Source organism: Oreochromis niloticus, linkage group LG23 (assembly GCF_001858045.2).
Source record: "Oreochromis niloticus isolate F11D_XX linkage group LG23, O_niloticus_UMD_NMBU, whole genome shotgun sequence".
NCBI lineage: Eukaryota > Metazoa > Chordata > Actinopteri > Cichliformes > Cichlidae > Oreochromis > Oreochromis niloticus.
In genome coordinates, this window is record NC_031986.2 from 2276009 (window position 1) to 2512263 (window position 236255).

Genomic DNA, 236255 nt, shown 5'->3' on the forward strand with positions numbered 1-236255 from the left:
ACCTAGTGGGAACAGGAAATGTCATGTTTTACACTTTGGGGTACAGTATTGTGGTGGGTGACATCTGCAGCCTCAAATTTCTCCAGGAAAGCCTTAAGGAGTTGGTCTTGGGTTACAGTGAAAACTGTGAGTTTTCGCAAAAGGGTGTGACCCCTGCAGCATGGCGAACATTGATGTCTCGCCATGAAGAAACAAATTAATATAACTCCATGAAATCCAATCTGATCAGTACCAGACTTTACACGCATGATGTCAGACCGGCCCTGAACAGATTGATGTGCCCATTGTCAGGAGTACGCAGAGCGCCACCTAGTGGCAACAGGAAATGTCATGTCTTTTTCTTTGTTGTACTGATTTTCACAGGTTCATCGTGGCCACGTCAAAAGCAGTGAATATCACCATCAGTCCCTCATGATGCCTCAGTGCGAAAATTGTGACTTTAAACTGAACGGCGCACCATGGTGGCAACGCGGTTCACCATGAAAAATGATGTAGCTTTTGAGGGGCTTGGAAAGTTTAAAAAGTCTTGAAATTTGGCACACACCTCCAATTTGATGAGCGCTATCATGTTACGGGATCATTTTCATTAAATGTCGCAAGATGTACAAAAAAGTCTTTTGGAGCAATATCACAAATTCAACATCAAGTCAGCCATTTTAAAATGAATGTGTAATTTTGGCCACTTTTTCCCCTCTTTTCAGGCACCGTTCTTTGACGAACTCCTTCAAGTGATTTTATCAGATTGACGCGATCTTCTGTTTGTGGAATCTAAAGACCTTTGTGATGTTAAATTGCGAAGCTTTTTACGTTCAGGGAAACGGGGTGGTCGTGGCGGCACGTGGAGTTTCAATCACTCTCCAAAAAGCAGTAATCTGCTGTCATTCAAAAACACAATGTCCAATCTCTCCCAAAGGTCGCAAGCGTGATGAGACTTGAGCACGGAAATGTTTGTTATGCCATTTGTCAGTAATGCTTAGAGCGCCACCTAGTGGGATGACTATAATAATGGCTGAATGAGATTAAATTTTAGCTGGTGGTTAAATGCATGAATTCCATCAATGTGACATCAGATCGGAAGCGCTGGTTTTAGGTGTTGGGCTTGGCTCGACATGCTGGGGTGCGAGGGCCCTCATATCGCTGCTTGCAGCTTTAATTAGGGCCCGAGCACTGAGAGTGCGAAGGCCCTATTGTATCTGCTCCGTTTCTTCTTCTTCTTATTATTATTATTCAGGCAAAAGAAGGGCCTTTTTGAGGGCTTTAACATGCTCGAAAACTCTTGGAATTTTGCACACATGCCAGGTCTGGTGAAAAATTTTGTATTTTAATGGTTTTACATATGAGCACTGGGAAATGGCTCTGTAGCGCCACCTATGCCTTGTTAAATGCAGCCCTACGAACACATCGTTTTAGCTACATGTATGAATTTTGGCACACATGTGTATCATGCCAAGACGAACAAAAAAGTCAGTGGGACCATTGACGCAAACCCAACAGGAAGTCCGCCATTTGGAAGTGAAGGTGACATTTTGGCTCTAATTTTGCCATTTCCATGCCTCGAACTTTTGCGAACTCCTCATTGGAATTTCATCGTACAAGCTTCATCTTTGGTCAGTGTCAACTACACACCTGGGCCATGTTAAATTGCGGAGCTTTTGAGTTTTCGGGATACGGTGAGGCCGTGGCGCCACGGCGAATTTCGATGACTCGCCATGAAAATCTTATTGCCTCTCATTCTGTCATACATTGTCCGACCTGGACCAAAGTGGACACATATGATAAGGCTCCACCCCTGAACATATTTCAACTGCCATATTTGACATCAGGGACAGCGCCACCTAGTGGGAACAGGAAATGTCATGTTTTACACTTTGGGGTACAGTATTGTAATGGGTGACATCTGCAGCCTGAAATTTCTCCAGGAAAGCCTTAAGGAGTTGGTCTTGGGTTACAGAGAAAACTGTGAGTTTTCGCTGAAGGGTGTGACCCCAGCAGCATGGCGAACATTGAGGTCTCGCCATGAAGAAACAAATTAGTGTAACTCAATGAAATCCAATGTGATCAGTACCAGATTTTACAGGCATGATGTCAGACCCGCCCTGAACAGATTGATATGCCCATTGTCAGGAATACGTAGAGCGCCACCTAGTGGCACCAGGAAATGTCATGTCTTTCATTTTGTTGTACTGATTTTCACAGGTTCATCGTGGCCACCTCAAAAGCGGTGAATATCACCATCAGTCCCTCTTGATGCTTCAGTGAGAAAATTGTGACTATAAACTGAACGGCGCACCCTGGTGGCAACGCAGTTCACCATGAAAGATGAAGTGGCTTTTGAGGGGTTTGAAAAGTTTAAAAAGTCTTGAAATTTGGCGCACACCTCTAATGTGATGAGGGATTTCTTTTTATATGTTCATTTTCCTTGAACAGCGCAAAATGGCTCCACAGCGCCCCCAACAAAATTTCAAAACAACAGCCCCTGCTCTGTGTTTTATGTATGAGTTTGAAACCTGGCAAGCTTATTGGAGATATCAAGATGTACAAAAAAGTCTCTTGGAGCAATATCCCAAATCCAACAGGAAGTCAGCCATTTTAAAATTAATGTGTAAATTTGGCGACATTTTCCCCTCTTTTCAGGCCTCATACTTTGACGAACTCCTCCAAGGGATTTCATTAGATTTACGCGATCTCCAGTGTGTGGAATCTAAAGACCTTTGTGATGTTAAATTGCGAAGCTTTTTACGTTCAGGGAAACGGGGTGGTCGTGGCGGCACGTGGAGTTTCAATCACTCTCCAAAAAGCAGTAATCTGCTGTCATTCAAAAACACAATGTCCAATCTCTCCCAAAGGTCGCAAGCGTGATGAGACTTGAGCACGGAAATGTTTGTTATGCCATTTGTCAGTAATGCTTAGAGCGCCACCTAGTGGGATGACTATAATAATGGTTGAATGAGATGAAATTTTAGCTGGTGGTTAAATGCATGAATTCCATCAATGTGACATCAGATCGGAAGCACTGGTTTTAGGTGTTGGGCTTGGCTCGACTCGCCGGGCGTGCGAGGGCCCTCATATCGCTGCTTGCAGCTTTAATTAGGGCCCGAGCACTGAGAGTGCGAAGGCCCTATTGTATCTGCTCCGTTTATTATTAGGGCCCGAGCACTGAGAGTGCGAAGGCCCTATTGTATCTGCTCTGTTTATTATTATTATTATTATTATTATTATTAGTATTATTATTATTTTTTACCGAAATGAATTGCCTTTTTGAGGGCTTTAACATGCTCAAAAACTCATGAAATTTTGCACACATGCCAGGTCTGGTGAAAAATTTTGTATTTTAATGGTTTTACATATGAGCATTGGGAAATGGCTCTGTAGCGCCACCTATGCGTTGTTAAATGCAGCCCTACGAACACATGGTTTGAGCTACATGTATGAAATTTGGCACACATGTGTATCATGCCAAGACGAACAAAAAAGTCAGTGGGACCATTGACGCAAACCCAACAGGAAGTCCGCCATTTTGGATTGAAGGTGACATTTTGGCTCTAATTTTGCCATTTCCATGCCTCGAACTTTTTCGAACTCCTCCTTGGGATTTGATTATATAAGCTTCATCTTTGGTCAGTGTCAACTACACACCTGGGCCATGTTAAATTGCGGAGCTTTTGAGTTTTCGCGATACTGTGAGGCCGTGGCGCCACGGCGAATTTCGATGACTCGCCATGAAAATCTTATTGTCTCTCATTCCCTCATACATGGTCCGACGTGGACCAAAGAGCACACATATGATAAGGCTCCACCCCTGAACATATTTTAACTGCCATATTTGACACCAGGGACAGCGCCACCTAGTGGGAACAGGAAATGTCATGTTTTACACTTTGGGGTACAGTATTGTGATGCGTGACATCTGCAGCCTCAAATTTCTCCAGGAAAGCCTTAAGGAGTTGGTCTTGGGTTACAGTGAAAACTGTGAGTTTTCACAAAAGGGTGTGACCCCAGCAGCATGGCGACCATCGATGTCTCGCCATGAAGAAACAAATTAGTATAACTCAATGAAATCCAGTCTGATCAGTACCAGACTTTACAGGGATGATGTCAGACCCGCCCTGAACAGATTGATGTGCCCATTGTCAGGAGCACTGAGAAATGGCTCTAGAGCGCCACCTATGCGTTGTTAAATGCAGCCCTACGAACACATCGTTTGAGCTACATTTATAAAATTTGGCACACATGTGTATCATGCCAAGACTAACAAAAAAGTCTTTGGGCCCATTGACGCAAACCCAACAGGAAGTCCGCCATTTTGGATTGAAGGTGACATTTTGGCTCTAATTTTGCCATTTCCATGCCTCGAACTTTTTCGAACTCCCCCTTGGAATTTGGTTGTATAAGCTTCATCTTTGGTCAGTGTCAACTACCCACCTGGGCCATGTTAAATTGCGGAGCTTTTGAGTTTTCGCGATACTGTGAGGCCGTGGCGCCACGGCGAATTTCGATGACTCGCCATGAAAATCTTATTGTCTCTCATTCCCTCGTACATGGTCCGACGTGGACCAAAGAGCGCACACATGATAAGGCTCCAGCCCTGAACATATTTCAACTGCCATATTTGACACCAGGGACAGCGCCACCTAGTGGGAACAGGAAATGTCATGTTTTACACTTTGGTGTACAGTGTTGTTATGGTTGACATCTGCCGCCTAAAATTTCTCCAGGAAAGCTTTAAGGAGTTGGTCTTGGGTTACAGTGAAAACTGTGAGTTTTCGCGAAAGGGTGTGACCCCAGCAGCATGGCGAATATTGATGTCTCGCCATTAAGAAACAAATTAGTATAACTCAATGAAATCTAGTCTGATCAGTACCAGACTTTACAGGAATGATGTCAGATCCGCCCTGAACAGATTGATGTGCCCATTGTCAGGAATAGGTAGAGCGCCACCTAGTGAGATGACTATAATAATGGTTGAATGAGATTAAATTTTAGCTGGTGGTTAAATGCATGAATTCCATCAATGTAACATCAGCTCGGAAGCGCTGGTTTTAGGTGTTGGGCTTGGCTCGGCGTCCTGGGGTGCGAGGGCCCTCATATCGCTGCTTGCAGCTTTAATTATTATTATTATTATTATTATTACGGCAAATGAATCGGCCTTTTGAGGGCCTAAACATGCTCAAAAACTCATGAAATTTTGCACACGCGTCAGGTCTGGTGAAAATTTACGTATTTTAATGTCCTCCGAAATATCAAGGGAAAATTGGCTCAGTAGCGCCACCTAGAAAAATGAAAAATGCGAGCCCCCGGTGTGGGTATGACCTACATGTATGAAACTCGGAACACGTATCTACCGTTAGGAGACGCAGAAAAAAGTCTGTTATGGCCATGTCCTAAACCCAACAGGAAGTCCGCCATTTGGACGTGAAAATGACATTTTGGCTCTAATTTTGCCATTTCCATGCCTCGAACTTTTTCGAACTCCTCCTTGGGATTTGGTCGTATAAGCTTCATCTTTGGTCAGTGTCAACTACACACCTGGGCCATGTTAAATTGCGGAGCTTTTGAGTTTTCGCGATACGATGAAGCGGCGGCGCCACAGCGAATTTCGATGACTCGCCATGAAAATCTTATTGCCTCTCATTCTGTCATACATGGTCCGACCTGGACCAAAGAGCACACATATGATAAGGCTCCACCCCTGAACATATTTCAACTGCCATATTTGACACCAGGCACAGCGCCACCTAGTGGGAACAGGAAATGTCATGTTATACACTTTGGTGTACAGTATTGTTATGGTTGACATCTGCAGCCTCAAATTTCTCCAGAAAAGCCTTAAGCAGTTGGTCTTGGGTTACAGTGAAAACTGTGACTTTTCGCGAAAGGGTGTGACCCCAGCAGCATGGCGAATATTGATGTCTCGCCATTAGGAAACAAATTAGTATAACTCAATGAAATCTAGTCTGATCAGTACCAGACTTTACAGGGATGATGTCAGACCTGCCCTGAACAGATTGATATGCCCATTGTCAGGAATAGGTAGAGCGCCACCTAGTGGCAACAGGAAATGCCATGGCTTTCATTTTCTTCTACTGATTTTCACAGGTTCATCGTGGCCACCTCAAAAGCGGTGAATATCACCATCCGTCCCTCATGATGCTTCAGTGAGAAAATTGTGACTTTAAACTGAACGGCGCACCCTAGTGGCAACGCGGTTCACCATGAAAAATAAAGTGGCCTTTGAGGGGCTTGGAAAGTTAAAAAAGTCTTGAAATTTGGCGCACACCTCCAATGTGATGAGGGCTATAGTGTTATGTGATCATTTTCATTGAATAGCGCAAAATGGCTCCACAGCGCCCCCTACAAAATTTCAAAACAACAGCCCCTGCTCTGTGGTTTATCTATGAGTCTGAAACCTGGTGAGCTTATAGGAGATATCAAGATGTACAAAAAAGTCTCTTGGAGCAATATCCCAAATCCAACAGGAAGTCAGCCATTTTGAAATTAATGTGTAATTTTGGCGACATTTTCCCCAATTTTCAGGCACCGTTCTGTGACGAACTCCTCCGAGGGATTTCATCAGATTGACACGATCTCCTGTGTGTGAATTCTAAAGACCCTTGTGATGTTAAATTGTGAAGCTTTTTACGTTTAAGGAAACGGGGTGGTCGTGGCGGCACGTGGAGTTTCAATCACTCGCCAAAAAGCAGTAATCTGCTATCACTCAAAAACACAATGTCCAATCTCTCCCAAAGGTCGCAGGCGCGACTAGACTCGACCTCGGAAATGTTTGTTATGCCATTTGTCAGTAATGGGTAGAGCGCCACCTAGTGGGACGACTATAATAATGGTTGAATTAGATGAAATGTTAGCTGGTGGTTAAATGCATGAATTCCATCAATGTGAGATCATATCGGACGCACTGGTTTTAGGTGTTTGGCTTGGCTCGACGTGCTGGGATGCGAGGGCCCTCATATCGCTGCTTGCAGCTTTAATTAGGGCCCGAGCACTTCGAGTGCGAAGGCCCTATTGTATCTGCTCTGTTTATTATTATTATTATTATTATTATTAGGGCCCGAGCACAAAAGTGCGAAGGCCCTATTGTATCTGCTCTGTTTCTTATTATTATCATTATTATTATTATTATTATTATTAGGGCCCGAGCACCGAGAGTGCGAAGGCCCTATTGTATCTGCTCCGTTTATTATTAGGGCCCGAGCACAAAAGTGCGAAGGCCCTATTGTATCTGCTCTGTTTCTTATTATTATTATTATTATTATTATTATTATTATTATTATTATTATTATTATTTCGGCAAATGAATCGGCCTTTTGAGGGCCTAAACATGCTCAAAAACTCATGAAATTTTGCACACGCGTCAGGTCTGGTGAAAATTTACGTATTTTAATGTCCGTAGACATGTCCAGGGAAAATTGGCTCAGTAGCGCCACCTAGAAAAATGAGAAACGCGAGCCCCCGAGATGGGTATGACCTACATGTATAAAACTCGGAACACATATCTAACGTTCGGAGACGCACAAAAAAGTCTATTATGGCCATGTCCTAAACCCAACAGGAAGTCCGCCATTTGGAAGTGAAGGTGACATTTTGGCTCTAATTTTGCCATTTCCATGCCTCGAACTTTTGCGAACTCCTCATTGGAATTTCATCGTACAAGCTTCATATTTGGTCAGTGTCAACTACACACCTGGGCCATGTTAAATTGCGGAGCTTTTGAGTTTTCGGGATACTGTGAGGCCGTGGCGCCACGGCGAATTTCGATGACTCGCCATGAAAATCTTATTGCCTCTCGTTCTGTCATACATTGTCCGACCTTGACCAAAGTGGACACATATGATAAGGCTCCACCCCTGAACATATTTCAACTGCCATATTTGACATTAGGGACAGCGCCACCTAGTGGGAACAGGAAATGTCATGTTTTACACTTTGGGGTACAGTATTGTAATGGGTGACATCTGCAGCCTCAAATTTCTCCAGGAAAGCCTTAAGGAGTTGGTCTTGGGTTACAGAGAAAACTGTGAGTTTTCGCTGAAGGGTGTGACCCCAGCAGCATGGCGAACATTGAGGTCTCGCCATGAAGAAACAAATTAGTGTAACTCAATGAAATCCAATGTGATCAGTACCAGATTTTACAGGGATGATGTCAGACCCGCCCTGAACAGATTGATATGCCCATTGTCAGGAATACGTAGAGCGCCACCTAGTGGCACCAGGAAATGTCATGTCTTTCATTTTGTTGTACTGATTTTCACAGGTTCATCGTGGCCACCTCAAAAGCGGTGAATATCACCATCAGTCCCTCTTGATGCTTCAGTGAGAAAATTGTGACTATAAACTGAACGGCGCACCCTGGTGGCAACGCAGTTCACCATGAAAGATGAAGTGGCTTTTGAGGGGCTTGAAAAGTTTAAAAAGTCTTGAAATTTGGCGCACACCTCTAATGTGATGAGGGATTTCTTTTTATATGTTCATTTTCCTTGAACAGCGCAAAATGGCTCCACAGCGCCCCCTACAAAATTTCAAAACAACAGCCCCTGCTCTGTGTTTTATGTATGAGTTTGAAACCTGGCAAGCTTATTGGAGATATCAAGATGTACAAAAAAGTCTCTTGGAGCAATATCCCAAATCCAACAGGAAGTCAGCCATTTTAAAGTTAATGTGTAAATTTGGCGACATTTTCCCCTCTTTTCAGGCCTCATACTTTTACGAACTCCTCCAAGGGATTTCATTAGATTTACGCGATCTCCTGTGTGTGGAATCTAAAGACCTTTGTGATGTTAAATTGCGAAGCTTTTTACGTTCAGGGAAATGGGGTGGTCATGGCGGCACGTGGAGTTTCAATCACTCACCAAAAAGCAGTAATCTGCTGTCGCTCAAAAACACAATGTCCAATCTCTCCCAAAGGTCGCAGGCGTGATGAGACTCGAGCTCGGAAATGTTTGTTATGCCATTTGTCAGTAATGGTTAGAGCGCCACCTAGTGGGACGACTATAATAATGGTTGAATGAGATGAAATTTTAGCTGGTGGTTAAATGCATGAATTCCATCAATGTGACATCAGATCGGAAGCGCTGGTTTTAGGTGTTGGGCTTGGCTCGACGCGCCGGGGGTGCGAGGGCCCTCATATCGCTGCTTGCAGCTTTAATTATTATTATTATTATTATTATTATTATTTTTTACCGAAATGAATTGCCTTTTTGAGGGCTTTAACATGCTCAAAAACTCATGAAATTTTGCACACATGCCAGGTCTGCTGAAAAATTTAGTATTTTAATGGTTTTACATATGAGCACTGGGAAATGGCTCTAGAGCGCCACCTATGCCTTGTTAAATGCAGCCCTACGAACACATGGTTTGAGCTACATGTATGAAATCTGGCACACATGTGTACCATGCCGAGACGAACAAAAAAGTCAGTGGGACCATTGACGGAAACCCAATAGGAAGTCCGCCATTTTGGATTGAAGGTCACATTTTGGCTCCAATTTTGCCATTTCCATGCCTCGAACTTTTTCGAACTCCTCTATGGCATTTCGTCGTATAAGCTTCATCTTTGGTCAGTGTCAACTACACACCTGGGCCATGTTAAATTGCGGAGCTTTTGAGTTTTTGCAATACTGTGGGGCCGTGGCGCCATGGCGAATTTTGATGACTCGCCATGAAAATCTTATTGCCTCTCATTCTGTCATACATGGTCCGTCCTGGACCAAAGAGCACACATACGATAAGACTCTACCCCTGAACATATTCCAACTGCCATATTTGACACCAGGGACAGCACCACCTAGTGGGAACAGGAAATGTCATGTTTTACACTTTAGTGTACAGTATTGTTATGGGTGACATCGGCAGCCTCAAATTTCTCCAGGAAAGCCTTAAGGAGTTGTTCTTGGCTTCCCGTGAAAACTGTGAGTTTTCGTCAGAGGGTGTGACCCCTGCAGAATGGCGAACATTGATGTCTCGCCATGAAGAAACAAATTAGTATAACTCAATGAAATCCAGTCTGATCAGTACCAGACTTTACAGGCATGATGTCAGACCCGCCCTGAACAGATTGATGTGCCCATTGTCAGGAATACGAAGAGCGCCACCTAGTGGCACCAGGAAATGTCATTGCTTACACTTTGTTGTATTGATTTTCACAGGTTCATCGTGGCCACCTCAAAAGCGGTGAATATCACCATCAGTCCCTTGTGATGCTTCAGTGAGAAAATTGCGACTTTAAACTGAACGGCGCACCCTGGTGGCAACACAGTTCAACATGAAAGATGAAGCGGATTTTGAGGGGCTTGGAAATTTAAGAAGTCTTGAAATTTGGCGCACACCTCCAATGTGATGAGGGCTTTCTTGTTATTCGATCACTTTCCGTGAATAGCGCAAAATGGCTCCATAGCGCCCCCTACAAAATTTCAAAACAACAGCCCCTGCTCTGTGTTTTATCAATGAGTCTGAAACTTGGTAAGCTTGTGGGAGATATCAAGATGTACAAAAAAGTCTCTTGGAGCAATATTCCAAATCCAACAGGAAGTCAGCCATTTTGAAATTAATGTGTAATTTTGGCGACATTTTCACCTCTTTTAAGGTACCGTTCTTTGACGAACTCCTCCAAGCGATTTCATCATATTGCCGCAATCTCCAGTGTGTGGAATCTAAAGACCTTTGTGATGTTAAATTGCGAAGCTTTTTACGTTCAGGAAAATGGGGTGGTAATGGCGGCACGTGGAGTTTCAATCCCTCGCCAAAAAGCAGTAATCTGCTGTCGCTCAAAAACACAATGTCCAATCTCTCCCAAATGTCGCAGGCGTGATGAGACTCGAGCTCGGAAATGATTGTTATGCCATTTGTCAGTAATGATTAGAGCGCCACCTAGTGGGACGACTACAATCATGATTGAATGAGATGAAATTTTAGCTGGTGGTTCTACCTATGAATTCCATCAATGTGACATCAGATCGGACGTGCTGGCTGTAGGAGTTGGGCGTGACTCGACGTGCTGGGGTGCGAGGGCCCTTGTATCGCTGCTTGCAGCTTTAATTATTATTATTATTATTATTATTCAGGCAAAAGAAGGGCCTTTTTGATGGCCTAAACATGCTCAAAAACTCATGAAATTTTGCACACCTGCCAGGTCTGGTGAAAAATTTAGTATTTTAATGGTTTTACATATGAGCATTGGGAAATAGCTCTAGAGCGCCACCTATGTCTTGTTAAATGCAGCCCTACGAACACATCGTTTGAGGTACATGTATGAAATCTGGCACACATGTGTATCATGCCAAGACGAACAAAGAAGTCAGTGGGACCATTGACGCAAACCCAACAGGAAGTCCGCCATTTTGGATTGAAGGTCACATTTTGGCTCTAATTTTGCCATTTCCATGCCTCGAAGTTTTGCGAACTCCTCCTTGGGATTTGATTGCATAAGCTTCATATTTGGTCAGTGTGAACTACACACCTGGGCCATGTTAAATTGCGGAGCGTTTGAGTTTTCGGGATACGGTGAGGCCGTGGCGCCACGGCGAATTTCGATGACTCGCCATGAAAGTCTTATTGCCTCTCGTTCTGTCATACATTGTCCGACCTTGACCAAAGTGGACACATATGATAAGGCTCCACCCCTGAACATATTTCAACTGCCATATTTGACATCAGGGACAGCGCCACCTAGTGGGAACAGGAAATGTCATGTTTTACACTTTGGGGTACAGTATTGTAATGGGTGACATCTGCAGCCTCAAATTTCTCCAGGAAAGCCTTAAGGAGTTGGTCTTGGGTTACAGAGAAAACTGTGAGTTTTCGCTGAAGGGTGTGACCCCAGCAGCATGGCGAACATTGAGGTCTCGCCATGAAGAAACAAATTAGTGTAACTCAATGAAATCCAGTCTGATCAGAAACAGACTTTACAGGCATGATGTCAGACCGGCCCTGAACAGATTGATGTGCCCATTGTCAGGAATACGAAGAGCGCCACCTAGTGGCAGCAGGAAATGTCCTGTCTTTCATTTTGTTGTACTGATTTTCACAGGTTCATCGTGGCCACCTGAAAAGCGGTGAATAGCACCATCAGTCCCTCATGATGCTTCAGTGAGAAAATTGTGACTTTAAACTGAACGGCGCACCCTGGTGGTAACGCTGTTCACCATGACCATTGAAGTGGCTTTTGAGGGGCTTGGAAAGTTTAAAATGTCTTGAAATTTGGCGCATACCTCCAATGTGATGAGCGCTTTCTTGTTATTTTACCATTTTCATTGAATAGCGCAAAATGGCTCCACAGCGCCCCCTACAAAATTTCAAATCAACAGCCCCTGCTCTGTGTTTTATGTATGAGTCTGAAACCTGGTAAGCTTATGGAGGATATCCAGATGTACAAAAAAGTCTCTTGGAGCAATATCCCAAATCCAACAGGAAGTCAGCCATTTTGAAATTAATGTGTAATTTTGGCGACAATTTCCCTTCTTTTCAGGCCTCATACGTTGACGAACTCCTCCAAGGGATTTCATCAGATTGAGGCGATCTCCAGTGCGTGGAATCTAAAGACCTTTGTGATGTTAAATTGCGAAGCTTTTTACGTCCAGGGAAACAGGATGGTCATGGCAGCACGTGGAGTTTCAATCCCTCGCCAAAAAGCAGTAATCTGCTGTCACTCAAAAACACAATGTCCAATCTCTCCCAAAGTTCGCAGGCGTGATGAGACTCAACGTTGGAAATGTTCGTTATCCCATTTGTCAGTAATGGTTAGAGCGCCACCTAGTGGGACGACTATAATAATGATTGAATGAGATGAATCGTTAGCTGGTGGTTCTAGGCATGAATTCCATCAATGTGACATCAGATCGGACGTGCTGGTTGTAGGTGTTGGGCGTGGCCCGACGTGCCGGGGTGCGAGGGCCCTCATAACGCTGCTTGCAGCTTTAATTAGGGCCCGAGCACCGAGAGTGCGAAGGCCCTATTGTATCTGCTCTGTTTCTTCTTATTATTATTATTATTATTATTATTATTATTATTATTATTTCGGCAAATGAATCGGCCTTTTGAGGGCCTAAACATGCTCAAAAACTCATGAAATTTTGCACACGCATCAGGTCTGGTGAAAATTTACGTATTTTAATGTCCGTAGACATGTCCAGGGAAAATTGGCTCAGTAGCGCCACCTAGAAAAATGAGAAACGCGAGCCCCCGAGATGGGTATGACCTACATGTATAAAACTCGGAACACATATCTAACGTTCGGAGACGCACAAAAAAGTCTATTATGGCCATGTCCTAAACCCAACAGGAAGTCCGCCATTTGGAAGTGAAGGTGACATTTTGGCTCTAATTTTGCCATTTCCATGCCTCGAACTTTTTCGAACTCCTCATTGGAATTTCATTGTACAAGCTTCATATTTGGTCAGTGTCAACTACACACCTGGGCCATGTTAAATTGCGGAGCTTTTGAGTTTTCGGGATACGGTGAGGCCGTGGCGCCACGGCGAATTTCGATGACTCGCCATGAAAATCTTATTGCCTCTCGTTCTGTCATACATTGTCCGACCTTGACCAAAGTGGACACATATGATAAGGCTCCACCCCTGAACATATTTCAACTGCCATATTTGACATCAGGGACAGCGCCACCTAGTGGGAACAGGAAATGTCATGTTTTACACTTTGGGGTACAGTATTGTAATGGGTGACATCTGCAGCCTCAAATTTCTCCAGGAAAGCCTTAAGGAGTTGGTCTTGGGTTACAGAGAAAACTGTGAGTTTTTGCTGAAGGGTGTGACCCCAGCAGCATGGCGAACATTGAGGTCTCGCCATGAAGAAACAAATTAGTGTAACTCAATGAAATCCAATGTGATCAGTACCAGATTTTACAGGGATGATGTCAGACCCGCCCTGAACAGATTGATATGCCCATTGTCAGGAATACGTAGAGCGCCACCTAGTGGCAACAGGAAATGTCATGTCTTTCATTTTGTTGTACTGATTTTCACAGGTTCATCGTGGCCACCTCAAAAGCGGTGAATATCACCATCAGTCCCTCTTGATGCTTCAGTGAGAAAATTGTGACTATAAACTGAACGGCGCACCCTGGTGGCAACGCAGTTCACCATGAAAGATGAAGTGGCTTTTGAGGGGCTTGAAAAGTTTAAAAAGTCTTGAAATTTGGCGCACACCTCTAATGTGATGAGGGTTTTCTTTTTATATGTTCATTTTCCTTGAACAGCGTTTAATGGCTCCACAGCGCCCCCTACAAAATTTCAAAACAACAGCCCCTGCTCTGTGTTTTATGTATGAGTTTGAAACCTGGCAAGCTTATTGGAGATATCAAGATGTACAAAAAAGTCTCTTGGAGCAATATCCCAAATCCAACAGGAAGTCAGCCATTTTAAAATTAATGTGTAAATTTGGCGACATTTTCCCCTCTTTTCAGGCCTCATACTTTGACGAACTCCTCCAAGGGATTTCATTAGATTTACGCGATCTCCTGTGTGTGGAATCTAAAGACCTTTGTGATGTTAAATTGCGAAGCTTTTTACGTTCAGGGAAACGGGGTGGTCATGGCGGCACGTGGAGTTTCAATCACTCGCCAAAAAGCAGTAACCTGCTGTCGCTCAAAAACACAATGTCCAATCTCTCCCAAAGGTCGCAGGCGTGATGGGACTCGAGCTCGGAAATGTTTGTTATGCCATTTGTCAGTAATGGTTAGAGCGCCACCTAGTGGGACGACTATATAATGGTTGAATGAGATGAAATTTTAGCTGGTGGTTAAATGCATGAATTCCATCAATGTGACATCAGATCGGAAGCGCTGGTTTTAGGTGTTGGGCTTGGCTCGACGCGCCGGGGGTGCGAGGGCCCTCATATCGCTGCTTGCAGCTTTAATTATCATTATTATTATTATTACGGCAAATGAATCGGCCTTTTGAGGGCCTAAACATGCTCAAAAACTCATGAAATTTTGCACACGCGTCAGGTCTGGTGAAAATTTACGTATTTTAATGTCCGTAGACATGTCCAGGGAAAATTGGCTTAGTAGCGCCACCTAGAAAAATGAGAAACGCGAGCCCCCGAGATAAGAATGACCTACATGTATAAAACTCGGAACACATATCTATCGTTAGGAGATGCACAAAAAAGTCTATTATGGCCATGTCCTAAACCCAACAGGAAGTCCGCCATTTGGAAGTGAACGTGACATTTTGGCTCTAATTTTGCCATTTCCATGCCTCGAACTTTTGCGAACTCCTCCTTGGGATTTGATTGCATAAGCTTCATATTTGGTCAGTGTCAACTACACACCTGGGCCATGTTAAATTGCGGAGCTTTTGAGTTTTCGCGATATGGTGAGGCCGTGGCGCCATGGCGAATTTCGATGACTCGCCATGAAAATATTATTGCCTCTCATTCTGTCATACATGTTCTGACCTGGACCAAAGAGCACACATACGATAAGGCTCCACCCCTGAACATATTTCAACTGCCATATTTGACATCAGGGACAGCGCCACCTACTGGGAACAGGAAATGTCATGTTTTACACTTTGGGGTACAGTATTGTTATGGTTGAGATCTGCAGCCTCAAATTTCTCCAGGAAAGCCTTAAGGAGTTGGTCTTGGGTTACAGTGAAAACTGTGAGTTTTCGCGAAAGGGTGTGACCCCAGCAGCATGGCGATTATTGATGTCTCGCCATTAAGAAACAAATTAGTATAACTCAATGAAATCTAGTCTGATCAGAACCAGACTTTACAGGAATGATGTCAGACCCGCCCTGAACAGATTAATGTGCCCATTGTCAGGAATACGCAGAGCGCCACCTAGTGGGAACAGGAAATGTCATGTCTTATATTTTCTTGCACTGATTTTCACAGGTTCATCGTGGCCACTTCAAAAGCGGTGAATATCACCATCAGTCCCTCATGATGCTTCAGTGAGAAAATTGTGACTTTAAACTGAACGGCGCACCCTGGTGGCAACGCAGTTCACCATGAACAATGAAGTGGCTTTTAAGGGGCTTGGAAAGTTTAAAATGTCTTGAAATTTGGCGCACACCTCCAATGTCATGAAGGCTTTGTTGTTATGTGATCATTTTCCTTGAATAGCGCAAAATGGCTCCACAGCGCCCCCTACAAAATTTCAAAACAACAGCCCCTGCTCTGTGTTTTATGTATGAGTTTGAAACCTGGCAAGCTTATTGGAGATATCAAGATGTACAAAAAAGTCTCTTGGAGCAATATCCCAAATCCAACAGGAAGTCAGCCATTTTAAAATTAATGTGTAAATTTGGCGACATTTTCCCCTCTTTTCAGGCCTCATACTTTGACGAACTCCTCCAAGGGATTTCATTAGATTTACGCGATCTCCAGTGTGTGGAATCTAAAGACCTTTGTGATGTTAAATTGCGAAGCTTTTTACATTCAGGGAAACGGGGTGGTCATGGTGGCACGTGGAGTTTCAATCACTCGCCAAAAAGCAGTAATCTGCTGTCGCTCAAAAACACAATGTCCAATCTCTCCCAAAGGTCGCAGGCGTGATGAGACTCGAGCTCGGAAATGTTTGTTATGCCATTTGTCAGTAATGGTTAGAGCGCCACCTAGTGGGACGACTATAATAATGGTTGAATGAGATGAAATTTTAGCTGGTGGTTAAATGCATGAATTCCATCAATGTGACATCAGATCGGAAGCGCTGGTTTTAGGTGTTGGGCTTGGCTCGACACGCCGGCGTGCTCGGGCCCTCATATCGCTGCTTGCAGCTTTAATTATTATCATTATTATTATTTTTCATTGAAATGAATTGCATTTTTGAGGGCTTTAACATGCTCAAAAACTCATGAAATGTTGCACACGCATCAGGTCTGGTGAAAAATTTCGTATTTTAATGGTTTTACATATGCGCATTGGAAAATTGCTCTAGAGCGCCACCTATGCCTTATAAAATGCAGCCCGACGACCACATGGTTTGAGCTACATGTATGAAATCTGGGACACGTATGTATCCTGCCAAGACGAACAAAAAAGTCAATGGGACCATTGACGCAAACCCAACAGGAAGTCCACCATTTTCGATTGAAGGTCACATTTTGGCTCTGATTTTACCATTTCCATGCCTTGTACTTTCGCGAACTCCTCCTTGGGATTTGGTCATACAAACTTCATATTTGGACAGTGCCAACTACACACCTGGGCCATGTTAAATTGCGGAGCTTTTGAGTTTTCGTGATACGGTGAGGACGTGGCGCCACGGCGAATTTTGATGACTCGCCATGAAAATCTTATTGCCTCTCATTCCCTCATACATTGTCCGCCCGGCACCAAAGAGCACACATATGATAAGGCTCCAGCCCTGAACATATTTCAACTGCCATATTTGACATCAGGGACAGCGCCACCTAGTGGGAACAGGAAGTGTCATGTTTTACACTTTGGAGTACAGTATTGTGATGCGTGACATCTGCAGCCTCAAATTTCTCCAGGAAAGCCTTAAGGAGTTGGTCTTGGGTTACAGTGAAAACTGTGAGTTTTCGCGAAAGGGTGTGACCCCAGCAGCATGGCGAACTTTGATGTCTCGCCATGAAGAAACAAGTTAGTATAACTCAATGAAATCCAGTCTGATCAGAACCAGACTTTACAGGGATGAGGTCAGACCCGCCCTGAACAGATTGATGTGCCCATTGTCAGGAATACGCAGAGCGCCACCTAGTGGCAACAGGAAATGTCATGTCTTTCACTTTGTTGTACTGATTTTCACAGGTTCATTGTGGCCACCTCAAAAGCGGTGAATATCACCATCAGTCCATCATGATGCTTCAGTGAGAAAATTGTGACTTTAAACTCAACGGCGCACCCTGGTGGCAACGCGGATCACCCTGAAAAATGAAGTGGCTTTTGAGGGGCTTGGAAAGTTTAAAAAGTCTTGAAATTTGGCCCACACCTCCAATGTGATGAGGGCTTTCTGGTCATATAATCATTTTCATTGAATAGCGCAAAATGGCTCCACAGCGCCCCCTACAAAATTTCAAAACATCAGCCCCTGCTCTGTGTTTTATCTATGACTCTGAAACCTGGTAAGCTTATAGAAGATATCAAGATGTACAAAAAAGTCTCTTGGAGCAATATCACAAATCCAACAGGAAGTCAGCCATTTTAAAATTAATGTGTAATTTTGGCGACATTTTCCCCTCCTTTCAGGCACCGTACTTTGACGAACTCCTCCAAGGGATTTCATCAGATTGATGCGATCTCCAGTGTGTGGAATCTAAAGACCTTTGTGATGTTAAATTGCGGAGCTTTTTACGTTCAGGGAAACGGGGTGGTCATGGCGGCACGTGGAGTTTCAAACACTTGCCAAAAAGCAGTAATCTGCTGTCACTCAAAAATACAATGTCTAATCTCTATCAAAGGTCGCAGGCATGATGAGACTCAAGCTCGGAAATGTTTGTTATGCCATTCGTCAGTAATGGTTAGAGCGCCACCTAGTGGGATGACTATAATCACGGTTGAATGAGATGAAATGTTAGCTGGTGGTTAAATGCATAAATTCCATCAATGTGACATCAGATCGGACGTGCTGGTTTTAGGTGTTGGGCTTGGCTCGACACGATGGCGTGCGAGGGCCCTCATAACGCTGCTTGCAGCTTTAATTTCTATTAGATCTGAAAATGTTGTGTAATACTACAACCTGAAACCACAAATAGATTGCGTTTGCCTGTACAGGAGATAAAGGAAAAGAATTTGACAACAGCTGTGAAATGGAATAGTCCAAATCACCAAAGTAAACTGGACCTTGGCTTGTTGCAGGGATCTGAAGTTAATAAATGTGAAGTGCATACACTCACACTTAGGACCATATAATAATAAATGTCCGTGATGTAAGTTGGACAGCACGCTAACGTCCTTACGTGACAGACCTCTGTATGCTTATATGGGTCTAAACCTTTCACTCCTTTGATTTTTTCCTCGTACTTTTTTCTTTTGCCTTTTTGTCAAGTCTGTCTTTGTACGGACCTGCCGTGTTCTCCGTCGTTTTGTACATAACTGTTTTTGGGGCAAATAAAATGCAAGTAGGGATTAAAACGGCAGAATTAATGATTACCAGTGCTGGAAATACTAGCGCTTGATGCAGTGTTTTGAGTTTGTTGCCACGGGTACCCACAAAGCAATACGTGAAAGTCACGTGGTCTGTCAATCTCTGTCGGACCATCTCTCCCTGTTCCTTACACCTCGGTACTCACCACTCATCCAACGTGTGAAACCTGCTGTGAGGACAATTAAAGTGTGGCCAGAGGGGACAGACGCAGTGCTGCAGGACAGATTCAAAAACACAGACTGGAATACGTTCACCCACACAGACTTGGACCAGTACGCCTCATCTGTACTGGATTACATCTCAAAAACTACAGACAGTGTCACCACCCAGAAATGGATCACCATGTACCCCAACCGAAGCCTTGGATGAACCGGGATGTTCGTCTCCTCCTGAAGGCCCGCAATACCGCTTTCAGGTCAGGAGATGCACACGCCTACAGTACAGCCAGGGCTAATCTAAAGAAGGGCATCAAAAAAGCCAAACACCATTACAAAAAGAAGGTAGAAGAACACTTCTCCAACTCCAACCCCCGACGCATGTGGCAAGGACTCCAGACCATTACAGACTACAGGACCACCAAACCCTCCCCCGCATCCTCTGATGCCTCCTTCCTCAACGAGCTCAACAACTTTTATGCTCGTTTTGAGCGAGGGAACCCCACAACCACAACCAAAACAGACATGACGCCAGACCACCAACCTCTGACTCTCTCCCCCACCGATATAGGAGCGGTGCTGAGGATTAATGTCCACAAGGCTGCAGATCCTGATGGCATCCCCAAGCGTGTTCTTAGAGCGTGTTCTGGGGAGCTTGCAGGAGTGCTCACAGACATATTCAATCTGTCCTTGGCCCACGCTGTGGTACTGGCCTGCTTCAAATCCACCTCCATCGTCCCGATACCCAAAAACTCCAACCCATCAAGCCTCAACGACTACCGCCCAGTAGGCCTCACCCCCATCATTACTAAGTGCTTAGAGCAGCTGGTCCTAGCACACCTCAAATCCTGTATCCCCCCCACCCTGGACCCCCACCAATTCGCATACCATCAGAACAGGAGCACAGAGGATGCAGTCTCCATCGCACTGCACTCTGTCCTCTCACACCTGGACAATAACAACACCTACGCCAGAATGCTGTTTATAGACTTCAGTTCAGCGTTCAATACAATCCGCCCCTCACAACTCATCAGGAAACTGACAGACCTGGGCATCAGTTCCCTCATCTGCAAATGGTTACTTGACTTCCTGACCAACCGCCCCCAGCATGTCCGGCTGGATAACCGCTGCTCATCTACAATCACAATGAACACCAGTGTACCACAAGGCTGTGTGATGAGCCCTTTCCTCTACTCCCTCTTCACCCACGACTGCAGACCTGCTGATGGTTCCAACACCATCATTAAGTTTGCAGATGACACCACGGTGATTGGCCTCATCAGTGACAACGATGAGACCGCCTACAGGGAGGAGGTGGATTGTCTGGCTGAGTGGTGCGACACAAACAACCTGCTGCTCAACACCGAGAAGACCAAGGAGCTCATCGTGGACTACAGGAGGAATGCTGACTCACATCCACCCATCTACTTAAAAGGGGACGGCTGTGGAGCGTGTGAGCAGCTTCAAGTTCCTGGCTGTCCACATCTCCGAGGATCTCATCTGGACGACCAACTGCTCCAGGCTGGTCAAGAAGGCTCACCAGCGCCTCTTCTTCTTGAGGACTCTGAGGAAGAACCACCTGTCCTCAGACATCCTGGTGAACTTCTATCGCTGCACATAACATAACTGTATAACAGTGTGGTATGGGAACTGCTCTGCCTCGTTACAGAGGGTCGTGAAAACTGCCCAGCGCATTGCCGGAGCACCACTTCCTGCCATAAAGGACATCTACAGGAAGCAGTGTCTGAAAAGGGCTGGGAAAATATCAAAGACCCCAGTCACCCATCACATGGACTCTTCACCCTCCTGCCCTCTGGGAGGCGCTACAGGAGCCTCCGGACTAAGACCACCAGGTACCGGAACAGCTTCTGCCCTAGAGCTGTCAGACTCCTGAGCTATCTGCCTCCTGACATCTGACCCACATTAAACACATGGACTGAACATACACACACCCACAACCACCCACACACACAATGGACAAAAACAAACAAATGGACAACTGTACCCTCAAACACACGATATTAACATGGACTGAACCACCACTCACAACCACTAGCACTTTATATAACCACTGTAGAAATTATCCACATATTTCACTTATCTTAACAGCACTACTGTAAATGCTGTATAGACAATCATTCTGTACGATACGATACTTATAATTCTACAACTGTTTACAACTGTTTATAACCTACATAGTTCATATTTCTGTATAGTTTTATATTTCATATTTCTGTATAGTTTTCATATTTATATCCTCTTCATAGCCTGTACATAGATTGTACACTCACTACAGCCTATACATACTTATAGTTATACCATATTCATAATATACCTTCATACCGTGTACATTGTAACATACCCATAATAGACCCATATTTTGTACCCTCATACCTATAACAAACCCATTTCTGTAATATATCTATATATCTATATTATTGCTAATATATTTATTGTAATATATCTATATTATGGCTAAAGTACTTCTGGATGGATGGTGTCTGTGAAGGTTCTCAGTCATCCAGGTCATCGTAGTCAAAGGAGTTTGCAAAGAAAACCGTCTGGACTTCTTTGAGTTGCTTGAAGACGTTTCACCTCTCATCCGAGAAGCTTCTTCAGTTCTAAGGTCAAATGGCCGAGAGTCCCAGATTTAAACCCAGTGGGAGTATCCCCCCAAAGAGGGACGACACACCCGCTTTCACACCTTGGCGCATGTGATTAGAGGATCACCAGGGGGTCCTTTGTCCCTCCTTGGGGGGATACTCCCACTGGGTTTAAATCTGGGACTCTCGGCCATTTGACCTTAGAACTGAAGAAGCTTCTCGGATGAGAGGTGAAACGTCTTCAAGCAACTCAAAGAAGTCCAGACGCTTTTCTTTGCAAACTCCTCTTCTGGATGGATGCAAACTGCATTTCGTTGCCTTGTACTTGCGACATGTGCAATGACAATAAAGTTGAATTCTATTCTATTCTATTCATATCCATGGAGGGGCGTACAAAACTCTGTAGGCTAGGCAACGACACCCTGACTAACATTAGGGAACCCAGGACATACTGCACCAGCACGGGGTCTGACAGTATGTCCAAGATGCATAATAATGCCTGGAGGATGAAGGAATTGATACCATTGACCGGCCCCCACACTAGCCTGACCTAAATCCAATAGAACAGCTTTGGGACACTATGTTTCAGTCCATCCGACACCCCCAGCTTACAACTCAGATGGTCCAGGAGCTGAATGATGCCCTGATCCAGATCTGGGAGACCCCCAGCACAAAACTGATTGTCTCATTAGGAGAATGCCCCAACAGGGCATGCATACAAGTACGTTGCAAACTACTGAGTAGTTGGTATGAATGTATAGACGTATAAATTGGGGAAAGTAGCATTTTGAATTGCTGCAAGGAAATGCAAAATGAATGAGCTTGTCTCATCATTTTTCACTTCATTTCTTGGGGTGTCTTTGGCTGATAATTTTCATTTCTGTCAATGAATGTGGCATCTTCTTACTTCAATTTGTGTTGAATTCCCTCCTAAAGTTAGTTCTACTTACTTTAAATGGTGTATTATGAAGAGAAAGTATTTTATTATATTCATTAGCCTGACTATGAGTTGCTGTGTGCTGTTTAGACTGGTTAAGTTGTATAATTCTGCATATTGCTGCATTTCATCATAAAAAATAATAATATTTTCCTTACATATAATTACATTTATTGTTATTCATGTGGTGCTTTATAATTCTATTCAGTGCCATATCCCCTACAGTAGGTTAATTTCCCCACACTCACTTCCAGCTCTGGTAGATAACGCTGGTAAACTAATTTAATAGAAGTGGAGTGATTTCAGCTTCTATGAATGATGAAGCTTTCCACATTCCAATTTTTTAGAGAGCTTCTCACATAAACATTAGCAATGATCTAGTAGGCCTATAAGCGTCTTTTCTCAGTTAGTACTTGTTTGTATTGTTTAGTCAAAGGATAAGTATCACTGCTCACTGACCAGTTTTAGGAGATGAGATCAATGTTTTATACCCAAGAACAAATTTGGAAATACATACTATGACATTTTAGAGTATGATCATTTAGAGTATGACATTTTAGACGATATGATCTTCATTAAAAAAACAAACAAACCCCAATATATAGAAATAAATGCACAAACGAAAAGAATAACAAAACAAGGGATAAAGTTAAAGTAAAAAGCACTGCTCGGGGTAATTAAATATCAAAATTGTGTAATATGTAAAGAAATCTTTGATGCTGATTCACTAAATGAGGAGAAAAGTGCATTAGACAAATCAATATTAAGATCATGTACAGTATAAGCTTATCTAGCTTCTCATGTGGAATTGCAGATCTTAGATTACTGGTATTTCTTCCCATAAACTTGATTCTGCTCATCTGGACGTAATGTCTTCAGTGGGAGAAAAGTTTCATCACTCATCCAGGTGACTTCTTCAGTCTCAGCTGACTGCAGCAGCAGACCGCTTTGGCAGCAGTTTTCCTTCTTCTCTCCTGGATCACCTGGACCTTTCTTCCCAGCTTTGACGAACATTCAGCTGGGATAACCACATTTACTCAGGGCCTTCTTGATGTGCTGTTCTTCTGCTTCTCTGGCCACTGTGTCTGTGGGGATGGTGTTCGCTCTGTGTTGTAGCGTCCTGATGACACCCATCAGTTGCTCCAGTGGATGATGAGAGTCAAACCTTAATTACTGATCCATATGCGTCGGCTTACAGTACACATCAACTTTTAAATGTCCCCCATTACTGATGGAAATCTCATGGAAATTTGGGGTTGCTGTTATGGTGCTATTTCAAAGGCCTATATTTTCAGATCATTTATTACATTAAACTATAAAAGGTGTTTTCACACTTACTTTTAGTTCTTCAAAAATACATTTTACTGCTTTCATTTATCATAAATTGTGTTTTCTTTTACCTGATTATACAGGATACTAAACCTGAGTTGTTTCTATTTCTTTAGCTTCTCACAGTTGCCTCAAGGCATCAGCTTTATTTACTAAAGTAATGTCATTTTAGCTTGATTACTAAGTTAGGAGAAAATTGACTTCTTCTGTCACTGCTGTGTATGGCTGAGTATGCTCATATTTCAGGTAATTTCACAAAAGCACACACTACACTTACACAAACCACCTTATTGTCTCACATAAGTTTTTTTTTTTTCAATTTCAACATATTTTATTATGTAAAATGTATTTACTTAATACATTTTACATAATGTGTGTGAAAAAGTGTTTGCCCCTTCCTGATTTCCTAGTGTTTTCCATATTTATCATATCTACATGTTTCAGATCATCAAACACATTTTAATATTAGACAAAGATAATCTAAGTAAATACAAAATGCATTTTTAAGTGATGATTTCATTAATTAAAGCCACATTCTTTGGAAAGCTGAGTTCAGTTTCACTAAACACACTCAGGCCTGACTACTGGCAGACCTGTTGAATCAAAAATCACTTAAGTAGAACCAGTCTGACAAAATGAAGCAGTGAGAGCCCCACTGGCTCTCTCACTGAACCACGGTGAGAGCCATTATCCACAAATGGCAAAAACATGGAACAGTGGTGAATCTTCCCAGGAGTGACCAGCCATCCAAAAAATAACTCTAAGAGCACATCGATAACTTATGCAGGAGGTCACAAAAGAACCCAAGAACAACATTAAAGAACTGCAGGCTTCACATGTCTCAGTAAAGGTCAGAGTTCACGATTCAACAATAAGAAAGAGACTGGGCAAAAATGGCTACTATGGAACAGCTTAAAGAGAAATCCACTGCTGATCTCATCTCACATTTGCCAAAAAAACCCATCTTGATGATCCCCAAGACTTTTGGGGAAATATTCTATAGACTGGCCAGACAAAAGCTGAACTTTCTGGAAGGTTTGAGTCCCATTACATCTGGCGTAACTCTAACATAGCATTTCAGAAAAGAAACATCATACCAACAGTAAAAGATGGTGGTTGTAGTGTGATGGCCTGGGGCTGTTTTGCCACGTCAGGACCTGGAAGAGTTTCTGTGGTAAACGGAAACACGAATTCTGCTGTCTACCAAAACATCCTTAAGGACAATGTCCAGCCATCAGTTGAAATGCATTTGGGTTCTGCAGCAGGACAATAATCTGAATAGGCCTGCACAATGAATCGAAAATTTATTGTCATCGCGATATCAGCCTGTGCGATGGGCCCATCGCAAAAGACTGCGTAAACTGCGATAATTGGGTACCTTAAAATGTTTACACACGTGCTTTAAAGAATTTACCAATCAAAGAAACCCCTTTACACATTTGACCAGTCGAATAGAGCCCTTCACGGCATTAACCAATCAAATGGATTAGAGTCCCGCCTCCTACGTAGGTGGGGAGTGAACAACGCTGCAGCAACGAGTCAGGGTTGTAATGGCTGAGAGCGAGACGCATGACGAGAATGCTACTGACTATGAACTCGTGGCTAAAAAACAGCAGTCCAACAGCCGTCTCTGTATCCGAGTTTTTCAAGTGGAACTCCTTATGAGAAAACGTCGAAGCGCTACAAAGAAATAACGGAGGCCATTACACATTTCTTGGCTAAAGACATGATGCCTATAAATACAGTTAGCAGAGAGGGCTTCACCAGTCTGATACATAAAGTGGACCGGAGATACCGCATCCCCTCACGAAACTACTTTTCCCATGTCGCCATTCCACAAATGTACGAAACATGCCGCAAGACCGTCATGTTTGAACTGAGCCAAGCTGAAAACTACACAAGCACTACAGTAAAGTTTCCTCTCCAGTTTTGACTTACATCATAACTACTTGGTGAGTGGTAAAATGATGAACAACTGCATTGAGATCATTTGCAGTATAATTTAAGTTATGTTTATTTAAAACTAATTATAGAGACCGGGAAGGATGTCTTTCAGAATTCAAGCCTCAGAAATTTTTTTTATGGGGGCAATGTTTCAATGTTAAAGTGCACTTTGTTGTTACACTGCTAATACAGCAGCTTTCTTTAAATAAAACTGTTGCAGTAAAACGGAAATTATGTATTCGTTTTGGGGTTTTTTTGCTATTTATTTTATCGCAAGTCATATCGTTATCGCAATATTGATCACAGTTATCGCACATCGTAGGTTTTCCTAATATCGTGCAGCCCTAAATCTGAAGCACACCAGCACCACCACCTCTGAATATCTTAATGCATGGTCAATCACCCAGGTAAGGAAATCCCCAAAAGTTGATGCTGTCCATCTGAACGTAGCATTTTCAGTGGGAGAAACGTTTTGTTACTCATCCAAGTGACTTGGTTGGGGTTGGGGAAACCTGCAATCAGCTGACACTGATGAAGTGACGAAATGTTTCTCCCACTGTAAACGCTACGTCCACATGAACAGAATCAACTTTTTGGGGTCCACCTCTTAGAGTGGCCTAGTTACAGTCCTGACCTGAATCTGACTTAGATGCTGTTGCAGGATCTTAAAAAGGCATTTCATTCTTGAAAACTCTCCAATGTGGCTGATTTACAACAATTCTGCAAAGATTCCTCCACCGTGTTGTAAAGAACTCATTGCCAGTTATTGCAAACACTTCATTGTGGCTGTTGCTGCTAAGGGTGGCCCAACGACTTATTAGGTTTAGGGAGCAATCACTTATTCACACAGGGCCATGTAGGTTTGGATTGTTTTCCCCCTGATCATAAACACCATTTAGAAACTGCATTTTGTGTTTACTTGTGTTATCTAATATTTAAATTTGTTTGTTGATCTGAAATATATAAATATATTTCAAAATATACAAATATACAAAAAAATAGGAAATCAGGAAGGGTGCAAACAATAAACACAGTGGTGTGAAAACAACACACTGTATTTATTTGTTCAGTTTTTGTTTTCTTTAGCACACATGCTTGTCAATATGTAACGGTACTCAGCTTTATCCAAGGAGATAAGACGTTTTCTACTGTGTATCTGAACATGTTGTGAATTGTAACACTGGTAACATTTTCCCTCACTGCATAATAGCCTGTCAGAATAACATAGGTGTTTTCACCCTAATCCATATAACTACAAAAGCATAAAAACAAAAGCTTTCTTTGTTAATCGCTTAAGCAGTAGACACATCAAAGCAATAAACATTCTGTACCATTGGTGAAAAACACAAAGATTTTTCTCCAGTTTACGCACATGGTTTCTGCTTACATAGAACCTTAAGTAGGTCATAAAAGCACTTTACTTTACACAAAATGTTTGCAGTCATGAGCAACCTGGGCTTTAGTATCTTGCCCAAGGGCAACTGGCATTAGGAGATGCCAGGAAGCGAACAGCCAACCCAGCAATTAACAGATAACATGCTTCTGTTATATGAGCCACCGCCACCTTTGTACATGGCTACATGTACACATATACAGACATGTTCTAGTTAGTTTTATACATTGTCAAATACAATGTACATGCATATACACAGAACAAAGACTGCTTTAAAACACATTTCCTCCCTCTGTACAGGGTAAATAGGACAGATCAGGAAAGAGAGAAGATATGAGAAGCAAAAAGGAGGAGAAGATCAGATAACTTACTGACGGAGGAAGTTGATGGGATAAATGGGAATAAATGGTGAAGAGGGCGATTGTGGCTCAAGAGTTGGGAGTTCGCCTTGTAATCGGAAAGTTGCCGGTTCGAGCCCCGGCTTGGACAGTCTCGGTCGTTGTGTCCTTGGGAAAGACACTTCACCTACCGCCTACTGGTGTTGGCCAGAAGGGCCGATGGCGCGATATGGCAGCCTCGCTTCTATCAGCCTGCCCCAGGGCAGCTGTGGCTACAACTGTAGCTTGCCTCCACCTGTGTGTGAATGGGTGGATGACTGGATGTGTAAAGCGCTTTGGAGTCCCTAGGCAGGACTAGTAAAGCGCTATACAAATACAGGCCATTTACCAAGAGGGGGGTTGTTACATTGACCCCCTGATGTTTTATCAGGAACTAAAAGCTGTCAATTGTCTTATTATATTTCAGCATTTGACATGCTGTTCTGTACATACAATATATAGCAGCATAAGCACTCAGGAAAGAGTGCTTGTGGATATGAATCTGATAACAGCATTTCATTAAATCTAACCTCCCACCTACCCCCCCAAGGATGTTCATGTGAATATTAAATCACTTACCTGCTGATCAAAGCATATTTTATTAGTTGAGTGGGCATATTACTGATAATAGAAAAATATGAAAGCGTAAATACAGCTCTTATTTATTTACTGCAGTTCAGTCGCACAGTGTGTCCATCTTTAACAGTGTGTGTATGTTAATCGTGGAATTTTACAATGTTCTATTAATTATTAAAATGTTTTCATTTTTGTTCATTCATAAATCCAAAACAACATACTTGTCATTGTACGTTAATTCACTGACTTGTATTTTTGATACGTATTTTTCTCAACATTTACCAAAGGACTGTATTATTGTAGGGTCTGCCTTACCATATAAAGCGCCCTGAGGCGAATGTTGTGATTTCGCGCTGTATAAATAAAATTGAGAATAATTTAACTGCTCTGGCTGTTTAAACAAGGCTACTACTTCGTATCTGTATAAAATCCATTTAAATTATGCCCAAGACGTCCAAAACCTCACTTCACCCACCTTTTCAGTCAGGCATAAACCGCTGTGACAATATTTCTTTACAAACAATGGACTGCACAACTGATGACATTTATATGTATATACCTATATAGTTTCTGTCCTGTAAGTCATTTAACATCACACGCAAGTGAACATACTCAAAGCTTATTGGCAAAGCAGAAAAATATTCCCAAAAATCACTCACCATTGATGTTCCAGAGAGGCTGAAGCCCTCCAACTCCGTTACTGTCGTTACTCATGATTCATGGCGCTGAACCGACAACAGCGAAGACGAGACTTTTCTCTCCCTTCTTTTCTCTTTTCGCTCTCGTCCACGTTGTTTTTCTTTCTCCAAGTTTTCTACCCACTATCACCCTTGTGTAGCCCTTCTAAAATGTTATCCTCCGCTCCGCTTTTCCGTCGAGCACACTCACAGTTCACATTATGGTCCTTCTGCTTCTGTTCTGCTTTCTCTTTAACCAGTTTTAATAGTGCAGTTTCCCTCCCTGGATGCTTTTTATTACAACAACAACAACAACAACAATAATAATAATAATAATAATAATAATAATAATAATAATAATAATAATGGCGACAGAAATAAATTAACAACTATCTTAGGCTTAACACCTATCCATATCCCAGGCTTCGCTCATTGATCTCCGGAAATCCAAAACATGCCCGCTCAGCTTCAGCGACAGGGCTCTCGTTCTCGCGCGCACCACACAGAGATTCGTTCTTTCACAGCCTGTGAAGAAGGAGCGCGAGAGAGGAAGAGAGACGGGGAAAAAGACTTGTGATGTCATGTCCTTCAGCCAATCCCCGTAAATAACTTGGCATTGAACGTTGACTCACAATGCTGTTATACCAAAATGTTAGTTTAGGGATGCTAATAAGTCACTCCTGAGAATTAGCTGATTAATATTATCTAGTCTATGTGAAATACTTTAATTCAAAAACACGAAATGTATTTATTTATTTATTTTTTACTAAATTAGTGATTAAGTCTGCAAAAGCTGGAGATAGGAAAGTAGAGAAAGGAGAGCTGTGATAAGAGCAGAAAGGAGTGGGGTAATGCATTTTCATGCATTTAGCTAACTAAAAAGAGTTTAGAAATGAGGCTGTCTATAACAAGCAACTAAAAACCAAATGCTATGTTATCAGTTTTCTTCCACAAGAAGTCAAAATCGTTTGCAAAAAATACCTCTCCAAACCATAGACTACCATAAACCCTTTGCTATAGCAACTAGCTATCTTTATTTCACTCATTTGAACTGAAATAGGTCCTATCCTTCAAAGGAGCCCCAACTGATGTTAAGCTGTCACTGTCAGCACAGTAAGTAGCTTTAATTGTGACAGAAAAATGAAACACACATATCCTACTGGTGTTGAAATAAATTAATAACTAAAATATTAGACAACAAAAGAACATGTGCCCCAAAAGTGGCCTCTTTCTCTGCTCCATCACCTTTTTCTGAGCAGTTCGGAGCATCTCAGCTGAACAACCGGGGTGGGCTGCTAATCACAAGAAGAGTGGAAATAAGAAAAATAATGATGACTAAGCTTTACAGCTTGATGAACTAGCAACTCGTGGAAATGACAATGCTACATGTGAAATACTTCAGTATTCTGGTAAGCAAAGTTAGCACATTAGAGCATATTCTATTAATAAAATGGTAATGTTAGATCCCTTCCAGCTAAAGGATATTAATGTTTCAAAGCCAGAGACTGCAAATGATAACACGTACCTTCCACGAACCAGCAAATGCTGGACAAAGCACTGGGATGATGTCATTAAGAAGTTATTGCCATATTCTATTACCTTGCAAAACAAAACCTTGCACTTTGTCATTACAATTCCTCACTTTGGAGCTACTGTTTGCGAGAATTTTACAGGCCTAAGAGACAAAGAAGTGCAGAGGGCAGACATGTGATAAAGGGAAAAACTACAAAAAATCAAAACAAAACAAAAAAAACACTGCTCATGCTGTGCAGCAGCCACAGCCTAAAGTTAATTATTGTAGATGTTCCAAAATTACGGAGGAGTGCTTGAGTCTCTTTGAGGTGCTTATATAAGTCTTATATATAAATATATACACTGCCAGTCAAAGGTTTGGACACATTTCATGGTTTTTCTTTATTTTCATGACTATTTACACAGTAGATTCTCACTGAAGGCATCAAAACCATGAATGAACACATATGGAGTTCTGTGGTAGACAAAAAAGTGTGAAGTAACTCATATTTTGGATTCTTCAAAATAGCCACCCTTTGCTATTTGCACCCTTTACTGCTTTGCGCACTTTGGCATTCTGCTTTGGCATTCTGTCGATGAACTTCATGAGGTCATCACCTGAAATGGTTTTCCAACAGTCTTGAAGGAGTTCCCAAAGATGTTGAGCACTTGTTGGCCCTTTTGCCTTCAGTCTGTGGTCCACCTCATCCCAAACCATTGTTTCAGGTGACTGTGGAGGCTCCCATATGGAAAAGATATATATAGATCTTATAAAGTTTGTATCTGTCTTGTGTGAAACTTGTATGAAAAGCATACAAGAGTTAAAGCAGATATAAGATCCCTTGAAAAATTATATAAATGAAACTCGTATGTTTTGGATACTTACTAAAACAATATATGAAAGTAATGAGAAAGTGGCCACTTTCATGAGTAAATCATATAAGCCTTATATGATTCACTATGAAGTAGGCCACATCTTATGCAAGTCTTTTATAAGTTTTTACTATTTCTTTTCCATATGGGCTAGGCCATCTGGCACAGAACTCCATCACTCTCCTGCTGTTGAAAATTAAATGATGATCCAACTACACACAAACCGGATGGGATGGCATGTTGCTGCAGGATGCTGTGGTAGCCAGGCTGGTTCAGTGTGCCTTCAATTTTGAAATCACATCACACCTCCTCCTCCATGCTTCATGGTGGGAACCATGCATGTAGAGACCATACGTTGACCTTTTCTGCGTCGCACAAAGACACGGTGGGTGGAACCAGAGATCTCAAATTTGGACTCACAGACCAAAGCACAGATTTCCACTGGTCTAATGCCCATTCCTTGTGTTTCTTGGCCCAAACAAATCTCTTCTGCTTGTTGCTTTACCTTAGTTGTGGTTTCTTAACAGCTCTTTGACCATAAAAGCCTGATTCACACAGTCTCCTCTGTCTCCACTGAGCACAGCTGTGACGTGAAAAGCATTTCATCATGATTCTCACTGAGCCAAGGGCTTGCAGCATTGTCCAAAAGCAAAAGGTGGCTACTTTCAGGAATCTAAAATATAAAACATATTTAGAGTTATTTATCAATTTTGTCTTTGCTACATAATTCCATATATCTTGTTTCATATATTAAATGTCTTCAGTTTGTATCTACAATGTAGAAGGTCGTAAAAAAATAAAGAAAAACCATTAAATGAGAAGGTGTGTCCAAACTTTTGACTGGGAGTGTATATAATTATATGATCGACAATGAGATTAGAGACTTTTAGATGACAATGAAACCATTTCTGCAGTAAGAGGCCTAAAACAGGAGATAATGTCGTGGAAATCCCTTCTAACTGTAGTCATTCAGTACAACATGTCAATATGTCTGCCCAGAGCCCAGAAGTGAGAATTGATGTGGTACAGCATGAGGTAAGATATGCTCTGAATTTCATCCAGAAAAAAACAAAACAAAACACCATCTTTCATCGGCCCAAAGTGATGATAGAAATATAGAAGAAGACTTGAAGATGACACTTCCCCTTCTGCCACATGAATCTGAAAACCAAATCACCAATTTTAATATGAGTCTAAAAATGCAGACTTTCCCCTGGTGGTAACATACACTGAACAGTTCAAGAGAGATATTCTCCTCCCTCTTGTGAACTCAGTACAGACATTAGGAAATGCTCAGTTTGATGGAGTAATTTCATACACTGTTGGGGTTTAAATATGGAAGTGAGGATATGAAACAGGCTCTCCAAAATGTCTGTGAAGGTTCTCAGTCATCCAGGTCATCGTAGTCAAAGGAGTTTGCAAAGAAAAGCGTCTGGACTTCTTTGAGTTGCTTGAAGACGTTTCACCTCTCATCCGAGAAGCTTCTTCAGTTCTAAGGTCAAATGGCCGAGAGTCCCAGATTTAAACCCAGTGGGAGTATCCCCCCAAGGAGGGACAAAGGACCCCCTGGTGATCCTCTAATCACATGCGCCAAGGTGTGAAAGTGGGTGTGGGACCTAATCAGCCAGGGTTTCGGGTGAGCTCATTGTGAAACCTGGCCCCACCTTGTCATGTGAATTCCTGAGGTCAGATGGCCCAGGATGTGAGTGGGCGCTAAGGCGTCTGGGGAGGGAACTCAAAACTGGATTATAGATGGCAGACAGTTGGTGTCGTAAACCACCGCCTCTGTTCAAAGATGGTCGCTCACAGTGGACATAGATGGCCTCTTTCACTCCTCTTTCAAACCATCTGTCCTCTCTGTCCAAAATGTGAACATTGGCATCCTCGAAAGAGTGACCTTTATCCTTAAGATGCAGATGGACTGCTGAGTCTTGTCCTGTGGAGGTGGCTCTTCTATGTTGTGCCATGCGCTTGTGAAGTGGCTGTTTGGTCTCTCCAATGTAGAGGTCTGGGCATTCCTCGCTGCACTGTACAGAGAGGTGAAACGTCTTCAAGCAACTTAAAGAAGTCCAGACGCTTTTCTTTGCAAACTCCTTTGACAGGCTCTCCAAAACCACTTAAAGATGGGCACAATATTTGGTGATGTGGATATTAAGGAGCATTTGACCAAAGTACAGTACTGTGCCTGTGAAAGAAACCACTGGTCTGTATGGTCTTAGTTTTTTCTACAGCAGCAATTTAGCTGAACTGTATCCCAACCTCAGCACTGACTCAAAACAAAAGCTCAAAAGTGCATCTGAGGTCAGGAGCATCTGTCACCTCTTGCCCAGATTTATTAGATTATTCTTGATATTCAAACACACGAGGGTGCAGTAATGATAATATTAAGTAAAGTAATGAGTTTATGCTGAGTAAAATATTATTTATTTTACTCAGCATGTGTAACCTGTCTAATTTCTTTCTTTCAGCATTTTGACATGTCCCATTCTTCTTTTAGGTAGTCAGTGAACTGTCCATGGTGCTGAAGATACAGTTTATAGGCAATGACAATTACTTTCACTTACTTTTCATTTCAAAACACAGACAAACCATCAGTACACAAAAGTAGGAAAATGACAAGGCTTCCCCTCATTCTATTCCAAAAACAGCATTATTTTATTATTATTATTATTGTTGTTGTTGTTATTATTATTATTATTATTATTATTATTAGTAATAATAATAATAATAATAATAATAATAATAACAATACATTTTATTTAAGACAGCGCCTTTCAAAACACTCAAGGACACTGTACACAAGCAATAACAACAACAAACATAACAATTTACAAAATAATAAGGATAAAAACGTTGAGCAAATAAATAAAATAAATTAAAGTAGCAGGATGGAAAAATTTATGTGGAATAGACCAATGTGAATAGGTGAGTTTTGAGTCTGGACTTAAAAAGAGGGAGGCAAGTCATGTTTCTTATCTCAGGAGGAAGGAGTTCCAAAGATGGGGGGCAGAGCAACAGAAAGCCCTGCGCCCCATGGTGGTTAGCCGGGGGAGAAGGAACGGAAAGAGAAAGAGAGGAGGATCTGAGACACCGAGAAGGAATGGTGATCTGAACCAGGTCAGACAGGTATAAAGGCGAGAGATGATGGATAGACTGGAATGTGTACAAAAGTATCTTGAAATTGATGCGGTATTTAACCGGAAGCCAGTGAAGCTGCTGCAGAGCAGGGGTGATGTGGTGCATAGAAGGGGTCCTGGTGATAATACAAGCAGCAGAGTTCTGGACACGTTGAAGCTTATGGACAGATTTTTGACTAAGACCAAAAAGAAGAGAGTTGCAGTAATCAAACGGTATGGCTCTTAGTATGAGTAGGAAAGTTTATATACTGTTTAAAACCAAAACTATCAAGACAAGATAAAGAGTCATTGGTAAGAGGATGATCACTTTTGTCCATATGAATGTTAAAGTCACCCAGGAGTATTATGTTGGGGGAAACAGTAGCCAGGTGAGTCAGAAGATCAGCGAAGTCATTTGTAAAAACAGAATTAGACTTAGGAGGGCGATAGATGACAGCTATCACAGTTGGAGCAGGGACTGAGAGTTGACAGGTAATGGATTCAAAAGAACTGAAAAGAGGCACAGACAGCGGCGAGACTTTCTAATTTTCGCGGTAGATTACCGCGACACCTCCACCACAGCCGGACTCACGGGGTTGGCAGGTGTAACACTAGGTTTACTAAACCTGCGCAAATTTGCGTAACTTCCCTAAACCCAACACCCCCTAGAATTACTGGGTTTTTTATTTTCTGGTGCAAGTCCCAAGGTGTTAAGCACCCCTGCTGAGATTTTCACAGGTCGTCAGCTCGTTTCTCCTCCAGCTTTAGTTGTGCAAACCACCCATTATCCTTGAGGCCCGGCACATTTGCATTTGTTCACTCAGAGTTGCTCAGATCCAAGTCAGGCCAAACCTCTGTGTTACAACTTTCAGAAATGCCTGCCGTACCTATATAAAATATCCCACACATTGACTGACCTGCAAATATAAAAGACACACATTCACACCTTCCTTGACTCTCAGCACAGATCTTCCATTGTTCCATTGTCACTGTGTATGTGACTACAGCACGCTGTGCATAAAAGCAGACCGACCCAGGCGGGAGAATCATTTCTTGTTCGCATTTCTGAGAACGCACATCAGGATGGCCTCCGTATCACTGCCATGCAGGAAGAACCTCTCTGCGCAACAGGCTTTGGCCTTGCTTCAGGAAATGGACGAAGCAGATTCTGATGGAGGAGAGGTTTCATTTGTCCAGCAGGCCACTGATACCTCCTCAAGAATCTGAAAAGGAGACGGAACAAGAACCCAACATGCCTCCACGGAAGAGGCCCTGTGGTACTGGGAAGCCCAGCCAGAGCCACACGGCAAAAGACGGCACTGTGTGGGTTGAGGAGGACATTGGAATGCCCAGTGCAGAAGCAAATCGCTTGTGCTTCTCTGCGCAAGCTGGACCCACAGACTCTGCTAAGGTTTGTCACTGCCATAGTAGAGATGATATTTATATAAACCCATTTAGAGTGAGTTTCATGTAAATTTACCATTCTCTATTTGTTTATCTTCCGACAGCGTAAGATTACAAGTGTGCTCCAAAGCTTCCTTTGCCTGTTAGACGTGGGAATGCTGCAGACCATCAGAGAGTGCACGGTACATTCAATTCAATTCAATTCAATTTTATTTATATAGTGCCAAATCACAACAAAAGTTGCCTCAAGGCGCTTTATATTGTACAGTAGATGGCACAATAATAAATACAGAGAAAAACCCAACAATCATATGACCCCCTATGAGCAAGCACTTTGGCGACAGTGGGAAGGAAAAACTCCCTTTTAACATCAAGCCCGCAGAACAGAGCCGGACTGGAATTTGTCAGTTCATGAACTGATGGCATTCATTTCAATCCTGTTTGTAAGAGCAATCATGTGTCCTGTTGGTGCCATTGTGGATTGCTGGTCAGAAGGATTTCTGGTGCCAGTAATCAAAGTATTAAATCCGGTTCTTTAGATTCTTTACAGCGAAAAAGACACGGCTCAAAAGTGGTCTTTTACTTTAAAATGATCTTTAATTTTACATATTCCGGAATATGGAGACCCAAGCACACGAACACAACCTCAGGTCTCAAGTACAAACAGGAAGCCTAGTTATATTTATATACTCCATCTTGACGTCACACACACTTTACGTTTCGATCAAACACTCTGTTTAGTTTCACTTTGGCCTGCAAAAGCATGCTTCTGCAAAAGCATGTGGTTTCCTGTCAGTCCTGTCGGCACAAACTGTACTAAGAGTTGGGCCTTTATTATATAAACCAATATAATCAGCATATTAGCATTTAAGATTATATATTCAAACTCAACAGTTCCCCCTTTTTGTGTTTCCCCAAGAAACACAACATAATTCCTAATTTTATCCCACTAAGTTTTTCTTCCATCTTACAAGCTAAAATATAACAAAACACGTTATTCTAAACAAAACCAATCCTTTCAGTTGCCCAAACCTATCTGTCCCCTCAACGGGTTGTATGTTTTCAATGTTTCCTTATTATTTTGTCATAATTACTTCTATCCACAACAAATAAATCAAACAAATAAGCTGTGACCTGTCCTAAATCTACTTCCTCCAACCCCTTTTCACCCAGTTTAATTTTCTTTCAATCCCCATTTAAAACTATTCCTGACTTCCCTCAGTGCTCCCTGCAAACCCCAAGAAAGATATAATTAGCTTTTCCTATAATATCTTGTCAACCTTTTCTAAACATCTATCTTAAAACTTAGGCCTAATTTCTTCGCCCCCTTTAACAGGTAGCTCATATCTTTTATGCCCACATTTAACCTGTGTCTAACGAGCTTTTAGTCTCCTAAACAACACATTTTCTAGAACTCTGGTTCTCTGTGGACAAATTGTCACCAGTACAATACATGCATAAATTTCAAAACCACAAATCTTCTGTTGACAACTTTTGACACATTTAAAAACATCAAAGGAATTTGCAAAGAAAAGCGTCTGGACTTCTTTAAGTTGCTTGAAGACGTTTCACCTCTCATCCGAGAAGCTTCTTCAGTTCTAAGGTCAAATGGCCGAGAGTCCCAGATTTAAACCCAGTGGGAGTATCCCCCCAAAGAGGGACAAAGGACCCCCTGGTGATCCTCTAATCACATGAGCCAAGGTGTGAAACCTGGATGACCTGGATGACTGAGAACCTTCACAGACATATTTAAAAACATCATTTTCTCCATCTCCACGCCAGGTGCTCCCTGTTGAACTTCCCACTTTCGCTTATGTCCGGAACAGCAGACGCACGTCCTAGAACAAACTGTCACTTATACAAGCACAAAATGCAGTTACAAGCAAAATATGTTTGAACTCTTACCTAGAAATGAGTCTATCTTTTCTGTGTGTGTGTGTGTGTGTGCGTGTGTATGTGTCCACCTCAGATGCACTCAGTTTCACCTCTCACCTCTTCAGCTAAAACTTGTAACCTATCCCCCAGACAGAAGGCCAGCACGTACACAACTGAAACTATATGTGTAATATATTAAAGAAATGTTTTACTTAAATGCCACTACTCAAAGCTTAATAAAAAGGATATAAACAAAAAGGTTAATATGTGATTATGATAACACCTGTAATACAAGTTTTAACGCAATGCCAACAGCTTCAATAAATGCTTTCATGAAATTATGATTAATGCAATGGTAATGATGATGGTTATAAATAGTAGCAAAGGGGAAAGGTTGGGTTCAGTCTCATAAAACTGACACCGCCCTGTGGATAGCACAGGGTAGAAGGGCGTGTCAGCAACCACCCCCGAGTCTAGTACCAGAGAAAGCTTTGCAGTTCTGTGATAATGGGGAATCAGCCCACAAAACTCACTGCTGACGAGCAGTGGCTAGAAAAGAAATGTCCAGGCGCCGGACAAATTAGTGCTTGTAGATGGAGAAAGCCTAAGAAAACAAAACATCCCACGATACATTCACCCATATCAGGAAGAACATAATAATCCCTCCTCAAGTAAAAGATTAGAGATCAAAGTTTAAAAGGGGCTGGATACAGACCCAACTGAATACATATAAATACAAGAGGAATGCATAGTGGAATAAACAAAAGGTTAAATTAAATTAGAGCTTATGTCTACTATATTCAAAATAATAATAGGAAGGATAACAACCTGGAAATTGGTATTACCAAATTTACAGGTTGAGAAGAAGCTCAAAGGACAGTTAATGTCATGATGAAGACCGACAGAACATCGTGGACTTGAAGAACTAATAGCAGGCAAAAGACAGTGCAAATAAAATAAGACTGACTGACGACTCCAGAAGCAGAATGAAAGAAACCACGTGATAAAACATGCACGGGGAAACTGCAGGCTGGTAAAGAACAGTGTGACATGACTGTTCGAAGGCACTGAACATGATATTTTGCCGGGCTGGAACCTAACTTAAAAGAAGAATACTGAAAGATCAAAACAGAGAAGAAACAGACTGTGTTTGTTGCAGCTTTGAAGGCCACACAAGGACACTGTGAAAAAGGGACGAGGACTGATGGGAGGTGAAGCAGGACAAGTTCGACTGCGAGAATACAGGATATAATTGGATTGAAATTGAAGCCTGAACTCATGATGGTTTAGAGATGTCCACCACGTCACAAACATTAGAAAAGGTAAAAATAATGAAAGAAAATAACTGACAACTATATTAATGAATAGAAAACACACATACACAAATTGTTATATGTGAAATTATTTTTGGAAAGAGTCAGAAGTGAGATAGTTTGAATTTAGAACTCAGTGATAAGATGCATGAATTAAACCTTATTGTAACAAATACTTGCAATGAAGAAAGCAGCTTACACTCAATTAACATGAACGCAAGGAACACGCTTACATTTATACACTTGTACACATGACATAATGGGTATTTCTGACCAGAGAGAGAGAAATGGGTCGTTTAAGCACCAAATAATAATGAAAATGTCTCAGTTGTGTTATTTTTAGTTGCAAAGCAGACCTGGACCACATGCAGCTGTCTGTGAGCTCAGTTTTTTTCCTCACACTTCTGCTTTGTTTCTGGCAGCAGTTTTTCTTTTTGTGTCCTGACTCATGTGTGTAAAGCCTTTATGCCATAGGCAATTTGTTTTTGTTTAAGTTTGTTTGTTTTGTTGGCTTGAAAAACAAATTTGTGATCATACTTGTGGATCACAATGACACATAATGATTAGGCATATGATTTACTAATGTCTAGTTTTAGAGCTGTAAGCAATGCAAAGTTTTTTTCCTAACTTAAAAGTTTGAAATATGTAAGATGTGTGAGTTCTTTGAAAAAATAGAAATGACCTAAATGCCTTAAGTAAAAATGTAGTGTTCTCAGGTGGTAACTGGCGTCTCACTACTGGCAACGGCTCTGCTCATCACACTATCCACCCAGGAAGAAGGAAGAATTCAAACTCTGGACAACTGGACAAAAACCAAGAAATAGACGCTCTCAGAATTGCTGTAATACAACATCGTGTAGCACTGCACATGATCCTGGCTGAGAAAGGAGGATTGTGTGTCTTATTCAACACCACATGCTGCACTTACATACCAGATAATGTACATTCTTCAGACATGACTTCAGATTTTAAAGAGACTGTTGATTGTCGTTGGACTTTTCCTGATTTTATTTTGTTTTCTTTATTTCTTTATTCCTTGTTTAAAAGCTGTAATTTCACAGATGATAAGTTTATCATTCGCAGCGTACGCAGATGTACTTCATGTAAGATCATGAAGACTTCTTTTCCTATTTGTCAGATGAAGATGAAGTGTAACTAATGATGTAGTAACTGAGAATGTGAAAGACAAGTAGTTACTCACTGATGAATTGTACATTTCATTTCGTGATCAACAGGAGGGAATGTCAAAGGAAAATCGTGTATTTTGTGATCAGCTAACATGAAATGTATTCTTTTATTGATCATTAAGCACATGTCTATGTGACTTTTCACCTAATAACTTTTGACATGAACTCTTCTGTGATAAACAACTTACAGTTTCCTCTTTCTGTTTTGGAACATACAGACTTAGAAAAGGGGAACCTCAGCTCTGAGTTCTGAGAATAACTCTGTTATCTTTGTACACACACACACACACACACACACACACACACACACACACGCACACACACAGGTCCTGTACTCAGGGCCTGCTTATCTATCACACCATCACTGCTTGCTAAGCAAAAGCAAAGCAAAATGTTTTTCACCTCTACCCCACAAATCAATCTACATAATATTTATGTCCGTAAGTGTGCATTAAAAAAAACTGTTGCCAGTGCAAAAGTTTCCAAGCAAACTGTGTCTTAACTCTCACCTACAAATGAACCTTCATGTTATGTATGTCTACAAGCTTTTTGTTTTTACATTGACCCTTGTGTCACCTTTCACAATAGATCTCAAGAAAATCATTATGACCGCTTATTCTACTAAAACATCAAACAGAAAACAAACATTTTCAATCAATTAAGTTTAAGCATACAAGCAATTACTTATGCGTAAATTTTATCATAACCAAAACAAACTCCCACCAGGTCCTACCATGATCATAAAGCCCCTTATTTCAAATTACACCCCAAATCCCCCTTCTTGACACACCTCATGTGTCAAATATAACATGTTCTTGATACAGCATATTCTAATTTCATTTGCTCCTCTTAATGTAACAATACATTCTAATTATACTTTATCAGACTTAACCAAAATATATTCTTACTTTGCTCCTGTTGTAAAGGAAAACCTTGGTCACTTCGACAAGCGTTTGTTATTCTATAACTGTATTTTATATGAAGAGTCTAGCAATCCCCTATGTGACTCATAAATATTACTTTGGTTGTAATTATTTTCCTATATAAAATTTAATTCACTTGTACAGCGGCCTCTTTTGTTAGTGGTAACATGAATTATATCAAAAAGTTTCTCCCCTTTTGCATTTGGCATTTTCACAACAATATAATTTACTACCATAAAATAAACCCCATCAATAACACAGAATTTACTTAAAGCGAAGACCAGCAACCCAAAATCAGCAACCCCAAAAGATTAAAATTAAGTCTGCAGCTCCACACTCATGTGAAACTACACTCTTCCCCTATGGTCTCTCTCCTCCTCGTGCCAAAAGCAAAACAAAGCAAAGGAAAGCATCCCCTTTCTCTCCCCAACTTAGTCAATTGTTTGTCCCCCTTTATTCATTCTAACGTTGGTCCAGTTGTCAGTCCAGTCACAGTCCAGTCACCCACTCACTCACACACATTCACTCAAAAGAAAAACACTTGTCTATCATTTTAGTGTGGATTGACACGCCGCAATCCTTTTAGACCGGAACTCCAGGTCCCCGCCGGTGGCCTTCTCCTCAGCCAATTGCAATCTGAAAAAGCCCACCTTACCTTTATTCTCCCGAAAAAAACGCTGTTAATTAATTGTTGCAGGCCTGCTTACAAAAAATGAGAAAAAAGAGAGCTGATTATTAGCTCATCAAAACACAAAACATAATCACCTGACAGGTTTCCTCTAAGTGCACTGTTACAATTTTAAAGGGCCCAATTCTAGACATGTCCATGTTTACTAAAACTCCCCCTATTAAAATAAAAAACAAAAAACAAAAAAAAAACAACCCAAACCTAACTGACACAATCAACCCATCACTCAAACAACAACCCCAAAGATCTTAGACAGACAAAAATTTTACTTATTAATCTATCGATATGCTATGGAGATTAGAACTTCAGGGCCACAAAAGTTTTGCCCTACTCTTGGTTTAATTAATACTTACATAGTCTGAAATCAGACTTAAAATCGCTCCTTCTGTTCATTTTCCCCACATCATATCTAGTTGTTGGCCTCAGATTCCTGAGAGTCCGAGGTCAACTGACATAATTTCACCTGCTAAATACACAGAAAATCTTGTTAAAAGCCACACAGTTTCCACACAGTAATGTTCCCCTTTAAGCACTTTAACATACTTAGATTTAGCATAAGATATAAACCCGTTATAACAATGTATCATCACTAAATTATACATTTCTTGTCCAACTCTGCACTTCTGAACAGACCTTGTTTCCTCCATTTGACGCCTCTGACACACATACAGACAGGAAGCTTCTTTCTCTCTACTCATTTCAGCTAATTTGCATACTGAGTCACATCTCAGGAAGTCACCGTGACAAGAGAAAGGCATGTTTAAATCTCACCACATTATTAAATTATTTTATTTTCTTCCTACAGTAATCACCTGTTTTGTTCAATCGACACAAGAGCACTTCCAATTCACTCTTTTAAAACTACTTCAGGGTTTAAATGTGCTAAATTCACACTACTTCAACACTCATAGACACACTCACATGCTCAACAAACTGTCTAATCCTCATGAGCTCTCTTATATTTGTAAGGTTAATGCATTTTCTGTTTGTGTGTGTGATTTTGTAAATGTTTCTTTTTTGCAGTTTTCAGACTCCTTTACAATTCTCCACTTAAACAGTCAGTTTACTGTTTCCCAAATTTGCTAACCCAAATTTTGATTTCCCACCTTAAATAACAGCATCCCTTGTCTTCAGCCAGGAGTCAGAGCTTGCTTGTCACGTTTAGGAACACATGGCTGTAAACAATTCAACCAGAAACTTGCTGAACATTTCTAATCATGTTAACCTATAACTTTCTTCCGACCGCTGCATGTGGAAAATTGATCCAGGTCTGCTTTGCGCCTGAAAATAACACAACTGAGACATTTTCATTATTATCATTAGTGCTTAAACAACCCGTTTCCCTCTCTTTCCGGTCAAAAATACCAATTTATTTCATGTATTCACATTGATAGTGTAGGCGTGTTCTTCATTGCGTTTACGTGGTCATGTCAATTCAGTGTAAGCTGCTTTCTTCATTGCATGTGTATATTAGAATCAGGTTTAATTCATGCTTTTCACTGAGTCCTGAATTCAAACTATCTCACTTCTGATTCTTTCCAAAAATAATTTCACATGTAACAATTTGTGTATGTGTGTTTTATATTCATTAATGTAACTATTAGTTATTTCTTCTCTTTATTTTTACCTTCTTTTTGTTTACCTCTTTGTTGTGACGTGGTGGACATCTCTAAACAATCATGAGTTCAGCCTTCAATTTCAATCCAATTATATCCTGTATTCTCGCAGTCGAACTCGTCCTAGCTTCACCTCCCATCAGTCCTCGTCCCTTTTTCACAGTGTCCTTGTGTGGCCTTCAAAGCTGCAACAAACACAGTCTGTTTCTTCTCTGTTTTGATCTTTCAGTATTCTTCTTTTAAGTTAGGTTCCAGCCCGGCAAAATATCATGTTCAGTGCCTTCGAACAGTCATGTCACACTGTTCTTTACCAGCCTGCAGTTTCCCCGTGCATGTTTTATCACGTGGTTTCTTTCATTCTGCTTCTGGAGTCGTCAGTCAGTCTTATTTTATTTGCACTGTCTTTTGCCTGCTATTAGTTCTTCAAGTCCACGATGTTCTGTCGGTCTTCATCATGACATTAACTGTCCTTTGAGCTTCTTCTCAACCTGTAAATTTGGTAATACCAATTTCCAGGTTGTTATCCTTCCTATTATTATTTTGAATATAGTAGACATAAGCTCTAATTTAATTTAACCTTTTGTTTATTCCACTATGCATTCCTCTTGTATTTATATGTATAGTTAGGTTCCAGCCCGGCAAAATATCACATTCAGTGCCTTCGAACAGTCATGTGACACTGTTCTTTACCAGCCACTGTGCATGTTGCATCACGTGCTTTTCATGCTGCTGCTGCAGTTGTCAGTCAGTCTTGTTTCATTTGCTCTGTCTTTTGCCTGCTGTTAATTCTTCAAGTCCACGATGTTCTGTCGATCTTCATCAGGAGATTAACTGTCCTTTGAGCTTCTTCTCAGGGTCGAGACAAAGTGAGAGGTCAAGCTATAAATTTTAGCCAAAGACTGGCTTATTTTCCCAATTAATCTATGCTTTTGCCGCTGTACTCAAGATTCCAGGTTGAGAGAAATCCACCTGTATTGACACACTAAAGCATACAATTAATATCCTTTTATCACTTTTTCTTAAGACATTCCTTCCTCAGTCTCTCTGATCTCACACTACACACATCAACCAGTTTCCTTTTATGGGCATGCAAAGTTCCTCTCACACACACAGCAGTGCAGTATTTTTCTGTTTCTCTTTCCTGTTTCTACAGATTAATCAAACTCTTGTTTTATATATTTACAGTCTATAAACCCTCTTTAGTTCTACTAAGTCTTGATCTAAAAACACCCTTGTTTCATGCACACACTTTTAAATATACTAAGCTCTTTGGTTTTTGCAAGCACTCATATCACACTCTTCAGCGTCTTCAGACATCATGACAATTAACAATTTTCCTCACACACATCACCATTCTTTCAGTCCATTTTCTAGCATCATCCATGCAATACTTTCATCAGCATGTTACACTCCTCCCTGAACTTCCTTAAAAAAAAAAAAAATCATCTCACCCACACACACACCATGCCCTCTTTCTCTCAACACAATGTGCACCTTTAATCATTCATCCAAATAACAATTTTACACTTCATTTATACATTCACACATTTATATATATAACAAAAGACTGCCAGTAACTGCCAAGATAAATTATTTCCATTACCATATTACCTCTTCATTTCCATATCACATTTTCCAAACCTCAGTACCGGTACTCCTAACTTTTCGACCACTTTAAAAGCCTCTAAGGCCCAGGTTCGCCCACCTTCCTGGTCAATCACCCCGCTTCAGGAACGCCCTCTTCGATAGCGGTCAAATTTCTAGGCCCTAATTAATTTATAACCGCTTCCCGCGGCTGGACAGGAGGCTCCACCTCCAGTGTCTAAGTATCCCACTTGCGCCTTACAGCTTTACTTAAAGCTCACCTGTCAGTCACGTTGAATGGTCACGGCCGGGCCCCGCCCTGTCGATCAAACGGTGCAAGTAAAGTGGTGCTTGACCACTGATTATTAACGACTGTCCCTACCTGTCGCGGGTATCACCCGGATGACCCTGTCGCCGCAGGAAATTGCAGCGCGTCCGCCGCAAGATGGAGCCATCACACTCAGAACATTTTGCACCCCTAGGAAGTCCAACTTCCCGTCCTACAATTTATTTAAACACATTTAAAAGCATCACTGTGGACTCTAACCGCCAGTTTGTTATCTGATGCCCAGGTCCAACCCTATAATCAATGTGGGAATAAAATTCCCTGACCAAATACCCTAATCTAATACCTCTTTTCTTGGCTGACGTAACAAACACCCATAACACACCAACTTCAAACATAAGTCACAACAATTAACAATCCACCCCAATATTAACAACAATGAGTCACCTGAAATCTACTTAACAGATTTTACAATTAAATTAAATTTCCACTAGTGAGCCAATTTAATGGTAACAATCATCAATTCAGTGGACAACTAATTTAGAATTCATCCAATGTGCACAATTTTCAACAGGCTTGCGCTTACCTATCAGAAAAGTAAAGTTTGGGGATATTTGATGAAAGCTGGTCTGTTGTCCACCTCATATCAGATCGTACCTTAAGGTCCAAATTAGTCCCCTCAGCCGCACAAGAATCCGGGTCACTGGCACCAAGTATTAAATCCGGTTCTTTAGATTCTTTACGGCTCAAAAGACACGGCTCAAAAGACACGGCTCAAAAGTGGTCTTTTACTTTAAAATGATCTTTAATTTTACATATTCTGGAATATGGAGACCCAAGCACACGAACACAACCTCAGGTCTCAAGTACAAACAGGAAGCCTAGTTATATTTATATACTCCATCTTGACGTCACACACACTTTACGTTTCGATCAAACACTCTGTTTAGTTTCACTTTGGCCTGCAAAAGCATGTGGTTTCCTGTCAGTCCTGTCGGCACAAACTGTACTAAGAGTTGGGCCTTTATTATATAAACCAATATAATCAGCGTATTAGCATTTAAGATTATATATTCTAACTCAACAAAAGAGACAATGCCCTGAGATAGATTCATTTCAATTATGCAACACCTTCAATATGATGACAGGGACAAGCGGGCAGAACAGGTGAAAACAGACAAATTTGCGGCGATCTCCGACATCTGGACACGCTTCAACGAGAACTGTGCTAAGAGTTTCACTCCAGGAGAACACATGACCATAGATGAACAGCTGTTCCCTACCAAGGTTCGTTGTCCATTCACACAGTATATTGCAACCAAGCCAGACAAATTTGGGATCAAGTTCTGGATGGCCACGGATTTGGACACCAAATATGTCTGCAGTGCATCTGCTTACTTGGGAAAGGACCCCAGTTGTCAGAAGGGAGAGAGGCTGGCAGAGAACGTGGTCATGAAACCGATGGAGCCATTTTTGGATGATGGGAGAAATGTCACAACGGACAATTTCTTTACTTCACTGTCACTGTTGCACAGACTGCTGCAGCGCAAAACAACGTTACTGGGTACGGTGAATAGTGAACGGTGAACAGAGGCAGGCTGCTGAAGCTGCTGCAGCTGCTGTGCCAGGGACTGTAAAGACAACGCAATGCCAGGTGCAAGAGAGCTGCAACAGGAATCGCAGCAGGTTTACCTGTGCAACATGTCAGAAATTCACCTGTGCCAAATGCAGGGATGATGGACACTGGGTCTGCAAACGCTGTAAAGTTTGAAAAACTTTGAAATAAAACAGACTTGTGTACCCATATATTGTGAATGTGTGTCTTTTGTATGTAGGTTGTAACACAGAGATTTGGCCTGCCTTGGATCTGAGTAAACAAATGACAATGTTGCACAAACACACATACACACACGCACACACACACACACACACACACACATACACAGCAAATCTGCATTTATTTGTCCCACAAGTGGAAAATCTGCATTGTCATTGCAAAAAAGTGGACAGTGCAAGACAAAAGCAGCTAAATAAAAACTGTACAAAGAGCACGGTATAGAAAGTGCACTATACAAACAATCTGGAAACATAAACCCAGTTCGGACGCCAGGTCAGGGGGGAGATATCATCACCCCCACCCGAGATTGGGTACACAGCCCCAAGTGCGATAGGAGAAGGATCGTTGAGTGCGAGAGGAACTGACCTGAAAAATAGGATCATGGCCAAGCTTGAAACCTGGATCCCCGTAGCCGGATTGACAAGAACTAATATTGCATATGAGAAATATTGCACATAGAAACTACCATGGTGTATTGTACGCTGCAGGTAAGGAAGGAAAGTAGCCTTGCAGGGAAGGAAAGACCTGAATCTCTCATGGTTGGGGTTGGGGAGGGTGTGTTTGCACAACAAAAGCAGGAGAACAATGGAGCTGAAGACCTGTGAAAATCTCAGCGGGGTGCCAAGAGGTGTTAGGGTCGGGGGAATTTACGCAAATTTGCGCAGGGCTAGTAAATCTAGTAGTAGGGACTTGCACCAGGGAAAAAAAGGCTCAGTAATTCTAGTGGTAAACAAACCCCGGGGGAGTGGAGTCGTTGAGCTGGGAAAAGTCATTGGGCTGTTGCCACATCTCAGCCAAACAGAAGAAGTCAAACTTACGGTCAGTAATGAGATCCCGGACAAGATGTCCCTTGTTTGTAAGCGAGCGGATGTTAAGGAGGCCGAAGTTGACATCGGTGGTGTCAGACTGAACAAAAGTGTTAGCCGCCCTGGGCAGGCTGGCTAAAACACTGTGGCCAGCAGTCCTGTCGAAGTTCTGTGGGGAATGATGAGAGGTGGACCGGAAGGATTGTATTGGTTTAGAGTTGTCATGATGAAAGTTTCGGCGAGAGCCCCAGTGGATATACTTGTGGCGAGGGAGGAATGCGATATCCGGGTGGAGATGAAGCACCGCCGGCGGTGGAGCAGGCAGATGGAAACGGAGTCAGAGAAACTCGGCAGCTGTATAGTGGTAAAGTCCAGCGCCAGTCCACATCGCAGACGGAGATATTGGTAAGCCAAACAGCCAGGTGAACGAGTCTGTGGGAGACCGTAACCAAAACAGTCGATCAAGGAGAGCTAAACCCAGATACTCCGGTGCTTGTGAATTTCGCCAGGTCACCAATAGTGTCAATATAGAATAGAATAGAATAGAATAGAATAGAATTCAACTTTATTGTCATTGCACATGTCACAGGTTCAGGGCAACGAAATGCAGTTTGCATCCATCCAGAAAGTGCTTTAGCCGTGATATAGGTATATTACAATATATATTAGCAATAATATAGATATGTAAGTATATTACAGAAATGGGTCTATTATGGTATGTTATAATGTACACAGTGTGAAGTATGTTATGAATATTCTATAACTATAAGTATGTACAGGCTATGAACAGGATATAAATATGAAATAAAAACTATACAGAAATCTGAGATATACAGTTATACAGAAATGTGAACTATGTAAGTTATAAACAGTTGTAGGATTAAAAATTATCGTATGTACAGAATGATTATTTACACAGAACTGTACAGTAGTGGTAAAGTGCTAGTGGTTGTGGGTGAAGTGCTAGTGGTTGTGGGTGTGTGTATGTTCAGTCCATGAGTTTAACGTGGGTCAGATGTCAGGAGGCAGAGTTCAGGAGTCTGACAGCTGTGGGGAAGAAGCTGTTCCGGTACCTGGTGGTCTTAGTCCGGAGGCTCCTGTAGCGCCTCCCAGAGGGCAGGAGGGTGAAGAGTCTATGTGCTGGGTGACTGGGGTCTTTGATGATTTTCCCAGCCCTTTTCAGACACCGCTTCCTGTAGATGTCCTTTATGGCAGGAAATGGTGCTCCGGCGATGCGCTGGGCAGTTTTCACGACCCTCTGCAACGCCTTCCGATCCGAGGCGGAGCAGTTCCCGTACCAGACTGTTATACAGTTGGTCAGGATGCTCTCGATGGTGCAGTGGTAGAAGTTCACCAGGATGTCTGAGGACAGGTGGTTCTTCCTCAGAGTCCTCAAGAAGAAGAGGCGCTGGTGAGCCTTCTTGACCAGCTTGGAACAGTTGGTCGTCCAGACGAGATCCTCGGAGATGTGGACTCCCAGGAACTTGAAGCTGCTCACACGCTCCACAGCCATCCCCTTAATGTGGATGGGTGGATGTGGGTCAGCATTCCTCCTGTAGTCCATGATGAGCTCCTTAGTCTTCTCAGTGTTAAGCAGCAGGTTGTTTGTGTCGCACCACTCAGCCAGACGATCCACCTCCTCCCTGTAGGCGGTCTCATCGTTGTCGCTGATGAGGCCAATCACCGTGGTGTCATCTGCAAACTTAATGATGGTGTTGGAACCATCAGCAGGTCTGCAGTCGTGGGTGAAGAGGGAGTAGAGGAAAGGGCTCATCACACAGCCTTGTGGTACACCGGTGTTCATTGTGATTGTTGATGAGCAGCGGTTATCCAGCCGGACATGTTGGGGGCGGTTGGTCAGGAAGTCCAGTAACCATTTGCAGATGAGGGAACTGATGCCCAGGTCTGTCAGTTTCCTGATGAGTTGTGAGGGGTGGATTGTATTGAACGCTGAACTGAAGTCTATAAACAGCATTCTGGCGTAGGTGTTGTTGTTGTCCAGGTGTGAGAGGACGGAGTGCAGTGCGATGGAGACTGCATCCTCTGTGCTCCTGTTCTGGCGGTATGCGAATTGGTGGGGGTCCAGGGTGGGGGGAGACAGGATTTGAAGTGTGCTAAGACCAGCTGCTCTAAGCACTTAGTGATGATGGGGGTGAGTGCTACTGGGCGGTAGTCATTGAGGCTAGATGGGTTGGAGTTTTTGGGTATCGGGACGATGGAGGTGGATTTGAAGAAGACCGGTACCACAGCGTGGGCCAAGGACAGATTGAATATGTCTGTGAGCACTCCTGCAAGCTCCCCAGAACACGCTCTGAGAACACGCCCGGGGATACCATCAGGACCTGTAGCCTTGTGGACATTGATCCTGCTCAGCACCGCTCCTACATCGGTGGGGGAGAGAGTCAGAGGTTGGTGGTCTGGCGTCATGTCTGTTTTGGTTGTGGTTGTGGGGTTCCCTCGCTCAAAACGAGCATAAAAGTTGTTGAGCTCGTTGAGGAAGGAGGCATCAGAGGATGCGGGGGAGGGTTTGGTGGTCCTGTAGTCTGTAATGGTCTGGAGTCCTTGCCACATGCGTCGGGGGTTGGAGTTGGAGAAGTGTTCTTCTACCTTCTTTTTGTAATGGTGTTTGGCTTTTTTGATGCCCTTCTTTAGATTAGCCCTGGCTGTACTGTAGGCATGTGCATCTCCTGACCTAAAGGCGGTGTTGCGGGCCTTCAGGAGGAGACGAACATCCCGGTTCATCCAAGGCTTCTGGTTGGGGTACATGGTGATCCGCTTCTGGGTGGTGACACTGTCTGTGGTTTCGTAGATGTAATCCAGTACAGATGAGGCGTACTGGTCCAGGTCTGTGTTGGTGAACATATTCCAGTCTGTGTTTTTAAATCTGTCCTGGAGCACTGCGTCTGTCCCCTCTGGCCACACTTTAATTGTCCTCACAGCAGGTTTCACACGTTGGATGAGTGGTGAATACCTAGGTGTGAGGAACAGGGAGAGATGGTCCGATTGTCCAATGTGGGGGAGGGGTGTTGCTTTGTAGGCTCCAGCCAAGTTGGAATAAACATGGTCTAAAGTCTTGTCTCCTCTGGTGTGGCAGGAGACATGTTGGTGGAATCTGGGGAGGACTGTCTTTAAGTTGGTGTGGTTGAAGTCGCCAGCAACAATAAAAGCAGCCTCGGGGTGTTTATTCTGGTGTTTGTTCAATGGCTGCAGAAAGTTCTTTCATGGCCAACCTAGCATTAGCGTCGGGGGGGATATACACTGCAGTGAGTATGATAGAAGTGAGTTCTCTGGGGAGATAATAAGGTCTGCATTTGACCATTAAAAACTCCGCATTAGGTGAGCAGTGACTCTCAGTAGTAGTGGAGTTCATGCACCAAGCATTGTTAATATAAATGCACAAACCTCCACCTCTGGTCTTGCCGGAGTCATCTGCTAGCCTGTCGGCTCGGTGTGTGTGGCGTCCTGCTAACTCGATAGCATTGTCCGGGCAGCTGTTGTTCAACCATGTTTCGGTGAAAAACATGACATTTGAGTCCATAATCCGTCTGTTGTTAGTGATGGAGAGCCGTATCTCATCCATTTTGTTTGCCAGAGAACGGACATTGGCGAGGAAAATACTGGGTAAAGGCAGCCGATTTGGTGTTAGCTTTAGCTTAGCCCGTAGCCCTCCGCGCCTACCTCACCTTTGTTTACGTTCTCGGCGCCGTCTGCGTGCACTTCCGCCCGGCCGGGGAGAGTGGGCAGCCTCCGGTGTTCTGGAGATCTCTGGGATGAGTCGGAGATCGGCGATAAAACTGTTGGAGTTTAGAGTCCAGATGTCCATATAGGACAGAGGGTTAAAATTGGTGGAGAATAAAAGAAGTAAATAAAAGTAATCAGAGAATACCGGTGAGTAGTGGCAGCAAGTCGCACCAGCATTCACTTATGCTGGGCATACACTGTGCGATTTGTGGCCCATTTTGAGCCGATTTTTGAGTCGTGCGGCCGTTTTGGTGATCGTACTGGTTTTGGCCTTCATCGTGCGTCGTGCATCGTGTAGTATACATGGGGTAACGAGAAGCAATTGACACCTCACGACCAGCTTCCGATCATCAATCGCTTGGTCGTGAAGGTGTCACCGCAGCTTCACACACTGCGCACGCGCAAACACATAAACGTCGGCAAAAAAGACGGAGTAGCATGGCAGCGCAGCGTATTGTCTGGACACAAGCGATGGAGGCCCAACTGGTTGATATTTGGCAAGCTCATCCGAGCCTTTTTGATGTGGCTTCAAAAAATTACCATGACTGCAACAAACATGACAGGAGTTGGATGGAGATTGCTGCCCAATTGCCGCTTCTTGGTAATTTTTTGTCATTAGCAATTTAGCAAAGCTGATGGTGGTAGTGGTGTTTGTGACTGAGTGAAAGAGAGGGAGAGAAAGAGACAGATGTAAAACCCTATAAATCGACTTTCAGAAATATTTATTTTTATAATTAATTTCCAAGTAAACACTCTCTCAAACTGCAGTTTTAACTTTAGTATGAGGAGAGTTTTGAGTCTGAACTATTTGAATAAAAAGTACATGTTAATGTAAATTTTTCAGTGAATGAGGTGAAAACCCGGGTTGCATCACTTCGGACGCAGTATGGCAAACTGCTCAAACTGCTCAAACCGAAACCTAGTGGCAGTGGCCAGAAACTACCAACTCCCAAACAGACCTGGATCTTAAAACATTTGGATTTCTTGAAGGCACATGTTGTCCATAGACAGACAGAGTCCACTCTGAGAGTAAGTTCATAACCAAGTAGTTTAAAAGCATACACAGATACACACACCTTATGAAGGGATATTTGTGGTGAATGATGTCAAAGATAATTCTCAGTTGAAATGTTTTTAGTAAAATAAATGCCACAAAGTATACAGTGTAAAATTAGTGTCTGATGTAACTAATACTGTTTAGATCTTTATCACTTTCCCTTTGTCTGCTTTTGGTACGGTTTCCTACAGCTTGGAACAGAGTCAGAGGACATAGGCGCAACAGAGGAGGGAGATGAGGATCAGTCCACTATGGGAATTGAAGCAGATGTCCTTATGTCTTCAAACACCACTAGCCCAGTTTCAGTGAGCCAGGAAGAGGAAAACACCTCAAACAGTCCACCAATCTCAGAGTCCACAGGTCGGCTTGTTAAAAGACCTAGAGTGCAAAAACATGCACCAAAATCAGCAGAGCACAGCATTGAGATGACCAAACTTTCCCTGCTTCAGCAGGTCCAGCAAACGCTATCGGCATCTAATGCAGATTCTGAGGAGCTGTTTGGCCAACAAGTAGCCTCAGAGTTGAGAAACATAAAGGACAGAGCTCTACAGCTGCGGCTCAAGAGAAACATCATGAACATGATTTATGACACGCAGGAGGCTGAGCAGGGCAGCCACCATTCTTAATTTGCAGGTTCGCAGGTTAGGCCACCTTGGTATCCCACCCAACCTCATCAGGTCCAGCCCCCCCCAGACTGCCAGGCCCCATCAGCCCAGCCAATGTCCTTTCTGAAAATGCTTAACTCTGAGTAACTTAAATAATAAATTTCAAACAGTTATCTCCAAAAGTTGAATCTGTTCATCTGGACGTAGCGTTTTGTGGGAGAAACGTTTTGTCACTCATCCAAGTGACTTCTTCAGTCTCAGCTGACTGCAGGTTTCCCCAAACCTTATAAACAGTACATTTGCATAATGACTGAAACCAGCCCACTGAAGGAACAATGGGCTGTGAGGTCAGTTCCTTAATCATAATTATGCAAATTCCCATGACCATTGATCAACAATCACTGACCAAAACCCACTGATCAAAGGACACTGATCAATGGCCATGAGTCCCATTCACAGAGAGTTGGGGAATGGCTGCAATCACAGCGTTGTAAGATGGCGAAAGATGTACCCTTAGGCCCCCTCCTCGATTCAGAGATGGTCTTTCCCTCTTCACGTAAATGGCCTCCTTGACTCCGCGCTCAAACCAGCGTTCCTCCCTGTCCAGGATGTGTACATCCTCATCATTGAAAGAGTGTCCACTGGCCTGTAGGTGTAAATAGACTGCAGAGTCCTGGCCTGATGAAGTTGCTCTTCTGTGTTGTGCCATCCGCTTCGCCAGAGGTTGTTTGGTTTCCCCGATGTATAAATCCTGACAATCCTCCTGGCACTTAACAGCGTACACTATGTTACTCTGTGTCGGGGGACCCAATCCTTGGGGTGGACCAGTTTTTGGCGCAGTGTGTTTTGGGGTTTAAAAGCCACAGAGACCCAGTGTTTAGAAAAAATGTGTCTCAACTGTTCCGATACTCCTGACACATATGGGATCACTACAGGTTTTCGCTTGGGCAGCGGTTGTCCTTCTCTCCTGGATCGGCTGGAGCTTTCTTTAGGTGCCTTTCCCGCTTTGACAAAAGTCCAGCTGGGATAACCACATTTACTCAGGGCCTTCTTGATGTGCTGTTCTTCTGCCTCCCTGGCCGCTGTGTCAGTGGGGATGGTGTTCGCTCTGTGTTGTAGCGTCCTGATGACACCCAGTTTGTGCTCCAGTGGATGATGAGAGTCAAACCTTAGATACTGATCCGTATGTGTAGGTTTACGGTACACGTCAGCCTTTAGATGGTTAAGCAATACTGTGCACCTACCCTTGTCTGCTGGAAGGATGATAATGTTGTTGTCATCACTAAGTGAAGTGAGTGCCTTCCTCTCCTCCATGGTGATGTTGGATGCTGGGGGCTTTGCATTGCTGAGACAGGCCGAAACCTTCGTCCGTAGTTGCTCTGCTTCCACTTCTGCAATATTGTTGTTACGAATAGCTGTTTCTGTGGCTGTGATCAGCTCCACTAGCGGGATTTGTCTCGGTGTGACGGCAAAATTCAACCCTTTAGCAAGGATGTTTTTCTCTGTTTGGGTAAGCTGTCTGTCAGACAAATTCTTCACCCATTTGTCCACATCCTCCGTGTCGCATCCTTGTCTCTTCTGGCCACTGAGGACATCTTCGCCATCTTACAACGCTGTGATTGCAGCCATTCCCCAACTCTCTGTGAATGGGACTCATGGCCATTGATCAGTGTTCTTTGATCAGTGGGTTTTGGTCAGTGATTGTTGATCAATGGTCATGGGAATTTGCATAATTATGATTAAGGAACTGACCTCACAGCCCATTGTTCCTTCAGTGGGCTGGTTTCAGTCATTATGCAAATGTACTGTTTATAAGGTTTGGGGAAACCTGCAGTCAGCTGAGACTGAAGAAGTCACTTGGATGAGTGACGAAACGTTTCTCCCACAAAACGCTACGTCCAGATGAACAGATTCAACTTTTGGAGATTTACTTTCCTGGATGATTGAGAATGCATCAAGACGTTCAAACAGTTATATCTAAGAATATTTTCGAGTTTACTAGTTCAACTTTACTAGTTCCTGCTGTAAACACAGTCCATTGAAATTACAGCTTCATTCAAATGTTTTAAATGTTCCTTGTTTTAAATGTTCCAACAATTATTTCAAATTGTACATTAGAATTTTCTTTGTGACACTATTACTATGTGTCTTTCCTACCTCAATTTTGTGGAGTGTTGCAGAACTATTTGCACAATTTGATGGAAGATATTTTTGTATTTATGTAATAAAGCAAACCATTTTTGCAATTTCCCAGAGGTAGATTTGTTGTTGTCAGAATTTACAAAGGGAATTTTTTTATTTTAGTAAATTTTGGAAAGTAAACAAGGCAATTTAAACAAAAAAACAAACAAAAAAACCCTTCTGTCTTCCTACACTATGTCTTCTTGCCATGAAACACTTCCTGCAGGTGAGACAAAGTACTCGCAAAGGACATCTTGTTGTTTCTTTGCTTCCACTAAGGGGTTCTGTGCAAGGCCCATTGAAACTGACTGAAGCTCTCCCTCCCTTCTCCATGCACCTTTGACCAGCTGGTGGTTGGCATCCTCAGAATCCACATAGCCAGGTGGTACATAGGCGTCAGATCTGTGGTCCCGGAGATAGTTGTGCAGACAAAGACACACAAAGATAATGGTGACAACCTTGTCTGGGTCCAGGCAAATTGTTGTTCTGAACACTCTGAAGCGATTTGCCAAAATTCCGAAAGCGTTCTCCACAACGCGGCGTGCTCTGGACAGACGGTAGTTGTATATTCTCTGATTGGTGTTGAGGTTTTGAAATGAATATGGTTTCATGAGATCTGGTTGGAGGGGATAAGCGTCATCTCCAATTAGCATGTGTGGCATCATAGCATCAGTGTCTGGCAGGGTATCAGCAGGGGGAAAGTTCAGTGTGCCTGTGTCCATTGCTTCTTTCAGGTCTGAATGGGCAAACACTCCTGCATCAGAGACCCTACCTTGTGTCCCTGCGCTTGCATACACAAACTTGTAATTGGCATCAACAACAGCCATAAGAATGATGGAAAACCTGGACTTGTAGTTAAAATACATGCTGCCACTCTTGGGAGGGGGTTGGATGAAGATGTGTTTACCATCTATAGCCCCCAGGCAGTGTGGAAATTGCCACTTGTTTGCAAAGTCTCTGTGTCACGGTTCTGGGTCCGTTGGACCCAGTATTTTGAGTTATGGTTTGGTTTAATTTTGAATGATGGATTGTTTTCTTATTCTCTTGTGATGGTGATGATTATTAGTTTCTTGTTTCTGTGTTTAAGGATTTGTGGTTTCATGTATTGTTTGAGTTCCATGTGTTTTCTGTCTCTCAGTGTCGAGTCTGCGTTCTTGTTTAGTAATTCATGTTTCCTGTTTTATTGTGAAAGTCTTTGTCTTATGTTAGTGTGTGCAGCTTGGTTCCCCCGTCTCGTTAGCCCTGATCTCTCCCAGCTGTGTCTCCCTCCTGTTGTCCATTCCCTCATTACTACCCTGTGTATATAAGCCCTGTGTTTTCCCGTGCTCGGTGTCGCGTCGTACCATCAGATTATGCCTGTGTGTTTCCGTGTCAGTGCTTTAGTTATTCAGTATTCAGTACCATTGCTCAGTTTGTTTCGTTTTCATGCCAGCAATAAGGCTGAGGTTTTATGTTACAATTCTGTGTTTGAGACCTGCACTTGGATCCTCCTCCCCGCCTGCCCGCACACAGAGCCCTGACACAATGGCCTTCCACTCAGACTCAGTTGATGGTGTCTGTAAAAGGCAAGTAGAAAGTGATACATCAAAAGAATCTCTGGTGAATTCATGATTTCCTTTCTTAACCATACATTCAAATCACTGTCACACTAGGAGTCCACTTTACTTTTTTATATACACATGTAACAAAGACTGAACAAATACATTTGTGACTCAGAATTGTTTTTGGTGAAAACTTGCTGTATTAACTGATGGGACGTTTTTGACAATGTGCAAGTCAATCTTTCAATAGCATGAGCATGGGTAATGTATTTTCTGTCAAAATTACCTTCAAGTAATCTTCATGCAGTGCACAGGTAAGAGCTATGCATGTTTCCATGACAATCCTGCTCAGTGTGGTGCTTCTAATCCTACACTGGAAACTTAATGAGTTGAAGGTTTCACCTGTCAAATAGAACAAAGTGTCTTAAATAGTGTCAGGTGGATAGTGGACATGGATGGAGTGACAGATTTTAGGTGACAGATGTAGAATATAATGCAGTAGTAGTAGCTTATGTACTATGAACATATTCCTAGTGTGTAGGTGGATAGATAGACTTGCAGTTACAGGGCCAGTGTAACTGGTGTAGAAGAGCAAAAATATGTATGTACTTGCATGGGTGAACTGATTTCTTAATGTGATATAGATAGATGACCTTGCCTCATGCCCATCATTCTATAGTTTAAGGGAGTTTATAGGGAGCATTACATAATTTTCATGTCCACACACTTGCCTGTTGCCAAAAATCGTAGGGTAACTGAAAGCCTTTCCCTGGGGCTGATGGCCTTCCTGAGGTGTGTATCCTTCTTGATGATAGCAGGACTAACCCTCTCCATTAGATAGTTAAAGTCCTCCACAGACATTCTGAGAAGGTCCCGAAAACCCCTCATATCATCTACCTGTTTACACAGAACAAAGTCAAAGTCAAGAACACACCAATAACAAAGCGACATAATAGTGGTTGAATGTTATTGGTAATTAAAGAGTCGGACTGATATTTAACCAATGTTGTATAAAGCAAAAAGATGTCCCAAAAATCACTTTGGTAGATGTTCAAGTCATTCACTAGAATGCTACTCAAGTAAAATGTAAAAGTACTGTAGTTAATGGCCAGTAATCCAATTAAATAAAATACTAATAGGCTAAATTAAATGTTGCCTACTGAAAGTAGAAGCGTCAGATGTCTTCAAACATTTACCCATCATCATGGAGATAAAGTCCTGTAGGTAAGGGTAATTTAGCTGTTGCTGCTTACCTCCAGTTCTCGTTGTAGAATTGATAGACCGTACTGCCCATGTTTGCCCAACCATTTCCTTGTCCATACACGCAGTCACTTTTTCTTTTTAGATCTTTCTGCACACAGAATGGCACACATTGCTAAGGCAGCGCGTTTCTCTTTGGTGAGCATTTTCAAATTTCCCGGATCACAGTCTCCCCAGTTCCGGATTCTTCTTCTTCATATTGTTTATTGGCGGTTGACTTCCGGGTTCTTCTTCCGGAAACAAGAACACGACGTGTTGTGCATGTACACACAGTGTGAGCACTCAGGTTGCATCAGAGCATTGGGCCATATAGTGTGAGACCCTGCATCGTGACCTACGAACTTCTAACCCCTGCGAGTCAATCGTACAGTTTGAGCAGGAGCTGAATCGCGCGACTGAAAAAAATCGCACAGTGTATGCCCAGCATTAACCGGAAGCAGAATTTTAGCTTTTAGTCAAGGCAGTTGGTGTCATTTGTTTGTTATGCTTAAAGCTGTTACCAGCTTGAATCCTTTCCCTTTTTTATTGGGGTTGGGTGCATATTACCTCTTTAAACAGTCCCCCCAAATGCTTAAGGGTCATCACTGGTTATGGCAGTAGTAGTCTCTAATGGCGCACCAACAGCCATGACCCAGATCACAGAGGAACTTCAGATTTGGGGAGTTTAGTCAGCTAGTGTTCTCCTGTGAACAATAATGCAGCTCTCAGATATAGCTGTATCCAGTTGTCTATATGGATATAGACATATTGGATACTGCTGTACATGGTTAGAAGATGTGTGCTAGCTGGTAATTATGAACCATGATTTCATGTGTGAACATGAAATAGACTTAGATTTAAAGGAGGACTATATTATCAGGTCACTAATCATGGAAATTACTGTTGGTGGAATGAAAATACAGCTGGTGGATCATTACAGCTGCCTGGCAACCTGGGTTTGCTGCTCCCTCTCTCTCTGAGCCTGTGTTTGGTATTTTCTGTGTATGAGTTGTGTGTTTGTAGTGGGAGGCTGGACACCGTCCCACTACAAACACAGCTGTTTTTAACTTGAACCTAGTTTTGAGACGGGTTCAAGTTAAAAACAATGTGCTCTGATGGTTGCCATGCCAAAGAAAAACAAAAGGCAAACCAGAATCTGTGTTGATTTGAAAAGAGCTAAATAAGGCAGTAAAAAGAGAAAAGTATGTTTTACCAACCATTGATGTCGTTTTGCCCAAACTTGCAGGTTCCAAAGTATTTTCTCTATTAGATGTTGCAAGCGGGTTCTGGCAAATACCACTCAATCCAGAGAGCACCAAACTGACTACCTTTATAATCCCATTTGGCAGCTACTACTTCAACAGGCTACCATTTGGGATTGCTAGCGGCCCAGAAATCTTCCAGCACAAGATGACAGAACTCTTGAAAGGACATGAAGGAGTCTACATGGAAGATATACTGACAGTGAAAGTGTGAAGAAGCAGGGTTAAAATTAAACCATAAGAAGTTACTCTTCACTCACAGCAACAACTCAGTTATCTCAGACATTGACACTGTGGAATAAGGCCAGACAAAGTAAAAGTCAAGGCAGTCACAAAACTAGAAGCACCAAAGAACGCTTCTGATCTGAGGCTGATCCAGGGAATGATGCGCTACTTGGGCAGATAGCTACCAAACCTTTCTAAGGTTATTAAACCTCTCAATGATCTGCTCAAAAGTGATGTGACCTGGATATGGATAACCTCTAAGTAGCATGAGCATGAGAGTGGGCATCTACTACAATGATCTGTCCGCTTTTTGTGACTGATGTGCATGATATAGTTCTTAATAATCAGTGACCAACACGTAAGTCGCTGGTAATGATTATACATCCTAGAGAGGAAGAGGGTTATGATCATTTAAAACTTTAACTGGATTAGGACTTGACCCTATACAAACTTCAAACTGCTCAAAGGCCCGCAGCAAGTGTCTCTTTCTCAACAGTAGAGTAATTGAGCTGATGTTTATCAAATTTGCGACAGAAGTAACTCACAATGTCCTGGTTATTCTTCTGGAGAAGAATAACTGTCAGATGTTGACAAAATAATTTATTGATAAACATTTGACAAGTAATATTAGTTAACAACAGATACAATTTACCTTTGATTAGTCTAGCCAGTGCCACTAGCTTGAGCTGAAAAATCTAAAATGCAACAGAAATGGCTGAGAATCACATAAAGCTAACTACTTTCCTGATTAACACATTTACACAACTTAATGGCTTCATATAAGAAATAATATTCAACAAATCACTGAAACAAACAAAAGGAAACATTCCTATGGAAAAAACATCTCTCCTCTTGATTTAACCTGGTGATGTCAGACATGACATCATCAGTGCTTTTAAAGTCAGGAGGCCTTTCCCACACCTGACCTACACGAGGACTCAGAAAGAAACAATGTAAGTATGCATAAATGAGTTAAATCTGCAACATAATAAAATATAAAGAAACATGTGACTGAGTATTTGCTTTAATCTGCTGAATGTTTGAGTTTGACTGCAAGATAATGCTTTCACAAACAAACCCGGGATAGTAAGCACAGCAATGTTACTATTATTAGCAAATAAATCTGGGAAGGTTCTCAGTCATCCAGGTCAATCATAGTCTAAGGAGCTTGGAAAGAAAAGCGTCTGGACTGTGTGTGTTCCTTCTTTTTTTTCTAAGCCAGAAGGGAAAAAGAAGAAACACACACATAAAGAAAGCTCTGGTTATCCTAATTGGGCCTTCATCAAATCAACAAAGAGACACAGAAAAGCCATCCCTTATGCAGCAGGTTTGTCAGAAAAACTCAGGAGAGTGTTCTCCAAGCACGACATCCCAGTGTACTTCAGACCCAGCCACACACTCAGACAAAAACTGGTTCATCCCAAAGACAAAACTCCCAAACACAAATTCAACAACGTAGTGTATGTTGTACAGTGTAGCGAGGAATGCTCAGACCTCTACACTGGAGAAACCAAACAGTGTAGAGGTTTCTCGCATGGCACAACATGGAAGAGCCACCTTGATAGGACAAGACTCAGCTATATATCTGCATCTAAAGGTCAAAGGTCACTCTTTCGAGGATGCCAATGCCCACATTTTGGAGAGAGAAGGCAGACTGCTTGAAAGAGGAGTGAAAGAAACCATCTATGTCCACTGTGAGCGACCATGTTTCAATAGAATAGAGTAGATCTTTATTGTCACTGTTACGAAGAACAAAGAAACACGGTTTGGCACCTCGCAGTTAGCAGAATGTAGATTTTTACATAGAAATTCCTTTAGAATAAGAGAAAAAAGAAAAAAGAAAGAAAAAAGAGAAACCAAAAAATAGACTTAAAGTGAAAGAGTGTTATGACAGAGGTCATGCTGCTTTGCATTGCTTGTGCTCCTCACACCTGAGGGTGGCAGAGTTTGTTCTGTGTTGTTTGTGCTTCTGTAAGTTCAAGGTGGAGGCCGACCATTGGTGGAACACTGAATGAGGCTGGCTATAAAGTGGGACCCGTCCAGACCGGCACCCGCCTACTTCCTGCTTCCAACAAGCTGTGCAGACAGATATGTATGTCTTGTGGTGTGCTGAGTGAACAAGTTCCTGGATTGAGAAGAGCTCGGCTGTGTTGTATATGTTGTAAATTGTGTAAATAGACCTTTTTTTGTTGATCTGGTAGCTGTAGGGGTGGGAAGCTGTTTTCTTTTAAGACCTTTTTCTCCTGTTTGGGTTAGGGAGACAGGTAAGAGGCCTGTGTTTTCTTTTGGGGTTCTCATTATAGGTACGTCAGTTCTGTTTCATTTCTAGAGTGTTTTGTTTGTTGTTTTGGCCCACCCTGACGCTTGCTACCTTTTGAGTTTAATAAAATACATGGTTGTTGTAAAACCGTAATCCTGTGGCAACGTTGGTTTTTCCTTGGGAGCAGGGAGTGTTTTTCCCTTTTTTTGTTTTTTTGTGTTGTGCTCCAGTTTCCCCTAGACCGGTACCTACACAGGGAATGTATGTAATAATGTAAGTATCTACAAAGATGTCTTGATGCATGCTCAATCATCCAGGTAAGTGAATCCCAAAAAATCTCCAGAGACTGAAGAAGTCACTTGGATGAGTGACAAAACGTTTCTCCCACTGAGGGGTCCTTGATGATGATACTGGCTCTCTTAGAGGTGCCAATTGCCCGCTCTGCTGCCCTCACCACCCACTGCAGTTTCCTCTTGTCCTCCACAGTACAGCAGTTAAACCAGAGTGTGCAGTAGTAGGTCAGAAGGCTCTCGATGGTGGAGCGGTAGACGTTAATTAGCAGTCTCTGGGGTAATTGGGCCTGACGTAGTTTCCTGAGGAAGTACATCCTTCGTTGTGCTTTCCCTACCTGGTGGGAGATGTTTGTGGACCAGGTAAGGTTGGCCGAGATGTGGACTCCGAGGAACTTAAAGCTTTCTACCCTTTCTACCTCCTCCCCATCAATGTAGAGGGTAGAGTGCTCAGATCGCTTTGTTCTTCTGAAGTCGATTACCATCTCCTTGGTCTTGGCTGTGTTCAGATGCAGGTTGTTGTCGTCACATCATTGCTTCAGATGCTGAACCTCCTCTCTGTAGGCTGAATCCCTGTTGTTGTCGATCAGTCCTATGATGGTGGTGTCATCAGCAAATTGGGGTCTATCGTTCAGAAGTCCAATATCCAAGTGCACAATGAGCTGCTGAGTCCTAAGTTGCTTAGTTTTTTGACCAGTGTGTGGGGTTGAACTGTATTGAAGGCGGAGCTGAAGTCCACAAACATCATTCTCACACAAGTGTTACTCCTGTGAGGGTTGTGTGAGGGTTGAGTGAAGAGCTGTTATTATGGCGTCCCCTGTTGACCTGTTTGCCTCGTATGCAAACTGGTATGGATCGAGGTTTGCAGGACTGACAGCCTTAATGTGTGACATGATAATGTTTCTCAAAACATTTGGCGTGTTAATGCGTGTTTAATGCGTGTTAAAGCAACTGGACGGTAGTCATTCAAGCAGCTCACTGTGTTCTTCTTGGGCACTGGAACAATGGTGGCTGACTTAAAGCAGGATGGTACTACAGACTGTAGCAGTGAGAGGTTGAAGATGGTGGTGAAAACCTCTGCTAGTTGGTCTGCACATGCTTTAAGCACTCTTCCTGCTACACCATCAGAATCAGCTGCTTTCCTTGCGTTGACTCTGCACAGTGTGGTTCTGACCTGATGCTGCTCCAGCTGGCTGGGTGACAGAGAGAGATGATCAGAGAGTCCAGAGATGAGGCAGGGGGGTTGCTTTGTAAGCATCTGGGATGTTGGTATAGACCTGGTCCAGTGTGTAATTTCCCTTGTCGGAAGCTCGTGTTTTTAAAGAATCCAGGCAGGACAGATTTCAGGCTTGCGTGGTTAAAATCTCCTCGCCACGATCACAGCGCAGTCCAGGTGCGCTATTAGGTTTTTAGTAATTGAGCGCTGGAGCAGTTCCATGGCTAACTTAGCATTAGCTTGCGGCAGCACATAAACCGCTATTATTGCAACTGCTGTGACCTCTCTCGGCAAGTACAAAGGTCTACACTGTACCATCATATACTCCAGGTCCGGACAGCAGCGGACAATTTGACTGTGGGTGTTGGTACACCAGTTATTATTCACACATACTAACAGACCTCCTCCGCGTTTCTCACTGGACTCTGAATGTAGAGTAAAAGAGTCCAGCCAAGTCTCTGTTATAACCATTACACAATAATCCAAACAGTGTGAGGTGATCCGCAGTCGTAGCTCATCCATCTTGTTGTTTATTGACCGTGAGTTGGTGAGGAAAAGACTTGGAATAGCCAGTCTGTGTGGGTTAGCACATAGCTTAGCCCTCAGTCCTGCTCTCTTCCCCCTCTCTGTGTCCTATGCCTCCATCGCCTATGCCACTTCAGCGGTGGTTTAGTAAAATTAGAGTCCATGTTCCTTCGGATCTCTGGGGGGATAGAGTCCCAATCATTGTCAGCGAAAGTGTGCAGGTTTTTGTGGTTTAGAACCATAAGCAGTTCAGCCTTACTTATGTGCATATGTGCTCCTGCTAATCAGAGGAAAAGTGAAATAAAAACACACACAAAAAAAGAAACTCGCTAAGTTGTGGAGAGTGCCGGGCCAATGCGACTGCTCACGCTGCCACCTTGGGGAAACTTTAACAGAAGGCGGGGCTTATGACACCAACTGCCTGCCATCTATATCCAGTTTTGAGATCCATTCCCAGACGCCTTAACACCCACTCACTCACATCTTGGGTCATTTATTCCCAGTAAGTTGCATGATAGGGTGGGGCAAAGTCTCACAATTGGTTCACCCGAAACCTTGGCTGATTGTGACATTTTCGCAACTTGGCTCATGTGATTAGGGAGAGGAACAATAGGGGGTCCAGGACCCTCTTAGGGACACTCCCAGTAAGGTTTAAAAATCTGGGACTAAACCAGTTGCTCTTAGAACTGAAGAAGCTTCTCGGATGAGAGCTGAAATGTCTTTAAGAAACTTAAAGAAGTCCAGATGCTTTTCTTTCGAAGCTCCTTAGATTGTGGCATCTCTCCTCAATGTAGCAGGCAAAGTCTTCACCTATGCCGTTCTCGTACGCCTACAGAGCCTCGCTTTACGAGTTTATTGAGAGACAGTGTGGCTTCACAGCTGGCAGGTCTACAATGAACATGATCTTCTCCTTACGTCAGCTGCAGGAGAAGTGCAAGAACAGCAAGTACCACAGTATATTGCCTTCAAAGACCTGACAAAACACTTTGACCTGGTGAGCTAAATAGACTGACTTTTCCATCTCCTGCAGAAGATCGTCTCTCCTCCCACACAGCTTCACATAGTCACTTGCTTCCATAAGGACAGGTTTAACTCCTTTTGTTTTTACAGACCAGTAAAAACAAGTGTGCCTTCACTGATTGTTCTGAGGGGATCTACCTCTGCTCTTTGTCTTCTACCTGAGTATATGCTGGCACTACTGGTTGCCGCTAATCTTTGTGGATTTATTTTAATTCTTTGCCGACATATTTTTATTAGTTATATTACTCAACTTACTTTCTCTTTGTCTAGTTAACAGCGGCTGTCATTGCTTTCCGGAGTTTTGCTTCTTCTGCCTTCTAAAACTGGAAAATTGTATACAATGCGAAATGGCAGTATTCCTGTGGCGTTTGCTCACCTGTAATGCACTGGTTTCCTACTACCACTCAGTGACACTGGTAATACAGTTTTGTGGTGGCTCAGAGGGATGAAGTTGAGGTTGAAGAAACTTGAAGTCTGTTGTGTACTGAATCACCTGGATATTTTATATGCCATCCCCATTAGAAATACATTCACTGGATCTTGAAAGAACTTCCCCTATCTTGATGAACATTGAATAAAACCATTCTGGTCTACTCTACCTTGAGCTTCACTGAGATCTGGACAAACTGTTAACCACTGCATGCTGTCCCACCTGCCAGGTCAGTTGATGCCACAGCTGGGCCAAACAAACTCTCCTTTAGGCTATCTAATATCCGCTCACTGACCAGTAAGGGTCCTTTTCTCTTGCTTGACTGAGATCTGGCAGCAACTTAATGATTTTGCACAGCTAAGTTGAGCAGTTACTTCTGGGTTTGTTTACATCTGTAAGCCCCATGTGTCTGGTTGCAATGGTGGTCTCATGGCAATTTAAAACGAGAAATGGAAAATATCACCTAAAACTGTGCCCGAGTATGGTTCATTCTAGTCCATTATCTTATAAATCAGTGGACCTAACCCCACTATACTTGCTACAGTCTATCGCCCACCCAAACTAAATAAAGACTTAATTAATTTTCTCAGTCTGCTTTTCTTCCAGTGTTATTATGCTGAGTGAATTTAATTTACATAGGGACACTCTCACTCTTATGAGGAATTTCTCATCATGTCTTGGTAGCTTCGGTCTACAGCAATTTATTCATTTTGCCAACTTACTCCAAGGGCCATATTCTTAATATTATCTGTTGTTCTGGTGTTACTCCTTTGACCTGTATAGCACCTGACCTTCCCACATCTGATCTCAAGCTGGCATCTTTTGATGTCAGTTTAATATTATCAAAGTCAAATTCTTTTCCCTCTGTTTCATATCACAACATAACTCCCGTCTCCTGTGGAATTGACAGACAATTTATCTATTCTATGAACTGGTGTCTTACTACAATAATGACTACACAGTCTTCTGCTAACTTTTGCTCCACTGAAAACTCAGACTGTGTCTTTCATGTACTCTGTTCCTTGGTTCACCCTGAAATTACGCTAAAGGTGACTGCTTGGAACACCTTTGCACAAAGACTGGTCTGAGGATATGTCACCCACAAATCTGCCACTATAAGGATGTTCTCTCTGCTGCCAAATCTGAATATTATGCAATTCTAATCAGGTCTGGTGAAGGAAAGCGTAAGACCCTTTTGTCTACTTTAAACTGCATTCTTCAGTCACTTGACAATTTTCTTGGACTTGGACTGGGCAGTGTAATATTTTTATGACCTTTTTTAATAGTAAGATTAGTAATATCTACTAACAGCTGGCTCTGGCACCTGCAGCGCTGTGCTCTGAAGCCCATTTCATTTCAGTAGTTGGGATAGTTGCAAAGCTTTCTTCTTCATGAATAAGCGATACATGTTGGTTTTAATTTATTAAACATTTGAACATAATACAACACAAACTATTGTGGAGGATACAAAGTCAGAAAGATACATGTTTTGAAACAACAAGGACCATGTGCATCTAGTGCACATAGAGCAAACACACACAAAAATGTGTAGGCAGAGTGCAGCCTATAAGTTCCTTTGCTCTAGCTAGCGGTCAGTGCAGCACGTGCACCGTCCTTTGTGAAAGGGCCTTTAGGTCCCCTTCTATTTATTATTTATCTTTTACCCTTTGGTCACATATTTAGGAAATTTGGCATACATTATCATTCTTATGCTAATGATACCCAGCTCTGTCTGTCCACTAAGCCTAATTAGGCTCTCCCACCACCTTCTCTCACTTACCGCTAGGGATGGGTATCGAAAACCGGTTCTTGTTGAGAACCGGTTCCCACTGTTTCAATTCCTTGGAATCGTTTGCCATTTTTGCAAACGATTCCCTTATCGATTCCAGTCGCCCCGAATGACGTCACCACGTTGCGGAGCGTCGGAGCGTACCTAGCAGGAAACACGGCGCCTAAGCGGCTCAAACGCTTAAAAGTTTGTTTATACTTTACGAGAACGGATGACAACAGGGCAACTTGCAATACTTGCAAAGTAGATATTTCATTAAGGGAGGAAACACTACGAATATGCAAAAGCATTTGCTCACAAAACACGCGATGAACTTAAATGAATGTCTTTAATTCCGCTCCGGACTCGTGAATCTCAACCCAGCAGCAGCAGCGGTAACGTTTGCACGTCATCTCCCGTTAATGCTGCAAGTAAATAATCAACTAACAGTGCATATTATGTTAGCGCGATCTGCTTTATTACAAAACCTGCCATTACTGTGCATTTAGGTGACCGTGATGAGACAGACAGACAGAGTCTGGCTGGCGCTCGCTGGCAGTTGTCGCTGCAGTCTACCGGTAACGTCTCTTTTCAGGCCCGAATGTCACCGAGCAGTGACTAAGTTTGTGGTCAAAACCTTGCAGCCATTTGCCACAGCAGATGGTAAGTGAATGTGTTTAATTGTAGGCAGGGACATTACTGGATATTCTTGTGTAATTGCTACAGAATAATTTATGTTATACTTTGTTATTGCTACAGAACAATATTTATTTTATTATTTTACGTTTACAATTTTCCCCGGGGACCCTGTGACACCCCATTGAAGAGCCGTAGGCTGTGGATCTCTTAAGATCTCACTGTTGGGTTTGTAAGGCCATGTTACTCCTAAATTTCTATCTTGTTGAAAGAGAAGATATAAAACAGTTCTAAGCTAATCGACCTTAGTGTTCTCCTTTTTAAAAACAAGAATCGATAAGAGAATCGATAAAGAATCGAATCGTTAAACAGAATCGAAAATGGAATCGGAATCGTTAAAATCTTATCAATACCCATCCCTGCTTACCGCCTACGTGAGATTAAATCATGGTTGTCTGCTAAACTTCTTAAATTAATAAACACTGACAAAACACAGGTTCTTCTGGTAGAAACTAAAATCATTTTAGACAAAAGTGAAAAATTCTCCCTGTGCACTGACAATTTTCAAATGTCTCCTTCCTTCCAGGTTAACAATTTAGGTGTTGTTTTTGAAGTTCCTTAAATTTTGGAACACATCAATATTATTACTGTCTGCATATTTCTACTTAAGTAATAGTTGGCTATGCCCATCCCTTACAGCTAACAGTACTGCTATTCTTGTACAGGCTCTGGTTATAACCCGTATTTATTACCGTAATTCTATCCTCTCTGTCTTTGTATGCAAATTTCTTCATAGACTTCAGCTGGTCTAAAATGCAGTTGCTTGTGTCACTAACAGAAACCCTTCTAGTACTCCTGTCCTTCAACAGCCTCACAGGCTTCCTTTAAAATAACGCATTAATTTTAAAATTCTGCTTCTTACTTTCAAGTCTCTTCATAATCTTGCACCTCCATATGGCTCTGGTTTTTTGCACATTGTCACTTCTGCCCACTTCTTCCCTATCTTTAAAGCCATCCTTAAAACACATCTTTTCTGTTTGATTTTAGTTTATGATGTATTGATTGTTAATTCTATGGCATCTTCCTACTGTTATATTATCTATGCTATGATTTTTGTTTATTTGCTTGTAAGGTGTCCTTGAGTGTCTTGAAGGGTGCCTATGAATAAAATGCTGTGTCTGGATGGGAAACTCTTCAATATCATTCGCCTGCACTCAAAAACCAAGGTCAGGGCGGTCCTCATCCACGAATTGCTGTTGCAAACTGCACAGCACTGATGTCACACAGAAAAGCTGGTTTGCAGCAGGTACATGTGAATTATACTTCTGCCAGGCATGTTGGAGGCATTAGCAGCTCCAAACCCTCCCACTTCCTCATTCCGGAGGAGACAAGGATCCCACTATTGCCACTCTGCGAGTAAAACTAAGACTGTGTTCACTGTTCCTGAGTTGGCTGGTAATAAGACTGTGTTTTCTGTTTCGATATTAAGGACATTACGACAGTAGTCTCTGTTTGTAAGCTCTCTGGCTAAGAGACTTTAAGTGTTTCTGAGATGGCTGATCAGGTTAAGTTTTGTGTTCTTGCCCTGTATTATAATAAAGAAATTAACTGTGTCTCTGGTTCGCTGAACTTAAAGACTGTGTTTTTGAAGGCTAAGACACCTCAGTGTGAGTCTAGTCATCATGCTTGTGAACAATGTATGTTACCAAAATGTTATTGTGTGAAAGACTCTTAGGTTTGAGGATAAGCCTTCTTTGTCACCAGTTTTGTTAGGCTTATTCTCAACCATCTCCTTGTGTGCCATTGCTGAACTGATACCTTTTAACAGACTCAAATCTTGCTTACTGTGAGCCAAAGCCACAGACACAGAATTTCATGTATCCAAACCTGTTGATCCAAGCACTGTTTGTGGTCATTCTCAGGTGACAATCGCTTACTGTGTGCAGGCCTTGGCAATAAGTGTTTGTGTCCCAGCCTGCACCTTCAAAACTGATTATGCTACAGAACCAACACGCCCAGCTTACTGTGTGTCTATATGCCTATAATGGCACTATTTATGCACCACAGTCTGCACTCCCAACGACTATGGCTCTTGAGGCCCCTTTTCAGTGTTTGCATCCTGAGGACTGTTTTGCTCCACAGCCTGTGACTTCGAAGACTGTTGCCAGTGTCCACCCCTGAGCCTATTACTCAACCTATTCCAGTTCCCCAGGCGAAACTGGCTAGGGCCCAGCTAGTCCCTGTCCCTATTCCCAGGGTGGCTTGGGTCCAGCTTTTCCCAGCAACCATTTCAGTTCCCAGAGTAAGGTTGGATGGGGCCCATCTGGTCCCTGTTCCAGTTGTCAGAGCAGCTAGGTCTCAGCTGCTAAGCTGCACCTGTTCCTATTCCCAGGGAGAGAGTGGCCAGTCTTCCTTATCAGCCTCAGCTATCAGTGGCTGCAGCTGAGTGCCCTGCGCATCCCCAGTTGCAGCACCCAAAGCAGATTGAGCACCCTGTGTCTGGTCCTGCTTCCTCCCAGCTAGAGGTCTTCATTTAGTTCCGCCTAAGATTATTGCCTTGCCTCACACAGCGTACATGACAGTTTGGCCCAGGATCTGTGCCCTAGACAATGCCATCAACAACACACATCTTAAGATGGGAGACACCTTAACGTACCTAACTTACCTAACTCTGGTGATTCTCGTACTCAGACAGAGTACGAGAATCGCCAAAGCTGTAACCATGGCAAGACTGAACAAGCCCGTGTGGAGCAAGAGTTAGATGATTTAAGACACCAAGCGGGAACAAGGCTATGGCATACATGGACAAGGGAAAGAATAGGGAACTGTTGAAATGCTACTACATATGTAACCTCAGTTAAAGGGGTTACATGAAGAGGATGCGGGAACTATGGATTCTCTGACACCCAACTTCTACACTAACATCAAAACAACTAGTAACTCATTGTTAAACATCCAGCACCCTGAGACTGTAGGCTAAGCGGAAGGGGGACATGGACTAGGCAGTGTAAGAACCACTATAAAGGTCGAGTCAACAAAGATCCATGAATACATTGGAAGATGGCCACAACCAATAATGAGCTTAGTGAATACCTCAGGCGGAAGAAACCAGAAAAAAGAATAGGAGCAAAAGGAGGCATTATGGAAGGACAGGCCCCCATATTGGATGTACCACCAGCAGGTAGAAGAAGTGGCTGAATAAAGCTGAACTAAATTACACAGAGGCACTAATCATGGCAGCACAGGAAGAAGCTCTGAGTACAAGATCCATAGAGGCTGGGGTCTATCACACCAGGCAAGACCCCAGGTGCAGGCTGTGTAAAGATGCCCCTGAGACAATCCAGCACATAACAGCAGGGTGCAAGATGCTAGCAGGCGGGGCATACATGGAACGCCATAAGTGTTGGGTCTGCGCTTCCACAGGCCCCGCTGGTTTAGAAACTTATTCCCGTTAACGACTAGGAAGCAAGACAATCAGCGATTTTACTTGCGCAAAGGAAGGATCTCAGAGCAGCCCTTCTGCCCTCGGTCAGACCACTTCGAAGAACCAGCTTCCGCTTGCCGCCTTTTATTGAAAACAGTTACAGTACACACAAGCACCACCCATTGTAAAACCCCCCTATGGTTCTAAAAGATAAGGCACTGTATGTGTGTGTGTGTTTGTGTTTGGGGGTGCGTTTGTGTGACCTCCTGCTCACCAAACGGGTCACAAAGCCAGGAAGTTTGCTAAACAAGAACAGAACCCTCACATAGGATGTGTCCCTATAATAAAACACTGCAGCCTCCTCCACCACTTGTGATTCAGATTAAGGTTGGCTCAAATTACATTCAGATAGAAATCAACTAATTCCAAAGAGTTAATATAGTTTTTTCAGTTTCTGTCTCTGCTCCACAGTTCTCTCTTTTACTGAGTAAATTAGAATTCATATACTTTACAGTTGTTTTTGGATGTAATGCTACAAGAAAAAGCGGAAAAAGTGAATGCTTCTTGAATTCACTGAATATAGCAGTAAGATGAACTGTGTGCTTGTGTGTGTTTGATGCAACAAGCTTACATAAGGAATTCTACTCAACCTCATCTCTGACTTGCACAAAAACACACTGCATGTGTCATTAGGAGTTGAAGTGGAGCAATTTTGGCTCAGCCATTATCTGCTTACACAACCCACTACAGTGAGGAGAGTCTTGATGTGTGCTTATGTGTGCGAGCGCTAGTTGGTTTTTGTAGTGTACAAGGACAATGTCCACCACACAAGGGGGAACATTTTATATTACAAGGACTGGGCCAGTGCCCTCATAACCCACCTCCACGATTTCTCCAGATGTCATCATGGCTCAAAATAACTCAGTTTTTGTTTCAGGAATCTTAAATCTGTGTATTTAAACAGTGTCCCTTCGGTGGGTGTGTATTGGTTTGTAGTTCTTAGTTGGCAGCCTCATCAAGTAACCTCTTCTTTGATCATCAAGCCCTCAGCCCTATGTTGACTGTTTCACTCTAGCCCAGCTAGCTGCTGAGCTGTTCAGATGGCATTCATGACTGCTCTTTGTTGTTAAGGTAACATTCTGTGATAGAGCTGAGTAATGAATACCATCCCTCTCTGGACACAGCCCAGGGTCCAGAGTTATTAAATATTCTGTGGGTACAGAGAGAAACAGCACAGCCTCCGGCCATTTTCCTGTCTCCATGAAGGTGAAAATAGAAGAGGAACTATGTGCTACATGAAAATAAGGTGTTTCATGCATGGGAAAAAACAGTGTACCCATTGAGCATACGAGAGCTGTGCCACTGCAAATATTACCAGTAAATACAGAAGAAGCCTTACATAAACATACCTTTGGGACTGTGCAATTAGGGAAGAAGGAAGACCTACTGTGTGCTATTTCAGTAGTACACACAGACTGCATGTTAGTACTTGTGATTTAGTTGTGTGAGAGACAATGTGAAGCACTACTCTCGGTCATATCAAAACCCTGTGACTGCTGACTTGTTGACTTCTTGTCTGCTAGAGGTCTGTGCCACCAATGCTGTCTGTGGGATGTGAAATTCTGCCTATTTGTGCATGTTGCCCATTTTCTCAGGAGCACATTGTCTAACATGGAGCTATGTCACAAGCACTGACATGCATTATTTCAAACTGCATAAATCTAGCTAGTTAAGATGTTAGTGTAACCATTTTGTAAGAATTCAGAGAAGTTTTCCTGAGCCTGCTACCCCAGACCATCAAGGTCACCAAGGGTAACAAGCAAAAATATAAATTTCTAATTGGACTGGCATCTAAAATAGCAGTGTTTTTACACTAAAACCCAGTCAGAGGTATTTTTGGACTTTAAGCAATTTTATATATAACAGCCCTGACATGAATGCATTGGGCCAAATTGGGGTTCACAAGAAATGTTAATATAGATTAACATAGACCTGCATTACAATTCAAAGGTTTGGACACAACTTCTCACTTAGTAGTTTTACTTTATTTTCATTTTTATTGTAGATTCTCACTGAAGGCATCAAAACTATCAATGAACACATATGGAATTCTGTAGTAAAGAAAAATGTGAAATAACTCAAAATATGTTTTATATTTTAGATTCTTTAAAATAGCCACCCTTTGCTTTGATTACTGCTTTGCACACTCTTGGCGTTCCCTCGATGAACTTCTTGAGGTCGTCAGCTGAAATTATTTTCCAACAGTCTTGAAGGAGTTCCCAGAGATGTTGGCTCTTTTGCCTTCACTCTACGGCCATGGCATGTCACTGCAGGATGCTGTGGTAGCCATGCTGGTTCAGTTTGCCTTCAGTTTTGAATAATAGTGTCAGCAGCAAAGCACCCCCACACCATCACACCTGCTCCTGCACTTGGGGACACATTGACTGAAGAACTGTCATTTCTCTTTAATTAATTAATTAATTAATTCTCTTATTGGTTCTTGGCATAACATGAATTCAAATAGCTGTCAAATAATGCTTTTGGCTGTGTACCAACTTGACTTCTGCCCCAACCCCATTAAGAAAGCAAGAAATTCCACAAATGAACCCTGACAGGCACACCTGTGAGGTGAAACCATTTCAGGTGACTACATCATGAAGCTCACTGAGAGAAGGCCGAGGGTTTGCAGCACTGACAACAACTTTGAGGAATCTAAAATATAAAACATATTTAGAGTTATCAATGTTTTCTTTGTTACATAATTCCATATATCTTGCTTCATATGTTTGATGTCTTCAGTTTGTATCTACAGTGTAGAGTGTAGTAAAAATAAAGAAAAAACACTGAATGACAAGGTGTCTCCAAACTTTTGACTGGTAGTACATATATATATATAAAAAAAAGACACATACTCACACAACAAATAAGCTTGAAAACAAACAAAAATATAAAAAGATGTTTCACATCCACAACAGAGACAAATAAACATCTGCATCAGCATTATTAAATCATTATTATCAGTGCAGCTTTCTCTGCTGGTGTACTTCCACTAAATCAGCGGTCCCCAATCCCCGGGCCATGGACCGGTACCGGGCTGCGAGAGCTGAGGTTCGGGTGTGAAATTTATGGTTTTCAGGGTTTGTATCGTTAACTCGGTTTCCCTGGGTCTTTCCCGTGTTGTAGTTGTGCGTCTTATTTTGAAAGAAATATTTACACATTACCATAGCGACCAGAGAGCATTAAGGGGCAGAGAGGAGGATGTTACTCTCAGTGTTGTTGGTGCATTTCAGGAGACGCTGCTGATAAAGTTACACAATTACACAGTGAGTTCGCGTTTATTATGATATTTACAAAATACCACAGTTTTTGTCTCGGTCGTATCATTTTATTTTGTTGTATTTATCTGCGAGACCTTAAAGGCCGGTCCGTGAAAATATTGTCTGCCATTAAACCGGTCCGTGGAGCAAAAAAGGTTGGAGACCGCTGCACTAAATGTTACTAAATTATATAATGTCCCACATTTCACCTCAAACAAAACAAATTCTTTATACAGATATAGCACTCATATTTAAAGCTTTCACCATTTATCCTCATGATATTATGATTTAATTTGTTCAAACACTGACTTAGTTTGGTAAGCAGTATGTATTTTACAATGATCCCCTTAGGCTAAAATAATCAGCCCGCATAATCTGTCTACATTTAGGTCGTTTTTTAGGAGGTATAATACGATGTTTATGCCTCAGCAGTACCATTACACAAACTTCTGATTAAAAAGTGTCTGGAGCACCAGTTTACGCAGATGAACACATGCTGCGGTCCAGGTATGATTCTGAGCTGAGGTCTTCCCTTTTTCTCCCTGCTTTCTTGAGTCACTAAAACTATTTAATAAAGGTGAGAAAAATCTCCCCAAAATCAAAGTATCTTCTGCCATTTATAGTACATAGTTTAATATAAACGATCAAAGTTAACAGTTCTTTGCCTGACTGCATGTAATGTGTTGAAATTTAGACAATATGTTAGTGTTCATGTTCACGGCAATTTAGCAGGATAGATACACACTAAACATTAGGTCAAGACTCCAAAACAATGCCATTCCCTTTAAAAATGTTGGTCTTAAGTCTTAAAAATACTAGAGTGCTGGTATAGGACTTTGAACAAAGAAAGACAATGCAGTCCCTCTACTAAATAACATAAATATAATCTTTATTTCTGTATACATATGTTTAGAAGGCCAGAATAAAAGTTTGACAGCCTTGTATGAGAAACATTTTTGTTTAAATTTAGGTCATCAATGTAATATAAAGACTAACAAGAGTTAGCTGTCATTCACAGATACTTTTCACTTAACAGTCCAGTTTGGTTCTGCTTTTGTGTGACCACGAGAAATGTCCTGCAGACTGTCTGCTGTGGGTTGGACTTAAGTGTTGGTCAGCTAATAGAATATAGGGCTAAACTGCTACTAAACTATACATTTGTCATACATATGTACAAACACGCATGCACACATCCACTTTTACTATGATGACTTTTTTTTTTTACCACTCCTATCCCCTGCAAAAACAAACAAGGTGATCATTCAAGTACCTTTAGAAAAGGTGTGATGTTTTATAGGCATAACATTGGTCACAATCAGCAAAGGACACAAAGTACTCTGAACCTGCTTTTATAGTTCTCATGTTATGTGCCTAAGGTGGTAGTTCTTGAAATATAAATGAGCCTCCAGAGTGGAAACAATGGGCAGGTTAATCACTGGGATTAAAACAAAGAAAAAAACAACTATGGTGACAAACTAAAACTATATAAAACAAACCATTTCACAGAAGACCTTGTAGTAGTGCTGTGGTAGCTGTCGTTACTTCACAACAGTTGGTTCCCCAGGGGCTTTTTGTGTGGCATTTTCTTCAGGTATTTAGCTTTCTCTAACAGTACAAACACATGTGAGCTTGAATGGTTGTCTGTTTTCGGGTACCCTGTGTGATTGGTGTACCTGTGCCTTTTACCCAATGGGTGGGAGAATATGGCCACATGACCCTGGTTGATTAAGCAATTAAGGAGCTAGGTAGACACTGTGACACTGGGAAAGTAAATGAATAATGGCACAAACCACAGGACCACCTTCAGAGCCCTGGGCTTTCCCACTGTGACAAATCAAAATGTTTGCCTTGAAAAGGGTCCATATTAAATTGGCAATTTGTGTATGACTATGTAGAAAAAAGTGGGCCTGTAGAAGCAGCAGTGAAGACAGGGCCAGTGTAGAGTCCTGGTCCATCCACAGGAACCTTTGAATATAAAAAAATAAAATGATTAAAATAAAAAATTAATGCAACCTTGCATTTTTATTATTGATTATGCCACCAGGATTTAAAAAGCAATAAAAGCTATTTATATTCTATGTGTAGTAAAACTTTGAGAATGCCTTAATTACATTACAAAAGAATTCGAGTGACAGTGCAATCTGGTCCTTTATGTAACACTAAAATGATGAAATTACTTTTATTTTGAAGACTGTTTTCATATTGTATACTATAACATTTTTAGATTGTTTTTGATTCTGTGCCAAAGGTTATGGCTCCTTTAAGGAGACAAACAGAAGTGATTACGTTCACGATTCATACCATCCATCTGTATATGTTTAAATAAAATCTTTTTGATGTGTTTTCTTTGTTAATTTAACCAAATAAAGACATTCAGAAGAAGTGCCGTTTCAACTCCACACTATCACTGCTCTGAGGCTGAACCTGCACGTGATGTTGACATAAAGGTTCTCTATCATTTCAGTTTCACAGCACACAGACCTATGACTAACTACATAAATAAATGTAGCATTTATTTATGTAGTTAGTCATAACTACATAAGCAATAGATTTTTTGAATTGTGTCAAAACCTGTCACTTTTGTTCTCTACATTTCAGCCAGAATGAGTGGTGAGTTATTACAGCAGCCAATGTGACTAAAGCCTCTAGCTGAGGAATCATTTACACCGGATACACTCCTTTCTTTGTAGTTACACACTTGCAGGGTGACTTATATTAAAAGTGACTTGACTGTCAGAACTGTGACTGCGACAGCCAAAGAGCTGTGGGTTACCTCTCCCAGAGCTTGCAGGGCAACTGTGGCTGCCATGGCCTTGGCGTGCTTCTTATTGGGACTGGCTGTCTGGGGTTGGTAGTCCACACCATTCACTGTGACCTGGAGATAACACAACACATAACACTGTTCACTAACAACATCCAATAAACACAGGTCCAGATTAACAAAATCCATTTTCTAGGATTCACAAACAACATGTGAATTTGATCCCTACAGAACAGAGCATATGCATTTAATCCATCCATCCATCTTCATCCGCTTTATCCGAGGCCGGGTCGCGGGGGCAGCAGCCTAAGCAGAGAAGCCCAGACCTCCCTCTCCCCAGCCACCTCCTCCAGCTTATCCGGGGGAACACCAAGGCGTTCCCAGGCCAGCCGAGAGATATAATCTCTCCAGCGTGTCCTGGGTCTGCCCCGGGGCCTCCTCCCGGTGGGACATGCCCGGAACACCTCACCCAGGAGGCGCCCAGGAGGCATCCTTGTCAGATGCCCGAACCACCTCAACTGGCTCCTTTCGATGTGGAGGAGCAGCGGCTCTACTCTGAGCCCCTCCCGGATGGCCGAACTTCTCACCCTATCTCTAAGGGAGAGGCCAGCCACCCTTCGGAGGAAGCTCATTTCTGCCGCTTGTATCCGCGATCTCGTTCTTTCGGTCACTACCCACAGCTCGTGGCCATAGGTGAGGGTAGGGACGTAGATCGACCGGTAAATTGAGAGCTTCGCTTTTACACTCAGCTCCCTCTTCACCACGACGGACCGGTGCAGCGTCCGCATCACTGCAGCCGCAGCACCAATCCGTCTGTCGATCTCCGGCTCCCTTCTCCCATCACTCGCGAACAAGACCCCGAGATACTTGAACTCCTCCACTTGGGGCAGGAACTCATCCCCGACCCGGAGTGGGCACTCCACCCTTTTCCGGCTGAGAACCATGGCCTCAGATTTGGAGGTGCTGATCCTCATTCCCGCTGCTTCACACTCGGCTGCGAACCGTTCCAGTGCGAGCTGGAGGCCTTCACCTGATGAAGCCAACAGAACCACATCATCCGCAAAAAGCAGAGATGAGATTCTGAGGCCACCGAAGTGAAAGCCCTCCGCCACTTGGCTGCGCCTAGAAATCCTGTCCATAAAAATTATGAACAGAACCGGTGACAAAGGGCAGCCCTGGCGGAGCCCATCACCCACCGGGAACGAGTCCGACTTATTGCCGGCAATGCGAACCAAACTCTTGCAACGGTTGTATAGGGATCGAATGGCCCGTAGCAATGGGCCAGACACCCCATACTCCCGAAACACCTCCCACAGGACACCCCGAGGGACACGGTCGAATGCCTTCTCCAAGTCCACAAAACACATGTAGACTGGTTGGGCAAACTCCCATGCACCCTCAAGTATCCTTGAGAGGATAAAGAGCTGGTCCAGTATTCCATGACCAGGAACACCACCTTGTTCCTCCTGTATCCGAGGTTCGACTAACGGACGAACTCTCCTTTCCAGCACCCTGGCATAGACTTTCCCAGGGAGGCTGAGGAGTGTGATCCCCCTGTAGTTGGAACACACCCTCTGGTCTCCCTTCTTAAAGATGGGGACCACCACCCCGGTCTGCCAGTCCAGGGGTACTGCCCCTGATCTCCACGCAACATTGTAGAGGCGTGTCAACCAGGACAGCCCTACAACATCCAGAGCCTTCAGGAACTCGGGGCGGACCTCATCAACACCAGGGGCTCTGCCACCAAGGAGTTGTTTAACTGCCTCAGTGACCTCGCCCCCGGAAATTGGCGGGTCATTCCCCTCATCCCCAGACTCTGCTTCCTCCTCGGAAGACGTGTCAGTGGGATTAAGGAGGTCCTCGAAGTATTCCTTCCACCGCCTGACAATTTTCTCAGTCGACGTCAGCAGCGCTCCGCCAGCACTATACACAGTGCAGGTAGAGCACCGCTTTCCCCTCCTGAGACGCCTGACGGTTTGCCAGAATCTCTTCGAGGCAGTCCGAAAGTCTTTTTCCATGGCCTCTCCGAACTCCTCCCACACCCGAGTTTTTGCTTCAGCCACTGCCCGAGCCGCATTCCGCTTGGCCTGTCGATACCTGTCGGCTGCCTCCGGAGTCCCACAGACTAACCAAGCCCGATAGGACTCCTTCTTCAGCTTGGTGGCTCCCTTCACCTCTGGTGTCCACCATTTGGTTGGCATTTAATTAAAACTTAAAAACTTAATTAAAAATTACATACACTTTCAAGGATTTAGCATGAAGGACAATAACACGATGTACATGTATTTAAGAGTTGGTAATAGGGTCACAAATGAAGTTAAATAAGGCCAAAATGCATATGAGAGGAATAAAGAGCTGGCTGTATATAACAGAACACTTGAATTCAGATGCTTCCCTATGTGACATACATTTCTTAGTCTTGGTACATCTTTACAGTCAAGTTACAGTCACATTGTACCACTACAGTAACATCTTTGAAACTGAAGTAGCAGAGACTCCAAACTCCACACTGAGATACTGTATATTATGAACACAGATCACGGTTTATAATTTTCATTGTCTCAGATGCACCTTTAAGTTACCCAAAAGTAATTAGATTACTGTTACTTTCCCATAAGCACGCTGTGTTACTGTTACTGCTTTACTAAACTGTGGTTTTGTTTTTGAGAGTGTCTCATGACAATGACGTACGAGCGTGCGACGTCCGTGGGAGCAACAGACGTGTGCAGATCAATAATGGATAATATGGAGTGCAGGAGAGAGTACGACCATGCAGCGTTTAACGCTTGGAAGTAATCACATTACTTTGAGTTTGATTCTGTAAAAGGTGACAAAAACATTAGCGTCCGCTGTACACTCTGCGTGGGAAGAAAACTTCTTTCTACAGCGAAAAATTAAACTTCAAATCTGAGCGAGCTCCGAGCACGCTGCCACGGGAATGTGACATTCAAAGAGAAACCCCCGAATGCCTTTTCTAAAATGAGTAAACAGTAAACTAATGGGATTACATTCTTGGAGAACTAATCGGTAATTAGTAACTAATTTTAGGAGTAACTAATTATTATTTTCAAGACCAACACTGTTTGTCATACAAGGTGATTTACTCACCACCATCAGCTCTGTGTCCAATGTGATTACTATCGTCAGATGATTTGTGTTACCTCTCGATTATAAAGCACTGCAGAGCAGGATGCTAGAGCTGCTTAAAGAGTAACTGTGTGGGATTTAATGACATAGTGGAGAAGGTGCAGATTGTCCCCAGTTTCCAAAAAACCAAATAAGACTGACACACAGAATGAAAATTACCCACCTTGAAAAGAAAATTCTTGCGGTGGTCAGGACCACTGTGATGAACCATAACAAAGTCTGGCTGCATTATCTTTCTCTTGTTACACAACTCAATGAGAGCAGACACCGGGTGCTTCCCTGTAAACAGATAAAGGGACATCATTAGATGAATTTGGACAACGCTCAGAGGAAGAGATATTCTACAGAAGGATTGATATTTATGATGAATATTTTTTGTCCTTGTTTATGTTTGACATCCAGCTCAGTGCTCAAGAATGCCAATGACCCTTGCAGGAGCTTTTGCGGTTTACTACAGATTTAGAAGTTATTATTTCTGTTGACTGTTCTTTATGAAAAGATTGACTGCAAAAACAGTTCAGAGAATTCTGTTTATTGTTTATGTAAGAACGCCACCTTGTGGAAAATATCAGTACTGTGGCTTATTTGTTATGGTTTTTGTACAGTTTACATGTTGGTGTAAAGTTGTAGTGGCAGAGCTGCGTAAGTATGTTGCACATAATCACGTATATCTGTACCTTTGGTTATTGTTCTGATATACATAATTTTGCTGAGGATAAATTACACACACTGTTCTGACGCTACCGATACTTTGATCCTGATACTGGTGGATAAAGACTGAGAGCCAGACTTACAATGCAAACTGCACTTTGGAAATGAAAAGTTACTTTCTGGATTTACCAAAGAAGTGCAGTAGCATGTTTGTAATTGACAAGCATGGACATGGTTGTTTATTGTTTATGTATTTGTTGGAATTTTCCTTTTAGAGGTGAATGCCTAAACATGTAAGTGCTGCTGCATTTATGTACTTAACAGTAACTTCTTTAACATGCAAATTGGTTAGTTTCTGGCCATAAATAATGTTTTATCTTCTTCTGTAAATCCTAAATGTCAGCTGATACACACGGATAATACATTCATTCTAGCTAGGGCTGTGCGATACGACCAAAATCTCATATCCCGATATTAAGACATCTATCGTCCGATAACGATATAAATCACAAAAATGTAACATTTTCTGTAAATTCTGTGAATGTCGCGTACCTGGAGTCGAGTGTTTTAACTGATGCATGAAACGATACATTTTTAGACATAGGTTGTAACGGCCGCTGTTTTCTTTGTGAGCATTTATTACACAGCGTGCTGCGGGGAAAAGCCTGTTCTAACGTTTGAGTCTAAGGTTTATTTTTTAGCACCTGACGGCTCTTTTTTGCTTCTCATCCGTAAATACTCTGCATCTTTCACATGATTCAGTTTATTTTGAAAAGTCTCAACAGGATCTTGAGCTTTATTGTGAAAGGTTTATGTGGAAAATAAACAAGCAGACATGCGGTGGTTTTACCGTCGTTGTTGTTAACGACAACGCATACAAACAAGCGCTTGTCCGTCTGTAGTGTGGTTATATTAAATATAAGAGAAAGAGAGAACTTTAAGAAATTAATATAGCCACTACAGTGACCATCAAAATAATGAAAAAATATTGCCGTAAACAGTTTATTTTGCGACACCACAAAACAAACGATAGCGTAAAATGAAACGATAGACGTTTTCATATCGTCATCCGATATATATCATTATATCGAACAGCCCTAATTCTAGCTGTCAGATTTCTCCAAAGAACAGCTATCACACCCTCACAGATGACACTCAGTCAGCAGAAACCTCTAACAGCAGGGTCTGTCCTTGTACCAAAAACGCTGATTCTCCTTCAGCTGCCTCTCACTGGTCCTAAGTACCATCATTATTATAAAGAAATGCATGTAGAATAAGTTTACTCTGTATTTGCTCCAGTGGGTCTGATTGGTTTTTTTTATGAGCTGCAAGACTGCAAGAGTAAAGGTCAAGACTAAAGGTCAACAATATCACCATCTTTAAAGAAACAAATTAAGGTGTATTTTACCCATTAGATCCTTGGTTACTACTAGTCCACCAGTTTGCTTCTGTAGTTTCTCTCCTTCAGCAACTAGACCTAAAACATTAAAATCATCATCAATAATGTGGTATTATTTATAATATCACCCATATGGGACCACTTCCCTAAAGAGTAAAATGTGAGAATCGTACTATAAACCAATATTTGTGGCCAAATAACAGTAAATCCATGCAATATGACACCATATATATCCCACTGCCTTCACTAACACTGTCTTGCAAAGCTTGTGTTAGCATCTGTTGTCGAGACTCAGTAGCAAAAAGTGCATCACTTGGTACTTGGTTTCTCATACCTTTGCGGTCAACCTTAAAGTCAATAACGATGGGTTCCACAGTACCCTCGCGGTTCCTTCCAAGGCCTTCGCCTGTCTTCCACCCCATCTTTCTCATCAGGAACTCCCCGACACCCCCTGACACTGGAGCTGCCCTGAGAAACTGGTCCTAGTCAGAACACAAACAAACACAGTAAAAAGTCAGAAGGGAGAAAAAAAAGAAAAACTACATATACAAGAGCACAGGGATGGACAAATTATATTATCACATTTTCATCTCAAACATTTTCTTTTCATGCTCCTTGTCACAGTGTGGTGTCTTTTTAAGACAGCCTAAGGTAATGTTTTGTGATGTCACAAGTATGCGCTGCTGCCCTCAGTAGAGTGTGGGAGAAACATGCTTGCACATGAACGCATGGACTGAGATGGACCTCATATCTTTACCTCCCTAACTCAAAGTAACGTTACGGGTTGTATGAATACTACTCGCTTCATATATGATGAGACAGCAGCTGTTCAACCGGGCCTTGTAAGGTTGATGAAGAGTGTGTTTATTAAAGGACGAGCACTGTGGAATTCCCAGTGTGGTCGTGAGTTTTTGACTGTCCTGTCGAGTGTTTCTGCCGCCTCCTCTCAACCACTGAATACAACCCACGTTACAGCATGCAATGAATTACACGTATAATTTATAAAAATGACAAAAAAAATGCATATAAAATGTAGGTAACACTTAAACCGAATGTTTTTAATTGCAAGTATTTCAAGGCTGTATTCACTTTGTAATTAAACTTCTAGAAGAAGTCCTTGTAGAGAATTCTGATTAAAGTAAACCACACAAAGATCACACAAAGATTTGTTATGGTTTCAACTAATACTAGTACCAGCAGACTTGTTTCCAAATTCCAAATATGTGACCTCTTTGAAAAACTGACATCTGATTTGCACCAATTACTTTTGCACCAATTATATTTTGTGTTTATTGTCTATCTATGCTATACACACTGTTTTTTTAACAATGAATATTTCCAGTACCATGGAAGAAAAAGGTGCAGAGATTCGAGTGGTGTTGACTTCTGTGCTGTGGCATGATTTTAGTGTTTGGGTTCTGTGAGGAAGAACGGCCCCTGTAACCTGCAGAGTGAAATTTTATTGAGGATGTTTTATGAATTTTAAATATTTGATTCCAAATAAAGATCTGGTGTTTTAAAGGGTTTTACTGTTTGAATAATCTTTATTTTCAGAATATGGGACCAGGCTGGTTTAACAAAGGTGGTGGCATGTGTCTAACTTCACCCTCTACATCTTCCCCAGCCTTTCTCGTTATTTTTCAAGCTTCTTGTGTTCCTTCTTCCTGATGTCGCTATCACCTGGTGTAACTAGCTCTATCACTACGGCCTTCTTGTTTGTCTGTATCTAAGAGTCTCACAGGAGCTTAGCTTGGTCATTCTCAGCCACCCTAGTGGGCATATCTTAGAACTTAGAACACTCTATTGTCAATTTACAGTTGCTTGCACACTGAAATTTAAAAGCAATATCCCTAATTTGATCCTGGGACTTCCAGGCCATGCTTTGCTATAATTCATTTATGTCCTGCCTGCTAGCATCTTGCACCCTGCTGGTATGTGCTGGATTGTCTCAGGGGCATTTTTGCACCCGGGGTCTTTCCATTTTAAGTAAATCTAGAAGAGTAAACATTGGATAGGATTAATTTGAAGGAGGGCAAATTTGTAATTTTTTGGTTTGGTTTCTCAGGCTATTAGATCGGACTCAAAATTTAGAAATTCTTGCACACTAAGCTGTTATCAATATATAAAACAAACCAGTGATTGATTAGAGCAGGTAGATATGCTTTCTTCATGTTTAAGCTTTGTGAACATGTGATTCGATAAGACTCCTGACCACATTTTACCTCCAAAGGTTTTGATCATGACAGCAGTGATGAGTGCAGCTGCTGTCTTAAAAACACATTGGTTTTTATTCTAGCTGAGCTAATTATCAGTGTTAGACAGAAAGAAGAGGCTGCACAATAAATTACACACTTCTTTATTGAATCCTTATTATAAGGGTTGAATCTTACATCACTATCTATTTGCACTCAAGCTTTTGGATGTATATTACAGTACGCATGTGAGTGACACGGCTGCACTACTGCATGTCTTTTCTTCTATATTCTCTAGAAGACTTATAACCTCTGCTTTCTAACAGCCTCAGATGTGAGGCTCAATGCGAAAATACTGACTATAGTATACTAGAAGTGGTACAGAGCTTCACTAGGAGATGACTACCAGAGGGTTAAAAATAAATTATGCTTGATTTTTGCTTTGAATGCTATGTACATTACCTTCTTCAGCCATGCTTGTGGTCCACTGGTCGAGAGCTCCTCAGAGCTGAGGATCTGGGCTCCAGTTGAACCAGTAAAAAGACCAGGAACAGTGTTGGATTGGGCCCAAGCATCTACCTACCGAAAAAGAACACTTCTATAAAATAAGAGTGTTTAAGCATGTCTTTTACTGACACCACTGTCAGTATTCCGAGATTGAAAAGTTATCCCCATTCTCTTGGCTGTTCACTTATTCACAAGGGATTGGTACCATGGGTGGCAATGCAGATTTGATTTGGCAGGTTTTATGACAGATCCACGGCCTCTGGTTACTCTATTTGGTTTTATAGAAGAAACATTGTTACATAAATCATTAAGACTAATTTCGTTCATGAAGTGTCTACAAAACCTACTGCTTCTAAGCAGATCAACTGCAGTTGTTGCAGTCAGTATCAAAGTGACGGCTACACCTCACACTAATGACATCAGCACAGATATTTACGAGGATCAATTACCACTTAATTAAAGCCTAATATTTTCCCAAGTTTACACTTTTGTGAAATTGTATAATACGCATTGTAAGTAAAATACAATAACACTCAGAATTAGCTCTAAACTCACCAGCTCCAACATTATACAAGTATTAATATGTGAGTAATATCTCAGCAGTGGTACAGCAGGGACTGATCACCTACTAATCGGAAGGCTGGTGGGTCGACCCCCATCTGCTCCAGTCTGCATGTAAAGTATCCTTGGGCAACATACTAACCCCAAGTTGCTCGAATGTGTGTGAATGCTAGATCAACATAGGAAAAAGTGCTTGTGCAAATGTGTGTGAATGGGTCAATGAGGCAAGTTGTGTAAGCAGCAAAGCACTACATAAGAACCAGTCCATTTACCATTTACACTGAATATGAAATGCTTTTTGCATCTTTTGTCCATTTTCCTGTTTTACAAAATGCTGACCTGCATAAAATGAGAAAAGCCATGCTTTGTTTTTATTGAAAAAAGATCATATTAGAAGCTAAAACCAAGAACAACATATACATGCTGCATCTAAAACTGAGACTGCCATAATTGTGACACAGTGTGATTATGCCGTTCACCCTGTTATTATAGCATCTTCATATTAAGATTCACACTTGCTAATAGTATAAAGATTATGCTAATGGTGAGCACGTTAGCTGCTTTAAACATTTATTCTTTTGAGACTTATTACCTGCTCTTGTGCACGGGTGAGCATGCGGATGGCACTGATATCATAGGGGTTCTCAGCCAATCGCCTCTGAGCTTTGATTCGTTCAGTTACAGCCTGGGTGATGTCTACTTGCTGGAGAGACAGAAAAACAGAGAGAGATAGGGAGCGAGAGAGGTTAGTCAGACACAGGTTTGAGGGTTAAGAAGGGGGAGAAGACCCAAACTAGTGTTGTTTTATAAATCTTACATTCTGAATAAGTCCATGATACAAAAATATCTTAATCCATTCAATTGTTTTGCAGCTGGTTTATCCGGTTACCAATAATTTGAATAAAAAAGCAAACTGAAGCAAAGAAAATGGAGCCTTCTCAAAAACCCTAAATACAAGCATACTGGGTTCATTGGTAACTCTTAACTGGTCAAAGGTTTGGGTGGCAGCTGTGTGGTTGAGACTTTGTGTTAGCCCACTGCTGGCTGGTTCAGACTCCTGCTCACCTGTTTGTTTATAAACATTTCACGAAAATACTTCATTTACTTCACTTTACTGATGATTACTTTACTAAATGATTACTTCATTAAAGACTAAAGAATTGGGAAGTGTTATGAAGAAACTGTTTAAATTCCATTTTCACATTTTATGTCAATAACAACATTACAAATTCAGCCACTTTACGTGCAGAATTGTGGTATCCAAATCAACCCATGCCTCCCACCAAATTTAGTGCTTAATTTAACATAAATCAGAAGGTGTGAAAAACACAGCGGTTTAACAATTCAGGGAAGATAAAATCTCAAACCACATAAATATATTCAGTGCTTGGAATTGCACCCTATGTTTCAATGATATACTTCATTTAACTTTTTTAAACCATTTCATACAAAAAGATTGAACAAAACAATAAGACCTCTACAAGTAAAAGAGTACCACATAGCAAGATAAACTATCCCCAGAGATCCATCCATGATCCATTAAGGCTTCAAGGTATCAGGAAAATTCATGTCAGATCTGCCTTCACCACACTAAATCTGTTTAAACGTTGATATTGTCAAAGTTTAACATTAATTAGCATCTCATTAAGCCACATTTTAAAAACAGCGACCTTTCCAGTCCAATAAAATTAATGTCTCTGTGATTATGCCTTCCCTCAGAGCACGTCTTTGGTGGGATGGGAGTAATCTTGTCCCATCACTGTAGACAAATACTGTCAAATTACAGTCCAGGCAAATGGCCACAACATACTGTTTGGATTGTTTTGCAGTTTACGTTAAACTAAACCTTCTTTGGGGAAACACATAAAGAAGGACACAGACATGAGGGAAAATGCAACAAAGAACAGAAGCAAACTGAGGGTTTAAATATGGGAAGAGTGAAGAAAGACAGAAACAAACAGCAAGAAAGACCGAATTCACCAGAAGGCACAGGGAATACAGGGACAATTAAACTAGATAATTAAACTAAGGAGAACTAGGAGTACAAATACTAAACACTCCAAAAAACTCAGCCTAAGAATTTCATCTCTAACTTCCTTTCAGATAAGTGGTAAACCCATCTCTTGGTCAGAAGAGACCTAGTTGTGCTTGCTAGCATTAGTACAGGATATTAATGCATAGCATAGTGGAATCACAAAATCACATTTACTCCATGCACTGTTCAATAGCATCGCCCAAATGATTTTTAAAAAAGGTGAGAAATGTTCACTTCTGTTGTATAGTATACAGTATCTGGTATAGTTTTTAAAAAAAGGCCGTTTCTCACCTGCAGTTGTGGGTCAGGAAAAACTTTGTCACTGTTTGTCACAAATGCTGGCTGTTCAATAACTTCCTGTACAACTGTTGCCGTTTCACCTGATGATGATGAGGTGGGTGGTGCTGACAGAACATTTGTTTGGGCCTTTGTTGCAACGGCAGCCTTCTCGGTTGTTTTGTCAACTGGCACCCATTCTCCATAAGCACCAAGTCCCTCTCCTTCCTGTAACACATTACATTAAATAAGTACCTATGGGTTTGTATTAAAAGACAGATTTTCAGAGAAAAAAAACATTTTCTTTGATAATTACCCTGTGGTATGCAATTAATCCGTTTAAAAAGGAGACATTTATTCTGAGGAATACAAAGTGCAGTTCAAAGAATAAACTGAAGCTAGAATGAGAAAAATATCTCTATAATTGTTTTAATGCTTACTGTTCATATAGAACAGATTTAGATTCAGATCATTTTATTGATTCAGACAATTCATTTGCAGCTTAGCCACAACCTGCTCATGCAATCACAGGTAAAAACAGAAATGTGTCTACAAATGATCATAAAAAGAAGTTAATCTAAGTGGCTGTCTGAGAGGAACTTCCTGAACTCAAATGACGAAACATGGTCAGGATAGCTGATTTTTTTGGGGGGGGGTATTGAGAGGTGCCCTGCTCCTGTAGATTAATCAGGATGCAAACTGACATATCTAATGCGCCACCAGCTAGAGGTTGAGACATCTGCCACCTTGCACCTTTTGTGGTTTTAAAATTTGTAAACGTCTGCATGTGATCTTCCCAAGATGAAGAAACAAACAGAATATTGTTGAGATATTGAAGCTATGAAAAGTGCCTCGATCATGGTCCTAGAAGAAATATTAAATATCCATTAAACTCGAACACCAAAAAAAGCTGACTGAGATGGTAACCAATTCCTAATAAGACAAATGGTACAAAAATGTAGGAAGTTTATATGTTCTCTCGGCATCCTGCAAAGTTCCCACCAGGACCACAACGTAAGATTCACAAAGATGTAAAAAAACAAAAACACAAGGACGACAGCAGAACACCTGCAAAAATCCCTTTGAATTCATAAATCTCCATTCATTCATTCAACTAAAAAAAAAGAACAAAATTAAGTTAGTACTAAAGGAAGAATACCATCATAGTCATGGTTACTGCTCCCACAAACTATTCTGCAACGCAATTCTTGGAACAGATAAAAATTTGTATTCTTAACTGTGAAATGCACAACACATGTTTGGAAGAAAAAAAGATTTTGCACACCAACAACAAAACCTCATATTTACCGTAAAGCATGTTGGGGGGAGGGTTCATGCTTTTATCTCAGCCCCTCAAACCCTTGTAAACACTGAAGATATGATAAATAAAATTTAAGAAGAAAATTCTACACAAGTATGTCAGGGCTAGAGTCCATTACTGACAGCTATGTTGTTTATGCAACAAGACAATGACTTGAAAGCAGGCAAAATGGTAGCAAAATCAAAATATTATGGTTTTGAAATGGCCACGCCCAATGCTGACCTGAAGAAAGGAAGGTGTTTGACTAAGACATCCCGGTTAAGTGGAACAGTAGCACTGAAATGCACACTGGAAGTGATTATGTTCAGCCGGTCTAATAAAAACTAGTTATAGTCAAATCAAATCAGTTTCATACCTTCTTACGATGCTGTGTTCCTGAAGACACTGGAAACTCCTTGGCCATGCCTGCATCACTGCGGACTGCTGGACGAACTGTTGAGTTCTGATTGGAGAAAAAATTTGAAATGGTTACTTCTTTTTTCGAATATGTTACTTATTACATAACTGCGACTATATCCACCAGAAAAACCCTATGAAGGAGCAGGTGACCCTATTCTCTTACATGCCTCTCTGCAGCTTCTCTCCTCCTGTCCTTGCCCACAGAGAATGTGCCTGCTCCCAGGCCATCAAAAATAAACCAAAAATGAGCAAAGCAAAATTCAAACATAAAGATTCACAAAGCTATGACTTTTCAGCTGGTGGAATAAATTTGTGGTACTGCTACCTTTTGCGGCAATAGTTTTACTGCATGTTTTGCAAATTACCGGATGTTTGACATCCTCCTTGTGAAATCCAAACGACAGCAGTCTCATTCCCTTGCTTTTCTGAAACTCCCGCTGTCACCATATTATTCCCTATTTGGTAGCATATAAACACGCATGCTCAGCGCAGTGTGCCAGCTAGAACATTCTCCAGTTTGGAGGGGGGGGGATTATGATGCATTTGCAGCATGTGGCAGGAAAAAAAACGTCATGGTGAATTACATGTAGACAGCTTAACATTGTCAAGCAATTTATACTTGATTTTCTTCATGATACATCGAGTATTTTCGCTATATCACCTACCCCTACCCTGGGTCACCCTCGAACCACAGACCCAGACAGAGGTTTGATTCAGTGAAAAGCCTGACTTAGTCTTGTCTACTCTAACAAGAAAACTCGCCAGATTTCTCCAACTTTTTATCTCATTTATTGCACAGTTAAGAAAACAGCCTCAACATGGCATTTAATCTATTATTAGACTAAATTGGCTTCTCTCAAAATGTAAATGAGCCCACCCACAATCGCACTCTGGAAGTTGTTTTGATCTCTGAGACAGAAACAGTATTCCCTAAAACCCTCTTTTGTCTGATTATTTCTTAACGGCACTTAAATTTATATAACAGATCTCAAAGTAGTGAAGAATACATTGCAATACAGTAGATGTGTTTCAGCCAGTGATGCGGGATACAAGGATATAATGCATCCACTGATATTTTCTTTAATGCAATGTTCAGACACAAGGCAGAGGAGCTTCCTAAACTTTATTAGGAGTTCAATCAGGAGGGAGCATAGCCATTACTCCTTCGGACTGACACAGGTCAGTTGAGGCAGTCTGACCATCTGACTAGGACACCACATAGTTGAGATATTCTAGCCATGTTGAGATTATATGAGATTATATCTCTCAGCTGGCTTGGGAAGGCCTTAATGTATGTCTCCCAAGCTGAGCTGCAGGAGAGAAGACTGCAGGCAAATCCAGGCCCCACAACAGAAAATATGTAGATGAATCAATTTCTTAACATATTATACTGGGACTGTGGGGTTTTTTTTCACAGAATATACTAAACGTTCACATTACTTCTCATGAAACTGTACATTGTAATACATAATTTTACAGTTAGATCCATAAATGCTTAGATCCAGACAAAATTTTGTTTTTTCCTGGCACTTGGCAAAAAAAATTGAACTAACAGTTATATAATTTACATCAGCTCAAGAACAGAAATGTCAGATTAATTCTTCAAACAACCACCCAAAACATGTGACCAGTTTTGGGATAGCGTTCTTCAGAAAGTTGAAACTAAGATAATCAGTTCACAGTTCACACCAGAACCACAGGAAGAAAACAGTGTGTCAAAGGTTCAGAAACCTGCATGTGATGACAGGGTTATATGTACAGGGATATACTGTCCGCTCACATTCAGTTAAATGAATAAAAATTTGATGGGGTGGTGCTTCATCGTACAGACAGATGATAACCTTCAGCATACTCCGCAAGTAGAATACTCTGCAATGGGCAAGCCAATCATGTGAAATTCGCCTGATGAGAAAATGGATTTTAATGCCTGTAAAGAATTCCTAAAGTATCCAAGATAAATAAACCTCTGAAATTAAAGGATTGTGTAACAAAATGATTGTGAATCCTAAAAGTTTCATGTAATATTTCAGCTGTACCACTGACATTTAAGTTAAGTCTGCATCTAATTGGTATTTCAGCTATTGCATTTCAAATGTGTTGTGGCTGTGGGTGTACAAAGACTTAGCTATGAAAACTGTGTGTTTGTCCAAATATTTCTGGGTCTAACTGCATTTAAGACAGACACGATGTAGCGCATGTGTGCATATTACATTAACACTGAAGCTGATTGCTTTTGGTTCTCGTAGAGCTGATCCTCCAAAAGGTTTCTCATCATCCTCTTCATCTGAAACATGAGGCACTGCCACTGGCAGCTCTTCTGTACTGTCTGCAATCATCTTGCATTTCTGCAAACACACACACACACACACACACACACACACACACACATATAAAGAGTAAGCTGAGTAACTACGACGTATCGCTCTTGTTTTACCACATTGCAGGTTGAAGATCTCCATGGCTGTTACAAAACACTGCAGAACTGTACTTTAGAACTGCTATGAGATCTGAGTAGGATCCTGTATGTAAGCAGACACAGACCTTTTCCACCTATAGAGGTAGAGCGGCAGTGCTTTAACAAAATGTAATGCACTTGTCCTTTAATGTAAAAAAAAATCCCAGCTGACCCTCTTAGAATCATCTCATATTTTATACAATAACTGTAGGATGTATGTAAATCCATGCTCTAAATCCAAAATCTAATTTGTGTTTGATATTTTTTAAGTATCAGGCTCATCGTCGCTATGTGAGCATGCACAAGGGCCTGGATCACAGAGGATCATGGAATGCTTCAGTGTTTTAACTCATTGCCTGTTCAGCTTGTGACAGTTTTCTTTTGGTATAGGATGGCCTGTCCTTTGCACTAACTTTAGTTGTTTTGACACTTGATACATAGAAAACATGAAACTTACATCAGTAAATTCTTTAATGCTAATGCTGTTTGCTTGCTTTGCTACTTTCCTTTTCACCTCCTCCAAATTAGCAATGTTGGGTTGGGCAGGGGCAACAGGTGGCTTCTGCATAATGGAAGGCAGTGGAACCAGTGACGACAAAGTGCCAATGTTAGTCAAGGCTGCTGTCACAGTGGCTACAAGTGAGAGGAGACACAGAAAAAGACACAAATCGGTGAATAACAAGCACAACAGCTGACTCAAATAAGATTCGAACATTTCAGCTTTAGTCATGTAATTCTGCTTATAGTTCTTATTTTTTATTGACTCAACAGTAATGAATTTTCTGTGAGATTAGAACCCAGATCAACAAAGTGTTCAAACAGAAGACACTTCACTTGACCTTCATGGTTATATTGCTCCAGAAAACTTACTAATCAGCAGTAGAAATATAAAGAAAACTACTCAAACACAAGAAAAGACATTACAGATTAAGGTTGGGCAATATGTTAAAATTTTCCAACCGACAATCATCAGTCCAGTAAATGACGACAGGTGATATATTCGCGCAGGCGACTTTTTGATGGGCAGAGCAATGTAATCGTGCACGCTTAGAATTTATAAGATTTGTTTGAATATTTTACCTTCTTTTCTTGTTTGTTTCAGTATTAATATTTCTACTTTTTGGATTATTCATTCATTTATTTATTTATCCGAGATGAGCCAAAGCACACAAAAAACTTTAAACATTACATTGGATTGCGGGAAGAAACGTTTGGATTTTTAACTTACTTATTGTTTAATTTTGTACTTGTTGTTTGGTTGAGTGTGTGATAAGATAAACACAGTTATAGTGGAAAAAAGAAGCCAGTTTCTCTTTGTTTCCATCCGACCATTGTGGTTTTTTATTTAAATAAAATATTTTTGTTTTTTTCTGAACACAGGCTACTGCATTTCTTTCTTTCTGTTATGAGTTTGAGTAAATGAATCGCTGCTGCATTTGGGCGCTCTCTGAGGAGGGTGCATTTGCTCACAGCTGGAAGAGGGTGCCGTTAAAACAGCGCTATTATCTTTTCGTTGACTGCTTCTCTTAGCTTCAACCCACATTATTAGCAAACTAACTCATGGGCAAATAAATAATTAAATGGCTCTTGTAAAAATGATTGGTGAAAGGCTCGGCCTATCGCTGATAGTCGATATATTTGTCCAATTGCCCAACCTTATTAGAGATGCAGTTTACTGTTGAAGAAACAAGTCAACTGGATGTCTGTATTTATACATTTTGATAAATTACAGCTTAATTCCAAATAGATAGATTCAAACTAAGTTACCCAGTCTTAAACAATTTCAACAGAAAATGACAATAAAACCCAATCTCAAGGAAATGACCAAATCTGTATCGATGGAGCAGTGATAACAGGAGGAAAAAATCATGCAGGAAAGAGGAAAGTCAAATTCCTACCAGCAGTCATACTGGCCATTGCAGCATTCATAGCCATTGTTGGCAGAGCCAGGGGAAGCACTGAGGATCTCAGGCTAGCAGGGATAGGCATACCAGCTTTGGCACACATGGCAGCAGCATTGGCCTTAGCAATTTCCAACAACTGCTCCTTATCTGACAAACAAAAAAATAAACATCTTACATTTTTTAGACATAATACATAATATGATTTTTCTAACAGCTATATATAGTTTTATTTTCCTTTTTTTAAAATAGAAATCTGAGCATGTGATTTTAGCGGTAAAGAAGATAAGAAAATTGTAATCTCAACAAGTAAACCATCACAACAAAATGAATAAATGGGAATTAGTGTGATGATCACAATAGTCAGAAGCAACATATAACCATCATCTTTCAGTAGTAATGGACTCACAGACTCAAAGTGCTTTATACTACTTGCCTAATTCATCCATTCAGACAAGCACTTTTTCTATGTAAGCTGTTTCAGTCCAACATTCATACTAACTTGGAGTTAACAGCCAACCCATAATATACAGGATTCCAAATATATTTACTGGTACTGACTCATGATAGAGAGTACAACATTAATTTGAATCCTCTGTTGTTCTCACAGTATTTAAACTTAAGCTTTATCATGGGGGGGGAAGCATCAAGTTGACAAGGAAAGCTGAGCAACTAAAAAATGAAGTAAACACTTCATGCAAGAGGTTTTTTCTAGTAAAAACACCTGGCATGACAATTTATAAAATCAGGTGCTATTTTTTTTTTTACAGTTACTTTATGACAGCAGCACCCTCTTTGTTATATACAATAGCACCAAAATACAAGTAACAAAAAGGAAAAATGGCACGTATTACATTCACACGAGTGACTTCATAATATCTGACCCAGTTCACTGATACGGTGAGGGCTGTTGCTCAAGCTGCCGTGTTTCCGTGAGGGCGATCTGTTTTTGCGTAGGATCAGCACAGGGGAATGACTCGGCTCACGTTTCCAACGGTCTCTCTGGCTGTATGCAACCCTCCGCCGACTTTGTGACACTGACCGTGAGTGTGACCGCCGTGGCCTGCGGCCCCTTGACCTACAAAAACAACATGCAGTCTCATTTAACTTTCAATGTGATAAATATTTTGGGTACCCTCCTCCATGATTCTGTTTCATGGACTGAAAAACTAGATGTGATGAAGACAATGTGGTGATTGCAAAATGGCCAGGAATGTTTCCACTAGTTTCATCAGAACACTGTTGCCAACACATAATCAGGCAAACTGCATTTGCAACTGTGGGGAAGGAAGTTGTCACCTCTAAATGTGAGGCCCTGGTACTGTGGAACAGGATGACTTTGACGCCATCGTGCACGCATGGGTGTCTGCTTTGCATGCACTGCTACAGTTTCACGGTCCTGCAGGTACCTCTCTGCACTCGGAGAGAAATCATGCTCACGTGAATAAACTTACTTTTGACTGTCGGGAGGCAGAGCCCAAAGGAGGATGAGCTCCTAATGTGATTGGCCACTTTGATGGACACTTCAGGTTACTGCGTTAAACTGAGTTACACTGTGCCAGTGGCAGAAATGCTGTTCTAAAGCGCATTTGCTTGCAATTTGAAAGATCAAATTTAGTGAATTAATTATCAACAGCTATTGTTTACTGAGTAGTGGAAATACAGACACTGTCACTGGATTACTTTAATACTGAAGAAATATTTGAAACCAGAGAAATCTAAGGCAATTTCTGAAGCCTCTGCACTGCTGTCCCATTAATCTGTGGTACAGAATAACATAGCTTCTATGATTTAGAAAAAAATCATCATAATGAGAAGGACGCATCATTCCTAAGAAAAAGATCAAAGTTTTTCTAAGTCAATTGAGTAAACTTAATTGTATAAAATGTGAACAGGTATAAAATGTTTTATGTTTTTGCCAGTGTGTGGCTTCACTCAGTGAAACAGCTTTACACATCTGGCTCAGAGCTCCACTGTAACAGGTTCTCTGAACAGACAGTTCCAAAAAGTTGATTCTGTTCATCTGGATGTTTTCAGTGGGAGAAATGTTTCATCACTCATCCAAGTGACTTCTTCAGTCTCAGCTGACTGCAGGTTTCCCCAGTGTTAAGATACACTACGACATAACGACTGAAACTAGCACCAATGGTGAACAATGGGATATGGGGTCAGTTTCTTCAAATCAAACTTTTGCACTCAATTCTAGTTTTTTAAAGTTGTTAAAGATGCCTGGAAAAAGAAGAGTTCAAAGAAACGATTAAAAGCCCAAAATTACTATGACATTCATTTCTGCTATGATGGGTCTATATAAACTTTATATAGTGCTTTTCTGTTCACTCAAACCACCAGACATACATATATGCCTTATCTACACACAAATACACACACTCAATTTCACAAATGTATTTTTGTGTCTATTTTAGACATTTTAGCACTAAAAGCTTTGTCCTCTTTTCACTACTGAGTGAAATTAATGCTTTACTTAACCAAACAACAATTTTCTTTCAATGTTTCAATTCTTTGTGCAAGAGCAGTGATAAATTGTAAGCAATGGACAAATACTACTGCTAACAAATAAACAAAATCTACCAGTATGCAGACTGGACACAGATTAGACAGCCGACATGGATACCTATGAACATGTACCAGTAACAGATGGTAATGGTATATGACAAACCTTCAAGCCGCAGATGAATAGGTTTATAGGACTGAGTGTATGTAAACCTCTGACAACAACTGTAGGTACAAATGCCTGGAATGCATATATAACTAGCTAGGACCACATCCTCTTTTAGGTTTGACAGCATTTCCCGTAGATAACAGCAGATGGCGTGAGTATGCACTAAGGCTGCGGTTTGGGGCGAGGCCTCAGAAGGGACTGGCGGAGGCTCCCAAGCCAAGCAGACTCCTGTGTACTAATGAGAGGTGAATGAATAAAGGGAGGGAGGGTGCATGGGGCTTTTGGTGTATGGAGGTCATATATAGAACAGAACCGGAAGGCATGTATGAGGTGTGATCATGCTTCTGAAATTCAGATAAATTATCTCCAATTAAGTAAGCCAGTGTAAACACACTCCACTCCCTGACCTACCTTGAGCGTGATCTCTTCCTAAGTGAAGGGCTTGTGGATCTAGATTCTCTCTTGTAGCCTCTACGTGGTGACTTGGATTTTTTCTGCTTCTTTGATGACTTCTCCTCTTTTTTCTTCTGTGGTGATTTTTTTCTTTTCTTTCCAGCAGATTTCACATTCGCAGGAAAGGACTTTTCTGATGCCTTGCACTGAAGGAAGCCAGGCTCAGTGGTCAGGTAATGTTTAGCAGATATGGAGTGGCTTGGCATGGACTTGGATGCGCTAGAAGCTGAAATTTTTTGAAAATCACATGACAAAGACAACAGCTTGAAAAAAACCCAAATACTCTAAATTAAAAGTCACACCTATTAATAACACAAAGCACTGATTGAACATTACAAAGTATTTATTTTAGTGTTACAAATTAAATGTAACCCACAAAGATTTAAACTGATGGTGGACTGTGGACTGTCAGTCCTATTTGTGTCTGTAAGATTAGAGAGGAAACAACATTTTTCAAGTCATCTCTATTATCACATCAACCAGATTTATAGTATGTATGTGTGGCGAGTTGAGGTTAATGGCTCGGCTGCAGGGGAGGAGTGAGGCAGCAGGTTCAAGGTGTGGTGTCAGGGGAGGCTGGTCTTCGCAGCTGGCGAGCATCATCAATCATACCTTCCCTATTTCAGGAGCGCCTGGGGCCAGAGAAGGGGGATAACTGATCAGATCTGCTGAAGGTGGAGGAGCTGGCAGCGGAAATCGCAGAGAACAGAGAGCAGAGCACTATAAAGTGCAACACATAAAATAAAAGTTTGCACAAGAATCTGGGTGGTGCCAGGTCCTTTATGCCTACAAGTGGTGGAATAAAGGTAGTCCCAACCCCCGCAGCCGGTGGAGGCACTGGTGAAGATGGGGTCTGAGCTGGTGGCGATACACCAGGAGCAGGTGGCGGTAGGGCTGGGCCATATCATACCGTTCGCAGTAATAGCGGTATAATGTTGGGCAACGATGAGAAATGAAATATCGCGATAGAATATGTGTAAAAGGCGCATGCGCAGTGCCTTTGTTTTCATACGCACATGGTGGAAAAAGCATCGTGGCGACGGAGAATGAGAAGGGCGAAAGCGGATCGTTGAATGAAACAGATGAACCAGAACTGGTTTGTAAAAATGGCGCAACTTCAGTGGTGTGGAACTGGTTTGGCTTTTGTCCGTCAGATACACACCAAAGCACATTTTTTGGTAGAGCATGCAAGCGGGCCGTCATTATTACCGTTATTACTGAACTGATTTTATGTGCTACACGGCGCTCAAAAATCTGTCAAATGTTTTAGTCCGACTTTGCTAAGCTACGAAGCCGCACCGCTCGTTGGATTGTCGGAGCATCACGGCTACCGTAGGCAGGAGCCTCGCGGAGTGATACGTACTGTGCTTCAACATAATATTACCGTATTGTGTGTGTATAACCTCTTTTTACGTTTTGTGGATATTATACATGGTTATGCTGAGGATATGTCGGCCAGTTTCCACCGGAAATGCCTTTTGGTTAAACTGTCAGCGAGGAATTTGCACTGTTAAATTTTTATATAGCTTTAATGCACATAAAAAACAGCTGCTTGTTTAAGTGAAAATACATTGATGGGTTTTTTGCACTAATAAAGTTGCGGAGTTGTAAAGTATTTTTTCTCGCATCAATTATATCGTCAGTTATATCGTGATAAATATTTTTGGCCATATTGCCCTGCCATAAGTGGCGTGCACCAGAAGCAGCTGAAGGAGCTGCAGGCACAGATCGAGCGGCAAACGGAGGTTTTGGAAAACCTTGTGGCTCCTCGCCAGCACCGCCACATTGGATTTGGGGGAGGACAACCTCCAAGCTTTCTTGGAGGTGTTCCAGGCGATGGCCGGCAGAGGAGTTGGCTTCTTAGCTGCTACCGTTGCTCTTAGGGGAAGCCCAAGTGGTAGCACTGAGTCTCCCCGTGAGGCATCCTGGACCAGCTAGGGCTTTCCTCCGAGGACCATCTGCACCGCTTTCCAGGAGGGTCGGATAAGGCCGGAGGTCCACGTATGTCAGGCGGCTGCAAGACACAGGGATGGCGAAGTGGGTCTGTTGCCACCAGCCGGCGAGCCTTGAGGCTGCGGCAAGGCTGACTTAGGACCACCTGGCAGCGTGGCCGGAATGCAGGAGTAGCTGTGTCCAGCAGCGGCTAACCGACTGGTCCCAGCCGTGTGAACAAGGGTCCAGGTGATGCAACCATCAGCCCAGCCTGCGGTTGCAGAGCAGCGGCCATTTCCATTAACCCATTAATTTTGGGAACAGATTGGCCTGGGTTCAGTAAGTTAATGAGACAGTTGGTAGGGGATGCGCTCGAGGCCGATAGTGACATGCGGGGTGGCAGGGCATCATTTGATTAGGGACAGACTGTATCGAGTGAGTCATTACAACCCAATAGGCAATCACATATTACAAAATATTACAAAACTAGGGATTGAATAATGGCCTGATTTTATTGGCCAGGCATCCGGGCAGATGTATGCCAATGGTGCGTGTCTTGCCGGGAGTGTCGCTGGTCAACCGGCCGGCCATTCCAATAGCACCTTTGCGCCCATTACCAGTAATGGACGTCTTGTTTGAGCACACTGGCATGGACCTCATCGGGCCATTTCACCGGACTGCACGTGGATATCCCTTTTTATTCGTTCTGATGGATTATGCAACACGATTTCCCACACAAATCTGATCAGAGCTCCTCCAGCTGGAGGAAGTGGCAGCAGAAATGGCAGAGAATAGAGAGCAGAGAGCAGAGTACTGCAAAGTGCAAAAGTGCAACACATAAAATAAAAGTCTGCACAAGTCATACGGGTCCTTTCTGTCTACAGTATATTAGGATGTACATGAATCATGCATCTTCTTGTTAATGATATACCCATTTCATACTTGGTAAACAGTGCATGGACTAGTTCTTACATGTCAGTTTTCTACTAGCCCTTAAAGCACTTTATACAACGTGCCTCATTCCACCATTCGCACGAGCACTAAGTGCCTTCTATTACACACTCCGATAAACTCATCAGAGAAAATGTTGGGTTCAGTGTCTTGGCCAAGGGTATGTAAGTGTGAAGACTAGAGACTCGAGCACTGAATGATTGAACCACCAACCTTTCAATTAATAGATGACCTGCTGTGTTACAGCAGGTCATCTATCACATGACCCTGCTGTTACAGCCGCCCCAAATTTGTGTTAATAGCTTTTGTGTAAGATTTACAGTAGTACTCCTCTATGTCTTCCTGGATACATGGTATTTATACTGTTTGAACAGTGATTTCCTCAAACTTGAAATTAAAGAATGGAATATTCTGAGATCCTGGATATCTGATTCCCATGAACTATGAGCCACAATCATCAAAACACATTACAATTTCAGGATCTGCTCAGTCATGGAAACAAATGCCATAAATCCACCGTCCATTTCATACAGATCTTACCTAGTTTTTCTGTTTCCTCTCTTTGTATGTCTTCTGGCTTTTCACTGTGGTTAGAGGTCTGCCGTTTTATTACTCTTGACTCAGTCAGCTCTTCTGCTTCTATATTACCTTCAGTGTTGCTGAGGTTACCCTGAGGTGGCTTGGGCCAGTTTGGAGGCCATTGGTGGGAATGAAAGGATTCATCTTCTACATCTTTCTTCTCTGAGGAGCTACAAGTAAAAACAGAAATCACATAATAGCAGGATGAAGTAATATCACAGTGAAACATATTTATCAACAGTGCTGTCATTAAGCATATGCCAGAGTGTTTCACTACAGTTAGTTGCAAAATCTTCCTCCATTTCTTTCACGTACATTTCCAGCCTGTTGTTCCCCCCTCGCAATTTTTTTAGACATGTTGCTACCACCAAATTCAAAATGACCCAAATAAAAACAGAATAAAAACTTTTTTAAAATAAAAACGGAATTGTCTTAGTTTAAACATTTAATATGTTTTCTGTTTTCAAGTGTGAATAAAATGGGTTTATGAGATTTGCAAATCACCACATTCTGTTTTTATTTATATTTTACACAGCAGCTCAACTTTTTTGGAGTTGAGGTTAACTTTTGAATTTAATCTAAAAGCCATAACCAAAACACGACCTGACCTAAAAGCCTAGTAATTTTACTAAGGACTCAATATTGCCATTATTTTACAAACATTTATTTTACATAAACTGGGAGATATTGTGTATAGCATAGTCTCTTTAATTTTTAAATAGGCAGGTGGAGTCGGTCAACCATTGATCGGAGGACAGCTGAACATTAGAAAGTTGGTAGTAGTTCCTAGGTTTTCCAGTTAGCATGTCAAAGTATTGTTGGTTAAGTGCATAAATCCCCAAATCATGAATGTGGAATGTCAGGTAAAGTCTACGGAGTGGTAGAATAAATACTAAATAAATGTGGTACATTTACTGTTGGCAGCCCTCTTGGCAAATTAGGATCATCAGCCCACAGATTTGAAGGGAAAACAGTTTGTATAACAAAATAAAGAGAGGAAGAGCCGTTAACATTTCTTTCAAAGTTTGCTTCCTACCTGGAGCGTGTCCTGTGGCCTCGTGTATTGGATGGGGAGCAAGTCCTAGACCTTTGACGGTAGTGTCTAGTCCTAGAGTCAGAGTTCTTCACTGAGCAGGAATGTGACTGGGAGTAGGAATGTGAAGATGAATGGCATCCCTGTCTGTCACGTCTTTCCTCGTCTTCTATTCCTTTATTGGAGTTTTCCTGTTAGAGAGCAATAAAAAATAAACCTTATTTTCACTATTCTTTCATGAGTGGCATTTTTATACATAATTAGCTGAAGTTAGAATGGACTGGTAATTATATAGCACTTTCAACTAACAACTATTTGACCACACAAAGTGCTTTCTTATAACAAGCTTCATTAAACTCTACACACACTTTCATACAAGCACTTTTAAGCATTCACACAATCACACGGACGCAGCGGGGACGACTCAGGTTTCACTGTGACATGCATATCCTGCTTTTTCCACCTGAGCCAAAGCTGCCCCAGTTATATCAATATGTAATCTGTTTACATATTTATTTGACCCATCTCCCCTCCAAAATGATTTTCCCATGCACTCTCAGAACGTTTTCAGTGTGACTGTTATACACTTCCACCCCTCAGAGTTTCAATCTCAGCCCATTCACTTGTGCATTTGCAGAGAAAGCTGGATGTGTATAAAATGGAGAGTCTTCAACTTGATTCTCATTTTGTGGAAGTGGGCGAAGTTGAAGGAAGGAAAAACTGACAAAAAGGGCAGGTTATAAGCAACAATTATGTTTTTATAAGCAAAACCCTTTTGACCACAGTCGAGAAGTAGAGGCCATTCTCGCTCAGAGTTCTTCCACAGATGCCTCGAGACAATACACCAGAATTCTGCAGTCACAGTCTCACTCTGGAGGACAAATTGATGGTTGTGCTTCTCATCTTCTCATCTCTCCCCATTATTATTATCTCATAATCAAACAGTTGGTGTTCGCTCTGTGCAAAGGTTCAAAGTCAGTGGTAAAATAGCCGAATTGACCAAATGGTCCAAACTTGAATTTGAAAATTGAAGAATTTTTCATTAAGCCTTATGTATTGGATCTAGTGGTAACAGGCAGAAATATATTACTGTATTATTACTATTAACAAGCACAAAAATATCATCACACAGACTTATAATCAACATACTTAAGATTTACAATGAAAAAGATAAAAGCTCGCATGCAGGGGCTAAATTGGGCCCAATGTACCCTGTCTCAGACACTGGCCAAACAAATGCAGGATATTCGCTCCTCCCAAGATAATTAGTCCAACTAAACAGTCCAACGGTGAGAGGACTTTGCAAGAACAGAGACTAACAAGCTACAGTCGCACAGTCAGAAGGACAGTAGTACATAAATTTAACGTGTATTCTACTTGATATAGTTACTTGTGAACACTACAAACAAATAAAATATGAGAAAGGTATTCTCTCCTACTCTTAGTAAAAGCAAAGGGATACATCTGTATTAGTAACTAAAGCTGATTTATGTATTGGGAACATAATAACAGTACTTTGTTTTCACCTGTTTTGGGATTATATCAGGCAGCTCCTCCTGTCGTTTTAGTTTAGTATGCTTTAACACAAAAGCAGAGTCAGTATCTGATGAATTTTCATCGTCTTTCCTCCTTTTCTTCTTCTTCCTCTTTCCAATTAAGTGCTTCTTACGGCATCTGGACTTACTCTCATGATCCCCACCTGGAAAACAGTTCACCAGCTCTGGGCTACAACAGCATATTTTTGCAGCAAAAAATATTGTATGTGACATATACAGGAGTGACAACATATGGCAATGTAGACAGGCAGAATTTACAAGGAAATGGGAAAGGAGAACCGCGGTGCTCAGAGAATCTGACTGCACTTGAATGATGTGACAGCAGATGCTGTTTATGTGGGTCTGCTGTGGTGAAACAACAACATGCCGAAGACGGATAACAAAGCATGCGTCTTAGATTATAGCCACTTACCAGCAATATTCGTTGTTAGTTTTTATAAATAATCTACCAGTGCACTGATATAAACTATGGATATAAACTTTAATAAAGGATGGCCCCCTGTGGACTAGGCTAAAGGACATACTAGACATCATTGAAGCAGTATTGAAGAACCTTAGTTTTTAGAGAATTCCACACTGATAATTCCGTGTTACATTACTCAAATAGAAACTACTAATACAAAGCTGATGATTGAACCTATGCCCTTGTTTTGCTCTTCAACTTCTTTGAGTTTGGTTATGCAGCATGTCTGTAGGTTCTCAGTCATTCCAGACATAGTAATCTAAGGAGCTTGGAAAGAGAAGCAACTGGACTTCTTTAAGTTTCTTGAAAACGTGTGTAGACCTCAGACCTCTGCATTGGAGAAACCAAACACCCACTCCATAAGCGCATGGCACAACATAGAAGAGCCACCTCGACAGGACAAGACTCAGCTGTACGTCGGCATCTAAAGGTCAAAGGTCACTCTTTCGAGGACGCCAGAGAAGACAGATGGTTTAAAAGAGAGTTGACAGAAGCCATCTATGTCCACTGTGAACGACCATCCTTGAACAGAGCGGATGGCTTACCACACCAACCATCTGCCACCTACAATCCAGTTTTGAAATCCCTTCCCTGGCATCTTAATGCCCACTCACATTTTGCGTCAGTTCATCTAAACAGACACATGATAGGGTGAGTCAACGGTTTCATCGGAAATCTCTGGTGATACTGGCCCACACACTTTTAAACAGCTTGGCTCATGTGATGAGGCACATGATCAATAATGGGTTGACGAGACTTTTCCTCACCCTATCATGTGACCTATCAGGTCACCTGACGCAAAATGTGAGGGGGTGTTGAGGCACCTGGGAAGGGATATCAAGACTGCTTTGTAGGTGGGTGTCTTAAGCCACCCCGTCTGTTCAATGATGGTCATTCACAGTGGACATATATGGTCTCTGAGAACCTACACAGACATACTGCCTTCCAGAGCAGACAAAATCTTGAAAAAGGTGCAGTTAGAATACAGTACAGTAGGACCAGAGTCTCCATATAGCTAAAGAATGACATCAAAGACTGGGACAAAGTCAAACCAATCAGCCTGCTTCTGGGAACATGAGACTGAAAAGGGCCTGGGCCAGCTGGTCAGCAGTGACTTAACTTTTAAATAAGAGCAAGGGGATTGTCTACTGAAAATATTTTTTAAAAATATATAAAATTAGCCACAGAAACTAACAGGGCAGCTGTTAATATACCAAATCTATCTGCGGTAAACACTTGATGCTCAAAAAGTTGTCAATATAATAAAGAGCCGTACCTTGCTCAGCTTTTCTTTCCGTTGGTGTTCCTCTTCTATGAAGCAAAGATAAAGCCTGAATTAGGCACATTTAAACGGTCGTAATTAACAGTAAAATGGCAGGAAGCTATTGACTGTTTTTGTACAGTAGTGTTGCACCCCTGAACGATCTAGGTTGTGGGCTACACGTTATCCTACTGTGTATGCAGTAAACCTTTTTACTCCCTTCATTCACTGAATTTTGCAAATGGACATAATGCACAGGTAGTAAAGTTACAGATTCCTTTGTGAGCCCAGCCCCTTCCTCTCAGACTATTACATGCTTTCTTTTGAGTTATATTTGCTGGCTGAGCACGTGAGCACACAGTTTGTCTGACTGTGGATGTTGGAGCATGTACTTTCAGGATCACCTTGACTTGTGTTTATTTTTTCGTTTCAGGTCTGCCCCAGACTCTGAACTACTCTCCTTCTCTCGGTTCCTCTTCTTCCTCTTGCTTTTGTGTTTTTTGTGCTTCTTGTGTGAACTGCTGCTTCTCAAGTCTTTGTATCTCTTTGTAGAGGCATTTTCTGCTCCGTCCATTTTACTGCAGTCACCCACTCTTTTAGCATCACTGATGGACAGAGGCAGAGAAAATAAGTGTTACTGTTTTACCAGAAAGAGTCAGCCAACGTTTATTAAATATCTAATATTCTGAAGCCTCTCCTTGCACCTCTAATTGGATAGTAAGATTCAGATGAGGTGTTTAACAGTCATGCCTGTTGAAGATTTAAGAGGTTTCAGGTTTCTTCTATCATTGCTTCGAATTCTTTACATAGTCTTATTATTAAAACCGGCAGTGACTTAAATAGAAAAATGTCCGCTTCAAACCTAATTAACTGCTTTTAAACTTTACGGACTCTCTCGGCTTTCTTTTCAACCTCCCGCGTTCACGAATGGCCTCGCTCCTAGCGGTACAGTTTAATTGAAAACAAACCTAACCAACGTTAGCTTTCATCCTTTATTTGGCATCTGGTGTAGCAACCGGTAGCTGCAGCGGGCGACTAACATGTCTGTTCACTGAAATTTCAAATAACGTCTCAATAGAAGAATACAAACAAACAACGTACGCTTTGTCCTCATTCTGGTCTTCAATTTCTCTGATTTTATTTAATATGAAATCTTGAAAAATTTGCTCTATGTTGGCCGCCATGTTTTAATGCGCATCGCTTTGCCGTTCCGGGTGGAAAGTGAATATCTGTGGCAATGTTCCGGATGAAAATCTGTTCCTCCTCAGCAGGCTACACGCAATCCTATACAGTTCCTCTGGGTATTGTTTTTTCAATAATCATTGTCATGATGATGATGATGATGATGATGATGATGATTAGGGTCCGAGCACTGAGAGTGCGAAGGCCCTATTGTATCTGCTCTGTTTCTTCTTCTCCTTTTTCTTCTCCTTCTTCAGGCGAAACAAGTGCCTTTTTGAGGGCTTTAACATGCTCAAAAACTCATGAAATTTTGCACATGTGTCAAGTCTGGTGAAATATTTCGTATTTTAATGGTTTTACATATGAGCATTGGAAAATGGCTCTGGAGCGCCACCTATGCGTTGTTAAATGCAGTCCTACGAACACATCGTTTGAGGTACATGAATGAAATTTGGCCCACATGTGTATCATGCTGAGATGAAGAAAAAAATGGCTTCAACCAGGGCAGGGGTGTTCAAACTTTTTTCACTGAGGGCCACATACATACAAATATAGGAGGGGCTGGGCCACTTACTAGAAATTAGGTATATAACCTTAACTTTAGTGTATTAAAGTTAAAAAATCAATTAAAAGTGGTCAAATATGTTATATTGTTGAATATAATTAAAGACAAAACTGCCTTCATCACAGCTTTCCATAAATGGATCTTTATTGATTTATTCAGAAAAAGCTTTGGTAGCTCATTCTCAGAACAGCAGCAGATTTCTTCTTGGACAGAAGATTTACAGCACAGAGAAAAAACAATAAAGGGGAAAATGGGACGGGGACATTTCAAGTTTGTTATTTAAGTTATTAGGCTTAGCAACACACCTATTAACGTTCGTTTGAAACGGTTATCAACATTAACAGACTGAACTGGACTTAATAACAGGAGTGCATATAATTTTAGTGAATTATTCTGGTGAGTATCAGCTGCGCTGGGTATGTAAATGGGGCCATCCAGCCGCGGTGCTGATCGTACGCCACTCGTGCCAAAAATCCAGGCAAATGTCACTTGATCAAGGAGCAGATCTGCACCAGATGAGATCAGCTGACTTTGCGTGTGCGTGCGCTGTGCACAGCGGTGTGTACTCTGTGTGTTAACAAGAAAAACGCATATAAGAAAATGGTGCGCAAAAGCAGGGTAGTGACAGAATTGATGCGCATTATTGATATTTGAAGCATGTGTACCTGCACATGCATGCTTATTAACACACGGGTACTGTGGAATATATTTTTACTCACCTAAAGTGCTCGTGCTCTCGTCCACTCCCCGCAAAAAAAATTAGCAGCTGTGCGGTGTCTGTGGCATCAGTGCTCTCATTGCATGCGATGGAGTAAAAATCAAAAGCACAAGCTTCATCAGACAGTTGCAGTTTAATGTTGGCTGCGTCGCACAACTGTATTTCTGGACATGCTGACGTTGTTGAAGTCCTGCACTTTTTCCGGGCACATTATTTCAGTGACTTTAACGAGGCAGCATTTTATGAGGTCTCCATCTGAAAAAGGCTTGCCATGTCTTGCGATGAGTTGGGCGACCTCATAGCTGCTATTGGAGCCTTTTCCTGGACAATTTGAGCACGAAAAAATATACTGTTGCTGACCCCGCAGGATAGCTACCCTTTGCTTTAATTTCTGCTCTCGCTCAGCAACAGTGTAGGATGCATAGGTCTGATGTTTGGTTTCATAATGATGTCGTACATTATACTCTTTCATAACTGCCACAGTTTCAGTGCAGATCAAACAGACACACGTCCCCTTGAATTCTTTGAAGAAATATTCACTCTCCCACCGTGTCTGAAATTTTCTGCACTCACTTTCTACCTTTCGCTTCTTTGGTTCTGCCATGTTTGGTAACTTGGGGGTAAATTTCTTCTGTGATTGTCCTTTTTGGTGGAGCAACTGCCTTGATCAACAGTAGCTCCCCCTGGTGTTAAAACTAAGAAGTGCAATACACTCAAGCAAAAGTTGAAGTGCGGGCCATATTCTATTCTATTTATAAAATTACTTGAGGGCCAATTAAAAATGGATGCCCGCGGGCAGGACCTTGGACACCCCTGAACCAGGGGCTCAGGCCCTGGTGTAATGTAGATGGCCTAAGCCAGCAGCACAGGCCCTGCTGTAATGTAGATGGTAGTGATGTGTTGGTTGCGAATGAAATGGCTCTTGGAGCCGTGTTTTTTTGATTTTTTTCTTTCTCCCACCCCCGCTCTCGCACTTTTTTTCGCTTCACTCGGCACGCGAACCTTGTGCTTGCGCTGGGCAGAGGGGGGAGGGAAAGAGAGAGAAAGACAGCCAGGGACAACAACATCACATTAGAAAGGTATAGTAATGGTCCACAACTATTTTTATTGCGGATGATAAAGGATTCAGAAAGTTTATTCATGCAGGCCCATATGACAGAGAATATGCATCTTTTTTTGTTTTGCAGATTTTAATTTATATTTAATTGTGTTGTGGTTTGCAGTGTTTTGTGTTGTTTCACTTTCAATTTGTTTAAAACGAAAAAGCTGAAAATGTAAATAGTTGGTTTTTGTATTATATGATTTATTTATTACATTTTATGTGGAGTGAATAAATAAAAGTATATTTACGGTGGCCCCTACGGACAAAGCACGTACAAACTCCAAAACACGTAGGAGCAGCACAGGCCCTGGTGTAATGTAGATGACCTAAGCCGGCAGCACAGGCCCTGGTGTGCTGTAGATGACCTAAGCCAGCAGTACAGGCCCTGGTGTAATATAGATGGCCTCAGCCAGCAGCACAGGTCCTGGTGTGCTGTAGATGGCCTCAGCCAGCAGCACAGGTCCTGGTGTGCTGTAGATGGCCTAAGCAGCAGCACAGGCCATGTTGTGCTGTAGATGGCCTCAGCCAGCAGCAAAGGCCCTGGTGTGCTGTAGATGGCCTAAGCAGCAGCACAGGCCATGGTGTGCTGTAGATGGCCTCAGCCAATAGCACAGGCCCTTGTGTAATGTACATGGCCTAAGCCAGCAGCACAGGCCCTGCTGTAATGTAGATGGCCTCAGCCAATAGCACAGGCCCTTGTGTAATGTACATGGCCTAAGCCAGCAGCACAGGCCATGGTGTGCTGTTGATGGCCTCAGCCAAGCATTCACACTAATTACACAAGAGAACTAGAAAGTGCATTTTCTGAAGAAACTGCAGTGTGAATGCTTGAATCTGAATGTATGCACTGAAATGAATTAATTGCTGAATGTAAGTTACAAATTTGGAATGAGATGAAAAATACAGAAATTTTCGCCTGAAAACAAAAGTGCAGAATTTATAAAAGCTGACATTCACAAAGAAGAAGAAGTTGGAAAATAGTTGAAATATGTCTGTGAAGGTTCTCAGTCATCCAGGTCATCGTAGTCAAAGGAGTTTGCAAAGAAAAGCGTCTGGACTTCTTTGAGTTGCTTGAAGACGTTTCACCTCTCATCCGAGAAGCTTCTTCAGTTCTAAGGTCAAATGGCCGAGAGTCCCAGATTTAAACCCAATGGGAGTATCCCCCCAAGGAGGGACAAAGGACCCCCTGGTGATCCTCTAATCACATGCGCCAAGGTGTGAAAATGGGTGTGGGACCAAATCAGCCAGGGTTTCGGGTGAGCTCATTGTGAAACCTGGCCCCACCCTATCATGTGATTTCCTGAGGTCAGATGGCCCAGGATGTGAGTGGGCGTTAAGGCGTCTGGGGAGGGAACTCAAAACTGGATTATAGATGGCAGACAGTTGGTGTCGTAAACCACCGCCTCTGTTCAAAGATGGTCGCTCACAGTGGACATAGATGGCCTCTTTCACTCCTCTTTCAAACCATCTGTCCTCTCTGTCCAATATGTGAACATTGGCATCCTCGAAAGAGTGACCTTTATCCTTAAGATGCAGATGGACTGCTGAGTCTTGTCCTGTGGAGGTGGCTCTTCTATGCTGTGCCATGCGCTTGTGAAGTGGCTGTTTGGTCTCTCCAATGTAGAGGTCTGGGCATTCCTCGCTGCACTGTACAGCATACACCACGTTGTTCAGTCTGTGTTTTGGAGTTTTGTCTTTCGGGTGAACCAGTTTGTGTCTGAGTGTGTTGCTGGGTCTGAAGTACACTGGGATGTCATGCTTGGAGAAAACTCTCCTGAGTTTCTCTGATACACCGGCTACATAGGGGATGACAACGTTGTTGCGTCTGTCTTTCTTATCCTCCCTCGCTGGTGTCTGATCTTCTTTTCTGTGCCTTTTTGCTGACTTTATGAACGCCCAGTTAGGATAACCACATGTTTTCAGTGCTTCCTTTACATGTGTGTGTTCCTTCTTTTTCCCTTCAGGCTTAGAGGGAACAAGTTCTGCCCGGTGGTGTAGGGTCCTAATTACTCCAAGTTTGTGTTCCAGAGGGTGATGGGAGTCAAAGAGGAGATACTGGTCCGTGTGTGTGGGCTTCCGGTAAACTTAAATTATCACAGACAGAAGCAGAGCAAATCAGGATGAAAGTCTCAGCCACCCTGTCCAGTGCCAAAGTCCCTCCGTCTAACCTCACACTACAAGAAAAGAAGGCCGTCGCTTCCCTGAGCAAAGACCACAACATCACTATATTACCTGTCTGTAAGTAATGAGAAAAGAAATTTTAGAGTCAGAAAACATCTGAATGAATAATAAAGGTTCATATTGTTTGAATCACTGAATGACTAAAATGTGATCTCTCCACTTGGATCCACACAGTTTAAAACGTTTGTATCTATGAGCTTTGAAAGACAGAGTGTTGGAAAGAGAAGAACGATGGCGACGTTTTGAGGGTAAAATGATGGCTGTAGAGCAAACACTGTGGACACAGCAGCAGTTGAAAGAGAAGTGTTTAAGATGAATCTTGGCAGAGTGAGAGACAGAGCTCGTTAAGCAGGCAGGTGTGAGCCTGGTTGCTATAGTGACTGCACCCAGTGGCTCCATACACACGCACACAGACATGCACCTCACTTTTGCTGCTTTAAATGAACAGAAAAGTCAGCCCCAAACAAATTGCGCCCAAATGAAAAGTACATGTCGTATTGACAAAATTCTTTCACAGTGAGCGCCAGCAATGTCCAGTCTACCTAATTCTCAGTTTTCATGCCTGTGGAGTTTATTATATGGACGTGGTGACAGTATAAAAACACCATGCTCTTCTGATTTTCAAACGAACCTTCTGAGCCATTTTAACATTGGAGTCTATGGAGGAGTTGGAGCGAGGAGGCTGTGCATCGGTGACATTTATGAAAGAACCATAACACCTATTACTATAATAAACACATTGGATGAAAGAGGACAGCGATGGCTACGTTTTGAGGGTAAAATCAGACCTGTAGAGCGAACGCTGCGGACACAGCAGCAGTTTTAAGAAAATATTTTAAGATTAATTTTTTTGCTCCTCTCACTCTAGCAGTTGAGCCGTCTCACTCTAGCCCCAACATTCCGTCCCATACACACCCATTATAAACTCTGAAACGGGTGAAAAAACATCATGAAACTTAAACTGGAACTGAAGACAAAGTATAATAGATATTGAAAAGATAAATACAAGTTGAATAGTTGAATGTCTTGGCTTCGTTTTAAAGTTTGAATGGTGGCTCTACGTCAATGTATGTGGAAGTAGATACAGTTTAAAAATGAGTAAGTTGAAGGAGAATTTGAAGGGTCTCCCCACTGAAATACATGGGAAATTTTTGTTGAAAAAAGTTGAATAATTTTAAAAATATAAATGTTAAAAATGAGAAAAGTAGAAGCAGTCGTGTCCAAAAGAAGAGGAATCTAACGGTGTTTGAATGGTTTTTCTAAGTTGAACGGTTTTGAAGGAGATAGAGTACAAAAAACGTACGGAATAGATAAAATAGAATAAAGATTAGAAGAACAATACTGTGAATGCTTCAAGCATTCACACTAATAAAGATGTAGAAGAACAATACTGTGAATGCTTTTACAAGCATTCACACTAACTAGAAAGTGCATTTTCTGAAGAAACTGCAGTGTGAATGCTTGAATCTGAATGTATGCACTGAAATGAATTAATTGCTGAATTTTAAGTTAAAAAGTTTAAATGAGATAAAAAGAAACAGAATTTAATCAGAAAACAAAAGTGCTGATGTGCTAAAAGCTGACGTTTACACAGAAGCACAAGTTGGAAAAAAGCTGAAAATGTTTTAATTGTAAATTAGAAAAACCTTAGAAATGAGAAAAGAAAATTTAGAGTCAGAAAACATCTGAATGAATATTAAAAGTTCATATTCTTTTAATCACTGAATGACTAAAATGTGATTCCTCCACTTGGATCCACACAGTTTAAAAATTTTAAATGTCTGAGCTTTGAAAGACACAGTGTTGGAAAGAGAACATCGACGTCTTCGTTTTGAGGGTAAAATGATGGCTGTAGAGCAAACTCTGTGGACACAGCAGCAGTTGAAAGAGAAGTGTTTAACATGAATCTTGGCAGAGTGAGAGAGCGCTCGTTAGGCAGGCAGGTGTGAGCCTGGTTGCTATAGTGACTGCACCCAATGGCTCCATACACACGCACACAGACATGCACCTCACTTTTGCTGCTTAAAATGAACAGAAAAGTCAGCCCGAACACTCATATCAACATGTATAGATGTAGATGTTAAATTAAGAAGTCTAAAAAAATGAAAATGGTCTCCAAAGTTTCTGTAGTTATTGGTTATACTGTGACTTATTTTGCAAATAAACTATTACGTGATAGCAACGCCAATATGGATTACAGATGGGGGGGCACACATTTTGGCAGCCGATGCCACACAGCCTGATAAAATCTGTATCCCTCCATAACTTTTGCTGTGAAGAAGAAATAGTCTCCAAAGTTACTGTAGTTATTGGGTATACTGTGACTTATTTTGCAAATAAACTATTACGTGATAGCAACGCCAATGTGCATTATTGATGGGGGGGCACACATTTTGGCAGCCGATGCCACACAGCCTGATAAAATCTGTATCCCTCCATAACTTTTGCTGTGAAGAAGAAATCGTCTCCAAAGTTACTGTAGTTATTGGTTATACTGTGACTTATTTTGCAAATATACCCTTTGTGATAGCAATGCCAATATGGATTACAGACGGGGGGGGGGGGCACACATTTTGGCAGACGCTGCCACACAGCCTGATAAAATCTGTATCCCTCCATAACTTTTGCTGTGAAGAAGAAATCGTCTCCAAAGTTACTGTAGTTATTGGTTATACTGTGACTTATTTTGCAAATAAACTCCTTCGTGATAGCTTCGCTACAAAGTGTAAACCGAGTGTAAATTCACCGGAGAGCGACGTGTTGCCATGATCGCGTCTGGTTTTACAGTATTATAGTATCAAAGTATTTTTCTAGACAAGTATTCCCAGCAGGTTATTTCAGTGTACAGTTTAAGGTAAATTGTCTTCCCCACGGCACATTACAATGTCACGAAACTAATATTAAATTAATCGAGTCTGCTGTTTTCCAGCTTTTACTCTGTATTGCGTCGACTGCAGATCAGTGACAAGTAGCGTACAGAACGGAGCTGGGCAAGTGGCTCCTCCTACTTTGCGCGCTCTCGTGGATGGGGAAACAATTTTTGCTGGGGATAACTACTTTGGCACAACACCGGTAAGCGCTGCTTCTCTGTCTCTCTGCTCTGAAATGAAATGTCTATAAGCTAGTGATGGGTAGATGAGGCCTCGTGAACCGTTTCAGCACATTCCCCAAACTGTATTGATACTGTGTCGACACAGTGTTGCTGTTTTGCTCCATACTGACACCTGCTGGACCTTAAATATCATTGCAGGCAACTTACTTGAGACTCACAACAGACACTGATTCAATGACCTAGTCATACTTGTACACTGTAAGGTATTGTACTTTCCATGGAATCATTTTATATCTTTTACATTTCAAATACTGTAGACATCTATAAAATATATTGTGAATGACACTAAGTGAAAATTAAAATGAAAGTATTGTGAATGTAATATTACCCATTTGACTCAGAGTTTATTATAAAATTCTATTCAGAAAAATAAGTTTATCCAATGTTTTTGCATTCAGTCTATTGCATTTTTTTTGACACCATTTCCCCAGCTTTGGAAAACTCACAGGCACAGATGAAGCTGGGGTACACAAAAACTGTAAAGCCAGGTGGAAAAAGTTCTGATAAGATGTCTTCCTATTCCCCCAGTACCTTAAAGGATCCTCTGATCTTGGAATGTTTCTCTCCGACACTCTCCACAAAACTAAGGGGTTGGCAGTCCCTTATAATAAGATTCAGGACTGCCTGGTCCAGAACAGTCTTCCTAGATGCTTGATTTCAAAATAATAAAACAAATATTAATAAAAAAAAAAAAAAGATGATAAAGCTGTTCAGTGTCAATATAGGCCGACCTGTGTTCATTCTCGGTGTGTTTGTCTCCTCATTTTCATGTTTGGCTCTGTAATGCCTAAACATTGAGGAGGTGCTTTTGTTTGTGTAAGAAAGCGCCGCAGAACAGATGCGACATTTAACCTGCATAAAATGAAATAAATAATTTACACTTCAACTCACATTGCTGTTTTTCCTATTCTGATAGATTACACTGAAACAAAGACAGACAAACTATTACCTTATTTGCAGTTAAAAGATCAAAATGATCCCACACAGCAGAAACATTTCTTTTTCTTTCGGGCTCCATTTTGTTATGGAGAGATGTGTATTTGTTTTTTTTTTAATCTTTGCGAGAGTAATTTCGTGTTTTTTTGGTGGTGACTCATTCCGTTGACAGATGCGGATGCGGTACTTTTTAAACACAGTTTGGCGCGTTGGCAATGAGCGATACAGCAGCTGTATCGATCACGTGACTTTTTCTTAAAGCGACGCACGCACAGATACAGGCTTCGCTAGGTGAGCTTGATACATGCGTCAGTGCGTCAGTGTTGCAGGACCCATCACTACTATAAGCTGTTTCAGTGATTTACCAAGTTGTTGTTAGTGACTTATAAAGCCAGTCTAAGTATAAGTCATATTAATGTAACACAATGGCTGCTTTGTTACTGAAACGTTGTAATTTTAGTATTTAAAAGGAGTGTTTGGTAATCTAGCCCTCACAACCCTCTAACCCTAACCCTATACAGCTTGGAGTAAGACAACATGCATGAAGAGGATGATGTGGACAAAATACTCATTTGCCTAATAATTCTGCACTCCCTGTATTAATATGCAATCCTGTGATGAACAACCAGAGGAACAAAATCCAGAGGAACCAGAAAGTGATTTGAACAATGGAGGTTTTGCTCTAGAAAGTTGTCTGCAGCCTGTTGACATTTCAGAAGAGATTCTCTGTTTCACTGATAACACATATTGTGTGGCTCCTGCAGAAAGAAACAATCCTGTTAGCTTCTTCAGAACTCCTCATTTGGCATCTTGGCAGCTGCACGCTTGACTTTTCTCAGTTCATGGGCAGTTATTTTGCGCCTTGGTTTTTCCACACGCTTCTTGCGACCCTGTTGACTATTTTGAATGAAACGCTTGATTGTTCGATGATCACGCTTCAGAAGCTTTGCAATTTTAAGACTGCTGCATCCCTCTGCAAGATATCTCACTATTTTTGACTTTTCTGAGCCTGTCAAGTCCTTCTTTTGACCCATTTTGCCAAAGGAAAGGAAGTTGCCTGATAATTATGCACACCTGATATAGGGTGTTGATGTCATTAGACCACACCCCTTCTCATTACAGAGATGCACATCACCTAATATGCTTAATTGGTAGTAGGCTTTCGAGCCTATACAGCTTGGAGTAAGACAACATGCATGAAGAGGATGATGTGGACAAAATACTCATTTGCCTAATAATTCTGCACTCCCTGTATTAATATGCAATCCTGTGATGAACAACCAGAGGAACAAAATCCAGAGGAACCAGAAAGTGATTTGAACAATGGAGGTTTTGCTCTAGAAAGTTGTCTGCAGCCTGTTGACATTTCAGAAGAGATTCTCTGTTTCACTGATAACACATATTGTGTGGCTCCTGCAGAAAGAAACAATCCTGTTAGCTTCTTCAGAACTCCTCATTTGGAAGCCATGGCATTTCCTGTGCAGTTTCCTACTGGTCAGAATACACTGGATGAAAAAAGATGTCTTAAACTCACACCAAGTGCTTACTTCAAGTCAAGGCTTTTCAACATTGATGCAAGATTTGCTAAAGATACAAATTACCTGTTTTTCTCACGGTTTGTCACTGAAATACACTTGGCTAATTCCAGCATGACAATACAGCTAAGGAAAGGTAAAACTATGACCAAAGATGGACGCAAAATCAAATCAGGGATGTTACAAAGTAAGACAGAAGTAGAGAAGCTGGTAAGAAATAAAGATGCAATCAGATTTATGCAGCCACTCAGAGGAACTCCAGCTTACTGGCAGAAAACTACCAGAGATTTATTCAGTATGCTTCATCAAATAGCACAACCTCAGTTCTTTGTCACATTCTCTGCTGCTGAGATGAGATGGCCTGAAGTGATTCAAGCAATAAAGAGACAGCAGGGTGAAGGGGTTGATTTTGAAGCGCTGGACTGGTCAGAAAAGTGTGAAATTCTAAGATCAAATCCAGTAACCACCATGCGAATGTTTGATAAGCGTGTTGAGGCTTTGTTCAGAGATGTGCTTTTTTCTCCTGCACAGCCCCTTGGTGAAATCATTGATTACTTTTACAGAGTTGAGTTCCAGCACAGAGGTAGTCCGCATATACACATGTTGCTGTGGATTTGAGAAAAGGTAGAAGTAGATGTGGATGATAACCAAACTGTCTGTGACTTTGTGGACAGATACATCTCAGCTCAACTGCCTGATCCAGAAAAACAACCTGAACTGCACAAAAAAGTCACTGAACTACAAAAGCACAGCAAAAACCACACAAAGACATGCTTTAAGAGTGTGAACTCTGGTTGTAGATTTGGGTTTCCAAAACCACCAGCCACAAGAACAATGATTGTGAGACAGGATGAGGATTCAGACACTGAAGCTTCAAAAACCAAACTCAGACCTTTGATGAACCTGCTGAAGGAACCTGAAGCTGCTTCCCTCACCATAGAGCAGATTCTGTCACGATGCAACTTGACAATGAATGAGTATGAACAATGCCTCCAAGACATAAACAAGAAAACTGCGCTGATTCTGAAACGTGACCCAAAGGACTGTTGGATCAACAATTACAACCCACACCTGCTTGAAGCCTGGAACTCTAATTTATATGTCTCGTTAATATTGAATGCCTATTCATGTGTAGAATACCTCTGTAAATATATAACGAAGAAAGAATCTGGCCTCTCTGAATACCTGAAGACAGTTATTGATAACTCTGGAAACAACACGGTCAATGAATGTGATGAAATAAGAGCTGTGATGCAGGCTTACTCAAAAAAGAGAGAAATCAGCGCACAGGAGTGTGTGACTCGAGTCTGTGGCATAAAAATGAAAAAAAGTTCCCGTAGTGTTGTATTTGTACCAACCGATGATAACCCAGTAAAAATGAGTCGCCCGATGAGCTATATGGAAACCACAACACACGACAGTTGTAATATCTGGATGACAAGTTTGAGTGATAAATACAAATGCAGACCTGAGACACCAGAATATGAGGAAATGTCCCTGGCTGATTTTGCTGCCTTGTGCAGGTTGGTGAGTGGTCCAAATGAAGGAAAAGATGTGCTTCCTCTTCTAAACCAGCTTGGATTTGTACAAAGGCGAAAGAATGATAAACCAGCTATAATCAGGTATTACCACTGTTCACAGGAAAAAGATCCTGAGCAATATTATGGACGACTGTTGAGACTTTACCTTCCACACAGATCAGAGCAGGAACTGAAACCACAAGGGTTCCAAACCTATCAGTCCTTCTACAACTCAGGTTTTGTACGACTTCCATGTTCAGACCACAGTGAGTCTGTGAAAAGGATTGTGAAGAGAAATAAAGACAAGTATGAGAAGAACTCTGAGGATATTGAGAGTGCACTGGAAGAGTTTGAACAAAATAGAGATGTTGTGATCGATGAATGGTGCAATCTTGCTCCTGAATCTGAAGTTGTGAGGTTGCAATGTGATGAGAATCTTCCTGAGAGACATTCTGATGATGAGAACGAACAGGAAAATGTCCCCGACTACAGTCGTCAGTCTGATGCTGTAACAGAGATCAGAGCCGTCAGAGAACAACCTGCAGTCGATCCAGCTGTGGTACGTGTAATGTATCAGAATCTGAACCAGAAGCAGGCCTGCGTGTTCTATGCCATAAGAGACTGGTGTATTCAGCGCGTTTGTGGTTTGAACCCAGATCCATTTTTCTTCTATATCAACGGTGGTGCAGGAACTGGAAAGTCACATCTGATTAAGTGTATTCACTCTGAAGCATCAAAGATCCTGAGCAGACTGCCTGCTAATGCAGAAGAAGCTGACATATCAAATCCAACTGTTTTACTGACGTCATTTACCGGGACAGCAGCTTTTTCTATCAATGGCTCTACGTTACATTCCCTACTGAAACTACCCAGGAGTCTGAAACCACCCATTCAAGGACTTGGTAACCAACTGGATGAAGTCAGATCTGAGCTTATGAATGCTGAAATTATTTTTCAATGGTTTCAAAACCCCTTTTTGCTTATGTGGATGCAAGACTGAAACAAATCAAAGGTACTCAGAGACCTTTTGGTGGAATGTCAGTTTTAGCTGTTGGAGATTTTTACCAGCTGCCACCAGTGCGACAGTCTAAACCTCTCTGTGTTTATGATCCAGAACAGATTGACCTATGGCAGGAACATTTTCAGATGATCACTCTAACCGAGATCATGCGTCAAAAAGATGATGTGGCCTTTGCAGAGATGCTGAACAGGATTAGAGTCAAAGAAAAGACAGATGAGCTTTCTCAGTGCGACAGAGATTTGTTGTTACAGGCCGTGACTGCACCAGAAGAATGTCCAATTGAGGTCTTACACATTTATGCCACCAACAAGAATGTGGAATCCCATAACACAGATACACTCAAGAAGCTTCATTCAAACATTATAATCATCACTGCAGACGATTTCCAGAAGGATAAATGTACAGGCAGAATGGCACGAAGAGACAAACCATTTACAGGTGGGCGAAATGATTTACCCGACACCCTGAATGTCGCTGAAGGAGCTCGAGTCATGCTGACCAGAAACTTGAACACACTAAACAGTTTGGTCAACGGTGCTTTTGGTATACTGATAAAGGTGGTGAGATCTGAAAATGATGGAGACATAATTAAACTGGGGCTCAGAATGGACAACCGGCAGTCTGTAAGAAGCAACCGCAGTTCTAATGCAGTATCTGATGATCTGGTTTATATTGAGAGAGCAGAGGAGAGTCTGAAGTTTAAAGGAGCGGTACGCAGACAGTTTCCTGTAAAGCTAGCATTCGCCTGCACAATTCACAAAACTCAGGGTCTTACAACACAGACAGCTGTAGTTTCAATGAAGAACATTTTTGAACCAGGTATGGCTTATGTTGCTCTCAGCAGGGTGACGTCTCTCAGTGGACTCTATTTACAGGACTTGGATGAGAAAAAGATTTTCGCCAATCCCGAGGTAACTGCAGCGCTCCAAACCATGAGACAAGCCAGCGTTGAGGAAATGATGCCTCTTCTTCAGGTCAGAGAAACAGCCAGCAGACCTGACACTCTTACACTGATCCATCACAATACGGAGGGTTTACCATCTCACATCAGTGACATCAAGAGTCATCATGAAATGTGTTTAGCAGATGTTTTGTGTCTCACTGAGTCTCACCTCCAAGGCTCCTTTGTTGCAGACAGTCTTCATTTGGACGGCTACACCATGTTCAAACGCAACAGACATGTGTCCTACACAAACTTTCCTCACATGGCCAGCAGAAGTGGTGGTGGAGTTGTTGTGTATTTGAGGAATCATTTTCAGGTTCAGGTAAAACAGTATCTGCATAATGTCACTGATCTTGAGTTTTTAGTGTTGAAGGTTCAGGCTCCATTCCCTGCGCTCATTGCGGTTGTGTACAGACCCCCTGACTACAGTTTGACACCATTCATGCAAAACCTGGTAAGTCTTTTAGATTCACTTGAAATAATGGACTGTCACCCAATAATTGTGTGTGGAGATTTTAATGAGAACCAGTTACAGAGTGGAAGAAAACAGATTCTGGAGCAGTTTCAGTCTAGAGGGTATTCACAGCTGATCACTTCTGCCACTACAGACAAGAACACCCTGCTTGACCTCATTTTTATTTCTCAGCCACAGCAACGTCTCTATTCAGGTGTCCTGAGAACATATTACAGTTACCACAACCCTGTGTTTTGTGTCCTGTCCTCAAACCAATCATGAAGTCGTCTGGTGAGTTTTGAAACAATTACTGATCATGTTTGTTACAGAGTTTACTGATTGTAGAGTATGAAAAAGATTTTTCATTGAAAAAATTGTCTTCCCTACTCTGTCTGTCAGAAGACCCTTTCTTATTGCAATGTTATTAATCATTTCACCAAATCATGGCTGAATTTCACGCAGAGCAGGGAACATCTGTTATCATGCACCTCTGATCTGAAATGTGCTGCAACATTTATTAAACCGACATCATTTATTTTTTATTCTCATGTTTTAAATGACTAAATCTACTATTTTAAAATTCATTTTTTCATGGATGTTAATTGTCATATTTTTTTGATTTTTTGATACTTTTTTACTGTGGCATATGTATCTCAACAAACAAGATCTTCCCCTCCAAGGGCTTTAAAATATGAAATAGTAAATAAATAAATCCCAGATAAATGCAGGTATTTACTATGGGTCACATGAATAAATACAGACAATTGTATTTTCTTGATTACAGTAGATTTTGTAGAATCAAAAGTTTTGGGGATGAATGAGTTTTTGCTTATCATGTTTTACAGGTAAAAAATGTCAAAAGTTTTAAACTATCTTTAGGCTACCAGAGATGTCTATAATGATCCATTATGTAGAGAAATTTTTTTTTACAGCTTACAGAATATGTATAAAAACTGATTTAGAAGTAAATGGAAAGTTACTGCATCCATTTTCTGACTTGGCCTTTATCCGGGTGGGTTTGGGTTTGGGTGGATAAAGGCGAAGTCAGAATTCTCTGAGCAGTTTGAAAAAGCTGCTAATAAACAAAGACATCAGAAAGCAGGGGCTTTAGGTGTAGCCTTAGCACTAATTAGATTTAGTAACTGACACCCCATACCAGCATTACATAGACACTTGGGGGCTGAGATGGGTGGGTGGGGAGGGTGGGTGGTGTTAAAAGCACTTTATGTTTTGTAGATGTATTTTTTTTTTTCAGACAGGGCACACACAGTCCTGTTTCCTTTGTGGGAAAACCTTCAAACTTCACCATCCTCAGCTGAAACAACAACATCTTAACACCATCTTCGTGAACTGCTGAGCCAAACCTGATCCATCAGTGCTGGACTGCACAGATAACTACATGCCACAAGGAGACTGCTGTTTTATGAACTGCCATACCAGTGTGTCTTTAATGGAGAAGATGACACACCCATCACCTGACCTCCTGCCTGATCTGGAGACCATCATCATGCTGCCACACTACACACATCTGAGACCATCAATGATGACTCATACTGAGGAAACTGTATTTCCTGTCAGAGATGCTCAGTGATCCTCAGAGCAGAGAGAGGTATGATTCTTTATCTTTGATTAAAAAAAAAATGTCAGTGCTTTTAATTCAATTAATTAATTTAAATCCTGTTTATTGCATAAATAATTCCACACTCAAATGATTATACTTGTTGACACTTTTTGAGTTTTAATTCACATTATGGATTACAAATCTATGCTTTTTCTACTCTGTCTCTCTGTGCAGGTACTGCTGTCTCCTGAGTTCTTCAGTGTCCCAACTGAGACATTCAAACCTCATTGCAGAGCTCATGTCTTTCCTCACCATCATGTGAGTGTGAGATTGCTCTGGATTCCGGTTATGTGGCCTGCAGCACCTATAAGGTATTTCAACCTATTTGTAGTTTTTAGGCCTTAACACAAATAAAATGTTCCTTTTTCTGTATTTTTTAGAACAAGCTCGTCCAGTGTGCCTGCATTCCAGCTTCAGACTCTACGCAAGTGGACAGAGTATCAGTGTTTGACCGCTCTTATAGACACCGACTTCTGTCAACTCACTTCTACTGATCAGGCACCTCACTCCAGGAAGACAGAGGGCTGCAAGCCTGTCATCGTTTCCAGTGTGGCTTTGTATTCTTGGGGTGGCATCAGATTTTTTCCCACAAATATTCAAAGGTAACACTTATTTTAAGCTTAGTTATTAAATCAAAAGTCTTCCCTTGTGTTAATTACATTTTATTTGTTGTTGTTTTCTTTTAGATTTATATGCAGTGATTGGATGTGGTGGAGCTTTGTTAACTGTGTGGAAAACATCTGTTTGTGATGATATTTACAATGAGGCTTTAAGGTGACAGTTTCCATGTAATTTCAATCCTTTTACTAAGCAAAAACATGTTTGCAATTAACATATTTTTTCAGTTTTGTCTTTTGGATTTATGGTTAACATTCCTCTGTGACAGCAAATACTAAACTGGTCCAAGTAACCAGCATATCATTGGTCAAAGGCAAAAAGGACCACATGTCACACTAACAATGAATTTTTGACTGTGTTTGTGTCACCAGATTTAACAAACAATATCAGACATATGAAACTGAACTCTGGATTAATGTGCAGATGTTTTTTTGTGTGTTTTTTTTTTTTATTGTTGAATAATTATTTTGTAGGACAAACCCAATCTATTTACCCAAACAATGTAACTTGTTTTGGTAAATAGTGGATTAATATATCTAAGTCTATAAGTATAGCAAGCTGAATTCATACAGACACACAGCTCTAAATCTTGAATTGTAGGATGTACAAAAATGATCATGTGATTATTATGGACATTTAAATAACTATATCTATTGAACCATTACACATATTCTTTATAGAAATTACACAATCTCAAAATGTGAAAAAAGAAAGTGTTTAAGTGAATAAATATTGTGTGTTTGTATGAATCCTGCCTTAGTATGGGGTGTCAGTAACTACATTAATATAGAGTAGGTCTAACAGTGGTTTTCCACATCTGCTCTAATATATATAGATAATGGGTCAGACATGTAAAACCATTTTGAAAAGTTCATAAAGGTCACATCCATTTATATGTGTTCCTCTTTATCATTTTATATCAGGTCACACAGCTGACTTGAGTTTTGATCAGAGTAGAACCATAACATTCATGCTAATGGTTCCACTGTTTACAGTTACTTTATGATGGATTTCACCCTGGTCACAGCACTATGTGAAAAGCTGTTAGAGGGGTAAAGTTAACCCAATTAATACCTCATCATAAGTCACTCTCTAACGCAGGGCAGTGGTTATTTTTCACTGTAATTTATTCCACAACAATGTTCTTTATTTGATCCCTGTTTCTTTAAATATGCACATCGATTGTTCAGCTGTGTGACTCTCCACACCTGAAATATAGCACAATGTGGACTTCATTTCGACAGTATTTTGTAGATTGGTACCATATTTATCATCAAATCAGGAAACTGTAAACTAATTGAAAAAATTAAGCTTCTGAAAATTTTAATGTGGCATTGGAACATGTTGTTTATCCTTGCCAAATGGTATTTACACAAAACTCCAGCAAATCAGAGGATATATTTTTGTCTCTCACTTGCTGTTTATATAGGTGTATATTTTCGCAGTTAATAGCCTATCATGTGTCTGCGCATCTTAGGGCCATAAACATAAACATGGCAAACAAGGATATGTTCACAATTCCAACAGATGCTTCAATTGTTTGTATAAATATTAGATTCATTTGATTTGCATTTTCTATTAATATTTTTCTGTTTGTCCCAAATGGGATTTTTATTTCTGTATGCCATTATTGTAATCATTGGAAACAACTGAGTAAATATTTTGTATCATATGTTTCTAAAAATATCTGAATGTTCTACTTTTCTACTACTGGTTTTCTACTTTCTAAACTTTCTGCCACTCTTTGGCAATTCAATAACATTATTTTGGGGTGTTTTTATCTCTGACCGCAGCATCTTGTGGATTTATTACCTAAATGTTGTTTGTGTGTTTTGTTTTGTTTGTTTGTTTTTTTTGTTCTTGCCATTTTTACATTTCACCAGCTGTGTAAACTCTGCAATTTTACCTTGGTTTTGTTCTACATCAGTTTATCTGCTGGCTGGTTTTCTTCCTTTTCTAATGTTTCTGGTAATTTTTCACAGTTAAACAAGTAACTTTGAGGTTACTTCAGCGTTTTCAGCTGTTTTGCTTAATTATTACATTTCTGCAAAATTATAGCAGTTCTGGTAAGTTGTACTATTTCTGCCAAGTTATTAATTTTCTACTAAATTATAGTATTTCTGCAAGGTTACACTACTACTGCTAAGTTATGTTATTCTAAATTATTACATTTCTGCTGAATTGTTATATTTCTCCTAAGTTATTGCATTTCTGCTAAGTTATTACATTTTTGTTAACTTGATGTTGTTCTGCAAAGTTATTAAAATTTCAACAACTTTTTAAACACTGACTTTGATTTCTTCAGCTTCTTCAGCTATTTTCAACTATTTTCAGCAGGTAGCTTCAGCAGCTACAGCATCCACACAGCATTTTCGCAGGAAATGCAAATTTTTCTAGTTACATATAAGATCAGGTCCCACTACCCAGCGGTGTACAGTAAAATGGCAATAATCTGGCTATGGATGATTCATAATTAAGACATTCACATTTGAAATGTAGAAAACATTAAGGATTATATAATCTATTTTATAATAATAACATAATTATATTATTATATAAAATACTTTTAATTTTAGAAGAAACAGGCCGTTTATATTTCTACACCCCCAATTCATGGTTATTACAAATAATAATCATTGTGCATCTTGATGATTGGTTTAATCAGGTATTATTATGAAATTTAAGCCCTGATTCATCTACATTGGACATAAAGAGTCTGTCATTAAAAAAACAAACAAAAACTTATTTAGAGATGAAACTTTATTTTAGAAGAGACGTGCTTACAAATATTCATATATTAAAGTAAGGTGGACTGGACAGACTGATTGGCTGTCAGATGTGTGGCTGCCACTTAAGGCTCAAAACTTTGGTACATTCTAGCCAGACAGACAAGTGAGAAAACTGACATAACTGTTTTCAGTACGAGAAGTATCTGAAGTGAAGTGAGTTTGTACATGAAATTTTACTCAGCTTCCTGCCGAAATGTATCTTTAGTCTCTAAAAATATAAAGAAGGAAAACAGTAGGTCCAAGACAAAATCAATTTCAAATACTTAAAGCAGCAGGAGTGGTTCCAATGTTCTAAATAAATAACTGTGCACTAAATAATTTACACTGTTGAATGCCATCTAACACAGATAAACCTCTCTGCACAGTAGCAGTCTGTATGTTGTTACTTCAGGCACACAACCAGTGGTGTAAACCCAGTGGGACACTCATTTCAGCAAGAAAAGAAAATAGATGAAGAATTAAGCATGTTTACACAACACTCATATTACAAGAAAATAAGTCAGAACTAAAGGGACACCTAAAGGGACACCTAAAGGGACACCAAACTAAAGGGACAGTCAAAAGTGATGAGAATTTAGACAAATTCAAAGTAAGTAAAGTAAGTAATTAGAGAACTTGTGTCAACATTCATGATAGTACATCAAAATTACTCATACCATATCAGAAATATTTAGTTTCATTAAGGGCAGCTTTTTCATGCACTGCTTTTAGGTTCCTTTTTAGTCTTGAATTTTCTGTGCATGAAATAATAATATAAACCAAAGTCCAGGACTAAAGATTTGACTTTTTTTTTTCTGGAAGTGGTAGTGCAGTGCATCCTTAAATTTATATTGCATCCTAAGTGACGATCTGAATATACAAAAGAGAATGAACTAACTAAATCCTTCAAATTGGATTTTATGGGTAATGTTCATGCTTCAACTATTACAGAGCTTTTACTGCTGAATGACTGAATAAGGTCCAGGTGCTTAATTGGCCCGTCTGACATCTAAGTCTTTCATCAGTTGAAAACATTTGATACATGATGAAGTGAAAAACACAACAAAGAAGACTTAAGTAGCTAGAATCCTATATCAGACAAGGAGATCACATTCCTTTTCCAAAGACTCACTAAATAGCGATAAACATGACATGATCCTGTCTTAATTTTTATGAGATGTGTTTCTGCCATTAAATTCAAATTGACATTTTTTTCCTCAAAATTTTCTATCTTAATTTATATTTTACATAGCATCCTAATGTTTTGAAGACTGGGGTTGTAAAAGTAAAATGATAAATTGATGATCATATATTGCTTGTCAATACAGTAACTCAAGTAAGTTTTGACCAAATATGTTTTTGCCAACTGATCCAGATCTGGCAGAGATATCACAATCTACACTGTAAAGCTAGCTAGTTAGTTTAGATCACACATGTCACTCCTGCATCATTAGAAAATGAGTTAAACAACAAGATAACTGCAATACCAAAAATTTCTGGCTACACTCCAGAATTAGCTGTGGACAAAGTCCACTGAAAAAACAAAACCAAAATTTCCTTAGGTCTACCTCAGGTTTTTTAATAAATAAATCCACAACCTACCTACACACAGTGAAGTTACTACATCACAATAACATGCTGTATTACAAGTGCATTGTAGAGACTCATAGTTTTGGATGGTCCTTATAGTCCTCCAAGATCCATCCAAACTAAGTTAAAGAAGTAGAATCAGGTCAACATTCGCAGGGAAGGCAGTGGCTGCAGGTTCTTTAATTGGTCTAACCATTTTAACCTCCTTTATTAACCCCCCCACCCCCACCCCAAATAAAAAAACTCAGGCACCCTTGACCTCTGATTGGTCAGATCTTGGCAGTTCCAGTCAGTCCTAAAGCGAGTGCAGGTCTTCATTTGTCATGTTACATAGGTGAAAGCAAGTTATTAAGTAGGTGTGAAATACATGCAGGTGCAACAAAAAAGGTTTACCTTTGTACACAAAACATTTCAAAAGGTCAGATCCTGTAACAAAACATTCTATTATAAATTTAAATGAGGAATTGGACTTCAAAATCTGACTATTAAACTTCACTATCAGCAGCAGTCTTCCAGGGGCAGACGCAGGGTAAACTGGGATATGGGGGAGATGAGAATCTCATTCCAGTCCAAAGGTGCTGGTCTCTTCCACAGCAGTCAGCAGCTTCTCATACAGCACTGAGAAAGATGGGTACGGTGGTAGGTCCAGCCGGTTGAAGCAGGTGTGAGCTCTGGAGAACAGACAAGAGACAGTGTTGTTCATCAGAAAATGCTTGAACAAAAGCCGCAGTGTGTATTCTGGATGTATTAAAGCACAGGTCACTGACAGGATACATAGAGAAGATCAAATCTAAGAAAAATCAGCTTTTATTATCATAATTCCTACAGTGTATGACTGAAATAAGTGCCTGGAAATTCAGAGAACTTTAATATTTAATATCATAAATACAAAATAACTAGGATTACCCCAGCAAACTAAATGTGGGGCAAAAAGTTTGACTGTGTGAGAATATTACCATTTCTTCTTTTTGGATTAACATTTACAGACGTGACAGACAGCCAAAAACACATGTCAAAGTTAAGAAACTCAACTGAAAAGATGAGAGAGAAAAAAAATTAAAAAACATATTGTTGCACCTGTATATCTAATCATATCATGTTTCTGTGAAGACTGAGTATCTTTCAAGTTCTTTTCTAGTATAGCACATATATACATAAACATACATTTTTGATTAGAACCAGAAATCCTATCATTATTGTATCTTATCAAAATTACCCCTACATGGAGAAAGAAGGAGAGCACCTCTGATTAAAAAAAATATTACATTTTGACCATTGCATGTATATTTTATACAATCTCTATCCTATCTATCCTAATGATCTTCAATAGTTGGACATGTGATATGAAAAATCTTAAAATGCTCTTCCCAATTACTCCTTTCCATGTTTCTGAATTTGAGGTGTAGCAGCATGTCTTATACATATTAAGCCAGTTATTTTTTGTTTATTTTATATTTGCATCTTTCTCCCATCTCACTTAATGTACAAGGTAGATAAAAGTAGATCAACGTTTTTTCCCTCTTGCAGAGACTGCAGAGACTCGAAATAAGTTACCCCTTTGTGTTGCCTTCATATGAGTTCACAAAAATAGTGATCAGGCCAGATTCTTTCCCTTTTGTAATTGTGTCTTTTTTGAAGATGTCTAAAAAAGTCCTCTTTTTCTAAATTATAATTATTAGAATGTTTTTGGAAGGAATCTAGGCCTTCTTCAGATGATATATAATGCGATATGAAGTGATTCCATTCTCTACCTATTTTTTTACTCTGCCATCTAATTCTGCTGGAAGGAATTCTGACAAGAGTGCAGTCAGGGTGCCTTGTAATAATTTTCTAGGCAATGCAGAGCTGTGCCTCTCTTCTCTTTGGTTAACTGCAGAGGTGGGAAGTAATGAAGTACAAATCTTAAGTAGAATTTTCAGGTATTTGTAGTTTACTTGAGTAGTTTTCTTTTTGCCTACATTGCATGCCAATTGGCTAGAATGTAGGCTTAATTTGCATGTAGGCAATCCTTGCTTATTGTCCTTTTGTAAAAAAACCAAAAAAAAACATGGAAGTTAGGCACTGTACTTAAATTTACTTACAGTGTAATTATATCATTGTTTCCTGCAAAAACCTGACTTATTACCAGTACGTATACACCTTTCTGGATTGAATTGTCATTATTATAATTATTTTTTGCACATATTTTGACTAGCTAATAGTCAATTTCAGGCTTTCATCTTTAATAGTTTTGAGATATTTATATGCAAACAATTTTTTTCAAAGTGCAAACAAACAAACAAACAAACAAAAAGAACACAACCATAACATTTTTATGCAAATCTGAGATGGTTGGCATTTACCTGGGTAGGGAGGTGACTTTACCCCACTTCTCCACACAGAACCTACGGGGTCCATTGCTGCCTCGCAGAGAAGCAAAACCCTCATATGGAATACTGGATGTCCCAGTCACAAACTGAGGATATAAGGTGAGAGATAACAAGTAGAAAAAAGACATGCAGATAAGAATACCAAGAAAGAACTGCATTGTTACATGTTTGTTTGTTGTTGTTTTTAATAAAAAGCCTCTTTGACTAAAAAAAAAAAAGCCTACCTGTAGGAGCCGCAATCTCTGCTCATTATTGAATCTCTCCACCGCTGCCCAGAACCACCGGATCACAATGTGGTTATCATGGTAACCTAAACACAACATTTCATGTTTTGTCAAAATGTCATGGTAGTAGGACTATAATGAAAGCCAAATAACCAAAGCTCAAGTCTGAGTGAATCAAGAGATGAGCTTTTTGAAACCTTGTTCTTAGTAAAAATCGCCAAAGTTGTTAAAGTTTTTTTTAAATCCTTTTTTAAGTGATGTATTTATTTTTTCATTTTAAACCACAATGACAATAAATAAATAAATCAGAAAACCACCACAAAAACAAAACACAGCAAAACACAACAAAAAACACAACAAAAAATGTCTTGATGCATGCTGAATCATCCAGGTAAGTGGATCTCAGAAAGTTGATTCTTTTCATCTGGACGTTTTGACGTTTTTAGTCGGAGAAAGGTTTCGTCACTCATCCAAGTGACTTCTTCACTCTCAGCTGAAGGCAGCAGTTGTTGTTGAGGTGCATTCTCTCTAAACACTGTGTCTCTGTGGCTTTCAAACCCCAAAAAAGGCTGTGCCAAAAACTGGTCCACGCGAAGGATCCGGTCCCATGGCACAACTAGAGTAATATAGTGTACACTGTTGAGTCGAATGATTTATACATTGGGGAAACCAAACAACCTCTCGACAGCCCAGGACTCTGCAGTCTATTCACACCTACAGGCCAGTGGCCACTCTTTTAAGGATGAGGATGTACACATCCTGGGCAGGGAGAAATGCAGTTTGAGTGGGGAATCAAGGAGACCATCTCTGAATCGATGAGGGGGCCTAAGGGTACATCTTTCACCATCTTACAATGGCGTCTTTGCAGCCATTCCTCAATTATCTGTGAATAGTTCTCATGGCGATTGATCCATGGTCTTTGATCATCAATGGTCAATATAATTTACAGTCTTTTCAATATGTGGCTTTACAGCTGAAGGTCTTATCCAAAGTTGTGTTTCTTAATGTTTAAAGGTCTCCCAAATACAGACTTTTTAAATGATCTCAGTGAACTGTTGTCTGTGATCTGTGTTGATTTTGACTGTGTAATTATTGTTGGGGATTTTAATATCCATGTGGACAACCCTCAGGACAAAGGGACTGAAGACCTGAGTAATACTCTGGACAACTTTGGGCTGACTCAGCATGTAACAGAGACCACACATAATAGAGGACACACTCTTGACCTACTCATCTCCGAGGGCCTGAGCATTTCAAAGGTTACTGTGTCTGATCATTACTGTGTTTTCTTTGAAAGTAAAATTTCAGCGCACACAAATATGTCAACAGCAGTGATCACAAAACGGTGTATAACTGAAAACAGTAGTGAATTCTTTAACCAGGTCTTCCCATTAACACCTGGCCTGTCCAGAGGTTCAGTCAATGAGCTCGTCAATAGCTTCAATGCTAAAATGTTAAATGATATGGACACTATTTCCCCCATTAAGGTGAAGGTTATCTCTGGAAGGAAGAAGTCTCCATGGAGAAACTCCTCACTGGTGAAAAATAAAAAAAGAGAGTGTTGGAAAGCTGAGCGCAGATGGAGAAAAACAAACCTTCAGGTTCATTATGACATCTATAAAGAGAAACTTCACAATTATAATTTACAACTGAGGAGTGCAAGGAGGGAGGTCCTACTTCTCTGACATCATCACCAAAAGCAGTCATAATGCTCGGGTCTTATTGGCTACAGTTGACAGGCTAACAAACCCTTCTGTGTCAGTGGCAGCTGAACTTCATTCGACCATGGCCTGCAATGAGTTTGCCAAATTCTTCACAGACGAAATCCAAAAGATTAGACAAGCAATTGGTACATCAACAGCAGATTCAGGATATTTACTGTGTCCACCGAAAAACAGTTTAAACACCATAAAACAGTTTCACCCTATTAACAGCAAAGACCTGGAGGACATCTTAGGTCAACTGAACTCCTCCTCCTGCTGCTTAGATGTCCTGCCAACAGGTTTTTTCAAAAAAGGTCTCAAAGACTTTGGAGTCAGACCTGTTACAGATCGTCAACCTTTCTTTAATGTCAGGTGTGTTTCCAGAACCACTAAAAACTGCTGAAATTAAACCTCTACTGAAAAAGGACAATCTTGACAAGACACAAATGAACAACTACAGGCCGATCTCAAATATCCCATTTTTAAGTAAGATCATTGAAAAAGCAGCTTCTCAACAGCTCAATTACTTCTTAACACAGAACAACTGCTTTGATGCCTTCCAGTCAGGTTTTAGACAGAACCACAGCACTGAGACTGCTCTGGCCAAAGTGTTTAATGACATATGTCTGAATACAGACAGTGGAAAAATGTCAGTCTTAGTTTTACTGGATCTCAGTGCAGCATTTGATACAGTTGACCACAACATATTACTCAAACGACTGGAGAACTGGGCAGGTCTTTCAGGAACTGTACTAAACTGGTCCAAAACATACTTAGAAAACAGGAAATACTTTGTATCAATAGGTAACTTCACATCTGAGCAGACAAGTATCACATGTGGAGTTCCCCAAGGTTCCATTTTGGGAACTCTTCTGTAAAACATCTACATGCTCCCACTGGCACAGATTATAAAGAACAACAAAATAAACTATCACAGCTATGCAGATGACACACAGATATATATCACAATGTCACCAGGAGACCGAGGCCCTGTACAGGCTCTTGGTAAATGCATTGAGGAAATTAATGACTGGTTGTGCCACTATTTTCTCCAGCTAAACAAAAACAAAACTGAAGTAATAGTCTTTGGTGCCAAAGAAAAACGATTACAGGTCACCAGAGAACTTCAATCTATACACCTAAAAACCACCAACCAGGCAACAAATTTGGGTGTAGTGATGGATGCAGACCTAAACTTAGAAAAACACATTAAGGCAATAACAAAGTCAGCCTACCATCACCTCAAGAATATTTCAAGGATAAAAGATCTGATGTCGCAACAGGACCTGGAAAAACTAGTCCATGCATTCATCTTTAGTAGGCTTGATTATTGTAACAGCATCTTTACAGGTCTTCTTAAAAAATCAGTCAGACAACTACAGCTCATTCAGAACTCTGCTGCTCGAGTCCTCACTAAGACCAAATAAGTGGACCACATCAGTCCAGCTCTGAGGTCTTTACACTGGCTGCCTGTCCGTCAGAGGATAGACTTTAAAGTTCTGATACTGGTCTATAAAGCTCTGTATGGTTTAGGACCAAAATACATCAGTGACCTCCTGACCCAGTATGTACCTTCCAGATCCCTCAGGTCATCTGGATCCAGTCTTTTATCAGTTCCCAGTGTCAGAACCAGACATGGAGAAGCTCCATTCAGCTTTTATGCTTCATATATCTGGAACAAACTCCTAGAAAGCCTCAGATCAGCTGAAACACTCAGTTTATTTAAATCCAGGTTGAAGACTCACCTGTTCTCAGCTGCATTTGAATAAAGCACCAAATCCGCCTGTTTTACTTTTAAGCTTAAATTCTAACACTTACATTTTAACTACTGATTTTATCTACTGTTCCTTTCTTTTTTCATTTTAAATCGTGCTTTTTATTTGTTTTTATTTTTTAATGTCTCTGTAAAGCACTTTGAATCCCTGTGTTGTTGAATTGTGCTATATAAATAAACTTGCCTTGCCTTGCCTCACCTTATAAATGATTAATAAACCGACCTCAAATCGCATTGTTTACCGGTGTTGCTAGTTTCAGTCATTATACAAATGTACTTTTTTTTAAAGCTGGGAAAACCTACAGTAAGCTGAGACTGAAGAAGTCCCTTAGATGAGTCTCTTTCAATACCATTAAACCAAATATACTCAAAGACAAGCTCACAGAGATGGGAGTAGATTCTTTCCTGTCTCACAGACTACTTGGCAAAAGCCACAGTTTGTCAGGTTGGGGAACTGTGTTTCTGGGACATTAATAGCAGCACAGGGGACTGTCCTGGCTCCATTCTTTTTCACATTGTATAAAGCAGAATTCAAATACAACTCTGAGCCACATCCAGATATACTCGGATGTGACTGCCATTGTTTGGTTCTCTCTGCTTCTTGGTTTTCTATCTTAAGTAATCCTGCAGTTTAGTATTCTAGTATTTTGTGTACTTTAATTAGGCAAACATTATGTAGGAATTTTGTATATTGCCAGATTTTTTAAACTATATTATAATTTTATAGTTAGCAGGTTACTATACCATTAATACTGTTAACAGGATGATATGAGTTTAGGAAGAGGATTATCATGAAAAGACCAATCGATTACTAGATCAATAATCTGAAAGATTGCAGTACATAAAGGATATGACTTCCAATTCATTGGTTTGTTGTACACTGGTGTATTTAACATTTGTCAGCTATCAAAGTTTTGTGCTCGTGATACCTATTACCTTCAGTTATTACTAAATGTGTTTGCATTCTTTGTATCTTTAAATATGTTTTCTCATCATTATTAGCGTGATGCTGATTAAGCATCCACAGTATTGTTCTTCTACTTTTCATCTTCCGTACGTTTTTCGCCGTCTATCTCCTTCAATACCGTTCAACTTAGAAAAACCATTCAACCACCATTAGATTCCTCTTCTTTTGGACGTGTGCTTGCATTTTTCTCATTTTTAACTTTTATATTTTTTAAATTATTCAACTATTCAACAGAAATTTACCATTTATTTCAATGGGAGGTCTTCAAATTCTCATTCAACTTACTCCTCTTTCAAATCTACTTCCACATACGTTGACCTAGAACCACCATTCAAACTTTAAAATGAAGCCAAGACATTGAACTATTCAGCTTGTATTTATCTTTTCAATATCTTTTATATTTTTTCTTCAGCTCAGCGTTTAGTCTACAGCCATCATTTTAGCCTCAAAATGTAGCCATTGTTGACCTCTTTCATCCAATGTCATTATCACTGTAATAGATGTTATGGTTCTTTCATAAATGTCAACAATGCACAGCCTCCTCCCTCAAACTGTTCCACAGAGTCCAATGTTAATATGGCTCCCAAAATTCGTCTGAAAATCAGAAGTACAGGCTGTCTTTACACTGTCACTACGTCCATATAATAAACTCCTCAGGCATCAAAACTGTAGATTGGACATTGCTGTCGCTCACGGTGAAAGAATTTTGTCAATACAACTTGTAGTTTTCTCTTGGGAAGCATTTGTTTCAGGGTCACTTTTCTGTTTATTTAGCAGCAGCAGACAGGCGCATGTCTGTATGTGTGTGGTGCCACTAGCTGGAGTCGCTATAGCAACCAGGCTCACACCTGCCTGCCTAATGAGCTCTGTCTGTCACTCTGCCAAGATTCATCTTAAAAACTTCTCTTTAAACTGCTGCTGTGTGCACAGTGTTTGCTCTACAGCCATCATTTTACCCTCAAAACGTAACCATCGTTCTTCTCTTTCCAACAGTGTCTTTCAAAGCTCAGAGATGTAAACTTCTTGAATTGTGTTAATCCAAGTAGAAGGATAACCTTCTAACCAACCCATAGAAATACATTGTATTTTTAGTCAGGAGTTTGTCTCAACAGCAGGAATGACCCCACTTTTTAAATCACTCCTGTGACCACATTTCTGATAGCAGGAACATAAAAGAAACACTGTTGTGCAGAACAATTCCTCAGGATCCTTAGGTTCAAAGGATGTTTTGATTTGATTGGAGTTAGGGTCCTTGATTTAGATGCAGTTTTTCAGTAAGTGCAGTGAGGCAGATTTGACAGGGTTTTGCCACAGTGTAATAGTATGTCTGTAGTTACTGCAGGCCATCTTATCAGAGCATTCTGGTTGGCCCGTTAAATTCAAGCTTATTGTTAATTGGTGGATTTGTCTTCTGCACACAGGTGGTTCAGATCTGGGCAGTTGGATTCAGATGATGACTTTTAGAATCATCTTTTCTGACTGAATGACTAAAAATTACAGCATTTACCTGTCTGTAGTGAAATCTCCCAAATTTCAGTCATTTGGTGATCAAAAGAATTTGAACTTTTAATATTCATTCAGATGTTTTCTGACTCTAAATTTCTTTTGTCATTACTCAGCTTTTTCTAATTTAATTTTTAAACATGTTCAGCTACTTTTCAACTTCTTCTGTGTGAACATCAGCTTTCAAAAGTTCTGCACTTTTGTTTTCAGGTGAAAAATTCTGTATTTTTCAGCTGATTCAACATTTTTAACTTAACATCCAGCAATTATTTCATTTCAGCTGAAAACATTCAGCTATCCGCATTCACACTGCAGTTTCTTTAGAAAATGCATTTTCTAGTTACCTCTTGTTTCTAGCTTCTTATTGGTTGTTACATGAATTTAATGCTAGTATTTCTCAAACATAAAACTGCGACTGTAATAAAGAACTAATAGCAAGTAATAGCTTCTTTTTCCCCTGGGTCACAGGTTGGCAATTTGCATAACTCTATTAACACACATACTGTATGTATTCATTTATCCTCCCCCAATTAAATCTGTGATCCACCTGTCTGTCCCCCAGCTGATCTTCTTCTCCTGTTGACGGTTCTTTTGATGTTGAAGTTTGCTGACAATTAATTGTTAATTGTAAAAATAACACTTTATCTTAAACTTTATCTAAAGGTTTAAAACAAATTTATCCTGGAAAACAAACATTCATTCTTAACTTCCTCCACACCTCCTCTGTACTCAGTGTTGTTCCTCCAGTCTGTTAAGTCAATTTCCGCAGTGCCTGCAATTACCAGCTCCAGTTCCCTGGCATCAAACACAGATACCAACCTGGCATCCACCACCTGCAAAAACATTCAAAATATAAAACAGTGAGCTTCTTTTTTCACACTGTACATTTAGGGGCATTAGAGATAAATTGGGTGATGCATAAAATGTGAAATATATATAAAAACTCTGTCACACTAAGCCATACCTCATAGAAGCCTCTGACCAAGCTTTCAGTCTGGTGTACCACTCCTCTCTCTATCCTCCACTTTACCATGCGCTCAATGTATTCCTTCTTGTTCTTCTCTGAGACAGGAATGTTGGCTCCACCGGGCTTCAGCTCCCTTTCTGTTATCTATGACAAAACAAAATTATTTGATGGATATCATGGATTGTTTCCTTTCTAAATCATGAACGATTAACGAGATTCAAGCTAGAGTGTCTCTCCTCCTTCTCTGCACCACTGTATGAAATACATTTTGGAACCATACACATACACATGCACTTGTATGTATAGTTTTAGGCCTCTCATTTACATTATATACATAGATGTTCACCACAAAACTTTTGAATCAAAACCTTTGTTCAAACTGCAGGAGAATCACTTTTCGTTCTTATTTGCAAGAGCATATATTGGCAGTACATTCTGTATTAAATACTATCTTCACATATATCCAACAACATTTCTCTAAATGTTTTGATGATGAAAGTAAATCTAGTATCTTTATTTTTCAATTATCCTACATTATATTCACTTACAGAGGTGAACAGCATGCTACCTGACTGGACAGTGCTGTGCAACACCCACATTACCAAACTTGGTGTTGCAAGAAACCAAACTGGCAATTTCTTCTGGACAGCATGTGATGTTGTCTGGTGTTGCAGATTGCCTACCCTTGGTTGGCCAAGTTTGTTTATTTGTTGGTCAGAATTGTTTAGGCCCCATATTTTTGGACCCATGAAGACCTCTGGTGAATAAAGTTAACAAAAACTCAAAGTAAATGAAATGTCAGTAAAATAATGAAAAAGGATTGATAAAACTGGCAAATCACTCAGTAACCTTCATCCACTGGAGAGACTGGTGAAACTCCTTACACTGCCAAGGCATCTGGGATGTTGGCTTGGTATAAGGCCAGGATTATACCCAAGTTGTGTATTTTAATTTGGTTAATGGACTGCCGCTTTTCTACTCTACCTGAGCACTCAAAGCCCTCAATACAACTTGCCTCAGTCACCAACTCACACAAGCACTATGCTTTCTCTAAGTCACATTGAACTATCTAACATTCACACATAATTGGCTAAGTATCGTATTTGGCATGTCGGCTGAAGCAGCCAGGGAACCACCAACCATCTGATTAGTAGATGGCCTGCTCTACCTCCAGAGCAACAGCCACCCCCATTTGTTGAAAGCATAGTTGGTGTACATACACACACACATGCGCGCACACACCTACATACACTGACCTGTCCAAAAACTTCTTCATTGACAGTGAAGGAGAGGTCCAGCATATCGTCTATGTCGTTGTCCTTCATCCACTGAAGAGACTGGTGAAACTCTTCATCCAAATACTCCAAATCACTCAGGTCACAGGAACTACAAGTTGGGAAAGGCGGATAATGTGTGGGTCTATGTCTGCTGTCTTAGACCCACATACAGATTAACTTATCCTCACACTGGCTCTTTTCACAGTTAAAATCTGTTTAAAAAATGTACATATATATATTTCAGCAAACTGTGTATACATTAGTCACTTTGTTAAGTATGTATTTCTAGTACTGAGTTGGACCCCTGTTGCCTTCAGAACTGCCATAATTCTTAATGCCAGACATTCAACAAGATGCTAGAAACATTCCTCACAGATTTTGACAGGAGTGGCACCTGGTGTAGTCCATATTTTTCATACTATTCTCTGTAAATCCTAGAGATCCCAGTTTTTGATAGCAGACCAGCCCGTGTGACACTAAAAACAATGACACTTCAAAGTAACTTGTCTGTGAAGGTACTCAGTCATCCAGGTCATCGTAGTCAAAGGAGTTTGCAAAGAAAAGCGTCTGGACTTCTTTAAGTTGCAGTGGACTGCTGAGTCTTGTCCAGACTCAGCAGTCCATCTGCATCTTAAGGATAAAGGTCACTCTTTCAAGGATGCCAATGTTCACATTTTGGACAGAGAGGACAGATGGTTTGAAAGAGGAGTGAAAGAGGCCATCTATGTCCACTGTGAGCGACCATCTTTGAACAGAGGCGGTGGTTATGACACCAACTGTCTGCCATCTATAATCCAGTTTTGAGTTCCCTCCCCAGACGCCTTAACGCCCACTCACATCCTGGGCCATCTGACCTCAGGAATTCACATGACAAGGTGGGGCCAGGTTTCACAATGAGCTCACCCGAAACCCTGGCTGATTAGGTCCCGCTCCCGCTTTCACACCTTGGCGCATGTGATTAGAGGATCACCAGGGGGTCCTTTGTCCCTCTTTGGGGGGATACTCCCACTGGGTTTAAATCTGGGACTCTCGGCCATTTGACCTTAGAACTGAAGAAGCTTCTCGGATGAGAGGTGAAACGTCTTCAAGCAACTTAAAGAAGTCCAGACGCTTTTCTTTGCAAACTCCTTTGACTTCAAAGTAACTTAAATCACCTCTCTTGTCCATTCTGATGGTTGTTGTGACCATGTCTACAAGCATTAAGTTGCTGTCATATTATTGGCTCAATAGGTACGCTGGACTTTACAGCTGCCAGAAGGCTGCTGTGGCAGGGTGTGGTTTGGGGTTCAGCTGCATGGGAAGGGTGGTGGAGCAGCAGGCTCAAGGGACAGCGTCAGGGCAGAAACAGCTGATTCTGATTGGACTGATTGTTTTTTCCTCTCCTTATTTTAGTATCTGCTGGGGCCTGGAGAGTACAGATCGGCCCAAGGCTGAAGAAATGCCAAGAGGGCTGGAGTTGGGTTGGGCTGGGTTAGTGTGCGCTGTAAACACACACTGACCCAAAACACACTTCTATAGCAGCTATAGTTATAGCTGCAGTATGTTGGCCCACAAAATATTATACCCTGGATTAACAATGTGATATCACTCAAGACGAGCAAAAACATAGAATATATGTGTTAACGAGCAGTTGCTCAGGCGTACCCAACAAAATGGCAGGTGGGTGTATACATACAGACATTTCATGTGCATTTGAGTATTGTGTGTCAACATACATCCGAAGTAGGCCTTTATAGAAGGGTCTGGTGAAGAAGGCATCCAGCAGGTACTGATGGATCAGAGCCATTCCCAAAATGCGACCACTGAATCGGAACCTGGGGCATACACAAACACAAAAGTTAAATATTGCGTGTGTGTGTTAGTGTGTGTGTGTGTGTGTGTGTGTGTGTGTGTGTGTTTGGGCGGGGTTTCAAATTGACTTTTACCACTCATGGTGATTGTCAACGAAGGCAGACATGGGACTGATCTGAACGGTGTAAGTGTCATTGGCAGAGTACTCAAACAGACCATAATAAGGGTTAAACAGTTCTCTGGAAACCAAGAAGAAAAATTCTCTTGAGGGCCCACTGTAGTCCAACCTGAAACACACACATTTAGACTTTAGATTTCCTTTTTTTCTTCTTTTCCCTTCCTTGCCCCTCCCAGATACTCACCCCTCCTCCCCGACAAAGCTAACATAAAGCTTGCTCCGCTGTAGGTCTTTCCGGGAGTAACACATAATTTGGTTGAAGGCATCTTCCAGGAGTTGGTCACGACGAATGATCAGTCTAAGATAGACAAACAAGAAGTGCGGACAGACAACTCCCAACATACAAAGAGTACTGTATTTTTCGGAACATAAGGCGCACCGGATTATAAGGCGCATTAAGTGAAACAAAAATCAGGTAAGTCAAACTTTAATCAATTCATTTTTTTTTTGCTTGCTCCATTTTCGTACCATTGATTCATTAATGTTGAATTCTCTCACAGTTGCTCTATTCCCCTGTTGTTTTAGTATATTAATGACTAACCTCATATTGTGGATGGATTATCTCAGTTGTTTTTCTGACTAAAGTTTGGTCCGTTTACAGCATCCTGCCATGTGATTGCATTTGTTCCTAACCATCGGGAACCCTTGCGTTAACTTTTAACAAGTGGAAAAAAGTTAGCGTTCATTCTCCAGCTTCCCTGTGTTTATGTCATAACAATAATAATAATAATAATGATAATAATAATAATACTAATAATACATTTTATTTGAGGGCACCTTTCTAAAACCCAAGGTCACCTTACAAAAGAAAAAGACATCAAATAAAACAGTAGATTAAAATAGATTCTAATAAATTAAAATACAGAAATCAGCAAAATACAACCAAAAAACAAAATAAAACAAAAAAAACAAAAACAAAAACAAAAAACGGTTTGACAGCAAGTAAAATCTGTATTAAAGCGAGTAAGCCAGTTTAACAAGTAGGTTTTGAGTTGTGATTTAAATAAGGGAAGGGAATCTATATTTATTATAACTGGAGGAAGGGAGTTCCAGAGCTGAGGAGCAGAGCGACTGAAAGCTCTGTGCCCCACAGTGGTAAGGCGAGCAGAAGGAGCAACAAGATGAGTGAAAGATGTGAGAGAGCGGGAAACTGTGGTGATATGAAGCAGATCACAGAGAAGAGGAGGGACAAGGTTATGAATACACTTAAACGTGAGAACTAAGACTTTAAAGTTTATCCTGGCTTCTATGGGCAACCAGTGAAGCTGTTGAAGAATTGGGGTGATATGGTCTCTTAAGGGAGTACGAGTTATGACCCGAGCTGCAGAATTCTGAAGAAGTTGAAGTTTATGGAGGGACTTATTGGGGAGACCAAATAGGCGGGAGTTGCAATAATCGATCCGGGAAGTAATAAGACTATGGACAAGGATGGCAGCAGCATGGGGAGTAAGGAAGGGACGAAGTCAGCTAATGTTACGTAAGTGGAAGTATGCAGACCGGGTTATGTAATTAATGTGAGACTGAAATGAGAGAGTCAAGTATGACACCCAAACTATTTACCTGCAGGGAAGGAAGGATTGGGGAAATTTCAATATTAATGGAGAAATTCTGAGATTTGTTTAAGATAGAGGCTGTGCCAACGAGTAAAACTTCTGTTTTATTACTGTTAAGTTTGAGAACATTTGAGGAGAACCAAGATCTGATCTCCATAAGACAGTTTGAGAGGGAGGTAGGTGGGAGGGATGAATTGGGTTTAGAAGAAATGTAGAGCTGGGTGTCATCAGCATAACAATGAAAATTTATATTATATTTTCGGAATATTTGGCCAAGAGGGAGCATGCAGATAATGAATAAAAGAGGCCCTGATTCTGAACCCTGGGGCACACCAGCAGAAACAGGATAGAGACTTGAAGAGTGTGATTTAAGTTGGATAAACTGAGTGCGGTCTGAGAGATATGAGGTGAACCAGGCAAGGAGGGTGTGATTAATGCCAATGGATGCTAACCTGCTCAGGACGATATTATGACAAGTTGTGTCAAATGCCGCACTAAGATCAAGAAGGATGAGAATGGTTAAAAGACCAGAATCAGCTGCCATCAGAAGGTCATTAGTAATCCTTAACAAGGCAATTTCTGTACTATGATTGTGGGGGAAACCAGATTGAAATTGTTCGTAGAGATTATGGTCATTGAGGTATGAGTGAAGCTGGGAGGCAACAACTTTCTCAAGGATCTTTGAAATAAAAGGGAGGTTTGATATAGGGCGGAGGTTATCAAAATTATTGGGATCTGCACCAGGCTTTTTGAGAATTGGAGTGACAGAAGCAGTTTTCAGGGATGGAGGAATAACTCCAGTGTTAAGTGAGTTATGCTAACATAGCTGTGTCGCTAGCGATCACATAGCACATCATTATATACCAGCTAGCCCAACTTCAGTAACCCTACAAACATCACTGCTGTTTAGTTTTATTTCTTCATTTATGTTGGAAGTGATAGCAGAGCTGTACGTTTTAATTTTTTCAAAAATCTCTGAGTCAGAACATGCTATATCATGTTTAGGTGGAAACTAACGAGCTAACTTCCTGCTAACTTCTAACTCTGTTAATTGTAATAAATTCTTGTAATTGTTACACTTGGTAAAGCAGCAACACTGATCATTTTATTAAAGATGAAATAATTTAGACAGTTTTTGATACGGTAAAATACAGTAAATAAAAAATGATCAGAAAGGATGCCTTCTACAGTCAAAGCTGCTGACTTACTTTAGCTTCCCTGGTCCTTGTCCATAGCCCTTAGTTTCCAGTTTCCTGTAGAAGTTCCGCAATTTTGCCTCAAAGTCTCTCTTGTAGGGTGCTGGTGCTCTGGCATTAGCTCTCTGAGTACCTACGTGTACACTTAAATGTTTACTTTGATGGGTCATGTCAACAAGCTGACAGATAAAGCAGAAATGTTCTTCATTTATATATTCAGAATTCTACCAAGCAAGAACACGTATTAATTTCGTCAAATGCTCAACAACAGTGGTGCAGCTGTCATACCAGTGTGTTTATTTCCAAGTGATGTAACTTGGGTTGCAGGTGCAGCTTCTGCACTTTATAGACAATAAACTGTTTACTAATCACAGATTTAACTGATCAACCTGCTCTAACATGACTAGCTGTGTTCTGATTTTACCAGTGGTTGTCAAAAACATTAAGTCTTTATTGTTGGTGTGAAAAGTCTACTTTTGTTGTTCTTGTTTAAACATGACTGTAAATTTCCACTGTTCAATGCACAGATGATATGTAAGGACAGTTCAACACCATAGCAAGTAAGAAAGGATGGAACGGCTTGGATAACAACCATTGTACAAATTTCAGCTTTTCATTTTAGCTCAGAGCTAAATTTCTTTCTGTTGAACTGGAGTTCTGAGTTCAGTTCAAGGTCAACATTTCCTAGTTGGCCAATCCAGATATTCTACGTGAATCAGCTGTACAGCAATGTGAAGTGCACTTAACGAAAATAGCAAAGTACTCTGCAGGGCTCAAACACAGTAAAAGTAGGTTCCATATGAATTTGTGAGAGAGGGTTTGGGGATAATATTTTTTGCATGTGTTGTTTTTTGTTTTTTTTTACAATGCTGTGACTTTTCTGTTGATCTTTTACCAGGTGAATTCTGTGGGGAAGAGACAGGTGACCCCCGAGGTGACTGGCAGTAGCTGGGGTGAAGTAAGGCATGAGGAGGCACATAGGACATCACTTCTTCTTCAAAGAGACTGCAGATGGAAGGGTGGAGTGAGGATGAAGGGACATAAAAAAAGAAAGCAATTCACTAAATGCAATTACTTCAGTAAAGCAGCGAGAAAATGAAAAAAAAAGAGGTAATAACAAGAAGGGGATACACAGCTAGTCCAGTTAGAAAAAGGAAAGCCAAGAAAAAAACAAAATAAGAATGGAATAATAGAATAGAATAGAATAGAATAGCTTTTTATTGTCACTGTTACAAGAACAGTGAAAGGCAGTTTGGCATCTCTCCATGTGTGTGAAGTACACAATAGCGTAAGTATTTACACAATAACAGACAAATTTACATTTACACAAGAAAGATATGTACAAGTTATACACACACCTGCAAACATACACGCACATACATACATATATGTATATATACATATTTGCATCCGTACATGCATACACACACATATTTCCACATACACGCTTACATCTATATACATACACATACATGCCATCTAACTAGCAGGTGCATTGAGAGGTGCAGTGTGATCAGTGAATAAGACAGAGGAGGTAAAGCAGAAATATGTCACCTTAGCAACATGACAAGGTCAGCAGCTCCTGACAGCCTGGCCAATCCTGACACTCCATCTGTGCGGATCAGCTGCACTTTCTCCCTGTTGTCACAGCAACATTACAATGGCAATGCTATTCATTAATGTATCCCATGCATGTATTTCACTTTTACTTTGGCTACTTAAGGGGCGACAGTAGCTCTGGACTGGAGCAGACAAGATCCCAGTCTGCTCCAGTCTCTGTACTAACCCCATGCTCTCCAATGCAACCACTGGAGTATGAATGTGTGTGTTAGACAGAAAGCACTCAGAAAATAGTCCTGCATGAGGCTAGTGTAAAGCGCTTTGAGTGCTCAGAGAGAGTAGAGTAAGCGCTACATAAGAGCCAGTCCATATTGTTTGTGTGTTGTGACTGCTTCTTGCAGACAAAAGCAGTTTCTGCAACAAAATCTTTCTACTGGAAAGTCTTGGTTTGCAGTTGCAGTGTGGTCTCCAGAAAATTGCAATTTTTATTTTCAAGTGTTTGCAAAGACAGATTTATCATAGTCAGGACATTCTGCATTGATCTTTTCACATTTACAGGCATATTTGAAGGTTATGATCAGATTTTAGGGCTAGTGTTTTCAGCTTGTATCAATTTATAGTTTAAATATTAATTTAACAATAATCTTTAATATTAATTTCTAATATGTTTTTATAAATGTTTCATCATTTTATTATTGATTTTTTATGTCCCTTTTCATTTTTTGACACTTGCTGTTTGTGCATTTCTTTTGTCTGTGTGTCTTTGATTATTATGTTGTAAAATTTCAAAAATTAATGAAAAACAATGTTGCAATGCAATTAGCAGTAGCACAATGAACTTTGCTTCTTTCTTTAATGATTTTCTCTTCTGACAACTAAGTTTTCTTGCAATAATTAAATGTTTCTAAATATGATACCACTGTTAAATAGGAATAAGGCACAGCAATATTTTTCATCTTGTCTAAGGTCTCTAATATATGAAGTTGATTCTTGTATACAATTTTTTTCCTGCAATATTAGTTTGTTTCCTGCAAGCTGAATTGTGTTCCTCATCAAAGCTATTTAAAACATGTTTAAGTTCTAACTGGGCTCTTCATAAAGTTCAGCTCAAAAGTAATATTTAAGTAAAAATCTGTCAAGATCACCACCCCTTTTAGGAAGTGAATCTCTATATCTTGAAACAGAAAACAAATTATGCCCAATTGGACTGAAATCCAAGATCTACCAACTTGGATTTTTATTCTTTTTGTCATTTGAGATCCATGGAACAATTATAAGGCCTATGTGGAGGGAGAGGGAGTTTTTTTCTGAAAACTCTTGCTCGACTTAAAACCATGGGAACAGAAGACAGGTCTGAGGGTTAAGGCGGTGGAGATGTGGATCAGAGGGAATGGATAGTGAAGAAGATTTCAAATAATGTTTATGTACCAGACATTTAATCTAGAAAAGCTATTTTTCCTCCCATATTTGTGCGGCAGTAAAGCTATGCATCAATGACACATAGTGGTGTTGTAAGTTTGTGGAGTCCTGGCATGAGAAATGCCTTTTGAATATATTTCAAGCATGAAAAATAGCACTCTTAAACTTTTACAACCTGGGGTTCGTGCTTGAAAATGACATGCCCAAAATTAATTGATTATTTCTCTGCAATTACAAACTCTGTGTAACCATCTTGGTATCAAACTAAAGCCAACACTTGCAAGACTTAAGGGGCCATTAGGTGTAAGTATCACAGCAGATGCCATTGTATCAAAGTAACTGAGAACAAAGAAAAAATCTAGTCACCAGATTAAGGAAAGCATTATATAAACGTTAAGCTATGCATTTCTGTATGTATGTACCTGAGTGCATGGTTCCGGTTAAAGTCAGGCTGCCTCTCCTGCAAAATCTCAAAGATGTTTGGTTGTCGTAGAAATGCCACAATCTTCTCATTGTAAGCTAGAAAAAAGTGAACAGAAAATTTTTGTCAAATGTATTCATCTCTTCATCTCAGATTCTTGTGTGTGCGTGCGTGTGCGCGTGCTTGTGCATGCACTAACCCACTGGTATTAAGTCTTGGCATGGCCCTCTGTTGGCAGATGTGAAGGTGCTGGAAGGTCGTGGAAGAACAGGTGGGCTAACATGACGAGGGTCCTCAGCCATCTATAAAAACAGGATGTCAATAAACATGCTGCCCTTCTTGTTTGACAACACAGGTTTACATGATATGTAAGTGGAGGAAGAAAACATGTAACTGCGTATTCCTGTTATGATTAGAGGACCAATTTAAGTAGCTGTTTTAAAACAACTGTACTTTCTGTTGTCCACGATCATTACGTGTCCCTTACCAGTCGCCGAGTGGTAACCTCTCCAGCACTGTGGCTGCGCTGGCGAGTCAGGTGCTGGCGGTGAGCAAGGAGGCTCAGCGGCCGAGAGCTTTGGAGAGGCAGCCGAGGGTCAATGAACGTAGTGGCACGGCAGTTATGGTCTACAAAGAAAGGCTAGATGGGTGTGCACACAGACACACATACAAGCTGTCAAGTGTTAATCATTTTTAATTTGATTACAATTTTTAAAAAGTAAGAAATACTTGACAGAATAAGTGTAGAACAGTTACATACTATTTTTGAGGATCTGAATACAGTCTGAATACAGTTAAACTGTATTCAGATCCTCAAAAATTCATGAAATGTAGACATTGGGGCACTGATTGATTACAGTGTCAGCCCTACCTTGCCGGTGTGGTCGTGCTTCATCTCCCAACCCCTGGGCAGCTCCAGCTGTTTGTTAGCAAACATGTTGAGGAAGGCCACCAGGTCCCTGTTGTGCTGATAGCGCTCAAAGTGATGAGCATCCCGACGAACCTTACTGATCATATGTTTCAGACATGTGTTGGTGGTGAACATGTGGTAGGCACTCTAGAGCCATGAAAGAGATTCCAGTAGACAGGAAGGAGATTTAGCACAGAGAAAACACATCAAGAAAAGAGTAAGTTTTAAGTGCCTTGTGTTATACTATGTAGTCACTATCATATGCACACATTTCAGGGGGAAAGCAAAGCGCATTGCTGTTGTGCTTACTACTCACAACCATTACACAATATAGGCGTTGTTTTGTATAAGCTGAAGTTTATTCGGGCACTCTATTATTTGTAACCGTCCCATGGATTTGGGTCTTTTGCATGTTACGAAAATATACAGTATAAAGCAGCAGTGGCTCAATAGTGTAAGTAAGGGACTATATCATTGCAGTTACTACAGTATGTGTGAGGCTTTTCTAATGCTGTTAATAACCGAGTAAATACCTTCAATATGCACCATCAAGTATTTCAAAAGATTACAATTTATTTTATCTATCATATACATACAACATTAAATATTTTGTCCATTTTATTTGTATGGCAGTATCAGTCAGTCTGTCAGTAAGTCTCAAGTTTGGTCAAATTAAATATGAGACTTTCAGACATCTTTTTCCAACTAAGAAGGCTTGAGGCCATGTTGCCCTCAGGACTACCTATTTTTTTCATATGGTTTAGAAATACCTAGGAGGCAGCAAGAGAGAAGGAACTCAAGAATGTGAAGTTGAGAGTACAGACTTTAAATGACTGGTAAAGGGAGAGAGCTTGCTGATATATGATGGAAAGAAAGAAGGTCACTATATTTTGTGTGCAAGAGACAATATATCTTGGAAGAATGCAAGGCAAGCAGCATTAGAGGTGGATTCAAGAGGGTCTAATGCTAGAGGCTTCGCATGATGAACTGTTTCTTTTTCACACACTATGTGTTTATACACTGCATTTAATCATTAGTTATTATTAACCTCCGATTCTCTTCCACAGAATGTCTTTGTCCTTTCTTCCCTCACTCCCAACTGGTTGCAACAGATGTCCAGCCCCTCCCTGACACTAGTTCTGCCGCAGGTTTCTTCCTATTAAAAGGGAGTTTCTTTCTCACTCTCACCAAAACACTTCCTCAAAGGGGATCATATGATATTTGAGTTATCTATGTTTTCTTTGTATTATTGTAGGTTCTTTGCCTTACAATATAAAAATATATAAATGAAATTGAATTGAATTGAACAAATATAAGCAAACTCACAAACTCTTTGTGTGTAGTTTATTGCATATTGCATCTGCTAGGAACAGCTGCTGTATTTCACAGGGAGAAAAAAGAATGCAAGTTAACTTCACTTAGAAATTACAATGTATGAAGACAGGATAGGAGAGGATGAAGAGGTAAGGAGTGCTCAGTGGCATTTGATAAACTGCAAATTTAAGGCTTACATGTAATGTCATCATTTTAATTAGCTATTCGTTCTGTATATGTTGCTTTGATAAATTATGTATTTTCCAGAGGTGGGACCAAGTCATTGTTTTGCAAGTCTCAAGTAAGTCCCAAGTCTTTATCCTCAAGTCACAAGTCAAGTCTCAAGTAAAGTCAAGCAAGTCAGAGTCAAGTCGCAAGTCAAGACAGACAACTTTCAAGTCAAGTCCCAAGTCCGAAACTTTGAATTTCAAGTCCTTTCAAGTCTTTTTTTTAACCCTCTGGGGTCCTGGGTATAATTGGCCGTTCTTGACTACTTTTGATTTTACTTCTATATTTCACTTTTAAAATATGTTTTTCTTGCCTTGTTTGGTATCATTATTTACAGCACAACCTCAAATATCTGAAATTTGAGTTATTTTTTTCATTTTGGTATACTATATTAGCACAGTTGATCTAAATTCAGACAAAAAATTCAGAATCCGAGTAGAAAAAAGTTATATTTTTTTACATGTTTAACGAATCATTTTCATAACTTGAAATGCAAATAGAAATTGTACATTTCTAAAAATTATGCACAAGTTTTGCAAACAACAAAGTTATATGGTACTATTTACCTAAAAATGCAGCCAAGGCCTCAGGCGTTTTTTATATAACCATTTAAATCTATTTACAGAACAATCAGGTGTGCTGCATCAAATAAGAAGGCACACAAATTATTTGTGCCAGTCCAAAAACTGTAGTTTGTGTTCAGTATAAGACAGAGGAGAACACCACAGGCCTAAACCCTGCAGGTCTGACAACTGGAGGTGCAACAGTCCAGTTTTCTATGTGGAGACAGCGTTTACACTGGGATCTGCCTTTGACAGCTTTTTTAGATCAAATATGAAATTCAGCAGTCTAACCGACACACAATACAAAACAATAACTACACAACAAACTAACTACAGCCTCCAAACACGCTAAACGTCACTAATGTCTCACATATGAAAACTCTCTCTCTCTCTTTCTTTCGCTCGCCCGCTTTCCGTCGCGGGTGTCACTCCTAAAAACTTCCCCTTCTCCCTAAACAACCAAATGTCACATGTTGCCTTATCATTTTTTTGATTGGCTGACATGGTAAACTCTAACACCAATTGACTATGTGCACGTTAGCATATGCTACTTCCGGTGCAAAAACTCCTGTGTGGAGCTTTGTTTCCGGTGTCCTATTCGCGCCTTGTTTACGGTCCAAAACAAGTTAAGCAAATGAATGAATCAAGCAGCGATTTACATTTCTATAGATGTCTTGGGCATTTACGAAATATATCCGTAAATGATGTTCATCGACTTGTCGATATTTTTCCCCCACGCCTCAGAGCAAAAGAGAAAAGGGATTCAAATGTTATATTTCTCAGCTGTCCCTGTTTATTGCGGGTGTTATGTTCTAAAAATAACCAGCGATAGGTGAAATCAAGTAGCCAATTTTATTTTTTGATGCGTGGACATCGTGGACATCCAGTACTGCACTTCAGAGTCACACTGCTAGCAATCGATGCAGCGATTCTGTACTGTACAGGAGAGACGTCACGGAGGAGATCGTCTGCAGCGATCAGCTGCACACAATGTGACGTAAAAATAAGCATGAAAACTTGCACTAAAAAATCCGCAAAACAGCGAGGTGAAAGGTGAACTGCGTTATAGCGAGGGACCACTGTAATTTTGAATGTAAGTCACAATATACCCTTCATACATACTAATGTATAGAAACCCTCACGAGCCATCGTTCATTTTTTGTGTGGCTTTTTTCACAGTTTGTTAACATGCTGTGTAGGTGTGGACATAACGGGAAACATCTGTGACTGTTGTTCACCTGTAGTTTGAATGCTGAACATTTGCCTGTTTAAAGAATAAGACCAGTCACTATACAGAGATGTGCTTCTGAATGTGGACGATGTGTCTTATGCTGCAGTGATGCAGTTCTGCTTGTGTTGAGTGATGCAAACAACCGATCGATCTAAACTCTTTAAACGTCAATCACGTGGTTACCGGCTACCGGCGAAAATAATGGAGGAAATCGGGACGGTAAGCCAATTTCTGTCTTAGCGCATTTGCGCCGCTGTGTGTTTTTGTGGTCTTCTTTTGCGGCTAATTCAGTGAATTTTGGTCTGATCGTGGTGAAACTTGGTGTGTGGAGTCAGTGATAGCTCTGGGAGCTAACCAGCTTATCTTTAACCGGTTACTTACATGAAGTCTGAAGAATTTCTGGTTCGGTTTTATTTGTTTAGCGGACTTCTGCGCATTTACGTAACTGCTCGTTTAATCGCGGCTTATTTTCGGTGTGTTTGGTGGTTGTAGAAATGGTTTATATGACATTTTAGCTGAGATTCTGAGGTTTCTGTGGATACTACACATGTCTTGACTTATATTTCTCAACCCGCGTTATAACCGATTAAACGTGATCTCCTCCTTTTTGCCCCCGGTATCAGGGGCGTGGGGCGTAAGTGGTTAAACGTCAAAATCTATCATTAGATTTTTTTGTGACACAACAGTGGTGAGTGTTCCCACCTTCTGCTCTTTGGAACTTAACGCAATCTTTCCGTTTTCGAGTTTTGGACATGATTTTGGAGTATATCTTCGCAGTAGCGATTTACCGCAAAGTAAAGCTACCGGAAATGTACAACCCCACATCCGGCCTCAAACCAGGAAGTTAGCATTTTCTCGTGCACATAGTCAAGAGGGAAGGGGTGTTTTTTCTTTTTCTTTTTTCACTCGCAAGTGGAGAGCGTATGCTAGGCTGTCTGTAGAAAACGCCGTTTTTGTCTAGCATCCCTGTTGGGAATAACCTTTGCAAATAAACAACAGCTAATAATATAAGATCAAAGTATTTTATTTGATGTATTGACATAAATGACAGAAGAAAAAGGCCATGTATAGCAGGACTACTCAATTACACACTAAGGTACTAAGGTGGGCCAGATTTTCTAACCAAAAAAAAATTTTTTCCCTGGCTCAGACATGCAAAAGTTAAACACGACCATACACTAATTGCAAATTAAACACAGTGATTTTGAATTGTGATGTGATGGTAAAATAAATATTTGTCAGTCTAAACTGGGTTAAATCTACGGGGTTAATGATGGGGAGGAGACAGAGAGAGACTGAGTACAGCTACAGAACCCACTTTCTGAAACGGACCCTGCTCACCATTCACCGACAATTCTGAGCTAACAAGTTGCATGTTATTCTTGGATGCGCTTGCAGGACCGGATTTAAAATAGCATGACAAACATATCATACCTGTTAAAGCCAAACAGTATCATCTACGTAGCCCGAAGAACATTTGCTAATAAGATGAAGTTAGCTAAGTCAGCTGTCTCATCGTAGCAAAAAAAAAAAAACAAAAGCACCACCTACCGTTCTTTATGCAACTTCAAATGTCGGACAAAGTTGGAAGTTGTTCCATCTCCGTCTGTGATTCTCTTCTTGCATGTTTTGCATATTGCATTTCGTTTTTTGTTGACTACTTCGTAGTTTATGTACCCGAAAGAAATTACTCTTGGAAGCATTTTTGGCTCGAGCGTTTTTGTTCTTGTTTTTTTCAAATCTGGTTAATTTGATTGGCTGTGCTACAGCCCACGCTCACATACATACGGAGTGTGGTAAGAATGAATGAATGAATAAAGTGAATTAATGGTCCGCACTTTTTATATAATATGTATGTTAAATTTTAGATTTGGGTAAAATATCAAGTCTTTTCAAGTAAACAGGTTCAAGTCCAATTCAAGTCCCAAGTCACTGGTGTAAAAGTCCAAGTCAAGTCACAAGTCTTACAACCTTTTTTCAAGTCAAGTCTAAAGTCATAAAATTAATGACTCGAGTCTGACTCGAGTCCAAGTCATGTGACTCGAGTCCACACCTCTGGTATTTTCATATAGTAAAATGTTCTGCAAAACAAACTAAGGTATTGTAACTTTGTGTTAATCAAATGATGATGAAAATACTCTGTAGTTCTGTTAAGAAGAATAAACAGGTTACATTGTCGTATTATGGTGAGTTTGAAGTTCTGTGTTGAACCGGTTTACAGTGGTTGAGGCGTTCATGGCCAGTGTCAGATCAAGTTTTGCAGATATTAGTTTGTATTAAGTTGGTGATACTTACTCCCTAAATTCAGTATTCATACTACCTGTACACTGTCCAGTATTCAATTCAATTCAATTCAATTCAATTCAATTTTATTTATATAGCGCCAAATCACAACAAAAGTCGCCTCAAGGCGCTTTATATTGTACAGTAGATAGCACAATAATAAATACAGAGAAAAACCCAACAATCATATGACCCCCTATGAGCAAGCACTTTGGCGACAGTGGGAAGGAAAAACTCCCTTTTAACAGGAAGAAACCTCTGACAGAACCAGGCTCAGGGAGGGGCGGGGCCATCTGCTGCGACCGGTTGGGGTGAAAGAAGGAAAACAGGATAAAGACATGCTGTGGAAGAGAGACAGAAATTAATAATAGATATGATTCGATGCAGAGAGGTCTATTAACACATAGTGAGTGAGAAAGGTGACTGGAAAGGAAAAACTCAATGCATCATGGGAATCCCCGGCAGCCTACGTCTATTGCAGCATAACTAAGGGAGGATTCAGGGTCACCTGGTCCAGCCCTAACTATATGCTTTAGCAAAAAGGAAAGTTTTAAGCCTAATCTTGAAAGTAGAGATAGTGTCTGTCTCCCGAATCCAAACTGGAAGCTGGTTCCACAGAAGAGGGGCCTGAAAACTGAAGGCTCTGCCTCCCATTCTACTTTTAAATACTCTAGGGACAGCAAGTAGGCCTGCAGAGCGAGAGCGAAGTGCTCTAATAGGGTGATATGGCACTACAAGGTCATTAAGATAAGATGGGGCCTGATTATTTAAGACCTTGTGTCATGATCCTGAGTCTGTGACTCAGTGATTTTGTGTTTGGGGTATTTATTGTTATTATTTGTGGGCTGTTTTGGGATGGTTTGTGTTTTGGGATTTTTAGATACTGGGTTTCTGGGTTTGTGCTCCCTCTGTTGGTCCCTGGTGTTAGTGTTCCCCTGTCTCGTCAGGTTAATCAGGTCCAGCTGTGTCTCCCACCTGTATGTGATTGCCCAGTGTCCCTCTGTGTATTTATAGTGTGTGTTTCCCTCAGTTCCTCGTCGCGTCGTCTGTGTTCATTCCCTATGTTTCTCTACGTCTCCCTGTTCTGCTGTCCTCATCTGCCATCTCTGAGTTTCTCCCGCTGACCTTATGTTCCAGATTTGTTTGTTAGTTTCACCCAGTTTAGGTTTATGTTCAGTCCTGCCCTCACTTCTGTTATCTTTACTGTAAATAAACCTCCACTCGCATCTCCATCACCGTCTGCATCTTGGGTCCTCATTTATTCATCACACGACTGCTGCCCCAGTCGTGACACCTTGTATGTGAGGAGCAGGATTTTGAATTCAATTCTGGATTTAACAGGAAGCCAATGAAGGGAAGCCAAAACAGGAGAAATCTGCTCTCTCTTCCTAGTCCCTGTCAGGACTCTTGCTGCAGCATTTTGGATTAGCTGAAGGCTTTTCAGCAGGTTTTTAGGACATCCTGATAATAATGAATTACAGTAGTCCAGCCTGGAAGTAATAAATGCATGAACTAGTTTTTCAGCATCACTCTGAGACAGGATATTTCTAATTTTAGAGATGTTGCGCAAATGGAAGAAAGCAGTCTTACATATTTGTTTAATATGTGTGTTGAAGGACATGTCCTGGTCAAAAATGACTCCAAGGTTCCTCACAGCATTACTGGAGGCCAAGGTAATGCCATCCAGAGTAAGAATCTGGTTAGATACCATATTTCTAAGATTTTCAGGGCCGAGTACAATAACCTCAGTTTGATCTGAATTAAGAAGCAGAAAGTTAGCGGCCATCCAGGTCTTTATGTCTTTAAGACATTCCTGCAGTTTAACTAATTGGTGTGTGTTACCTGGCTTCATGGATAGATAGAGCTGCGTGTCATCTGCATAGCAGTGAAAATTTATGCTATGTCTTCTAATGATGCTGCCTAGGGGAAGCATGTATAATGTAAATAGAATTGGTCCTAGCACTGAACCCTGTGGAACACCATAATTGACCTTAGTGGGTGAAGAGGACTCTCCATTTACTTGAACAAATTGGAGTCTATTAGATAGATATGATACAAACCACTGCAGTGCAGTACCTGTAATACCTACAGCATGTTCTAATCGCTCTAATAGGATATTATGGTCAACAGTATCGAACGCAGCACTGAGGTCTAGCAGGACAAGCACAGAGATGAGTCCACTGTCAGAGGTCATAAGAAGATCATTTGTAACCTTCACTAAAGCTGTTTCTGTGCTGTGATGAGCTCTGAAACCTGACTGAAACTCTTCAGATAAGCCATTCCTCTGCAGATGATCTGTTAGCTGTTTGACAATTACTCTTTCAAGGATTTTTGATATGAAAGGAAGGTTGGAGATTGGCCTATAATTAGCTAAGACAGCTGGGTCTAGAGATGCTTTTTAAGTAAAGGTTTAACTACAGCCAGCTTGAAGGCCTGTGGTACATAGCCGATTATTAGAGATAGGTTGATCATATTTAAGATTGAAGAATTAATTAATGGCAGGACTTCTTTGAGCAGTTTTGTAGGAATGGGGTCTAAAAGACACGTTGATGGTTTGGAGGAAGTAATTATTGAAGTTAACTCAGAAAGATCAATTGAAGAAAAAGAGTCTAACTTAACATCAATGGTACTAAAAGTAGCTGTAGATAATATTACATCTGTGGGATGATTATTGGTAATTTTTTCTCTAATGATAAAAATTTTATTTGTGAAGAAGTTCATGAAGTCATTACTAGTTAACGTTAAAGGGATTGTTGGCTCAGTAGAGCTCTGACTTTTTGTCAGCCTGGCTACAGTGCTGAAGAGAAACCTGGGGTTGTTCTTATTTTCTTCAATCAGTGACGAATAGTAAGATGTTCTGGCTTTGCGGAGGGCTTTCTTATAAAGCAGCAAACTATTTCTCCAGGCTAAATGATGATCCTCTAAATTTGTGACACGCCATTTCCTCTCCAGCTTACAAGTTATCTGCTTTAGGCTACGTGTTTGAGAATTATACCACGGAGTCAGGTACTTCTGATTTGAGACCTTAGTTTTCACAGGAGCTACAGTATCCAGAGTCGTACGTAGTGAGGAGGTAAAATTATTAACAAGATAATCGACCTCTGTTGGAGTAGCGTTCAGATAGCTGCTCTGCTCTATGTTGGTACAGAGCATTGAAGATGATAACAGTGGGTGGATTATATTCTTAAACTTAGTTACAGCACTTTCAGAAAGACATCTGCTTTGATAAAGTCTACTCTCCACTGCTGTGTAATCAATTATTGTAAATGTAAATGTTATCAGGAAATAATCAGACAGCAGAGGGTTTTCAGGAAACACTGTTTGTCTGATTCAACAACAACAACAACAATAATAATAATAATAACAATAATAATAATAATAATTTATTTGAGAGTGTTGATGCGGAAGTATAAAAAAAGGTCATAGTTGCGCCATGTCTCTGTGGATCTAGAGAAAGCATATGCTAGGGTGCCAATAGAGGAACTGTCGAGGTAATTGAAAGAGGATTTCACGATCCTGGGTCTTTTGACCCAGCGTTTTGAGTTTTAGTTTATTTTGATGTTTATGGTTTATGTTTAAGTTCATTGGGTTTTCTAAGTTAATTTGTTTATTAGTTTGCCCTTATATTTTCAATCCCTGTGTTAAGTCTCCCTTGTCCTTTATGTGTTTCATGTCTGCATGTCTTTTGTTGTCAAGTTCATGTTCTCACGTCTGCGTTTCATTATGTTACCTATTTTATTTTGAAGAGGCTCTGTGGTCCTGTGTTCTGTGTTTAGCTTTACGTTTTCCCTGTGACATCGTTATGCTCATTTGTTTCAGCTGTCTCCCCATGTGTTTCTGCTTCCCTCATTATCCTCCTGTGTGTATTAAGTCTGTGTGTTTTCAGTCATTCCTTGTCAGGTCGTCTGCTTTGTTCACGTCATGCATCCAGTTTTTTTTCCATGTCTCCATGCCAGGTCCCACGTGCAAGGTTTCTTCATGCTTTAATCTTAGTTCACCCAGTTTAGTTTATTGTTTATCTCCAAAAGTTGAATCTGTTCATCTGGACGTAGCGTTTTGTGGGAGAAACGTTTCGTCACTCATCCAAGTGACTTCTTCAGTCTCAGCTGACTGCAGGTTTCCCCAAACCTGCAGTCCAGTGGACACTCTTTCAATGATGAGGATGTACACATCCTGGACAGGGAAGAACACTGGTTTGAGTCAAGGAGGCCATTTACGTGAAAAGGGAAAGACCATCTCTGAATCGAGGAGGGGGCCTAAGGGTACATCTTTCGCCATCTTACAATGCTGTGATTGCAGCCATTCCCCAACTCTCTGTGAATGGTACTCATGGCCATTGATCAGTGTTCTTTGATCAGTGGGTTTTGGTCAGTGATTGTTGATCAATGGTCATGGGAATTTGCATAATTATGATTAAGGAACTGACCTCACAGCCCATTGTTCCTTCAGTGGGCTGGTTTCAGTCATTATGCAAATGTACTATTTATAAGGTTTGGGGAAACCTGCAGTCAGCTGAGACTGAAGAAGTCACTTGGATGAGTGACGAAACGTTTCTCCCACAAAACGCTACGTCCAGATGAACAGATTCAACTTTTGGAGATTTACTTTCCTGGATGATTGAGAATGCATCAAGAAGTTTATTGTTTAGTTTCACCTTTGCCTTGTTTTTTGTACTTCTTTGCCAGCCTTAATAAACGGCTCATTTTTTGTTATTCCACATCATGTTTCACATTCTGTTTTGGTCTGCATTTGAGTCCTTTTTCACAATACATACAGTCTGCCTCAGCCAGACTGTGACAGAGGAATTGGAAGTCAGGAGTGGCAGAGAGTATGAGGATAGTAGTGAGGTGTGGAGTAAGAGTGACTTGTTTAGGGGGGGTTTGGGGGTGGGATTACATCAGGTATTCGCTTTGAGCCCCTTAACTATCTGTGGTTAGAATCATAACCTATGGCAAGCCAAAAGCTGATCCTATTCTTTTGCTTTTATTAAAAATGTTTTTTGAATTTCTGCCAATGAGGAAACAAGGAAAACACTCTTCTAACTGACACAGATCACAATCTATTTTTTTTAAAAACAAACTACATTTTCTTTTCTTTTTTTCAAAATATAAGAGTAGAGTAAGGTTAGTTATCATCTTTGATGACCTCAAAGGGTTAATAAGTGTGTTGTTTAAAATCCCTTTCTTGAAACAAATAGAATGTGGTCTGTTATGAAAAGAGAGACACATGAATGGAAGTAAAAGAATAATACGTAAGTAAAAAGTGTCCATACAGGGTTGGAATGCAGCACAGTGAAGAATTCAGGGCTGGTGAGGAACTTGGCGCTAGGGGACTGAAGCAGCAGGGTTAGGCGAGACCTGGGACTGGACTGTGGCAAATTGCTGTCCCTACGTAGCTCTGCAAAATATACCAGAATCGTCAAAATAAAAAAAAGAAAATCACAGGGGAAGAACATGGATCAGGATTTTGTGCCGTGTAGAAGGGGCTACCTGGGAATGAGGGCTGCATATCAGTCTCATCAGCTGAGAGCTCATTGGGTAGCTGCTCTTCTGGTCTACTGTCGTTGGTCATTGTCCTACGTATACTTTGATACCTGCAAATTTATGTGTACAGTAACAATTAATGATAATGTTACTAAAAACAAAAAAATGGGTAGTGGCAAATTCATCTCCATTTTTAACTGAAACTTTGGATGAAGATCTAGTTTGCAAATCTTCATGTATATATGTTTGTTTTCTGACCTGCGATTTAGCTGTTCCATCTGCTGTATGGAGTTAGACCTCTGAAGCGTTTGTGGGGCTGGGGGTGCGGTTGGACGTTGCCATGTTGTTGTTCTGTTCACGTGGTCCACATAAAAGATGCGACCATGGCTGTCTATGCGAGCCTCCCAATCTGGATCACACACAGTGCAACAGAAGAACACATATAGTAGTTGTTTTTCACGTAAGAATATAGAGGTTTCTAAACTAAGGTTTTATTAACAAAATGATACAGTAGATTATATATAATTATAATCATGTATGTGTATGTGTATATATATATATATATATATATATATATGTGTGTGTGTGTGTATATATACATAACTGAATGTCTGGCTTATGGGTTTATTACAAATTACAATGCCTGTCTAGCATTTAAAGATAGGGTTGCAAATTCCAATTCGGTAGCAAATTCCACATCTGAAAAATAGTAACACAAATTTGTCTCAACTTGTCTATTCATACATACATGTAATTGGAAAGGCCTATTACAGTATTTTCCGCACTATAAGGTGCACTTAAAATCCTTTAATTTTCTCAAAAATCAACAGTGAGCCTTATGTATGAATTCTGGTTGTGCTTACTGACCTCGAACCGATTTTATGTGGTACACGGCGCTCAAATATCTGTCAAAAAATGTTTTAGTGGACTTCTGGTGTGATGGTGGCAAAAGTAGCAGCATAAACAGGAGCTCCTGCATCGATAGCTAAAATAATCCGCAATTCAAGAATATAATCCATTAAAAGTGACTTTCCCCTCAAGAATAATGAGCGGAGATAAAAAAAAAAGAAGAAGGGACGAGCCCCAGGCCGAAGCTTAGAAACGCGACTTGAGAGGAAGACATACGAAACACGCTCCGAGCAGGAGGGCGAGAAGATGGCGGAGGAGGCCTCAACATCAGCGTTAGGCTCCCTCAGACAGGTGGTGAGTGAAGTAGTGGCGGAGGGCATGCAAGACCTTAAGGCAGAGATGAAGAAGGAGCTATCGCTCGTAAGAACAAGTTTGAAAGAGGACATGAAAGCCCAAATGAGCGAGTTAACACACGAGATAAACCAACAGGTTACCGCCGCCACAAGCAGGATTGAGGAGGTGGGGAAACATCTGGAAGAAATGGAAAGAAACATGGTAGGGAAGGAGAAATGGGACATTGGAGCGAGGGATGCCATTGTTCAGCTGCTGGATAAGCAGAGGCAGCTCCAAGAGAAGGATACGGATTTGGAGGGGCGCTCACACCGTAATAACATACGGATATATGGCATCCCTGAGAACATAGAAGGCACCTCTATGCTAAGGTATGTGGAAAGCATGATGATGTCGGAGTTGGGGGACGGTGTGGACTTGGGCAGCGAGAAGAACCTAGGGATAGAGAGAGCTCACCGGCCGCTGGGAGCGCAGCCGCCGCCGGGGGCGCCCCCCGATCAACGGTGGTGCGCTTCTTAAAGTTCAATATTAAAGAACAAATCCTACGCGCTGCATGGAAGAAGCCTGTATATATAAAGGAGAAGGGGATTTTCTTTGATCACGACTATGCCGAAAACATACAAATGAAGAGAAAAGAGTATGGCCCGGTTAAAAAAGTACTTAAAGAAAACGCCATCCGGTTCCAGACCCCGCTTGCCAAAACGCGGGTTCATTTTGACTCGGGAATGGTCCTATACAATAGCGCGGAGGAAGCTGCGGCGGATCTAAGAAGACGCGGATACACAGTGGGACCGGTGGCCACAAGAAAGCCCAAAGGCATTACGGCGGAGATGATCAGCAGTATGCTACCGACGAGCGTGGTTGGGCCGCGACGTGCCGGGAATACAGCTGATCTACGCGGGAGCGCACGGGAAAAGCTGAAGGTTTTCCAGCGCACGGAGGACGTCGGTATGGAGGAGTAACACCCACTGCCCCGCCCAGCCCGTTTCGCTGTTAAGATGAACATGGAACGACAGGTGCACCGGGCTGCTGATATAGGGGTATATGGTTGGATGGCCTCCTCCCCTGGCCGTGATGGAACTTGGGACGTCGATCCCCCTTTGATCATGGAGTGGTGAGGGTCCGATGCAGGTGACTCACATGTTTTTTGTTTTTGTTTTTTAGTTTCCCTTTTTCTTTTAAAATAGGAAACGAGAGGGGCCCCACACTGTGGCATTTCCCCCCAGACTGAGAGGAGAGAAAAAAACCTCTCTCATGGAAGACCTGGTTTGTTTGGTTAAGACAAGTTCTGTCTTTGTTCATGTGTGTTTATTATGTGTTCTGAGGGCTGGGAGTATTGCTACAGTATTGTTGGTGCAGGAAAATAAGTTGGAAATATATAGAATGTATGCGGTATTATAAGGTACTGTCTTTGAATGTAAATGGTATAAAGAATCCCATTAAGAGGAGTAAGATAGTTTCAAAGCTAAAAAGGGAATAAATTGATATTGCGTTTCTGCAAGAAATGCATCTATCAAAGGAGGAACACAAGAAGTGGAAGAGAATGGGGTTCAAAAATATTTATTATGCCTCACATAGATCTGGGAAAAAAAGAGGAGTGGCCATTCTGATACCGAACAAGCTTGGTTTTGAGTTTACGGGAGAACATAAAGATAAAGAGGGAAGATTTGTGTTGGTGAAAGGGAAAATGGAACAGGAAGATGTCACGCTGTGTAATATATATGCACCCCCTGGTAGTAGTACAGGGTTCTTTAAGGAGATATTCAGTCTTATTGCCGCAGAAAGTGTTGGAACATGTATATGTGCGGGAGATTTCAATTTACTTCTCCATCCAAAATGGGATACAACTAGCCGAGACCGGAGGGGAACTAAATTAGAGAAACAAGTAAAAACAATGTTATCTGAGTTGGGGCTTATAGATATATGGAGATATTTACACAAAAATGAACGCAAATTTACATTTTATTCAGCGAGACATGATATGCACTCGAGGATTGATTATTTTTTTACTTTTAGTAAAGATCTCCACAGAGTGAAGGATTGTATAATAGGACAGAGAGATTTATCTGATCATTCGGGACTAACTATGAAGATTGGGTTTAAAGCTAGCCCCAGAAACACCTTATGGAGGCTTAACACAGGTCTATTAAATAATGACTCGTTTAAAAGAGAAATGGGACAGGAGTTAAAAACATATTTAGAACTCAATGACAATGGAACAGTTAATGCTACAATTTTATGGGATGCGGCTAAGGCATACCTTAGGGGTAAAATTATTGCAAAATGTGCAGTCCTAAAGAAGGTGAGAGCAAAGAAGCTGTCAGATTTGCAGGAAAATTTGGGAAAATTGGAACAACTGCACGCCGTTACAAGGTGCCCCCAGGTATTGGAGCAGATGAGGCCGGTTAAACAGGAGATCCACAAAATTTTAAGTGAGGAAATTGAAAAGAAATTAAAATATAATAGACAATGGTGTTATGAGGCAGGACCCAAAGCTGCTAGGCTATTATCATGGAGACTCAGATGGCAACAACAGGAGAACACTATTCATAAAGTTCGAAATTTAAAAACAAATAAGATAACTAATAAAGTCGAAGAAATTCAGAGAGCATTTGAAGAATATTACACTGAGCTATACACACAACCGGATAAAGCAGATGAGCATAAGATTCAGAATTTCTTATCCAGCTTAGATCTACCATTTATAGGTAAGCAGCAGAATGAAAAACTCATCAGAGAAATATCAGCAGAAGAAATTAACATTGGGATCTCAAAACTCAAGACTTTCAAAGCTCCAGGATGTGATGGATTCCCACCAGAGTGGTATAGGCAGATGAGGGAACCCTTAATCCCACTATTAAAGGCCTCTTTCAATTACACTCTCAGTGGGGGGGCGCTCCCACCATCGTGGCGGGAGGCGTATCTCTCTGTCATACCAAAAGCAGGGAAGGATAAAACTGACCCCAGAGGTTATAGACCTATTAGCGTGTTAAATATAGACTATAAACTATTTGCCGCGATTTTGGCTAAGAGGTTAAGTACATTGATGCCCACGCTGATTGAGGAGGATCAAACAGGCTTCATTGGTAACAGACAAACACACGATAATATCAGAAGGGCCATTCATATTATTGACCAGATACTTAAAGGGAAAACTGGAACAGTTCTCATTGGGCTTGATGCAGAAAAGGCATACAATACGGTCGGGTGGGAATTTCTGTTTCATGTGTTAAAGAGATTTGGGCTATGTGACAGGTTTATTCAATGTATAAGAATGATTTATATGTCTCCAACAGCGAGGATCAAAGTTAACGGCAGCCTCTCAAATCGGATAATACTACAACGTGGCTGTAGGCAGGGCTGCCCATTGAGCCCGCTGCTCTTTAGCCTTTTCATTGAACCGTTGGCTCAATGCATCAGGGAAGAGACTCGATTGGAGGGTGTTACAACGGGGAACGTGGAAAATAAAATTTGCTTGTATGCAGACGACATGCTGGTAGCGCTAGGAAACCCGGAAGAGGGAATCCCTCTGCTTATGGAAATGCTGGAAGAATATGGCAGACTGTCTGGTTATAGACTAAACATTCAAAAAACTCAAATCTTGACATTCTTTTTTAACCCCTCAAGACAATTGGTAGCTAAATGTAGATTCGGATGGCATCAATCTCAAATGGAGTACTTGGGGATCCTGCTGACAAAAGACCTTGCATTGTTATATGAAGTTAATTATAATCGGGTGAACAAGAAGATATATGAAGATCTGGAGAGGTGGGGTCTGCTCCACCTCGATCTGGGCAGCAGAGTTAGAGCGATAAAGATAAATATCCTCCCAAAGCTGCTATATTTGTTTGCAGCACTTCCAGTGGAGGTTCCAGCAAAACAATTTAGGGAGTGGGATATGGATTGCTCAAGATTCATATGGGGAAATAAAAGGCCGAGAGTGAGATATGCAACATTGCAGCTGCCTGGTGAGTGGGGGGGCATGGCCCTACCGTGCTTTGAGGATTACTATCTGGCAGCCCAGATCAGACCTCTAGTGTGCTGGTGTAACTCTAAGTATGAGGCAAAATGGAAGGACATTGAGCTTTCCTTGATGGATTTCCCAATACAGTCTGTTCTGGGGTCTCTTGAGAGTTTGCCACAGGCGTATCAGATGCAAAATTTCTGTGTAAGTTTTTCCCTGAAAAAATGGGCAGATGTGATTAAAATTTTTGGTCTTAATAGGGAAATAGGGTTGCTGGGATGGCCAGCATATCTCCCACGCTTCCTTCCAGCATTGTTAGACCATAAATTTAGGGAGTGGTCCAGGCATGGAATCACTACAATCTGTATGATAGTTAAGCATGGGGAGGTGATAAATTTTGAGGACATGTGTCAGATTTACGAGATCAGCAGGGAAGATTTTTATCGTTACCTACAGGTTCGGAGCTTCTTCCAGAAGGAAGTTAGAATCCCTGATGCAGATGTTAGTGGGGTGATCCAAATATTTATGGATGCTTATGGTGAGAACATTATAAGAGGCACTATAGGCAAAGTGTATAGAAGTTTTATAGCTATGAAAAAGACCTCAACAAGATATGTCAGTCATCGATGGGAAAAAGAAGCAGGTATAACTATCTCAGAGGAAGATTGGTCGCAGATGTGGAAGAATGTGTTATCTACCACAAATTCTTTAACATGGCGAGATTTTGGATGGAAGAATTTAATTAGATTCTTCATCACACCAAAGCAGAAATCCAAAATAAGTGGTTCAGGCGCTTCATGCTGGAGGGAGTGCGGGGAGGTCGCTGCAGGTTGCTTCCATGTCTTCTGGTCATGCCCTAAACTGAAGACCTTTTGGGAGGAGATTAAACAACTGGTGTTGGATGTGCTGGAAGTAACACTGGACTTCTCCTTTAGTACCATGTACCTTGGGAATATCCCTGAGGATATAAATAAAAGAGACTCATACTTACTGAAAATAATTATGGTTGCATGCAAAAAGGCAATTACTAAATGTTGGTTACAGACAAGCCCCCCCACACGGAAGCTGGTCATAGACATTATTAACACAATTCATCATATGGAACTGATTACCTTCTCACTGCGGCTGCAGAAGGAGAAAGGAGAGAGACTTTGGGAAAGATGGGATCGTTATACGTCAAGAGACTAGAATCTGATACCTCTGTGATGCAGAGGGACAGCTGCAAATTTGTTTGAATGGAACATGCACCTGTGTAATATGTAATATATGAAAGTAAAACGAGGCGATGTGTATTTTGGACTATGTGAACATATGTGAATGTGTTGGTTTCCCTTGCCCTCTTTAGTTCTATATGTAAAATAAGATGAAAATCAATAAAGAGAAAGTATTTTAAAAAAATGTTTTAGTACGACTTTGGTAAGCTATGAAGCCGCACCGCTTGATGGATTGTCAGAGCATTACGGCTACCGTAATCAGGAGCCTCGCGGAATAATCTGGGTGCGCTTCAGGTCCCAAAGTCAAACGAACACTGCAGCATCACTGAGAGTTAAAAACTGTCTAAATTCTTTCATCTTTAATAAAATGATCAGCGTTGCTGCTTTACCAGGTGTAACAATTAAGTTTAACATCCAGGCATCCATGAAAATAGAATTTATTACATTTAACTGAGTTAGAAGTTAGCAGGAAGTTAGCTCGCTAGTTTCCACCTAAACATGATATAGCATGTTCTGACTGAGAGATTTCTGAAAAATTAAGACGTACAGCTCTGCTATCACTTCCAATATAAATGAAGACAGAAAACTAAACAGCAGTGACGTTTGTAGGGTTACTGAAGTTGGGCTAGCTGGTATATAATGATGTACTACGTGATCGCTAGCTACACAGCTATGTTAGCATAACATAAACACAGTGAAGCTGGAGGATGAACGCTAACTTTTTTCCACTCGTTAACGTGAGGGTTCCCGATGGTTAGGGATAAATCACAATGCAGGATGCTGTAAACGGACCAAACTTCAGTCAGGAGAACAACTGACATAATTCATCCACAATACAAGGTTAGTCATTAATATATTGCAATAACATGGGAATAGAGCAGCTGCGAGAGAATTCAACATTAATGAATCAATGGTACAGAAGTGGAGGAAGCAAGAAGAATGGGTTGAGTAAAGTTTGACTGATCTGACTGTTTTGTTTCGCTTCATGCACCTTATAATCCAGTGCGCCTTATGGTCCGAAAAATACGGTATCTGAATTCCTTATGACAGCTCCTGTGCTATATCTTAATAGTTCCTCATACTGCTTTATCCAGAAGACTTTTAAGAACCCTAGTACCGTATGCATAAACCCTGACTGCTATACACAACCTTCAAACTTGAAGGTATCTGATAAAGGAAATATGTGTATCCGGTTTCTGTATTGCTGTGTATCCTGTATTGTGTACTTTAATGTTATTTAAAACATATACAGACATATACACACACACACTCACCAGGGGGCAGTGGTTCATCTACTCTCTGGTAGCGACTGATGTCATGGCGAACAGATGGCAGGGAGTGAACAGACTGGTGGCCATTGACCTGTGTTGTGGCACCTGGATAAAAACACATAAACAAGCACATAAAAAATTAAAGCATCAAAATGAATATAAGAAATCCAAAAAAGTACATTTTTTATAGTCATGGTTCATAACAGCTCTGCTATTTAATATAATCCAATAACATCAAAAGGTTAAATAAACACAGTTGTTCCCTTTAAAGCCATTTTTTATTTGTTTTGAATTAAGTGCCATTACAGTCTTGATGCATGCTCAATCATCCAGGTAAGTAAATCTCCAAAGGTTGACTCTGTTCATCTGGACGTTTTCAGTGGGAGAAACATTTCATCACTCATCCAGGTGACTTCTTCAGTCTCAGCTGACTGCAGGTTTCCCCAATCTTATAAACAGGACATTTGCACTACAGTCTTTCATTAATACTTCCTGATCGCTCGGTTAGGATTTTTTAAACAAGGTTATTCATCTTGCGCTGGACTGGACCCCAAATGGCACAGCCATACCAGGCTTGGCACAGAGAAAAACCTATTGACACTTGAAGCACCCATCTGTAGGCAAAGAGCTGAAAGGGGGGTCGGGGGGTCACTGGTCACCAGTCTGCCCTCCTTTGTGTCTTTACAAATTTCCTGCGCATGAATCTCAGGATTTTGTTGAAATGTTTAATAAGCCTATCCATGCACTGCATGAAAAGTTTAATTTTTGTCAGTGAGCAACACTGTAAGCTGCTATGGAATTACGAGTTAATGACTCTATACAAAGATTTTGAGGCAATAGAAGAGAGCTTAGTGTGTAAATGAATAAATATCATGATAGTATGCAAGGGCCAACACAGACACACACACACACACACACACACAATTACACACACACAGAAACACAATTAAAGTAACACTGTGAAAACATCAGATCGCTACAAGAGAAAACATATTGGGTTCCGGTTGAGTGAACGCTGGCATGCCTGGCTGCTGCTGCTCACCGGTTACTGTTATTATTTTTATTATAATTTCTTCAGATGCTGACAACAATTTGAATCGAGTATCGAAGGCGCAACCCTGTTTTGACATGTTTCTGCAATATTTGCGGGTTTCTATTGCTTGCGCTGCAGCTGTCAGCTGTTTGTTCGGTCCTGAGAAGGGATATGTTACTGTTATTTTATCACTGCATTAGAATTATATAATAATAATATAATAATATAATAACTCTACTCCACTGCAATCGGGAAATATAAAATATTTAGGTATTAATGTTTCTCCCAAGCTTGCAGATCTAACTAAATTAAACCATATCCCACTTTTAAAGAAAGTAGAAGGTGATCTGGCTAGGTGGAAATGTCTACCCATATCACTCATGGGAAGGGTTGCCGCTATAAAAATGATGGTATTACCAAAAATAAATTATTTATTCTCAATGATCCCAACTAAACCGCCGCAAGATTGGTTCAGATCTCTAGATTCATATATGTCCAAATTCCTTTGGAAAAATAAGCCCCCACGTATAAGCTTAAAAACATTACAAAAGACCAAGGATAAAGGAGGATTAGAACTACCTAACTTTCAGCACTACTTCTTAGCCAACAGGCTTCAGTTTATCTCAGGATGGCAAAAACATACCCTCTTAGATGAACCTTGGCTAGATGTAGAACAAGCACTTTGCAATAATCTAGAGATTTCAAATCTACCATTTATTAGCTCAAACATCCAACGACATGAATGCTTCAAAAGCATCAACATCAGCTCTTCTCTGACAGCATGGTGGGAGTTTCTGAAGCTGACAGAGTCTTCATTAATCCCATGCAAACGTACACCTATCTGGAACAACCCTGACATATTACAAAACAATAATATGATAAACTTTTCAGATTGGAGTGGTAAAGGAATCAAATATTTAGAACATATACTAGAAGGAACAGAATTTATTTCATTTGACAGACTAGTTACACAATACGGGATCAGCAAGAAAAGATTTTTAGAATATCAGCAAATTAAATCCATAGTAAAAAAGAGATTTAAACCAGGTCAAGATGAACTACAAACACCACCAAGTGTGGTTCAATTTCTGACTCTTAAAACCCCCAAATTACTGTCCAAAATATACAGAATGCTTTCTAAAATAGATGAATCAATATCACTTCCTATTGCAAAATGGGAAGCGGATTTATCAGTTAACTTAGACCAAAACTTCTGGTCTCAGATTTGCTCAAAAACCTTTCATCTAATTAGAAATCCCAGTCTTCAATTAATTCAATACAAAATACTACATAGAGTGCACTATACAGGTCATCGGATGTTCAAGATGGGCTTTACATCTACCAACAACTGCTCACACTGCCAAACCAATTCACCGGACAATTATATCCACGCTCTTTGGTTCTGTCCACCAGTTCAGAAGTTTTGGCGTGAGATATGTGAAGACTTATCAAAGTGTCTGAAATGTAACATTCCAACTTCCCCTTTAGTGTGTTTGTTGGGCAGCTTAGATAATGTCACTACGGAAAAGAATATAGCCCATATGGTTTTCACTGCACTATGCATAGCCAAGAAAACAGTCCTCATGAACTGGAAAAATAAAAATAATCTTAATTTTAACCAATATAGAAATTATCTATTAGATTACATTAGTCTTGATACAGCCTCTGCCACCACATCAGATCAATTGCTCTGGGCTCCTTTGATCAGCTCCATCACCTAGTGGGGGTGGGGGGTCATAGTTTGGTCCCACCTTCACTGTTGTGATAGGTGTGGGGGTAGGGACAGGCTTAGGGCATCGGGGGTTCCCCAGGAGCATCTTCCTTGGGGGGCTCAACCCGGGGTAGCGGTCATGGCCAATTAAGGGCTCTGTTGGCTCTTGGGTGACGGTTTCCTCGTGGCTGCGTGCAGCGGGGCTAGGGAGGGTCTGTGCTGACGGACGTGGGTTACTGACCTGGTAGCCTGGCTGCCCCTGGGTGGGTCCGGGATGGGCGTGAGGTTCTGGGGGCGTTCCGTCTCTGGGCTGGGGCCCTGGCCGGGCCTCAGGGCCTGGGTCCTGGTTGGTGTGTTGCCGGGGTTGTGGGCGGGTGGGTGTATAGGGGCCCAGCCCTGGCGCAGGGTGCCGCCGGTGCATCGAGCCACCTGGGGGGCTCTTCAACTGGTGGGGGAGGTTGTCACATCTTGCAGGAGCTTTCCTCTCTTCAGGAACTCTCTCTGCAGGAGGGGGAGATACAGGAGAGGTGGAGGAAGCTCTCAGCCTGGGCGTCTATTGTCTTGTGTAGTCTGGAAGATGAGTGGATGATGGGGTGGGTGTAGTTTTCTCTGTGGTGGGGTCGGGTGGACTGTCCCGGGCTCTGTGGGGCTGGGCGGCGCTGCTGCACTGGGCCCCGGTCCGGATGGGCCTGGGCCCCCTTTCCCTGGCGGGTTGCAGAGTATGGGGGTGCCTACTGGGGTCAGCGGGGGAGCTGGCCCCAGGGAGGGGTCACTTGCCCCTCCCTTCCTTCCCTCCCCATCTCCAGCTGCCTCCCTCTTCTCGCTCCACCACAGTCACCCACACATGCAGGGCCTTGGGGTAGGGGTGTGTCACCAGGGTGCAGGGGAGGCATCCCCCCCCTCTGTCCCTTCTGGCTGCCTCTGCCTCAATTTTATCCCACAACTTAGACATTCACATTACTCACACTCTCATTACACATACATATAGGATCTTGGGGGTGGGCACGCCACACAGAATCCAAATTACCATCAGGGTGTACACCTCACCCCTGGCGTCGTTGCCCACCTCTCAATTTTAAATACACGTAGACATTGAGGGCTAGCAGGAGGGGCTATGCGCCTACCTGCTGCTCTGGCAGGTGGCTCCATGCCCTCCTGGGTTTTAAATGCACCTTAGAACACACATACATCAACACTACATATGAGCGGGTGGAGGGAGGTTTGGAGTCTTCACACACCCCCGTTCTCTGCGGCCTGCTGGAGCGGGGGGGCTAGGAGGAGGAGTTGGCCGTCCGACTGGGGTCTGGAATGTGGGGCCTCCCTGCTGCTGCGGAGTCGGGGCGGTCTGCTTCTCCCCACCGCAGGGAAAAGGGTAACACCACCTGGGTCTGGGTGCAGTTTCCCCCTCCAGGGGCAAGGGTACCCGGACCCGGTTCTTAGAGTACGCTTGGGGAGAGTGATTGTGTGTACAGCGTCTCTTTATGTCTGCCTCCGCGTTGGTTGAGTGTGGAATAATTGCCTATGAGAGCATGAGGGTGGGAATGGATGTTTGTATCTGTGTGTGCCTGTATGTCTGTGTCTATATGTCAGGTTGGGTATCAGACGCCACCTCTCTGGGGACATCTCAGGCCCTCCAAGGTTTGGAGGCCTATCTCCCCCACCACTTCCCCTGCCGGTGGTGGACACCCTCAGACATCGGTGCATTGGTGGTTCTCTGTGTCCGGGGGTGGGCGCCCAGGTACACACCGGCTCACTCCTTGGCGGCTGCTTATCGGGGCCTGGAGCCTGGGGCTCGCTCGGGCCACTTCGGAGGCGGGGTGCCCTCGGCCTCTCGGCCCGGGGCTCGGTCACTCAGGCACAGCTGGCTGCCGGTGGAGCTCACGGGCACGTCACTGCAACCCCCCTGGCTTCTGCTCCGCGGCTGCTGAGTGACCCCTCATCTGGGACTCTCCTCAGCTCTTTCTGGGATAGTGACGCGGCTGCCCCTCTGTTGGTCTTCCTTGGTCTCTTGTGTTCTGGGGGCCTCTGGATGTCTGGAGTTTTGATCTCCTCCATACCTGCTTCATGCCCTGGAGGACGGGGCAGTGGCCCCCCACACCCTCTAGCAGATCATTACATGAAGGAACCTTTTAAAAACAAGCGCGTTCATGCTCACAGGTGTACACACACAAACTACACCCTTTTTGGCTCTTACCTCAAAGCACACTGTGCGCTGTCGATCTTACGTGCTGCACAATAATGTTTAATATTTAGTATTTACTGTCATATTCCCATAGATCATTGTGATGTTGTTTATTACTCTCGTTTTCTTCTGCTTGCTTTCTCTTTTTCTCAACAGGTGATCCAGATGATCGATATATGTATTTTTTTGTCTGCTTATTCTGTTGGTTTTTGGTTTTTTGCCCTTTTTCCCCGTCCCTCTTCCCCGCTGTTTTTCTTTCCCTCTTTCTTTCTCCCCTTTCTTTCCCCCAGTTAAGTCTGTCCCGTATTCAGCAAGTGAAAATAAAATAAACAATAAAAGGTGAATCAAATGGACAATTACGGCAAGGCTGGGATGGTCAATTTGGTAAAGTAAATCCGTTGGGCATCTTTCTTCGCCTTTAGACAATAATTCTGATGGCAAAAGAACCAAACGGGACAGGTTAATAAAAAAAAAAAAAAAAAAAAAAAAAAAGAATTATATAATAAGCGTTGCATTAAAGCATTTATTGAAGCTATTGACATTACATTAACGTTTGTATTACAGTGATTGTTATAACCTCATGTTAATCTTCTATTTACAGGTGTTGGTATAATCATATAATCTTTCATTACAGGTGTAACCATGATCATCTTTATACATATTGCCGCTTGGTGCTTATTATGGAGTTGTGCTCAAGTCAGTAAGGGTTAAAAGCTACAGTCAGCGGGATGTCTGGCTGATCTATTGAGTGAAGTGACGTAGAGCGTAGAAGGCCGCACATGCTTACAAAACACATATACCATGTTATTCATCATGATCCTTTATTCATTTATATTCTTTTATTGAGCTTTGAATAGTGGCATTTGATTAGAACATTTATTCAACAGATTACATGTATGGTTTCAGTTAGGTTATTGCACACATACTGAGTTGGCCTCTGTCCTTATAGACAGAGGGAATGCTGAGGTCGAGGCACACACGCACACACACAAGCAGTAGTTAAACTCATGTGTAGGTGAGAGTTCAAATATTTAAATAACAATCTGCAAAGCCTTGTAGCTGTTTGATTATGCTTGCAGGAGAGACTGTTTGTTCCAGGGGATAAGCAGAGTTAGAAGATTACCGGGAAGGATCTGGCCTCGGGAAGAAGAAGATGTTCTTTTAATGTGTTAAAAGTTGTCAACATTGATTGTATTGTACCTACTTTACGCATGAGGGGGCGTTCCAATACCCTGATTTTCATAAAAACTATTGTTGTGTGGTTTTCGGTGAGAGATCAATGCTGTCTGCGTGCAGTGTTCATCTCCCACACGTGTGTTCATTAAAATCATCGTTTGACTTGACCCGGCCGGACCAGTGTTGTTATTTTGGTTTTCCTCCTGTATCCATCCCCAATATTTTGAACTCGTGACAGTCCCTACTTTCATCTGGCCTCTTCCAACCGTTTGTGTTCAGTGCTCGGCCCTGATTAAGATGTGGATCCACAGGCTGCTGGTGTGGTTCGTGCTCTCCTGGGTTTTTTTATCCATCGTTCATCACCCGGCGTTCATCACTCTGCTACGGATCTTTTGTGGCTCCGTTTTTGCCTGGCTGTCTCTCCACCTGTGGCTCTTCACCTCTACCCAGACATCGCCTTCAAGCCCCACCGCAGGTACATCCACCGAGGGCTTCGGTGGAATTTCAACATGAATGACACTAACTCAATAGTGTCCATCTGGTCTAAAACTCGTCGTCCTCCCCGCAAGACTGACCGGGCTGTCGACCACAACGTGCTGGCCCACCTTGCTAGATCAACTAAGCCCACTGTCAGACATGGTAACTCCAGTATCAACTTCAGTCTATTAAACATCCGCTCTCTCACTGGTAAGGGACATCTCGTCCAGGATCTTCTCTCTGATCGTAAGTTGGACTTTCTTTGCCTGACTGAAACGTGGCAACAGCCCAATGATTTTGTTTCTCTCAATGACTCCACTCCATCTGAGTTTGTTTACATCTGTCAACCTTGTAACTCAGGGAGGGGAGGGGGTCTCGCGATAATTCACCAGAAGTACTGGAAAGTTCTCCCTGTCTCTGCCCCTCCCTCCCATTCATCTGAATAAATTGCATTACAGCTCCCTGGATCTACCCCCACCATTATATGTACTGTTTATCGGCCACCTGAGCCAAATAAGGAGTTTTTAAATGAATTTTCTGCTCTGCTCAGTCATTTCTCTGTACTTTCTCCAAATCTGATAATTGTTGGTGACTTCAATATTGATATGGACAATGATAAAATCCCTCTTTCCAGAGATTTTACCTCCTGCCTGCAAAGTTGTGGGCTTCTACAGTACATAAGGTTTTCTACTCATACTAAGGGACATATCTTGGATTTGGTCTGTTGTTCTGGCATCACCCCTACCCATTGTAAAGCCACATTGTTTCCCCAGTCTGATCATATGTTTATTTCTTTTAATACAAACATAACCGCTTCCAAGACCTGTACTTCTCGTAATATCACTTTTAGGAAAATTTGTAATATTAACCCAGCTGTTTTTTCATCTGCCATCCATGACCTTCCATCTATTCACAGCTCCTCAACCCCTCATTAACTTGTTTTTCATTATAATGTCAACCTTCATAACCTTCTTAAAATATTTGCTCCCCTTAAACATTGAACTGTCTCATTTTCCCGTTCAGCACCATGGTTTACCCCCAACCTGCGTCATCTTAAAGCTAAAGGATGCCAACTCGAAGGTCTATTCAAGAAAACTGGACTTACTATACATAAAGAAATGTATATTGATCATGTTTTGTTCTATAAGGACTGCATTGTTTCAGCCAAATCCGCATACTACTCTGGTTTAATCAGTTCTAATGAAGGTAACTCCAGGTCTCTCTTTTCATTGTTCAGTAAAATTACAAAACCTCCGGACATATTCCCCTCCCACGTGTATTCTGCTGACTTTTGTAATTCTCTTATCTCTTTTTTTACTCGTAAAATCTCATCTACTGTCAACTTAACTCTGTAGGAGCTTCCGACGCTGAAGTAGACTTCCTGTTTCCCCCACTGTCTTCTTGTCAGTTATTTTCAAGCTTTACTCTTCCCTCCATAACTGATGTATCTAATCTTATTAAAAAACCTAAATCATCCACCTGTCAACTTGACCCTCTTCCCACTGTGTTAGTTAAAGCCTGTCTTCCCTCGTTAGCTCCTCTCATAACCAGTATTATCCATTCCTCCCTTAACACTGGAATCGTTCCTTCATCTGAAAAAGGCTTCTGTTATTCCAACTCTCAAAAAGCCTGATGCAGACCCCAATAACTTTGATAATCTCCGCCCTATATCAAATCTCCCCTTTATTTCAAAAATTCTTGAAAAAGTTCACAAAGTTCCCAGCTTCACTTACACCTCAATAACCATAATCTCTATGAACAATTTCAATCTGGTTTCCGCCCCAATCATAGCACAGAAACTGTTTTGTTAAGGATTACCAATGACCTTCTGATGGCAGCTGATTCTGGTCTCCTATCCATCCTCATTCTTCTTGATCTTAGTGCGGCATTTGATACCATTTCTCACAATATCCTCCTGAACCGGTTAGCATCCACTGGCATTAGTCATACCCCCCTTGCCTGGTTCACCTCATATCTCTTAGACCGCACTCAGTTTATCCAATTTAAATCCCATTCTTCAAGTCTCTATCCTGTTTCTGCTGGTGTGCCCCAGGGTTCAGTATTAGGGCCTCTTTTATTCATTATTTACATGCTCCCTCTTGGTCATATATTCCGAAAAGATAATATAAATTTTCACTGTTATGCCGACGACACCCAGCTCTACATTTCTTCTAAACCCAATTCATCCCTCCCACCTACCTCCCTCTCAAACTATTGTCATGCAACAAGAGGAACCTAGGACCCACTCCACCAGTGCAGGCACTTAGAATGGTTCCAAGGATTTCTTGATGTCAAATGGCAGTTGGGGTTCCGTTGTCTGACTTTTAGAGGTCTGTGCGTCTCTCCATGGACATGCCTCCCCAAACCACCACTGACCCATCATCAAACTGATCATGCTGAACAATGCTACAGGCAGCATCATATTTGGAAATTATGTATCGGAATTTCAGGAGCGGGACCACGCCTCCTAACATGCTCCTTCAAGTTGTCATCTATATATGTTCCTCCAGTTTGGCAAGCTGTTCATTCTCGTTTACGTGCCCCACCCTCCCTCCTTCCTTGTTTTCAATTCTTTAACTTCTTCACTTCTATTTAGTGCATGGGGATCTGCCAGGCCCGGGAGCCTTTGCCAGTCCCCTTCGAGGCCTTCCCCAAACTTCAGCTCAATTCATGTCCAAGCATTCACCTTTACCTACTAAAACGCAGTCAAACCTAAAATGATGACATGGGCCCAGCTAGTGAAATATAAATATACTCCATGGCTTCTACTGAAGAGAGTCCAGTAGAGGACGCGGGCTCTCATGCCACCCTCATAAAGTCTGTTTCTGACATTCACACCAATGACTAGCTGGAAATCATTTTGTAGGGCTTTGGCAGTGCTCATCCTGTTCCTCCTAGCACAAAGGAGCAGACACTGGTATTGCCAATGGGTTAAGAACCTTATATTGGCCGGTTCAGCTCTCCTAGAGTAACCATCTCCTGGAATCACTTCCATGCTGTTGAGACCATGCTAGGAGCAAGCCTTCTGGCAATGGCATGTATTGATGTGCTATCCTGGACTGGATGGCAATTTAATACGTCCGTTTCTGTCAGTACGGAATTAACGTATTGATTTTATTTATTATTGGACTACCTTTGCAAAGTCTGTAGGGTTCAGATATCGTTTCATGCTTCTAATACTGACATTGACCCTAGCCAAATGCAAAACCAGTGAAAAAACAGTAAAAAAAAAAATGAGGATGTGGGGAGGCAGATAATCGAAAAGTAGTCTGATGGTGTCGTACCCTTGTGGGGATCTTTTATGATTAGGACTGTTCTGCCCTGTGTTAGCCAGTCTGGATGAATACCTGCTGTTAGCAGCTCCCTTACTTGTCCTGCCAGGTCATTGAGTGCTGTTAGTTTAGAAATGCAGGTAGAGGCAGTAGAGGGGCACTATTTGTATGTCACTATTGTGACCTTTCACTTTTGTGATAATTAGACCAATTAAAGATGACTTTTCTGGACATTTTGAATTAGGTCTGGTGGGACTGTCAACTCTGAAAGAGACTGAGAGAGTTACACTAAGATTTGAATTGTCCAATGAAGTGTTCATGACTTTATTGATATGTTAACTAATTGTCACCAGTGATTAAAACAGATGAGAGAGAGCATTAGAAAAGTGAATTAGGTATGGTAAAAAGATGAGTTTTGGTGCAGTTTTTGGTGCATAAATACTACATGCAATAGTGAGCAGACTGTTGTGTATTGAAATGTATAATATAATGCCCTGTATAATCATAATAGTAATGGGGGTAGCATGAGGATTGGGTTTTAATCATTATCTGGCTGGGGCCTGTATGGAGTGTGTATGTTTTCTTCATGGCTCCTCCCACAGTCCAAGCATACGCAGTAAGTGGAGTTAGTCTGTCTTCATGCATGCTCAATCATCCAGGTAAGGAAATCAGTTAGTCAGTGGTGCTGGTGTCAGTCATTCTGCAGATGTACTGTTTATAAGGTTGGGGAAACCTGCAGTCAGCTGAAACTGAAGAAGTCACTTGGATGAGTGACAAAATGTTTCTCCCACGAAAACACCACATCCAGATGAACAGAATCAACTTTTTGAGATTTGTGGGGTTAGGTTAACTGATGATTCTAAATTGTCCATAGGTGTGAATGTGGAACATGACTACGGATGATGTCTGTCTGTGTTGACCCTGCGACAGACTGGCGATCTGTCTTGGGTGTACCCCGCCTCTTATCCTATCACAGCTTGGATAGCCCTCCCATAGCCCCAAAGTTTGATAAGTGGAAAGAGAATGGATGGATGGATGCTTAATAATAATAAAAATAATAATAATAATAATGATGAGAAGAAAATATTTGTGTCTGGAGTTGAAATGGTCAAAAGAACACTTGGTTAAACTTTTGCTCAGTGCCTTGGATATGGGTTTTTACATATGGATTTGTTGATCTGGTTAGATGTGCAAAGGTTATGTTAACCCTTGTATGGTGTTCGGGTCTGTGAGACCCATGCCATTTAGAGGCCGTTGTCCCTTTAGGCAGTATATACCATCAAAACCTGCAAAATATGGTATAAGGATATGTACACTTGATTAGAACTGATTTTATTTTTTTTATAACATTTTATTGACAAAAAACGAGAAGCACATTAATTCATAAATGTGATCGAACGAAGGTAAAAGGAAAAAATTAACCATGTTTGCTGTTCACATGGCTCGTAATTGGAATAAAGTAAACATCTGTTGAGTAATTTAACATACAGGGAGTGCAGAATTATTAGGCAAATGAGTATTTTGTCCACATCATCCTCTTCATGCATGTTGTCTCACTCCAAGCTGTATAGGCTCGAAAGCCTACTACCAATTAAGCATATTAGGTGATGTGCATCTCTGTAATGAGAAGGGGTGTGGTCTAATGACATCAACACCCTATATCAGGTGTGCATAATTATTAGGCAACTTCCTTTCCTTTGGCAAAATGGGTCAAAAGAAGGACTTGACAGGCTCAGAAAAGTCAAAAATAGTGAGATATCTTGCAGAGGGATGCAGCAGTTTTAAAATTGCAAAGCTTCTGAAGCGTGATCATCGAACAATCAAGCGTTTCATTCAAAATAGTCAACAGGGTCGTAAGAAGCGTGTGGAAAAACCAAGGCGCAAAATAACTGCCCATGAACTGAGAAAAGTCAAGCGTGCAGCTGCCAAGATGCCACTTGCCACCAGTTTGGCCATATTTCAGAGCTGCAACATCACTGGAGTGCCCACAAGCACAAGGTGTGCAATACTCAGAGACATGGCCAAGGTAAGAAAGACTGAAAGACGACCACCACTGAACAAGACACACAAGCCGAAACGTCAAGACTGGGCCAAGAAATATCTCAAGACTGATTTTTCTAAGGTTTTATGGACTGATGAAATGAGAGCGAGTCTTGATGGGCCAGATGGATGGGCCCGTGGCTGGATTGGTAAAGGGCAGAGAGCTCCAGTCCGACTCAGACGCCAGCAAGGTGGAGGTGGAGTACTGGTTTGGGCTGGTATCATCAAAGATGAGCTTGTGGGGCCTTTTCGGGTTGAGGATGGAGTCAAGCTCAACTCCCAGTCCTACTGCCAGTTTCTGGAAGACACCTTCTTCAAGCAGTGGTACAGGAAGAAGTCTGCATCCTTCAAGAAAAACATGATTTTCACGCAGGACAATGCTCCATCACACGCGTCCAAGTACTCCACAGCGTGGCTGGCAAGAAAGGGTATAAAAGAAGAAAAACTAATGACATGGCCTCCTTGTTCACCTGATCTGAACCCCATTGAGAACCTGTGGTCCATCATCAAATGTGAGATTTACAAGGAGGGAAAACAGTGCACCTCTCTGAACAGTGTCTGGGAGGCTGTGGTTGCTGCTGCACGCAATGTTGATGGTGAACAGATCAAAACACTGACAGAATCCATGGATGGCAGGCTTTTGAGTGTCCTTGCAAAGAAAGGTGGCTATATTGGTCGCTGATTTGTTTTTGTTTTGTTTTTGAATGTCAGAAATGTATATTTGTGAATGTGGAGATGTTATATTGGTTTCACTGGTAAAAATAAATAATTGAAATGGGTATATATTTGTTTTTTGTAAAGTTGCCTAATAATTATGCACAGTAATAGTCACCTGCACACACAGATATCCCCCTAAAATAGCTAAATGGTAAAATGGTAAATGGCCTGTATTTATATAGCGCCTTTATGGTCCCTAAGGACCCCAAAGCGCTTTACATACCCAGTCATTCACCCATTCACGCACACATTCACACACTGGTGATGGCAAGCTACGTTGTAGCCACAGCCACCCTGGGGCGCACTGACAGAGGCGAGGCTGCCGGACACTGGCGCCACCGGGCCCTAAAACTAAAAACAAACTAAAAACTACTTCCAAAAACATTCAGCTTTGATATTAATGAGTTTTTTGGGTTCATTGAGAACATGGTTGTTGTTCAATAATAAAATTATTCCTCAAAAATACAACTTGCCTAATAATTCTGCACTCCCTGTAAAATTGTTTGATAGTGTTAATTGGAAAGCCAAAACTCTAGCGGGTCCACCAGACCCATGAACACTGGCTGAGTAACAAAAATACGAACACCATACAAGGGTTAAACTTTCACATTGTTACACATGAAACCACTCACATTTAACGTAAAAAAATATAATTACTATAATCATTAAAAGATGAGGCTGAAAATCTGAAAAGTCCAGATATACATGCCCAAGGATTTTATTTTTAAAAAATGTATTTCTTACTCTCTATATACTTTGAAAAATATGTAATGCCTGGATGAATTAAACTCCTCTGGTATGGACAGATCTATTGCTCAAGATAGCTACATTACAGAAGCAGAAAAAAAATTCAATATGTTGTTAAAGAATTAGGTTTGTTACACATGAGGATAAAACTACACCAGAATGTTAAGACCTGTATTCTTCTTACAGCGTGTGAACAATGTGGACCCAAAACAGTACAAACAGAAAACTGCATGACATGATGACGAGCAGACAAAAGCTGAGGGTACAAATAAACACGGAGACACTTGCGGAAAGTGAACATACAGGTGCAAGCAACTGGGAAATCGAAGCTGAGGAAAGTAAAACTGAATACTAAACACATAAAAAAGACTATCAAAATAAAACAGCAAATAACATACGAAGGAACACTTATAACTATAAAACCTAAAGACTAAACTGAGAGTATAAAAAGTACACAAAACCTGCAACTGGAGGTTTGCACAATCAAAGATGTAAAACTATGAGTGAAAAACAAAAGGAGTCCTTTGAATGTATTTGGTACTCCTGTATTTTTTCTGTTTATTTTTGTATACTTTATATATTAAAAAATGAAATCAAGTTTGAAAATTTTTTTCAGTGCCTTTAGCAAAATTTTGATACTTATTGTGACAGAACCTACCAGCTTTAGATGTCATGTTTCTTCCTTGCTCAGCCGTGCAGGTGGATAGCGAAGGTGGTGCTGGCCCATTTGCCTCACTGCTTAATGACTCCCCCGGTTCCTCATCTTTTTTTGTTCTCACTTCCTGAAAAAAATGAGAGAGGAAACATGCAGAGGTGAGGCTTTGTCAAAGCTCTTGTCAAATTGACAGTGACTGTCAGCAATAAACTACTGATAATTTATAGTTTCAATTCAGCTTTTAAAGGTAATCTGCCACATGTAGAACCAATATTAAAGAGGGATGATGCTCCTAAAGTCATAGTCCCTCACCTGAATGGGTGAAAGAGGACCAAGTGAGGGATTGCAGTGTACTTCTGGGTTTTTCCCCATCCTGATGCTGTGCTCCTGACTTGGACATTCCCCTGGAGATTCTCCAGATCTGACTTCAGCTGCCTCAGCCCTTGATACCTGAGATGAGTTGGAAGCTGTGGCAGTTTCCCCAATAAACTGTGTAGCCATTGCTCTGGCAGCTTCTTCTATTCTATCTGCTGATTGTCGTGTCTGTATTGGGAGTGCAGCAGCACCTTCTTGTGCTCCTGCTCCAGCTTCAGGCCCTGCAGTGTTGGCTCCAGACTGAGCACCAGCAGAAGAACCTGCCTCTCCTGTGGCCTGAACTCCAGGCCCTGCCTCACATGAGCCATGTGACTCGCCTTTTGAACCACTGCTCCCCTGTGAAGACTCAGGTGTAGCTGAGTTGGTTTTCTGCTGTGTCTTTGTTTCCAGCGATTGATCCCAGTGCTGCCCAGCTCCTTCCTCGTCCTCATCTGAGTCAATGTGTAGCATGGCACTGAGCCGTGTGTCTGTGGGAAAGCTGGAGCTGAGCTTTGGTAATGGCCCTGCAGCAGGTCGGTCCCCAATGCTCCTGGGACCTTCGAGGGAATCTAGGTAGTCATTAAGTGACACCTGCCTTTGGGTGAAGCTGCCAAGAGCCACAGGAAGCAGATTCACCTCTCCCACTTGCCCAGGCTCCTGCCACACACCGTCATCACCATAGTAACATGAACCATTAACATATAAGGAGCCCTCATCAGAACCCATGCGAGAAGGTCCACATGTAGCACCTAAAGACGAGGAGAGCTGATGGAGATCTTCGTCGTCAGAGGGACTCCCAGGGTCACCATTCATTACACCACCCAGGATCGTTCCCGTAGGGTCTGGCGAAGCTTCTAGAGCAGAAAAGAGAATGGATGAGAAGCAGAGGATGTGACAACTGAGAGATAAAACAGAAAGAATTTCAAAAATCATTAATTTAATAATGTGTGCTTTCATGACATGTTAGCAGAACAAAAACAACACCTCCCACTTCCTCGTCTTCTTTCGGCTGTTTCTGTTAGGGGTTGCCACGGGGGAACATCTTATTCCATCTCGCTCTATCTCTAGCATCCTCCTCTGTCACACCAATTCTTTGCATGTGCTCCTTCACAACATCCATGAATCTTCTCTGTGGTCTCTGTGGGTGCTGGTCACGCCCAAAGAAAACCTTAGCATCTTCAACTCTGTCACCTCCAGCTCGGCCTCGTGTCTTTTTGTCAGTGTCACTGTCTCCAAACCACTCACCATGTAGACCAGGTTTCGCTACAATCTTCTAAACTTACTCTTTCATTCTTGCTGCTATTATAACAAATCACACAGTGACACTTATCTCTATACACTCCACTCTGCTTGCCCTTATCTTGTTCACCTCTCTTGTTTTCTGTCCGTGGCTTTGGAAGGTTGACCACAGGTACTTGAACACACCCTGCCCCTCACTATTACGCCTTTCTTATTTACACACATGTATTTTATCTTGTTTTCACTGACGTTCATTCCTCTTCTCTCCAGAGTATGCCTCCACATGCATGTGGCATGTGGATCTTGGTCATTTTTTTTGCATGTTTTATGGCCCTCGCAGTACTTTTTTATTTACATTTTGCAAAACACCGCTGCTGCCCAGAGTTCCACAGGAACTCAAGAGGAGACATCAGGCCAGAGCAAGAGTTAAAACAAGGAGAAGGAAATATAAACCCCCTGTTCCATCAGTCATCATGGGGAATGTGAGGTCTCTGACTAATAAGATGGAGCTGATAAAACATCAGAGGCAGTATCGGGAGGCAGCTTATTATGCATGGAGGCATGGCTGCACCTGGGCCTCAGTGCCACCGGCTTTGTCATCCAGCTTTTTCACTGCTTGGGCCAACAGAGAGGCCAAGCTGAGAAGTTAGAAGAAAGGTGGAGGGATTGCATTGTTTATTAATGAAAGGTGGTGTATTCCAGGACATGTTACTGTGAAGGAACTTCTCTCCTCGCCTGACGTTAAACTTTTAGCTGTAAGTTTGCGCCCATATTATTTACCACAGGAATTCTCCTCCACTATATTAACTGTTTTTTTTTGTACCACCATCAGCTAATGGTGCAGCAGCGTGTAACATCATACATGCAACTGTTGATGGCCTGTAGTGTAAACACACAGAGGCATTGATCACCATCAGTGGTTATTTTAACCATGTCAGTCTGGACTCCACTCTGCCAACTTTCCAGCTGCATGTGGACTGTAAAACACAGGACAATGAAACGAACAGTTATATCTATAACTTCTGTTCCCTTTCAGTCGATTCATTCGGTACAACACATAAGTATGGGATATCACGCCCTTGCGTGTCCTGGCTGAAGAAACCTTTATTCACGGCTTTAATGGAGATGACGTGTGATGACATGGGCACAGCCCCGCCAGCACATATAACCGCTGTCATCACAGTCATCCCTCAGTTCGATAGCCGCTCTTCACCAAACCAAGCTGCTCAGTGGGGCCACCTTGTGTTGTACCTCGTTCCCCTCCTTCAGGGAACAGAAGTTATAGATATAACTGTTTGTTCCCTTTCAGTCGATTCACTCGGTACAACACACAAGTATGGGACATATATACACGCCCCGCAGGGCAGCAACCGAACTGGAATTGGACCACCACCACCTTAGTGTGCAGTAGACCAAGCAGAAAGGACAGTATGAGCCACCGAAGGGGCTGTAACATCCAGTCGATAAAACCGCACAAAAACGTACGAGAGAAAGTTCATATCCACAGACTCAATGGGTTCAAACAGGGGGCTACAAAGGGTCTCCAGCACCAAAGACAAGCCCCAAGCAGGGACACTGGACCTAAGCACAGGTCTCAGCCAGTGAACCCCTTTCAGAAAACATATGGCAAGGGGATGTGCACCTGGTGTCACCCCATCAAAGCCAACATGACAAGCAAATATAGCCGCTAGATAGACCTTAACTGTCGAAAATGAAAGGCAATTATCCAGCAGCTCCTGCAGGAATGTCAAAACATCCACAATAGAGCACTGAAATGGGAGTGTGTGGCGGTCCTGGCACCATTGCTCGAAGGCTCGCCGTTTGTAAGCGTACAAGCCTCTGGTGGATGAGGCCCTAGTGCTCTGAATTATCGCAATCACACTAGGTAGCAGACCCTTAGCAATCAAGTTTAACCAGCAGGTAAGCATGAAGGCACCACAGATCCGGGCGCGGATGAACCACTTCACCTCCCGCCTGAGAGAGGAGGTCCCTGTGAAGCTGCCAAGGACTTGCTAGAATCAGAAAGAGAGACTGCCGACACACTCTCTCTAGAACTAGACATATCATTTCCACTGGGGGAAATGGATACAGGAGCACATCTGGCCATTGGTGTGCCAGCGCGTCCATGCCCAAGGGGGCATCGTGGTCGCGTTGCTGTGACGTAATCAGCCTACAAATGCGGCCTCAGGAGGATGCAGCCTATGAATTTGGACACCCCCAACATTTCCTCCCTCAGTATCATGGCTGCCTCGTTGCCGACAGTAGTGTTTACAACTCTCCAGAAAGAAGGTGGCTTGACCCGGAACTGCAACCGATGACCCATAGCAACGGTTCAGCCTGAATGGCTTCGAGTGAATGTCCGAATAACACAGCCGCAGACACTGGTTCGTCCAGATATACAGCCCTGTCCCTATACGGGACGTCAGAGAGGGTCAGCCACAGGTTCCTCTGTGCCACTACTGTTGAAGCCATCCCTCTGCCCAGGGAGAGCGCTACATCTGCAGGCTTCACTTGCCTCAGTTAAGGTCAGTGTTTGCGACCTTACGGTAATTCATGATGTAATCCCACACCTACCTCAAACCCATAAGTCACTTCTACAGCACACCTCACCATAATCTCACCATCCTTATACATGTTTTCTGTCATTACCGATTTCCTTATACAGTACCATAACTCCTCTCTTGGAAGTCTATCATATACTTTCTCTAGTCCACAAACACAGTATAGCTACTTTTTGAACTTTTTTGAAAGCTTGCTTCCACCGCTGAAAATAACTTAAAATTTTGAGTTCTTAAAACTCAAAATTTTGAGTTCTTAAAACTCAAAATTTTGAGATATTTCGAGTTGAATGGTAGTTTTTTGTACATCAACCTTGCTACACAGAGTACCAGTATAGATATAAGTACACTTCTTTTCCAAACCTCCCACTCTCCAAGATTATGTTAAGCAATCCGGTCAGAAAGTCCACTGTCCTTTCTCCTAGACATCTTCATGCCTTCCTAGGTATGTCATTTGTGAGCCGCTGTGTGAGCTGCCCTTACTTTCTCCTTAACTAATCCTCTGCACATCATCATTAATTTTCTTCCCCCAGTCCTCCTTTTTTTCATTTTCTTCATTCATGAGTTTCTCAAACTATTCCTTTCCATACTTTCATCTTTGCAACACACTTTCTTCACTCATTTGTACATTTTCATCTATATCCCTAAATTGCTGCACTGCCTAATAATAAGTACAAGTAACATATTTTATTTCATTAAATCATTTGTTTTGGGAATTTGAGGGCTATGTGTGTATTTACCTTTTTAGTGAGAATGAGAGTAATTTACCATACATTACTATCATAATGCGCTGCCTATAACAATGATGGTTAGTGGTGTGCGCAGTGGCGGTCCTAGCCTATTTGGCGCCCTGGGCGAACACTCCCTCTGGCGCCCCCCCCCCCCCCCCCCACACACACACACACACACATATGAAGACAGAGAAAATATAGTATGCAAACGGCTACTAAACAGACATCATAATTCGTCATACAATGAGAACAGGACAAATCAACAATTGACACTGACTAATTACTATTATATTAATATTATATTATTGTATATATTGTTTGGAGTTTAGTCTGTTACTGTAACTATTTTTACCATTTCTTCTTGGAGGAACTGTAACCCACATAATTAAGAAAGTATTCTGATTCTTAATGTTTTAGGATACATGACCTGCCATTATCCAATGACACATCTGCTTACCTGTATCTTTTGCTCGTTTCTCCTTGTAGGAGCCATAATTAAATGTATTGAATTTTAATGATCACTGGGTTTTCATTTGTTTGGTTGCTATGGTGATGTGTAACGGGAGTCACGTGGGTGGTAGCGGTGACATTAAGAGGGCGTTGTCAGTCTGTCTTTCACTGGTTTGATTTTGACAGAGCAGGGCTGGGTAGCTGTATTTTTTGTTGACCGCAACACAACGAGTTTCCCCTTGTTGCATTAGAGCCTGTGATGTTTTAAGAGTTTGAATCGCGAGCCGATCACATTGCTCTGTAAACTTTTCAAGCACTTTAATAAACAAGCAAGCAATTCCACCTCTCGCATTATTGCGTAAAGTTCACAGCGCGTCAGGCAAATAGGCAGGCTCAGTCCCCGGCCTCTAGCGACTGTGGAAGTCGCTACACTCCTCTTCATTTCTCTTTTTTTAAAGTTTAAAAACGGGTTGTGTGTGAGACTTTAAATCAACAAAATATAAAATATACATTTTAAATTGTTATTGATCCCTTTACTCCTGGTCCTAAAGTGTATATTTATTTTTTTACTCTTAAATATTTATTGTTTGTTTACTTGCACTGCTGTAACTGGAGCCTCGTCGTCTCGTCTCTCTCTATACTGGACTGTATGTAGCGGAGATGACAATAAAGTTTACTTTGACTTCAGCAGCGAGCAGGCCGAGGGCTCTCGCGCTCACTTTTCGTGTATTGATTGATTGATTGATTGATTATGCTTTATTCATCCCGAGGGAAATATAGAAAAACATCGGTGCAAATTATAAGTCTGTATCATAATGTCTGGTGTTTTCGTGTTGTTGCTTTGTTTTTATTTTGTTTTATTTTGCGAGTTGGTTATTAGATGCTGCTCCAGCCAGCCAGAGAACCCCCGCCGCCCCGCCCTCTCCTCCCTGTGCCGCAAGCAGCAGGCGTACCCCGCAAACGGAGGGCGCCCTTACTCCCAGCAATTGGGCGATAGAAAACCGATCGGTGCCTATGCCATCCCCAATATGCGCTGGCATGATGTCGGGGCAGCATGAGTACGAGCAATTTTTTATTTTTTTTTGCCGATGCCCGTGATGCCCCCCCCACCACGATGCCGCCCCGGGCAACCGCCCGTGTCGCCCGTATCTAAAACCGCTACTGGGTGTGCGGATCGATACTGAAATATCGATTCTTCCGATACCAGTAAATTATGTTCTAGAATCGATTCTCATATTAAAAAATCTATATTTTAGTACTCTTGGGTAAATTTGTAGTTTTTCCATTAAAAGGAACGTAGTGGAAAGAAACTATATCATTCGGATCGTCTAATTTGGAAGGAACTACTTCCTCTTACGCCTTTCATAGTCATATGCGAAATACAGCTGTATAAATGTGTCGCAGCTCCTGGCGTGCGCACTCACAACAATGGCTGAGCCTAAATGGAGTCATGTGTGGACGTATTTTACCTCCACAAACAGCCAAGACGCGGTTTGCGATACATGTGGCAAGACAGTGAGGTGTTGTGGCAACACTACTAACTTCGTCAAACACCTCAGAGTAAATCATATCACAGAATATGATGAGCTTATGTTAAGGCGAACTGAAGAGGAGGAGAGGAGACGGACAGGTGCTGCTAGGGTGAGACAGACGTCTCATGCGGAGTCCTTTAGTGCTGCAGCCAGGCAACATGCTCAAATAGTGCACAACTTCAGGTTTTTTATTTCTATATGATAATTCTGCATTATTAAGCAATAAGAACAAGTAGTCTGATGTCCTGTAATCATTATGAAGCTATATTATTATATTATTATTACAATTACATAATACAATTATATATTGTATTATGAAATGCAATGAAACATTAAGTTTTTGTACAAAGTATCGGTATCGGATCAGTATCGTCGATACCACCCTGAATTTTACTTGGTATCGGATCGGAAAGGAAATCAGTGGTATCGCACATCACTAATGATGGCATCAACAATACAGCAATTCTGCTATTTTTGATAAGTTTGTATACGATGGAGCACTTGGAGCCTTGGAAAAGAGATATGCTCTAGGTGTGCTTTGCCTCAAAGCAAAAAACGAAGATAAGATATTTATCCAGGAGATGATACTGAATATGGAATCATATTGAAGAAGAAATTAAGGCTCAGTCATATCTTGTTTCAAAATGGAGGATTACCTATGACACTGCACGCTCATTGGTTACAACTTGGCAATCACAAGTCATTAGCTAATAATTGTGCACTTTCACAAACAGAGCCACCCTTTCTTGTCACATCTGTTTTTTGCAACCAAGATGGCAAAGGCAGAAACGTTCATCTTAAGGCTCTTCAAATGTGACTTCAAAAACTAATGGCTGGCATCATGGTCCAACTTTTGAGATAAGGAATTACCCATTTAGACCACAAACGATACACATACACACCTTCTTGTCCAGCTGAAGTGATGTCCACTCTGAACATAAGCTGCCCGCTCACATGGTCCATAGGAAGACGATGACACAGGCTGTAGCTGACTGTCTGATCACTGCACACACATAAACAATTGTTTTGTCCCTACTGACAAACACCTACTAGCATTTCAATACAGTACAGAAAACAAGCACTCTCTTTCCTCAGCCCACTGATCTCAATTCAATCAACAATCAAGTGACTGGATGGGTAAATGTGTATCAACTACATTCTGCTGATTTATATGCAGTTTTCCACAATGGTGAATTTACTGGTAATTTCTGTGCGACTTGCCTAGAGACTGACAACTTTTGTTAACACTGCACAAACTGTATGTCACCATTGCTTACTTAAATTAATGCCTGACCAGCAAGCTGATTGGAAATTATGGATAGGTACTGACTGAACTACATAGGTTGCTGAAGGTCAGACCTTCCATAGAAGGTTGCTCTTTCTGTCTTAAAGAGCAATCCTTCTATTAAAGAAATGTAAAAAAAAAAATACAACCCACGTGACACTGTCATTGACGCTGAGTCCGACTGACTTTCCTTGCACAGTTGTTTTGTCCTTTACCTGTTTTTGGTTTGAACCTATCTCATGTTTGGCTCTGCATGCCAACTTACTCAGCAGCTGGCCGTTCCAGAAGTCTCTGGATGGGGATGATCAGCTGGCCCAGGAAGCGCTTGATGATTGGCCGGCTCTTGGCAAACTTATCCTTCACCTCAATCTCCAGCACATCAGTTATCAAAGCCACAAATGTATATTTCTAAAGAAAGAGTAAATAGCAAAATGCTGGAAAATTTAGTATATTTATACAGTTGTGCTTGCATTACATAAAGTTAATTATTGACTCTGCCCTGTGACTTTACCTGGCCTACCACTTCGTGGCTCAGTTGCTGTCATTCCAAATCATTTCTACTAACAGTTGACTGCAGAATATTTAGTAGCAAGTAAATTTCTCAACTGAAATGTTGCACAGGTGGCATTCTATCACAGTACCACACTGGAATGTACTGGAATGACAGTATTACATAGCTGACATGGTAGATTCAAATGGAACAATCTCAAAGTAAAAGAGCTGCTTTAAAATGAAAACAGAGAAGGGAAAAAAGAAGAGGACAAAGCAAGGATTAACCTGGGACAAGGATTTACACAGAGTTTTAGGATTTAAGGGGCTTAAAAACAGAAATCCAGGAGTTATCATTTAACTGATGGCTAAGTAACAAACCATGCCATAGATAGATAGATAGATAGATAGATAGATGACCCCAGAACACTTCTAAAATTTGCCATTTTTGTGTTGTTTTTTATGGTTGCAATGCTGCATCTATCCATTAACCCATGTTGTTCTGCTTATAAAATTCAGGGTCACAAGTATTGTTTTATGTGGTTGCGTGTGGTGTGCTGATTTTTGTTAAGCTGATAGAAACGATGCTTTTGAAATTACCTGCCACTTAAAAAACTCATGTCATGCTTGCACCTCTATTGTAGTGCTAGCTAGATGCTGAAGTACCTCAACTGCAACTTATGGACATTAACACTCATTACCTTGTTGTGCCAATGAAAAACACCGGCCCATGTTAACCCCTGACTTTGGCATACAGTTCTGTCTCTTTCATCTCTTTTTATGCGACATCCCTTAGTGATTGATACACCATTAGGATGTATGATTAGGAACATAAAATAATAACTCCCCTCAGATGTGTTAAACCGAAAGTAACAAGCCTGTTTTGAAAATGTAAGGAGTACAGATATTTACTTCAAAACATATAAACTTCTTCCTATAGACCTTCAGAGGATACTTCATGTAGTCTTGATAAATGGCCAAAGGGGGGCCAGGTTTCCAGCTGCCAGTTGCCAGCTGCTCTAGCACTCAACGCCTCCAATTGCTAATGCAAGTTAGCCACACTGTCCGATGTAAGAAGTTCTCTGATTGGTTAGAGAGAGACACACTGGCTGCCTGGATCTTTCTACAGAGCTGTGTAGATAGCTTTGCACTGCTAAGAAATATGTGTGCTTATATAAAAATACAGCCTCTGTATTTACACTCTGCCCAACAAAGATATACATGAAGAATATGAAAGGATTCTGCAGTGAGATGGAGAGCTGAACCTTGGAGTGTGTGTCTGTGGACAGCCTGACCCCCTGTTGAAGGTAATGTGCTAAACATGGCTAATGCTATTATTACTGCCTTAAAGCTCATGATTAAAATGCTGATTGTAAATACATCAGTCCATATGTTGCCACATAACTATAGTTGTCTCTTCTATCTTTCCTTTTATTACTCTGCCAAGGCAAAGAGTAGAGTCAACACTATTGATGTAAGTTCATTTATTTTAACTACAGGAGTGTACAAATTCATCCTCAGCTGGACATAGATGATCATCAAGGACCATCTTTACCTAATCCCAGCCTCTAAGGCTACGTTCACACTGCAGGTCTTAATGCTCAATTCAAATTTTTTGATCAAATCCGATTTTTTTGTCTGCTTGTTCGAACTACAAATAAAATGTGCGCTCTAGTGTGAACCCTCAAAGCGGCCCGCATGCGCAAAAGAAGACGTCACACACAACGCGCTCTGTTTAGACCCAGAGCAAACAGTATTGTTTGACTGATGGCCCTTAATATAAAGACTTGTTTCTGACTTTATGTTTCCCAATTTTGCTTTAAGTTGTAAAGTTATTTTGTTATTTACATATGACCTAATAATTATCCTTATTGCTGTTTTAGAGAGGAGCGGTGCTTCAAAGGATAGTTGAAAATTTCTGTCAGGATCTGCAGATTATACAGTACAAATAAAATGTTCACGTTTCTTCGTTGTCTTCCCAACATTCACTGACATCTACACTGGATGGCCAGGACGCATTCACGATGTCTTCTGGGGCGCTTCTCCGGCGCTGATAATTGGCGTCTGTCTTGTGTCAGTGACGTAAAAGACGGATTTAATGCGACATGACCGTTCACACAGAAGTCGCTTTCTAAAACATCAGATATGTATCGGATTCAGTACTTTAGGATTTGATGCGCTTTCGCCTGCAGTGTGAACGTAGCCTAATAGAGTATGTTCAATCTTATCAGTGAATGCCCAGTATATTGCAATGAGTAGCATTTAACCATTTACTGCACCTACAGTACCTGTATGTAGTCAAATGTGTGGTAAAGATATAGATAACTGAATTTAGTTATTAATACATTATATGCAATGAAAACCAAAACTGAAATTGATTCAGTTTATACATTTTCTCTGTATGCCCTGTAGGGTCTGTACCTATAAAAAATATACAGACATCCAGCCTTTTATGTTTACAGTGATACAAAGCGTTAGAACAGTTTATCTATATGTACTTTTGCTAATAACAAATCATCTTTATTCTTAATCAAAAACATAATCAAAGTACAGTAAAGTCTAATTAGTACGATGAATAAGAAATTTAAGTAGTGAAATGGTTCTAATACCTGAAAATGGATGTTCATGTGACAGTGAGCTAATGATAACTCTATTAGAAGTAAAAGAACTGGCATGGCCAGAGCATGCAAGACTACTTAGGGCTGCCAGTTTATTATTAGAATAGGTGGGGTAGATTTCCGGATGTCACAGACAGATAGAGTGCCCTCACCCATCGGCTCCATCCAAGCTCTGTAGTGCCTGCTGGGTAAAACTCATAGGATCAGAGGGTGAACTATTTAAATAGAAAACCAACCCAGACTTCCTGTATTGAGGTGCTGGTTCCACAGATCGACAGACTGCACTCTCCATTATTGTTGCCCTGCTATAAGAATATAACGGATTTGGCATCAACACCAGTGCTCTTCATCTTCAACTTTTCCTATTTATCTTTACCCATACATTAAACATCTCCTTTAAATGGTGTATGAGTTTATATCTTATTGAGTCAGTGTGACGTTATGCTAACCTCCCCATGCCACACAGGGTTGATAGTGTTGGATATGATGGAGGAGCGTCTCTCCTGGCCATGGTGGGTAAACTTAGGGAGGCCGCTCCTCTTCCCGGGCTGGATCGACATTTTCAGGTAGGGGTCCGGGTTGAAGAACATCCCTTTCTTTAGGTTCACTGCTCGGAAGTCTGAATTGGAATACTTCATGAGTATTTTTGTATTCATTCTCCAGCACATTTCCACTGACTCATTCATCTCACCTGACAGGGTGAAGCTGACAAGTTTCCGACAGTGCTCATACTCTGACTGCTCCTCCACCTGGCCTTCACCCCTCACCTGATAACAAAAAAAAAAGAAAAACAAAAGAAAATGAACATGTTTTCAGCCCTGACTCTAACAGATAAAAGTTTAACCAGGAAGACTTAAGTGGGGTGGAGTTAAGACTGTTTCTCACATCTCTTCTCATGATAGAGCTTAGTGCCATTTACCTCACTACAATTACCCCTCATTGAATCTCACTGTTTAAATACAGTTTATGGCTTACCAAAGCCATAAACTGTCCAAAATATATTATTCTTTTCACAAAGCTCCATGTATTAATGGTTGAATTTATTAACCATTATTTTATCAGGATGAGTCAGTAAGAGTGAAAAAATAATTTTGTAAGCTCTTGGACTCTTGAACAGTTGCTTGTGTAACCTGGATTTGCTTATCCATCCATTTCTTCCTCTTCTCCAATTCTGAGTCGTGGCATGGCTGGAGCCTATCCTAGCTGTCTTAGGGCAAGAGTTGGGGTACCCCTGGACCTGTCCAGGGTGTACTAACACATAGAGACAGACAACCATTCATACTCCGAGTCACACCTATGGGCATTATAGAATTACCAATTAACTTAACCCCACTAACTGCATGTCTTTGGACGGTGTGAGGAAGCCAGAGTACGCAGAGAGATCCCATACAAACACAGGGAGAACACGCAAACTCCACAGAGAAAGGCCCTGGCTGTGAGGCAACAGTGCTGACCACTGCGAGATTGTAGAACACTGGTCAACTGTTCAGCAGGTCAAGTTAAAGGCAATGTCAGACATCACAAAGGAAAGTCCTACAACACAAAGCACAAGCAACAAAAAAGGCTAAAAAAAAATGCCTGGAGTCCTTTTTTAATCACTAGTGACTAAAAAATTCTCATTAGCACCTTTCCACACACTGAGCACATACTGCTTTGCCTTTACAGTATGGCCCAGATAAACCCCTGTGGGGTTTGCAAATTCACACTGTACAAGCTCTATCGTAAGACATTGTTAGATCCCAGGAGGTCTGGACTCTACATTAAACTTTTCTATAGCATTGAAGGTCTCAGTGAGCACCATGGCCTCTATCATCTGTAAATGAGCTCGTCCCTCGGCTAATGTGAGCAATCAGGGTAGAAGTGCCTTAGTCAGGAAGCTGCGTGTTAGGGTACCTGGGTCGTCGACCCAGTGTTTGTGTTTTTGGTTCTTTGAGTCTTGTTAATTTATTTGATTCTCTGTGTATTTTATATTTCTTTGCCCAGTATGATTTTACTCCTGAGTTTATTCTCTATTTCTAGTCTTGGTTTGCCTTTGTGATTCCTCCCCTGTTAGGTCAGTCTTGTTTTCATGTGCATCTGTCTGTTCCCTTAGTCAGTCTGCGTCTCTGCGTACTTCCTGTTTTACTTTGATAGTCTTCCGTCGGTGTGCGCCAGGTTCTGTTTTGCGTCTCCCCGGTCTCATCTGTTTAAGTAGGGTCAGCTGTGTTTCCTTTCTGGTTCTTGTTCCCTTGTTTAACCCTTGTATTTATTGTCTGTGTTTTCCTCTGTTCAGTGTTGTGTGTTTCTAGTTTAGTTTCTAGCGTTCCCCAGTTTATTTTCTGTATTGACTCATGCCAGCAATAAAGCTGAGGTTTTTGAGTTTGAGTTCGCATGCTGGAGTCTGCATTTGGGTCCTCCATTCCTGCCTGCCGCACACAGACCATGACATGAAAAACCTGACAGTTGGCACGCTGACAGTGCTCCGGCGGTGCTCTGAGGATAACCTTCCAATGAGACAACCATTTCTGCAGCACTCCAACAATTATGCCTGTCTGGTAGAGTGGCCTGACAAAAGCCACTCCTCAGTAAATTATAAAGAACAGCCTGCCTGGAGTTTACCAAAAGGCACCTGTCAGGCAACCTATCAGATAATGACAAAACAAAATTCTCTAGTCAGATGAAACAAAGATTTAAGTCTTTGAGGGTCATGTCTGGAGCATTGCTCATTGCCTGGCCAATACAATCCCTAAAGTGCATGGGGGTGGTAGCATCATCCTTTAGGATTGGTACCCGGGCTAGTCTTCCCAGTTCCTGAGGAAAAAAATGAATCTAGCAACACAGAAACATCTTTGATCACGTTTTAAGCTGAGGAGCTCAAGGTTATATTTATATAACCTTGAGCTAATTTAAATTTATTAACATTAACAAATCCTTCACACCTTTGAACTTTATTTTCACAATTCTATAATCTCACTTCTAGTATTATTCCTAACTATTGCCAAGAAGAAGGTCATCACTCTGAATTGGAAACCAAAAAACAAGCTACATATTGAGTTGTGAGCAGTGGAATTATCTTCTAACATAGCTCATATAACTAAGGGAAAATATCTGCTTCCCTCAATAGTTAATACTGCTGAATTAGATGGTCTTCAACTATGAATAAATAACCTGGTGAAACTGATTCCCAAAACACATCATGGTAACATGCATCATTAATTTTTGAAGTTCTGCTAATATAATTCATATTTTTTCTAAGTTGAATCATTCTCTAAAGACTACTAGAGATTGCACTGCCATTAAAACCATCTACTATTACAAATGTCTTACTAGGTAAATATATGAATGTGTGTTATGTATGTACTGTATATATGTAAATATGTATATTATTTGTAAGAGTTTGAGTATAAAAGGTATTTATGGATATGTGTTGTTCTGTGAAAGCATACACATATGCAACATGAGACAGGAAATTCTATTCTAATCCCCCCACAGTCCAGTGACGTGCATGATGGTTAACTGGCCAAAGAAATGCATGTGAGATAAAGGCATGTAGTATAAAACCATTTCAGTAGTATGAGAAGGACATTGCTATATTTCTATAGTCTTTCCGTATATTTTAGAGCATGGATGTGACAAATTATGAAATCCAGTTCTGTGCTTAATCACTTGCCTAATCACTTACATCTGTTACATGTTATAGAAAAATCAAACTTGATAATAAAAAAAAATAACAACTCAGTTTTCCTTTAATATAGCTGGTGTGTTTTTCTTTCCTCTTATGGAAGAGATCGGCATAGTGTGATATAGGTGTGCGTTTAAGTTTTAAGGAGTTTGTAGAGCTGAGCTGCCTTTTATTTTGAAAGGTTTTCTCATGTCTGATATATTAGACAGCCAAGTAAACGCCTGTATTTTGGTCAAGTTTTGGCTTGTCCTCACTGTGATGCTAATTTAAACTCCTTTATTTATTGTCAGATATAAAATATATACATTTGTAACAAATTGCAGCTGCTTGGGCCCACACCTGGACAGAGTATAAAACAATGACTGGAAGAAAAGAAGGTGGGACATAGACAACTATACATACTGGTACTGCAGGATTCTTGACGGTGATACAAGGTGTTGTTGCTCTTAATGCTCCACTTATACCATGATAATATTTAAAGCAGATCTTCGTCTCGGCTGTGAAGAGAGCAAACACAACACTCTACCTTTATGATCATAATTCCATATATTAAAAAAAACATTTTTAAGAGTTATGTAACTTAGTAAAATATCTGCCAGCAACAGAAAGCATTGATTCCAAAATCATTGAACACCTTATTTAAATAAAATTGAGACATAAATCTGTTACTACATTATATTACATACTATGCAAAAGTCTTGAGTTATCCCTCACAATTCTATATGAATTTGCTAGAAAAATAGGAAATGTAGTGATTTATGCAAAAATACATTAAATTCAGTATGTAAAGGAAAAAACACAGTCTTTTCAATTTTCAATGTAAGTCAATATTTTGTATGAGCACGCTGAACACAGACAAGCATTTTTGTCATTTCTTTAAGCAGTCTTCACAAATAGCTCTCCAGGCTCGTTGAAAGACATTCCAGTGCTCTTCTTTGAATGTTGGCTGCTTTTTGTTGCATTCTCTGTCAAGATGATCCCATACTGCTTCAGTAAAGTTCTGAGGAGGCCAATCCATGAGTAATAGTGTTCCACTATGTGTTTTTCTATCCAGGTATACTTATACTGCGATGCCAGTGTTTGGGCAAGGCCAGTGTTTCACATTGTCATATCAAAATGTTAAGCTGTTTCCAATTAAATAAACTATCCATATGGTTTTGCATGGCAGATCAAAATCTGACCACACTTTTCTGTGCTTATAATGCCATCAATTCTGACAAGATCCCTAACAGCACTGGCTGAAATTGTTATTTAGATGCCAGAAGAGAACAGATAAAGTGCCTTGAGGCAACTGTTGTTGTGATTTGGAGCTGTATAAATAAAATTGGATTGAACTGAATTGAATTGTGTATATCTGCTACTGGAACTCTGTGTGGCCTTTAAATGGACTCTAATCTGAGGTACTGTTAACTTGCAATTTCTAAGGCTGGTGACTTGGATGAAAATATCTTCAGCAGCAGAGGGGACTCTTGGTTTTCCTTTCCTGAGACGGTCCTCATTTGAGCCATAGCACTTGATGGTTTTTGCAACTGCACTTGGGGACACATTTAAAGTTTTAGCAATTTTCCAGACTGACTGTCCTTCAGTTCCTAAAGTAATGATGGACTGTTATTTCTCTTTAATTTGCTGATTGGTTGGTTGATCAGGTTGAAGAATTTATTAATGAAACTACAACATAACATCCAGAACGCCTCTCATCTCTGCAGTAATGGGTCATGTCTTCCACCACTTGGAGGCACTGGAACATGTTCAATGCCACAAAATCGTAAAGATGCTACATGAAATTTCATAACAGTAAAGTGGGCGTCTACTGGATAATATTTACCAAATCTGTGAATCGCACTTCTATGTTCACTTATTCTCTGTTTCAACTTCCATGTGGTTTTGCCAATATATGCAAGACCCCAAGGGCAATGTATCTTATATATATAACATGGGTAGATGAATATCACACTTCTAATCTAACACTGTGGTTTAAAAAAGTATGTAGTTTTACTAGTGTTGTGACATTGGCTCTAGATTTCAATATGCTAGATTTTAAAATGGCATGGAAGTGGGTTGATGACTTTTTAAAAACTATTTAAAAGCTAAGTATTTGAAGCTAAAAAATAACAGCAATTATATACTATATGTTTAAATTTTGTAAAATTAAATTAAATTTTAAAATTAAATTATTTTTTTAAAAATACAAATAGAAATTTGATCATTTGAGACTGGAGTAAACCAGGTCTTTAACTCTCTCAGGCTCAAATTAAGTTTTTGTTGCTAATGCACAACCAAGTCCTGCAGTGGTACTTCTGAGTAAAAAAAACTCATAAAATATGTATGTGGGGCAATCAGGTTGTTAGTTTTTAACTGTTGCAAATCAGCAACGCCTGCCTTGAAAGGGTTAAATCTGTCCCACATTTGTCATGGTCCTGAGTCTGATGACTCGGTGTTTTGTGTTTCTTTATATTATTCTATGTTCTTGTTTATTCTGTTATGTCTTTTGTTTAGGTTTGCTATGTGTTAGAGTTTTGTCTTATGCCTGCCTATGTTCCCTCTGTCTGTCCATGGTGTCACTGTGTCTGCTCGTGAGTCTGTCTGTTAAGTTCAGTGTCTTGTCTGGTCCTCTGTGTCTGTTAGTTTCCTGTTTTATTCTGAAGGTCCTTGTCTCATGTGAGTGTTCACAGCCTTACGTCTGTGTCTTGTCAGCTGTGATTTCTCCCAGGTGTGTTCCCCTCCTGTCTCCCATCCCTTGATTACTGCTGTGTGTATTTAAGCCCTGTGTGTTCTCCTGCCTGTTGCTGGTTCGTCTGCGTTATATGGTGTTTTGTTCTCTGGCCTGCGTTATCTCCCTGCATCTCTGTTCTGGTTTCAGGTTAGTTTTCCCAGTTTAGGTTTGTCAGTTCTGTTCTCGGCACCCTCGCCCCTTTTTTCGTTGTTTGTCATCCACTTCAATAAAGCTCACTCTCATCTGAAGCAGTGCTTGCATTTTGGGTCCTTTAATAATTTCACACGGCTCGCCTTGCGAGCCTTGACAACATTACTAATTCATGTTTATTTTGATGGTAAGAAAGATGAATGAATGAATGAATATCTATCTATCGTGAAACATATTTAATACATGAAGCTAAAATTTCACAGTAACCACCATATATGTTCAAACTTTGTACCATAACATTTCATGCAAATCAGATCTGAGGTGGAATCATCCATTGATATGACCGTCCTTTGCATCTCCAACTCAGAAACGGAGACTGAGACTTTAATGCACTTGTTCAAGCCCCACACAGACTGCGGCAGTGTGCCAAAGGTAAGACAAGTATGTACACCCAGTGAAGCCTGGCCTCCACAGCAATAATATCATTAGGTTTTTTTCAACAAACTCAATAAAGCTATACAGCATTGACGGGAAGTATTCATCGCATAAATAAAGGATAATTTGTAATTAACAAGAACACAAGACACTCACGCTCCATAAAATAGGGTCCCGGCTCCAGTCTCCACACAATCTGTCCTCTCTGGGTGCCGTTCACACCACGGTTCTTGGATTCCCACACATTGGCCACACAGGTCTCATCTGTGAAACATTTATATGTAAATATACATAAATATGTTTAAGTAAATACACATTCCTAAATGTGTTCTTTACCTCTGCACAGATGCTTACAGACATAGAAGGATGCCAACAGTTATTGATACAAGAAGAACACACAAACCTAAGCTTTTAAACAGTGAAATTACAATTCACACAACTACTGCTTGCCACACTTAATTTTCTATTTGTTTTTTTTATTGTTATATTACTTCAATATCTTACATTTTATGTATTTACCTTTTTATTCTCTGAATTTGTCAAATTTTAGTACATAAAGATCTTTTGTAGTAACATGTTTCCATATCATTGGTCCACATCATTGGTTTATTTTAAGTGTTTTTCTTCTTCATTGTCTGTCTGGTGTATAACATTGTTATTAATGCACAATTTGCACAGTTAAGCAGCATGATTTATTATTGAAGAATGTAATAAACGGTTTAAAGTGCCTTTATTATTAGTTTTTGACAGTCTCCATTAAACGGTTCTCAAATTTAACTTAATATCAAAGTTTCTCTTAGCTTTCAACTAGTTGGTTAGTCCATTTTTTCCTCATTAAGTTAAGAAATTGGTTGCCCTGAACATCCATAAAAGCCATTTATTTACAGGCAGCGTCTACTAGTTCAAATCTGATGATGCTCCAGTTAAGTTCTGAATTGGCCTTTTCCTGCTCCTATTTTTAAGCATATTAAAGGACAAAAATGAGGGATTTGTATTAGCAGTGTCATCCTCTGAATGTTTTATCACACTGTGAGACATGTTTTTATTCTTCAGGACTGAGCTGACTGATCTGCACACAGTTTTACTTATTTTACTAAAATTCACCATCTCATATTTACCTCAACTTGATCTTGTTATTGAATGCTCCTCTCTGCCCTAAGTCCTCTATAATAATAATTAAAAGAGCTAAATTGTCATGGTCCTGAGTGCGTGGACTCAGTGATTTTGGGTTTGGTGTATTTGTTGTTATTATTATTATTATTCTCATTATTATTTGTGGACTGTTTTGGGATGATTTGTGTTTTGGGATTTTTGGATTCTGGCTTTCTGGGTTGGTGCTCCCTCTGTTGGTCCCTGGTGTTAGTGTTTCCCCTGTCTCATCAGGTTAATCAGGTCCAGCTGTGTCTCCCACCTGTGTGTGATTTCCCAGTGTCCCTCTGTGTATTTATAGTGTGTGTCTGCCTGTGTTCCTTGTCGCGTCGTCTGTGTTACTCTGCGTTCATCTCCTGGAAACGGTCTGTGAACCTTTCTGTGAATCCACTGTGTGCTCTCCCTGCTGTCCTCCCTTCATGTTCAGGTTTACCGTTCTATAGTTTAGTTTCTCCCAGTTTAGTTTATCCTAAGTTCTGTTTTTGCTATCCCCACTTTGTGTTCTGTCATTTATAATAAACCACCCTTGCATCTCAGTAAGTGCTGCATTCGAGTCCTCTTTCCCACACATCACACGGCTGCTGCCCCAGCCGTGACATAAATAATCAGGGAAAATCTTGATGTTGATTTGAATGAGCCCTTGGACATATAAATGTCACCACATGCAGTTGGATCATCACGTAGGCGCCAGAAGGCAAAAGGAGGATGAGACTCGATATCAGGTTAGTTGTGAGCCACAGGGTATATCTTCTTTGGGTTTTTTTTCCTTTTTTAAGTTTATAGGTGTTGTTGTTGCTTTGCTCACTAATTTTAGGTTTTTCCTGCTCCTAAAAAGCCTTTGGGAGATGAAGAATGATTGGTCTGCCTGTAGTTTGGGCAATAAGTCTGTATTACCTCGCTTGTGTATTTTTAATTTTTTAAATTTAATTAGCCAATTTTACTATGAATCTTACATTTCTGACAAACACAAAAATCATATGATATATGATATTGATCTCTGATATCCTGTAGATTTCCTCCCTGATCGGGTCTGGACTGAGATACAGCGCAGCACATCTCAGATGGGCAGATGGGCCTCTCTCCAAACATTAGGATACTCGTGGGGAATGCTTCGGTGTACCAGGTAAAATGGCCAGTGACCACCGCTGTCACTCCCAGTGAATCTGGTTGAACTAGTAAACACACCCTGATATATTACCCACACTACGTTTTTCAGGCATTGCTTCAGTCATTTAATTCTTGCTGTCCTGTTATTTATATTTTTTTCCAGCTGGTGCAGAGGACCCATAATTTTGAAGAAATGACAATAGAAGGTTATCCTATTGTATTCTATTCTGTTTGCTCTCTGTGCTTGGCCTCTGTCTAAGGCTGGCACCTTTAAACTTTCCACAAACTTCTTCACAAACAGAGCGGTCACATTCTTCTACCATCAATCAGGTTCAGTGGTGCCCTTCTATCACCAGCAGAGATTCTTCCCCGTCACCTGATCCATGCAGCGTCTAAAGCTCACCTCCTGCAACAGGCATTAGGCCAGTTGGGCATTATAAACTAAAACCTTTACACATCAGGAACCCAGCAGTGCCTCGATTTATGTAACACTTTCTATGTACCTCTGGACTGACATGCAGCGCCCTGGGTTCTTTTCCCTATAACAACAATCAATATTAATATACCAAAAACATCCTTTAGCTTCTAATAACATACTTAATAATCCCCCCAAAAAACAAGAGGAAAAAAAGTGCAATATTATGTTATTTATTTACCAAAAGTAGGCAACACAAAAGAAAATATGTATTTGGTCCTCCTTAGAGCAATGATTTAGGCAAAGAGTGTCATCAGTAAAACAAAACAAGATTAATGCTCCAATGCAACTCCTTGTAAACCAGGATTATTCTACCAATAACTGGTAAACCTTTGGCTAACATAGGAGTTGATTCCCAGTTTTTGTTCAACAGACCACAAAACAACCCACCTATTCAGCACCCTGTTGGTAATAAATCAACTGAGCAGAACTATTACTTCAGTATTAAACACATTTACAGTCGTGTGTCCAGGTGAACATGTATATGTAAAGAGCTGGGTATATTCAACTAAACTAGCCGTTACAAGCGTGCGCAGACAATGCTCAATTACGATGGGTGTTAACGAGCATGTATGCTAGTGTGCAGCCCTAGAGCAGGTTTACCAACAGACTCTCAACAGAAGTGCTGACTCACAGTCAACATTTCTTTGTTGTTGCTAGAGGTCCTAAAAATTGTGTTGTTGTCATTTGGCAGTAAAGAAGGAAACGACTGAAAAATGTTTGCACAAAACCTAAAAAACTTGCTTTTAGCAGAAAACTCAGTCAAGCTCTGCATCGACAAAGAATACATCAACTATGCTTTGGCGGAAAAAAACACTAAAACAGTCCAACTATGCATCAAAATAAAAGCAGCACTAGGCTCCCTAAACTGAGAGGCTACTGTGAGGTCTGTCCCCAACAGAATTTCAGAGTCTCTCAGAAGCTTTAGTAGCTAGTACCCGTGTATATCCAACAGTTTACTTCAGTCTCCAGCCACCTTGGCCTCGCTGCTCCCCTCCCCCTCCTCTCTTGGCTCTTCCCATCAGACCAACCACTCGAGAATTGAGAAATGTAAGGTCTCTTATTTTTGACTAATCTTCGGCAAATCTTCAATACCTTCTTCACTCAGTTTAAGGCCACATCCTCCGCCGAGACTGCCTACCTCCCTGTCTTGAAACCCTACCAGTTTGCCTACAGAGCATATTGGTTCACAGAGGATGTGACCACCATCACCCTTCACAGCAGCGTGAGGATGCTCTTCATGGACTACAGTTTAGTATTCAACACCTTAATCCCAGACATCCTTATCACCAAACTGGACCACTGTCATCGTCAAATGTGCTGATGATGCCACTATGGTTGGGCTAATTTCTGACGGAGATGAGACGGCATACACGGTGGAGGTAGAGAATTTAAAACATAACAACTTATGGACTTGGCACAGACCGGTCCACTCCCCTCTCATTATAAATGGAGAACGGTTGGCCTCTGCCACCCTGAGGCTATTGCCAGCTCATCCTGTCTCAGGAAAACCAGGACAATCACAGGTGACCCCTTGCACCCTACCCACCACTTGACTCACTGCCCTCTGGTCAGCACCTCAGGTCAATGAGGTCCCACTCCCTCCTCAAACACACCCCACCCACCAATCTGAGCCATGGTCTGAGTAACCCTCAGGTCACTCTAGAGCTGGGCGATATATCGAGTTTTTTAAAAATATCGATATATTTTTATACGAGATATAAGATGTGACAATATCCTTTATATCGATATAGTCTATGTTACGTTATAATTATAGTTGCGGAGCCGCAAGTTTGCCTCTCTTTCGTCCACTTTTGTCTTTACGCAACGTTACTCGACCTCGCCTCTCCTTCACTGTACACAACTCCCCCTCCTCCCCCATCGCTTCACCTGCAGGCAGCGACAAGATGATCACGGCAAATCTCCGTTAATGAGTTACTGCGCATCGCCCCGTGCGTGGGGCTGGACGGCGTCAACGTGTTAACGAGCTAACCATGCTAACGAGTTAGCCACGCTAACGCCATGCACGGCCTGAAATCCTTTCATTCTCTCAAAAGTTGACTGCGCGCCTTTTGTATGAATTCTGGTTGTGCTTGATGACTGCGAACCGATTTTATGTGATACACAGCGCTGAGCAATCTGTCAAAAAATGTTTTAGTTCGACTTTGGTAAGCTACGGAGCTGCACCGCTTGATGGATTGTCGGAGCATTATGGCTACCGAGGAGCCTCGCGGAGTAATAAGTACTGTGCTTCAATGTAATATTACCGTATTGTGTGTGTATAAGGACCATAAATGGCTCCTGTTCAGAGACATGGTTACGAAGCGGATTTCAAACTCCAGGCTGTCAGTCACGCAGTAGAAGTTGGGAACAGAGCAGCTGTGAAATCTGTTATTATGCTCAGCGTCTGTTAGTTTACATTTTGACTGCACAATTGTGAGCTCTTTGTTATGCACAAAACAACATAGTTTTCTTTTATTTATAGAGCATCATTATTTAATAAATGCTCATAATTTATTTTTGAGTAGTTTTTTTTCATGTACATCTATGCTGTATGTTAATAAAAGTGCCTGTGTGACATCTGGGACACAGCTTTGACCAAGAACTCTCTTTTTGTTCTTACTTTATGGCTTTAAAAAAATATCGAGATATATATCTTATATCGCCATCCAACTAAAAAATATCGAGATATGAATTTTGGGTCATATCGCCCAGCTCTAGGGCACTCACACATGGACTCTATACTCAGACCAGGTTCAATGCACTACTTTCAAGCACTTTGCAACCTGCCCTCTAATGTGTGCCTTCATCCTGTTTTGTATTCGTGCTATCCTACTATTTACGTTTTTATTCCATGCACAGTGTACATGTACAATGACAATAATATTCTATTCTAAGATGTGCAGACACACGCATGGAGTAAAGAAGCAAAATGCACACTCACATGCAGGTGTGGTTAAACAAAAGGCGAGGCATTTATTTTGGCCAGAGAGAATAATAATAATAATAATAATGATAATAATAATAATAATAATAATAATAATAATAATGGATTGGATTTATATAGCGCTTTTCAAGGCACCCAAAGCGCTTTACAATGCCATTATTCATTCACGCACACATTCATACACTGGTGGAGGCAAGCTACGTTTGTAGCCACAGCTGCCCTGGGGCAGACTGACAGAGGCGAGGCTGCCATATCGCGCCATCGGCCCCTCTGGCCAACACCAGTAGACGGTAGGGTAAAGTGTCTTGCCCAAGGACACCACGACCAGAATAATAGAAAACACAATAGAAAAAGATGGAACAAAAGCCAATAGTGGGAAATAACACTAGGAAAACAGTAATACTAAAGCTGGCAGACCCAAGGAGAAGATGACTGATGTTCTGAGAAGAGACAGAGGGAGAGTGAGACAATACATACACAAGAAGGTGATTAGGAAAATTGGAGACACATGGCAAAACACACAGCAGAATGGAGTCAAGCTAATGAGGCAGGGAGAGGAAGCATAGACAATGAGACCCAGACCAAGACACAAACTTGACAAAGAAAAGGTAAATGGACATGACTGACTTCACAAAGGCGACGCTGGGGAGAAGACACTTAGATGAGACTAAGACAGACTGGACGCAAAAGGGAACAAAATTAATCAAAGAAATCTTCCTGTTGTTTTCATGGCATCACTGGAAAAAGGCTGAAGTTAACCTTGCAAACCACATTTTCTACATGGTGTATACAGGGTACAGTGGCCACTAACTCAGCATTAGCATGATTTTAATTTTTTAATGTAAAGAGACCTATTTGACATTTGACCACTGTTAAAAAAATAAATGTATTCATATAGCACTTTTCACAGATAAATGTCACAAAGTGCTTCACAATAAAACAACCCCCCCCCCCAATTAATTAAAACATAAAACAACAAATTAATTGTTGTCTGTATAGAAGTGTCTTTTAAAACAGTCAATGGAGTCTGTACAACTTAAAGAAAACTGAAGAGTATTCTATAGCCTTGGTGCCTGAAAAGCGTGTTTTGAACCTAGTACATGGGACCAACCAAGCATGAGGTTTCAACAGGTCAGAGTTTTACTGGGGAGCTTCGCCACGTAGAGCCCTAAAAGTTAAAACTAAAATTTTTAAATTTATCGGCAATCAATGAAGAGAAGCCAAAAGGTAATATGCAATCTCTTGTTAGTGCCAGTTAAAAGTCTTGTCGCAGCATTCTGTACAGTCCAACGTCCAAAGTTAATTTGGAGAATCGATTCTCAAGCAACACTGAACTGTCAAATATGACGCCCAAATTTGAGACTCGACTGAACAGAAGAGCCGAAAAAACCCCCCACTGATATTCCAACTTACCCAAAAGGAATATAAAATGAGCCCGATATCGACCACCCACTTACCCCACGTCGTAATAAGACACTGAAGAAGAAGAAAAAAAGGAAGCATCCTGGGTAGCAATTCTTGTTTCCGTTAAGCTGGGCATACACTGTGCGATTTTTTTTTTCAGTCGCGTTATTCAGCTTCAGCTCAAACTGCACGATTGACTCGCAGGGGTTATAAGTTCGTAGGTCACGATGCAGGGTCTCACACTATACGGCCCGATGCTCTGATGCAACCTGAAAAATGAAGGTTATAACAGAAATTCTGTCGCTCGCTCTCTCTCTCTGTCTTTCACTCACACAGACTCACACCACCATCAACTTTGCTAAATTGCTAATGAAAAACATTGATCAGGGAGCTGTGATTGAGCAGCAGTGTAAATCCAACTATTTTCATGGTTGTTGTGGTTGTGATAATTTTGTGATGCCACATCGAAAAGACTCAGATGAGCTTTCCAAAGTTCTACAAGTGCCTCCATCGCTTGTGTCCAGATCACACGCTGCACTGCTGTGCTACTCCGTCTCTTTCACCGACATTTATGTGTTTGCGCATGCGCAGTGTGAGCGGCTGAGGTGACACCGCATCGGGAGCTGGTCATGAGGCGTTAATCGCTTCTCGTTACCCCACGTATACTACACGATGCACGAAACACGATGAAGGCCAAACTCGGGCCGATCACCAAAACGGTTGCACGACTCAAAAATTGGCTCAAAATGGGCCAAAAATCGTACAGTGTATGCCCAGCATTACACTGTCATAGACTTTAAACTGGTGTAATTTTGCTATTGAAACTATGATATTGATATTATGATATTGATAGACAAAGTTGTAGAAAATAGTGCAACTCGTTAATATAAATTACCTATCATTACAAAAATACAACAGACTGAATGCACAGTCTAAACCAGGGGTCGGCAACCCTGGGCACGTGTGCCACGGCTGGTACGCGAAGGGTTAACTGATGGCACGACCATAGCTGGACTGGCCATTGGGCATACCGGGCATTTACCCAGTGGGCCGATGGTGATGTTTCGTTTTTGTGGGCCGATGATTTTTATTTTTATTTTTTTTATATATAAACAGTGAAAGGTGGTGGATTGGCCGGATGCTGGCAGATGTGTAAAAATAACTCAGTTGTTTGGTGGTGGCTGTGGCGGAGCTTCCACAGAGGCCAGCAGGTGGATGAGGGAAAGGGGAGGCAGGAGGACGAGTGTCAGGTGAACTGAACTTCAGGTAAGAAGTTATGACCTGCAGTCTATCTGGGTCAGATATAAACCAAGTTTAGGTGGAGTTTATTTTCGTTGTGCTGACTTTTTACAGTCAGTTACAATAACTCGTACTGCATACTAGCTAGCATGACGGAGTTTCTATACAGCTGGGTGGGTGCTATGATGTTACTGATAGTGAACTTTATTTTATTCATAAGGTTAGTTAGTAGAGTTGCCACCCCTTAAAAAACAGAATCGTCCCGCATTCAGAGAAAATATTACGCGTTTCGTATTGAGCTGAAAAGGAACACAGTTTGTCCCGGACTTCAGCTAGAATGGAAAAAAGACACAAAGCTGGAGTTATTCTGCGTCTTTACGCTGTCAGCTGCCTCTTCTTCTCTCATTCAATCATGAAACTGATCAATGATCAGCTGATCAGCTTTTCTTTCACAAGTCCCATCTTTTGTTTGTTTATCGCCCACTTTGCACCAGAAAGAGGAAACCAGCAGATGTCATGCTAAACAACAGCAGCACGTTTAAGCTTGATCAGCTGATGTTAGAATTTATGTTAAAGTTTATGCAGTCCCCTTCAGCCTGTTACCCACTACTCTCTACCTCACCTTTGGACTACACCTAGTATCAGCTGATGTTTGCTGGAGCCACAGCTGTAAAGCTGCTGGTCATGATGTCGGTTTGGATATGTGGTGAGAGGGAAACATGAAGATGAAACCAGGAGATGTCCTTACTGAATCATCAGAGCTGAGCAGGTGATGAAAAAACAGGTTTACCTTTTAGGTGACATGAATGAGTTGAAGGGAAGTTATGAACTGTTTCTGAGAGACAAATAACACCAGGATCCTTTTCTAAGTAGCTGACAGCTGGTAACTGTGCAGGGGCGGATCTAGCAAAGTTTTGCCAGGGGGCCAGGTAGGGCATTAACAGGGAAAGGGGGGCACAAAGAAATACTTTCTTATTCTCATTTAAAATTTCTCGCTTTTAATAAATAATTATCTGAATCTTACAACCAAAGTGTTTATCTGATGTAAAATGTATAGAAATCATACATATACCAACAAGACTGTACATCACTGTCACAATAGCGTTTGTTTTCATTCAAAGGCTTTATGGCTTTTCCTATAATACCTGGTGGGCCGGTCTCTAGTCAAAATGCCCGGGCTGATTTTTTGTCCCAGTCCAGCCCTGAGCACGACACGCAGTGAATTAATCTGAGAAGGTGCATTAAAAAATAAATGGCCCGGCCAGCGGTGCACATCGCAAATTAGCTCGCATAGACACATTAGTTGTGCCGCTTCTTAATGACGGTATCTTAGCTAACAAGCCCAACTACCAGATTCAACTTGTAATTGGTTAAAAATAACTTAGCCTACCGGTGAGAGGGACGTTGCTAGCTGGCAGTTTTTTCAAGCGATGTTGAAATTTCCACATTCCGACACTTCAAATGCTTCAGGAGCTGTCCTCAGTGCAGCATCACCACCACGGAAATACACGGATACATCCGTAGACTCGACACAGAATTCACAATGCGTTTTAGGGACTTTCAGGTGTATGGACCAATGTTTTCTTTTCTGATCAAACCAGAAAGCTTTAATGAGCAGCTGGGTTTGTCTCGCATTAACTGGCTGGACACAGAGGACATCGAAATGCAGCTGATTGAACTGAAAATCTCGACTCTGTGGGGTCAAAGTTTGCAGAACTACAGACGCAGCTGGAATCCACAGCTGTACGTGTTCATGGAGCTGCATTTTCACCTGCTGGACATCACTACCTGACAAGTTTAACTGTCTTCAGAACATTGCAGAGGCATTATTGACAGTATTTGGCTCTACATATCTGTGTGAGCAGATTTTCTCTCAAATGAGTGTCCTCAGGTAGCCGTCTGAAAGCTGGACACTCGGAGACCTGTGTCTCTGAGTGGGAGACCAGGATCACATTAACATCTGTATCCCTGTATTAACAAACATGCCATATTGGCCCAGTTTATTTTTCTTATCATTGTTGTGAGGAGACCATAGATTTTCTGTTGTACAGTTCATTTGCTGTTATGGATAAAAAGTGTCTTTTTTTTGTTTGTTTGTTTCAAAATAGCTGGTAACTATTCACTGATAGCTGCCATCACCTGCAAACAAATATAATTCTATAAAGTTGTTCTATATAGTGTGTAACTGTTAATATAGAGCGTTATTAAATTTATTGCTAATGCAATCATATGGCACATTGACTTCTGAGGAAATTTTAGATGGCACTCATCATCAGAAAGGTTGCCGACCCCTGGTCTAAACAAACACTGTTACTGTAGAGCTGCAGAGGGCTGGTGGAGAAGAATATTTCAAGAATTCAATAAAAATTCAGAACTTGTAACAGCTTGTAATAAAAAAATGTAATTAGGATAAAAATAAACAAAGACTAAGCAAGCTTTGAAAGTAAGAAAGTGTAAACAATATTTATTGTTATAGAGTTAAGTTTAAAAGGGCCAAACACCAAAGGTTTGAAAACATCCTTAGAATCTTTGATTATTATGCCAAAACCACAACACAGTTATCTGCTGTCCCATTTAAGAAAGCAAGCTATCTAAATATTCACAAAAATACAAAAAGAATTGTTAATAATTAGTAAAGTAAAAGTATATAAGTGTAATAAGTATAAAAAGTAGTAATAATATTAATACCTGTGTGCTAAAGTCATTAAAAGCTGTTGTAATTTTTCCCAACAAAACGGAGAGTAACTGATTAAAAATTAAGAAGCTTTTGTCAATTAAATCTTTCAGAAGTAATCCATTAAATCAATCTGGCATGTTATCACCAGCTGTGTGTCATGCCAGAGAAACGCCCACCATCTTTTTCTGTACCTATAGGCCCAGCTCTATGAGGTTACCTTGAATTGATACTAAGCTAACTTCAGCTTTGTTCTACTAGTTCACACGCAAGAGTAACATATAAGAGATATATGCAGAGTAACTGGTGATAAACTAGTAATTAAATTTGTTTTCCATCTTTGAGCAAGTGAGTTTCAGTTTCTCACCAATGTGGTATAAGCCGATCCAGTCAGCTGCATCAACTTCCTCCTTTATGTCCCAGGAGATCACCAGTTGACTGTGACCCAGAGTCACCTGGTATGTAGAAGCTGTGAGCGATGACCGACTTTCTGAAGTCACCAGGTCTGTGTCACTATTGGCCCGCTGAAGCCCCAGTCCTGCGGTTTCTGGCTGATTCCCTGATGACATTGTAGAGGAGGCCGAGGTCGAGGCTCCAATTGGTTCCTGCACTGACAAGCTGCAGACGTCAGGCCCAATCGTGTAGGGTCGGGTATGTGGAGTGCGCCGACGCACCGCCAGCAGGTGTTCCCTGGCACTGCCACTGGGTGATGATGAGGATGATGAAGAGGCAGTGGCAGTGGCAGCTGTTGCCATGGTAACAGTAGAGGGAGGTGAAGGGAGGGGATGAGAAGTTAGGGGGTTAGGTGATTAGCTAGTGATGCTGGTGCAAGGAAGTGGTGAGTGTGGGGATGTAAAGGTGAGGATGGTGATGATAATGGTGGTGGACGTGTGGTGGTGGTGGTGGTGGTGTGTGTGTGTGTGTGGGGGGGGGGGGGGGGGGACTAGACTAAATGCAAAGGTAACAGGAGAAAAGGGAAGAAGAGGTGGAGGCAACTCTTCATCAGAATTGAATATTTGGAGCAGTGCAACTGTAGTATAAAATAAAGGGAACTGCTTGGATCATATTTCCACTGAAAAAAATCTTCTGCAGCGGTGGCAACATTTAGGACAAGGCACTTGAGAGTTTCCACAAGCTATCACTGAAATGAACATTAAGTGTTGGTGGCTGAAGCTTCTGTAAGCAGTCATTCATATCCTGTCATGTGACACCAGTCCATTTTAACACACACTTAAGTGCGAACAGTACAGCAGCCTCTTGCTTAAGAATTAGAATTTGCTTGAAAGTTTGAAAGTCATCCAGCCACACATTATAAAAAGAGAACCATGGAGGTGGGACAGGGGCAAAAAAAGACGCAGAAGGAAGGATAAAGATGAAGCCAAGATGATGCCACTTGTATTCCAGGTAGGAGGAAGTGATGACAGGGCTGGTCCTACAAACCACAAGGACTGTCAGGGATGAAAGGAGGCTGGAAACCTAAAGGAGAGAAAAAAAAGCAGCAAGTTGATTAAACAGCAAGAAAAAAAAAGGAATGAATTATCTTTTGTCATAATCTTTTGTGTTCTTAACAGTGGGTTATGTCACCTGAGACGACTGTCTGGATAATAATCCGTCAGTTTAAAATAATTTAAACGTTACCAGAGCCACTTGCAACACATGCAGAGCTTTGATAACAACAAACGGGGAAAATACCTCCAACATCTACAAACATTTGATCACACAGCATGCAGCAATTAGCACAAATGTAATGTCTAAGGGTGCTTAGCGACTGGGGGCGAGGGAATCATTTCACCATAAACTGGCTGGGACCAGTTGCTCCCTGCAAGATTTCAGACAGAGGAGTGAAAGGAATTATAAGAAGAGTTGTCCAAGAGCCAAGGAACACTTGTGGAGAGCTACAGAAAGAGCTGGAATCAGCAGGTACAACTGTTTACAGGAAAACTATAATTAATGCACTGCATGTTACAAATAACTTTATGGACATCTATTGTTTGATTTCTTTGGATGTGATTGGATTGGATGAGTTATTACTGACATGTGGTGAGAGTTTCATTTCAATAGTACCTTTGAGAAATACATTTACTTAAAAAAATGGTGACATATTCAGTACTTATTATTATCTACATGACACATTAATGGGAAGAAAAAGCCAAAAATCATCCTGACACTGGCAAAGGCATCAACTACGGGCCACCACTATAGCATCATCTGCCCCTAAATTAAGGAAAATTATAAATTATATATGAAGCTGCTGGAAGTGCTTTCCAGCCTGCAGGTAAAATAAGTATTGTGTTGTGGTGGTGCAATTTTCTGGCGGTAGGGACATCGCAATTAAATTATTAACTCTAAAATATTAAAAACTGTGTTTAACTTGAAGAGTTTCTGGTTAACCCAAAGTTAATAGCTATTTTTTTTTATAAATCTGGAGCAAGTGTGTACAAACAGAACTGACCTCTTCGACAGCACCACTCACAAGCATGCTACATAAATAGCTGTAGCATGATTAGAGAACAATAGAGGGGTCCTGCCAAAGGGAACAGCTTCCTGTTCCCAGCACACCCACCACATTCCTCCATGTCACTTTGTGTCTGTTTGTTTTTCAATGCATTGCTCTGCTCAAGGTTAGAAGCACAACAAAGTGACTGAGTGTGTGACAGACTTGATGGCACTCCAATTATTTAATTAACTGTCTGCACATAATTGAGACAACACTATCAATCTGAGACGAAAGATGTCAGGACAAACTAGAGATGCAGACAACAAATGCTTTTATCTGAAGCAGTGCACTGATTTGCTTTGCTTTTTTAAGTCATATAGCAACTAGAGCAGGGCGATATGACCAAAAATATTTATCACGATATACATTTGAAAATTTGCGATAACGATATAACTGACGATATAATTGACACTAGACAAAATACTTTACAACTCCACAACTTTATTAGTGCAAAAAATCCCATCAATGTATTTTCACTTAAACAAGCAGCTGTTTTTTATGTGCATTAAAGTTATATAAAAATGTAACAGTGCAAATTCCTCGCTGACAGTTTAACCAAAAGGCATTTCCAGTGGAAACTGGCCGACATATCCTCAGCATAACCATGTATAATATCCACAAAACTTAAAAAGAGGTTATACACACACAGTACGGTAATATTATGTTGAAGCACAGTACGTATCACTCTGCGAGGCTCCTGCCTACGATAGCCGTAATGCTCCGACAATCCATCAAGCGGTGCGGCTTCGTAGCTTAGCAAAGTCGTACTAAAACATTTGACAGATTTTCGAGCGCCGTGTACCACATAAAATCGTTTCGAGGTCAGTAAACACAACCAGAATTCATACATAAGACACACGGGATTATAAGGGGCACTGTCGATTTTCAGAAAAATCAAAGGATTGATTTTAAGTGTGCCGTATTTTCCAAAAAACACGGTAATAACGACGGCCCGCTAGCATGCTCTACCAAAAATAGTGCTTTGTTGTGTATCTGACGGACGAAAGCTAAACCAGTTCCACACCACTGAAGTTGCAGCATTTTTACAAACCAATTCTGGTTCATCCGTTTCATTTAACGATCCATTTTCGCTCTTCTCATTCTGCGTCGCCGTCATGTGCGTATGTAAACATAGGCACTGCGCATGCGCGTTTTACCCATATTCTATCGCGATATTTCATTTTCCTATCGTTGCCCAAAATTACACCGGTATTACCGTGAACGGTATGATATGGCCCAGCCCTAATAGCAACTGCAACACTGTGTCCAGGACACAATGGGAACTCAATGTACCCTTCCAATAATTAAAAGGGATGCAATTAAAGCCTAGAAAGATGCATTCTGGACAGTTATGTACATGTTTACATTGACACTGAAATGCATTTGAAGTAATTCAAATGTAACTCATATTGTACACAAACAGACCGGATTTGTAGTTCAGATTCTGTAAACTTACCTAAACAACAATATTGTCCAGCCATAAATATTTCCAGTGTAAATTTGGCTATTATAGGATTTGCTCCTATGTATTTCGATGCTGAATCTCCCCAAAGATGGGAGCATGAAATTGTCCAAAATGTCTTGATATGTTGAAGGATTAAAACTTTTAACTAGAACTAAATAGCCAAGCCCAACATCTGAAAAAAACACCTACACCATAATCCCCCCTCCACCAAACTTTACACTTGGCACAGTGGGGTAAGACAAGTACGTTTCTCCCGGTGACCACGAAATCCAGACTCCTCCATCAGACTGCCAGATGGGAAAAGTGTGATTCGTCACTCCACTGCTCTAGAGTATAGTGGCGGCATGTTTACACCACTGCATCCAATGCTTGCATTGCACTTGATGATGTAATGCTTGGATGCAGCTGCTTGGTCACGGAAATCTGTTCCATGAGGCTCTCTACACACTGTTATTGAGCTAAAGCTCCAGAGCTCTATAGCATGCATTTCACTTGCATTTGCCACTAAAAACAGACCTGGAGTAAAACATATTAAGCCCAAGCAGCCCATAGTTTTCTCTGAATATGCTATCACACTTCAATGTGGACTCTGTCTACTCACAAACGCCAGGGAACAAAGAAGCAGAGCTGTCATAGAGATGGTGAGCTCAGGTTAAGTTGAAAAAGAGTTTTTTTTCCTAGCATCCAAAACAGAAGCATTTGTTACTGTAATCAAAATCCTTTACTTGGAAAAAGCAGGTGGGAGTTCTTAATTAAACCACCTCTATGAAAACTTCAATATGAAGAAAAGTGAACTTTCAAGCTCCTCCCATCCACTGCAGTTCATTTTACACAGTGAAAAATCTACAGTGATATCTGCAGTAACCAGGGATCAGTCTACTTGACCATCTACATTTCAAGGCTTTAGTAACATTGTTTTGTGGAGTTATAGAAATATAAATATATAAAAATTACATTTATTAAGTTGTGTTAATGTTTTAAAATATAAAAAGAAAATCCCCCACCCTCCCAACATGCCAGTAAAAATATACATGGGAGAGTAAAACGCCACTGACGTGGTGCTGTTAGGCAAGACAATAAATTATTAACATAAACCTAATGTTGCATCAAAGCACAGGGTATGTTTCTGAGAATCTTTATTGTTGCCACCACAGTAAAGGCTTAGAGCCACACATACTCATTCAAAAACACACAGGCACACACACACACACACACACACACACACACAAAGCATATACCCATGAACATACACCCACTTTATCTCATACAGGAGCCACAATACTCTCAGAACTCCTTTTGCCTCCTCAGTATTTAAGAAAGCATTCCAAGAAGACAGAGTAAAGGCTATTTTATTTTATGCTTTAGTTTAAATGGTATGTAAACCTTATTTTATTTGACATTAATGTGTTTGTGAATATTTATTTTTGCACTTAGGAAAATGATTTCTGCAAAAAAAAAAAAAAAGATTTTTAATCAAAGGAAGGGTTTTCGTTTTTTTGGCATTTATTGTATGCTGCTACACTATTACAACGCTTGAATTCTAAAATGGAAACCAATAAGCAGTTCCATTTAAAAGACATGTAAGTTTTTTTTCCTTTTGAATATTCACTGTTACTTTCTTAGTAAGTATTTCTTATGTTATTACTTGACAGAGTAATAAACAGAATACTCGCTAAAATAATCGACAGCTGCAACATAATACAAGATTTGAACTGCAGCCAATTTGATTGGCTGGATGTTGACATAACTGGAAATAAAAACTACTCACAGTTTTAATATTACCCACAGACTAGAATCAGCGGTTTACTGAGGTTTATGTTTAAAATCAAAAAAGCAAATTAGAAAAGACAGTAAGGAACTGAATTCAAGTAAAAACAGGGCAGGATGTCCTGCAAAGGAAGTGGTATCAAGTATCAAGTCAATAGCCCTAGCTGTCCAAGGTAGGCTTAATACACTACAGAACTCAGCAGTACTGCTAATTTGCTAGTGAAAAAGTCACACATTCAACCAATGAAAGAAAAATTAATTGCCACTCAACCTACAAACAGAACCTTGGTTTATACTACATTTTACTATATACAGGTTACACAGTCAGGCTCAGACCCTGAGTAGACAAGTAGACATGGTGAACAAATCAGAACTGTAGTGCACTCACACATTCAGATCAACCTCAGAATAAGCCCTGATCCCCTGCTGAATCTGTAAATGTGTACACAAAGTCATTCTCTCTCTTTTTTTAAGGACAATTTCATTTTAATGACAGACAGAGTCAAGAAAAAAAATCATCACATAAAAGTTACAAATTGTTTTACATGTCACTGAGTGATCTAATGGTGAAGCACTCCTGTTGACAGATTCAATTTCTTCTATTTCAACTTCTCCAAAACCATAGGCAAGACCAAACAGCTGTCAAATAAGATTCTAGACATGCACAAGGCTAAAATAAACTACAAGACCACCAGCAAAATGTTTGGTGAGGTGGTGATAACTGTTTTTTTAGGATTATTAGAAATATAAAATGACCATCAATCTCCAGACCATCATTGGGTCTGGAGAACTATGCCCAATGGCTTGAGAATGATCATGAGAAATGTGCTACTTCAACGCAAAACTACACTGAAGGAGCTTGTTGATAATGGAAGTTAGGTCACCAAGAACACTACTGGTAACACACTTTGCTGTAATGGATTGAGATCTTGCTGCACCTGCAAGGGCCCCCTGCTCAAGAAGGTACACGTACAGACCCATTTAAAGTTTGCCAGTTAACATTTAAATGATTCAGAGAAGGCTTGGGACAAAGTGTTGTGGTCAGACGAAATCGAGCGCTTTGGCATCAATTGTGTTTGGAGGCAAAGAAATACTGAGTATGACCCAAAGAACAACATCCCCACCATCAAGCATGGAGGTGGAAACACTGTGTTTTGGGGCTGTTTTTCTGCTAAGGGTACAGGATGGCTTTACTGTCCCATGTACTGTAATGTCTTGTAGGAGAACTTCTAAAACAGTAAGAACAGTTAATTGATGGGTCTCCAGCATGACAATGACAAGAAGAGTCAAAGTAGAAAGATAATATGTGGAGGGCGCTAAAGCTTTGAGGTGCGAAGCAGCGATAAGCCTAAAGGATTTAGAGTTTCTATAGAGAGAAGTGGACCAAAATCTGTGCAAGAAATTCGTTCTTGCTCATAATGGTTTCTAAGTCGTGTCATGACCCCCCCCACACACACACACAGTATATGATAACAGGTTTAGCTCATTAACTCCTCCTTTGCTCCTACAGCTTTTCCTTCTGACAGCAATAAATGAAGATGATACTCGAGGCTAAAGATGTGTGTTGTGTGTGCTGTTGCTAATTAGAGATTTATTTGTTCCTGCGGCTACAAATGGATCAAAGAATGACTTCATCAGCTCACAATAGCAACCTCGTCAGAGGCAGACTGTTGCCTAAAGAAAATGGGATCATGTAGCGTTAACGGAAACAAAAACAACAGTTAAACCCGCAGCTTTTGAGGTTCTTCTCATAAACGCATACTCTATTGTGCTAAAAGAAGTATGTTATTACATATATAGGGAGACGCCTTCCGTACCTTTCGTTTAAAAAACAAAAACAACCCGTCGTTTACAGCGCTCTCTGAACGGCGAAAAATGGACCGAACACGTCGCTCACTGAAGGACAACAGGCCTCCTCACGGCCCTGACACAACAGATCCCTCATCAGCGTCCAAGCGAAATCCGCCGTTCCAGAAGCCAGGCGCAACCCCGCTGCCTCCTCGTACTCCAACAAGGGAAGCAACACCTCTTAAAAATGTTTGCTTCTTACGGCTCTCGTTTATAAATCATGGTTCCAACCTCGTTCTTTCTGCTGGTCGGTGATGTTGCCGATTTAAAAGATCTAATTTGCCTAGACCACTTCAAATCCCATCTCCTCGTTTCCTCGCCTCCCTACTCTTCATCCTTAGTTGGTACATACGCTATCCACGCTGGCGTGATCTAAAAAACAAACAAACAGTACTCTGAACATGAAGGTATGTTCCTATGAAAAGTCCTGCTCCGGAACTTTTGTTTGTAACAAAACCATTTCTTCCTGTGCGAAACCATGCAGCCCGTTCAGCGTCGAAATCAGTGATTTGACTGACACCTCCCACCTCCATCCCCTCCTTACGCCAAAGGTACCAAAAATGAGGGTCGGGGACCTTCAGGGATCGCTTAGAAGTATTGCAATTACAGGAGGAGAATTACTGTGTTAATCACAGAATTCAGTATGCTGTTTATATTTTTATATGGAAAGTTGAGAATGTGAAACGCATTGATATGAGGGGGGGGGGGACAAGGTCTGAATTAATAAAGAATAACTACTTAAAGAAGGAAAATATACTAACAAATGCTGAAACAAAAGCAAAAACATTCAGTGTGCTGTAGCATCACTATGCCTTGCAACCATGTAATAGTGTTGTGTGCCTGAAGTGTAGCGACAGCACCCAATCAGGAGGACACTGTCACATTTCAAAAGCTTTTTTTTTGTTTGTTTGTTTTTAAAAAGCATAAAGATGTCTTTTTGCTAAGCTATGTTGCTGTATAGCTACAGCTAACTCCCACATCTACGATATCTAGCATAGCAACATATACAACACCAAAAGTGAAGTTGCTGAGGTTAATATTTTTCCTTCTTCCAGTTACTACTCAAGTCATGCATTGTTGCCTTTGGGACCTCAGCTACATGTTTCTCCCAAGCTGGAAACCACCACAATCTTACTCCTTTCTGTAACGTGCTTCCATTCATGACCAGATTATAAGTATTACCTAGTAAAGACATTTGTGTTTGGTCGATTATTTCCTTGTTGTAACAATGGTTCTTATAAAGAATTATAACAATAAATCAATAAATGCAATAAATTGATAAGTCTGAAAGCCTTTTTTTTTGTTTGTTTGTAGTTTTTATTTTTGTCCCCCCTTTAAATAGTGTGACATTTGTAAAGAAATATGTGGGTTGTGCCCATGAAAAACCTTAAAAATCTTCTCTACCAATGCCAAACACCTTATTCTGCTATTATCTTCTATTAACTCCTGTCTGCAGTCCTGACCTGAACCCCACTGAATACTTGCAGGATCAGCTTAGGCGTTTTGTTTCTGCCAGAGTGACCAACATGAACACATTGGTCACAACAAATCCTGGTTGAAAAATGGGATGGCACTCCACAGCAATTTGTGACCAGTATGAGGAGGAAGTGTCAGGCTATTGTGGCTTTGTAGGGTTCTTCCACATTCTTCCTTCTCTCTCCCTAACCGGTCGTGGCAGATGGCCCCGCCCCTCCCTGAGCCTGGTTCTGCCAGAGGTTTCTTCCTGTTAAAAGGGAGTTTTTCCTTCCCACTGTCGCCAAAGTGCTTGCTCATAGGGGGTCATGATTGTTGGGGTTTTCTCTGTATGTATTATTGTAGGATCTACCTTAGAATATAAAGCACCTTGAGGTGACTGTTGTTGTGATTTGGTGCTGTATAAATACAATAAAATAGAATTTAATTTAATTTAATTGCAAGTAAGGTACTGTTTATTAAATTAATAAACTGTTAAAATACCAGTGTTTTATTTCTTCACACTTTAATACGCAAATGCATTATGCTTACAAATGTAGTACCCAAATGACTGAAGGACAGAGCTGGTTAGTTATAGGTTTTTGGTATTTTGGAAAAACTGGGGTTTTATTTACCTCAAAAAATGCTAAAACATACAAATTGAACTAACAGTGGGCCCTTAGTTATGGTCAAAGGAACATAACTGAAGTCAAAATAGCAACTTAATTTAAGTGGTCAAAAAACTCACTGGCTTATTCAGTAAATACACAAAAGTTGCAGTACAGAAAAGTTTGCAATTTTACTATTATTTGCATTCAGTGCCACCATCTTGATGATACATCTTTACCAAAGATGCTTTCTAGCATTATTAATAGTTTTCATCACACTTATTTGTGTTTAGAGGGGTCTTCTTTCTCATAAGTTTGATTGTAATTTCTCACTTGATGCTGTAAAATTGGGGTGCAACGCTTTGACTGCAGCTGCAGCAGTCACGGAGAAACTTGAATGCAGTATCATATTGTAACAATGCAAGCTGAGCGGGTACGGTTTTGTAAATTTAAATATTAAAGATAAATATATAAAAGATTTTTTTAAAACAATACAAAATTGTAAAAAAACAAAAAACAAAGATGCAGAACATTTATTATTATTACAGGGAGTGCAGAATTATTAGGCAAGTTGTATTTTTGAGGAATAATTTTATTATTGAACAACAACCATGTTCTCAATGAACCCAAAAAACTCATTAATATCAAAGCTGAATGTTTTTGGAAGTAGTTTTTAGTTTGTTTTTAGTTTTAGCTATTTTAGGGGGATATCTGTGTGTGCAGGTGACTATTACTGTGCATAATTATTAGGCAACTTTACAAAAAACAAATATATACCCATTTCAATTATTTATTTTTACCAGTGAAACCAATATAACATCTCCACATTCACAAATATACATTTCTGACATTCAAAAACAAAACAAAAACAAATCAGCGACCAATATAGCCACCTTTCTTTGCAAGGACACTCAAAAGCCTGCCATCCATGGATTCTGTCAGTGTTTTGATCTGTTCACCATCAACATTGCGTGCAGCAGCAACCACAGCCTCCCAGACACTGTTCAGAGAGGTGTACTGTTTTCCCTCCTTGTAAATCTCACATTTGATGATGGACCACAGGTTCTCAATGGGGTTCAGATCAGGTGAACAAGGAGGCCATGTCATTAGTTTTTCTTCTTTTATACCCTTTCTTGCCAGCCACGCTGTGGAGTACTTGGACGCGTGTGATAGAGCATTGTCCTGCATGAAAATCATGTTTTTCTTGAAGGATGCAGACTTCTTCCTGTACCACTGCTTGAAGAAGGTGTCTTCCAGAAACTGGCAGTAGGACTGGGAGTTGAGCTTGACTCCATCCTCAACCCAAAAAGGCCCCACAAGCTCATCTTTGATGATACCAGCCCAAACCAGTACTCCACCTCCACCTTGCTGGCGTCTGAGTCGGACTGGAGCTCTCTGCCCTTTACCAATCCAGCCACGGGCCCATCCATCTGGCCCATCAAGACTCGCTCTCATTTCATCAGTCCATAAAACCTTAGAAAAATCAGTCTTGAGATATTTCTTGGCCCAGTCTTGACGTTTCAGCTTGTGTGTCTTGTTCAGTGGTGGTCGTCTTTCAGCCTTTCTTACCTTGGCCATGTCTCTGAGTATTGCACACCTTGTGCTTTTGGGCACTCCAGTGATGTTGCAGCTCTGAAATATGGCCAAACTGGTGGCAAGTGGCATCTTGGCAGCTGCACGCTTGACTTTTCTCAGTTCATGGGCAGTTATTTTGCGCCTTGGTTTTTCCACACGCTTCTTGCGACCCTGTTGACTATTTTGAATGAAACGCTTGATTGTTCGATGATCACGGTTCAGAAGCTTTGCAATTTTAAGACTGCTGCATCCCTCTGCAAGATATCTCACTATTTTTGACTTTTCTGAGCCTGTCAAGTCCTTCTTTTGACCCATTTTGCCAAAGGAAAGGAAGTTGCCTAATAATTATGCACACCTGATATAGGGTGTTGATGTCATTAGACCACACCCCTTCTCATTACAGAGATGCACATCACCTAATATGCTTAATTGGTAGTAGGCTTTCGAGCCTATACAGCTTGGAGTAAGACAACATGCATGAAGAGGATGATGTGGACAAAATACTCATTTGCCTAATAATTCTGCACTCCCTGTAGTCCTTTATTTATCCAGGTAAAAATCTCATTGAGATTAAAAATCTCATTTCCAAGAGAGACCTGGCATCATGGCAACAAAAGTCAAAATACATACAATTGTATTAAACCTACAGTCTTTTTTTTTCCTTTTTCTTTTTTAATTTTGGCATTCTAAACCAATTCAAAATCTTCAAGGATATAATGCCAATGGAAAAAAAGTAAAGTCATTCTAATAAATTTGGAGATTTTTCTGTCACTAAATTCAATATATTTAATGCTGAGCTTGCTCAAACTAGGGACAGTGCAGCAGATCTTCCCTAACCACTTTAGAGAAACTGGCATTGCTTTTATCACCTTGTATATTTTAGGATTACAGTGAAGACTGAATCTCAAACCAAGTTCGTCACACAGTAACACATCACAAATATGATTCATGAAATGTGATATTTCCCAAAAACCTTTGAAAAACTCCCTTTTCATTCAAATTTTCTATTAATAATAACACATCTATAGTCCATACTGGTCTGTTATGTGATGTGAACTTCTGTTTATGAATCTCAGTAGAGAAGAGCCTGTTGATCAAACTGACTGCTTGTTATTAAGAAAAGATGTAAACAATTTTAGCTTTAAAGCAACATTCATGACACCAAAATCAATCACATTTTCCCCTTTATAAATGTGTGTATCTGTACATATATGTATATACATTATTTTTAACGAGGTCCAAGTTGTGTGCGTGGGAGTTCGAAGCAGCCACTCCACTTAATGTCACTACTGTGCAGGATCCAAAAGTATAACATGACAGCTCACACAAACGGGAAATGTTTCGTTTTCTACAATGGGAGGGAGTGCAGCCACATCAGGGAACACAAATACTGACAAACCATCTGACCACAAACAATCAAAAACAGTTAGTTTTACAGTTATTTTAGATTAATAATACTGAACATTTGTGCTTTGTATTCTAAGCATAACTGTAACTCAGAAGTAAAAGAAAAGAAATATAATTTAAAATGAATTATTTAATTATCCTCCCCATGACAAAACTGCACTTGGTATGGCCCAATCATTACTTGCTATGCTGTTATTTTGAGAGCGCTAACCCGGAAGTTTTTGAAGGATCACGTGGTTGCCGTTTCACGTTAGTTCCTTTTAATGTTGACTTTTGCTACAGTCTGACTTTAGAGTGCTAGCAGACATCACGTATTTGATGTACAGTGTAGTACACGTGAGAGGTTGTAAACTGATATGACAGCTTGTTTGAAGTGGCGGGAAACATGTCTGGATTCAGTAATGAGCTCATAGATTACCTCGAGGGTAGAATAACTTTTGAAGAGTTCGACAGAAGGAGAGACGAGCGGAAAGCCAAGGTAAGTTATGTTGTTAGTTCAGTAACTGTTAGCTATCTAGGTAACTAGCTGAGGCAGTATCACTCCTCAACATCACTTGGAATTGTGCTTCACTTGTGTGGACGGTCCTTTCATTGACATAAAATTATATACTTCCTTTATTCTGACCTCTCTAAGTCAGGGGAGGTAGCTGAAGATGTGGAAGACGTTGTGCTCCCTTCGACGTCCGGACTCATCTCAACGAAGATCGGTAATCTCTCTCTGTCAGTGGCTCTGGTTCTGGCTCTGGAAATGTAAATAATGGACCCTTCTTTCAATAGATAGCGACACTGAATCCCGTAAGCGAGTGTATTGTAATTGTCATGGTTTTAGAAATATAACAAAGTTTTAAAAATCACTGGAACATCAAAACTGGATGTACAGATTCACCAAATGCAAATACCAACCTGCCATCATCTTTCTTCTAATGGAAAAACTAATAGATTTTAGTTTTGGACTATTTAGCCTTTATCATGCTTCTTGAACAGGTCAGAATTTCCCTTAATGGAACTGTTGTGATTTTCCTACTTTGACAAGTTAAAATGTCTGCAACGGCCTTTTTTTTTTTTTTTTTTTTTTTAGTATCACCATCAACAAAAATGACAGATAATAATTACTGTTCTTAAAGGTCCACAAAGTAGTTAGTGTTGCTCATAAAGCTATTGTTTTGGTCGGAGACTGGTTATAAAAACTGGGCCAGCTTACTTTGATTCCCATCCTGGATTGCATGCAAAGTATGGTAATGTTATTCAAGCCAACTCTCCTATCTTCTCAGAGGATGGAGTTAGCCCAGGAGTCCAGCTGGCCTTTGCCTCCATGCTAGGAGAAACTGCAGAACCACCATCTTCAGAGGATGAGGAGGAGGAAGAGCAGGACAGCCTGAGCTATGTTGATGATGCACATGATAAGGATTACATTGCAGACAAAGAAGAGTGGCAGGCAGAGGAGACAGGGAAGAGGCCAAGACAACAGGGAAAGAACAAGAGTAAAGCTAAAGAAATGGCAGAAGATGTGACTGTAGGAGATGTGTTTGCACTGGAGATGGAGCTGAATCGAGAAAACAAGAAGATGATGAAGGTGAGAAGGAAGAACAACAGTCATGCCAAGGTGAGTTTTTCCAGTTCTTAGTTAATATATAACTATCTGAACAGGGGCGTCGTCATGGCAGCAAGCTGCCCCGGGCTCTGAGAGGCTTGATGGGAGAAGCCAACATTCGCTATGCAAGAGGAGAGAAAGAGGACGCCATCTTGATGTGTATGGAGATCATAAGACAGGGTATGAAGTGGGTTTGCGTGACCTTACAGGCATATAATCACTCCCTGTTTGTGTTGACACTAACTTTGGAAGTTTGTCTGTGTGCCAGTTAGTGTTCAAACACTGTATGAAAAGTTAAAAACAAAATCCCTTCTCCCTTTTCCCTCAGCTCCTCTGGCATATGAGCCTTTCTCCACGTTGGCTATGATCTATGAGGATGAAGAGGACATGAGCAAAGCACTGCAGTTTGGCCTGATTGCTGCCCACCTCAACCCCTCGGACTGTGAGGAGTGGATCAGACTGGCTGTAATGTCTCTGGAGCAGGACAATATCCAGCAAGCCATCATCTGCTACAGCAAAGGTCAGTCTGACACGGACTGACACACATCACTTCCCACTGGAAATTCACATCTGTTTATTGTCTGTTGGTGGAACTATTGAACAATACAGTCTCTACCTGTTGTTTTAAGTGGATGTTCATTACTGCAGGGCCAGTACTTCAATCCCATGGTCCTTGTGATATGTACTACTATAGCTATATTTATGCTGCAGTAATAAGCCTTGTAATTTCCTCAGTCTGTAGTTGGGGTGATTGCTGCAGCATATTTAAAACTCTCAGACTGGATTTACTAAGTGGGATAAATTGGCTTAAGGCTGGAGTTGGAAGAGCTGTGCAAAGTAACAAGTCACCTGAGGGGGTGAGAAATTAATAAAACTTAATAAAAGTAATAAAACTAATACACATCAAGTGTAGGGCTTACAAGTGTGTTTGTCTCAGGAATTGGCATACAGTTTCTGATCAAACAGCACAGGAACAATGGATTTTTCTGATGTAAGAGCAAAGTCTTCTATCAGAAGGTGTCAAGCATTGTGTGGGGTCTTAAATATGGGAACAGGTGTTCCTCTGGATAAGTCCTGCGTACCACTTGAGCTGTCAAATTTATCCAGAGACAGGCTGTTTTAGTGCAGACAAGTCCAACATGTAAATCTGACACATGTCTGTGAACTTTGTACAACAGAAAACAGTCAAGTCCTGACAAATCTGCGTTTTAAAAATTACTGCTACTGCGCCATCTATTGTTGGTGTTTCTCATACCGTTGAATTGTGGAATATGAGCCACCACTGCAAAACAAACCAGGGACCAGGGAAACGCTGGTTATTATGTATATACTTCTCTAGGTTCAAGCCTTGCTCCATTTCCACAGCTATCAAGTACGATCCTACCAATGTGTGCTATCTGTGGGAGCGCTGCAGCCTACAGATGCGCCTGGGAGAGCACAAACAGTGTATGGATGGCTACCGCAGGATCCTGTCACTTCTGCCGCTGGAGGATGGAGAGCACTTCATACAGCTCTCCAAAGACATGGCCAAGTAAGGGACACACACTGACATGGTATGCAAAAATGACAGACCTGCACTTCTTTCTCGTTTTTATATACACATAAACTATGTTCTCGTTTTTTTTCCCCTAAAATACCGTCACCTCATACCATCTGATATTGGATTATCACCTTGACAGTTCAGTTATAGGTATTTGCTTGTGTGGGTCGTGTTTAGGAGTTACTATGAAAGTAGTGACCTGCCCTCAGCTCTGAGTGTGATTGAGGAAGCTTTGGCACGACACCCCGACCTGGTCAGCGATGACTTTATCAACATGGCAGCTGAGCTTTATATCACCAACCGGCAGTACAACAAGGCCCTGCAGGTGGGTTTCTGTGGAAAAACTTTTATTGCCATTTAGACTGAGAATACAAATATGTTTTCAGTTTAAATGGATAAACATTCTATGTGTATGCTCTCCTAGGTCTTGGTGCAGTTTGTAGGCATTGTTTTGGTCAGAAGTGAATCCACTCCAGATGTTATTCCACCAACACAAGAAGAGAAGATTAAAGAGGAGAGCACTGAAGACCAGGAGAAGCAAAATGCAGAAGGCACACAGTTACAGAAGGAAGAACAAATTGCAGCAGAGGAGAACGGTAAGTTGCAACTACATGAGGCGCTACACATTTACATACTTACAAGATGATTCAAACTCATCGTGGCTATTATTCATCATATGAAGAACACTCCCATAGCCTTCATGACGTGTTATAGGAAGTGCAGAAAGATGAGGACGCTTTCAAAAATGAACGTTCGTAGTGGCTTCTTTAGTGGTGACTACTATGACTACTTTTGTGTAAACAGGATGTGTTTAGGTGTTCTTGTTTTTCAAATTTTTTTCCATACTTGAACACTCAGTTACAGGTAAAAAGCTTCAACACATTTCACATTTAAAATAATTTTAGCTAAATTATATTGCGATTGCATAAACTGGATGCCTGTAAATAATTTGGCCCTTCAAATAAAGTGTCTTTGATCTCAAAAGACACTTCAACAGATGTATGTAGCCATCGCTTTATCTGGCTTTATATCAGCAAAATCACATGTAAATCGTGATTGTGTGTTTAACACTTGCAACATACTTGATAAGATTTCTTATATTCAGAATTATTTAATGAGGGGTGGTAACACATTTCTTGTCTTTCCACATTATTTCATGTCCACGCACAGAAAATCCAGACATTAAAACAGACATTTTCTTTACTCAAACTGTATTTTTCATTCCACATATTAAACAAACTTGTGCTTTCATTTTATCTTTGATTAAGAATAAAGATGATTTACTATTAACACAAACAGATAAACTCTGTTTTAGCACTATCATTTTAACATAAAAGGCTAGATGCTACCCTTGGCAGCAATCCTGTTGAGACATGCTGGCATGACTTCAGATAAGATATTCAGTCTCAAAAACCCTCTAATTTCAAAGAAGAGTAGGCCAAAAATCCTCCAGTGACATGAAAGAATCATTGCCTGAGTCTTTGGGGAACTCTTTTTACTGATTGGTTGTTGTGTGCTGTTTCCAGGTGAAATTGTGGATGTACAGGTACCAGACAGCGTCCCAGTGGACCTGAGGAGCAAGCTAATTGTGTGCTTCATACACCTACATGTCTACGCACCCACCGAGGTAAAACAGGACTTAAAAACATACAGAGCTCAGATTATTAATGAGGTCTTTATTAAAAGATCATTTAATTTTAGAATCTTCTTGCTTATAGGGCTTGGTTTCAACACTGATGGAGCAGAGTCCAGAAGAGATTGGTGACTTGTACCTGGATGTCGGTGAAGCCTATCTGGAAGAGGGCAAGTACATGTCTGCTCTGCCTCTGCTGACTGCCCTCGTCGTATCTGAGAAGTACAACCTCGCTGTTGTTTGGTTGCGGCATGCAGGTAAGTCCAGCAGAAAAGGAAATGATGCTGAAGGAAGAGGTGTATCTGCAAACTTAGACTAAAAAGACATTTCATCTTCCATCCAGAATATTCTTCATGTGTGAAACTTTGTAACAACAGAGAAGGTCAAGATCTTAAATGAGGTCTCACTTCAGGTCTGACTTGGAAAAAAGAAAACCAGTGTTATGTGTATACCTTTATCACTTTCCTTTGTCATTTGCAGAGTGTCTGAAGGCTTTGGGCCACATGGAGGCAGCAGCAGAAAGCTACACCAAGGTGGTGGAGATGGCTCCGCAGCACCTGGAGGCCCGGCTCTCCCTTGCCACACTGCAGCAACAGTTGGGCCGTATGGATTGTGCCCTTAAGGCGCTGGAGTCCATGTATGATAGCAACATACTAGCACACGATTCTTCAGCCGCACAAAAGGCAAGGGATTTTTTTTTTTTTTTTTCTTTTTCCATTATCACATTATGTTGCATTATCTTACATTTACAATGTTCCTGAAATGTCATGGAGTTCTTTTAGAGGTCTTTTTCATGGACATTTTCTGGTAACACCAAAGGGGGGAAAAAGGGAGTGGAAACCTCTGCTCTGTCCTGTCAGCAGACACTGGCATTCACACCTTATAAAGGGGCATCCCCACTGAAGCAATAATCAGCAACCTAGTGACCAGAGACCATGGAAAGTGAATGTATTTGGGAACTTCAAGCAACAATGGGTGAAATAACTTGTGATGTGATGTGAAGTGGGTGGGTGCCACTTTTGGCTTTTCTCAACTTAGACGTGAGCCATTGAAGTGATTAGGTATGGAGAACACAATAGTGAGTTGGATAGGTATTTGGAGCCTGGCGAGTCTGGTAGCAACCAGTTAGTTACCAACTGTTAGTGGTAATATGATGCAGAATGAGCAAATTACTTCCTGCCCAGATCCCCCTTGTTGCTTCATTGTTTAATGCATTGTTTTAATGCACGACTCCTTAGAGCTTACAATGTAATCATGCGTGTTTCACCCACAGCATTTTAAATGCTTTCATAGTTTACTTGGATTCTGGTTAAACACAAGATTTCTGCGCTTTCCAGACTTGAGCTGAGATTAGAGTCAAAAACACATAGTCCGGTTAACAGTTGGAAAAAGGAAAACCATCACCTCCATCATTTTGGAATGCTATGTTGTATGGTCAATGCACTGTCATAATGGCAAGTCCTAATTATAGCTGCTGTTGGAGTTGCGTGTTGGCAGCTCTGTATTTCCCTTGTATGCGTTTGTTTGTATAACTGGTTTTGTATATTTCTTTGTTTGTAGGAGTTGAAGCTTTTGCTCCATCGCTCTACACTCCTGAAGACACAGGGAAAAATGCAGGACTACCTGGACACTGTGATTACTATGATCTCTATGCTCCTCAAGGTAACACACTTTACAGACCCTGAGAGATACCACTGGCCACTAGGGCTGGGTATCGTCACTGATATTATAATTCTGATCACTTATCAATACATATCTATATTTACAGAGGTTTTATTAGAGACACGGCTAAGCATTTTGCAATTTTGCATAATTTTAAAAAGTTTAAATTTGTTCAGTACTGAACAGCAGAAATGAGGCTTTCTTGTCGGAAGTAAGTAAAAAAAAAAAAAAAAAAAAAAAACAGCGGCCGACACCGTAGACTGGTGGGTAATAAGTAGGGGTGGGTTTTGATTATCGATTTAGGGAGAGAGAGAGAGAGAGAGAGCTCTACATGAAGTGTGATTTTTATCGTGGTGGAAGCAAAAGTAAGAGGAAATTCGTGACGATGTTTATGTGAAGCGTAGTTTGGATCATCTTTGGCTGCTGGTTCAGTCAATATTGTTTGGAGAGAGATAAAACCTGCAGCTTCAGAATCTAGCGCAAAAAGGACGTAAGCACAAAAGCGCCCACCGACGCTTCAAATCAGTGAGCTGTCGGCTTTCAGCCCCGACGTGCCGTCGGGTGAGAAAGGCAACATCTCACTGATTCTGATGCGTCGGCGGGTCTGCATTTTGTGTTTACGTCTTTGTGCAGAATCCATGTTCCTGCTCTCATTTACTGTTTTAGCTGTTTGGTGGTTGTAGAAATTTTGTGAGGTTTAACCTGAGATTCTGGCGTTTCAGGCAAAATAAATCTATATTTAAAAATCGATTCAGGATTTTAATGAATCGATTTCACGTTATCCAAGCTAGAATCGATTTTAACGATAAATCGATAATCAAAACCCACCCCTACTGGCCACTACCAGTATTTTGTTTTGTGTCTTCCTTTATGTACTACTCATTAAGTGTTTTTATTCATACTGCTGCTATAAAGAGTGCTTTTTCCTCTCTCTGATATATTCAAAGGAGTTGGTACAACTATTCCACATAATAAAATACACTTCAAAAATGTTTGACCTCAGCTGTATAGTCTAGCCAAGTGTCAATGAAATCAAAGAGGAAACGATCTTAGAAGTTTAAAAAAAAAATGCAGAACTACTTAGATGCTTTGAATTTAGGAGGAACGTTCCGCTGCTTCGACTGGATCAGAGCTAATTTGCCTGACACGTAAATTATGTTAACTAGTTAGCATTAGCAGCTGAGTTATCCCATTAATAATTCATAATTCACTTAACAGGGTGGGACGGTGGTTAGAACTGTTGCCGCACAGCAAGAAAGTCCTGAGTTCAGTTCCACCATCAGGCCGGGGTCTTTCTATGTGGAGTTTGCATGTTCTCCCCATGTTTGTGTGGGATCCCTCCGGGTGCCCACCGTCCAAAGACATGCAGTTTGTGGGGATAGGTTAATTGATTAGTCTAAATTGCCCATAGGTGTGAATGTGGGAGTAAATGTGAGTGTGAATGGTTGTCTGTCTCTGTGTGTTAGCCCTGCAACAGACTGGTGACCTGTCCAGGGTGTACCCTGCCTCTTGCCCTATGACAGCTGGGATAGGCTCCAGCGCCCCCCGCGACCCTGAAAAGGGGAAGCGGAAGCGGATGGATGGATGGAAGGAATTCACTAAACACAGTAATATATACTATATCAACAATATTAATGCACTTACAAGGAGAACTGTGACTGTTCTCAATCTGTCAGTGATATTGACACAAGTATTAACTACAAATGGCTAACGGTATAAACACAACTTTACTTTAAGTTCAGTTTAAAGAATTTTCTTGGTGGATTGTTGTTCTTGATATGTAATTGCGTATGATCAGGAATATTTGTTGTGACAACATGTTTATGTTTAATTTATGTTTAAATGTTGCCATCCTCTTGGTCTGATCCCTCATGACAATAGATTTTTAATCTGAGTGAGATTTTCTGCCTGAATAAATAAAGGGTAATGTTTAGCAGCTTGGATGTTTTTGACTGTTGGTTCAGCTGAATTCTTAACAAACATTTTTATCATTCAAGTTATTTTATACCCCGACAGGGAAAAAGGACAAATATCTCAAAAAGTTGATAAGACCATGCCTTTTACTGTAGTTTTTTTACTGAGCATTTTTCTCAACAGATTACTGTGAGAGAAGGTGAAATTGAATAAGTAAATGCACATATTGCTCCATTTTTTTGTTTTTGTTGTGCACATTTCATTGCGTCCTGTAAGTCATTCAAAGGTGTGCATAACGCATGCATGTTTATAGGTGGCCATGCAGCGAGCTAAGGTGTGTGTGAGCTCTGTAAACGTGTCAGGTGAGAATCACCTGAGGCTCGTGAAGGTTGAGGACATGCTACCAGAGATTGCTGACCATGAAACGGCCTATCTGGACAACACTGGTATGCGTATCTTTGGTTGCAGTTTTACTTTAAGTCATCATACTTGACTACAAGGTAGAACCTGTAGTTGGTCTGGTCACTGGATTTCAACACCTTGTAACAAAGCGTCCCTTTGTCATTGTCATCAGGTAAAACCAATGTCCTGTCCAAAGAGGACTGGTGGCAGCTGCTGCTGAGCTGTGTGCTGACACTGTGTGAGGTGCAGCGTTATGAAGAGGCGGAGATGCTTGTGGATTCGGCCATGGAGTTCTACTCATTCTATGACAACAAGCCCAGGAGGAAAGAACTGGAGTTCATTGGCCTGTCTGCCACAATCCTGGACCACAACTATTACAAGGCCTATAACTACATCAGGTAGATTGATATGTATGTGGCCTCGGATAAAGAGCATGCCAAAATTATAATAAATATAACAATTTTCTGTTTTTCCTCTTAACAGACTGATGCTGTTGGAAAATGTGGCTCTGCCTCAGCTTTGGAATATTTTTAACCAGGTCTGCTTTTGTGTCAGTAGAATAGAGTATTACTAAATGGGAAAGGGGAGATGAGGAATGGGTTCAGAGCAAAACTAGGAATTTTCTTTCTAGGAATTAAAGCAGTACATTTGTGAGGACAAACTGGGATATTTTCTTTTTAAATGTATTTATTGTTTGTATTCAGGAAATGCTTCACTACACTTCTTAATGAGAAGTAGGACAGTTTTTCCTCATAAAATTTGCTTGTTTTCTTCTGAAATGACCACTTATCTTGAATTTTGACTTTAACTGAGAACATTTCTTTCCATTTTTACTTTCTTTGCACAGTTGATTTATTTATTAACCTTGAGAGCCTCTGATACATTGTCATAGTCTATATGAAGATTTACTGGTAATACTAAATATTCAAATGAATCAAAAGCATAGATTGCCTGAATTTGGTGGAAAGATTTTGTAAACAAATTATGTTTTTTTTAACTCTCTGCAGCTGACAATAACTTCGCAGCACCAGCGCCACCATCGCTTCTGTCTGCGCATGCTGTTTAAACATCCTGACAGTCACGCCCTCTGTGTTCTCTGCGGACATAACGCCATGGTGTCAGGGAGCTTCAAACATGCTCTTGGTACTCGCACACAAATCTACTAACTAGAGATGATAAAAACATTTACACATCACTACCATACTTGGTGTTTCAGCATATCTTACATGATTGATTTTATACCATTGGAGTGTGATGACCATCACAATATGCAACGCTATAATCAGGGACTACGTCATGTTGTTGTCATTTTAAGAGTACTTGAGGAACATGTGATCTGCCACTGCAAAAGCGATCCAGATCTGCACCAACATTTTAAAGGAGTCCTTCCTTTGCTTATGCCACACCTCTCAAACAAATTTCAAGTTTTGCTTGTTAGCATGTTCTTGATTGCAGATGTCGATGATCACATACCTCCAACACTGCTTTGCACTGAAAGAGAATTATGTGAATTAAAATGCGTTTTTGAAGCAATTGTGATAAACAGGAAATAACAATATCCAAGCAACTGGACACACATTGGTAAAGTTGCTTACAAGCTAACATTGCTTAAAATGATGTAAAACACTAAAAAGATGCTTTGAGGGCCAAAGAGAGTTTGATCCCAACATTTAAATAAATAATTAACAGTCTTGCAGTTTTGTCTTTTTTGACATTTTTAGAGGTCTCCGTTAAATCTCATAAGTTGTTGAAATACACCGCGTTCCAAATTATTATGCAAATGATATTTTTCTGTTTTTCCTAAATAGTCAATTCAAATGACAGTCGGCATAATTTTTGAGTCATCAGCCATTAGAATATAATTCAAATGTTACTGAACAAAAGTCCCAATGAAAACAGTTGTTTTTCAAAAATAAAAAACTTAAAATGCACTGTTCCAAATTATTACGCACACAGAGTTTCAAAAGATTTTATAGGTTGTAGAGAATTGAAAATGGTCATTTGTTGAATTTGCAGCATTAGTAGATCAATTTCACTGTCATCAAAAACTATTTCAATCAAAAACATCTTAACAGGTCAAGTTACATATTAACATAGGATCCCTTATTTGATAGCAGTTTTACAATTCTTGCATCCATGAAACTTCTGAGTTTTTGGAAGATTTCTACTTGAATGTCTTTGCAGGATGTCAGAATAGCCTCCCAGAGCTGCTGTTTGGATGTGAACTGTCTCCCACCCTCATAGTTTTTTGCTTGAGGATGCTCCAAAGGTTCTCAATAGGATTGAAGTCAGGGAAGAATCGGGGCCACACCTTGAGTTCCTCTCCTTTTACGCCAATACCAGCCAATGATGCAGAGGTATTCCTTGTATTGTGAGATGGTGCATTGTCTTGCATGAAGATGGTTTTGTTGCAGAAGGCACAGTTCTTCTCTTTCTACCATGGAAGAAAGTGGTCAGTCAGAAACTCCACATACTTTGCAGAGGTCATTTTCACACCTTCAGGGACCAACCAGCTCTCTCCCCGTGATTCCGGCTCAAAACATGACTCCACCACCTCCTTGCTGACGACGCAGCCTTGTTGGGACATGGTGGCCGTCCACCAATCCACCATCCATCTGGACCATCCAGGGTTGCACTGCACTCATCAGTGACCAAGACTGTTTGAAAATTAGTCTTCATTTAGTTCTGGGCCCACTGCAGCCGTTTCTGCTTGTGAGCATTGGTTAGGGATGGCCAAATATAAAGTTTATGCACAACTGCAAGTCTCTGGAGGATCCGACACCTTGACGTTCGCAGGGCTCCAGAGGCACCAGCAGCTTCAAATATCTGTTTGCTGCTTTGTAATGGCCTTTTAGCAGCTGCTCTCTTAATCTGATGTATTTGTCTGGCAGAAACCTTCATCATTGTGCCTATATCTGCACAAACCCATGTGTCCTCTGACTCAGCCACAAATCTCTTAACATTATGGTGATCACGCTTAGATTTTCGTGAAATATCCAAGGTTTTCATTACGTGTCCTAGGCATTCAACTATTTCACGCTTTTCAGCAACAGAGAGATCTTTTTTTTTTTTCCTATATTGCTTGAAAATGGTGGTCTGCTTAATAATGTGGAATATCCTTCTTTAGTAGTTTTTCCTTTAATTGGGCTCACCTGGCAAACTAATGATCACAGGTGTCCGAGATTGATTTCGGTGATACAAAGAGTCCTGAGACACAATTCCATCCATTGGTTTTTATTTAAAAGCAATTTATTCAATCTCTATGACACTTAAACACAATTTGCATAATAATTTGGAACGCAGTGTAAAGGGTTTAGGGTTTAGGGATTGGGCGTGGGCGATCGTGGCTCAAGAGTTGAGAGTTCGCCTTGTAATCGGAAGCTTGCCGGTTCGAGCCCCAGCTCGGCCAGTCTCGGTCGTTGTGTCCTTGGGCAAGACACTTCACCCGTTGCCTACTGGTGGTGGTCAGAGGGCCCGGTGGCGCCAGTGTCCGGCAGCCTGGCCTCTGTCAGTGGCTGTGGCTACAATGTAGCTGCCATCACCATTGTGTGAATGGGTGGATGACTAGATGTGTAAAGCGCTTTGGGGTCCTTAGGGACTAGTAAAGCGCTATACAAATACAGGCCATTTATCATTATGTTCACACTATGTCCACTTTGCACAGTAGTACACTACATTTTTCAAACACTGGATGTGTTTTCAGGTCAGTATGTTCAGGCCTTCCAGACTCATCCCAGCAATCCACTGCACAGCCTGTTTGTAGGTCTCACCTTCTTCCACATGGCATCTCAGAAGTTTGTAGCTAAACGGCACACGCTGGTGCTGCAGGTACAGTGTTTGTTTATTTCTGTGCATGGTTCAGTACTATAGTCTGTTATTTTAAAACCAACATATGCTCTCAGGGTTTCTCCTTCCTGTGGCGTTACGTAGAGCTGCGTGGAGAGTGTCAAGAGAGTATGTACAACCTAGGCCGAGCGCTGCACCAAATGGGCCTCACACATTTGGCTATGCATTACTACCAAAAGGCGCTTTTACTACCAGCAAAAAAACTGGAGGTGGGTAAAAACACAACTTGCTCTGCTGCTCAGTGCAAACGTAGCCTTTAGGACAGTGATGAATTGACTTAGAGAAAAAGAGGCAAACATTCTTTATCCCTTTGTCTTCTTATGTTTTTCTGCAGGGCATCCCAGGTGACCAGGTTGATCTGAGGAGGGAGATTGCCTTCAACCTGTCACTCATTTACCAGGCCAGCGGTGCAGTGGAAATGGCCCGATACCTCCTTAACACACACTGCATTATTTGAAAATGCACACTCGTCTTTATTGGTTCGTTTTCATTAGAAATTTGACCTTATTTCTAGCAACTAAACCCCCATGAAATGATGGATTCAGGAAGTCTTATTTATTAAAAAATGTTTGTAAATATTTAGCATTTTGTATGACGTATGTCATTTCTACATTTGTGTTGATTTATCTCTGTATTTCAGTGTCTGATAATAAGCTAGCAAATCACATTTGAGGCATGTACTAATACTGGATCTTTCAGTTGTATTATTTTTGCAAGACCTATAGTCTGCTGTTACAAAAATTACCCTAGAAAACCCCTTGTTTATTTTAATAAAGAAATACAGAACAAAGTATTTGCCTTTATTGTTTTGAGGTGACAGTGTTGGCCACTGATCCACCATGCTGGCTGACAACAAAGGATAAATCATTACCAAATCTCAGAATCATGTATAAAATGTCAAAATTCAAATCAATTTTATTTATACAGCGCCAAATCACAACAACATTTGCCTCGGGGCGCTTTATATTCTAAGGTAGACCCTACAATAATACATACAGAGAAAAACCCAACAATCATATGACCCCCTATGAGCAAGCACTTTGGCGACAGTGGGAAGGAAAAACTCCCTTTTAACAGGAAGAAACCTCCGGCAGAACCAGGCTCAGGGAGGGGTGGGGCCATCTGCCACGGCCGGTTTGGGTGAGAAAAAGAAGACATGATAAAGACATGCTGTGGAAGAGAGACAGAGATTAATAACAAGTATGACTCAATGCAGAGAGAAAAGGGGGAAGGAATGGAGCCGAGTCTCCAACTGCAGCATCTGTAACAAAACACATTAAAAGAGTGCTGAAGACCTGAGGCAATACACCTTGATGACAACCATCCCTCAGCAGAAAGAAGAGGGAGGCCCCAGATGGAGTGCCTAAACTTAACTTAAACTTAAAGTCTGCATTTATACAACACTCTGTATTTAATCATTAGTTATTATTGACCTCTGGCTCTCTTTAATCCTGTCTTCCCTCTCACCCTATACTGGTCACGGCAGTTGGCCGCGCCTCCCTGAGTCTGGTTCTGCCGAAGGTTTCTTTTATTAAAAGGGTATTTTTCCTTCCTTTAAATAAATTTGAATTGAATTAAGCCCTTCATTTTCAGAGGAGCAACGCAGGCAGTGGAGCCCATTTGTTGCTTAAGGGCTCAGTATGGGTCGCCATTGGCAGACTGCAGGGAGGTATGGACTGCAAAGTGTATCTGTTGCCAGATGTAGGCAGTATCCAAACTTTCAACTAATGCACAGTATCATCCACGTCAAACTACATAAACAGTAATGGTGTTGGATGGTTTTGGCTGTCATTCCTTTCGCTAGCATTCCTGTTAGATCAACCCTCACACTCTATTGGCAAAATTTCATACAGTAGATGCTACTTATAGATGCTATTACCCTGCAAGATGCATTTCTTATCCTTTTTTAACATTTTTTTTTTAAAATTGCTATTCAAAATTAGTCACTTTCATATCTGTGGTCAATGACGTCTGCGGTGTTCTCTGGTTGGTCTTTCCGCTACTTTCACTTTCACATTAGCCTTTCCATGTATGCAGCTGAAAATGCTGGG

General features: G+C 41.1%; 4 protein-coding genes and 2 long non-coding RNA genes across 11 annotated transcripts in view; 3 read left to right on the plus strand and 3 right to left on the minus strand.

Moving 5' to 3' along the window:
- The window catches only part of chrm4a (cholinergic receptor, muscarinic 4a), a 103578-nt gene extending 73980 nt beyond the window's left edge, over positions 1–29598 (minus strand). The window contains exon 1 of the mRNA XM_005459225.4: positions 29061–29598. Within this exon, the coding sequence (XP_005459282.1) occupies positions 29061–29115 (55 nt within the window). The 5' untranslated portion in view covers positions 29116–29598. The remainder of the gene's footprint in view (positions 1–29060) is intronic.
- A 46102-nt stretch (positions 29599–75700) lies between these two features.
- sonb (SON DNA and RNA binding protein b) lies at positions 75701–106607 on the minus strand. Of its 2 annotated transcripts, none has more exons than XM_005459226.4 (20): positions 106450–106607; positions 105753–105953; positions 105364–105398; positions 103595–103767; positions 102072–102259; positions 100997–101205; positions 97532–97799; positions 95325–95518; positions 94438–94590; positions 92997–93172; positions 92295–92429; positions 90041–90127; positions 88380–88592; positions 86646–86756; positions 85448–85564; positions 83128–83275; positions 82803–82871; positions 80907–81022; positions 77609–77710; positions 75701–76800 (listed from the first exon to the last, which is right to left on the minus strand). In XM_005459226.4, exons 1-20 carry the CDS (start codon positions 106530–106532, stop codon positions 76723–76725), a joined length of 2856 nt encoding a protein of 951 aa, XP_005459283.1. In that variant the 5' UTR covers positions 106533–106607; the 3' UTR covers positions 75701–76722. The 2 variants fall into 2 exon arrangements, with proteins under 2 accessions (XP_005459283.1, XP_005459284.1); XM_005459227.4 differs by lacking the exon at positions 106450–106607 and adding an exon at positions 106053–106253.
- Positions 106608–113179: 6572 nt separating this feature from the next.
- Positions 113180–130745, plus strand: LOC109196835 (uncharacterized). The gene is made up of 3 exons (XR_002058176.2): positions 113180–113207; positions 117299–117303; positions 130608–130745. It is a non-coding gene; the product is annotated as an uncharacterized LOC109196835 (long non-coding RNA).
- On the plus strand, positions 122171–123163 carry LOC102077291 (uncharacterized). Its single transcript, XR_002058174.2, has 4 exons — positions 122171–122226; positions 122413–122549; positions 122619–122840; positions 122925–123163. It is a non-coding gene; the product is annotated as an uncharacterized LOC102077291 (long non-coding RNA).
- Positions 125599–217109, minus strand: LOC100699956 (E3 ubiquitin-protein ligase HECW2). 2 transcript variants are annotated; one of them, XM_013277246.3, is made up of 30 exons: positions 216544–217109; positions 209365–210473; positions 198159–198266; positions 195107–195201; positions 191735–191810; positions 191493–191662; positions 188202–188344; positions 187554–187654; positions 180100–180995; positions 179791–179914; positions 165781–165882; positions 158387–158537; positions 158135–158238; positions 157918–158042; positions 146988–147173; positions 146604–146756; positions 146316–146418; positions 146118–146214; positions 144271–144354; positions 143612–143721; positions 142729–142849; positions 140152–140265; positions 139924–140076; positions 139714–139812; positions 137978–138107; positions 136719–136865; positions 136473–136587; positions 129808–129893; positions 129557–129669; positions 125599–127885 (listed from the first exon to the last, which is right to left on the minus strand). In XM_013277246.3, exons 2-30 carry the CDS (start codon positions 209750–209752, stop codon positions 127774–127776), a joined length of 4506 nt encoding a protein of 1501 aa, XP_013132700.2. In that variant the 5' UTR covers positions 209753–210473; positions 216544–217109; the 3' UTR covers positions 125599–127773. The 2 variants fall into 2 exon arrangements, with proteins under 2 accessions (XP_013132700.2, XP_025758604.1); XM_025902819.1 differs by lacking the exons at positions 195107–195201; positions 209365–210473; positions 216544–217109.
- Positions 217110–221820: 4711 nt separating this feature from the next.
- gtf3c3 (general transcription factor IIIC, polypeptide 3) lies at positions 221821–234995 on the plus strand. 4 transcript variants are annotated; one of them, XM_005459230.4, is made up of 19 exons: positions 221822–222094; positions 222251–222323; positions 222888–223189; positions 223264–223387; positions 223536–223727; positions 224573–224738; positions 224925–225072; positions 225172–225343; positions 226274–226374; positions 226466–226637; positions 226861–227063; positions 227941–228042; positions 230270–230402; positions 230531–230756; positions 230842–230896; positions 231366–231501; positions 234062–234186; positions 234261–234413; positions 234539–234995. In XM_005459230.4, exons 1-19 carry the CDS (start codon positions 222002–222004, stop codon positions 234659–234661), a joined length of 2799 nt encoding a protein of 932 aa, XP_005459287.1. In that variant the 5' UTR covers positions 221822–222001; the 3' UTR covers positions 234662–234995. The 4 variants fall into 4 exon arrangements, with proteins under 4 accessions (XP_019206811.1, XP_005459287.1, XP_019206810.1 ...); XM_019351265.2 differs by lacking the exon at positions 221822–222094 and having other exon boundaries at positions 222251–222366; XM_019351264.2 differs by lacking the exon at positions 221822–222094 and having other exon boundaries at positions 222274–222411.
- The last annotated feature ends 1260 nt before the right edge of the window (positions 234996–236255 follow it).

Excerpts from the sequence above, each read along its gene's own strand:
- sonb (XM_005459226.4), bottom strand. The coding sequence starts at position 106,532 with ATGGCGGCCAACATAGAGCAAATTTTTCAAGATTTCATATTAAATAAA. Across the intron at positions 105,399-105,752 it reads AAAAATAAACACAAGTCAAG|AAGAGGAACACCAACGGAAA; the intron begins GTGATCCTGAAA and ends TTTGCTTCATAG. Across the intron at positions 103,768-105,363 it reads GGAAAGAAAAGCTGAGCAAG|GTGGGGATCATGAGAGTAAG; the intron begins GTACGGCTCTTT and ends ACTGTTTTCCAG.
- LOC100699956 (XM_013277246.3), bottom strand. The coding sequence starts at position 209,752 with ATGGCAACAGCTGCCACTGCCACTGCCTCTTCATCATCCTCATCATCA. Across the intron at positions 191,811-195,106 it reads TCAAGAATCCTGCAGTACCA|GTGAGGGGTGAAGGCCAGGT; the intron begins GTATGTATAGTT and ends TTTTGTTATCAG. Across the intron at positions 158,239-158,386 it reads ATGGAACAGCTAAATCGCAG|GTATCAAAGTATACGTAGGA; the intron begins GTCAGAAAACAA and ends ATAAATTTGCAG.
- gtf3c3 (XM_005459230.4), top strand. The coding sequence starts at position 222,002 with ATGTCTGGATTCAGTAATGAGCTCATAGATTACCTCGAGGGTAGAATA. Across the intron at positions 222,095-222,250 it reads GAGACGAGCGGAAAGCCAAG|TCAGGGGAGGTAGCTGAAGA; the intron begins GTAAGTTATGTT and ends GACCTCTCTAAG. Across the intron at positions 228,043-230,269 it reads TGATCTCTATGCTCCTCAAG|GTGGCCATGCAGCGAGCTAA; the intron begins GTAACACACTTT and ends GCATGTTTATAG.